Source organism: Salminus brasiliensis, chromosome 12, assembly GCF_030463535.1.
Source record: "Salminus brasiliensis chromosome 12, fSalBra1.hap2, whole genome shotgun sequence".
NCBI classification, from domain to species: domain Eukaryota; kingdom Metazoa; phylum Chordata; class Actinopteri; order Characiformes; family Bryconidae; genus Salminus; species Salminus brasiliensis.
Window position 1 is genome coordinate 15,854,106 of NC_132889.1, and position 288,358 is coordinate 16,142,463.

General features: G+C 42.4%; 1 pseudogene; it reads left to right on the plus strand.

Moving 5' to 3' along the window:
- The first annotated feature begins 42,731 nt into the window (after positions 1 to 42,731).
- LOC140574531 (interferon-induced GTP-binding protein Mx3-like) lies at positions 42,732 to 144,006 on the plus strand (annotated as a pseudogene).
- The last annotated feature ends 144,352 nt before the right edge of the window (positions 144,007 to 288,358 follow it).

Below are 288,358 nucleotides of genomic sequence, written 5' to 3' on the forward strand. Positions count from 1 at the left end.
TTCAGTTTCTATACATGTATTGACTTTCTTTGTTGTCTTACAGGCTTTCAGGACTTCAGGACACCCCTCTCCTTCCAAATGGTGGATCCATCAAACAAGGGTCTGTCCATTGCAATGGTGTGTGTGACTCGATATCTATCTGACTGCAAGTGTGTAAGAGTTTGGTCATCAATCAATTTCTATACATGTATTGACGTTTGTTTTTGTCTTACACGTTTAGGACCTTCAGAGCCACTCACTCCCTGACCATAGATCCAGCCACTATCAATCTGTCCAGCTGCAGCTGTGTCTGGCTCACTGTCTATCGTTCTGCAACTGTGTAAAAGGTAAGTGATCTTTCCGTTTCAAAACCTGTATTGACTGTCTTTGTTGTCTTTCAGGTTCTGAGGTTGCCATTAGGTGACAACAGGTAGGTGATCATTCAGTTTCTATACATGTATTGATTTTCTTTGTTTTCTTACAGGTTCCGAGGATGCCTTTACCCCTTCCCTCCCTGATGGAGCATCTGTCCATCAAGGGTCCATCCATCTGCCACTGTGTACGGCTCACTATCTATCTGTTTGCTACTGTTTAACAGGTAGGTGATCATTCAGTTTCTATACATGTATTGACTTTCTTTGTTGTCTTACAGGCTTTCAGGACTTCAGGACACCCCTCTCCTTCCAAATGGTGGATCCATCAAACAAGGGTCTGTCCATTACAATGGTGTGTGTGACTCGCTAACTATCTGACTGCAAGTGTGTAAGAGTTTGGTCATCAATCAATTTCTATACATGTATTGACGTTTTTTTTTGTCTTACACGTTTAGGACCTTCAGAGCCACTCACTCCCTGACCGTAGATCCAGCCACCATCAATCTGTCCATCTGCAGCTGTGTCTGGCTCACTGTCTATTGTTCTGCAACTGTGTAAAAGGTAAGTGATCTTTCCGTTTCAAAACCTGTATTGACTGTCTTTGTTGTCTTTCAGGTTCTGAGGTTGCCATTAGGTGACAACAGGTAGGTGATCATTCAGTTTCTATACATGTATTGATTTTCTTTGTTGTCTTACAGGTTCCGAGGATGCCTTTACCCTTTCCCTCCCTGATGGTGCATCTGTCCATCAAGGGTCCATCCATCTGCCACTGTGTACGGCTCACTATCTATCTGTTTGCTACTGTCTAACAGGTAGGTGATCATTCAGTTTCTATACATGTATTGACTTTCTTTGTTGTCTTACAGGCTTTCAGGACTTCAGGACACCCCTCTCCTTCCAAATGGTGGATCCATCAAACAAGGGTCTGTCCATTGCAATGGTGTGTGTGACTCGATATCTATCTGACTGCAAGTGTGTAAGAGTTTGGTCATCAATCAATTTCTATACATGTATTGACGTTTGTTTTTGTCTTACACGTTTAGGACCTTCAGAGCCACTCACTCCCTGACCGTAGATCCAGCCACCATCAATCTGTCCATCTGCAGCTGTGTCTGGCTCACTGTCTATTGTTCTGCAACTGTGTAAAAGGTAAGTGATCTTTCCGTTTCAAAACCTGTATTGACTGTCTTTGTTGTCTTTCAGGTTCTGAGGTTGCCATTAGGTGACAACAGGTAAGTGATCTTTCTGTTTCAAAACTTGTATTGATTGTCTTTGTTGTCTTTCAGGTTCCGAGGATGCCTTTACCCCTTCCCTCCCTGATGGTGCATCTGTCAATCAAGGGTCCATCCATCTGCAACTATGTACGGCTCACTGTCTATCTGTTTGCTACTGTCTAACAGGTAGGTAATTATTCAGTTTCTATACATGTATTGACTTTCCTTGTTGTCTTACAGGCTTTTAGGATTCCAGGACCCCCCCTCCTTCCTAATGGTGGATTCATCAAACAAGGGTCTGTCCATTGCAACTATGTGTGTGACTCAATATCTATCTGACTGCAAGTGTGTAAGAGTTAGGTGATCATTCTGTTTTTATACATGTATTGACTTTTTTATTTGTCTTACAGGTTTAGGACCTTCAGAGCCCCTCCCTCCATGACCGTAGATCCAGCCACCATCAATCTGTCCATCTGCAGCTGTCTGGCTAACTGTCTATTGTTCTGCAACTGTGTAAAAGGTAAGTGATCTTTCCGTTTCAAAACCTGTATTGACTGTCTTTGTTGTCTTTCAGGTTCTGAGGTTGCCATTAGGTGACAACAGGTAGGTGATCATTCAGTTTCTATACATGTATTGATTTTCTTTGTTGTCTTACAGGTTCCGAGGATGCCTTTACCCCTTCCCTCCCTGATGGAGCATCTGTCCATCAAGGGTCCATCCATCAGCCACTGTGTACGGCTCACTATCTATCTGTTTGCTACTGTTTAACAGGTAGGTGATCATTCAGTTTCTATACATGTATTGACTTTCTTTGTTGTCTTACAGGCTTTCAGGACTTCAGGACACCCCTCTCCTTCCAAATGGTGGATCCATCAAACAAGGGTCTGTCCATTGCAGTGGTGTGTGTGACTCGATATCTATCTGACTGCAAGTGTGTAAGAGTTTGGTCATCAATCAATTTCTATACATGTATTGACGTTTGTTTTTGTCTTACACGTTTAGGACCTTCAGAGCCACTCACTCCCTGACCATAGATCCAGCCACTATCAATCTGTCCAGCTGCAGCTGTGTCTGGCTCACTGTCTATCGTTCTGCAACTGTGTAAAAGGTAAGTGATCTTTCCGTTTCAAAACCTGTATTGACTGTCTTTGTTGTCTTTCAGGTTCTGAGGTTGCCATTAGGTGACAACAGGTAGGTGATCATTCATTTTCTATACATGTATTGATTTTCTTTGTTGTCTTACAGGTTCCGAGGATGCCTTTACCCTTTCCCTACCTGATGGTGCATCTGTCCATCAAGGGTCCATCCATCTGCCACTGTGTACGGCTCACTATCTATCTGTTTGCTACTGTTTAAACGGTAGGTGATCATTCAGTTTCTATACATGTATTGACTTTCTTTGTTGTCTTACAGGCTTTCAGGACTTCAGGACACCCCTTTCCTTCCAAATGGTGGATCCATCAAACAAGGGTCTGTCCATTGCAATGGTGTGTGTGACTCGATATCTATCTGACTGCAAGTGTGTAAGAGTTTGGTCATCAATCAATTTCTATACATGTATTGACGTTTGTTTTTGTCTTACACGTTTAGGACCGTCAGAGCCACTCACTCCCTGACCGTAGATCCAGCCACCATCAATCTGTCCATCTGCAGCTGTGTCTGGCTAACTGTCTATTGTTCTGCAACTGTGTAAAAGGTAAGTGATCTTTCCGTTTCAAAACCTGTATTGACTGTCTTTGTTGTCTTTCAGGTTCTGAGGTTGCCATTAGGTGACAACAGGTAAGTGATCTTTCTGTTTCAAAACTTGTATTGATTGTCTTTGTTGTCTTTCAGGTTCCGAGGATGCCTTTACCCCTTCCCTCCCTGATGGTGCATCTGTCCATCAAGGGTCCATCCATCTGCCACTGTGTAGGGCTCGCTGTCCATCTGTCTGCACCTGTCTAACAGGTAGGTGATCATTCAGTTTTTATACATGTATTGATTTTCTTTGTTGTCTTACAGGTTCCGAGGATGCCTTTACCCTTTCCCTCCCTGATGGTGCATCTGTCCATCAAGGGTCCATCCATCTGCCACTGTGTACGGCTCACTATCTATCTGTTTCCTACTGTCTAACAGGTAGGTGATCATTCAGTTTTTATACATGTATTGACTTTCTTTGTTGTGTTACAGGCTTTCAGGACTTCAGGACACCCCTCTCCTTCCAAATGGTGGATCCATCAAACAAGGGTCTGTCCATTGCAATGGTGTGTGACTCGCTTACTATCTGACTGCAAGTGTGTAAGAGTTTGGTCATCAATCAATTTCTATACATGTATTGACGTTTTTTTTTGTCTTACACGTTTAGGACCTTCAGAGACACTCACTCCCTGACCGTAGATCCAGCCACCATCAATCTGTCCATCTGCAGCTGTGTCTGGCTCACTGTCTATTGTTCTGCAACTGTGTAAAAGGTAAGTGATCTTTCCGTTTCAAAACCTGTATTGACTGTCTTTGTTGTCTTTCAGGTTCTGAGGTTGCCATTAGGTGACAACAGGTAAGTGATCTTTCTGTTTCAAAACTTGTATTGATTTTCTTTGTTGTCTTACAGGTTCCGAGGATGCCTTTACCCCTTCCCTCCCTGATGGTGCATCTGTCCATCAAGGGTCCATCCATCTGCCACTGTGTACGGCTCACTATCTATCTGTTTGGTACTGTCTAACAGGTAGGTGATCATTCAGTTTCTATACATGTATTGACTTTCTTTGTTGTCTTACAGGCTTTCAGGACTTCAGGACACCCCTCTCCTTCCAAATGGTGGATCCATCAAACAAGGGTCTGTCCATTGCAATGGTGTGTGTGACTCGCTAACTATCTGACTGCAAGTGTGTAAGAGTTTGGTCATCAATCAATTTCTATACATGTATTGATGTTTTTAATTGTCTTACAGGTTTAGGACCTTCAGAGCCTCTCCCTTCATGACCATACATCCAGCCACCATCAATCTGTCCATCTGCAGCTGTGTCTGGCTAACTGTCTATTGTTCTGCAACTGTGTAAAAGGTAAGTGATCTTTCTGTTTCAAAACTTGTATTGATTGTCTTTGTTGTCTTTCAGGTTCCGAGGATGCCTTTACCCCTTCCCTCCCTGATGGTGCATCTGTCCATCAAGGGTCCATCCATCTGCCACTGTGTAGGGCTCGCTGTCTATCTCTCTGCACCTGTCTAACAGGTAGGTGATCATTCAGTTTTTATACATGTATTGACTTTCTTTGTTGTGTTACAGGCTTTCAGGACTTCAGGACACCTCTCTCCTTCCAAATGGTGGATCCATCAAACAAGGGTCTGTCCATTGCAATGGTGTGTGACTCGCTTACTATCTGACTGCAAGTGTGTAAGAGTTTGGTCATCAATCAATTTCTATACATGTATTGACGTTTTTTTTTTTCTTACACGTTTAGGACCTTCAGAGACACTCACTCCCTGACCGTAGATCCAGCCACCATCAATCTGTCCATCTGCAGCTGTGTCTGGCTCACTGTCTATTGTTCTGCAACTGTGTAAAAGGTAAGTGATCTTTCCGTTTCAAAACCTGTATTGACTGTCTTTGTTGTCTTTCAGGTTCTGAGGTTGCCATTAGGTGACAACAGGTAAGTGATCTTTCTGTTTCAAAACTTGTATTGATTGTCTTTGTTGTCTTTCAGGTTCCGAGGATGCCTTTACCCCTTCCCTCCCTGATGGTGCATCTGTCCATCAAGGGTCCATCCATCTGCCACTGTGTAGGGCTCGCTGTCTTACTGTTTGCTACTGTCTAACAGGTAGGTGATCATTCAGTTTTTATACATGTATTGATTTTCTTTGTTGTCTTACAGGTTCCGAGGATGCCTTTACCCCTTCCCTCCCTGATGGTGCATCTGTCCATCAAGGGTCCATCCATCTGCCACTGTGTACGGCTCACTATCTATCTGTTTGGTACTGTCTAACAGGTAGGTGATCATTCAGTTTCTATACATGTATTGACTTTCTTTGTTTTCTTACAGGCTTTCAGGACTTCAGGACACCCCTCTCCTTCCAAATGGTGGATCCATCAAACAAGGGTCTGTCCATTGCAATGGTGTGTGTGACTCGCTAACTATCTGACTGCAAGTGTGTAAGAGTTTGGTCATCAATCAATTTCTATACATGTATTGATGTTTTTAATTGTCTTACAGGTTTAGGACCTTCAGAGCCTCTCCCTCCATGACCATACATCCAGCCACCATCAATCTGTCCATCTGCAGCTGTGTCTGGCTAACTGTCTATTGTTCTGCAACTGTGTAAAAGGTAAGTGATCTTTCTGTTTCAAAACTTGTATTGATTGTCTTTGTTGTCTTTCAGGTTCCGAGGATGCCTTTACCCCTTCCCTCCCTGATGGTGCATCTGTCAATCAAGGGTCCATCCATCTGCAACTATGTACGGCTCACTGTCTATCTGTTTGCTACTGTCTAACAGGTAGGTAATTATTCAGTTTCTATACATGTATTGACTTTCCTTGTTGTCTTACAGGCTTTTAGGATTCCAGGACCCCCCCTCCTTCCTAATGGTGGATTCATCAAACAAGGGTCTGTCCATTGCAACTATGTGTGTGACTCGATATCTATCTGACTGCAAGTGTGTAAGAGTTAGGTGATCATTCTGTTTTTATACATGTATTGACTTTTTTATTTGTCTTACAGGTTTAGGACCTTCAGAGCCCCTCCCTCCATGACCGTAGATGCAGCCACCATCAATCTGTCCATCTGCAGCTGTCTGGCTAACTGTCTATTGTTCTGCAACTGTGTAAAAAGTAAGTGATCTTTCCGTTTCAAAACCTGTATTGACTGTCTTTGTTGTCTTTCAGGTTCTGAGGTTGCCATTAGGTGACAACAGGTAGGTGATCATTCAGTTTCTATACATGTATTGATTTTCTTTGTTGTCTTACAGGTTCCGAGGATGCCTTTACCCCTTCCCTCCCTGATGGAGCATCTGTCCATCAAGGGTCCATCCATCTGCCACTGTGTACGGCTCACTATCTATCTGTTTGCTACTGTTTAACAGGTAGGTGATCATTCAGTTTCTATACATGTATTGACTTTCTTTTTGTCTTACAGGCTTTGAGGACTTCAGGACACCCCTCTCCTTCCAAATGGTGGATCCATCAAACAAGGGTCTGTCCATTGCAATGGTGTGTGTGACTCGATATCTATCTGACTGCAAGTGTGTAAGAGTTTGGTCATCAATCAATTTCTATACATGTATTGACGTTTGTTTTTGTCTTACACGTTTAGGACCTTCAGAGCCACTCACTCCCTGACCGTAGATCCAGCCACCATCAATCTGTCCATCTGCAGCTGTGTCTGGCTAACTGTCTATTGTTCTGCAACTGTGTAAAAGGTAAGTGATCTTTCCGTTTCAAAACCTGTATTGACTGTCTTTGTTGTCTTTCAGTTTCTGAGGTTGCCATTACCTCTTCCCTCCCTGATGGTGCATCTGTCCATCAAGCATCCATCCATCTGCCACTGTGTAGGGCTCGCTGTCCATCTGTCTGCACCTGTCTAACAGGTAGATAATTATTCAGTTTCAAAACCTGTATTGACTGTCTTTGTTGTCTTTCAGGTTCAGAGGTTGCCATTAGCTGACAACAGGTAAGTGATCTTTCTGTTTCAAAACTTGTATTGATTGTCTTTGTTGTCTTTCAGGTTCCGAGGATGCCTTTACCCTTTCCCTCCCTGATGGTGCATCTGTCCATCAAGGGTCCATCCATCTGCCACTGTGTAGGGCTCGCTGTCCATCTGTCTGCACCTGTCTAACAGGTAGGTGATCATTCAGTTTTTATACATGTATTGATTTTCTTTGTTGTCTTACAGGTTCCGAGGATGCCTTTACACTTTCCGTCCCTGATGGTGCATCTGTCCATCAAGGGTCCATCCATCTGCCACTGTGTACGGCTCACTATCTATCTGTTTGCTACTGTCTAACAGGTAGGTGATCATTCAGTTTCTATACATGTATTGACTTTCTTTGTTGTCTTACAGGCTTTCAGGACTTCAGGACACCCCTCTCCTTCCAAATGGTGGATCCATCAAACAAGGGTCTGTCCATTGCAATGGTGTGTGTGACTCGCTAACTATCTGACTGCAAGTGTGTAAGAGTTTGGTCATCAATCAATTTCTATACATGTATTGACGTTTTTTTTTGTCTTACATGTTTAGGACCTTCAGAGCCACTCACTCCCTGACCGTAGATCCAGCCACCATCAATCTGTCCATCTGCAGCTGTGTCTGGCTCACTGTCTATTGTTCTGCAACTGTGTAAAAGGTAAGTGATCTTTCCGTTTCAAAACCTGTATTGACTGTCTTTGTTGTCTTTCAGGTTCTGAGGTTGCCATTAGGTGACAACAGGTAGGTGATCATTCAGTTTCTATACATGTATTGATTTTCTTTGTTGTCTTACAGGTTCCGAGGATGCCTTTACCCTTTCCCTCCCTGATGGTGCATCTGTCCATCAAGGGTCCATCCATCTGCCACTGTGTACGGCTCACTATCTATCTGTTTGCTACTGTTTAACAGGTAGGTGATCATTCAGTTTCTATACATGTATTGACTTTCTTTGTTGTCTTACAGGCTTTCAGGACTTCAGGACACCCCTCTCCTTCCAAATGGTGGATCCATCAAACAAGGGTCTGTCCATTGCAATGGTGTGTGTGACTCGATATCTATCTGACTGCAAGTGTGTAAGAATTTGGTCATCAATCAATTTCTATACATGTATTGACGTTTGTTTTTGTCTTACACGTTTAGGACCTTCAGAGCCACTCACTCCCTGACCGTAGATCCAGCCACCATCAATCTGTCCAGCTGCAGCTGTGTCTGGCTCACTGTCTATCGTTCTGCAACTGTGTAAAAGGTAAGTGATCTTTCCGTTTCAAAACCTGTATTGACTGTCTTTGTTGTCTTTCAGGTTCAGAGGTTGCCATTAGCTGACAACAGGTAAGTGATCTTTCTGTTTCAAAACTTGTATTGATTGTCTTTGTTGTCTTTCAGGTTCCGAGGATGCCTTTACCCTTTCCCTCCCTGATGGTGCATCTGTCCATCAAGGGTCCATCCATCTGCCACTGTGTAGGGCTCGCTGTCCATCTGTCTGCACCTGTCTAACAGGTAGGTGATCATTCAGTTTTTATACATGTATTGATTTTCTTTGTTGTCTTACAGGTTCCGAGGATGCCTTTACCCTTTCCCTCCCTGATGGTGCATCTGTCCATCAAGGGTCCATCCATCTGCCACTGTGTACGGCTCACTATCTATCTGTTTGCTACTGTCTAACAGGTAGGTGATCATTCAGTTTCTATACATGTATTGACTTTCTTTGTTGTCTTACAGGCTTTCAGGACTTCAGGACACCCCTCTCCTTCCAAATGGTGGATCCATCAAACAAGGGTCTGTCCATTGCAATGGTGTGTGTGACTCGCTAACTATCTGACTGCAAGTGTGTAAGAGTTTGGTCATCAATCAATTTCTATACATGTATTGACGTTTTTTTTTGTCTTACACGTTTAGGACCTTCAGAGACACTCACTCCCTGACCGTAGATCCAGCCACCATCAATCTGTCCATCTGCAGCTGTGTCTGGCTAACTGTCTATTGTTCTGCAACTGTGTAAAAGGTAAGTGATCTTTCCGTTTCAAAACCTGTATTGACTGTCTTTGTTGTCTTTCAGGTTCTGAGGTTGCCATTAGGTGACAACAGGTAGGTGATCATTCAGTTTCTATACATGTATTGATTTTCTTTGTTGTCTTACAGGTTCCGAGGATGCCTTTACCCTTTCCCTCCCTGATGGTGCATCTGTCCATCAAGGGTCCATCCATCTGCCACTGTGTACGGCTCACTATCTATCTGTTTGCTACTGTCTAACAGGTAGGTGATCATTCAGTTTCTATACATGTATTGACTTTCTTTGTTGTCTTACAGGCTTTCAGGACTTCAGGACACCCCTCTCCTTCCAAATGGTGGATCCATCAAACAAGGGTCTGTCCATTGCAATGGTGTTTGTGACTCGCTAACTATCTTACTGGAAGTTTGAAAGAGTTTGGTCATCAATCAATTTCTATACATGTATTGACGTTTGTTTTTGTCTTACACGTTTAGGACCTTCAGAGCCACTCACTCCCTGACCGTAGATCCAGCCACCATCAATCTGTCCATCTGCAGCTGTGTCTGGCTAACTGTCTATTTTTCTGCAACTGTGTAAAAGGTAAGTGATCTTTCTGTTTCAAAACTTGTATTGATTGTCTTTGTTGTCTTTCAGGTTCCGAGGATGCCTTTACCCCTTCCTTCCCTGATGGTGCATCTGTCCATGAAGGGTCCATCCATCTGCCACTGTGTAGGGCTCGCTGTCCATCTGTCTGCACCTGTCTAACAGGTAGGTGATCATTCAGTTTTTATACATGTATTGACTTTCTTTGTTGTCTTACAGGCTTTCAGGACTTCAGGACACCCCTCTCCTTCCAAATGGTGGATCCATCAAACAAGGGTCTGTCCATTACAATGGTGTGTGTGACTCGCTAACTATCTGACTGCAAGTGTGTAAGAGTTTGGTCATCAATCAATTTCTATACATGTATTGACGTTTTTTTTTGTCTTACACGTTTAGGACCTTCAGAGCCACTCACTCCCTGACCGTAGATCCAGCCACCATCAATCTGTCCATCTGCAGCTGTGTCTGGCTAACTGTCTATTTTTCTGCAACTGTGTAAAAGGTAAGTGATCTTTCCGTTTCAAAACCTGTATTGACTGTCTTTGTTGTCCTTCAGGTTCTGAGGTTGCCATTAGGTGACAACAGGTAGGTGATCATTCAGTTTCTATACATGTATTGATTTTCTTTGTTGTCTTACAGGTTCCGAGGATGCCTTTACCCTTTCCCTCCCTGATGGTGCATCTGTCCATCAAGGGTCCATCCATCTGCCACTGTGTACGGCTCACTATCTATCTGTTTGCTACTGTCTAACAGGTAGGTGATCATTCAGTTTCTATACATGTATTGACTTTCTTTGTTGTCTTACAGGTTCCGAGGATGCCTTTACCCTTTCCCTCCCTGATGGTGCATCTGTCCATCAAGGGTCCATCCATCTGCCACTGTGTACGGCTCACTATCTATCTGTTTGCTACTGTCTAACAGGTAGGTGATCATTCAGTTTCTATACATGTATTGACTTTCTTTGTTGTCTTACAGGCTTTCAGGACTTCAGGACACCCCTCTCCTTCCATATGGTGGATCCATCAAACAAGGGTCTGTCCATTGCAATGGTGTGTGTGACTCGATATCTATCTGACTGCAAGTGTGTAAGAGTTTGGTCATCAATCAATTTCTATACATGTATTGACGTTTGTTTTTGTCTTACACGTTTAGGACCTTCAGAGCCACTCACTCCCTGACCGTAGATCCAGCCACCATCAATCTGTCCATCTGCAGCTGTGTCTGGCTCACTGTGTATTGTTCTGCAACTGTGTAAAAGGTAAGTGATCTTTCCGTTTCAAAACCTGTATTGACTGTCTTTGTTGTCTTTCAGGTTCTGAGGTTGCCATTAGGTGACAACAGGTAGGTGATCATTCAGTTTCTATACATGTATTGATTTTCTTTGTTGTCTTACAGGTTCCGAGGATGCCTTTACCCTTTCCCTCCCTGATGGTGCATCTGTCCATCAAGGGTCCATCCATCTGCCACTGTGTACGGCTCACTATCTATCTGTTTGCTACTGTCTAACAGGTAGGTGATCATTCAGTTTCTATACATGTATTGACTTTCTTTGTTGTCTTACAGGCTTTCAGGACTTCAGGACACCCCTCTCCTTCCAAATGGTGGATCCATCAAACAAGGGTCTGTCCATTACAATGGTGTGTGTGACTCGCTAACTATCTGACTGCAAATGTGTAAGAGTTTGGTCATCAATCAATTTCTATACATGTATTGACGTTTTTTTTTGTCTTACACGTTTAGGACCTTCAGAGCCACTCACTCCCTGACCGTAGATCCAGCCACCATCAATCTGTCCATCTGCAGCTGTGTCTGGCTCACTGTCTATTGTTCTGCAACTGTGTAAAAGGTAAGTGATCTTTCCGTTTCAAAACCTGTATTGACTGTCTTTGTTGTCTTTCAGGTTCTGAGGTTGCCATTAGGTGACAACAGGTAAGTGATCTTTCTGTTTCAAAACTTGTATTGATTGTCTTTGTTGTCTTTCAGGTTCCGAGGATGCCTTTACCCCTTCCCTCCCTGATGGTGCATCTGTCAATCAAGGGTCCATCCATCTGCAACTATGTACGGCTCACTGTCTATCTGTTTGCTACTGTCTAACAGGTAGGTAATTATTCAGTTTCTATACATGTATTGACTTTCCTTGTTGTCTTACAGGCTTTTAGGATTCCAGGACCCCCCCTCCTTCCTAATGGTGGATTCATCAAACAAGGGTCTGTCCATTGCAACTATGTGTGTGACTCAATATCTATCTGACTGCAAGTGTGTAAGAGTTAGGTGATCATTCTGTTTTTATACATGTATTGACTTTTTTATTTGTCTTACAGGTTTAGGACCTTCAGAGCCCCTCCCTCCATGACCGTAGATCCAGCCACCATCAATCTGTCCATCTGCAGCTGTCTGGCTAACTGTCTATTGTTCTGCAACTGTGTAAAAGGTAAGTGATCTTTCCGTTTCAAAACCTGTATTGACTGTCTTTGTTGTCTTTCAGGTTCTGAGGTTGCCATTAGGTGACAACAGGTAGGTGATCATTCAGTTTCTATACATGTATTGATTTTCTTTGTTTTCTTACAGGTTCCGAGGATGCCTTTACCCCTTCCCTCCCTGATGGAGCATCTGTCCATCAAGGGTCCATCCATCTGCCACTGTGTAGGGCTCGCTGTCCATCTGTCTGCACCTGTCTAACAGGTAGGTGATCATTCAGTTTTTATACATGTATTGATTTTCTTTGTTGTCTTACAGGTTCCGAGGATGCCTTTACCCTTTCCCTCCCTGATGGTGCATCTGTCCATCAAGGGTCCATCCATCTGCCACTGTGTACGGCTCATTATCTATCTGTTTGCTACTGTCTAACAGGTAGGTGATCATTCAGTTTCTATACATGTATTGACTTTCTTTGTTGTCTTACAGGCTTTCAGGACTTCAGGACACCCCTCTCCTTCCAAATGGTGGATCCATCAAACAAGGGTCTGTCCATTGCAATGGTGTGTGTGACTCGCTAACTATCTGACTGCAAGTGTGTAAGAGTTTGGTCATCAATCAATTTCTATACATGTATTGACGTTTTTTTTTGTCTTACACGTTTAGGACCTTCAGAGACACTCACTCCCTGACCGTAGATCCAGCCACCATCAATCTGTCCATCTGCAGCTGTGTCTGGCTCACTGTCTATTGTTCTGCAACTGTGTAAAAGGTAAGTGATCTTTCCGTTTCAAAACCTGTATTGACTGTCTTTGTTGTCTTTCAGGTTCTGAGGTTGCCATTAGGTGACAACAGGTAAGTGATCTTTCTGTTTCAAAACTTGTATTGATTGTCTTTGTTGTCTTTCAGGTTCCGAGGATGCCTTTACCCCTTCCCTCCCTGATGGTGCATCTGTCCATGAAGGGTCCATCCATCTGCCACTGTGTAGGGCTCGCTGTCCATCTGTCTGCACCTGTCTAACAGGTAGGTGATCATTCAGTTTTTATACATGTATTGACTTTCTTTGTTGTCTTACAGGCTTTCAGGACTTCAGGACACCCCTCTCCTTCCAAATGGTGGATCCATCAAACAAGGGTCTGTCCATTACAATGGTGTGTGTGACTCGCTAACTATCTGACTGCAAGTGTGTAAGAGTTTGGTCATCAATCAATTTCTATACATGTATTGACGTTTTTTTTTGTCTTACACGTTTAGGACCTTCAGAGCCACTCACTCCCTGACCGTAGATCCAGCCACCATCAATCTGTCCATCTGCAGCTGTGTCTGGCTAACTGTCTATTTTTCTGCAACTGTGTAAAAGGTAAGTGATCTTTCCGTTTCAAAACCTGTATTGACGGTCTTTGTTGTCTTTCAGGTTCTGAGGTTGCCATTAGGTGACAACAGGTAGGTGATCATTCAGTTTCTATACATGTATTGATTTTCTTTGTTGTCTTACAGGTTCCGAGGATGCCTTTACCCTTTCCCTCCCTGATGGTGCATCTGTCCATCAAGGGTCCATCCATCTGCCACTGTGTACGGCTCACTATCTATCTGTTTGCTACTGTCTAACAGGTAGGTGATCATTCAGTTTCTATACATGTATTGACTTTCTTTGTTGTCTTACAGGCTTTCAGGACTTCAGGACACCCCTCTCCTTCCAAATGGTGGATCCATCAAACAAGGGTCTGTCCATTGCAATGGTGTTTGTGACTCGCTAACTATCTTACTGGAAGTGTGAAAGAGTTTGGTCATCAACCAATTTCTATACATGTATTGACGTTTGTTTTTGTCTTACACGTTTAGGACCTTCAGAGCCACTCACTCCCTGACCGTAGATCCAGCCACCATCAATCTGTCCATCTGCAGCTGTGTCTGGCTAACTGTCTATTTTTCTGCAACTGTGTAAAAGGTAAGTGATCTTTCTGTTTCAAAACTTGTATTGATTGTCTTTGTTGTCTTTCAGGTTCCGAGGATGCCTTTACCCCTTCCCTCCTTGATGGTGCATCTGTCCATGAAGGGTCCATCCATCTGCCACTGTGTAGGGCTCGCTGTCCATCTGTCTGCACCTGTCTAACAGGTAGGTGATCATTCAGTTTTTATACATGTATTGACTTTCTTTGTTGTCTTACAGGCTTTCAGGACTTCAGGACACCCCTCTCCTTCCAAATGGTGGATCCATCAAACAAGGGTCTGTCCATTACAATGGTGTGTGTGACTCGCTAACTATCTGACTGCAAGTGTGTAAGTTTGGTCATCAATCAATTTCTATACATGTATTGACGTTTTTTTTTGTCTTACACGTTTAGGACCTTCAGAGTCACTCACTCCCTGACCGTAGATCCAGCCACCATCAATCTGTCCATCTGCAGCTGTGTCTGGCTAACTGTCTATTTTTCTGCAACTGTGTAAAAGGTAAGTGATCTTTCCGTTTCAAAACCTGTATTGACTGTCTTTGTTGTCTTTCAGGTTCTGAGGTTGCCATTAGGTGACAACAGGTAGGTGATCATTCAGTTTCTATACATGTATTGATTTTCTTTGTTGTCTTACAGGTTCCGAGGATGCCTTTACCCTTTCCCTCCCTGATGGTGCATCTGTCCATCAAGGGTCCATCCATCTGCCACTGTGTACGGCTCACTATCTATCTGTTTGCTACTGTCTAACAGGTAGGTGATCATTCAGTTTCTATACATGTATTGACTTTCTTTGTTGTCTTACAGGCTTTCAGGACTTCAGGACACCCCTCTCCTTCCAAATGGTGGATCCATCAAACAAGGGTCTGTCCATTGCAATGGTGTTTGTGACTCGCTAACTATCTTACTGGAAGTGTGAAAGAGTTTGGTCATCAATCAATTTCTATACATGTATTGACGTTTGTTTTTGTCTTACACGTTTAGGACCTTCAGAGCCACTCACTCCCTGACCGTAGATCCAGCCACCATCAATCTGTCCATCTGCAGCTGTGTCTGGCTAACTGTCTATTTTTCTGCAACTGTGTAAAAGGTAAGTGATCTTTCTGTTTCAAAACTTGTATTGATTGTCTTTGTTGTCTTTCAGGTTCCGAGGATGCCTTTACCCCTTCCTTCCCTGATGGTGCATCTGTCCATGAAGGGTCCATCCATCTGCCACTGTGTAGGGCTCGCTGTCCATCTGTCTGCACCTGTCTAACAGGTAGGTGATCATTCAGTTTTTATACATGTATTGACTTTCTTTGTTGTCTTACAGGCTTTCAGGACTTCAGGACACCCCTCTCCTTCCAAATGGTGGATCCATCAAACAAGGGTCTGTCCATTACAATGGTGTGTGTGACTCGCTAACTATCTGACTGCAAGTGTGTAAGAGTTTGGTCATCAATCAATTTCTATACATGTATTGACGTTTTTTTTTGTCTTACACGTTTAGGACCTTCAGAGCCACTCACTCCCTGACCGTAGATCCAGCCACCATCAATCTGTCCATCTGCAGCTGTGTCTGGCTAACTGTCTATTTTTCTGCAACTGTGTAAAAGGTAAGTGATCTTTCCGTTTCAAAACCTGTATTGACTGTCTTTGTTGTCCTTCAGGTTCTGAGGTTGCCATTAGGTGACAACAGGTAGGTGATCATTCAGTTTCTATACATGTATTGATTTTCTTTGTTGTCTTACAGGTTCCGAGGATGCCTTTACCCTTTCCCTCCCTGATGGTGCATCTGTCCATCAAGGGTCCATCCATCTGCCACTGTGTACGGCTCACTATCTATCTGTTTGCTACTGTCTAACAGGTAGGTGATCATTCAGTTTCTATACATGTATTGACTTTCTTTGTTGTCTTACAGGTTCCGAGGATGCCTTTACCCTTTCCCTCCCTGATGGTGCATCTGTCCATCAAGGGTCCATCCATCTGCCACTGTGTACGGCTCACTATCTATCTGTTTGCTACTGTCTAACAGGTAGGTGATCATTCAGTTTCTATACATGTATTGACTTTCTTTGTTGTCTTACAGGCTTTCAGGACTTCAGGACACCCCTCTCCTTCCATATGGTGGATCCATCAAACAAGGGTCTGTCCATTGCAATGGTGTGTGTGACTCGATATCTATCTGACTGCAAGTGTGTAAGAGTTTGGTCATCAATCAATTTCTATACATGTATTGACGTTTGTTTTTGTCTTACACGTTTAGGACCTTCAGAGCCACTCACTCCCTGACCGTAGATCCAGCCACCATCAATCTGTCCATCTGCAGCTGTGTCTGGCTCACTGTGTATTGTTCTGCAACTGTGTAAAAGGTAAGTGATCTTTCCGTTTCAAAACCTGTATTGACTGTCTTTGTTGTCTTTCAGGTTCTGAGGTTGCCATTAGGTGACAACAGGTAGGTGATCATTCAGTTTCTATACATGTATTGATTTTCTTTGTTGTCTTACAGGTTCCGAGGATGCCTTTACCCTTTCCCTCCCTGATGGTGCATCTGTCCATCAAGGGTCCATCCATCTGCCACTGTGTACGGCTCACTATCTATCTGTTTGCTACTGTCTAACAGGTAGGTGATCATTCAGTTTCTATACATGTATTGACTTTCTTTGTTGTCTTACAGGCTTTCAGGACTTCAGGACACCCCTCTCCTTCCAAATGGTGGATCCATCAAACAAGGGTCTGTCCATTACAATGGTGTGTGTGACTCGCTAACTATCTGACTGCAAATGTGTAAGAGTTTGGTCATCAATCAATTTCTATACATGTATTGACGTTTTTTTTTGTCTTACACGTTTAGGACCTTCAGAGCCACTCACTCCCTGACCGTAGATCCAGCCACCATCAATCTGTCCATCTGCAGCTGTGTCTGGCTCACTGTCTATTGTTCTGCAACTGTGTAAAAGGTAAGTGATCTTTCCGTTTCAAAACCTGTATTGACTGTCTTTGTTGTCTTTCAGGTTCTGAGGTTGCCATTAGGTGACAACAGGTAAGTGATCTTTCTGTTTCAAAACTTGTATTGATTGTCTTTGTTGTCTTTCAGGTTCCGAGGATGCCTTTACCCCTTCCCTCCCTGATGGTGCATCTGTCAATCAAGGGTCCATCCATCTGCAACTATGTACGGCTCACTGTCTATCTGTTTGCTACTGTCTAACAGGTAGGTAATTATTCAGTTTCTATACATGTATTGACTTTCCTTGTTGTCTTACAGGCTTTTAGGATTCCAGGACCCCCCCTCCTTCCTAATGGTGGATTCATCAAACAAGGGTCTGTCCATTGCAACTATGTGTGTGACTCAATATCTATCTGACTGCAAGTGTGTAAGAGTTAGGTGATCATTCTGTTTTTATACATGTATTGACTTTTTTATTTGTCTTACAGGTTTAGGACCTTCAGAGCCCCTCCCTCCATGACCGTAGATCCAGCCACCATCAATCTGTCCATCTGCAGCTGTCTGGCTAACTGTCTATTGTTCTGCAACTGTGTAAAAGGTAAGTGATCTTTCCGTTTCAAAACCTGTATTGACTGTCTTTGTTGTCTTTCAGGTTCTGAGGTTGCCATTAGGTGACAACAGGTAGGTGATCATTCAGTTTCTATACATGTATTGATTTTCTTTGTTTTCTTACAGGTTCCGAGGATGCCTTTACCCCTTCCCTCCCTGATGGAGCATCTGTCCATCAAGGGTCCATCCATCTGCCACTGTGTAGGGCTCGCTGTCCATCTGTCTGCACCTGTCTAACAGGTAGGTGATCATTCAGTTTTTATACATGTATTGATTTTCTTTGTTGTCTTACAGGTTCCGAGGATGCCTTTACCCTTTCCCTCCCTGATGGTGCATCTGTCCATCAAGGGTCCATCCATCTGCCACTGTGTACGGCTCACTATCTATCTGTTTGCTACTGTCTAACAGGTAGGTGATCATTCAGTTTCTATACATGTATTGACTTTCTTTGTTGTCTTACAGGCTTTCAGGACTTCAGGACACCCCTCTCCTTCCAAATGGTGGATCCATCAAACAAGGGTCTGTCCATTGCAATGGTGTGTGTGACTCGCTAACTATCTGACTGCAAGTGTGTAAGAGTTTGGTCATCAATCAATTTCTATACATGTATTGACGTTTTTTTTTGTCTTACACGTTTAGGACCTTCAGAGACACTCACTCCCTGACCGTAGATCCAGCCACCATCAATCTGTCCATCTGCAGCTGTGTCTGGCTCACTGTCTATTGTTCTGCAACTGTGTAAAAGGTAAGTGATCTTTCCGTTTCAAAACCTGTATTGACTGTCTTTGTTGTCTTTCAGGTTCTGAGGTTGCCATTAGGTGACAACAGGTAAGTGATCTTTCTGTTTCAAAACTTGTATTGATTGTCTTTGTTGTCTTTCAGGTTCCGAGGATGCCTTTACCCCTTCCCTCCCTGATGGTGCATCTGTCCATGAAGGGTCCATCCATCTGCCACTGTGTAGGGCTCGCTGTCCATCTGTCTGCACCTGTCTAACAGGTAGGTGATCATTCAGTTTTTATACATGTATTGACTTTCTTTGTTGTCTTACAGGCTTTCAGGACTTCAGGACACCCCTCTCCTTCCAAATGGTGGATCCATCAAACAAGGGTCTGTCCATTACAATGGTGTGTGTGACTCGCTAACTATCTGACTGCAAGTGTGTAAGAGTTTGGTCATCAATCAATTTCTATACATGTATTGACGTTTTTTTTTGTCTTACACGTTTAGGACCTTCAGAGCCACTCACTCCCTGACCGTAGATCCAGCCACCATCAATCTGTCCATCTGCAGCTGTGTCTGGCTAACTGTCTATTTTTCTGCAACTGTGTAAAAGGTAAGTGATCTTTCCGTTTCAAAACCTGTATTGACTGTCTTTGTTGTCTTTCAGGTTCTGAGGTTGCCATTAGGTGACAACAGGTAGGTGATCATTCAGTTTCTATACATGTATTGATTTTCTTTGTTGTCTTACAGGTTCCGAGGATGCCTTTACCCTTTCCCTCCCTGATGGTGCATCTGTCCATCAAGGGTCCATCCATCTGCCACTGTGTACGGCTCACTATCTATCTGTTTGCTACTGTCTAACAGGTAGGTGATCATTCAGTTTCTATACATGTATTGACTTTCTTTGTTGTCTTACAGGCTTTCAGGACTTCAGGACACCCCTCTCCTTCCAAATGGTGGATCCATCAAACAAGGGTCTGTCCATTGCAATGGTGTTTGTGACTCGCTAACTATCTTACTGGAAGTGTGAAAGAGTTTGGTCATCAACCAATTTCTATACATGTATTGACGTTTGTTTTTGTCTTACACGTTTAGGACCTTCAGAGCCACTCACTCCCTGACCGTAGATCCAGCCACCATCAATCTGTCCATCTGCAGCTGTGTCTGGCTAACTGTCTATTTTTCTGCAACTGTGTAAAAGGTAAGTGATCTTTCTGTTTCAAAACTTGTATTGATTGTCTTTGTTGTCTTTCAGGTTCCGAGGATGCCTTTACCCCTTCCCTCCCTGATGGTGCATCTGTCAATCAAGGGTCCATCCATCTGCAACTATGTACGGCTCACTGTCTATCTGTTTGCTACTGTCTAACAGGTAGGTAATTATTCAGTTTCTATACATGTATTGACTTTCCTTGTTGTCTTACAGGCTTTTAGGATTCCAGGACCCCCCCTCCTTCCTAATGGTGGATTCATCAAACAAGGGTCTGTCCATTGCAACTATGTGTGTGACTCAATATCTATCTGACTGCAAGTGTGTAAGAGTTAGGTGATCATTCTGTTTTTATACATGTATTGACTTTTTTATTTGTCTTACAGGTTTAGGACCTTCAGAGCCCCTCCCTCCATGACCGTAGATCCAGCCACCATCAATCTGTCCATCTGCAGCTGTGTCTGGCTCACTGTCTATTGTTCTGCAACTGTGTAAAAGGTAAGTGATCTTTCCGTTTCAAAACCTGTATTGACTGTCTTTGTTGTCTTTCAGGTTCTGAGGTTGCCATTAGGTGACAACAGGTAGGTGATCATTCAGTTTCTATACATGTATTGATTTTCTTTGTTTTCTTACAGGTTCCGAGGATGCCTTTACCCCTTCCCTCCCTGATGGAGCATCTGTCCATCAAGGGTCCATCCATCTGCCACTGTGTACGGCTCACTATCTATCTGTTTGCTACTGTTTAACAGGTAGGTGATCATTCAGTTTCTATACATGTATTGACTTTCTTTGTTGTCTTACAGGCTTTCAGGACTTCAGGACACCCCTCTCCTTCCAAATGGTGGATCCATCAAACAAGGGTCTGTCCATTGCAATGGTGTGTGACTCGCTTACTATCTGACTGCAAGTGTGTAAGAGTTTGGTCATCAATCAATTTCTATACATGTATTGACGTTTTTTTTTGTCTTACACGTTTAGGACCTTCAGAGCCACTCACTCCCTGACCGTAGATCCAGCCACCATCAATCTGTCCATCTGCAGCTGTGTCTGGCTAACTGTCTATTTTTCTGCAACTGTGTAAAAGGTAAGTGATCTTTCCGTTTCAAAACCTGTATTGACTGTCTTTGTTGTCCTTCAGGTTCTGAGGTTGCCATTAGGTGACAACAGGTAGGTGATCATTCAGTTTCTATACATGTATTGATTTTCTTTGTTGTCTTACAGGTTCCGAGGATGCCTTTACCCTTTCCCTCCCTGATGGTGCATCTGTCCATCAAGGGTCCATCCATCTGCCACTGTGTACGGCTCACTATCTATCTGTTTGCTACTGTCTAACAGGTAGGTGATCATTCAGTTTCTATACATGTATTGACTTTCCTTGTTGTCTTACAGGCTTTTAGGATTCCAGGACCCCCCCTCCTTCCTAATGGTGGATTCATCAAACAAGGGTCTGTCCATTGCAACTATGTGTGTGACTCAATATCTATCTGACTGCAAGTGTGTAAGAGTTAGGTGATCATTCTGTTTTTATACATGTATTGACTTTTTTATTTGTCTTACAGGTTTAGGACCTTCAGAGCCCCTCCCTCCATGACCGTAGATCCAGCCACCATCAATCTGTCCATCTGCAGCTGTCTGGCTAACTGTCTATTGTTCTGCAACTGTGTAAAAGGTAAGTGATCTTTCCGTTTCAAAACCTGTATTGACTGTCTTTGTTGTCTTTCAGGTTCTGAGGTTGCCATTAGGTGACAACAGGTAGGTGATCATTCAGTTTCTATACATGTATTGATTTTCTTTGTTGTCTTACAGGTTCCGAGGATGCCTTTACCCCTTCCCTCCCTGATGGAGCATCTGTCCATCAAGGGTCCATCCATCAGCCACTGTGTACGGCTCACTATCTATCTGTTTGCTACTGTTTAACAGGTAGGTGATCATTCAGTTTCTATACATGTATTGACTTTCTTTGTTGTCTTACAGGCTTTCAGGACTTCAGGACACCCCTCTCCTTCCAAATGGTGGATCCATCAAACAAGGGTCTGTCCATTGCAATGGTGTGTGTGACTCGATATCTATCTGACTGCAAGTGTGTAAGAGTTTGGTCATCAATCAATTTCTATACATGTATTGACGTTTGTTTTTGTCTTACACGTTTAGGACCTTCAGAGCCACTCACTCCCTGACCATAGATCCAGCCACTATCAATCTGTCCAGCTGCAGCTGTGTCTGGCTCACTGTCTATCGTTCTGCAACTGTGTAAAAGGTAAGTGATCTTTCCGTTTCAAAACCTGTATTGACTGTCTTTGTTGTCTTTCAGGTTCTGAGGTTGCCATTAGGTGACAACAGGTAGGTGATCATTCAGTTTCTATACATGTATTGATTTTCTTTGTTGTCTTACAGGTTCCGAGGATGCCTTTACCCTTTCCCTACCTGATGGTGCATCTGTCCATCAAGGGTCCATCCATCTGCCACTGTGTACGGCTCACTATCTATCTGTTTGCTACTGTTTAACAGGTAGGTGATCATTCAGTTTCTATACATGTATTGACTTTCTTTGTTGTCTTACAGGCTTTCAGGACTTCAGGACACCCCTCTCCTTCCAAATGGTGGATCCATCAAACAAGGGTCTGTCCATTGCAATGGTGTGTGTGACTCGATATCTATCTGACTGCAAGTGTGTAAGAGTTTGGTCATCAATCAATTTCTATACATGTATTGACGTTTGTTTTTGTCGTACACGTTTAGGACCTTCAGAGCCACTCACTCCCTGACCGTAGATCCAGCCACTATCAATCTGTCCAGCTGCAGCTGTGTCTGGCTCACTGTCTATCGTTCTGCAACTGTGTAAAAGGTAAGTGATCTTTCCGTTTCAAAACCTGTATTGACTGTCTTTGTTGTCTTTCAGGTTCTGAAGTTGCCATTAGGTGACAACAGGTAGGTGATCATTCAGTTTCTATACATGTATTGATTTTCTTTGTTGTCTTACAGGTTCCGAGGATGCCTTTACCCTTTCCCTCCCTGATGGTGCATCTGTCCATCAAGGGTCCATCCATCTGCCACTGTGTACGGCTCACTATCTATCTGTTTGCTACTGTCTAACAGGTAGGTGATCATTCAGTTTCTATACATGTATTGACTTTCTTTGTTGTCTTACAGGCTTTCAGGACTTCAGGACACCCCTCTCCTTCCAAATGGTGGATCCATCAAACAAGGGTCTGTCCATTGCAATGGTGTGTGTGACTCGATATCTATCTGACTGCAAGTGTGTCAGAGTTTGGTCATCAATCAATTTCTATACATGTATTGACGTTTGTTTTTGTCTTACACGTTTAGGACCTTCAGAGCCACTCACTCCCTGACCGTAGATCCAGCCACCATCAATCTGTCCATCTGCAGCTGTGTCTGGCTCACTGTCTATTGTTCTGCAACTGTGTAAAAGGTAAGTGATCTTTCCGTTTCAAAACCTGTATTGACTGTCTTTGTTGTCTTTCAGGTTCTGAGGTTGCCATTAGGTGACAACAGGTAAGTGATCTTTCTGTTTCAAAACTTGTATTGATTGTCTTTGTTGTCTTTCAGGTTCCGAGGATGCCTTTACCCCTTCCCTCCCTGATGGTGCATCTGTCAATCAAGGGTCCATCCATCTGCAACTATGTACGGCTCACTGTCTATCTGTTTGCTACTGTCTAACAGGTAGGTAATTATTCAGTTTCTATACATGTATTGACTTTCCTTGTTGTCTTACAGGCTTTTAGGATTCCAGGACCCCCCCTCCTTCCTAATGGTGGATTCATCAAACAAGGGTCTGTCCATTGCAACTATGTGTGTGACTCAATATCTATCTGACTGCAAGTGTGTAAGAGTTAGGTGATCATTCTGTTTTTATACATGTATTGACTTTTTTATTTGTCTTACAGGTTTAGGACCTTCAGAGCCCCTCCCTCCATGACCGTAGATCCAGCCACCATCAATCTGTCCATCTGCAGCTGTCTGGCTAACTGTCTATTGTTCTGCAACTGTGTAAAAGGTAAGTGATCTTTCCGTTTCAAAACCTGTATTGACTGTCTTTGTTGTCTTTCAGGTTCTGAGGTTGCCATTAGGTGACAACAGGTAGGTGATCATTCAGTTTCTATACATGTATTGATTTTCTTTGTTTTCTTACAGGTTCCGAGGATGCCTTTACCCCTTCCCTCCCTGATGGAGCATCTGTCCATCAAGGGTCCATCCATCTGCCACTGTGTACGGCTCACTATCTATCTGTTTGCTACTGTTTAACAGGTAGGTGATCATTCAGTTTCTATACATGTATTGACTTTCTTTGTTGTCTTACAGGCTTTCAGGACTTCAGGACACCCCTCTCCTTCCAAATGGTGGATCCATCAAACAAGGGTCTGTCCATTGCAATGGTGTGTGACTCGCTTACTATCTGACTGCAAGTGTGTAAGAGTTTGGTCATCAATCAATTTCTATACATGTATTGACGTTTTTTTTTGTCTTACACGTTTAGGACCTTCAGAGCCACTCACTCCCTGACCGTAGATCCAGCCACCATCAATCTGTCCATCTGCAGCTGTGTCTGGCTAACTGTCTATTTTTCTGCAACTGTGTAAAAGGTAAGTGATCTTTCCGTTTCAAAACCTGTATTGACTGTCTTTGTTGTCCTTCAGGTTCTGAGGTTGCCATTAGGTGACAACAGGTAGGTGATCATTCAGTTTCTATACATGTATTGATTTTCTTTGTTGTCTTACAGGTTCCGAGGATGCCTTTACCCTTTCCCTCCCTGATGGTGCATCTGTCCATCAAGGGTCCATCCATCTGCCACTGTGTACGGCTCACTATCTATCTGTTTGCTACTGTCTAACAGGTAGGTGATCATTCAGTTTCTATACATGTATTGACTTTCCTTGTTGTCTTACAGGCTTTTAGGATTCCAGGACCCCCCCTCCTTCCTAATGGTGGATTCATCAAACAAGGGTCTGTCCATTGCAACTATGTGTGTGACTCAATATCTATCTGACTGCAAGTGTGTAAGAGTTAGGTGATCATTCTGTTTTTATACATGTATTGACTTTTTTATTTGTCTTACAGGTTTAGGACCTTCAGAGCCCCTCCCTCCATGACCGTAGATCCAGCCACCATCAATCTGTCCATCTGCAGCTGTCTGGCTAACTGTCTATTGTTCTGCAACTGTGTAAAAGGTAAGTGATCTTTCCGTTTCAAAACCTGTATTGACTGTCTTTGTTGTCTTTCAGGTTCTGAGGTTGCCATTAGGTGACAACAGGTAGGTGATCATTCAGTTTCTATACATGTATTGATTTTCTTTGTTGTCTTACAGGTTCCGAGGATGCCTTTACCCCTTCCCTCCCTGATGGAGCATCTGTCCATCAAGGGTCCATCCATCAGCCACTGTGTACGGCTCACTATCTATCTGTTTGCTACTGTTTAACAGGTAGGTGATCATTCAGTTTCTATACATGTATTGACTTTCTTTGTTGTCTTACAGGCTTTCAGGACTTCAGGACACCCCTCTCCTTCCAAATGGTGGATCCATCAAACAAGGGTCTGTCCATTGCAATGGTGTGTGTGACTCGATATCTATCTGACTGCAAGTGTGTAAGAGTTTGGTCATCAATCAATTTCTATACATGTATTGACGTTTGTTTTTGTCTTACACGTTTAGGACCTTCAGAGCCACTCACTCCCTGACCATAGATCCAGCCACTATCAATCTGTCCAGCTGCAGCTGTGTCTGGCTCACTGTCTATCGTTCTGCAACTGTGTAAAAGGTAAGTGATCTTTCCGTTTCAAAACCTGTATTGACTGTCTTTGTTGTCTTTCAGGTTCTGAGGTTGCCATTAGGTGACAACAGGTAGGTGATCATTCAGTTTCTATACATGTATTGATTTTCTTTGTTGTCTTACAGGTTCCGAGGATGCCTTTACCCTTTCCCTACCTGATGGTGCATCTGTCCATCAAGGGTCCATCCATCTGCCACTGTGTACGGCTCACTATCTATCTGTTTGCTACTGTTTAACAGGTAGGTGATCATTCAGTTTCTATACATGTATTGACTTTCTTTGTTGTCTTACAGGCTTTCAGGACTTCAGGACACCCCTCTCCTTCCAAATGGTGGATCCATCAAACAAGGGTCTGTCCATTGCAATGGTGTGTGTGACTCGATATCTATCTGACTGCAAGTGTGTAAGAGTTTGGTCATCAATCAATTTCTATACATGTATTGACGTTTGTTTTTGTCGTACACGTTTAGGACCTTCAGAGCCACTCACTCCCTGACCGTAGATCCAGCCACTATCAATCTGTCCAGCTGCAGCTGTGTCTGGCTCACTGTCTATCGTTCTGCAACTGTGTAAAAGGTAAGTGATCTTTCCGTTTCAAAACCTGTATTGACTGTCTTTGTTGTCTTTCAGGTTCTGAAGTTGCCATTAGGTGACAACAGGTAGGTGATCATTCAGTTTCTATACATGTATTGATTTTCTTTGTTGTCTTACAGGTTCCGAGGATGCCTTTACCCTTTCCCTCCCTGATGGTGCATCTGTCCATCAAGGGTCCATCCATCTGCCACTGTGTACGGCTCACTATCTATCTGTTTGCTACTGTCTAACAGGTAGGTGATCATTCAGTTTCTATACATGTATTGACTTTCTTTGTTGTCTTACAGGCTTTCAGGACTTCAGGACACCCCTCTCCTTCCAAATGGTGGATCCATCAAACAAGGGTCTGTCCATTGCAATGGTGTGTGTGACTCGATATCTATCTGACTGCAAGTGTGTCAGAGTTTGGTCATCAATCAATTTCTATACATGTATTGACGTTTGTTTTTGTCTTACACGTTTAGGACCTTCAGAGCCACTCACTCCCTGACCGTAGATCCAGCCACCATCAATCTGTCCATCTGCAGCTGTGTCTGGCTCACTGTCTATTGTTCTGCAACTGTGTAAAAGGTAAGTGATCTTTCCGTTTCAAAACCTGTATTGACTGTCTTTGTTGTCTTTCAGGTTCTGAGGTTGCCATTAGGTGACAACAGGTAAGTGATCTTTCTGTTTCAAAACTTGTATTGATTGTCTTTGTTGTCTTTCAGGTTCCGAGGATGCCTTTACCCCTTCCCTCCCTGATGGTGCATCTGTCAATCAAGGGTCCATCCATCTGCAACTATGTACGGCTCACTGTCTATCTGTTTGCTACTGTCTAACAGGTAGGTAATTATTCAGTTTCTATACATGTATTGACTTTCCTTGTTGTCTTACAGGCTTTTAGGATTCCAGGACCCCCCCTCCTTCCTAATGGTGGATTCATCAAACAAGGGTCTGTCCATTGCAACTATGTGTGTGACTCAATATCTATCTGACTGCAAGTGTGTAAGAGTTAGGTGATCATTCTGTTTTTATACATGTATTGACTTTTTTATTTGTCTTACAGGTTTAGGACCTTCAGAGCCCCTCCCTCCATGACCGTAGATCCAGCCACCATCAATCTGTCCATCTGCAGCTGTCTGGCTAACTGTCTATTGTTCTGCAACTGTGTAAAAGGTAAGTGATCTTTCCGTTTCAAAACCTGTATTGACTGTCTTTGTTGTCTTTCAGGTTCTGAGGTTGCCATTAGGTGACAACAGGTAGGTGATCATTCAGTTTCTATACATGTATTGATTTTCTTTGTTTTCTTACAGGTTCCGAGGATGCCTTTACCCCTTCCCTCCCTGATGGAGCATCTGTCCATCAAGGGTCCATCCATCTGCCACTGTGTACGGCTCACTATCTATCTGTTTGCTACTGTTTAACAGGTAGGTGATCATTCAGTTTCTATACATGTATTGACTTTCTTTGTTGTCTTACAGGCTTTCAGGACTTCAGGACACCCCTCTCCTTCCAAATGGTGGATCCATCAAACAAGGGTCTGTCCATTACAATGGTGTGTGTGACTCGCTAACTATCTGACTGCAAGTGTGTAAGAGTTTGGTCATCAATCAATTTCTATACATGTATTGACGTTTTTTTTTGTCTTACACGTTTAGGACCTTCAGAGCCACTCACTCCCTGACCGTAGATCCAGCCACCATCAATCTGTCCATCTGCAGCTGTGTCTGGCTCACTGTCTATTGTTCTGCAACTGTGTAAAAGGTAAGTGATCTTTCCGTTTCAAAACCTGTATTGACTGTCTTTGTTGTCTTTCAGGTTCTGAGGTTGCCATTAGGTGACAACAGGTAGGTGATCATTCAGTTTCTATACATGTATTGATTTTCTTTGTTGTCTTACAGGTTCCGAGGATGCCTTTACCCTTTCCCTCCCTGATGGTGCATCTGTCCATCAAGGGTCCATCCATCTGCCACTGTGTACGGCTCACTATCTATCTGTTTGCTACTGTCTAACAGGTAGGTGATCATTCAGTTTCTATACATGTATTGACTTTCTTTGTTGTCTTACAGGCTTTCAGGACTTCAGGACACCCCTCTCCTTCCAAATGGTGGATCCATCAAACAAGGGTCTGTCCATTGCAATGGTGTGTGTGACTCGATATCTATCTGACTGCAAGTGTGTAAGAGTTTGGTCATCAATCAATTTCTATACATGTATTGACGTTTGTTTTTGTCTTACACGTTTAGGACCTTCAGAGCCACTCACTCCCTGACCGTAGATCCAGCCACCATCAATCTGTCCATCTGCAGCTGTGTCTGGCTCACTGTCTATTGTTCTGCAACTGTGTAAAAGGTAAGTGATCTTTCCGTTTCAAAACCTGTATTGACTGTCTTTGTTGTCTTTCAGGTTCTGAGGTTGCCATTAGGTGACAACAGGTAAGTGATCTTTCTGTTTCAAAACTTGTATTGATTGTCTTTGTTGTCTTTCAGGTTCCGAGGATGCCTTTACCCCTTCCCTCCCTGATGGTGCATCTGTCAATCAAGGGTCCATCCATCTGCAACTATGTACGGCTCACTGTCTATCTGTTTGCTACTGTCTAACAGGTAGGTAATTATTCAGTTTCTATACATGTATTGACTTTCCTTGTTGTCTTACAGGCTTTTAGGATTCCAGGACCCCCCCTCCTTCCTAATGGTGGATTCATCAAACAAGGGTCTGTCCATTGCAACTATGTGTGTGACTCAATATCTATCTGACTGCAAGTGTGTAAGAGTTAGGTGATCATTCTGTTTTTATACATGTATTGACTTTTTTATTTGTCTTACAGGTTTAGGACCTTCAGAGCCCCTCCCTCCATGACCGTAGATCCAGCCACCATCAATCTGTCCATCTGCAGCTGTCTGGCTAACTGTCTATTGTTCTGCAACTGTGTAAAAGGTAAGTGATCTTTCCGTTTCAAAACCTGTATTGACTGTCTTTGTTGTCTTTCAGGTTCTGAGGTTGCCATTAGGTGACAACAGGTAGGTGATCATTCAGTTTCTATACATGTATTGATTTTCTTTGTTGTCTTACAGGTTCCGAGGATGCCTTTACCCCTTCCCTCCCTGATGGAGCATCTGTCCATCAAGGGTCCATCCATCAGCCACTGTGTACGGCTCACTATCTATCTGTTTGCTACTGTTTAACAGGTAGGTGATCATTCAGTTTCTATACATGTATTGACTTTCTTTGTTGTCTTACAGGCTTTCAGGACTTCAGGACACCCCTCTCCTTCCAAATGGTGGATCCATCAAACAAGGGTCTGTCCATTGCAGTGGTGTGTGTGACTCGATATCTATCTGACTGCAAGTGTGTAAGAGTTTGGTCATCAATCAATTTCTATACATGTATTGACGTTTGTTTTTGTCTTACACGTTTAGGACCTTCAGAGCCACTCACTCCCTGACCATAGATCCAGCCACTATCAATCTGTCCAGCTGCAGCTGTGTCTGGCTCACTGTCTATCGTTCTGCAACTGTGTAAAAGGTAAGTGATCTTTCCGTTTCAAAACCTGTATTGACTGTCTTTGTTGTCTTTCAGGTTCTGAGGTTGCCATTAGGTGACAACAGGTAGGTGATCATTCAGTTTCTATACATGTATTGATTTTCTTTGTTGTCTTACAGGTTCCGAGGATGCCTTTACCCTTTCCCTACCTGATGGTGCATCTGTCCATCAAGGGTCCATCCATCTGCCACTGTGTACGGCTCACTATCTATCTGTTTGCTACTGTTTAACAGGTAGGTGATCATTCAGTTTCTATACATGTATTGACTTTCTTTGTTGTCTTACAGGCTTTCAGGACTTCAGGACACCCCTTTCCTTCCAAATGGTGGATCCATCAAACAAGGGTCTGTCCATTGCAATGGTGTGTGTGACTCGATATCTATCTGACTGCAAGTGTGTAAGAGTTTGGTCATCAATCAATTTCTATACATGTATTGACGTTTGTTTTTGTCTTACACGTTTAGGACCGTCAGAGCCACTCACTCCCTGACCGTAGATCCAGCCACCATCAATCTGTCCATCTGCAGCTGTGTCTGGCTAACTGTCTATTGTTCTGCAACTGTGTAAAAGGTAAGTGATCTTTCCGTTTCAAAACCTGTATTGACTGTCTTTGTTGTCTTTCAGGTTCTGAGGTTGCCATTAGGTGACAACAGGTAAGTGATCTTTCTGTTTCAAAACTTGTATTGATTGTCTTTGTTGTCTTTCAGGTTCCGAGGATGCCTTTACCCCTTCCCTCCCTGATGGTGCATCTGTCCATCAAGGGTCCATCCATCTGCCACTGTGTAGGGCTCGCTGTCCATCTGTCTGCACCTGTCTAACAGGTAGGTGATCATTCAGTTTTTATACATGTATTGATTTTCTTTGTTGTCTTACAGGTTCCGAGGATGCCTTTACCCTTTCCCTCCCTGATGGTGCATCTGTCCATCAAGGGTCCATCCATCTGCCACTGTGTACGGCTCACTATCTATCTGTTTCCTACTGTCTAACAGGTAGGTGATCATTCAGTTTTTATACATGTATTGACTTTCTTTGTTGTGTTACAGGCTTTCAGGACTTCAGGACACCCCTCTCCTTCCAAATGGTGGATCCATCAAACAAGGGTCTGTCCATTGCAATGGTGTGTGACTCGCTTACTATCTGACTGCAAGTGTGTAAGAGTTTGGTCATCAATCAATTTCTATACATGTATTGACGTTTTTTTTTGTCTTACACGTTTAGGACCTTCAGAGACACTCACTCCCTGACCGTAGATCCAGCCACCATCAATCTGTCCATCTGCAGCTGTGTCTGGCTCACTGTCTATTGTTCTGCAACTGTGTAAAAGGTAAGTGATCTTTCCGTTTCAAAACCTGTATTGACTGTCTTTGTTGTCTTTCAGGTTCTGAGGTTGCCATTAGGTGACAACAGGTAAGTGATCTTTCTGTTTCAAAACTTGTATTGATTTTCTTTGTTGTCTTACAGGTTCCGAGGATGCCTTTACCCCTTCCCTCCCTGATGGTGCATCTGTCCATCAAGGGTCCATCCATCTGCCACTGTGTACGGCTCACTATCTATCTGTTTGGTACTGTCTAACAGGTAGGTGATCATTCAGTTTCTATACATGTATTGACTTTCTTTGTTGTCTTACAGGCTTTCAGGACTTCAGGACACCCCTCTCCTTCCAAATGGTGGATCCATCAAACAAGGGTCTGTCCATTGCAATGGTGTGTGTGACTCGCTAACTATCTGACTGCAAGTGTGTAAGAGTTTGGTCATCAATCAATTTCTATACATGTATTGATGTTTTTAATTGTCTTACAGGTTTAGGACCTTCAGAGCCTCTCCCTCCATGACCATACATCCAGCCACCATCAATCTGTCCATCTGCAGCTGTGTCTGGCTAACTGTCTATTGTTCTGCAACTGTGTAAAAGGTAAGTGATCTTTCTGTTTCAAAACTTGTATTGATTGTCTTTGTTGTCTTTCAGGTTCCGAGGATGCCTTTACCCCTTCCCTCCCTGATGGTGCATCTGTCCATCAAGGGTCCATCCATCTGCCACTGTGTAGGGCTCGCTGTCTATCTCTCTGCACCTGTCTAACAGGTAGGTGATCATTCAGTTTTTATACATGTATTGACTTTCTTTGTTGTGTTACAGGCTTTCAGGACTTCAGGACACCTCTCTCCTTCCAAATGGTGGATCCATCAAACAAGGGTCTGTCCATTGCAATGGTGTGTGACTCGCTTACTATCTGACTGCAAGTGTGTAAGAGTTTGGTCATCAATCAATTTCTATACATGTATTGACGTTTTTTTTTTTCTTACACGTTTAGGACCTTCAGAGACACTCACTCCCTGACCGTAGATCCAGCCACCATCAATCTGTCCATCTGCAGCTGTGTCTGGCTCACTGTCTATTGTTCTGCAACTGTGTAAAAGGTAAGTGATCTTTCCGTTTCAAAACCTGTATTGACTGTCTTTGTTGTCTTTCAGGTTCTGAGGTTGCCATTAGGTGACAACAGGTAAGTGATCTTTCTGTTTCAAAACTTGTATTGATTGTCTTTGTTGTCTTTCAGGTTCCGAGGATGCCTTTACCCCTTCCCTCCCTGATGGTGCATCTGTCCATCAAGGGTCCATCCATCTGCCACTGTGTAGGGCTCGCTGTCTTACTGTTTGCTACTGTCTAACAGGTAGGTGATCATTCAGTTTTTATACATGTATTGATTTTCTTTGTTGTCTTACAGGTTCCGAGGATGCCTTTACCCCTTCCCTCCCTGATGGTGCATCTGTCCATCAAGGGTCCATCCATCTGCCACTGTGTACGGCTCACTATCTATCTGTTTGGTACTGTCTAACAGGTAGGTGATCATTCAGTTTCTATACATGTATTGACTTTCTTTGTTTTCTTACAGGCTTTCAGGACTTCAGGACACCCCTCTCCTTCCAAATGGTGGATCCATCAAACAAGGGTCTGTCCATTGCAATGGTGTGTGTGACTCGCTAACTATCTGACTGCAAGTGTGTAAGAGTTTGGTCATCAATCAATTTCTATACATGTATTGATGTTTTTAATTGTCTTACAGGTTTAGGACCTTCAGAGCCTCTCCCTCCATGACCATACATCCAGCCACCATCAATCTGTCCATCTGCAGCTGTGTCTGGCTAACTGTCTATTGTTCTGCAACTGTGTAAAAGGTAAGTGATCTTTCTGTTTCAAAACTTGTATTGATTGTCTTTGTTGTCTTTCAGGTTCCGAGGATGCCTTTACCCCTTCCCTCCCTGATGGTGCATCTGTCAATCAAGGGTCCATCCATCTGCAACTATGTACGGCTCACTGTCTATCTGTTTGCTACTGTCTAACAGGTAGGTAATTATTCAGTTTCTATACATGTATTGACTTTCCTTGTTGTCTTACAGGCTTTTAGGATTCCAGGACCCCCCCTCCTTCCTAATGGTGGATTCATCAAACAAGGGTCTGTCCATTGCAACTATGTGTGTGACTCGATATCTATCTGACTGCAAGTGTGTAAGAGTTAGGTGATCATTCTGTTTTTATACATGTATTGACTTTTTTATTTGTCTTACAGGTTTAGGACCTTCAGAGCCCCTCCCTCCATGACCGTAGATCCAGCCACCATCAATCTGTCCATCTGCAGCTGTCTGGCTAACTGTCTATTGTTCTGCAACTGTGTAAAAGGTAAGTGATCTTTCCGTTTCAAAACCTGTATTGACTGTCTTTGTTGTCTTTCAGGTTCTGAGGTTGCCATTAGGTGACAACAGGTAGGTGATCATTCAGTTTCTATACATGTATTGATTTTCTTTGTTGTCTTACAGGTTCCGAGGATGCCTTTACCCTTTCCCTCCCTGATGGTGCATCTGTCCATCAAGGGTCCATCTATCTGCCACTGTGTACGGCTCACTATCTATCTGTTTCCTACTGTCTAACAGGTAGGTGATCATTCAGTTTCTATATATGTATTGACTTTCTTTGTTGTCTTACAGGCTTTCAGGACTTCAGGACACCCCTCTCCTTCCAAATGGTGGATCCATCAAACAAGGGTCTGTCCATTGCAATGGTGTGTGTGACTCGATATCTATCTGACTGCAAGTGTGTAAGAGTTTGGTCATCAATCAATTTCTATACATGTATTGACGTTTGTTTTTGTCTTACACGTTTAGGACCTTCAGAGCCACTCACTCCCTGACCGTAGATCCAGCCACCATCAATCTGTCCATCTGCAGCTGTGTCTGGCTCACTGTCTATTGTTCTGCAACTGTGTAAAAGGTAAGTGATCTTTCCGTTTCAAAACCTGTATTGACTGTCTTTGTTGTCTTTCAGGTTCTGAGGTTGCCATTAGGTGACAACAGGTAGGTGATCATTCAGTTTCTATACATGTATTGATTTTCTTTGTTGTCTTACAGGTTCCGAGGATGCCTTTACCCTTTCCCTCCCTGATGGTGCATCTGTCCATCAAGGGTCCATCCATCTGCCACTGTGTACGGCTCACTATCTATCTGTTTGCTACTGTTTAACAGGTAGGTGATCATTCAGTTTCTATACATGTATTGACTTTCTTTTTGTCTTACAGGCTTTCAGGACTTCAGGACACCCCTCTCCTTCCAAATGGTGGATCCATCAAACAAGGGTCTGTCCATTGCAATGGTGTGTGTGACTCGATATCTATCTGACTGCAAGTGTGTAAGAGTTTGGTCATCAATCAATTTCTATACATGTATTGACGTTTGTTTTTGTCTTACACGTTTAGGACCTTCAGAGCCACTCACTCCCTGACCGTAGATCCAGCCACCATCAATCTGTCCAGCTGCAGCTGTGTCTGGCTCACTGTCTATCGTTCTGCAACTGTGTAAAAGGTAAGTGATCTTTCCGTTTCAAAACCTGTATTGACTGTCTTTGTTGTCTTTCAGGTTCAGAGGTTGCCATTAGCTGACAACAGGTAAGTGATCTTTCTGTTTCAAAACTTGTATTGATTGTCTTTGTTGTCTTTCAGGTTCCGAGGATGCCTTTACCCTTTCCCTCCCTGATGGTGCATCTGTCCATCAAGGGTCCATCCATCTGCCACTGTGTAGGGCTCGCTGTCCATCTGTCTGCACCTGTCTAACAGGTAGGTGATCATTCAGTTTTTATACATGTATTGATTTTCTTTGTTGTCTTACAGGTTCCGAGGATGCCTTTACCCTTTCCCTCCCTGATGGTGCATCTGTCCATCAAGGGTCCATCCATCTGCCACTGTGTACGGCTCACTATCTATCTGTTTGCTACTGTCTAACAGGTAGGTTATCATTCAGTTTCTATACATGTATTGACTTTCTTTGTTGTCTTACAGGCTTTCAGGACTTCAGGACACCCCTCTCCTTCCAAATGGTGGATCCATCAAACAAGGGTCTGTCCATTGCAATGGTGTGTGTGACTCGCTAACTATCTGACTGCAAGTGTGTAAGAGTTTGGTCATCAATCAATTTCTATACATGTATTGACGTTTTTTTTTGTCTTACACGTTTAGGACCTTCAGAGACACTCACTCCCTGACCGTAGATCCAGCCACCATCAATCTGTCCATCTGCAGCTGTGTCTGGCTCACTGTCTATTGTTCTGCAACTGTGTAAAAGGTAAGTGATCTTTCCGTTTCAAAACCTGTATTGAATGTCTTTGTTTTTCTTTCAGTTTCTGAGGTTGCCATTAGGTGACAACAGGTAGGTGATCATTCAGTTTCTATACATGTATTGATTTTCTTTGTTGTCTTACAGGTTCCGAGGATGCCTTTACCCCTTCCCTCCCTGATGGAGCATCTGTCCATCAAGGGTCCATCCATCTGCCACTGTGTACGGCTCACTATCTATCTGTTTGCTACTGTTTAACAGGTAGGTGATCATTCAGTTTCTATACATGTATTGACTTTCTTTGTTGTCTTACAGGCTTTCAGGACTTCAGGACACCCCTCTCCTTCCAAATGGTGGATCCATCAAACAAGGGTCTGTCCATTGCAATGGTGTGTGTGACTCGATATCTATCTGACTGCAAGTGTGTAAGAGTTTGGTCATCAATCAATTTCTATACATGTATTGACGTTTGTTTTTGTCTTACACGTTTAGGACCTTCAGAGCCACTCACTCCCTGACCGTAGATCCAGCCACCGTCAATCTGTCCATCTGCAGCTGTGTCTGGCTAACGGTATATTGTTCTGCAACTGTGTAAAAGGTAAGTGATCTTTCTGTTTCAAAACTTGTATTGATTGTCTTTGTTGTCTTTCAGTTTCCGAGGATGCCTTTACTCCTTCCCCCCCTGATGGTGCATCTGTCCATCAAGGGTCCATCCATCTGCCACTGTGTATGGCTCGATGTCCATCTGTCTGCACCTGTCTAACAGGTAGGTGATCATTCAGTTTTTATACATGTATTGACTTTCTTTGTTGTCTTACAGGCTTTCAGGACTTCAGGACACCCCTCTCCTTCCAAATAGTGCATCCATCAAACAAGGGTCTGTCCATTGCAATGGTGTGTGTGACTCGCTAACTATCTGACTGCAAGTGTGAAAGAGTTTGGTCATCAATCAATTTCTATACATGTATTGACGTTTTTTTTTGTCTTACACATTTAGGACCTTCAGAGCCACTCACTCCCTGACCGTAGATCCAGCCACCATCAATCTGTCCATCTGCAGCTGTTTCTGGCTCACTGTCTATTGTTCTGCAACTGTGTAAAAGGTAAGTGATCTTTCCGTTTCAAAACCTGTATTGACTGTCTTTGTTGTCTTTCAGGTTCTGAGGTTGCCATTAGGTGACAACAGGTAGGTGATCATTCAGTTTCTATAAATGTATTGATTTTCTTTGTTGTCTTACAGGTTCCGAGGATGCCTTTACCCCTTCCCTCCCTGATGGTGCATCTGTCCATCAAGGGTCCATCCATCTGCCACTGTTTTTGGCTCGCTGTCTATCTGTTTGCTACTGTCTAAAAGGTATGTGATCATTCAGTTTCTATACATGTATTGACTTTCTTTGTTGTCTTACAGGCTTTCAGGACTCCCCCCTCCTTCCTAATGGTGGATCCATCAAACAAGGATCTGTCAATTGCAGTGGTGTGTGTGACTCGATATCTATCTAACTGCAAGTGTGTAAGAGTTTGGTCATCAATCAATTTCTATACATGTATTGACGTTTGTTTTTGTCTTACACGTTTAGGACCTCCTGAGCCCCTCCCTCACTGACCGTAGATTCAGCCACCATCAATCTGTCCATCTGCAGCTGTGTCTGGCTCACTGTCTATTGTTCTGCAACTGTGTAAAAGGTAAGTGATCTTTCATTTTCAAAACTTGTATTGATTGTCTTTGTTGTCTTTCAGTTTCCGAGGATGCCTTTACCCCTTCCCTCCCTGATGGTGCATCTGTCCATCAAGGGTCCATCCATCTGCCACTGTGTATGGCTCGCTGTCTATCTGTTTGTTACTGTCTAACAGGTAGGTGATCATTCAGTTTCTATACATGTATTGACTTTCTTTGTTGTCTGACAGGCTTTCAGGACTTCAGGACACCCCTCTCCTTCCAAATGGTGGATCCATCAAACAAGAGTCTGTCCATTGCAATGGTGTGTGTGACTCGATATCTATCTGACTGCAAGTGTGTAAGAGTTTGGTCGTCAATCAATTTCTATACATGTATTGACGTTTGTTTTTGTCTTACACGTTTAGGACCTTCAGAGCCACTCACTCCCTGACCGTAGATCCAGCCACCATCAATCTGTCCATCTGCAGCTGTGTCTGGCTAACTGTCTATTGTTCTGCAACTGTGTAAAAGGTAAGTGATCTTTCCGTTTCAAAACCTGTATTGACTGTCTTTGTTGTCTTTCAGGTTCTGAGGTTGCCATTAGGTGACAACAGGTAAGTGATCTTTCTGTTTCAAAACCTGTATTGACTATCTTTGTTGTCTTTTAGTTTCTGAGGTTGCCATTAGGTGACAACAGGTAGGTGATCATTCAGTTTCTATACATGTATTGATTTTCTTTGTTGTCTTACAGGTTCTGAGGATGCCTTTACCCCTTCCCTCCCTGATGGTGCATCTGTCTATCAAGGGTCCATCCATCTGCCACTGTGTAGGGCTCGCTGTCTTACTGTTTGCTACTGTCTAACAGGTAGGTGATCATTCAGTTTCTATACATGTATTGACCTTTTTTTTTTTTTGTCTTACAGGTTCAGGACCTTCTGAGCCCCTCCCTCACTAAAAAGGTAAGTGATCTTTCCGTTTCAAAACCTGTATTGACTGTCTTTGTTGTCTTTCAGGTTCTGAGGTTGCCATTAGGTGACAACAGGTAGGTGATCATTCAGTTTCTATACATGTATTGACTTTCTTTGTTGTCTTACAGGCTTTCAGGACTTCAGGACTCCCCCCTCCTTCCTAATGGTGGATACATCAAACAAGGATCTGTCCATTGCAATGGTGTGTTCGACTCGCTAACTATCTGACTGCAAGTGTGTAAGAGTTTGGTCATCAATCAATTTCTATACATGTATTGACGTTTGTTTTTGTCTTACACGTTTAGGACCTTCAGAGCCACTCACTCCCTGACCGTAGATCCAGCCACCATCAATCTGTCCATCTGCAGCTGTGTCTGGCTCACTGTCTAATGTTCTGCAACTGTGTAAAAGGTAAGTGATCTTTCCCTTTCAAAACCTGTATTGACTGTCTTTGTTGTCTTTCAGGTTCTGAGGTTGCCATTAGTTGACAACAGGTAGGTGATCATTCAGTTTCTATACATGTATTGATTTTCTTTGTTGTCTTACAGGTTCCGAGGATGCCTTTACCCCTTCCCTACCTGATGGTGCATCTGTCCATCAAGGGTCCATCCATCTGCCACTGTGTACGGCTCACTATCTATCTGTTTGCTACTGTCTAACAGGTAGGTGATCATTCAGTTTCTATACATGTATTGACTTTCTTTGTTGTCTTACAGGCTTTCAGGAATTCAGGACACCCCTCTCCTTCCAAATGGTGGATCCATCAAACAAGGGTCTGTCCATTGCAATGGTGTGTGTGACTCGATATCTGTCTGATTGCAAGTGTGTAAGAGTAAAGGTTAAGGTTAAAGGTGCACGTATTTGTCACTGTACAGTGTACAGCGAAATGTGTCCTCCGCATTTAACCCATCTGGTAGTGAACACACTTACACGCACACATGTGTTAGGGGCAGTGAGTACACACACACACCCAGAGCGGTGGGCAGCCAACTCCAGCACCCGGGGAGCAGAGAGGGTAAAGGGCCTTGCTCAAGGGCCCAACAGTGGCAGCTTGCCGAGCCCGGGAATCGAACCCACAACCCTGTTATCGATATCCTGGCGCTCTAACCGCTGAGCCATCATTCAGTTTCTATGCATGTATTGACTTTTTTTTTTTGTTGTCTTACAGGCTTTCAGGTCTCCAGGACCCCCCTCCTTCCTAATGGTGGATCCATCAATCAAGGGTCTGTCCATTGCAACTATTTGTGTGACTCGATATCTATCTGATTGCAAGTGTGTAAGAGTTAGGTCATCATTCATGATTGACTTTTTTTGTCTTACAGGTTCCATCAAGGGTCTGTCAATCTACAGCGTTGTCTGGCTCGCTGTCTATTTTTCTGCAACTTTGTAAAAGGTCATATCATATCAAACAGTTTCCAAACATGTATTGACTTTATTGACTTATTTGGAAAGTGTCCAAACTTCTCAGTTCTCAGCAAGAGTCAGCACAAATGGCCCTTCAGGTGTCAAAGGACTTTAAAGAAAAAAAAAAAGTTTAAATTCACAAGACATAAGCGAATGCAAAAGTACCTAGGTTAATGAGTAAGGGGCTTTTGACCTGGACATAAGCAGACCCAACCGAAACACATTATGACAAAAACAAAATGTGTAGGGATGAGCGCATCATGATAAGGAAGGTATATAAAGCACAGGCAGAGCCATGCTTTTTAGACTGCTTTGGGGAAGTGCTGGCTGTCTCAGGCTAACGCATTACATGTAGTGCCTTAGTCTTCACTCTTCTTTGTACATTTTGTGCAGAAATAAAGGCTGTACTCTGCCTTTCTATGGACTACAGAGCTGGATTATTTTATGCATCATTCTTAAGTGCTTATTAGCTAGTTGGGGAAATTAGAGAGAAAGCGCCGACATTAATGGTGGCCCGTTGGTTGGCTTCGCTCTACGCGCCTTGCGTCCTGTTTGTCTAACGTTGCCTGCTCCTGTGCCTGGCCTGTTCCTGTCCTCCTGTCCTTCAGCGCGCGCCCTTCATCTTTCAAGGTAAGCTGATCTTTGTATCCAAAAATCTGCTTAAGGGGCGATAGGGCCTGGCTGTCCACAGGTTTCAGTGGCGTTCAGCTGTCAGTATATCTGGCTCCGAGTCAATGAGAAATGCTGATAAATGTTATTAGAAAACTAAATCAAAATTAAATAACTTCTAGAAAACCTCAGAAAAAGGAGTATAACTTTTCAGAAAACCAATTAAAAAGTGATAATAAAATGGTATAAAGAGAAGCTGGTAGAGAGAAAAGAGAAAAGGGTTTAAAAAAGGGAACAACCCTCAGAAATAAAGCCATTAAAGAGAAAAAGGCCTAAAGAGGAAAATAAAATGCGCAAATAGTATTGGTATCAGAGAATATGTTACATGGTTTTGTTTGCCTTAAGTGTTGTATGGTGCATGCATCTTTTTATTTGCAGTGTTTACTGTCCTTTTTTTCCTATTTAGAATGTTTTAGAATGTTTGTCAAAGTTTGAAAGAAAAAACTAAAAAGATAATGGGAGACACAGGCCATGTTATTATTATTTCTTATACTGTGGTCTCTATTGATATAATAGCTTTGGGGACCTTTGTCCATGTTGTTATTAAGATCCTAACATGTATTAGGAAAGGGAATAAAGTAATGTAGCATAATCTAAATGCTGGATATCGGTAAATAGAGATATATGGAACCAGAACTAACTTTACAGGCCCAAAGGCCTAAGCCAGCAAGACTAGCGTGTATCCTATGTCAATTGTAGCTAAAAACCTCAGAATGTATGTTATAGGTGGTATAATGAACATATAGTAAGTTGTGATGATGGTTAGTGAGCACCTGTTTTAAAAATAGAGAGTGTTGGCTGTTGTATGTTGAAGTAGTAAAGGAGGTAGCTGTGAAGGTCACACGTAGCAGTGACCTTGAGCAATTCTAAAAGTGACTGTAAAGTATAACACGCAGCAGTGACCTTGAGCAATTTTAGAGGTGACTGTAGGGTATAATGCATGAGTGTGAAGGGAATACTAAACATGATTGATAGATGTTGGTAACATTTATGCAGATCAAGTTCATTCAAGGAACTGGATTGTGTTAGAACACACCAAGTGGTGTGTGTGTGTAGAGTTGTACTTACCCTGTTGAGCAAGACTATACCATGGATAGTGCATTGCTTCTAGCTTAGATGCAGGGAATCAGAACTAATTTCTGGCTAGAGAGAACATATGGAAATAAGGTACTAAGCGCTGGCAGTCAACATGGCTGGTTAATCATAAATTATGGTTGTTAACTGACTGGTTTAACTTGGACCTTGCTGAAGAGGTTATTCCACACCTCAGGTTAACTGAGAGAATTAGGTGTTTCTGGACCTCAAGCCTGCTGACTCCTGTTTTACATTTACTTCTAACCTGTTCTAGCACAACAGGAGTCACATTGGGGTTAGAGAACTTGCCATGGGGATCATTTGAACCAATATCTGTGGCAGCAGACATTCAGGATACACAGTTTAGGGAGCTACAGGTCTACCTGTCAGTCACCACATGCACTGTTTTGTGGGAGCGTGGCTCCGCGACAATGATTTTGGCAGATGGCTTTAATCCAATTGGGATGCTGAAATTAGTTTGAATGGGGCAGCATCTCTGGCCCCCAGAGTTGCAGACAGAAAAGTCAATACAGGGACATATTCCTTCGTGATTGACCAAGCATGAAAAGGCCATAAAAATTTATAGAGACCGTAAGCCAGACCACTTTATACCTTATCCAAAAATGCTTTCCCTGTTAGTTATAAACTCCACTTGTATACTTGAAGAACAGGTAGGGATCGAAGCAGTAAAATTAACCTTAAGCTAGGCTATGCTATAACATAACTGAAAGAAAGAAGGAAAAAAGGAACATGCTAAACATAACATGTTTTATCAGGTCTCCAGTGACCCACAGGGGACAGAGAGAGAGAGAGAGAGAGCAGATAGCAAACCCTTTCCTGGCTGAAACCAAGGAGGAGAAGAGACAGAGAGAACTCCACCTAGAGGCAGTGACCATTGGACTGACTCACCTCGCATCCACCAACAGGTTAACTTGCACCCACCTAGAATTCATGCACGGCCAACTTGCGATCCTTAAGAAGCACCCAAACAATTTACTTAATACACAACCTCTATCACATAGTGACACACATGATGGGATCACAAGTTTCAAAGATAGAAAAAAAGGAACCATCTCCCATAGACTTAGTGGCAGCCTCAGGAAAAGCTCCAGGGGTAGAATTAAAGAGAACCATGTGTAAATGGAACAAGCTCACAAAGAACCTCACACAGCAGTGGCCCAAGAGAGGAACCTTTGATGAAGACCTGTGCCAAACAGTTGCAGACCTGGAAGGGAAGAAGGTGGTTTCGTCCAAGAAAAAGCACACCAAACAACAAAGATGTATGGCCATTCTCAAAGCCTTCATGGAACAAGCCACACTTCTGAAAGAAAAAGAAAAGCTGTACAAGCAACATGGGGACCAATCAAAAGGACCCAGACTGTATCCTGAACTCAAGAGTGAGCGACCACCCCCATATGCTCCAGGCTCCAAGGACAAAGAACCAACTGCAACACAGTGCCCACTTGAAGTGACCACTTGGACTGAAGCTGATATGAAGATGGAAATGCAAGGCATGGTCAAGTTCAAAGTCAAAGATCAACCAGACCCCGCAAGCATGCCTGCAGCCTCTGAGGGACACTCTAGGACTCCAACTCCATGTCCATCCAGAGAAGAAGTGATCCAGCCCGAGAGGGGGGCTGAAAGACCCAGCGGTAGTCTCTCCAACTCCACCCAAGCTGACACTAAACAGTCTGTGCACAAGAAATGATTCACAAAAGAATGACAAAGTGGATCACAGCCTTTGAAGAACGCACTGCAGGCCATAAATTGGCCGTAGGAGATTTGAAAGCAATCCTTTCCCAAACCATAGGTAAAGCAAAGATGGAGGACATCTTCACACTGGCAGGGGAACCAGACCTGGTAACAAGAAACTACTATGATGAAACCTCAGCTGACAGGTACAGAAATTATTTGGAATGCCATCAGAAACGAGTATCCGTCCAACATGGATCCAGGACAATTGGAAGCCATGGAGCTGAAACCAGAAGTGTGCATCAATGAACACATCAGTAATTTCCAGAGAAGGTGGCTAGAAGAAACAGGATCTGCCTGGAACCAGACACAGACCAATCGCAAGTTTTTCCAAATGATGTTGAAGAAGAGCCTGCCCCAAGAAGTACAAGAGGCCTTAAGAGGGCGTTGTAGGGCTAAGTAGTTCATCATGTGGAGAGACACAGGAAAAAGAAAGAGCAAGACTAAGAAAGCCTGGAGAAATTGACTGTCCTTCTACTAAAAGCACAACTGACTGAACTAAAGAAAAAGGAAAAGCCAAAGAAAGAAGAAAAAGCTGACCCAGCTTATCAAGCTGCAGTATTAACCCAACCAGCCATGACTCAACCCAACCCAGTTCTGATGACTGGTACCACACAAACTGTAATGGCCACACAACAGCCTCAAATGACTTCACCAGCCATGACAATGCCAAATCAACAAATGAACATGCCTCCAAATGTTAGCACACCTTTCATGACTCCCATCAATTTCTATGTTGGCGGAGGAAGTCGTGGCCATAGAGGAAGAGGAAGAGGACAAGGAAATAGAGGATCAAGAGGAGGTAGGCCACACTACTATGCACCAATGATGGGTGGCAGACCCGAAGCTGCTAACCTCCCAGTGCAACAACCAGTTCAAACAACTCCATCAAGACAACCCCAGTATGAATGCTGGACATGTGGACAACCAGTTCACATAAGCTGTGTCTGCCCAAATGGGTCAGTACCAAATCAAGATTGGTATTGATGGGGCCTAGAGAATCCTAAGGGGGAGTATCTGCAATTGACCGCTTCAGCATCTGCAACTGGAGAGCCAAGAATAAAACACTCAATAAATGGTTAACAAAAAACATCATTTCTAGTGGACACTGGAGCTGCATACTCAGTGATTGGCCCTGAAGGAGCTCAACTCCCCCTGTCCAACAAAAAGATCAGGACTCAAGGATTCTCTGGGAAAACACAAGTCTTAACTTTCACTGAACCACTGGAATTGACTTTAGACACCCAAACCATTGTTATGCCAATTTTGTATTCACATTCAACTCCAGTGAATTTGTTGGGAAGAGATATATTATGCAAATTGAATGCCAACATCAAATGCACCCCGGATGGGGTGATGGTTGAACTTCCACCAAACACATTGCAAATGCTGATGACTAAAATTGAGCAAGGCCCTGAGCAACCCACAGTGTACTGGCTTAAACTGATGGAACCAAACCTGCTGAACAACTTCAACAGCTGGAAGACCTGGATCAAGGCAGTATGGCCAAACATGACTGATGTGATGGATGACCTCCACTGCACACTGTATTATGATCCAACGAACACCAACACTGAATATGATGCAGCATGGGCACAGAACATGCAAGAGTCCAACATTCTCCTCACTACATGAGACATCTTTATCGGTCACCAAGGAGTGGCAGCTGCAGCAAGACAGCCAACCTCAAGACCTAGGACCTATGATGAAGGCATGCAGAGAAGTCAATTGGGTAAAAACTGACAATAGGTTCATACATAGGTCAGCCGATGGGTCCTATTGCAAGATAGCTGTAAAGTCAGTTGATAGAACAATTGCAGAGGTCTTTGTTGACCGAACACTCACAGCCGGTCAGTACACACTCACCCAAGAACAGAAGGACATTTTAGCTAAAGTCCCACAAAGACTATGGACAACACATGACACTGACATAGGCCTAGTGACATCAGGAGGTAAAGACGAAATTCCAGTAAAACCAAATGCTCGTCTGTCGCATCAACAACAATATTCACTTAGTGCAGCGGCTTACAATGGGATTAAGCCAACTATAGAAGGTTTGCTTAAAGCAGGGGTATTGGTTGAAACCAGAAGTCCATGTAATACACCTATTTTTCCTGTCCACAAACCAGACTCTGACAAATGACGATTAGTGCATTTTTAGTATTCCACTGCATGAAAAGTCCAGGGATTTGTTTGCAGTTAACTTACACCCGCCTACCACAGGGATTCAACGAATCCCCTTCTGTGTTCAACCGAATATTGGCCATGGATTTGGCTGATATAAATGTAAGAAGTACTGTCCTACAGTATTGTGATGATATTTTGATTTCAGCTCAGAGTAAAGAACAATGTGAAGCAGACTCAATAACAGTCCTAACAGCGCTAGCGGAAAAAGTCCATAAGGTAAGCAAGTCAAAATTACAGTTCTGTCAGAAAGAGAGGACAGGACAGAGAGCCATTACCACAGCATATATTACCTCAGTAAAGAATGCACCTAGGCCTACTACAGTCTCTGAAATGCTAACCTTTTTAGGTATGGCAGGCTATAGTAGACAATTGATCTCTGAAAACATCTTCTCTAAGGAGGCTAATTCGAGCAGCAGGTCAACAAAACTTGAAAGGACAATTAGAATGGGATGAGGAAGCATTGCTAGCCTTTGAGGCTATCAAAATGGACTTGTGTACTGCTCCAGCGTTAGCAATTCCAGACTACTCTAAACCTTTCCAACTCTTCGTAGCAACCAAAAAATTGAACAAGGCATGCCCCCATGTTACCAAGGCTTGGCTGCCGCAGCCTTTGCTTGTGAAAAGGCCACTTCTATCACTAAAGGTCACAAAGTTGATCTGTACACCAACCATGCATTGCATTCGTTGTTAACTTCTACCTCATTTGTTCTAACTAATGCTAGACGAACTGGGTATCACATCATACTTTCTGCACCAGAATTGACCATTCACAAGTGTAATAGGGTCAACCCAGCAGAAAGACTGACCACACCTGATGAGGGAACCCCACATGACTGTGAGGTGCTAACCTCCACATTCCTGAAACCAAGAGAAAACATGTACAGTGATCCTTTCCCAGACACAGAGCAAACTCTATTTGTTGATGGTTCTTGTTTCTGTGTTGTCACCACAGCCTGTCAAATAGCAGGCGGTAAAAGGTGCACCATATTCACAGACTCAGCCTATGCCTATGGAGTCTGTCATCTGTATGGGTCAATATTGGCCCAAAGGGGTTTTGTAAGAGCTGATGGGACCCAAATAGCACATGGGGAGGCCATTTTTAATCTGTTAGAAGCCATTCAGATGCCTTCAAAACTAGCTATAGTCAAATGTGCAAGCCATAAGACAATTCTGTAGTCACTAGGGGAAACAATTTTGCTGATCAGCAGGCTAAAGAGGCAGCCTCTTCCGTCCTACAGTGCCCCGTAGGACCACTTGGCAGGGAATACAGCATCCCTGATGACCAGCAAACCTACATAGCTGATCTCACTAGCTTAAAAGAAGCCCAGGACAGTGCTAGTGTATTGCCTATGGTATGGTCCCAATGGACTGTTCCTGGCTCCTTGTAAGCTGCTAACAACACTTATTTCAGATGCCCATGGGCCAGCCCATAAGCAGAGAAAAGATATTTTGACAGAAACCAAAAGGGACTGGTGGTCACCTTACCTAGTCCCAACAGTAGATCATTTTTTGTCCAATTGTACAGTCTGTATTGGCTACAACTACAGGAAATCATTTACAGCACCTTTAGGACACATTCCCACTCCCGATGATCCATTCAGACACATCATGATGGATTATGTGGACATGGGAACCGAAGTTAAAAAGTGCAGGCACATCATCATGATCATTGACGTTTGGGCAATGAGCAGAAGCAATGGGCAGAAGCCACTGCCACACGTCATGCCTCAGTAGCCGCATTTGCCAAATTTTTACTGAGGGATGTGATTCTCAGATTCGGAATCCCAGACAAAATCAGCTCGGACAACGGGCCCCATTTTGTCAACTCCACTATCCACTACCTCACTCAAGCATTATGAGTGAAACAGAGACTGGGATGTGTTTATCATCCCCAGAGTCAAGGTCTTGTAGAAAGATACAATGGCATGTTGAAGGACAAGATAGCTAAGATCATTATGGACAACGGAGACAAGATCAATTGGGTAGATGCTTTCCTTAGATGAATCCATCAAAGAGGTGCTGCCTGGTGACCTGGTGTACATTAAGACTTTCAAAAGAAAGTGGAGTACACCTAGACGCGAGGGACTGTTCAAGATAATATTAACTACCCCAACCGCTCTGAAAGTAGAAGGACGTCCTCACTGGTATCACATGAATCATTGTTCCAGAGCACCTGAGTTGACCAAACTGGTGGATCAGCCGGCTCAGCCCACAGCACCACAAGCCGAAGCAGAACCAGGTGAAGCCCCGCTGGAAGCTCCCTCGCCAAATGACAGAAGTGAGAAAGCATGACCAGACAGCAACCACAATCTGAAGACTCAGACAGCAGCTAGGTAATCGTGCACTTACATCTGCTCACCATTCTCTAAGAAATCCCCCTCTCACCAGTCCTGATTAATGGTCGGGCCATACGTAGGGGCCCTCGTCGCTTTCCAGCATTATCCAAAATTTTGAGATAAGGAGGGTTGAGAACTGAGCAGAAACAAAACAAACATATGGAAGTAAACGTATGGATTGTCTTGCTGTACTTCTTAGCTGGAGATTTTGCTGAAATATCAATCACCAGTATTCGACCAAACACTGGCAATATCGAGTCAAAACATAGACGAAATAGGGCCCCTGGGCAAAGAACATGGATAAACAGAACCTAACATGGTGACCTAACCAAGGTAGGGATCCTTTGGACCGTATAATAATTATAGAACAATGGCAGACCACTGAAGGTGTGGTGTAAAGGATTCCTCAAAACCACATGTATAGGTCCTGCAGAATGTTCTGGAAGGTCCTACATCAACGGACACGGTAGTAACCATTGACCCAGACACCATGGTCATCCCTGATGGAGGATGGCACAGTGTGCTGTACCAATACCTTCAGTTTTCTGCTAAACCATTTACTAACCAACCTTGTATAGCATGTCATAATTTAAGACTAAAACCACAGGTAGCATCACTCACTAGTGTAAGTATGTGTAGGGATCGGAGACACCTCCGAGAAAAAGTGTATCCTACGTTGCCTGTTGCACTAAATGGATCCTCGTCAAATGGATGACAACATCCATTTTCATTTATGTCTGCACAGTATTTTTTTTTTGTCTTTAAGGTTCAGCTGTCAAGATGGAAGGTGAACATCACCTAAAACCCATAGCAGGACATAACTCATCTAACCTATGTAAAAAGGGAAGTGGTTAATACCTCCTCCAAAACCTAAGCGACCCTGGATTTCAAGTGTGATATCAATGTGTTTGAAGGAGTAGATTGTGCGGCGGCATCTCCTTTATCCACCCTAGGAAGAAACCTGGCAACTGCTCAGCCCATTAATTTGCCACAACTGAATAACTTTGACGCACCCTCCCACGACTTCCCAGGTTACATCAAGATTTTTGCCAAGCCCAGTACTGCTTCCCGCCTACTAAAGAGAATAAGACAACTCCTGGGAGATCAACCAACTAGAAAAGGTTTCGAGATCCATACCAGGCACCCAGGTAGATCTGTCTGGTTGTATTGCACCATCTCCTCAGGTAGCGGAGCTGTTCTCTGCACCTGGACCACGTGTGCGTGGATGCCAGAGTGTGGATTGGTTCAATACCGCAATACCCGTCCATTGAGTGCCAAGCATCAGAGACTTCCTCCTCAACAAGACAGACCTTTGTTTGACCTGACCTACCATCAGTATTCTGATCAGTCTTCTTCATCCTACTAGTCATCCTCTGGATCGTCAGTGGCCTCTGCATCCACAGCCACCTTCCAGCATCATGCTTACACCGTGTAGACGTCCATGGCACCCTTTCCGGTGACCTGGACTTTGTGGTCTAAGAGGGACACTGTTGATTTTAACAATCATTTCAATCCTTGTTGTCCTACCCCTGATCTTGTCAACCCATAAGAAAGAATCAGCAAAGTATCCTTGCCCACAGGCCCAAAATCAATCCTACGTGTCTAACAAACTTATTTCATTTAGGTTGCCTAGACATGTAATGGCTAGTCTTATTGAACACATTCAAAACATAATCTAATGTTAACTTCTCCTTTCAGGTCACAAATGTTTAGATGTCCTTTATGTCCTTCACTGTCCGTTCTCTCACAAAAGATAATTGTGTGGTTTGTGCTAAAGGACGCTCACACCCCTTGATTTGGCCTGTCCCATTTAACTCAACTGAATGTAATAACAACCTTGATGTCTCATCTCGCGACCTGTGCCCGTTTTGGTGTCTGATGTATAAGGGTAACTCATGATACCATGATTTTCAGAGTAAGGCCCTTTGTTCCAAGTATCAAAACATGACAATTTTCTCTCCAATGACCACACCAGTTGTTACTGAAAATCAAACCAATTTGCTGGCCTCTTGGATTAATAGCACTGTTTTCCCTGATTGTTCCTACGCCCCAACTGGTACAGGTCCCGAGCTGAAGAACTGGAAATTGTGAATTTGGATGGTAGACAGAACTGTCTTACCATCACAAACTGGATTGCGCATGTTTGAAAAACATACCAACACATTTGTTGAGTTTGTACAACCAAATCACCCATTATTTGCTTTAAAAGATAATGAAGTCTCTGTCCCAGATGTATATTGGGTTTGTGGGGACCCTTGGCTGTATGTTACCCTAGATGATGGCTGGACAGGTCTTTGCGCTAGAGTAATGTTGATTGTTCCCTTCACACTAGTCCCGGTCTCACAAGAGGAACTGAACAAAGGTGTTTTAAGCCCAGCATCCACTCCCACTAAACATAGAGTTTGATGAGATACTCCTCTATCAAGCTTTGATGACAAGGTCTATATCAATGCGATTGGCGTCCCAAGGGGGGTCCCTGATGAGTTTAAAGCTAGGGATCCAGTCACAGCAGGCTTTGAATCCATCCTATGATGCCTTGTCTGCCATTGCCGAACAACTCCATGCTTCTTCTTTAATGTCATGGCAAAACCATGTTGCACTTGATATGTTTTTAGCTGAAAGGGGTGGAGTATGTGCTATGTTCGGTGATTCATGTTGTACCATTATTCCAAACCATACTGCTAGTGATGGGAGCATTACTGAAGCTCTTTCATACCTGAAGAGTCTTTGAAACGAACTAGCTGAAAATTCCGGTGTTGACTCCAGTCTAACTGGATGGCTAGAGTCCATGTTTGGCAGATGGAAGGCCTTCACCATTGCCATTCTGTCAAACCTGATAGGCCCACTATCTGTACTGGCCTTATGCGGTTGTTGTGTTATCCCTTGCATTCAAGACCTTATAGTTAGGGCGGTTGACAAATCTGTGTCCAAAGAAATGTATGCAGGCCTATACAATTTACATTCCTGCCCCACTGATTATTTTTTGTTGCCACGATCGCGACCTCTCCTTTACACAATTTCATCCTATGATGACCTATTCACAGATGATTTTCGGCCAAATGATGACTCTGAATATGTTACCATGACTTCCATTCATAAGTCCTAAGTTTCCCCATTAGCCTACCATACTATAACATTCATTAAGATTTATTCTTTGATTATAACTTTAGATTCTTGGCCAGATGGACCTGCTAATGTTACAGTCGGATGGTGGTCTGTTCTGGGGAGCGGCGTTACTACATGAAGCCTAAATCATTTTCGGGGCCCGTCCTTTTGACGAGCCATTAAGGTGATCTCCTTGCACATTCTTAGCCTGTGATGGCTTGCCGCAGCCCGTGGACCAACTTTCCTGACTGTTTTCTTGTAAGGTCTTGATCGCCTGACTCTTTGATTGGCTTATAGTATGTTGTGGTTCAGTATATCGTGGTTCCTAGGGGGAAAATGATATATTCACAAGATTTCAAGTTGTTTACTCATGCTCACAAGACTTTGAATTGTTTACTTATGTTACTAGTATGTTGCTTACTTACCCACATTATTTTGACTGAGTTGATGTGTTCTTTCATACATTATATCGACTCAAGTATTGATGGTTACTCCAACATATATCACAATTAGTAGGAAACTAGAAAAACCATGAGCAAGGGACCTCTCCAGGAAGCTACGAACTGGGGATGAATAAGCTTCAGCAGATATATCATTTTTAAAATATTTTTTAAATGTTTTTCTTTAAATCATTATGTATCCACCTGATGTGTTTTTTTTTCAATAATGACTGTACGCATATAATCATATATCATATGATACTATGTTACTATACTCACATGTACTGATTTAATCACCCTGATACATTGTTCGTAACAAAGTTACGAAAGGGGGGAAATGATGGTTATTTGTATTTGAAAATACGTTATCTGCATTTAACATGTTCAATGTATGTATTATGCCACAACGACCTTAGCATGACACCGCCAGCCGAAACACATTATGACAAAAAATATGCGTAGGGATGACCGCATCATGATAAGGAAGGTATATAGGTATATGGCAGAGCCTTGCTTTTTAGACTGCTTTGGGGAAGTGCTGTCTGTCTCAGGCTAACACATCACATGTAGTGCCTTAGTCTTCACTCTTCTTTGTACACTTTATGCAGAAATAAAGGTTGTACTCTGCCTTTCTATTGACTACGGAGCTGGATTCTTTTATGCATCATTCTTAAGTGCTTATTAGCTAATTGGGGAAATTAGAGAGAAAGCGTCGACAACCACTCAGCAGAAATTTTGGCCTCAACCATCCTTGAGGTCATAATTACCTGCTGATGTCAGATAGAATTCTGAGTCCAGATTTCAAAAGTAAACACAATCAAAGTTACACCTCTGATAACACAAGCTCTTCAGATCTGCTCTTGAAAGCAACAGCAGCTACGTCTCCTACAGAAACATCTACAGAAATGGTACATTTATCTTCTGAGGTGTATTTTTATTAAAGTAGACTAAACTTTCTAACTGTACATAATTATTAAATATTCATATTTTAGTTTCAGGATTCGAGGAATCGTTCTTCTGCAGGTCAGTAAGGCCTCAGGAGGAAACTAGTACCTACTAGACGGCTGAGAGAGTACTTGGAGGAAGCGGCTGCAGCTAAAAGTAGAGCTTCTAAGCCCGAAGCTCCAGAGATCTCAGTATAGGTGTTGAGCCCCAGGCTGCATCTCCAAGTCTATCAGTACTCCTCAGCAGGTAAACCAAACACCAGCACAACCTAGAAACCCTTCATCCATGATCCTCCTTCATTTAATAGACTCCTCCTTCAGAGTAGAGGTAGTAAGGCTCCTCTGTAGATGTGGATTTAGGTCCAAAAACAATCAGGTTCTGAATCTTCTTCTTGTGCTTCTTGATTCAGACTGTTGTCAGTCCACCCACTGCTCCTGACTCAGTCCCAGAGACCAGCTCCACTCGTAGAGAGAGCTCCCTGCTGGTCCTGTGGTGGACCCTCTGCTCAGAACTCCTTCAGGACATCTCCATCCTTACAGCCTGCAGCTAGGCTGAGAAGTAAAGCAGCGTCTGTGGGAGGAGTGCCGCTGAGTATGAAGGTCCAGCCTGATGGACAGGTCCATATCGCAGAGGTCTTCAGCTCACCCACTGGGACAAGCTTCGCCCCTCACTTTGAACTGGATACAAGCAGAGAGCCAATGCCTAAGCAGCGGAAAAGGAAGAGGAGGAGGCAAAGACACTGAGATCAGGAAAAGCAGCAAACATGACTTTTAACCCCTTTTTTACTATTTTAACTACTTTTATTCTTATTATTGTTATTAAAATGTACTTTTTTTTCTCTCATAACTGATGTACTGTCATGAAGTTTGGCACAGAAATGTGCAATTGTGAAATATAAGCTTAATAATAGAACTGTAAATGTTACGTTAGGGTTCACACCCAAATCTATAAACCTATTCTAAAACTGAACTGAACTTCTAAATTTCACTGAACCAAACTGGATTTAACTTCAACAAAGTACTGATACATAACATGCTTACCATTTACACTATGATTATTTGCACAGCTGTACAGATGTTAAGTTTCTATAAATGTTTATATCATATCTGTACATAATAGTTTGTATATAGATGTCTACTCAGGCTACATATTGATTTACAGTATTCAAACCTGTACAAGTACAGATTTCTGATTACAGCTCTTTATTACTTTTTAAACTTATTATTTATTCTATTTATTGTTTAGTATATTTTTCTCTCTTAGTGTAATACTTGTTAACGGTCTGTTTTTTGTTACATAAATATATAATACATAAATGGATTATTCTAATATATATATTCATTATGTAATATAACATAATTATAATATTATTCTTATAAGCACAGTTTATACTTACCTGACATATCGAGAGTCTCTACACCCAACTGAACGACGCGTGAAAGAAGGGCCATCTAGAGATCACAATATGTCAGTAACAGCTTCCTTGTATAAAGACTCTTCTAGGTGTAAGTAGGTCAGACCGGCCGGTGCAGTGACACATCCTATCCCCCCAACTGTCCCATTGGTTAAAATATTGCACATGATTAATTGCCCATCTTCACACAGCTGTCATACTTATATGCCAGATTAAAATGTATGAAAAGATATTTATTGATTATTACTGATATGTTTTTATCTGAATAAAGTATTGCTATTTATTTGTATTAATCAAATGTTAAACATTAGCAAGTTAAACTGATGTAATATTGTTGCTACTCTGGCATTTAAAATTGATACCAACAGCACTTGCTATCCGCTATCGAGCTAACCTTGTGCAAGATCAGCAGATAATTGGCCCATTGATCCAAAAAAAAAATAATAAAGCAATAAACAACAACTACCACTAGATAAAACACACTATGAAAGGGGGGGGGGGCAACTCGGCTGGCTAAGCAGTAGCATGCTTGCTAATACAGTCCAAGAGAACTTGTAGTGACAAGAAATATCAGACCCGACCCCCCTATACTGAGGACTTTATATGACCAACACTATTACACATTATTCTAAATGGATAAAGCAATTGATTATGCCCTCCGTTTTGTTCGGACCCTATAGGGCGCTCAACCGCAAGTCTAAAATGAAGGGGTCCGTACGGAGCTTTTGTGCAAAAGTAATAATGATCCTACATTTTGATATAGATAACTGCTCACGTTCTCGACACAGTACATCATAAAACAACTCAACACACATTTTAATTAATTATGAGACATAATTCAAGACGTCAGTGAGTCTGACCAGCCGATAAGCAGATCAGTTCACCAGTCATTCAGCACTCAGTAACCAGAATGTAGCGGTTTCTGCTCTACATCTGTTTCCTGTAGGGCAGGATGTGTACGCTGTTACATTTTCTTCTTATTCATTTATGTAAGGATGTCTTCTGCTTTAGTAATTAAAGATAATTCCTGCCTGAAAGACCAGAAAAAACATTCAAACATTTTTAACCATTGAAACAACTGAAGTCCTATAATTGTTGATTAAAAGTGTGTTGAGTTGTTTTCCTCTGTTCTGTGTTACAGTGAGAGCTGTTATCTGTATAAAAATGATGAATCATTTATAAATGACTATTTTGAACAGCTTCATATAGACCCATTGTTTTGGACTCACTCTGGGGTCCCTCTAGCGTCTGAACAAAAGACATCGAGTTGTAGGTTACAATATTCTCTACTATGGATTTTATCCCACTATTATAATATCAAATAATAGATCTAATATCTGCAATACGAGAGGGTTATTCTTGTTCCTCCAGCAGCAGCAGAGTCGCTGGGTCAAAGGAAACGAGCCTCGTCATTTCTTTAATGAGAGTTACAGTCAGTTACAGATTCTGGCCGCTAGACGGCGACAAAGCGCCAATTACACCAGTGTTACTCCAGTAAGGGCAGACATATGTTTGTCGTAGCGTCTCTGTTTCTGGTAAACGTGTTATTTATCACTGTATATTCAGTGCTAGCATTTAATCATTTATCTAGTGCCCTGGTGGTGTCCAGCACTTTTCTGATTATAACAATTATACAACTATCAACAAAAAATCACCAGTTTAATTTCATTTAATGTAGTTTAATTCAATTTAAAACATCTGTTAAAAAGTCACCACTATTAATACATTTAAAAGCATTTAAAATGATTGGTTGAATAATACAATATCAGTATCATTTAAAATGTTAAAAATGATAAACGCTGTAAGAGGAAAATACCGCGCTGATGTAATGTGGTGGACTGAACAGCAGATGGCGCAAATATACCGTTTAATATCAGACTGAGTTAAACCTGTGTTAAAAGACCAGCAGCTGGAAAGCGCCAGTAGAAATCCTGATTAGAGTTGATGGGTTTATTTGGTCAGTGGACACTGACCAAACTGACTGTTTAATTTGCCCTTCATATCAAAATTATACACCAGGAATGACTAAGTGGAGGTTGGTTAAGCAGGGTGACCAGACGTCCTCTTTTTACCGGACATGTTCTCTTTTTGGGATGTGAAAAATGTGTGTGCATTTATTTCACGTCTGCGTCTCTTTCTACAGTCGCTACTCAGTCTGTGCGGATTTCTACAGCTTTAAACACACTGTTGAAGTCCCGCCTTCTCACTGCCGCGATTGGTCTACATGTACTGCGGTCTACAGCAACCATTGGTCAAACTGCTTCTCACCACAGTCGATTGGCCACAGCCTAAAACATAAATGTAAATAAACACAAATATGCTTGTCTGTATCTGACTTTTTATTTTATTTAGGAATTCGTTTATATATTTTACATTGACATGAAACTGAAAAACATCAAATAAACGCTGGTAAAAGTAAAACTTTTTTTTATTATTATTTTACTTGACACTCAAGTTGGACTGAAAGGAGATTTGGCCCTGTAACCAGAGTGAGGCTATTTATTAGTTTTGTTAAATTAGTAAGTGTATGTGCTTTAATGTTCATTAACTAACTTAACTAAAGAGATATTAAACATTACATATTAATGTCCTTCTCTTACTAATGACACTCAATGGAATAATAAAATAAAACACTTCAATTGAAATAAAATCTTTATTCATTTTAAAGCTTCTCAGGCTGCAACAAACAACTATTTTTACAATCGAATAATCTGACGATTATTGAAATAAATAATTGATTTAGCTTGAGGTAGTTTAAGGTATTTGCTAAGTAACAATTAAGTGAATAAAAATGAATAACTTTAAATTCAGAAATTCACTGTGTTAATGAATTACCCCGCTAATATTAAAGTTACATAATATAAAAGATTAATAAAACTCCAATACCTTTTTTTTCCAAATTTTAAACCCAAGGATATGTAATGTAGCAGCAATAAAATATAACAAAAGTACATCAGAAGGGCGGGACTTCATCAGTAACCTGTAACCTGATTGGTTGTTTGTGTTGAAGGGCGGGGCTTTGTAAGTAAACAGGCACCATTTTGAGCATTACGAGAACTCCCATTCATATTTCAACCAGCGACCGGTCTCCTCATTAATAACATCTCTGGGTTGAGTTACTCAAAGATTTCTCTAGTTTACACTTTTTTCAGCATCGCTGTGAGGATTTGATTGCATTCAGCGACAAGAGCTTTAGTGAGGTCAGTATATTGGTTGATCACTCCACCTAATCATCCCCAACTCTCCAACCCATCTCTAAAGTTTTGGATGGAGCACCATCCATCATTTCAGAAAACACAGTTCCACTGATCCACAGCTCAGTCTAACCTACAGGGGCTAGACAAGCTGTGTGTGTGCATTTGCACATCTGTGTCAGCAATGAGTGCAACATAAAGTAGCTGAAAGCATTGTTTAGCAGGGGTGTCCACAAATAATTGGACTATAGTGTAAGTTAAGTGAAACACTTGGAAGCTTTGAAAGTAGGTTAGTTTTAGACAACTCTGAAAAAAAAAAAGAACTTTTTACAGTAAAATTGAACAATATCTGCATTTCATCGTACAATTCTTCATGCAGCTCATGATTAAACAGTCTGACAGTCTGTTCACCAAATGTCCTCATTTGCTTTGGCAGATAAGTAGAGCTGGGTGTCAGCATAGCAATGAAAGTCAATACCATGTTTACGGATTATTTTGCCCAGCGGCAGCATATAAAGAGTAAACAGTAGCGGACCCAGGATTGATCCCTGAGAAACACCATATCTTACTTTTGAGTAGTAAGAATATTCATTATTTAAGTAAACGCATTGGTGGCGATCTGTTAGATAAGCGAGGGCAGATCCTTCAATTCCTAGAGTATTTTCAAGCCTGTCAAGCAGAATTGCATGACCTTCTGTGTCAAAGGCAGCACTAAGGTCAAGCAGCACAATAGTAGTGCAGCCCCTATCAAATGAAATGAGGAGGTCATTTGTGGCTCTTAGTAACACTGTTTCAATGCTGTGGTCGGGTCTAAATCAGACTGAAAGGCCTTGTAAATGCTACTGTTGTGGCGGTAGGTGCACAGCAGCTGAAACACTGCTTTTTCTAGGACCCTGGCTATAAAGGGGAGATTTGAGACTGGTCTATAAATACCAAGCTCATTGGGGTCAAGGTTAGTTTTTTTAAGAAAAGGCTTGATAATTGCTGAATTAAGGGATTTAGGAATGTAGCCAATGCTGAGGGAAGAGTTAACTATGGCCAGTACTGGTTGTATAACCCTAGGCAGAACCTGTCTACAACTGTGTGTACTGTGTTGTAGTAACCGGATGGAAATATTCAGAGTGTGCATTACAGCTGGTGCACCATTCATCAACATTCACTGCAGTGGTCAGGGACTGACTATGAATTTTTAGTCCAATGTTTTCAATTTTATCCTGCTAATGTCAGCAGGAATGGCTGAGTTAGTGTGTCTGTGACTGCTGGTGAGTTTATTCACAGTATTAAAAAGGAATCTGGGCTTGTGTTTGTTATTGTCTATTAGTGATGCAATTTATGATGATTTGGCTTTAATTAAAGCTTTTTTGTATTCCGCATGACTATGATGCCAGACATAGCTGTAGACATTGTTACGGTACGTTTGCTCATAAAGCGAGGCGGCAGGAGGATATCCTGGTTTAAGACTACAAACATGTCTGGTCAAGTCAAGTCAAGTCAGATTTATTTGTATAGCACTTTTTACAACTGTTGTCGTCACAAAGCAGCTTTACATAAATAGTGATTAATAAAAGACAGAGACAAAGAAGAAAGAAGAAAATAACGTAAGACATGATGGTCAAAGACCCCCAGTGAGCAAGCCAACCAATATAATAATGGTGGTATTAATAATGGCAGATAGTTACGAGTTGGTTACGCAGCTGGTTTGATGCAGGTAGAGGGGACCTCAGCGGGCAATCTTCCAGCAGGTCAGGCTGGGTGGCCATTTACTCGGAGAAGGTAAAAAGAGAGTTTTTTAAGAGGAATTTTATGGAGAGCAGAGAATGTTGAGCAGTATCAGAATGTGTCTGATGACTCCAGCAGGTCTGACTATAACAGCCTAATTAAAAGGAGAGAGCCAGAAGGTAACACAGACATGGGAGCACCCTGAAAAAGCCAGCATCTATCTGCTCAACCATCCACAAACCTGAGTGATTGCGTGTAAGCAGTGAGACGACAGCTCCAGCATCTCAGTGTACTACAATTCTCTGGGTCCGCGAACCCCTGGATCTACACCCTTTATCTAAGGGGAAACATTAATTACCAAAAGCTAAACTAAACAGATGAGTTTTCAGCTTTGATTTAAAGATTGAGACTGTGTTTGAGTCCCAAACATTATCTGGAAGGTTATTCCAGAGTTGTGGAGCTTTATAAGAAAAGGCTCTTTCCCCTGCTGAGGTTTACTGAATTTTGGGAACAAGTAAGAGTCCAGCACCCTGAGATCTAAGTAGTCTTGAAGGTTTGTAATATGTAATAAGATCCTGCAGGTACTCAGGAGCGAGGCCATGTAGGGCTTTATATGTTAATAGAAAAATGATATGATATGGTCAAATTTTCTAGTTTTAGTAAGGACCCTGGATGCAGCATTTTGAACCAGCAGAAGTTTATTGAGGTTCCTGCTGGAACAACCTGACAAAAGTGCATTACAGTAATCTAGCCTTGAGGTAATAAAAGCGTGTACTAGCTTTTCTGCATCCTGTAGAGATAAGGAGTTTCTGCATAAAGGCTGTCCTACTAATATTGGCTAGTTTAGTTGCTCAAATGCTAAAAAAAAAAAAAGATTTTAGCCACTAAACCAGGAATAATGGAAGTATCAGCCAAGTCTAACATTAAGTCAGATAGTTTATTTCTAGAGTCTTTTGGACCTAAAAGGAGAACCTCGGTTTTGTCACTGTTGAGGAGAAGGAAGTTATGTGACATCCAGAGTTTTATATCCTTTACACAGTCCTCCATTATGTGTAATCTAAATTTATCTTCAGGTTTGGCTGATATAAAGAGCTGTGTGTCATCTGCATAAAAATGGATATTAACGCCATGTCTGCTTATAACTGAGCCCAGTGGTAACATGTATAATGTAAATAGTAGCGGCCCTAAAATTGAGCCTTGCGGAACTCCATATCTTACTTCTGTGTAATTTGAAGATAAATCTTTTATCTTTATGAACTGATAGCGTCCCATTAGATATGATTTGAACTACGATAGGGCTGTTCCTGTGATTCCAACCATTTTCTCTAATCTTTCTAGTAATATAGTATGATCTATTGTATCAAAGGCTGCACTAAGGTCTAATAGGGCTAATAAAGATACATGGCCTTGATCAGAGGCAAGAAGGAGATCATTTGTAATCTTTACTAGGGCTGTCTCTGTGCTGTGATTGGGTCTAAATCCAGATTGGAATTTCTCATACGAGTCATTCTTACTCAGGTATAAGCAGAGTTGTTGGGCCACAGCTTTTTCTAATTTTGTAGATACGAATGTTAAGTTGGAGATGGGTCTGTAATTAGACAATACACTGGGGTCAAGATTTGGTTTCTTGATCAAAGGTTTTATGACTGCTAATTTTGGGGTTTGGGGTACATGCCCAAGGCTAAGGGATGAATTTACAATTTTACAATTTACAATTGAGGTCTGATTATGATTGGGAGTATTACTTTTAGCAATTTAGAGGGAATTGGGTTGAGTGGACAGGTTGTACAATTTGATGAGTAAATAATTTTTCTTGTTCTGGCTGTGGAAGTGGGTTGAAGGCTTCCAGCCTTTGTTCTACAACTAAGTTATCTTCTAAAACAGCTCCACCAGGTGATGGCCATGTTTGATTTAATAAGCAGGGTTGGATTGGTTGTCTAATATTTTCTATTTTATTATTAAAATAGTTCATAAAAACAGGTTTTTATGGTTAAAGATCTTGGAATCTGGGGTTGAGTATCTGCCTGGCTTTTAGTAAGTTTAGAGATCTCACTAAAAAGTATTCTGGGATTGCTTTTATTTTTCTCAATTAGCGAGGCCAAATATGCTGAGCGAGCTTTAATGAGTGCCTTTCTATATTGACTAAGGCTGAACACCTCTAGTTTGGTCGTCCACCATTTACGCTCTAGTTTCCGCACTGTTTGTTTTAAGGTACGAGTTTGATCACTGTACCACGGTGCGAGCCTTTTTTGCCTTGTCATTTTACTTTTAAATGGTGCTACTTTGTCTAAGGTTGATCGAAGGGTATTTTCTAGATAGTTTGTTAATTTAACGAGCTCCGCTTGGTCTGACGGAGTGTAAGCTAAGGTTGATAGGGGTGGGAGGTTTTTAATAAACTGTACAGCTGTCACTGCGGTTATTGTGCGCTTTAGACAGTGTTGGGGGGACAAATTAACATTTTGCCTAAGATGTAGCTCAGGAGATTAGATAATGGTCTGATATTACTGAGCTTTGAGGTAGAATATTTAGATGATCAATGCTAACACCCAGGGTCAGGACTAAATCTAGGGTATGGTTACAGTAATGTGTGGGTCCAGTTATGTTTTGTGTGATGTAGACAGAATCTAAGATTGATACAAACGCCTTTGTTAATGGATTGTCTGGTTTTTCAAAATGAATATTAAAGTCTCCTACTATTATAACTTTGTCGCTGCACACTGCCAAGTCTGCAGCAAAGTCACTAAATTCTTTTAAAAATTCAGAATAGGGCCCTGGAGGCCTATAGATATTAACTAGTGTAAATGCATTTTTATTTGTGGCTGGATTTGATATATTAATGTAGAGAATCTCAAAAGAAGTAAAGGTGATCGTGTTTTTGAGTAATATCTAGTGTATTCTGGTAGATTATGCATACTCCACCTCCTCTGCCTGATAATCTAGGGCTATGTACATATTTATAACCTGCGGGAGAGGCTTCATTTAGTGCTATATATTGATCAGGTCTAATCCAGGTTTCAGTGAGGCAGAAAAGGTCTAGTTTCTGATCACATATGATTTCATTTACGATCACTGCTTTCGAGGTTAGTGATCTAATATTAAGTAGACCGAGCTTTAGGTCTGAGGTGCTGCTGTTATGGTTTGATTGCGAGATCGTTTGATTTAACACTGATTAAATTATTAAAACGAGCTTATCTAGATGTTCTATGTTTGGGTTTAATTCGGGGCACAGATACAGTCTCAATACGGTAAAACTCAGGTGACGCCTCAAAGCAGCGCGCAGATGGTCGGTTTAGCCTGTCTGTCTGCGGCCTGCTCTCGACTCTGGATTGTCAGCAGCCTTTTACACTCCTCTGCCGACTAACTAGCAGACTATGGGCTATGCTGCACGAAAGTAGGGCAGCACCCTCCCGCGTGGGGTGGACACCATCCCTACCTAAAAAACCAGGCTTGCCCTCAAACTTTAACCAATTATCTATGAAGCCCACATGATTGTCTGAACACCACTTGGACATCCAGCGGTTCAGCGCTGTGAGTCGGCTGTAAGACTCATTGGGATGGGGCCAAAGCAAATTACGGCATCGGACATCATCTGGTCCAGTTTAACCACCTCTTTAATATTATCCTTCATAACTTCAGACTGCCGCAGACAAATATCATTGGCCCCTACATGAATAACTATTCTTAAATATCTCCTGTTTGCTAACCACTTAAGGTTGCTGCTAATGTCCGGTGCTCTGGCTCCCGGTAAACAGCTAATGGTTACAGCTGGAGCCTCTAAAGGACGAGCTATTTTCACGTGTCGAACAATAGAGTCTCTTATTACCAGAGTTCTTTGAACAGGCTTCTCAGCGGGTGTTTCACCCGTGAATCGGGGGGAGGCAGTGGTGTTCCGGTGGGCTAGCTTCGGCCTTAGCGCTAGCAATTGCCTTAGCTTTCCAGCTATGTCGCTAAATAAGCGCTAGAAAGTGGTAGAAAGCAGAAAAAACAAGCTAAACACGGAGACAGTGATTCCTCCAAGGTCCGGATCAGGAGTCAGGATTTCCCACAAGGGTTAGCGGCAAGCATTAGGGTCAGGGGATTAGGTAAAGGTCAGAAATGGAGTCAGGCTGAGAAATGCTTACTAAATGTTCTGTTTCAATACGCAGGGTCAGAACTAGGTCTAGTGTATGGTTGGACCTATATCTATGAGTTGGACCTATAACATTTTAAATAAATCCCAAAGCATCTAAGATTGATTTAAACCCAGTTCTAAGGGGGTCCTGAGTCTTTTCAAAGTGAATATTGAAATCTCCAACAATCAAAGCCTTATCAGTAGAGACAGCTACTTCTGAAAAGTCAGCAATTTCACAAAAAGAAAATCTGTATAAGGTCCAGGAGGATGATGGACTGTAATAAGCAGAAAAGAGTGCTGCTTTCTAGAAGCCGGAAAAAAGCCTGCCACTTTAAGGCTAAGCACTTGAATGATTTAGCTTCATAACCTGAGTGTAGGATTATACCTAGAACTGAATCATAGATTGAGGCTACGCCGCCGCCACGACCAGACCTTAGTGGAAAACTGCAGTAGTTAAAGCCTGGGGGAGTCGATTCATTCACAGCAATAATTTATTAGGTTTAACCCACGTTTCACAAAGACAGTGAACTGAGGGGGTTTACAGTAATCATTTCATTGACAATGACAGCTTTACGTGCTAGAGACTGTACGTTTAACAGCCCAAACTTAATGCGGGAGTTGCTAGTGTCGTCTCGGTTCGTCTTCCTCTGGAGATGGACTTGTTATTCAAAAAGGAGAGTCTGTAGCCACCGTCTTTAGTTGTAACAATAATATATTTTATTGCAATCGAAAGACAGTGTGGAGAGAGTCTGCCAATTCTGGGTGCCCTTCGGTCTCTCTCTCCGACTTAGGAATACCTTGAGTTTTTATACCTTATTTCACGCCACATTCTGTTGGAATGTTGCCATATATGGAATGTTTACATTTCATCCATAGGGAACAGCCATTAGCTCCCCCATTACCTAAGTGGTCCATGGCCACATCTGGACAGCGTTTAACTCACTGACACGTCTGCCCAACGGGATGTCCAAATCTAAACAGCATCTTATGTCTGTTCAATTTGTGTAGATTTGGTCAAGAAACGGGACCCCCTTTCTTTTCTACATCTGCAAAGCCAACGAATATACTACATTTGCCCCCTTTGAGCCTAATCAGAGGCTCAATAAAATAAAAGAGCATCACACACATGGTTACATGTGCTTCTAAAGACCTATTCCTTCTATGTTTGCCTTTTTTAACACTTATTTCCCAGAATGTGAGAGCGAAAACCTGCCAGGCATCTATCTCACTTTTAATATCCCTCAATCATCCAAGACAGGAAAAAAAAACTCTCTCACGGTCCCTCTGCCCCAGGCGACCACATACTGTACTCCAGGCCAATGTACAAAGAAGGAATGTCTCATTGATATATATATTGAATATGGACATCTGCTAGTGTGAGTAAATACATTTGGAACCCCATTAAACCAAAAATAATGTGTACTTTCAGGCTGGTCGACCCATCGGACCTTCCAATACACCTGTCCCTGCCTACCATTACTGACCCTAGTATCGAGAAAAAATCAAAACCCCTGGGGTCACGCTGTGCTTACTCACAATAAAATACATCCTCTTACAACTTATTTACAAAATAATATCAATAGATTATACATATCAAAACTACTATTTGTACATGTAGTGTATTTAGAGTACAGACAGTAATAATTGACAAATTTAAATGTGGCACATTGGAGTTCATCAACAACGGTGTTCCTTGATGGTGAGTGTTCCTTGATGGTGAGTCGGGATAGATGAATTTACAATGTCCTTGTTCAAAAGATCTTCAGATCTCTCGATTAGTAATGTCCATCAACATCTGACCCCTTTTCTGCCTCTTGGGATCTCTGAATACCAGTCCCCCACAATGGTACTCCCCACGCTAGTCTGAAGGGAAAGATAGAAACAACAGCCAATATCTTTTCTTCAAAACATCAAATGCAGATTTCACAACAACAGTATTACACTACTCAGTAGATCATCTTTCCAGCCACCCTTTTCAGCCATACTATCATATACTTAAATCCCCTTTTACATAAGCTGTGGTAATATAACATAGGTGTTATAACTTATGATAAAAGACTTGATTCACTAAATTAAAGTCATAATCCAAGTAGATACTCAGAATGGATATTTATCCACCAAATCACCTTCTAATACTAATCCCTCATCTTCTTCTGAATCTGTCCTAGGTAATAATGGCAGTTGCATTTGTTCCCCCGGCATTACAATTCCAACCCATCTTAAAATCATTGCCTTAGCAAAAGTCAATATCAGTGTGCAACAACAGAACATTACACATAGCGACAAAAGCGCAGCACCAAACAACTGAGCCAACAATGTTCCCACATAACGATTGAATCCAGCTTTTTGCAGAATTTTTCCATGCCCGGCACTCCCAGGAGATTAGATATTAAAGTCTTTTAATATCTCCTACAGCAGGTTGTGTTCCCACCATGATCTCTTCCAACTTTGCGATCCAAGGATGTGCTCCGTCTTGTAGAGTTGGCAATTTTTCCAAAACATCAGACATGTCTGTATTCTGCCAAGGCTTGTATTCCAATGTCTGTCCTCGGATGATCACTGGACACATCTTGTCACATGATGTTCCTTTTCTTGGGCGCAATGCATATCCCTTGTCCACTTTCTGAGAGCCTTCCGTCCTCAATTCCTTCTTCTGCATCTGTAGCTCCTTCAGTTTTTTTCCAGTCTGTTCTGCTTCTCTAAACTCATAGCAGTGTCCACATGAGAAAGGCATTGGTCTATACGCCTCTCTACACTTCTCATAGCCCTGTCGATGTCTTCTTCCATTCTTGAACTGGCTGTGGTCGGGAAGAATCCTCTTGAAGTGCAAAGACTTGTGGGTCCCTTGTCTTGGTCGTCGTCTTCATTTTCACTTTCATCAGAACTCTCATCAGTGGAGTCCTCATACCGTCTAGTCTTGCCTCCTCTCCTTTCTGCCCTCACCAGGATCCGTCTGACTGCTGGATCATATCCTCCTCTGGCTTCTTCCCAAGCACTCTGATCCACATCATCTCCAACTTTTGTCCTCCTGGTCTTCACTGCACCTTCGATTTGCAAACATGTTGTTTTCTTCTTACTTTTGGAAGTTGGATACATCTTTATAATAGTTTCCGCTTTGCCTGCTTCCACTATTCGGTCGTCCTCATCTCTGATACGATAGTCTCCCTCTTGAGTGATCACTGGAAGCTGGGGATAGATCTCCTTAGACGTCACCTCCTTCTCATATGGTGGGGGATTTTTTACTGGGTTGACATGTGAAAATGGTGCACTAATTTCTGCCATCTGCTTTTCTGTGCCCCTTACCTGTCTCTCTATGTCTTCTGCACTCCTCTCTCTCTTATCCTTTGCTGCTTTAACCAATTTCTGTCCCTCTTGTTCAAACAACTGAAGAATGCCAAGCTCCATCTGTCTCTTCTCCTTACGTTGTTCCTGTCATAAACTCTCAAGGTCCATAACAATTCACTGTAAACATACATTTTCCATCCTATTTCCATCCACTTTCCATACATCTTCCTTCTGTTCCTACATACTAAAATACCATCTTGAACCATTCTTCATATCCCCAAGGGACTCTTGGCCTACTGCCAACATAGTTTCTCCACTATCATCATAAAATAGACTATTCCGCTTAAGCCAATTTAACACTCTTCACCTTCTTAAGCCCAAGTGTATATTTATGTTGACATGCCTGACTCTCCCTTAGCCAGGGGTCATAGGTCAACCAGAAACATATGTGTGCAAAGCCTATCTTCACACTAGTATGTATGGTGGATAGTCCCCTTTCTCCCGCTGTGCAGAAAGGGAGAGAAATACCAGCAAAACAGAAAAACTAATTTAACCCCTCGAGGCTCACTAGTTCCTCTCATAAAGTAACCCTGTGTAAGGTAACTACCAACATGAGTGATACTAGTAAAACAACATTATCATCATAATGGTCTGCACCCTGAACAATTTGCATAACAGTTCATACTGGGTCTAATAATCACTTAGGTTTAATGCATTCTCAAAGCACAACCAGCACTCCAAGCCACACACTCACTGTACTCACTGCCACAGAACATCAAGAAAATCACCACCTCCATTATATTAATCCCAAAGACAGTTGGCTAGAAGCACTATAATAGTCTATTCTTCAACACAAGCCATACCAAGAACATCACTGGACCCATTTCAACACAGGAAAAACAACAACCTTAGACATCTTTTAACCCATACAAAACAACCATTCTACTATTACTATTCTCTAGTCATACTTCTTATGAACACATATTTAACAAGACTAATATTATTATTATAATATATTATCTCATATGACACCACAACCAAACTCTTAACCATGAACCATCATTCCTTCTCATAGGAAAAATCTCACTCCGCCAGGCCCCTGTGCTCCTGCATATCTTGTCATTAACACTGCATTACACATCTGGCGCTCAGCCACGCCTTAGCCATTGCAAAACACAGAATCACAAACCTATTACTAAATTCCTTTAGTAACCACTCGCCTTTATATAGTTATATGCAAATACAAAGTGTATATTTAATACACTCCTCTACTTATCTCACATTATGGCTATCATATTATATCAACATTCTACAATCAGTATTAATTTCATTTATTCCTTCTCAACAGTAGCATACCAGAGACTATTCTCCTACATTGCTGACCAATACTACTCATCTCAACCATATATAAACTTTCCTTCAAATTAGACATACTACTAATATCACCTCTTCTACATGCACATATATACATATATATATATATATATGTATATGTAACTTTGAATTGATTTAAATTTGTCTCTCAGATGGTAGGTTGAAATTACACTTTAAAAAAAAAAAAAAACCCACATTCCAGGATCCACACGACAATCACAGGACTTATTAACAGTATTCTTGTACTGTACATGACCTGGTGCCAATATGGGCTGTTTTGGTGGTTTATGAAATTTTACCCTTACCTATCTCCCTCTCTGTTATCCAGACAGGGCTCATTAATTTTCCTATACCTCATTCCAACCCACACATCTGAGAAACCTATTTATTTAACATTACTGTTCTATAATCATTATCACTTAACTATGTTTATGGGATCCCTTTATCTAGTATTTGCCATTAAACAATAACACAAACTAGACATACAACACATAACAAACTAGACATACAACACATACCATTCACCCCTTTTTTTTTTTCTTTCCTCTCTCTATGGGCCCCCATATTTTCCTTTAAATTTACAACCTCCCACAAAGGTACACATGGTCTGAAACAATATCAGAATTAATTTAAATTGCATGTCCCCTTTAAATCTTTTCATAACCTCAATTAATCTGGCTTTTATTGCTTCTGGTGCACAGACTCAAATACAGCTCCTCCTCCCCGTAAGGAGTGACTCTCAGGCCCCATACTTTTGTCAGAAGAGACCTCCCGCAAGGCATAGGATCTCAGAAAGCCAACGAGATCGGGTATTTGACCATATGCATGTTTTTTTTTTTTTTTTTTTTTTTTCAATAAAAGCCAACATTATGGAGAGTTTGTGAATTACTCTCCTCTTACCAAACATATCCCTTTTAACCCAGACAAAACATGACAAAGAAAGGGAGGAGGGTACCAGCCCCTCAGCCTCCACACACAGACTGACACACACACATGTACATCCCTGGGCACGCACACACACACACACACCCCAAGTCGACTGTTTTATGCTAACCCTTAAGTCTTCTCTTCTGTGCACTATACCCTTTTCTCTTTACTTCTGACACTTAGATAAGTACTCACCCCTCTTTTCTTTTTTCTCTTGTATTACCCTTTTTACTCTAAAAACCCCTTCTTTTCTCTTGTAACACCCCGTCTTTTCTCTTGTAACACCCCTTCTTTTCTTCTCTTAAACTTCCCATATTTCTCTTTTTCTTCTATAACACCCCATATTTCTCTTTGTTTTTCCGTAACATCCCATAATACTTGTCTTCTTCTATAACACCCCATGTTTCTTCTCTTAAAAAACCCCCATATTTCTGTTATATCACCCTGTTAAGCTAACTTTCACACTGCAACCTGAACCTGCTCACGGCTTACAATCCTAAGAGAGACAAGGGCCCTAGCTCTCATAGCCTGCGTGGCGCAAATTAACATGGCCTTATCAATGTTACTCACTGCTTTTTCAACAACACCCCTTTTGTGTTCCTCATTTTCCTTATACCTTGTCATTACTCTTGTTCCTACGTATTTTCTCATTCCTTACACCCCCGTATTGTGGTGGCACAACCCACAAACGACCCAAATTTAGAACAGAGTCTCCTCCCAAATAATGTCACAACCTCAAATTTTACAATTAACACGCCAGTGCAGCCTCACAGCACACATCCCAGCACAACGCTGAAACCCCAGCTCGAATAGTGAGAAAAGTGCTCACCGTGTATTGTTGGCTCACGAGCAAAAGTTTTCCACGTGGTACCGTCTGGTGCCGCTGGAAGTCACAGCTGGGTCCCTGTTCGGGCGCCAAAATTTGTCGTCTCGGTACGTCTTCTTCTGGAGATGGACTTGTTATTCAAAAAGGAGAGTCTGTAGCCACCGTCTTTAGTTGTAACAATAATATATTTTATTGCAATCGAAAGACAGTGTGGAGAGAGTCTGCCAATTCTGGGTGCCCTTCGGTCTCTCTCTCCGACTTAGGAATACCTTGAGTTTTTATACCTTATTTCACGCCACATTCTGTTGGAATGTTGCCATATATGGAATGTTTACATTTCATCCATAGGGAACAGCCATTAGCTCCCCCATTACCTAAGTGGTCCATGGCCACATCTGGACAGCGTTTAACTCACTGACACGTCTGCCCAACGGGATGTCCAAATCTAAACAGCATCTTATGTCTGTTCAATTTGTGTAGATTTGGTCAAGAAACGGGACCCCCTTTCTTTTCTACATCTGCAAAGCCAACGAATATACTACACTAGTACTCGAACATCACGAAGCGCTAATGTTGAGTCTAATCAGGTTGACCCCTGACTAAAGACCCCAGGCGGCTCAGGCGAAGCCCATCTCTACGGTAGAGGGCTGGATGCTCCCGAAACCTCTCCCAGATGTCTAAGAAGTCTGCTCCAACGCTGGCGCACCAATCCCGAAGCCAGCAGTGGAGAGACGGCTGAACAGCTCGCTCCCTCAACCGTACGTGGGCATGGGGCCGGAGACGATGATCCTGGCGTCCATCTTCTTCCGGACGGTGTGATACCAGAAGCGTGCGGAACTGCTACCTTAGAACCTCGCTGCGGAGACGACGTTTGTTCCAACGTGGAGAACCACGGTGCCAACGGCCCCCAGCCTCGTCTTCTGTTGGTGGAGCTCGGCCCGCTACTCCAACAGCCACTGGATCTGCCGGTCCAGCAGGGCAAGCTCCTTGCTGAGCATTCGAAGAGCACGTTCCTCCACGGTCACCATGTTCCTCGAGGTAAACAAACACACAGAAACACAATCGACGGATGATGAGACGAAGGAACGTGAAGCAAGAGGTCGCAGTTGGCACAAAGATTACAATAACAACTAGCTAAGAGCAATAAGCAAAAGCGAAGATGAAGAAATATCAACTGAGGCTGAGGAGTAACAGGTAATTTTTTCAAGTAATAAGAGAGCAAACAATCAAACAGCAGGTGAGCGAGCGTACGACCTGTCCACCAGAACCGGAAACACTTGCAGAGTTCATAGCTTTATGATGGGAGTCATATGTCTGCTGTAACTGGTGGGGCTCTGGTAGGAATCTGCACCCAACATGTTGCACAGCTGGACTGTAATACCTTTATGTGTGTATTGGGGAATGTGGGGATGGGTCATTTATGCTTGATTTAAATATTAGAAATGTAAGAAGAAATCACAGGTAATAACTTTTTAAAATTTGACTCTGTGGTTTTACACAGTTTGTAGAAATTCAATTAATGAAGAATTCAATCTTTAAATGAATCAAATGCATCAATAAAGTCAAAGTTCAAATCTGTTTAAATACATATTACATATTTTCTAGCAGTTCTTAATTTTTAAATGCATTATTGACAGTATTTGATGTATTTGGCAGAGATATATCAGCATAACTAAAGTCTTTTTGTTAAATTGCAGACGATTCTGCTATTTTTGTCAGTAAAGTTTAATGTTTTCCATTTATTCAGATTTTGTCAATATGTGCATCTATTTATAACTCTTGCAGTTCATCAGTTTGACCACATGGTGACATCCAAGCTCCATCCATGAGGTCAATTCCAAAGGGATTCCTTCTCACTATATAGAAGTGCACTCTTCTATTCGAGTGAACGGCTTCTGTGCCCTTAATAGTGAGTGACTGGAGGCTGAATATTAAAGACACTGTATTAGACTCTCGAGAGCAGAAGCTGATGTTGTGTGTTTTTGCTTTATAAAAGTGAACTCCATAGAGAGGGAGAGTGTCCTTTCCTTCACATTACTTCATGACCTAAACTAAAGTCCATCAAAACACTAAACTACTGCCAATTTTCATAAAGAGGACTTTTCCAAGAAATGAGAGAACTGACTGTCCTAGATTTTAATGTGAAATATTACAACACAAACACTGACAGTCTCATCTCACTGGTTTCTTCATCTCCTCCTGGATGGTAGGTGGTTATACAGTGTGTGGCTGGAGTGAAAGGTGTCCCTAATGAAGCTGCAATCTCCTTCCACACACAGTGCTGGTGAGGAACGTCTCTCATGGAAGGGGACCTTGTGCCAGATAAGATGTCCTGAGCATTTCTCACCACCTATTGCTGAGCCTCACTCTGCCACAATGAGTCTGCAGGACACAGAACTACACAACCGCACATACTGGGGTCTTTTTATTAGGATGTCCCAAAACCCAATTACAAATGCAGGTGTTGATTTCCAGCTCTGGTGGGGATGACCATTTTAAAGGCGGATGAACAGCATACAGATATAGGTGTTTCTATTGTGCAGTCAGTTGAGGGCTTCTCCCTTATATAGTGCACATTATTGTACCCTATTGAGATACTACAGAGAACCTTTCAGCACAAGTACTTTTTTGTACCAGTTAAGATACTATTAAGTTCCCCAAGAGGCTAAAATTCACCTTTAAACTATGGTACAACTGTGTCTCCTCTCCAAAAGGTACCAGCATGTGCTTTTAGATGTACCACCCCTGTGACTAAATGTCTTTCTATACTGTTTATTTACAGAAAGTAAATAGTAAACAGATTGAACTTTAGGATTAATTGAAAGAAAAAACTGCACTCCATACCATTACAATATGACATTAACAGCAAATAAAACAATGAACCTAACTAAAAAGGTTTCATTTTTTATTACCAGCAATAAAAATCATATTTCATCCTGACACAGCAAAATGTACATAATGTAGGTTCCACTTATATCAGAGAATATCAGCCTTATTAAAAAGAAAAACACCTACCAGAAACCAGAAGCTACATTTTACCACACAGAACCCACACAGTGTTTATGTTTAGTAAGTACCTGACTTTCCAAAACAATGGAATCACTTCAGTATGCAGACGGCCCGTTACACCAACATCATCAAGGGAGTACTTACATAATTTAGTGTAATATTAGACACACACTGAAGCACCTTCCCTTGAACCTGTACACCTCTGAGAGCATCACTGAATTTAAGAGTCTTCTGTAGGTCTGCTGGTGGAGATGAAAGTGGGGTGCTTACACTTTTGCTGAGCATCTCTTGAAGATCACCTAGGAGTCCTTTAGAGGAAAACTCCCAGCACTGTTTCAGCTGAAGCGGTGACAAATGTTCACCATCACAGGATGGATGTCATCAACCTCATCATACACTGTAAGACAAAAGCAGAAAATACACAAAAGCTTCATTATGATGCTGCAATAAAGTGTAGAGATGAAGGCAGTAGTGGAGAGTAAAAAACCTAGAACAGTCATAAATATTTATAATAGACTATAAAAGACACAATTATTCATATGAAGTTGGTTCATCACATCACATTTGATGGCTATACTGTTTTACACTCCCCCACCCCCCAGTCCTACTGCCACACCCCGGGTTGCCAGATCTGGAAAAACAACAGCAAGGAAACACAGCGTGCTGCAGCCATGGAGGCGAGGAAGCGACCTGGACCTGGATCATTAGATGTTCCACAACCTAAAAAGCCTCGGCATTCGTCTAAAAAGCTCCATGACCAGAGACGGAGTAAAAGCAGAGGAAATACTGGAGATGCGTTTGATAGATGGAGACAGCTTAGAGCCCAGAAGGACTCAAAACGGACCGAACTGTCTGATTTTCTCCTGAACAGGTGAGCACTGAGCTTCAGCTAAGTTTAGCTAACCTCATCTAGATCATTTCTTACAGCCACTAGTAGAGATGGGCTTTTTCAGTGCTTTAAACATTGGAGGGCTTCATTTCTACCCAGTGGTCCGAGTGCAGCTGGGTTATGAAGGCAGCGCGTGTTTGAGAGAGCTAGGTAGCTAAAGTGCTCCAGACTAGAGCTGCCAGCTCAATATTAATGCAAACGCATCGCCAATATTTCCTCTGCTTTTACTCCGTCTCTGCTCATGGAGCTTTTTAGACGAATGCCGAGGCTTTTTAGGTTGAGGAACATTTCTGTGATTGGCGGTTCGCCCATAATTTCATCCTACCTGGACTTTCTGCATTTCATCAGTGCAGTCAGATAATTTGGTGTTTCTAATGTTTTACTGTGTTTTTAATGTTAGTTCTTGATTGAAGTGTATTATATAATCACATCTACATCTTATTGTTTATTCCATCGTTTAAATTGTGCTGGTTTGTTCAGAATGGTTGAAAATAATGTTTTAATCGTGTGCACAGTGTCTATCAGACGTTAGCTGTTTATCCGTCGTATCTAATAAATAGTATTTACTCATCTCACATTTCACAGTTCTGATTGGGGAACAGATGATCAGGAAGAAAAGGAAAAGGTGATGACAGTCCAGATGAGGAATATGCTCCTCGTCTTTGTAAACAGTTTGTTATAATTTGATTCTTACAGCTGCTGCTTCATGACTGCAGGGGAAGACCCAGACTAAGGTCGCTTCACCCTGATGACCCCAGAAGGTTTGGCCTGCTTCTACCTGTCCCGGCACCAACCATAGAGGAACTCAAGCAAACCCAGGCTTGACCGTATGCTCCACAGCTATAAACCATCCTTTCTTTTCTACATCACACTGTGCTGAAGAACTAGCCCACAAAACAATAACTCCATTTTTAGTGTAATAACTTCAGTTCTTCTCCACAGTGCAGCGTTCCAGACAGACTAATGAGCAGCAGTTCCCACTGGAGGAAGAGCTGCACATCTCTCAAGTCCCTTTAAAGTCCATTTGATATATTTTTCTGTACTATATTTATTCATATCTGTTGCTATACCTTGTTTTGCATTTTTTTTATAATAAGGTTGTTGCACTGATTGGAGCTTGTATACTGATCTCAGCATTTCTGGTTTTATTAATGATATAATATGAAATGTTCACTTATCAATACTGTAAATCATGTTGATCATAACCATTTTAAACAATCTGATTACCATTTTGTTACTTACTTACCCTTATAAACCCTTATTACTCTGTAAATAGGAAATGCACACAACTGTTTAATAAAATGGTTCATTTTCATCTGGTCTTTTTCATCAACTCATAAGTCATACTTTGTTGTTACAGCAGCTTTGTTCATTAATAGTTTGACTTTATTTGAACAACAAACAGCAATGTTATAAAGGTAAATCAGGGTAAAGACAATGTGAAATAAACTAATGTGTAACAGTAACTACATGAAATGGAGGGAGCTGGTGATCAATGAAAGCTGAAGAGCTGGAAGCCCTGATGATGTTCCTGCGTCCAGAAGGTTTGTGTGGTGAAGCTCCAGTGAGGGTCCTTCATAACTGAGGTCTACAGCAGCTACTACTCGGAGAAAAGTGTGTATATGATCTGTTAAACTGAGCAGTATGTTGTCAGGATGTGTAAATGAGTAATTCCAGCTCCAGAGTGGATTTTAGGAGCAGTGGGCTTTTGTGTTCAGGAGAACGAGCTTGGCTCTGGATAAAGCCGGCAGCGCTGCATCTAGCTCGCTAACAGTTGACAGAGTTGTATAAAATCCTCATGAGCTGGTTTATAATGAACAGACAATAAAAACAGATCAAGCGAGTATATTTACTGATCATCTTACAGAATATGACTCGTCGTCGCTTGTGATTGTAAAAGTTATTGATCTCGTCTCGCGCTCGTTCCTGCAGGTTCAGTGTCCTCAACCTGGCAACCCGCTCGAGCTGCGGGTCTGGGGTTGAGGGGGCGGGGCAGACCCCTCTCTCCAGTGTTTGGAAATTGGACTGCGGGAGACATTTTAAACGATTGCTGTCATTTAGTCCTTATTGTTCCTTTTAATGTTTTATTAGAGGTAATTTCACGTCGTCTCCAGTTAAAAACCCTCGAATACGGAGGTTTGTCAAGGACTTTTATCTCTTTTGTCGGTTTGGAAACAAAACCTGATGTTCAAATAAAAACTATGTTCATGTTTAGTTTTCTCTTAAAATGAAAGTCAACCAAATTCACTCATTTTATACATTAATATTTTATTTAAGTTCATATTTCAGTTTATATTCAGCTCGTTGCGCTCGGGTCTGACGCGCCTTGACACGTGATCGCGTTTCAGTGACGTAACGAAGCTTCGGTTCGGATCACGTGATCTCCGGTATTTTGAGCGAGACTCTGAACCGCTGTTCGAGACGTGAGTCGACTCAGAGAGGAACATGGAGACCGCGGAGGAACGAGCTCTCCAGACGCTCAGCTTGGAGCTCGTCCAGCTGGACCGGCAGTCCGAGTTCCACCGACGGAAGACGAGGCCAGAGGCAGCCCGCGACGTCTCCAACGCGGCGGTCTCAGTTCCAGCGCTACCGGAGCGGAAGACCCCGAGGTTCGTCACATCCACTCCCGCACCGGAGAGGGTCTGGGGGCGTCGGCGTGGTCGGAAAAGTCGACGGCTCCTCCACCACCACAGCTCTTCACCTGCTCCTTCACCTGCTCCGGCACCGAGTACAGCTCCTCAGGGCGGTGCTCTCATTGTTGGAGACTGTAAAACACTTTAGAGTATCGGAGCCAAAGAGCAACGCCACGGTCTCCTGTTTTCCGGGTGCCCGTGTCCTGGACGTCGGTAGTTGGCTCCTCTCGGCGGCAGCGTGGCGGCTCCCTCTCGGCGGCAGCGTGGCGGCTCCCTCTCGGCGGCAGCGTGGCGGCTCCCTCTCGGCGGCAGCGTGGCGGCTCCCTCTCGGCGGCAGCGTGGCGGCTTCGGCTCCGTTTGGAAAAAGACAGACTCCTGGATCATCGTCTTCGGCCCCCTGCTCACCTACCGACGAGTAAGAGAGCGTTTACCGGCTCTTCGTGCTCCACTGCTGGCGATCTTTGGGGAGCGGCAGGTCCTCTTCCGCAGAGAGGTTCACCCGAGCGGCCTGGGGTCCGTCGTTCTCTCCGGGAACACCGAGAAGCTGCTACGCCAGGACTGACTGACCCTTCCCAGTCCCACCAGTCAGGTTAGTTTAAGAGGATTTCCTCCATTTTATAACATTAATATTTATAACCATCAGTATTTAGCTGACTTTCCTGTCTCTCTTTGGATGGTTTGTGCTATGTCTGTCTCTCCTTCTGTTTAAAAGTCATCTTGAACATCAGTTTGAGACTCTTGAACCTCTATTGGAGTCTGATCAACACGGTTAGCTGTTAGCATGGGGGTACATGCCTCTCTTCATGGTGGTCATCTGCTATTGACTGGTCAGTCTGGGTTTGGTGTTCTGTAACACACTGTAAGAAATTTCACCAGTCTGTGTTTATGGACTTGCTCTGTGTCTGGATAGTAGACTAGGTATGATGGACTGTTCTTGTCGTACCTACAAAGATTCCTTTAACACTTTGAGTCTAGGTTAGGCTTTCTCTCTGTCAGCATGTCGTATGGAGGAGGTTTCAAACAGCTATTTAAGCTCCTGTTGTGAAGAGTTCTGTAGGTAAATTGCTGTGTAAAATGGTTGGTGTGTAAAATGGTTGGTGTGTAACCCATCGGTTGATTGGAGTCTCACTTGCTCTCTCACTGTACATGGCATTCCACAGCACAACACTTAACCGTTTACATCCCAAACACAAAGCTCTTAACTTTCTCCAGCTTGAGCTTAGTTGCAGGTGTTGTCATAACATCTGCAAGCATATCTGCTGTGGGTCAGTGTTCAGTTATTTTACACTCATGGAGCGCTGATCGAATGAAGTGCTGTCTAATGTGGACGTGTTCTATCTTTAACATACAGGGTTCGTCTATCTTCTGTATTTGATGCTGAATCTGCATCACTGTGTTCCTCAAGCTTCAGTTTCTCTCCACTCTTCTGGTAACACAGTCCATGATCAGTTGAAACCTTTAAGTACCTTCTTACATGCTTGACTGCAGTCCAGTGTTGTATTTAAACTTGGATCAGGTCTTGTACACGTTGTAATGGTTACAGCTTTGTAAGTCATCTTGAAACTAAAAAGAAAGGAGTGCAGAGAGAATCATCCACTAAGTGTTATTTTGTTTACTGCACCACAAACCCTCTGAAAACATAAAACATACAAACATCCACCAGTTCTTTTACGGTTCTTTCATACTTTGTCTATTGGAATGATCCAAAAACAGGAGTTGTGTAACTCTCACTGAGGTGTTTGAACTTCAGATGTTCTAATGACCCCCCCCCCCTTTGTCTCTTCACATAAGTCAGTCTACCTGCTGCTTTGTGAGATCTTGTAGGATCAACAGAATCACTACTTGTTACACTGTGACTTTTGTTCTCATGGGGTTGACCTTGGCAGACATAACAAATTGTTCTAGTACTTTTGATATGAACTTCTTTTGACTCCTCTTTACTGCTCCTTGACTTTTATCAAAATCAGGACCTAGAAAATGGTTCAGTGTTCCTAGATCCTTCATCTTGAATGTTGTTGACCTCTTTTTCACCTCCATGAGTAAGTAATTGTCTCTGGCAGCAATGATGAGATCCTCAATCCAGATTATCAGTATATTCCTCCTGTTTTCAGTGTGTTTGTTGTAGACACAACGGTCAGGTCTGTGTAAAGCCATTTTCATCTGGATAATCACCTGGTGGACCTCAAGGTCATCTGCGTCAGTGTCTGGCACAGTCAGCTAAGTACTGAGCTGCTTTCCTGTCTCTGAGTAGTGTGTACCATGTCTTTAGCATCAGTTTGAGACTCTTTAACCTCCTCTGGAATCTCATCAACACTGTTAGCTGTTTGCAAGAGTGTACACACCTCTCTCCATGGAAATAATCAGCTGTCATTACCTGGTCAGTCTGGGTTTGGTGTTCAGTAACACGCTGTAAGAAATTTCACAAGTATGTGTCTGCGTAGTAGACTAGGTATGATGGACTGTTCTGGTCCTACCTTACAAAAATTCCCTTTCTCATTTTGCATCTCACTTCTATCGGTCATGTTTGTAAGTGTTGTATACTGATTGAAGTACTCTCGTCTTTAAAATGTTGTGGCTTTTAGAGTACAAGCAGCTCCTGCATTAAATACATATGACCCTAAAGAAGTCACTGTCGAGAGAGCATACAACGACCTGTTCAGTTTACAGAAAACCTTTTCTGTTCTGTTTGCTTTTCCTTCAAATTCCTCTGGTTGCTCCATATATATCTCACAGTCGGTGCAAGTGGTTGTTGTATCGTCCATCTTGTGAAGCTGAAGGTCATACTGTGCTGTCATCTGCATCAACCCAAAACTGTGATTTTATTGAACTCCTTGCCTCTCTGAAGCTCTGTGGTACATTACAGACTGTAACAGTAATCAGTATTGGTCAGTGTCTGGTCTTCAATATCTGTCACACAATCAGCTAAATACTGAGCTGCTTTCCTGTCTCTGTTTGAGTAGTGTGTACCATGTCTTTAGCATCGGTTTGAGACTCTTGAAGCTCTTCAGGAATCTAATCACCACGGTTAGCTGTTGGCATGGAGGATGCACATCTCTCCCCATGGAAATAATTAGCTGCCATTACCTGGTCAGTCTGGTTTTGGTGTTCAGTAACACTCTCTGTATGAAATTTCAGCAGTCTGTGTTTGAGGACTCTCCATATACATCTCGCAATCAATCGTTGCAAGTGTCTGCTGTAATGTCCATCTGGTGGAACTGTAGGTCACTCAGCTCAAAATTGATTTTGTTGAACACCTTGCCTCTTTAAAGCTCTGTGGTACATTACAGACCCTGTAACAGTAGTCAGTATTGGTCAGTGCCTGGTCTTCAATATCTGACACAGTCAGCTAAATACTGAGGTGCTTCCCTGTCTGTCTTTGGATGGCGTTTAAACAGAGAGAGACAGACATAGTGAACGCCATCCAAAGACAGACAGGGAAGCACCTCAGTATTTAGAGATCTTGTAGGATCAACAGAATCACTACTTGTTACACTGTGACTTTTGTTCTCATGGGGTTGACCTTGGCAGACATAACAAATTGTTCTAGTACTTTTGATGTGAACTTCTTTTGACTCTTCTTTACTGCTCCTTGACTTTTATCAAAATCAGGACCTAGAAAATGGTTCAGTGTTCCTAGATTCTTCATCTTGAATGTTGTTGGCCTCTTTTTCACCTCCATGAGTAAGTCATTGTCTCTGGCAGCAATGATGAGGTCCTCAATCCAGATTATCAGTAATATCCTCCTGTTTTCAGGGTGTTTGTTATAGACCCAGTGGTAAGCTGGGTTCTGTGTAAAGCCATTTTCATCTAGATAATCATGTTTCAGGTTCTTCTAGATGGTTTGAGCGCATACAGTGACTTATTCAGTTTACAGACAACCTTTTCACCTGTACTTGTCCTCCCTTTAAATCCCTCTCCATCTCCATCGATCTGTGCATGCAAGTAGGCTGTTGTAACATCCGCCTGGTGGAGCTCAAGGTGATCTGCATCAACCCAATATTGTTGAACACCTCTTTGAAGCTCTGTGGTACATTACAGACCCTGTAACCTTAGTCAGTATTGGTCAGTATCTGGTTTTCAATATCTCAGTCAGCTAAATACTGAGGTGCTTTCCTGTCTCTCTTTGAATAGTGTGTAGTGTGTCTTTAGCATCAGTTTGAGACTGTTGAACCTCTTCAGGAATCTGATCACCACAATTAGCTGCTGGCAAGGGGGTACAGATCTCTCCCCATGGAAATAATCAGCTGTCGTTACCTGGTCAGTCTGGGTTTGGTTTTCAGTAACACATTCTGTAAGAAATTTCGCAAGCCATGTTGTAACATCCATCTTGTGGAGCTGAAGGTCATACTGTGCTGTCTTCTGCATCAACTCAAAACCCTGTAACAGTAGTCAGTATTAGTCAGTATCTGACACAGTCACCTAAATACTGAGGTGCTTTCCTATCTCTCTTTGGATGGTGTGTGCTATGTCTGTCTCCGTCTGTTTAAGCGCCATCACTGAGCATAAGGTTGAAACTCTTGAACTTCTTTTTGGGTGGGTTAAAATGGTTAGCTGTTGGCATGGGGGAGTACATATCTCTCCCTATGGAAATGATCAGCTGCCATTGACTGGTCAGTCTGGGTTTGGTGTTCTGTAACACACTGTAAGAAATTTCACCAGTCTGTGTTTAAGGACTTTCTCTGTGTCTGGATAGTAGACTAGGTATGATAGGTATGGTTCTTGTCGTACCCTACAAAGATTCCCTTTCTCATAACCATATCTGCTGTGGGTCAGTGTTCAGTTATTTTACACTCATGGATCGCTGATTGAATGGAGTGGTGTCTAATGTGGGTGTGCAATTGCTTCTTGGCTGTCTTCCAGTATTTATTTACAGGTGCATATTGGTGATCACTGTTCATGGCATTTGTGAGGTGCAAGCTTTCCTGAATGGTTGCAGACAGTGCCGTATATTCTCCTTTACATGTAGACCATTTCTCTCTAACTAACGTTTGCATTTCTGTCTCTGTGTTTACGCTCTCGAGGAACATGGCGACCGCGGAGGAACAAGATCTCCAGACGCTCTGCATGGAGCTCGTCCTGCTTGAACGGCAGATCTAGTTGCTGTTGTAGAGACAAACTCCACAGATGGAGGACGAGGCCAGAGGCAGTCCGGGACGCCTCCAACATGGTCTTCAAAATACCAGAGAGAGTCGTCGTCTCCGTTGTGTTCTAATTGTTGGAGTTTCTACTGTAAAACACTTAAATTTTGGGCCCAAAGAGTAATGCCACGGTCTCCTGTTTTCTAGGTGTCCGTGTCCTTGACATCTATAGGCTTCCATTGGTGCTTCGGCAGCGTGACTCCTTCAGCATCATCGTTCTCCACTATTCTCCACCTGACTCATCGAGGCCCTGAAGGAGCACTGCCGTACACATCTGGACACCTTTTGGAAAAAGACCGCCTTGGGTCCGTCATTCATGCTTAGTGAATTGGATAGTTGGCAGGTAAGTCATTTAACGTGTGTGTGTGTGTGTGTGTGTGAGTGAGTGTGAGATTCATAATACGTTTTGTCCTATTCTTTTTCAGAGGGGTTCTCGTTTGTTTGTTTGTTTGTTTGCTGTCTGACTCCGGACTGTTTTGAACTCTTCCAATGGACTTCAGGTATGTGCCATTTAAAAGAACTGGTGGATGTTTGTTTGAATGTTAGGTTTTTGATTGGGTTTGGGGGGTTTGTGGTGTAGTAAACCAAATAACTCCTTACTGCGTGGTTCTCTTCTCACTCTTTCTCTTTTAGCTGTGGATGAGCTACAAAGCAGTGGTCGTTACAGTGTGATTGGGAATGGGTTAATGGGTCTACATGTAAATAAGGGAGTGACCAGAGACAATTAAAGCCCTGTTCAAGCGCTAGTGAGCAGTACACAATTGTTCTAATATTTTTCTAATATAAGCTTCCCAAATTCGAGTGAAAACGTGCTTGGATTAACTCCGCTAACGTTTTGTTTACTAACGTTTCCTGAGTAGACCCTGAAAGCTGGTTATTAATATGTACAGATGTAATACTGTAATGCTAGTTCTCTTGTATGATATTTGTTCCTTCAAATGCAGCTTCTCCTAGTCTTGGAAATATGAGGAAATACCACTGGTGAAAGTGGTGAAATAAGTACAGGGGGTGATATTAGGCACAGCCATGTTAACTGAGTTTAGTGTGTTTTTCTTGTCTATCTATCTCAGGTGATATGCAGGTGGTCTTCACTTGCCCACCTGCTGTTTGCTAGCTATCATGTTGCTTGTTACTCCTAGTTATTTATTTTTCTTTAATATTGGCATTGGCTTGTTTCTTAGCCAGTTTTAATCCTTTTGTTATCTGCTGTGTTACTTTACATTATTTTGCGTTAATAACTTATTAACCCCTTTGTTTACTCATGGAATATAGTGAACATCATGTGGAAGAAGACAGCTGCCAGGACCGTCATCTCTAGCCCCATGTCTACAACTGACGAGGGAGCAAGCCGTTCAGCCGACTCTTCACAGTCCACTGCTGGCTGCAGGTTTGACATCCGATCCCCTTCTGCAAAGAAAGGCTTCATCTGGCTATGTGGGGCTGTCTTTCTGACTGTGCGTCTGCCACTATATTTGGCTGTGTGTCTGTCCATTAACACTCTTTGTTTGTCTATAAATCTACAATTAGTTCTGTTTGAACTCTGATAGCTGGCTGTATATCCATGTGAAATTGTATGATAATCAGTCTGCCACTATGTGCATGTCCATGCATGTGCAACTCTATGGCTGGCTGTCTAACCATGTGCAACTCTATGGCTGGCTGTCTTTCTGACTGTGTGACTGTTTCTGACTGTAGTGTGTATGTCGCTCTGCAACTCTGGCTGTCTGTTCATCTACAACACTCTGGTTGTTTATAAATCTGCAGTTTGTTTTGTTTAGACTCTGAAAACATCTGACTGTTTCTCTCCATCTGCAACTGGTTGAGTGGGTGGCTGATTTTAAACAGTGTCTTTAAACACTGTGTGACTGCAACTTTGTGGCTGGCTGGCTTTCTTTCTTTCAGTGTGTAATTCTGTGACTGGACTGGCTTTCCGTGTGCTACTCTGGCTGGCTCACTGACTGCTTAACGTTCTGCATCACTGTCTGTCTCCATCTAAAACTCTGAAACTCGTTCTGCTAAGGCTCTGGCAGCAACCCTGGCTATCAATCCATGTGCAACTGTGTCTGACAATCCGTCTGCCACTGTGTGAATGTCTCATTGTCCATGCATGTGCAACTCTATGGCTGGCTATCTTTCTGACTGTGTGTTTCTGACTAGGTTTGGCAGTGTTTGTCGATCTGCGACTGGCTGTCTGTCCATCTACAACACTGGCTGTTTATATCTGCAATTCATTTGGTTTAGATTCTGGCTTCAACTCTGACTTGCTGTCTATCCATTCATCTGCGACTGGTTGACTGGGTGGTTGTCCATTTTAAACCGTGTCTGTCTAACTGTGTGTGGCAACTTTTGGCTGGCTGGCTGGCTTTCTTTCCATGTGTAATTCTGTAGCTGGACTGGCTGTCCATGTGCAACTCTGGCTGGCTCACTGGCTGCTCACCATTCTGCATCTCTGTCTGTCTCCATCTAAAACTCTGCAATTTGTTTTCTGCATTGTCTGCAACTCTGTGGCTAGCTGTCTTTTCATGTGCAGTTCTGGTTTGCTGGCTGTTTTTCTGACTATGCATCTGCAACCATGTTTGGCTGTGTGTATGTCCCTCTGCAAGTCTGGCTGTCAATGTACACCTTTTTCTGGCTGCCTGTTCATCTGCACTTCATTCTGTTTAGACTGGCTGCAACTCTGGCTGTCAGTCCATATGCAAAGCTGTCTGTCTATGTGAAAGTGCATGTGCAACTTCTGACTATGTGTCTACAACCATGTTTGACTGTGTGTATGTCCCTTTGTAACTCTGTCTGGCAGCAATTCCGACTGGCTGTCTATACATGGGAAACTGACTATCTGTCTGCAACTGTATGATAATCCGTCTGCAACTGTGTTTTGGTGATTGCTGAATGATTGGTGTGTTTCGAACTATGCGTCTGCATCTCTGTGGCTGTTTATCCATATGCATCTCTGTGGCTGGATGGCTTTCTGAACTTCTGCATCTCTGGCTATAAATCTGTAATTTATTCTGTTTAGACTCTGCAACGCAGGCTGTCTGTCCTTCTGCAACTCTAAATGTCTGTCTGCAGCTCTGTGGCGGTTTTTCTGTTCATCTGCAACTCGTTCTATTTTACCCATCTACAAGTTTGCAGCTCGCCGTCTGTCCATCTGCTCTTGGCTGGACTGGCTGTCCATATGCAGCTCTGGCTGGTTGTGGCTGTCTCCAATGTGTGGCTGTCTGCATGTCCTTATGCTTGTGAAATTTAGTGGCTAACTTTCAGTGTGTGTCTGGCTGGCTGGCTGTTTTCACGACTATGCATCTGCAACTGTGTTTGGCTGTGTGTATGTTCCTCTACATCCTTCTCTGACTGGCTGTCAGTCCATATGCAATGCTGTCCGGCTGTCTATGTGACACTGTCTGATTCTCCAACTGCAACTGTCTGTCTATAAATCTGCTGCTCTGTATTTATTCTGTAGTCTATCTGAAACTTGTTCTGTTTAACCTGTCTAAAAGACTGTAGCTTGCTGTCTGTCCATCTGCGGCTCTGGCTGTCTGTCTCTGTGATGTGGTAGTGTGGCTTTCCCAGAAGGACACAGCTGAATACTTCCAGAAACTTTCCAGTGATAATTATAGAATTTGTGCAAAAAAAGTCAAAGGAAAGTAAAGACAAAGGGAAAACAGAACACAAAAGAGCCAAGTCACACGCTCTTCACATAATAAGGCCTCAGTGGCCTTCCTCTGAGGGCTGCGAAGCCTCACATCTACCATGATTTCAGTTTAATCTGCACCAACTAACCCACTATTCTTTCTACACAGTCCTTCTAAGCCAGGTGCTCATCCTTTGCTCACTGTCTATTGTTCTGCAACTGTGTAAAAGGTAAGTGATCTTTCCGTTTCAAAACCTGTATTGACTGTCTTTGTTGTCTTTCAGGTTCTGAGGTTGCCATTAGGTGACAACAGGTAGGTGATCATTCAGTTTCTATACATGTATTGATTTTCTTTGTTGTCGTACAGGTTCCGAGGATGCCTTTACCCCTTCCCTCCCTGATGGTGCATCTGTCCATCAAGGGTCCATCCATCTGCCACTGTGTAGGGCTCGCTGTCCATCTGTCTGCACCGGTCTAACAGGTAGGTGATCATTCAGTTTTTATACATGTATTGACTTTCTTTGTTGTTTTACAGGCTTTCAGGACTTCAGGACACCCCTCTCCTTCCAAATGGTGGATCCATCAAACAAGGGTCTGTCCATTGCAATGGTGTCTGTGACTCGCTAACTATCTGACTGCAAGTGTGAAAGAGTTTGGTCATCAATCAATTTCTATACATGTATTGACGTTTTTTCTTGTCTTACACATTTAGGACCTTCAGAGCCACTCACTCCCTGACCGTAGATCCAGCCACCATCAATCTGTCCATCTGCAGCTGTGTCTGGCTAACTGTCTATTGTTCTGCAACTGTGTAAAAGGTAAGTGATCTTTCCGTTTCAAAACCTGTATTGACTGTCTTTGTTGTCTTTCAGGTTCTGAGGTTGCCATTAGGTGACAACAGGAAGGTGATCATTCAGTTTCTATACATGTATTGATTTTCTTTGTTGTCTTACAGGTTCCGAGGATGCCTTTACCCCTTCCCTCCCTGATGGTGCATCTGTCCATCAAGGGTCCATCCATCTGCCACTGTGTATGGCTCGCTGTCTATCTGTTTGCTACTGTCTAACAGGTAGGTGATCATTCAGTTTCTATACATGTATTGACTTTCTTTGTTGTCTTACAGGCTTTCAGGACTCCCCCCTCCTTCCTAATGGTGGATCCATCAAACAAGGATCTGTCCATTGCAATGGTGTGTTCGACTCGCTAACTATCTTGACTGCAAGTGTGTAAGAGTTTGGTCATCAGTCAATTTCTATACATCTATTGACTTTCTTTGTTGTCTTGTATTGACGTTTGTTTTTGTCTTACACGTTTATGACCTTTAGAGCCACTCACTCCCTGACCGTAGATCCAGCCACCATCAATCTGTCCATCTGCAGCTGTGTCTGGCTAACTGTCTATTGTTCTGCAACTGTGTAAAAGGTAAGTGATCTTTCCGTTTCAAAACCTGTATTGACTGTCTTTGTTATCTTTCAGGTTCTGAGGTTGCCATTAGGTGACAACAGGTAGGTGATCATTCAGTTTCTATACATGTATTGATTTTCTTTGTTGTCTTACAGGCTTTCACGACTTCAGGACACCCCTCTCCTTCCAAATGGTGGATCCATCAAACAAGAGTCTGTCCATTGCAATGGTGTGTGTGACTCGCTAACTATCTGACTGCAAGTGTGTAAGAGTTTGGTCATCAATCAATTTCTATACATGTATTGACGTTTGTTTTTGTCTTACATGTTTAGGACCTTCAGAGCCACTCACTCCCTGACCGTAGATCCAGCCACCATCAATCTGTCCACCTGCAGCTGTGTCTCGCTTACTGTCTATTGTTCTGCAACTGTGTAAAAGGTAAGTGATCTTTCCGTTTCAAAACCTGTATTGACTGTCTTTGTTGTCTTTCACGTTCTGAGGTTGCCATTACCTCTTCCCTCCCTGATAGTGCATCTGTCCATCAAGGGTCCATCCATCTGCCACTGTGTATGGCTCGCTGTCTATCTGTTTGCTGCTGTCTAACAGGTAGGTGATCATTCAGTTTCTATACATGTATTGACTTTCTTTGTTGTCTTACAGGCTTTCAGGACTTCAGGACACCCCTCTCCCTCCAAATGGTGGATCCATCAAACAAGGGTCTGTCCATTGCAATGGTGTGTGTGACTCGCTAACTATCTGACTGCAAGTGTGTAAGAGTTTGGTCATCAATCAATTTCTATACATGTATTGACGTTTTTTTTTTGTCTTACCCGTTTAGGACCTTCAGAACCACTCACTCCCTGACCGTAGATCCAGCCACCATCAATCTGTCCATCTGCAGCTGTGTCTGGCTATCTGTCTATTGTTCTGCAACTGTGTAAAAGGTAAGTGATCTTTCAGTTTCAAAACTTGTATTGATTGTCTTTGTTGTCTTTCAGGTTCCGAGGATGCCTTTACCCCTTCCCTCCCTGATGGTGCATCTGTCCATCAAGGGTCCATCCATCTGCCACTGTGTATGGCTCGCTGTCTATCTGTTTGCTACTGTCTAACAGGTAGGTGATCATTCAGTTTCTATACATGTATTGACTTTCTTTGTTGTCTTACAGGCTTTCAGGACTCCCCCCTCCTTCCTAATGGTGGATCCATCAAACAAGGATCTGTCCATTGCAATGGTGTGTTCGACTCGCTAACTATCTTGACTGCAAGTGTGTAAGAGTTTGGTCATCAGTCAATTTCTATACATCCATTGACTTTCTTTGTTGTCTTGTATTGACGTTTGTTTTTGTCTTACACGTTTATGACCTTTAGAGCCACTCACTCCCTGACCGTAGATCCAGCCACCATCAATCTGTCCATCTGCAGCTGTGTCTGGCTAACTGTCTATTGTTCTGCAACTGTGTAAAAGGTAAGTGATCTTTCCGTTTCAAAACCTGTATTGACTGTCTTTGTTATCTTTCAGGTTCTGAGGTTGCCATTAGGTGACAACAGGTAGGTGATCATTCAGTTTCTATACATGTATTGATTTTCTTTGTTGTCGTACAGGTTCCGAGGATGCCTTTACCCCTTCCCTCCCTGATGGTGCATCTGTCCATCAAGGGTCCATCCATCTGCCACTGTATAGGGCTCGCTGTCCATCTGTCTGCACCTGTCTAACAGGTAGGTGATCATTCAGTTTCTATACATGTATTGATTTTCTTTATTGTCTTACAGGTTCCGAGGATGCCTTTACCCCTTCCCTCCCTGATGGTCCATCTGTCTATCAAGGGTCCATCTGTCTATCAAGGGTCCATCCATCTGCCACTATGTAGGGCTCACTGTCTTACTGTTTGCTACTGTCTAACAGGTAGGTGATCATTCAGTTTGTATACATGTATTGACTTTTTTTTTGTCTTACAGGTTCAGGACCTTCTGAGCCCCTCCCTCTCTGACCGTAGATTCAGCCACCATCAATCTGTCCATCTGCAGCTGTGTCTGGCTCACTGTCTATTGTTCTGCAACTGTGTAAAAGGTAAGTGATCTTTCCGTTTCAAAACCTGTATTGACTGTCTTTGTTGTCTTTCAGGTTCTGAGGATGCCATTACCTCTTCCCTCCCTGGTGGTGCATCTGTCCATCAAGGGTCCATCCATCTGCCACTGTGTACGGCTCACTATCTATCTGTTTGCTACTGTCTAACAGGTAGGTGATCATTCAGTTTCTATACATGTATTGACTTTCTTTGTTGTCTTACAGGCTTTCAGGACTTCAGGACACCCCTCTCCTTCCAAATGGTGGATCCATCAAACAAGAGTCTGTCCATTGCAATGGTGTGTGTGACTCGCTAACTATGTGACTGCAAGTGTGAAAGAGTTTGGTCATCAATCAATTTCTATACATGTATTGACGTTTGTTTTTGTCTTACACGTTTAGGACCTTCAGAGCCACTCACTCCCTGACCGTAGATCCAGCCACCATCAATCTGTCCACCTGCAGCTGTGTCTCGCTCACTGTCTATTGTTCTGCAACTGTGTAAAAGGTAAGTGATCTTTCCGTTTCAAAATGTGTATTGACTGTCTTTGTTGTCTTTCAGGTTCTGAGGTTGCCATTAGGTGACAACAGTTAGGTGATCATTCAGTTTCTATACATGTATTGACTTTCTTTGTTGTCTTACAGGTTCTGAGGATGCCATTACCTCTTCCCTCCCTGATAGTGCATCTGTCTATCAAGGGTCCATCCATCTGCCACTGTGTATGGCTCGCTGTCTATCTGTTTGCTACTGTCTAACAGGTAGGTGATCATTCAGTTTCTATACATGTATTGACTTTCTTTGTTGTCTTACAGGCTTTCAGGACTCCCCCCTCCTTCCTAATGGTGGATCCATCAAACAAGGATCTGTCCATTGCAATGGTGTGTTCGACTCGCTAACTATCTGACTGCAAGTGTGTAAGAGTTTGGTCATCAATCAATTTCTATACATGTATTGACGTTTTTTTTTTTTCTTACACGTTTAGGACCTTCAGAGCCACTCACTCCCTGACCGTAGATCCAGCCACCATCAATCTGTCCATCTGCAGCTGTGTCTGGCTCACTGTCTATTGTTCTGCAACTGTGTAAAAGGTAAGTGATCTCTCCGTTTCAAAACCTGTATTGACTGTCTTTGTTGTCTTTCAGGTTCTGAGGTTGCCATTAGGTGACAACAGGTAGGTGATCATTCAGTTTATATACATGTATTGACTTTCTTTGTTGTCTTACAGGCTTTCAGGACTTCAGGACACCCCTCTTCCTCCAAATGGTGGATCCATCAAACAAGGGTCTGTCCATTGCAATGGTGTGTGTGACTCGCTAACTATCTGACTGCAAGTGTGTAAGAGTTTGGTCATCAATCAATTTCTATACATGTATTGACGTTTTTTTTTTGTCTTACACGTTTAGGACCTTCAGAACCACTCACTCCCTGACCGTAGATCCAGCCACCATCAATCTGTCCATCTGCAGCTGTGTCTGGCTAACTGTCTATTGTTCTGCAACTGTGTAAAAGGTAAGTGATCTTTCAGTTTCAAAACTTGTATTGATTGTCTTTGTTGTCTTTTAGGTTCCGAGGAAGCCTTTACCCCTTCCCTCCCTGATGGTGCATCTGTCCATCAAGGGTCCATCCATCTGCCACTGTGTAGGGCTCGCTGTCCATCTGTCTGCACCTGTCTAACAGGTAGGTGATCATTCAGTTTCTATACATGTATTGATTTTCTTTATTGTCTTACAGGTTCCGAGGATGCCTTTACCCCTTCCCTCCCTGATGGTCCATCTGTCTATCAAGGGTCCATCCATCTGCCACTGTGTAGGGCTCACTGTCTTACTGTTTGCTACTGTCTAACAGGTAGGTGATCATTCAGTTTCTATACATGTGTTGACTTTTTTTTTTGTCTTACAGGTTCAGGACCTTCTGAGCCCCTCCCTCTCTGACCGTAGATTCAGCCACCATCAATCTGTCCATCTGCAGCTGTGTCTGGCTCACTGTCTATTGTTCTGCAACTGTGTAAAAGGTAAGTGATCTTTCCGTTTCAAAACCTGTATTGACTGTCTTTGTTGTCTTACAGGCTTTCAGGACTCCCCCCTCCTTCCTAATGGTGGATCCATCAAACAAGGATCTGTCCATTGCAATGGTGTGTTCGACTCGCTAACTATCTGACTGCAAGTGTGTAAGAGTTTGGTCATCAATCAATTTCTATACATGTATTGACGTTTTTTTTTTTTCTTACACGTTTAGGACTTTCAGAGCCACTCACTCCCTGACCGTAGATCCAGCCACCATCAATCTGTCCACCTGCAGCTGTGTCTCGCTCACTGTCTATTGTTCTGCAACTGTGTAAAAGGTAAGTGATCTTTCCGTTTCAACATCTGTATTGACTGTCTTTGTTGTCTTTCAGGTTCTGAGGTTGCCATTAGGTGACAACAGGTAGGTGATCATTCAGTTTCTATACATGTATTGACTTTCTTTGTTGTCTTACAGGTTCTGAGGATGCCATTACCTCTTCCCTCCCTGATAGTGCATCTGTCTATCAAGGGTCCATCCATCTGCCACTGTGTATGGCTCGCTGTCTATCTGTTTGCTACTGTCTAACAGGTAGGTGATCATTCAGTTTCTATACGTGTATTGACTTTCTTTGTTGTCTTACAGGCTTTCAGGACTCCCCCCTCCTTCCTAATGGTGGATCCATCAAACAGGGATCTGTCCATTGCAATGGTGTGTTCGACTCGCTAACTATCTGACTGCAAGTGTGTAAGAGTTTGGTCATCAATCAATTTCTGTACATGTATTGACGTTTTTTTTTTTTTTCTTACACGTTTAGGACCTTCAGAGCCACTCACTCCCTGACCGTAGATCCAGCCACCATCAATCTGTCCATCTGCAGCTGTGTCTGGCTCACTGTCTATTGTTCTGCAACTGTGTAAAAGGTAAGTGATCTTTCCGTTTCAAAACCTGTATTGACTGTCTTTGTTGTCTTTCAGGTTCTGAGGTTGCCATTAGGTGACAACAGGTAGGTGATCATTCAGTTTCTATACATGTATTGATTTTCTTTGTTGTCTTACAGGTTCCGAGGATGCCTTTACCCCTTCCCTCCCTGATGGTGCATCTGTCCATCAAGGGTCCATCCATCTGCCACTGTGTACGGCTCACTATCTATCTGTTTGCTACTGTCTAACAGGTAGGTGATCATTCAGTTTCTATACATGTATTGACTTTCTTTGTTGTCTTACAGGCTTTCAGGACTTCAGGACACCCCTCTCCTTCCAAATGGTGGATCCATCAAACAAGGGTCTGTCCATTGCAATGGTGTGTGTGACTCGATATCTATCTGACTGCAAGTGTGTAAGAGTTTGGTCATCAATCAATTTCTATACATGTATTGACGTTTTTTTTTTTTTCTTACACGTTTAGGACCTTCAGAGCCACTCACTCCCTGACCGTAGATCCAGCCACCATCAATCTGTCCATCTGCAGCTGTGTCTGGCTAACTGTCTATTGTTCTGCAACTGTGTAAAAGGTAAGTGATCTTTCCGTTTCAAAACCTGTATTGACTGTCTTTGTTGTCTTTCAGGTTCTGAGGATGCCATTGCCTCTTCCCTCCCTGATAGTGCATCTGTCCATCAAGAGTCCATCCATCTGCCACTGTGTATGGCTCGCTGTCTATCTGTTTGCTACTGTCTAACAGGTAGGTGATCATTCAGTTTCTATACATGTATTGACTTTCTTTGTTGTCTTACAGGCTTTCAGGACTCCCCCCTCCTTCCTAATGGTGGATCCATCAAACAAGGATCTGTCCATTGCAATGGTGTATTCGACTCGCTAACTATCTGACTGCAAGTGTGTAAGAGTTTGGTCATCAATCAATTTCTATACATGTATTGACGTTTTTTTTTATCTTACACGTTTAGGACCTTCAGAACCACTCACTCCCTGACCGTAGATCCAGCCACCATCAATCTGTCCATCTGCTGCTGTGTCTGGCTATCTGTCTATTGTTCTGCAACTGTATAAAAGGTAAGTGATCTTTCAGTTTCAAAACTTGTATTGATTGTCTTTGTTGTCTTTCAGGTTCCGAGGATGCCTTTACCCCTTCCCTCCCTGATGGTGCATCTGTCCATCAAGGGTCCATCCATCTGCCACTGTATAGGGCTCGCTGTCCATCTGTCTGCACCTGTCTAACAGGTAGGTGATCATTCAGTTTCTATACATGTATTGATTTTCTTTATTGTCTTACAGGTTCCGAGGATGCCTTTACCCCTTCCCTCCCTGATGGTCCATCTGTCTATCAAGGGTCCATCTGTCTATCAAGGGTCCATCCATCTGCCACTATGTAGGGCTCACTGTCTTACTGTTTGCTACTGTCTAACAGGTAGGTGATCATTCAGTTTGTATACATGTATTGATTTATTTTTTGTCTTACAGGTTCAGGACCTTCTGAGCCTCTCCCTCTCTGACCGTAGATTCAGCCACCATCAATCTGTCCATCTGCAGCTGTGTCTGGCTCACTGTCTATTGTTCTGCAACTGTGTAAAAGGTAAGTGATCTTTCCGTTTCAAAACCTGTATTGACTGTCTTTGTTGTCTTTCAGGTTCTGAGGATGCCATTACCTCTTCCCTCCCTGGTGGTGCATCTGTCCATCAAGGGTCCATCCATCTGCCACTGTGTACGGCTCACTATCTATCTGTTTGCTACTGTCTAACAGGTAGGTGATCATTCAGTTTCTATTCATGTATTGACTTTCTTTGTTGTCTTACAGGCTTTCAGGACTTCAGGACACCCCTCTCCTTCCAAATGGTGGATCCATCAAACAAGAGTCTGTCCATTGCAATGGTGTGTGTGACTCGCTAACTATGTGACTGCAAGTGTGAAAGAGTTTGGTCATCAATCAGTTTCTATACATGTATTGACGTTTGTTTTTGTCTTACACGTTTAGGACCTTCAGAGCCACTCACTCCCTGACCGTAGATCCAGCCACCATCAATCTGTCCACCTGCAGCTGTGTCTCGCTCACTGTCTATTGTTCTGCAACTGTGTAAAAGGTAAGTGATCTTTCCGTTTCAAAATGTGTATTGACTGTCTTTGTTGTCTTTCAGGTTCTGAGGTTGCCATTAGGTGACAACAGTTAGGTGATCATTCAGTTTCTATACATGTATTGACTTTCTTTGTTGTCTTACAGGTTCTGAGGATGCCATTACCTCTTCCCTCCCTGATAGTGCATCTGTCTATCAAGGGTCCATCCATCTGCCACTGTGTATGGCTCGCTGTCTATCTGTTTGCTACTGTCTAACAGGTAGGTGATCATTCAGTTTCTATACATGTATTGACTTTCTTTGTTGTCTTACAGGCTTTCAGGACTCCCCCCTCCTTCCTAATGGTGGATCCATCAAACAAGGATCTGTCCATTGCAATGGTGTGTTCGACTCGCTAACTATCTGACTGCAAGTGTGTAAGAGTTTGGTCATCAATCAATTTCTATACATGTATTGACGTTTTTTTTTTTTCTTACACGTTTAGGACCTTCAGAGCCACTCACTCCCTGACCGTAGATCCAGCCACCATCAATCTGTCCATCTGCAGCTGTGTCTGGCTCACTGTCTATTGTTCTGCAACTGTGTAAAAGGTAAGTGATCTCTCCGTTTCAAAACCTGTATTGACTGTCTTTGTTGTCTTTCAGGTTCTGAGGTTGCCATTAGGTGACAACAGGTAGGTGATCATTCAGTTTCTATACATGTATTGACTTTCTTTGTTGTCTTACAGGCTTTCAGGACTTCAGGACACCCCTCTCCTTCCAAATGGTGGATCCATCAAACAAGGGTCTGTCCATTGCAATGGTGTGTGTGACTCGATATCTATCTGACTGCAAGTGTGTAAGAGTTTGGTCATCAATCAATTTCTATACATGTATTGACGTTTTTTTTTTTTTCTTACACGTTTAGGACCTTCAGAGCCACTCACTCCCTGACCGTAGATCCAGCCACCATCAATCTGTCCATCTGCAGCTGTGTCTGGCTAACTGTCTATTGTTCTGCAACTGTGTAAAAGGTAAGTGATCTTTCCGTTTCAAAACCTGTATTGACTGTCTTTGTTGTCTTTCAGGTTCTGAGGATGCCATTGCCTCTTCCCTCCCTGATAGTGCATCTGTCCATCAAGAGTCCATCCATCTGCCACTGTGTATGGCTCGCTGTCTATCTGTTTGCTACTGTCTAACAGGTAGGTGATCATTCAGTTTCTATACATGTATTGACTTTCTTTGTTTTCTTACAGGCTTTCAGGACTCCCCCCTCCTTCCTAATGGTGGATCCATCAAACAAGGATCTGTCCATTGCAATGGTGTGTTCGACTCGCTAACTATCTGACTGCAAGTGTGTAAGAGTTTGGTCATCAATCAATTTCTATACATGTATTGACGTTTTTTTTTTTTCTTACACGTTTAGGACCTTCAGAGCCACTCACTCCCTGACCGTAGATCCAGCCACCATCAATCTGTCCACCTGCAGCTGTGTCTAGCTCACTGTCTATTGTTCTGCAACTGTGTAAAAGGTAAGTGATCTTTCCGTTTCAAAACCTGTATTGACTGTCTTTGTTGTCTTTCAGGTTCTGAGGTTGCCATTAGGTGACAACAGGTAGGTCATCATTCAGTTTTTATACATGTATTGATTTTCTTTGTTGTCTTACAGGTTCCGAGGATGCCTTTACCCCTTCCCTCCCTGATGGTGCATCTCTCCATCAAGGGTCCATCCATCTGCCACTGTGTACGGCTCACTATCTATCTGTTTGCTACTGTCTAACAGGTAGGTGATCATTCAGTTTCTATACATGTATTGAGTTTCTTTGTTGTCTTACAGGCTTTCAGGACTTCAGGACACCCCTCTCCTTCCAAATGGTGGATCCATCAAACAAGAGTCTGTCCATTGCAATGGTGTGTGTGACTCGCTAACTATCTGACTGCAAGTGTGTAAGAGTTTGGTCATCAATCAATTTCTATACATGTATTGACGTTTTTTTTTTTCTTACATGTTTAGGACCTTCAGTGCCACTCACTCCCTGACCGTAGATCCAGCCACCATCAATCTGTCCACCTGCAGCTGTGTCTCGCTCACTGTCTATTGTTCTGCAACTGTGTAAAAGGTAAGTGATCTTTCCGTTTCAAACCCTGTATTGACTGTCTTTGTTGTCTTTCAGGTTCTGAGGTTGCCATTAGGTGACAACAGGTAGGTGATCATTCAGTTTCTATACATGTATTGACTTTCTTTGTTGTGTTACAGGCTTTCAGGACTCCCCCCTCCTTCCTAATGGTGGATCCATCAAACAAGGATCTGTCCATTGCAATGGTGTGTGTGACTCGCTAACTATCTGACTGCAAGTGTGTAAGAGTTTGGTCATCAATCAATTTCTATACATGTATTGACTTTTTTTTTTTTGTCTTACACGTTTAGGACCTTCAGAACCACTCACTCCCTGACCGTAGATCCAGCCACCATCAATCTGTCCATCTGCAGCTGTGTCTGGCTAACTGTCTATTGTTCTGCAACTGTGTAAAAGGTAAGTGATCTTTCAGTTTCAAAACTTGTATTGATTGTCTTTGTTGTCTTTCAGGTTCCGAGAATGCCTTTTCCCCTTCCCTCCCTGATGGTGCATCTGTCCATCAAGGGTCCATCCATCTGCCACTGTGTAGGGCTCGCTGTCCATCTGTCTGCACCTGTCTAACAGGTAGGTGATCATTGAGTTTCTATACATGTATTGATTTTCTTTGTTGTCTTACAGGTTCCGAGGATGCCTTTACCCCTTCCCTCCCTGATGGTCCATCTGTCTTTTAAGGGTCCATCCATCTGCCACTGTGTAGGGCTTGCTGTCTATCTGTTTGCTACTGTCTAACAGGTAGGTGATCATTCAGTTTCTATACATGTATTGACTTTTTTTTTTTTTGTCTTACAGGTTCAGGACCTTCTGAGCCCTTCCCTCACTGACCGTAGATTCAGCCACCATCAATCTGTCCATCTGCAGCTGTGTCTGGCTCACTCTCTATTGTTCTACAACTGTGTAAAAGGTAAGTGATCTTTCCATTTCAAAACCTGTATTGACTGTCTTTGTTGTCTTTCAGGTTCTGAGGATGCCATTAGGTGACAACAGGTAGGTGATCAATCAGTTTCTATACATGTATTGACTTTCTTTGTTGTCTTACAGGCTTTCAGGACTTCAGGACACCCCTCTCCCTCCAAATGGTGGATCCATCAAACAAGGGTCTGTCCATTGCAATGGTGTGTGTGACTCGCTAACTATCTGACTGCAAGTGTGTAAGAGTTTGGTCATCAATCAATTTCTATACATGTATTGACTTTTTTTTTTTTGTCTTGCACGTTTAGGACCTTCAGAACCACTCACTCCCTGACCGTAGATCCAGCCACCATCAATCTGTCCATCTGCAGCTGTGTCTGGCTAACTGTCTATTGTTCTGCAACTGTGTAAAAGGTAAGTGATCTTTCCGTTTCAAAACCTGTATTGACTGTCTTTGTTGTCTTTCAGGTTCTGAGGTTGCCATTAGGTGACAACAGGTAGGTGATCATTCAGTTTCTATACATGTATTGATTGTCTTTGTTGTCTTTCAGGTTCCGAGAATGCCTTTTCCCCTTCCCTCCCTGATGGTGCATCTGTCCATCAAGGGTCCATCCATCTGCCACTGTGTAGGGCTCGCTGTCCATCTGTCTGCACCTGTCTAACAGGTAGGTGATCATTGAGTTTCTATACATGTATTGATTTTCTTTGTTGTCTTACAGGTTCCGAGGATGCCTTTACCCCTTCCCTCCCTGATGGTCCATCTGTCTTTTAAGGGTCCATCCATCTGCCACTGTGTAGGGCTCACTGTCTATCTGTTTGCTACTGTCTAACAGGTAGGTGATCATTCAGTTTCTATACATGTATTGACTTTTTTTTTTGTCTTACAGGTTCAGGACCTTCTGAGCCCCTCCCTCTCTGACCGTAGATTCAGCCACCATCAATCTGTCCAGCTGCAGCTGTGTCTGGCTAACTGTCTATTGTTCTGCAACTGTGTAAAAGGTAAGTGATCTTTCCGTTTCAAAACCTGTATTGACTGTCTTTGTTGTCTTTCAGGTTCTGAGGTTGCCATTAGGTGACAACAGGTAGGTGATCATTCAGTTTCTATACATGTATTGATTTTCTTTGTTGTCTTTCAGGTTCCGAGGATGCCTTTACCCCTTCCCTCCCTGATGGTGCATCTGTCTATCAAGGGTCCATCCATCTGCCACTGTGTATGGCTCGCTGTCTATCTGTTTGCTACTGTCTAACAGGTAGGTGATCATTCAGTTTCTATACATGTATTGACTTTCTTTGTTGTCTTACAGGCTTTCAGGACTCCCCCCTCCTTCCTAATGGTGGATCCATCAAACAAGGATCTGTCCATTGCAATGGTGTGTGTGACTCGATATCTATCTGACTGCAAGTGTGTAAGAGTTTTGTCATCAATCAATTTCTATACATGTATTGACGTTTGTTTTTGTCTTACACGTTTATGACCTTCAGCGCCACTCACTCCCTGACCGTAGATCCAGCCACCATCAATCTGTCCATCTGCAGCTGTGTCTGGCTAACTGTCTATTGTTCTGCAACTGTGTAAAAGGTAAGTGATCTTTCTGTTTCATAACCTGTATTGACTGTCTTTGTTGTCTTTCAGGTTCTGAGGATGCCATTACCTCTTCCCTCCCTGATAGTGCATCTGTCCATCAAGGGTCCATCCATCTGCCACTGTGTATGGCTCACTATCTATCTGTTTGCTACTGTCTAACAGGTAGGTGATCATTCAGTTTCTATACATGTATTGCCTTTTTGTTGACAAGGGTCTGTCCATTGCAATGGTGTGTGTGACTCGCTAACTATCTGACTGCAAGTGTGTAAGAGTTTGGTCATCAATCAATTTCTATACATGTATTGACGTTTGTTTTTGTCTTACACGTTTATGACCTTCAGAGCCACTCACTCCCTGACCGTAGATCCAGCCACCATCAATCTGTCCATCTGCAGCTGTGTCTGGCTAACTGTCTATTGTTCTGCAACTGTGTAAAAGGTAAGTGATCTTTCCGTTTCAAAACCTGTATTGACTGTCTTTGTTGTCTTTCAGGTTCTGAGGTTGCCATTAGGTGACAACAGGTAGGTGATCATTCAGTTTCTATACATGTATTGACTTTCTTTGTTGTCTTACAGGCTTTCAGGACTTCAGGACACCCCTCTCCTACCAAATGGTGGATCCATCAAACAAGGGTCTGTCCATTGCAATGGTGTGTGTGACTCGCTAACTATGTGACTGCAAGTGTGAAAGAGTTTGGTCATCAATCAATTTCTATACATATATTGACGTTTGTTTTTGTCTTACACGTTTATGACCTTCAGAGCCACTCACTCCCTGACCGTAGATCCAGCCACCATCAATCTGTCCATCTGCAGCTGTGTCTGGCTAACTGTCTATTGTTCTGCAACTGTGTAAAAGGTAAGTGATCTTTCCGTTTCAAAACCTGTATTGACTGTCTTTGTTGTCTTTCAGGTTCTGAGGATGCCATTACCTCTTCCCTCCCTGATAGTGCATCTGTCCATCAAGGGTCCATCCATCTGCCACTGTGTAGGGCTCGCTGTCTATCTGTTTTCTACTGTCTAACAGGTAGGTGATCATTCAGTTTCTATACATGTATTGACTTTCTTTGTTGTCTTACAGGCTTTCAGGACTCCCCCCTCCTTCTTAATGGTGGATCCATCAAACAAGGATCTATCCATTGCAATGGTGTGTTCGACTCGCTAACTATCTGACTGCAAGTGTGTAAGAGTTTGGTCATCAATCAATTTCTATACATGTATTGACGTTTGTTTTTGTCTTACACGTTTAGGACCTTCAGAGCCACTCACTCCCTGACCGTAGATCCAGCCACCATCAATCTGTCCATCTGCAGCTGTGTCTGGCTCACTGTCTATTGTTCTGCAACTGTGTAAAAGGTAAGTGATCTTTCCGTTTCAAAACCTGTATTGACTGTCTTTGTTGTCTTTCAGGTTCTGAGGTTGCCATTAGGTGACAACAGGTAGGTGATCATTCAGTTTCTATACATGTATTAATTTTCTTTGTTGTCTTACAGGTTCCGAGGATGCCTTTACCCCTTCCCTCCCTGATGGTGCATCTGTCCATTAAGGGTCCATCCATCTGCCACTGTGTAGGGCTCGCTGTCTTACTGTTTGCTACTGTCTAACAGGTAGGTGATCATTCAGTTTCTATACATGTATTGACTTTTTTTTTTGTCTTACAGGATCCAGCCATCATCAATCTGTCCATCTGCAGCTGTGTCTGGCTCACTGTCTATTGTTCTGCAACTGTGTAAAAGGTAAGTGATCTTTCCGTTTCAAAACCTGTATTGACTGTCTTTGTTGTCTTTCAGGTTCTGAGGATGCCATTGCCTCTTCCCTCCCTGATAGTGCATCTGTCCATCAAGAGTCCATCCATCTGCCACTGTGTATGGCTTGCTGTCTATCTGTTTTCTACTGTCTAAGAGGTAGGTGATCATTCAGTTTCTATACATGTATTGACTTTCTTTGTTGTCTTACAGGCTTTCAGGACTCCCCCCTCCTTCCTAATGGTGGATCCATCAATCAAGGATCTGTCCATTGCAATGGTGTGTTCGACTCGCTAACTATCTGACTGCAAGTGTGTAAGAGTTTGGTCATCAATCAATTTCTATACATGTATTGACGTTTTTTTTTTTTTCTTACACGTTTAGGACCTTCAGAGCCACTCACTCCCTGACCGTAGATCCAGCCACCATCAATCTGTCCATCTGCAGCTGTGTCTGGCTCACTGTCTATTGTTCTGCAACTGTGTAAAAGGTAAGTGATCTCTCCGTTTCAAAACCTGTATTGACTGTCTTTGTTGTCTTTCAGGTTCTGAGGTTGCCATTAGGTGACAACAGGTAGGTGATCATTCAGTTTCTATACATGTATTGATTTTCTTTGTTGTCTTACAGGTTCCGAGGATGCCTTTACCCCTTCCCTCCCTGATGGTGCATCTGTCCATCAAGGGTCCATCCATCTGCCACTGTGTACGGCTCACTATCTATCTGTTTGCTACTGTCTAACAGGTAGGTGATCATTTAGTTTCTATACATGTATTGACTTTCTTTGTTGTCTTACAGGCTTTCAGGACTTCAGGACACCCCTCTCCTTCCAAATGGTGGATCCATCAAACAAGAGTCTGTCCATTGCAATGGTGTGTGTGACTCGCTAACTATCTGACTGCAAGTGTGTAAGAGTTTGGTCATCAATCAATTTCTATACATGTATTGACGTTTTTTTTTTTCTTACATGTTTAGGACCTTCAGAGCCACTCACTCCCTGACCGTAGATCCAGCCACCATCAATCTGTCCACCTGCAGCTGTGTCTCACTCACTGTCTATTGTTCTGCAACTGTGTAAAAGGTAAGTGATCTTTCAGTTTCAAAACTTGTATTGATTGTCTTTGTTGTCTTTCAGGTTCCGAGGATGCCTTTACCCCTTCCCTCCCTGATGGTGCATCTGTCCATCAAGGGTCCATCCATCTGCTACTGTATAGGGCTCTCTGTCCATCTGTCTGCACCTGTCTAACAGGTAGGTGATCATTCAGTTTCTATACATGTATTGATTTTCTTTATTGTCTTACAGGTTCCGAGGATGCCTTTACCCCTTCCCTCCCTGATTTTCCATCTGTCTATCAAGGGTCCATCTGTCTATCAAGGGTCCATCCATCTGCCACTGTGTAGGGCTCACTGTCTTACTGTTTGCTACTGTCTAACAGGTAGGTGATCATTCAGTTTGTATACATGTATTGACTTTTTTTTTGTCTTACAGGTTCAGGACCTTCTGAGCCCCTCCCTCTCTGACCGTAGATTCAGCCACCATCAATCTGTCCATCTGCAGCTGTGTCTGGCTCACTGTCTATTGTTCTGCAACTGTGTAAAAGGTAAGTGATCTTTCCGTTTCAAAACCTGTATTGACTGTCTTTGTTGTCTTTCAGGTTCTGAGGATGCCATTACCTCTTCCCTCCCTGATGGTGCATCTGTCCATCAAGGGTCCATCCATCTGCCACTGTGTATGGCTCCCTGTCTATCTGTTTGCTACTGTCTAACAGGTAGGTGATCATTCAGTTTCTATACATGTATTGACTGTCTTTGTTGTCTTTCAGGTTCTGAGGTTGCCTTTAGGTGACAACAGGTAGGTGATCATTCAGTTTCTATAAATGTATTGATTTTCTTTGTTGTCTTTCAGGTTCCGAGGATGCCTTTACCCCTTCCCTCCCTGATGGTGCATCTGTCTATCAAGGGTCCATCCATCTGCCACTGTGTAGGGCTCGCTGTCTTACTGTTTGCTACTGTCTAACAGGTAGGTGATCATTCAGTTTCTATACATGTATTGACTTTTTTTTTTGTCTTACAGGTTCAGGACCTTCTGAGCCCCTCCTTCACTGACCGTAGATCCAGCCACCATCAATCTGTCCATCTGCAGCTGTGTCTGGCTAACTGTCTATTGTTCTGCAACTGTGTAAAAGGTAAGTGATCTTTCCGTTTCAAAACCTGTATTGACTGTCTTTGTTGTCTTTCAGGTTCTGAGGTTGCCATTAGGTGACAACAGGTAGGTGATCATTCAGTTTCTATACATGTATTGATTTTCTTTGTTGTCTTTCAGGTTCCGAGGATGCCTTTACCCCTTCCCTCCCTGATGGTGCATCTGTCTATCAAGGGTCCATCCATCTGCCACTGTGTATGGCTCGCTGTCTATCTGTTTGCTACTGTCTAACAGGTAGGTGATCATTCAGTTTCTATACATGTATTGACTTTCTTTGTTGTCTTACAGGCTTTCAAGACTCCCCCCTCCTTCCTAATGGTGGATCCATCAAACAAGGATCTGTCCATTGCAATGGTGTTTTCGACTCGCTAACTATCTGACTGCAAGTGTGTAAGAGTTTGGTCATCAATCAATTTCTATACATGTATTGGCGTTTTTTTTTTCTTACACGTTTAGGACCTTCAGAGCCACTCACTCCCTGACCGTAGATCCAACCACCATCAATCTGTCCATCTGCAGCTGTGTCTGGCTAACTGTCCATTGATCTGCAACTGTGTAAAAGGTAAGTGATCTTTCTGTTTCAAAACCTGTATTGACTGTCTTTGTTGTCTTTCAGGTTCTGAGGATGCCATTACCTCTTCCCTCCCTGATAGTGCATCTGTCCATCAAGGGTCCATCCATCTGCCACTGTGTATGGCTCGCTGTCTATCTGTTTGCTACTGTCTAACAGGTAGGTGATCATTCAGTTTCTATACATGTATTGACTTTCTTTGTTGTCTTACAGGCTTTCAGGACTCCCCCCTCCTTCCTAATGGTGGATCCATCAAACAAGGGTCTGTCCATTGCAGTGGTGTGTGTGACTCGATATCTATCTGACTGCAAGTGTGTAAGAGTTTGGTCATCAATCAATTTCTATACATGTATTGACGTTTGTTTTTGTCTTACATGTTTAGGACCTTCAGAGCCACTCACTCCCTGACCGTAGATCCAGCCACCATCAATCTGTCCATCTGCAGCTGTGTCTGGCTAACTGTCTATTGTTCTGCAACTGTGCAAAAGGTAAGTGATCTTTCCGTTTCAAAACCTATATTGACTGTCTTTGTTGTCTTTCAGGTTCTGAGGTTGCCATTAGGTGACAACAGGTAGGTGATCATTCAGTTTCTATACATGTATTGATTTTCTTTGTTGTCTTACAGGTTCCGAGGATGCCATTACCCCTTCCCTCCCTGATGGTGCATCTGTCTATCAAGGGTCCATCCATCTGCCACTGTGTAGGGCTCGCTGTCTTACTGTTTGCTACTGTCTAACAGGTAGGTGATCATTCAGTTTCTATACATGTATTGCCTTTTTTTTGACAAGGGTCTGTCCATTGCAATGGTGTGTGTGACTCGCTAACTATCTGATTGCAACTGTGTAAGAGTTTGGTCATCAATCAATTTCTATACATGTATTGACGTTTTTTTTTGTCTTACACGTTTAGGACCTTCAGAGCCACTCACTCCCTGACCGTAGATCCAGCCACCATCAATCTGTCTACCTGCAGCTGTGTCTTGCTCACTGTCTATTGTTCTGCAACTGTGTAAAAGGTAAGTGATCTTTCCGTTTCAAAACCTGTATTGACTGTCTTTCTTGTCTTTCAGGTTCTGAGGATGCCATTACCTCTTCCCTCCCTGATAGTGCATCTGTCCATCAAGGGTCCATCCATCTGCCACTGTGTATGGCTCGCTGTCTATCTGATTGCTATTGTCTAACAGGTAGGTGATCATTCAGTTTCTATACATGTATTGATTTTCTTTGTTGTCTTACAGGTTCCGAGGATGCCTTTACCCCTTCCCTCCCTGATGGTGCATCTGTCCATCAAGGGTCCATCCATCTGCCACTGTGTACGGCTCACTATCTATCTGTTTGCTACTGTCTAACAGGTAGGTGATCATTCAGTTTCTATACATGTATTGACTTTCTTTGTTGTCTTACAGGCTTTCAGGACTTCAGGACACACCTCTCCTTCCAAATGGTGGATCCATCAAACAAGGGTCTGTCCATTGCAATGGTGTGTGTGACTCGATATCTATCTGACTGCAAGTGTGTAAGAGTTTGGTCATCAATCAATTTCTATACATGTATTGACGTTTGTTTTTGTCTTACACGTTTAGGACCTTCAGAGCCACTAACTCCCTGACCGTAGATCCAGCCACCATCAATCTGTCCATCTGCAGCTGTGTCTGGCTAACTGTCTATTGTTCTGCAACTGTGTTAAAGGTAAGTGATCTTTCCGTTTCAAAACCTGTATTGACTGTCTTTGTTGTCTTTCAGGTTCTGAGGTTGCCATTAGGTGACAACAGGTAGGTGATCATTCAGTTTCTATACATGTATTGATTTTCTTTGTTGTCTTACAGGTTCCGAGGATGCCTTTACCCCTTCCCTCACTGATGGTGCATCTGTCTATCAAGGGTCCATCCATCTGCCACTGTGTAGGGCTCGCTGTCTTACTGTTTGCTTCTGTCTAACTGGTAGGTGATCATTCAGTTTCTAGACATGTATTGACTTTTTTTTTTGTCTTACAGGTTCAGGACCTTCTGAGCCCTTCCCTCACTGACCGTAGATTCAGCCACCATCAATCTGTCCATCTGCAGCTGTGTCTGGCTCACTGTCTATTGTTCTACAACTGTGTAAAAGGTAAGTGATCTTTCCGTTTCAAAACCTGTATTGCCTGTCTTTGTTGTCTTTCAGGTTCTGAGGTTGCCATTAGGTGACAACAGGTAAGTGATCTTTCTGTTTCAAAACTTGTATTGATTGTCTTTGTTGTCTTTCAGGTTCCGAAGATGCCTTTACCCCTTCCCTCCCTGATGGTGCATCTGTCCATCAAGGGTCCATCCATCTGCCACTGTGTACGGCTCACTATCTATCTGTTTGCTACTGTCTAACAGGTAGGTGATCATTCAGTTTCTGTACATGTATTGACTTTCTTTGTTGTCTTACAGGCTTTCAGGACTCCCCCCTCCTTCCTAATGGTGGATCCATCAAACAAGGATCTGTCCATTACAATGGTGTGTTCGACTCGCTAACTATCTGACTGCAAGTGTGTAAGAGTTTGGTCATCAATCAATTTCTATACATGTATTGACGTTTTTTTTTTTTCTTACACGTTTAGGACCTTCAGAGCCACTCACTCCCTGACCGTAGATCCAGCCACCATCAATCTTTCCACCTGCAGCTGTGTCTCACTCACTGTCTATTGTTCTGCAACTGTGTAAAAGGTAAGTGATCTTTCCGTTTCAAAACCTGTATTGACTGTCTTTGTTGTCTTTCAGGTTCTGAGGTAGCCATTATGTGACAACAGGTAGGTGATCATTCAGTTTCTATACATGTATTGACTTTCTTTGTTGTCTTACAGGTTCAAGACCTTCTGAGCCCCTCCCTCACTGACCGTAGATCCAGCCACCATCAATCTGTCCATCTGCAGCTGTGTCTGGCTCACTGTCTATTGTTCTACAACTATCTAAAAGGTAAGTGATCTTTCCGTTTCAAAACCTGTATTGACTGTCTTTGTTGTCTTTCAGGTTCTGAGGATGCCATTTGGTGACAACAGGAAGGTGATCATTCAGTTTCTATACATGTATTGATTTTCTTTGTTGTCTTACAGGTTCCGAGGATGCCTTTACCCCTTCCCTCCCTGATGCATCTGTCCATCAAGGGTCCATCCATCTGCCACTGTGTACGGCTCACTATCTATCTGTTTGCTACTGTCTATCAGGTAGGTGATCATTCAGTTTCTATACATGTATTGACTTTTTTTTTTTGTCTTACAGGTTCAAGACCTTCTGAGCCCCTCCCTCACTGACCGTAGATCCAGCCACCATCAATCTGTCCATCTGCAGCTGTGTCTGGCTCACTGTCTATTGTTCTACAACTGTGCAAAAGGTAAGTGATCTTTCCGTTTCAAAACCTGTATTGACTGTCTTTGTTGTCTTTCAGGTTCTGAGGTTGCCATTAGGTGACAACAGGTAGGTGATCATTCAGTTTATATACATGTATTGACTTTCTTTGTTGTCTTACAGGTTCTGAGGATGCCATTACCTCTTCCCTCCCTGATAGTGCATCTGTCTATCAAGGGTCCATCCATCTGCCACTGTGTATGGTTCGCTGTCTATCTGTTTGCTACTGTCTAACAGGTAGGTGATCATTCAGTTTCTATACATGTATTGGCTTTCTTTGTTGTCTTACAGGCTTTCAGGACTTCAGGACACCCCTCTCCTTCCAAATGGTGGATCCATCAAACAAGGGTCTGTCCATTGCAATGGTGTGTGTGACTCGATATCTATCTGACTGCAAGTGTGTAAGAGTTCGGTCATCAATCAATTTCTATACATGTATTGACGTTTGTTTTTGTCTTACACGTTTATGACCTTCAGAGCCACTCACTCCCTGACCGTAGATCCAGCCACCATCAATCTGTCCATCTGCAGCTGTGTCTGGCTAACTGTCTATTGTTCTGCAACTGTGTAAAAGGTAAGTGATCTTTCCGTTTCAAAACCTGTATTGACTGTCTTTGTTGTCTTTCAGGTTCTGAGGATGCCATTACCTCTTCCCTCCCTGATAGTGCATCTGTCCATCAAGGGTCCATCCATCTGCCACTGTGTAGGGCTCGCTGTCTATCTGTTTTCTACTGTCTAACAGGTAGGTGATCATTCAGTTTCTATACATGTATTGACTTTCTTTGTTGTCTTACAGGCTTTCAGGACTCCCCCCTCCTTCCTAATGGTGGATCCATCAAACAAGGATCTGTCCATTGCAATGGTGTGTTCGACTCGCTAACTATCTGACTGCAAGTGTGTAAGAGTTTGGTCATCAATCAATTTCTATACATGTATTGACGTTTTTTTTTTCTTACACGTTTAGGACCTTCAGAGCCACTCACTCCCTGACCGTAGATCCAGCCACCATCAATCTGTCCACCTGCAGCTGTGTCTCGCTCACTGTCTATTGTTCTGCAACTGTGTAAAAGGTAAGTGATCTTTCCGTTTCAAAACCTGTATTGACTGTCTTTGTTGTCTTTCAGGTTCTGAGGATGCCATTTGGTGACAACAGGAAGGTGATCATTCAGTTTCTATACATGTATTGATTTTCTTTGTTGTCTTACAGGTTCCGAGGATGCCTTTACCCCTTCCCTCCCTGATGGTGCATCTGTCTATCAAGGGTCCATCCATCTGCCACTGTGTAGGGCTCGCTGTCTTACTGTTTGCTACTGTCTAAGAGGTAGGTGATCATTCAGTTTCTATACATGGATTGACTTTTTTTTTTGTCTTACAGGTTCAGGACCTTCTGAGCCCCTCCCTCACTAAAAAGGTAAGTGATCTTTCTGTTTCAAAACCTGTATTGACTGTCTTTGTTGTCTTTCAGGTTCTGAGGTTGCCATTAGGTGACAACAGGTAGGTGATCATTCAGTTTCTATACATGTATTGACTTTCTTTGTTGTCTTACAGGCTTTCAGGACTTCAGGACACCCCTCTCCTTCCAAATGGTGGATCCATCAAACAAGGGTCTGTCCATTGCAATGGTGTGTGTGATTCGCTAACTATCTGACTGCAAGTGTGTAAGAGTTTGGTCATCAATCAATTTCTATACATGTATTGATGTTTTTTTTTGTCTTACACGTTTAGGACCTTCAGAGCCACTCACTCCCTGACCGTAGATCCAGCCACCATCAATCTGTCCATCTGCAGCTGTGTCTGGCTAACTGTCTATTGTTCTGCAACTGTGTAAAAGGTAAGTGATCTTTCTGTTTCAAAACTTGTATTGATTGTCTTTGTTGTCTTTCAGTTTCCGAGGATGCCTTTACCCCTTCCCTCCCTGATGGTGCATCTGTCCATCAAGGGTCCATCCATCTGCCACTGTGTAGGGCTCGCTGTCCATCTGTCTGCACCTGTCTAACAGGTAGGTGATCATTCAGTTTTTATACATGTATTGACTTTCTTTGTTGTCTTACAGGCTTTCAGGACTTCAGGACACCCCTCTCCTTCCAAATGGTGGATCCATCAAACAAGGGTCTGTCCATTGCAATGGTGTGTGTGACTCGCTAACTATGTGACTGCAAGTGTGAAAGAGTTTGGTCATCAATCAATTTATATACATGTATCGACGTTTTTTTTTTGTCTTACACGTTTAGGACCTTCAGAGCCACTCACTCCCTGACCGTAGATCCAGCCACCATCAATCTGTCCATCTGCAGCTGTGTCTCGCTCACTGTCTATTGTTCTGCAACTGTGTAAAAGGTAAGTGATCTTTCCGTTTCAAAACCTGTATTGACTGTCTTTGTTGTCTTTCAGGTTCTGAGGATGCCATTACCTCTTCCCTCCCTGATGGTGCATCTGTCCATCAAGGGTCCATCCATCTGCCACTGTGTATGGTTCGCTGTCTATCTGTTTGCTATTGCGACCCCGAGGTTCGTCACATCCACTCCCGCACCGGAGAGGGTCTGGGGGCGTCGGCGTGGTCGGAAAAGTCGACGGCTCCTCCACCACCACAGCTCTTCACCTTCTCCTTCACCTGCTCCGGCTCCGAGTACAGCTCCTCAGGGCGGTGCTCTCATTGTTGGAGACTGTAAAACACTTCAGAGTATCGGAGCCAAAGAGCAACGCCACGGTCTCCTGTTTTCCAGGTGCCCGTGTCCTGGACGTCGGTAGTTGGCTCCCTCTCGGCGGCAGCGTGGCGGCTCCCTCTCGTCGGCAGCGTGGCGGCTCCTCTCGTCGGCAGCGTGGCGGCTCCTCTCGGCGGCAGCGTGGCGGCTTCGGCTCCGTTTGGAAAAAGACAGACTCCTGGATCATCGTCTTCGGCCCCCTGCTCACCTACCGACGAGTAAGAGAGTGTTTACCGGCTCTTCGTGCTCCACTGCTGGCTGCCGGACAGGAGATCTTTGGGGAGCGGCAGGTCCTCTTCCGCAGAGAGGTTCACCCGAGCGGCCTGGGGTCCGTCGTTCTCTCCGGGAACATCGAGAAGCTGCTACGCCAGGACTGACTGGCCCTTCCCAGTCCCACCAGTCAGGTTAGTTTAAGAGGATTTCCTCCATTTTATAACATTAATATTTATAACCATCAGTATTTAGCTGACTTTCCTGTCTCTCTTTGGATGGTTTGTGCTATGTCTGTCTCTCCTTCTGTTTAAAAGTCATCTTGAACATCAGTTTGAGACTCTTGAACCTCTATTGGAGTCTGATCAACACGGTTAGCTGTTAGCATGGGGGTACATGCCTCTCTTCATGGTGGTCATCTGCTATTGACTGGTCAGTCTGGGTTTGGTGTTCTGTAACACACACTGTAAGAAATTTCACCAGTCTGTGTTTATGGACTTGCTCTGTGTCTGGATAGTAGACTAGGTATGATGGACTGTTCTTGTCGTACCTACAAAGATTCCTTTAACACGGAGTCTAGGTTAGGCTTTCTCTCTGTCAGCATGTCGTAAGGAGGAGGTTTCAAACAGCTATTTAAGCTCCTGTTGTGAAGAGTTCTGTAGGTAAATTGCTGTGTAAAATGGTTGGTGTGTAACCCATCGGTTGATTGGAGTCTCACTTGCTCTCTCACTGTACATGGCATTCCACAGCACAACACTTAACCGTTTACATCCCAAACACAAAGCTCTTAACTTTCTCCAGCTTGAGCTTAGTTGCAGGTGTTGTCATAACATCTGCAAGCATATCTGCTGTGGGTCAGTGTTCAGTTATTTTACACTCATGGAGCGCTGATCGAATGAAGTGGTGTCTAATGTGGACGTGTTCTATCTTTAACATACAGGGTTGGTCTGTCTTCTGTATTTGATGCTGAATCTGCATCACTGTGTTCCTCAAGCTTCAGTTACTCTCCACTCTTCTGGTAACACAGTCCATGATCAGTTGAAGCCTTTAAGTACCTTCTTACATGCTTGACTGCAGTCCAGTGTTGTATTTAAACTTGGATCAGGTCTTGTACACGTTGTAATGGTTACAGCTTTGTAAGTCATCTTGAAACTAAAAAGAAAGGAATGCAGAGAGAATCATCCACTAAGTGTTATTTTGTTTACTGCACCACAAACCCTCTGAAAACATAAAACATACAAACATCCACCAGTTCTTTTACGGTTCATTCATACTTTGTCTATTGGAACGATCCAAAAACAGGAGTTGTGTAACTCTCACTGAGGTGTTTGAACTTCAGATGTTCTAATGACCCCCCCCCCCCCTTGTCTCTTCACATAAGTCAGTCTACCTGCTGCTTTGTGAGATCTTGTAGGATCAACAGAATCACTACTTGTTACACTGTGACTTTTGTTCTCATGGGGTTGACCTTGGCAGACATAACAAATTGTTCTAGTACTTTTGATGTGAACTTCTTTTGACTCCTCTTTACTGCTCCTTGACTTTCATCAAAATCAGGACCTAGAAAATGGTTCTGTGTTCCTAGATTCTTCATCTTGAATGTTGTTGACCTCTTTTTCACCTCCATGAGTAAGTAATTGTCTCTGGCAGCAATGATGAGATCCTCAATCCAGATTATCAGTAATATCCTCCTGTTTTCAGGATGTTTGTTGTAGACCCAGTGGTAAGCTGGGTTCTGTGTAAAGCCATTTTCATCTAGATAATCATGTTTCAGGTTCTTCCAGATGGTTTGAGCGCATACAGTGACTTATTCAGTTTACAGACAACCTTTTCACCTGTACTTGTCCTCCCTTTAAATCCCTCTCCATCTCCATTGATCTGTGCATGCAAGTAGGCTGTTGTAACATCCACCTGGTGGAGCTCAAGGTGATCTGCATCAACCCAATACTGTGATTTTGTTGAACACCTCTTTGAAGCTCTGTGGTACATTACAGACCCTGTAACCTTAGTCAGTATTGGTCAGTATCTGGTTTTCAATATCTCACAGTCAGCTAAATACTGAGGTTCTTTCCTGTCTCTCTTTGAATAGTGTGTAGTGTGTCTTTGGCATCAGTTTGAGACTCTTTAACCTCCTCTGGAATCTCATCAACACTGTTAGCTGTTTGTGAGCGTGTACACACCTCTCTCCATGGAAATAATCAGCTGTCATTACCTGGTCAGTCTGGGTTTGGTGTTCAGTAACACGCTGTAAGAAATTTCACAAGTATGTGTCTGTGTAGTAGACTAGGTATGATGGACTGTTCTGGTCCTACCTTACAAAAATTCCCTTTCTCATTTTGCATCTCACTTCTATCGGTCATGTTTATAAGTGTTGTATACTGATTGAAGTACTCTCGTCTTTAAAATGTTTGGCTTTTAGAGTACAAGCAGCTCCTGCATTAAATACATATGACCCTAAAGAAGTCACTGTCAAGAGAGCATACAACGACCTGTTCAGTTTACAGAAAACCTTTTCTGTTCTGTTTGCTTTTCCTTCAAATTCCTCTGGTTGCTCCATATATACAGTGAGTCCAAGAAGTATTTGATCCCTTGCTGATTTTCTTCGTTGGCCCACTAATAAAGACATGATCATTCTATACTTTTAATGGTAGATGTATTCTTACATGGAGAGACAGAATATTAAAAAGAAAATCCAGAAAACAAATCTAAGGAATATATATTAATTGATTTGTATTTCATGGAGTGAAATAAGTATTTGATCCCTTAGTATTCATTAGCAGTTCTGGCTTTTACAGACCAGTTAGACACTCCCAATCAACTTGTTACCTGACCTGAAGCCACCTGTTCTCACTAATCACTTGTGTGAAAAACACCTGTCCACAGAATCAGACAGATCACACAGATTTCAAGTCTCCAACATGGGTAAAACCAAAGAGCTGTCACAGGACCTCAGAGTCAGAATTGTTGACCTTCACAAAGCTGGAATGGGCTACAAAAAGATTAGTAAGGTGTTGGATGTGAAAGTAACAACTATTGGTGCAATTATCAGAAAGTTTAAAGAGTATAACATGACAATCAACAGACCTCGGCCCGGTGCTCCAAAGAAGATTTCGCCTCGTGGGGTGGCAATGATGCTGAGAACAGTCAGAAATCGTCCTGCAACCACTCGGCAGGAGTTAGCAAATGACCTGAAGGCAGCTGGGACCACAGTTTGCAAGAAAACAATTGGCAACACTTTGCGCAACAATGGATTCACATCCTGCAGTGCCCGAAAGGTACCCCTGCTGAAGAGAGCACATGTGGAGGCGCGCCTCAAGTATGCCAATGATCATTTGAAAGATGAACCAAGTTATTGGGAGAAGGTTTTGTGGTCAGACGAGACCAAAATTGAACTTTTTGGCCTCAACTCCACCCGCCATGTGTGGAGGAAGAAAAATGCTGCCTATGACCCCAAGAACACTGTGCCCACCGTCAAGCATGGAGGTGGAAGCATAATGTTTTGGGGGTGTTTCTCTGCCAAGGGTACAGGGCTACTTCACCGCATCACTGGGAAGATGGATGGAGCCATGTACCGCACAATCCTGAGGGACAACCTCCTCCCCTCTGCCAGGGATCTGAAAATGGGCCGTGGTTGGGTCTTCCAACATGATAACGACCCTAAACATACAGCAAAGGCAACAAAGGATTGGCTCAAGAAAAATCACATTAAGGTCATGGAGTGGCCCAGCCAGTCGCCAGACCTCAATCCGATCGAAAATCTATGGAGGGAGCTGAAGGTCAGAGTTGCCAAGCGACAGCCCACCAACCTTCATGATTTAGAGAGGATCTGCAAAGAAGAGTGGGCCAAAATTCCCCCTGGTGTGTGTGCTAAACTTGTGGTTAACTACAACAAACGTCTCACCGCTGTGCTTGCAAACAAAGGCTTTGCCACTAAGTATTGAGTGTGTTTGGCAAGAGGGATCAAATACTTATTTTCCTCATTGAAATACAAATTAATTAAAATATATTCTTTAAAATTATATTCTGGATTTTTGTCTTGATATTCTGTCTCTCCATGTTAGAATATATCTACCATTAAAAGTGCAGAAGGATAGTGTCTTTATTAGTGGGCAAACAAAGGAAATCAGCAAGGGATCAAATACTTCTTGGACTCACTGTATCTCACAGTCGGTGCAAGTGGTTGTTGTATCGTCCATCTTGTGAAGCTGAAGGTCATACTGTGCAGTCATCTGCATCAACCCAAAACTGTGATTTTTATTGAACTCCTTGCCTCTCTGAAGCTCTGTGGTACATTACAGACTGTAACAGTAATCAGTATTGGTCAGTGTCTGGTCTTCAATATCTGTCACACAATCAGCTAAATACTGAGCTGCTTTCCTGTCTCTTCTTGAGTAGTGTGTACCATGTCTTTAGCATCGGTTTGAGACTCTTGAAGCTCTTCAGGAATCTAATCACCACGGTTAGCTGTTGGCATGGAGGATGCACATCTCTCCCCATGGAAATAATCAGCTGTCGTTACCTGGTCAGTCTGGGTTTGGTTTTCAGTAACACTCTCTGTATGAAATTTCGCAAGCCATGTTGTAACATCCGTCTTGTGGAGCTGAAGGTCATACTGTGCTGTCTTCTGCATCAACTCAAAACCCTGTAATAGTAGTCAGTATTAGTCAGTGTCTGGTCTTCAGTATCTGACACAGTCACCTAAATACTGAGGTGCTTTCCTATCTCTCTTTGGATGGTGTGTGCTATGTCTGTCTCCGTCTGTTTAAGCGCCATCACGGAGCATAAGGTTGAAACTCTTGAACTTCTTTTTGGGTGGGTTAAATGGTTAGCTGTTGGCATGGGGGAGTACACATCTCTCCCTATGGAAATGATCAGCTGCCATTGACTGGTCAGTCTGGGTTTAGTGTTCTGTAACACACACTGTAAGAAATTTCACCAGTCTGTGTTTAAGGACTTTCTCTGTGTCTGGATAGTAGACTAGGTATGATGGGTATGGTTCTTGTCGTGCCCTACAAAGATTCCCTTTCTCATAACCATATCTGCTGTGGGTCAGTGTTCAGTTATTTTATACTCATGTATCGCTGATCGAATGAAGTGGTGTCTAATGTGGGTGTGCAATTGCTTCTTGGCTGTCTTCCAGTATTTATTTACAGGTGCATATTGGTGATCACTGTTCATGGCATTTGTGAGGTGTGTGAGGTGCATGCTTTCCTGAATGGTTGCAGACAGTGCCATATATTCTCCTTTACATGTAGACTGTTTCTCACTAACTGACGTTTGCATTTCTGTCTCTGTGTTTACGCTCTCGAGGAACATGGCGACCGCGGAGGAACAAGATCTCCAGACGCTCTGCATGGAGCTCGTCCTGCTTGAACGGCAGATCTAGTTGCTGTTGTAGAGACAAACTCCACAGATGTAGGACGAGGCCAGAGGCAGTCCGGGACGCCTCCAACATGGTCTTCAAAATACCAGAGAGAGTCGTCGTCTCTGTTGTGTTCTAATTGTTGGAGTTTCTACTGTAAAACACTTAAATTTTGGGCCCAAAGAGTAATGCCACGGTCTCCTGTTTTCTAGATGCCCGTGTCCTTGACATCTCTAGGCTTTCATTGGTGCTTCGGCAGCGTGACTCCTTCAGCATCATCGTTCTCCACTATTCTCTACCTGACTCGTCGAGGCCCTGAAGGAGCACTGCCGCACACATCTGGACACCTTTTGGAAAAAGACCGCCTTGGGTCCGTCATTCATGCTTAGTGAATTGGATAGTTGGCAGGTAAGTCATTTAACGTGTGTGTGTGTGTGTGTGAGTGAGTGAGTGTGAGATTCATAAGAAGTTTTGTCCTATTCTTTTTCAGAGGGGTTCTCGTTTGTTTGTTTGTTTGTTTGCTGTCTGACTCCGGACTGTTTTGAACTCTTCCAATGGACTTCAGGTATGTGCCATTTAACTGGTGGATGTTTGTTTGAATGTTAGGTTTTTGATTGGGTTTGGGGGGTTTGTGGTGTAGTAAACCAAATAACTCTTACTGCGTGGTTCTCTTCTCACTCTTTCTCTTTTAGCTGTGGATGAGCTACAAAGCAGTGGTCGTTACAGTGTGATTGGGAATGGGTTAATGGGTCTACATGTAAATAGGGGAGTGACCACAGACAATTAAAGCCCTGTTCAAGCGCTAGTGAGCAGTACACAATTGTTCTAATATTTTTCTAATATAAGCTCCCCAAATTCGAGTGAAAACGTGCTTGGATTAACTCCGCTAACGTTTTGTTTACTAACGTTTTCTGAGTAGACCCTGAAAGCTGGTTATTAATATGTACAGATGTAATACTGTAATGCTAGTTCTCTTGTATGATATTTGTTCCTTGAAATGCAGCTTCTCCTAGTCTTGGAAATATGAGGAAATACCACCGGTGAAAGTGGTGAAATAAGTACAGGGGGTGATATTAGGCACAGCCATGTTAACTGAGTTTAGTGTGTTTTTCTTGTCTATCTATCTCAGGTGATATGCAGGTGGTCTTCACTTGCCCACCTGCTGTTTGCTAGCTATCATGTTGCTTGTTACTCCTAGTTATTTCTTTTTCTTTAATATTAGCATTGGCTTGTTTCTTAGCCAGTTTTAATCCTTTTGTTATCTGCTGTGTGTTACTTTACATTATTTTGCGTTAATAACTTACTAATCCCTTTGTTTACTCATGGAATATAGTGAACACCATGTGGAAGAAGACCGCTGCCAGGACCGTCATCTCTAGCCCCATATCTACTACTGACGAGGGAGCAAGCCGTTCAGCCGACTCTTCACAGTCCACTGCTGGCTGCAGGTTTGAGGTCCGATCCCCTTCTGCAAAGAAAGGCTTCATCTGTGCTACGTGGGGCTGTCTATCTGACTGTGCGACTGCAACTATATTTGGCTGTGTGTATGTCCATTAACACTCTCTGGCTTGTCTGTCCATCAACACTCTTTGTCTGTCCATAAATCTACAATTAGTTCTGTTTGAACTCTGATGGCTGGCTGTATATCCATGTGAAATTGTATGATTATCAGTCTGCCACTATGTGCATGTCCATGCATGTGCAACTCTATGGCTGGCTGTCTAACCATGTGCAACTCTATGGCTGGCTGTCTTTCTGACTGTGTGACTGTTTCTGACTGTAGTGTGTATGTCGCTCTGCAACTCTGGCTGTCTGTTCATCTACAACACTCTGGTTGTTTATAAATCTGCAGTTTGTTTTGTTTAGACTCTGAAAACATCTGACTGTTTCTCTCCATCTGCAACTGGTTGAGTGGCTGATTTTAAACAGTGTCTTTAAACACTGTGTGACTGCAACTTTGTGGCTGGCTGGCTTTCTTTCTTTCAGTGTGTAATTCTGTGACTGGACTGGCTGTCCGTGTGCGACTCTGGCTGGCTCACTGGCTGCTTAACGTTCTGCATCACTGTCTGTCTCCATCTAAAACTCTGAAACTCGTTCTGCTAAGGCTCTGGCAGCAACCCTGGCTATCAATCCATGTGCAACTGTGTCTGACAATCCGTCTGCCACTGTGTGAATGTCTCATTGTCCATGCATGTGCAACTCTATGGCTGGCTGTCTTTCTGACTGTGTGTTTCTGACTAGGTTTGGCAGTGTTTGTCGATCTGCAACTGGCTGTCTGTCCATCTACAACACTGGCTGTTTATATCTGCAATTCATTTGGTTTAGATTCTGGCTTCAACTCTGACTTGCTGTCTATCCATTCATCTGCGACTGGTTGACTGGGTGGTTGTCCATTTTAAACCGTGTCTGTCTAACTGTGTGTGGCAACTTTTGGCTGGCTGGCTGGCTTTCTTTCCATGTGTAATTCTGTAGCTGGACTGGCTGTCCATGTGCAACTCTGGCTGGCTCACTGGCTGCTCACCATTCTGCATCTCTGTCTGTCTCCATCTAAAACTCTGCAATTTGTTTTCTGCATTGTCTGCAACTCTGTGGCTGGCTGTCTTTTCATGTGTAATTCTGGTTTGCTGGCTGTTTTTCTGACTATGCATCTGCAACCATGTTTGGCTGTGTGTATGTCCCTCTGCAAGTCTGGCTGTCAATGTACACCTTTTTCTGGCTGCCTGTTCATCTGCACTTCATTCTGTTTAGACTGGCTGCAACTCTGACTGGCTGTCAGTCCATATGCAAAGCTGTCTGTCTATGTGAAAGTGCATGTGCAACTTCTGACTATGTGTCTACAACCATGTTTGACTGTGTGTATGTCCCTTTGTAACTCTGTCTGGAATCAACACTGCAAAATATTCTGTTTTAATTCTGGCAGCAATTCTGACTGGCTGTCTATACATGTGAAACTGACTATCTGTCTGCAACTGTATGATAATCCGTCTGCAACGGTGTTTTGGTTGATTGCTGAATGATTGGTATTTTTCAGACTATGCGTCTGCATCTCTGTGGCTGTTTATCCATATGCATCTCTGTGGCTGGATGGCTTTCTGAACTTCTGCATCTCTGGCTATAAATCTGTAATTTATTCTGTTTAGACTCTCTGCAACGCTGGCTGTCTGTCCTTCTGCAACTCTAAATGTCTGTCTGCAGCTCTGTGGCGGTTTTTCTGTTCATCTGCAACTCGTTCTATTTTACCCATCTACAAGTTTGCAGCTCGCCGTCTGTCCATCTGCTCTTGGCTGGACTGGCTGTCCATATGCATCTGTGGCTGGTTGTGGCTGTCTCCAATGTGTGGCTGTCTGCATGTCCTTATGCTTGTGAAATTTAGTGGCTAACTTTCAGTGTGTGTCTGGCTGGCTGGCTGTTTTCACGACTATGCATCTGCAACTGTGTTTGGCTGTGTGTATGTTCCTCTACATCCTTCTCTGACTGGCTGTCAGTCCATATGCAATGCTGTCCGGCTGTCTATGTGACACTGTCTGATTCTCCAACTGCAACTGTCTGTCTATAAATCTGCTGCTATGTATTTATTCTGTAGTCTATCTGCAACTTGTTCTGTTTAACCTGTCTAAAAGACTGTAGCTTGCTGTCTGTCCATCTGCGGCTCTGGCTGTCTGTCTCTGTGATGTGGTAGTGTGGCTTTCCCAGAAGGACACAGCTGAATACTTCCAGAAACTTTCCAGTGATAATTATAGAATTTGTGCAAAAAAAGTCAAAGGAAAGTAAAGACAAAGGGAAAACAGAACACAAAAGAGCCAAGTCACACTCTTTACATAATAAGGCCTCAGTGGCCTTCCTCTGAGGGCTGCGAAGCCTCACATCTACCATGATTTCAGTTTAATCTGCACCAACTAACCCACTATTCTTTCTACACAGTCCTTCTAAGCCAGGTGCTCATCCTTTGCTTAGCCTGGAGTGAACCAAGTGTCCACTATAGGATGGTCATCACATCCTGAAATAACAGTGCAACCTTATTTACATGTCTTGATTACATGGACTTGTTGATGTATACTGGTAAGTTAAGCTACATGTAATTAATTGCCGTATCCTATTGTTACTGGTGTGGGTTTTTTTTTTTTTTTTTTCCCCCCTTTATAGGTTAACTCTGGATCCTGCCGGCTCCTAGAAGACCCACTCTAGGGATCTAAGGGGTGAGGGGTCAGCTATCAGGACTGCATCACACTGTCCATCTGCAACTCTGGCTGTGCTGGTTGTCAGTCCATGTGCAATGTCCATGGCTGTCAATGTGTATCTCTGGTTGGCTGCCTGTTCTTTTGCATCTCTGGCTGTTTCTCTATTTAAAACTTTGCTTGTCTTTTCATCTGCAACTGGCTGTCTGCTTGGTCATGTGCAACTCTGGCAGTCTTTCTGACTGCATCTGCATACATGTTGAACTGTGTGTATGTTCCTCTGCAAATCTGTCCATCAACACACCCTGGAGGTCTATAAATCTGCAGTTTATTCTGTTTGGACTCTGGCAGCTACTCTGACTGGCTTTCTATCCATGTGAAACTGACGATCCGTCTTTATGAGAATTCCTCTGCATCTGTGTTTGGCTGGCTGTTTGGTGCAATGATGGCTGTCTTTCTGACTATGCGTCTCCATTTCTGTGGATGTGTGCTGCTCTGGCTGTTTATCCATGTGCATCTTTGTGGCTGGCTGCCTTTCTATCTTTCTGCATCTCTGACTGTCTGCAACTGTGTCTGTCTTTAAATTTGCAGCTCTGTAGTTCTTTTTCTGTCCATCTGCAACACGTTCTATTTTACCCATCTACAAGTCTGTAGCTCGCAGTCTGTCCACCTGCAGTTCTGGCTGGCTGGCTGTGATGTGGTAGTGTGGCTTCAAGCAGATGCAAAGTACGATTCATCACAAGCACACAGCCGAAGACTTCCAGGTAAGTTCCAGAGGTATTGAATTTATGCGACAAGTCAAAGGAAAATGTAAAATGTATATAAAAAAAAAATTAAAAAAAGAATAGAACACAGGTTTTACAGGTCTTACAGGTTTAGAGGATGCCATTACCCCTTCCCTCCCTGATGGTGCATCTATCCATTAAGGGTCCATCCATCTGTCACTGTGTACGGCTCCCTGTCTGTCTTTTTGCTACTGTTTAACAGGTAGGTGATCATTCAGTTTCTATACATGTATTGACTTTCTTTGTTGTCTTACAGGCTTTCAGGACTTCAGGACACCCCTCTCCTTCCAAATGGTGGATCCATCAAACAAGGGTCTGTTCATTGCAACTATTTGTGTGAATCAATATCTATCTGACTGCAAGTGTGTAAGAGTTAGGTTGTCATTCAGTTTCTACACATGTACTGACTTTTGTTTTTGTCTTACAGGTTCAGGACCTTCTGAGCCCCTCCCTCACTGACCGTAGATTCAGCCACCATCAATCTGTCCATCTGCAGCTGTGTCTGGCTCACTGTCTATTGTTTTGCAACTGTGTAAAAGGTAAGTGATCTTTCAGTTTCAAAATCTGTATTGACTGTCTTTATCTTTCAGATTATAAGGATGCCAATACCTCTTTTCTCCCTGATGGTTCTTCTGTCCATCAAGGGTCCATCCATCTGCAACTGTGTGCCACTCGCTGTCTTACTGTTTGCTACTGTCTAATAGGTAGGTGATCATTCAGTTTCTATACATGTATTGACTTTTTTTTTGTCTTACAGGTTCAAGACCTTCTGAGTCCCTCCCTCACTGACCGTAGATTCAACCAACATCAATCTGTCCATCTGCAGCTGTGTCTGGCTCACTGTCTATTGTTCTGCAACTGTGTAAATGGTATGTGATCTTTCAGTTTCAAAACCTATATTGTTTGTCTTTCAGATTCTGAGGATGCCAATACCCCTTCCCTCCCTGATGGTGCATCTGTCCATCAAGTGTCCTCCATGTGCAACTGTGTACGGCTCGCTGTCTCTGTTTGCTACTGTCTAACAGGTAGGTAATCATTCAGTTTCTATACATGTATTGACTTTCTTTGTTGTCTTACAGGCTTTCAGGACTTCAGGACACCCCTCTCCTTCCTAATGGTGGATCCATCAAACAAGGGTCTGTTCATTGCAACTATTTGTGTGAATCAATATCTATCTGACTGCAAGTGTGTAAGAGTTAGGTCGTCATTCAGTTTCTATACGTGTATTGACTTTTTTTTTTGTCTTACAGGTTCAGGACCTTCAGAGCCCCCTCTCCCTGACCGTAGATCCAGCCCCCATCAATCTGTCCATCTGCAGCTGTGTCTCGCTCACTGTCTATTGTTTTGCAACTGTGTAAAAGGTAAGTGATCTTTCAGTTTCAAAATCTGTATTGACTGTCTTTATCTTTCAGGTTATAAGGATGCCAATACCTCTTCCCTCCCTGATGGTTCTTCTGTCCATCAAGGGTCCATCCATCTGCAACTGTGTACCACTCGCTGTCTTACTGTTTGCTACTGTCTAAAAGGTAGGTCATCGTTCAGTTTCTATACATGTATGGACTTTCTTTGTTGTCTTAAAGGTTTAAAAGGATGCTATTACCCCTTCCCTCCCTGATGGTGCATCTGTCCATCAAGGGTCCATCCATCTGCAACTATGTATGGTTCGCTGTCTTACTGTTTGCTACTGTCTAACAGGTAGGTTTATTGTCTTACAGGTTTAGAGGATGCCATTACGCTTTCCCCCCCTGATGGTGCATCTGTCCATCAAGGGTCCATCCATCTGCAACTGTGTACGGGTCGCTGTCTTGCTGTTTGCTACTGTCTAACAGGTAGGTGATCATTCAGTTTCTATTCATTTATTGATTTTCTTTATTGTCTTACAGGTTTAGAGGATGCCATTACCCCTTCCCTCCCTGATGGTGCATCTGTTCATCAAGGGTCCATCCATCTGTCACTGTGTACGTCTCGCTGTCTTACTGTTTGCTACTGTCTAACAGGTAGGTGATCATTCAGTTTCTATACATGTATTGACTTTTTTCTTGTCTTACAGGTTCAGGACCTTCAGAGCCCCCTCTCCCTGACCGTAGATCCAGCCACCATCAATCTGTCCATCTGCAGCTGTGTCTGGCTCACTGTCTATTGTTCTGCAACTGTGTAAAAGGTAAGTGATCTTTCAGTTTCAAAACCTGTATTGTTTATCTTTGTTATCTTTGAGGTTCTGAGGATGCCAATACCCCTTCCCTCCCTGATGGTGCATCTGTCCATCAAGGGTCCTCCATGTGCAACTGTGTATGGCTCGCTGTCTCTGTTTGCTACTGTATAACAGGTAGGTGATCATTCAGTTTCTATACATGTATTGACTTTCTTTGTTGTCTTACAGGCTTTCAGGACTTCAGGACACCCCTCTCCTTCCTAACGGTGGATCCATAAAACAAGGGTCTGTTCATTGCAACTATTTGTGTGAATCAATATCTATCTGACTGCAAGTGTGTAAGAGTTAGGTCGTCATTCAGTTTCTATACATGTTTTGACTTTTTTTTTGTCTTACAGGTTTAGAGGATGCCATTACCCCTTCCCTCCCTGATGGTGCATCTGTCGATCAAGGGTCCATCCATCTGCAACTGTGTACGGCTCGCTGTCTATCGGTTTGCTACTGTCTAACAGGTAGGTCATCGTTTAGTTTCTATACGTGTATTGACTTTTTTTTTTTTGTCTTACAGGTTCAGGACCTTCTGAGCCCCTCCCTCACTGACCGTAGATTCAGCCACCATCAATCTGTCCATCTGCAGCTGTGTCTGGCTCACTGTCTATTGTTCTGCAACTGTGTAAAAGGTAAGTGATCTTTCAGTTTCAAAACCTGTATTGACTGTCTTTGTTGTCTTTCAGGTTCCGAGGTTGCCATTACGTGACAAGAGGTAGGTGATCATTCAGTTTCTATACATGTATTGGTTTTCTTTGTTGTCTTACAGGTTTAGAACCTTCAGAGCCCCCCCCCCCCCCCCTCCCTGACCGTAGATCCAGCCACCATCAATCTGTCCATCTGCAGCTTTGTCTGGCTCACTGTCTATTGTTCTGCGACTGTGTAAAAGGTAAGTGATCTTTCAGTTTCAAAACTTGTATTGATTGTCTTTGTTGTCTTACAGGTTTAGAGGATGTCATTACCCCTTCCCTCGATGATGGTGCATCTATCCATTAAGGGGCCATCCATCTGTCGCTGTGTACAGCTCGCTGTTTATTTTTTTGCTACTGTATAACAGGTAGGTGATCATTCAGTTTCTATACATGTATTGACTTTCTTTGTTGTCTTACAGGCTTTCAGGACTTCAGGACACCCCTCTCCTTCCTAATGGTGGATCCATCAAACAAGGGTCTGTTCATTGCAACTATTTGTGTGAATCAATATCTATCTGACTGCAAGTGTGTAAGAGTTAGGTCGTCATTCAGTTTCTATACATGTATTGACTTTTTATTTTTGTCTTACAGGTTCAGGACCTTCTGAGCCCCTCCCTCACTGACCGTAGATTCGGTCACCATCAATCTGTCCATCTGCAGCTGTGTCTGGCTCACTGTCTATTGTTCTGCAACTGTGTAAAAGGTAAGTGATCTTTCAGTTTCTATACATGTATTGATTTTCTTTATCGTTCAGGTTATGAGGATGCCATTACCCCTTCCCTCCCTGATGGTGCATCTGTCCATCAAGGGTCCATCCATCTGCAACTGTGTACGGCTCGCTGTCTATCGGTTTGCTACTGTCTAACAGGTAGGTGATCATTCAGTTTCTATTCATGTATTGATTTTCTTTATTGTCTTACAGGTTTAGAGGATGCCTTTACCCCTTCCCTCCCTGATGGTTCTTCTGTCCATCAAGGGTCCATCCATCTGCAACTGTGTACGGCTCACTGTCTATCTGTTTGCTACTTTCTAAGAGGTAGGTGATCATTCAGTTTCTATATATGTATTGACTTTCTTTGTTGACTTCTAGGTTTAAAAGAATGCTATTACCCCTTCCCTCCCTGATGGTGCATCTGTTCATCAAGGGTCCGTCCATCTGTCACGGTGTACGGCTCGCTGTCTTACTGTTTGCTACTGTCTAAAAGGTAGGTCATCGTTCAGTTTCTATACATGTATTGACTTTCTTTTTTGTCTTACAGGTTTAAAAGAATGCTATTACCCCTTCCCTCCCTGATGGTTCGTCTGTCCATCAAGGGTCCATCCATGTGCAACTGTGTACGGTTCGCTGTTTTACTGTTTGCTACTGTCTAACAGGTAGGTGATCATTCAGTTTCTAGACCTGTATTGACTTTCTTTGTTGTCTTACAGGCTTTCAAGACTGTTTTGACTATTCATATGCAACTGTGTAGTAGGTAGGTCATCTTTCCGTTTCTATACCTGTATTAACTTTCTTTTATTGTCACACATGTCCTCATGACTCCCTGACTCTGGCTGTCTGGCTAACTATCCATCTGCTTCTCTATCTGTGTGTCCATCTGCAACTGTGATGTTGACTATTCATATGCAACTGTGTAACAGGTAGGTGATCATTCAGTTTCTATACATGTATCAACTTTCTTCTTTGCCACAAAGGTCCTCATGAATCGCTGACTCCTATCCCTGAAGATGGATCGGGCTCACCATGGTCTATCCATCTGCATCTCCATCTGGAACTTTGGATGACTGGCTAACTGACTGCCTAAATATCCACCTGCTTCTCTGTCTGTGTGTCCATCAACTTTGTGAGGCTGACAATTTGTTTGCAACTGTGTAACAGGTAGGTGATCATTTAGTTTCTATACATGTATTAACTCTTATTTGCCTAACAGGTTTTTAGGTTCCCTTGAACCCCTTCTTTGCATCTGTAATGTGTGAGGCTAACTTTTCGTATGCAACTGTGTAACATACAGTACAGGCCAAAAGTTTTTACACACCTTCTCATTGAGAAGGTGCTATGCCAGGACTGGCCCTACCCAGTCACACCAGTCAGGTAAGTGGTTTACATGATGTACTTTATTCCAATCATTCATTCTGCCATTTCTTTGCTTGTATTAAAACATTGTCACTCGTTCATAATATGTCTGACAAACCCTGCAGTATCTAACCTGTGTTGGTCCCTTACATTGTAACCAATAATCATCAATGAAGTCGTTAGTGATGGCCACCTTAGTTCACCATGTCTAATGAATCCATAGCCCTGAATGAATCCACTCCCACATGTTTTAACTATTACAGTTTCCTTCGCAGGTCTGTTTATGAATGTGAAACTGACTATCTGTCTGCAACTCTGGCTGGCTGTATCCATCTGCAACTGTGTCTGACGATCCATTCATGTGCAGTTCAGTGCAGTGTTAGTGGTCTAACCATGTGCAATGGCTGTCTGTCTTTCTGACTGTGTGACTGTGCATGTCAATCTGCAACTCTGGCTGTCTGTCCATCTACAACACTGGCTGTTTGTAAATCTGCAAATCGTTCTGTTTAGATTCTGGCTGTCCGTGTGACTCTGGCTGGGTCACTGGCTTCTTACCGTTCTGCATCTTTGTCTCTCTCCATCTAAAACTCTGCAATTTGTTCTGCTAAGGCTCTGGCACTAACTCTGGCTTCCTATCCATGTGCAATGCTGTACCTTTCTGGCTATGAATCTGCAACTCATTCTGTTTAGACTCACTCTGGCTGTAATGCTGTCTGACTGTCTGCCCATCTGCAACTCGTTCTAGTTTACCTGTCCACAAGTCTGTAGCTCTGGCTGTGATGTGGCAGTGTGGCTTCAAGCAGATGCGAAGGACGCTTCACCACAAGGACACAGCCGAATACTTCCAGATAAGTTGTAGTGATATTGAATTTATGCAACAAGTCAAAGGAAAATGTATATACAAAGCTGTCCATCTGCTGCTGTGTCACTGACACATGCAATTACAGTATTGTTAATGTCATAAAGTATTTTTTAAATTAAAAGAATATTTAAAGGATATGTATTACATTTATAAGGATTTATAAACTCAAGATTGAATTAATGTAATGCCACTCTGGTAGGAAGTTTATGCAAATCATGAAATAAGCTCAGGGTCATTAAATAAGTTCAGAATGCAGCGGCTTGACTGCTCACTAGAGCTTAAAATTGTGACCACATCAGTCTTATTCTCTCATCCCTGCTCTGGATTCCAGTTAAATTCCTCGTTGATTATGGAAAACTCCTTCTGACTTGAGTCTCTCTGTTGTTTGTCCCCACAGCAACTTCTTAAACCCTACAACCGGTAACGTACATTTCTTTTGCAGGATTTTGGACTACTATCAGTTTCCCCACTTCAGAAGAAGCAACTCTGGGGGAAGAGCTTTCTCTTCTTAAGCCTCCAACTCTGGAATAAACGTCCTGTTTCTGTTCTGGACACACTTTTAGTATTCTAATCATGCTGTTCTAGTCTGTTTTCATACTAACACTGTTCTGTACTGCTCTGATTACAGGTTCTGATTGTCTTTCTAGTCTACGTTTACAGGTCGTACACCAGTCCACTCATACTCCTAAATCCCTTTCTTAATTTTCTTCTTTCTCCTCGTGCTGAGCTGCTCGCTGATGACGTGAGTCCATTTGTGGTTGAGTGCTGGTACCTACCCTCTGGGTCAGCCTTGTCCCACTGTAAATCCCCCTATTTTGAGGAGGATGGGTTACCTTTTTGAGTCTTCCATTCAGGTTCCTTTCAGGCTTTTCTTTTTAACTTGTGTACATATGAGATTTAACATTATTATTAATTTTTTAATTATTATTACCACAAATGTCTAAAACCCTGCTTTCACTTTGTCATTGTGTACAATTGTGTAGAATTTAGTCTAGTATAGAATAAGTCTATAACATAAAGCATGGAGAAGGGGTGTGCAGACTTTCCAGCTTGACTGTATGTGACTTCTACTGTATGCACTTGATCAATAATCAGTGTATTCTGTACAGTTCTCTTGCTTCAAATGACCTGAGTGACATTTTCATTGTTGGAATTTTAAGGTGCATGTGATCAGATGATATGACCATCTGAAGAGTCAATGGCAACGGCTGGCAAACAGTCATCCTGACTCCATCCTACGTTGACAACACAGCCTTAGGTGTGAGCCTAGCGCCGCCTTGGCTGCCTGCGATGACGCTGACACGCCACACTTAAACTTTTAGCTCTGAAGGACAAAGACTGTGACAGGAGAATTCCTGACTCGGCACCCTTTAAACAACCGCATTGCACTGATTGTATTGCTCGCTTCCCACCACCTACAAGATCTGACCCAGGACGCTTTGTTTCAGTTGTGGTGGAACAGAAGTGGATTTGTAGGTTGGGAATGCACCCAGAACAGGATTGAACTCTGGACTATTTAGAACCCTTTCTGAGTAAAATGGTCCAGAACATTGTGCACCCTTGACCTCCTTTCAGACCCCCAGGAATCTGGTTCCTATCCTCTTTACACACAAGGACAATGCAGCACCTAATGTTTTGTTAGTCAATCATACTGATGTCTCTTGTGAGTTTCTGTGTTCAAAACAGTGTTGCATCCAAACTGGCTGAGCTGTTCTCACGTTCAAGACTCTTACCAGCACTACTTTAGGAAATGACAGCATGTGGTTGTTCTATGTAGCTTTTACAGCCACAGTGCTTCAGGACTGAAATAAGGGGTGAGGACACCAGTCTTACGGGGTGATAGAAATCCATGTTTGGTAAATGGAAAATGTTTACGGTCTCTGCGCTGATCATATGGATTGCAGTGCTTGTGCTCAGTGTCTGCTGTATTATCCTGTGCATTCGAGGTCTTATTCTCTGAGTGGTAGATATGTCTGTTTCTTTGAAAATGTGTTTTGTCCACAATTCTGTCTCTACTGTAATGACCTTGATGAATTCTGCCAGTGTCATTTGTACAGTAAGTCCTGTACCAAAAGGGGCCTGTGTTTAGGGAAGGATATTTTTATTGTATCCAATCCTTTGAGTATGTTTATGTAGTCAGGACTTTCCTTGTTAACCAAGACCTTGTTTTATTTAAGATGTGTTTATTTTATTATTTGTTTGTTTTTTCTTCAGCTTGCTGTGATCTGATTGCCACTGTATCTATAGGATCTCCTAACCCTTTGTTTTTCCCTCCTTTCTGTTTTCTCTCTCTCGCTCTCTACCATATATTAAGATGCCCAGTTCCAGCTGTTCCATCCTTGGACCACCAGACCCGGCTCTCTACTACCCTACTGCCCACTGTCCTGATCTGGAGCCTTGTGTTTATTCATCCTCACCTGCCTGGACTTACACATTTCACTCACGTTTTTGTCTGTTATGGCTTGACTGCGCATTTCCATATTCTCTTAATTCAGTATTGATTTATTATTTTTATTCCTGCTTTGCTTTTTATTTTGCTGTCTGGTGACCAGAGGAGGATGGGTTTCTCTTCTGGATCTTGATTCCTCTCCGTTTTTTTTCCTCAAGTTTTTCTTGCCACTGGCTTGCTCAAAAGGGGCTCTGACCCAGATCTCTGTAAAGCCGCTTTGTGATGACTCGTTGTGAAAAGTGTTTTATAAATAAACTTGAATTAATTTTTAATGTCTTTTTTCCTTTTATCAATTTACTATGGCTTACTAAAGGGCTTCATAACTTCAGACTGCCGCAGACAAATATCATTGGCCCCTACATGAATAACTATCCTTAAATATCTCCTGTTTGCTAACCACTTAAGGTTGCCGCTAATGTCCGGTGCTCTGGCTCCCGGTAAACAGCTAATAGTTACAGCTGGAGCCTCTAAAGGACGAGCTATTTTCACGTGTCGAACAATAGAGTCTCTTATTACCAGAGTTCTTTGAACAGGCTTCTCAGCGGGTGTTTCACTGAGCGGGGCAAACTTGTTTGACACGCGAATCGGGGGGAGGGAGTGGTGTTCCGGTGGGCTAGCTTCGGCCTAAGCGCTAGCAATTGCCTTAGTTTACCAGTTATGCCGCCGAGACGTCACCCATTCGCCCCGCTGTGAGGCTCTAACGCCGGAGTGGGGGTGCTAGCTCTCCCTGAGGTATCCGGGGCTGCTACCGGTGACTCTTGCTCTCGATCCTTCAGTAACCCCATGATGCTCACCTCTAACTGCTCCACTTTTTCCACCAGAGAGATAACTAGCTCACATTTAGTACAAATGCTATCATCACTAGCAGTGGAAAAAGGGTCTAGGCTAAACATGCCACACTTCTCACACTCAAAAAGCCCAGCAACAGCCTTAATAAAATACAATACACTTACCGCTTTCAGCTGATTTAGGCACCGAAATAAAGGTTGTTGTAGGGGTACTCCGCTTTTTTAGTCTTTTTGTTAAACTGTGGACTGTAAACACAATCTAAAAGCAGTTAGGACAAAGTAGATGACTAAACAGATATAAAAAATAAGCGCTAGAAAGTGGTAGAAAGCAGAAAAAACAAGCTAAACACGGAGACAGTGATTCCTCCAAGGTCCGGATCAGGAGTCAGGATTTCCCACAAGGGTTAGCGGCAAGCATTAGGGTCAGGGGATTAGGTAAAGGTCAGAAATGGAGTCAGGCTGAGAAATGCTTACTAAATGTTCTGTTTCAATACGCAGGGTCAGAACTAGGTCTAGTTTATGGTTGGACCTATATCTATGAGTTGGACCTATAACATTTTAAATAAATCCCAAAGCATCTAAGATTGATTTAAACACAGTTCTAAGGGGGTCCTGAGTCTTTTCAAAGTGAATATTGAAATCTCCAACAATCAAAGCCTTATCAGTAGAGACAGCTACTTCTGAAAAGTCAGCAATTTCACAAAAATTGCATTTCAAGAAAATCTGTATAAGGTCCAGGAGGATGATGGACTGTAATAAGCAGAAAAGAGTGCTGCTTTCTAGAAGCCAGAAAAAAGCCTGCCACTTTAAGGCTAAGCACTTGAATGATTTAGCTTCATAACCTGAGTTTAGGATTATACCTAGAACTGAATCATAGATTGAGGCTACGCCGCCGCCACGACCAGACCTTAGTGGAAAACTGCAGTAGTTAAAGCCTGGGGGAGTCTATTCATTCACAGCAATAATTTATTAGGTTTAACCCACGTTTCACAAAGACAGTGAACTGAGGGGGTTTACAGTAATCATTTCATTGACAATGACAGCTTTACGTGCTAGAGACTGTACGTTTAACAGCCCAAACTTAACACAGGAGTTGCTAGTACTCGAACATCACGAAGCGCTAATGTTGAGTCTAATCAGGTTGTTAAAGACCCCAGGCGGCTCAGGCGAAGCCCATCTCTACGGTAGAGGGCTGGATGCTCCCGAAACCTCTCCCAGATGTCTAAGAAGTCTGCTCCAACGCTGACGCACCAATCCCGAAGCCAGCAGTGGAGAGACGGCTGAACGGCTCGCTCCCTCAACCGTACGTGGGCATGGGGCCGGAGACGATGATCCTGGCGTCCATCTTCTTCCGGACGGTGTGATACCAGAAGCGTGCGGAAGTGCTACTTCAGAACCTCGCTGTGGAGACGACGTTTGTTCCAACGTGGAGAACCACGGTGCCAACGGCCCCCAGCCTCGTCTTCTGTTGGTAGAGCCCGCTACTCCAACAGCCACTGGATCTGCCGGTCCAGCAGGGCAAGCTCCTTGCTGAGCGTTCGAAGAGCACGTTCCTCCACGGTCACCATGTTCCTCGAGGTAAACAAACACACAGAAACACAATCGACGGATGGTGAGACGAAGGAACGTGAAGCAAGAGGTCGCAGTTGGCACAAAGATTACAATAACAACTAGCTAAGAGAAATAAGCAAAAGCGAAGACGAAGGAATATCAACTGAGGCTGAGGAGTAACAAGTAATTTTTTCAAGTAATAAGAGAGCAAACAATCAAACAGCAGGTGAGCGAGCGTACGACCTGTCCACCAGAACCGGAAACACTTGCAGAGTTCATAGCTTTCTGAATCTGCACCCAACATGTTGCACAGCTGGACTGTAAAACCTTTATGTGTGTATTGGGGAATGTGGGGATGGGTCATTTATGCTTGATTTAAATATTAGAAATGTAAGAAGAAATCACAGGTAATAACTTTTTAAAATTTGACTCTGTGGTTTTACACAGTTTGTAGAAATTCACTTAATGAAGAATTCAATCTTTAAATGAATCAAATGCATCAATAAAGTCAAAGTTCAAATCTGTTTAAATACATATTACATATTTTCTAGCAGTTCTTATTTTTTAAATGCATTATTGACAGTATTTGATAGAGATATATCAGCATAACTAAAGTCTTTTTGTTAAATTGCAGAAGATTCTGCTATTTTTGTCAGTAAAGTTGAATGTTTTCCATTTATTCAGATTTTGTCAATATGTGCATCTATTTATAACTCTTGCAGTTTATCAGTTTGACCACATGGTGACATCCAAGCTCCCTCCATGAGGTCAATTCCAAAGGGATTCCTTCTCACTATATAGAAGTGCACTCTTCTATTTGAGTGAACGGCTTCTGTGCCCTTAATAGTGAGTGATTGGAGGCTGAATATTAAAGACATTGTATTAGACTCTCGAGAGCAGAAGCTGATGTTGTGTGTTTTTGCTTTATAAGAGTGAACTCCATAGAGAGGGAGAGTGTCCTTTCCTTCACATTGAACTGAACTAAAATCCATCAGAACACTAAACTACTGACAACTTTTTCAAGAAATGAGAGAATGTCGTTCCTGTAATATTGTCTAGTGATGGCTTTAAAAGTGCCGAGGCAGATTAAGTAGGCAGTCCTAGATTTGAATATTTTAATGTGAAATATTACAACACAAACACTGACAGTCTCATCTCATTGGTTTGTTCATCTCCTCCTGGATGGTAGATGGTTATACAGTGTGTGGCTGGAGTGAAAGGTGTCCCTAATGAAGCTGCAATCTCCTTCCACACACAGTGCTGGTGAGGAACGTCTCTCATGAAAGGGGAACTTATATGCTTATATTGAGATATGATGTCCTGAGCATTTCTCACCACCTATTGCAGAGCCTCAGTCTGCCACAGTGGAGCTGCCGTATCCCACTGTCACACAGAGAGTCTGCAGGACACAGAACTACACAACCGCACATACTGGGGTCTTTTTATTAGGATGTCCCAAAACCGAATTACAAATGCAGGTGTTGATTTCCAGGTCTGGTGGGATGACCATTTTGAAGGCGGAGGAAAAGTCGATGAACAGCGTACAGATATAGGTGTTTCTATTGTGTAGTCAGTTTAGGGCTTCTCCCTTATATAGTGCACATTATTGTACCCTATTGAGATACTACAGAGAACCTTTCAGCACAAGTACTTTTTTGTACCAGTTAAGGTACTATTAAGTTCCCCAAGAGGCTAAAATGCACCTTTAAATTATGGTACAACTGTGTCTCCTCTGCAAAAGGCACCAGCATGTGCTTTTAGATGTACCACCTCAGTGATGAGCCATTTTGGATCCTATAGTGACTAAAGACTACCAGAAATATCCACTCATGATCAAAATGTCTTTCTATACTGTTTATTTATAGAAAGTAAATAGTAAACATATTGAACTTTAGCATTAATTGAAAGAGCAACAGAAATAGAAATAAAATTAACAATGTTTATGGAGATTAAATTAAAAGAAACTGCACTCCATACCATTACAATATGACATTAACAGCAAATAAAACAATGAAACTAAGTAAAAAGGTTTTATTATACCAGCTTAAAAAAATCATATTTCATCCTGACACGGCAAAATGTACATAATGTAGTTCCACTTATATAAAAGAATATCAGCCTTATTAAAAAGAAAAACACCCACCAGAAGCTACATTTTACCACACAGAACCCACACAGTGTCCATGTTTAGTAAGTACGTGACCAAAACAATGGAATCACTTCAGTATGCAGACGGCCCGTTACACCAACATCATCAAGGGAGTACTTACATAATTTAGTGTAATATTAGACACACACTGAAGCACCTCCCCTTGAACCTGCACACCTCTGAGAGCATCACTGAATTTAAGAGTCTTCTGTAGGTCTGCTGGTGGAGATGAAAGTGGGGTGCTTACACTTTTGCTGAGCATCTCTTGAAGATCACCTAGGAGTCCTTTAGAGGAAAACTCCCAGCACTGTTTCAGCTGAAGCAGTGACAAATGTTCACCATCACAGGATGGATGGCATCAACCTCATCATACACTGTAACACAAAAGCAGAAAACACACAAAAGCTTCATTATGATGTTGCAATAAAGTGTAGAGATGAAGGCAGATCTCAGATCTCTTTCAGACAGAAAGACAGTAAAATGGATAGGCAGACAGTCAAAATAACAAATGGAAACACATGCAGTTGGAAAGGCAGGCAGAAAGACAGATAGACAGACAGGCAAGCAAAAAGACAGAGAGATGGAAAGACAGACCACCAGGCAGAGAGACAGGTGGAAAGACAGACAGCTGGAAAGAGAGACATAAAGAACAATGGACAGATGGAAAAACATGTAGTTGGAAAGACAGACAGACAGACACAAAGAAAGAGAAGTGGAATGACGGTTGATTTGACAGGCAGGCAGGCAGAAAGACAGATGTAAAGACAGGCAGAAAGAAAGACAGATGTAAAGACAGGCAGGCAGAAAGACAGATGTAAAGACAGGCAGAAAGAAAGACAGATGTAAAGACAGGCAGGCAGAAAGACAGGCAGATGTAAAGAGAGGGAGAAAAAAAAGAAAGACAGGCAGAAAATGAATGACAGGCAGTTTGAACAAATTATGGAAAGACATGGAAAGTCAGGCCAAAAGACTGACAGATAGACAGACAGGTAGTTGGAATGACAGGCAGGCAGACAGTTGAAAAAACAAATGGAAAGACATGCAGTTGGAATGAGAGCTATGAAAAGTCAGGCAGAAAGACAGACAGGCTGGCAGACTGGTTTAACTACACATATTTAGATGGAAACACAATACAGGCAGACAGAGAGAAAGAAGACAAAAGTGGAAAAGACAAGGACAGCTGGAAGGAGAGAGTTTAAAAGACAGACAGATGCACAGACAGGCAGGCAGAAACACGGACAGACAGGCAGAAAGAAAGAGAGATGGCACAACAGATGACAAGAGACAGTTGGATAGAGAGTTTAAAGGACAGGCAGGCAGAAAGACACACAGTTGGAAAGAAAGACAGGCAGAAAGGAAAGAAAGACAGGTAGAAAGACATTTAGTCAGATAGATAATACAAGCAGCCAGAAAGACAGACAGTTAAAATGACAGGTATGCGGAATAGGCAGGCAATTGAACAAAATGATGGAAAGACATGGAAAGGCAGGCAAAAAGACAGATAGAGGTGGAACGGAATGGAATGACAGCAAGGAAAAATATAGATGGGATAGATAAATACATAGATACAGAAATAATAAATACAGATAGATAAATACATAGATATTTAAAACACTATCCATTGATTAATCCTATGATCGGTTTGTTTGTCTTTCTATCTATCTATCTATCTATCTATCTATCTATCTATCTATTAATATATCTCTATTAATGTATCTTGTTAAATTCAATGATACTACCTATATAATCATCCATCCTCCTTCCTTCCATCCACCGTAGACTAATAGACAGACATATAGACACATAGATAGACAGATACTTCCATTCACTATAGTTTGATAGATAGATATCTAATCTTCCATCCATCTAAACCTCATTCCTCTTATCTATATATCCAGCTTTATATCCATCTATATATCTATCTATCTATCTATCTATCTATCTATCTATCTATCTATCTATCTATCTGTCTGTCTGTCTCTTTATGTATCCTTTTAAATTTAATGTTACTACCTATATAATCCTCCATCCCCCTTCTTTCCATCCACAGTAGACTAATAGATTCACCATAGATTAACAGATAGATACCTAAACTTCAATCCATCCAAACCTCCTTCCTTTCCGTCTATCTATTTTAACCGTTGTGTGACATGTCAGGTGATGTAGTATAAGCTGTACACAGCATATTCAGTATGCATATTCAATATAATAACATTTCCACATTGTAAATGATCCAGTTGTTAACTGTAGCTGAATGAATAAGATGTCATTGTTTATTAATATTGCAATGAAGCTTCAACATTAACAGGTGAATATAATTATTTTATAGTAAATGTATTATTTATGTAGCTAATTTATTATTAAATTGTGTGTTTGGACAATTGTTACGTTTCTTACATTTACTTCATCTCAATAATGTATTCATATTGCATTTCCATTATTTGATCAAATCAGATAACATGCTGTGTGTTATGAGTTGCCCAGAATGTCCACTAAAAGTTCAATATTTTGGTAAAATCTGCATTTTGGGATGATATGGTCAGCCATCCAAAAGCTATTAAAATGATTTCACACTTTAGCTAGAGCTGTTAAGGCTAGCTATATAAGAGGGGTAGTATGTTGTGTAGAATGCACTTTTTTGGAGCATTCTGATTAATGATTTAAAAGCTATTGAAAATATTTCATAAAGACGTATTACTGCAGTTTAGCAGAGTATGCCCATTTAAGAGTAGCATGTCATGTGGATTGCAAACCAGCCCCAAAATAATACAAAGTTATGGTAGAATATTTCTCTCTACAATGGTTTGAAGGTATTAACCTTTTTGCTTGCACAGTTATTAAAGACCAAGCTGAAGACAGACAGAAATACATGCTATGTAATAAATGCTATTATAGATGACTTTTAAGACTTCTGATGTATCCAAGCTGTTTTTTGTATTCACAACAAATACCTGAACAGCACCAAGGTTGTAATTAAAATAATGTTGTGCCAGTCACAACAACCAGAGATTTTGTAATATAAAGAAGATTAGAATAAAAAAGAAGATAAATGTCTCTGGAAATTTGTCTTTGGCTTCACCAGGTTGCACAAAATAAATAAATAGAAAAAGTGTACCTACAAAAACAACACACAAACACACCTAAGAGCACAAACCAGCTTCAAACCCTCCAGGTATCAGAATAATTACAGTACAACTAAAATTAGCTACATTTTCATCAAATCAATAAGGGACTTCAGGATTTCACTGAAGGAATTCAATAAGAAATACATTTAATATTCCTCTCCTGTTCCACATTGTAGAAAAGCAACATGCCTGGTTCATCCAATCAGATTAGACTTCATAATATTTAGGCCAATCATATCAGACCCTGATGTCAGTGAGTCTGTATTTCTGAGGTTGTATGTATTTGAGTGTTTTAGCACTTAGGTCATGCATGTGAAAAGATTAGTCAAAATGAAGTCACCTGCTTAGTTTTCATTTTGTGCAGCACATTCAATTAAGCTTTACTCAAATAGACATATAGACAAACTCACTGAGCACTTTATTAGGTACTTATTATTATTATTATTATTTTTATTATTATTATTATTATTGTACTAATACTGAGTAAGAGGTCCCTTTACACTCGAATTACAAATTCCACAAGATGATGGAAACATTTCTTTGAGATTCTGGTCAATAGAAAAGAGGTAGAAAAGAGTCAGTAGAAAATGGGTAAACCTTAGCTATGAAGGGAAGCACACGGTCAGCAACAATGCTCAGATTCGTTTATGCTAACTGTTGACTAAAGGCAGATTAGGTGCATGAATTCATGCTGCTTGTGCCAAATTCTGGCCTCCACATCTGTTCAGCTCAGCAGAACTCCAGGTGAATTAAACCAAGCTGAAGTTTTCCAGGCTTTAATTGTCCACTTTTGGTGAGCCTGTGCCCACAGCCTCAGCTTTCTTTTCCTGGCTGACAGAAATGGAAGCTTACTTGGTCTTAGGCTGTTTCTGTTTCAAGGTTCAATCTTTTCTGAGCTCTCTTATCAACAAGCCAATTTCATGTGCAGGAACTGCTGCTCACTAGATGTTTTCTTATTTCATTTTCCTTATTGCTTTATTCTGAGGAAACTCTAGAGCGTAACTCTAGAGTGCCCAAAGATCAGCAGTCATATAAATACTCAAACAAGCCCATCTGGCACCAACAATCATTCCATACCTGAAGCTGCTGAGCCATATCTGCATAATCTAAAGCATTGCACTGCTGTCCCGTAATTGAATAAGTTGAGGATAGCATGCATATATATATATATATATATATATATATATATATATATATATATATATATATATATATATATACACACACACGTATATATATATATATATATATATATATATATATATATATGTATATATATATATATATATATGCATGCTATGTGTACGTTAGGTATATCAATAAGTGTAGAACAGGTATTTGGTGTATAAGTTTGATTTCTTGGGGGATTTTCTGAGATCAACGCTCTACAGAACATTTGATTATCTCTTGGCAAGCTTCCACAGTTTTGGGTCATTGTCCATTTAAACACCTAATTTTGTCCACCACTGAGCTGATGGTTTGACAAGCTGGCAGAATTCGGGTTAGCGGTTTGCGACTCTTCATGGCAAAATTGTTCAGTTAAATTTGTTGATTTCGGAGTTGTCTGACCCAACGACTGTGGAAAACATTAAAAACCTCTGTAGAAACACTGTACACTGTAGAAAACGTCATTGGTCAGATATGACATTTAAGCTCTATCCATAAACATAAAGTCATGCAATAGTTTGGGCACCCATGGTCAACATTTCTGTTACTGAGAATAGTTGTGTAGATTTCTACTGGTCTCCAAATGGTATGAAGTTTAACATGCTGTAATTAATTTCCACAAAAGGCTACATGAGTTTAAGTGTCCTTTTCTGAGTTCATAATGTATGAGGCATTGATTGAGGCAGTGTTGGCTCAGCTGGTTAGAGCTCTGTGCTGTTGATGACAGGGTTGTGGGTTTGATACCCAGGCTTGGCAAGCTGCCACTGTTGGGCCCTTGACCAAAGCCCTTCACCCTCTCTGCTCCCTGGGCACTGGAGTTAGCTGCCCAGCACTCTGAGTGAGTGAGTGTGTGTGTGTGTGTGTGTGTGTGTGTTCACTACCACAGATGAGTCAAATGCAGAGGACACATTTCGCTGTACACAGTGCAGTGACAAAAACTTACACCTTCAATTAAGAAATGGCAACATAAAGTCAAGCTGAGAAAAAGAATTTTCTGAGAGAACTGCTTATAGGAAAGATTTGAAAGGAACAGTTTGTGCAAGACGGCTCAAGAATCTAACAGAACTAGACGTCTCTTTCAAGGAAGAACGTGTGGAAGGTCTCTAGCTGTGATATTTGCCAGAGGGGGTGTTACTAAGTGTGTCTGTAAATATGTGTGTATGTAATAGTATAACATATTAGTTTCTTTCTTTTATTTATGTATTTAATAAATACATAAATTAATAAATTACACTAGTAGTATTAATTACAGGATTCCTCTTTAACTACATTGTTATGGAGAATACCTAACACAAGAAGGTAACCCAGTAAACACAAACAAGTATGTTATGTCTGTTGTAGGTGTCATTACGAGATGTCCTCTGGAGCTTAAACTGAAGAAGGTCGACAGTGAGGTTCAATGGCAGGCAGTCATAACTTACAACAAGGAGAGTAAATACTTTTCTGACCCCTCATAGGTTGAAGGGTTTGTTAATAAAGGTCAGTACAATCACTAATAACACTTTTTGACAAAAGTCATATTAATATTAAGATGCATCTTTACATGTTCATAATTCCACTAACAAACACTTGATCTTAATTAGGAATTTGATTACAGCACATACCTGGATATTGAAGTATCTGTATTTGTTATTGACAGGAGTCTGCTGTATGATGAGAAAGCTACTATTCGGTGCCTTGCTACTAAACTGACTCAGGATCTGGTTGAACACATCAGACTGCATGAACCTGATTCAGCCTTCTTTAACCAACTTTAATAAGGTAATAAGGATTGAGGAAGATGGAGGGAGCTTTTCTGCTATTGGTCCATTCACCATGAACTTCTACCACAATATAAAGAACAACTTTAGGATTCAAATGATATCAAAAAGTAAAAAAAATTAAAAATAAAATTATTTTATTTATTGTAAAAATCCCCCCCAAAAAATTGTTAAAATATAAAGTTTTTGCAAGGCAGTGACAAAATACACAAATAAGTCATTAAACCAAGCAGACCAAATATTCTGAAATGTGCAAATCAATAATCTGATTTTTGAGTTACATCTGTTAGTTATAGCCTGTTGTAGCCTCTTTCAGACCAGGAACACTGAAAAGTGTCTAATAAAATAGTCTTTTTAGGTTGCTGACTTTATTCTATTTTTTTATATTGTTATAAAAAAAATAAAAAATGAAAGGAGATTATTTGGCCATGTGTGCTATTGAGGATATTACAGCCTGTGTGCTCAGCATCCTCATAAAAAAACAAAACAAAATCAAACTATGGTCACCCTACTTTCAGCTGATTTCCAAACTACAACTTTCACTATGAATTTCCCCACATGTGAACCTGATCCTTATCCATAAATAAAACTATAAAAAATCTGTTAGCTGTTAGCTGGCTAGATGCTAATAGTCAATTTAGCCTGGTAATCCCACAATGGAAGGCAGGCCTTTTAGCTATTTAAGGCTGCAGACTAGGCTTGCTGGGGTGGGTACTCCAATCGTATGCCAAGTTAAATCAGATTGTGGATCAGTTATGAATCTTTATTCGTTTAAATTTCCAATTATCCAATCAACCAAAATGTACTTTTATTTTTAAGTGAAATGAAGCAAAAGATGGGCAGATGCATTTGTTGGATACTCAGGTTCCAGTTCTGCTATTCTTTTAGGTGAGCTGAGGCAAATTATTACGTCCCACTTGAATCTGTCTGCATTCACGGTTGTTTGAATATTCTTCACGTCATATTGTTTTTGATGTATTTGATGCTATTTGATAATTATAGAAATCAGTAAAAGGCATTATCAATATATATGTACCAAGTACATTAATTCATAGTTTTAAAAAAATGAAAAAAATGAACACAAATGTAAGCGATCTCAAATCTCTTTTAGGTATCACTTCCTACGCTCTCAGACGCGATAAAGAAGCAGCTGCAGGAATCGAGAAAAGAGTTGAGTCGGTATAAGACTGGCCCTCCGCTAGACTCCGAGAACATTAGGGCGTTCTTTATAAATGTTAGTAACCACTTTCTCAAACTCACAAAGCCATCAACTTGAACATGGTTTAAACGTCTTTCTGTCTTTCATTGTTTTCGCAGTGCTTGATACAGTTTAATGACCAGATTACCTGTGTGGCATCTGGTGAAGGCAATCAAGGCAGCTTGTTTGTTCAACTTCGCTCAGAGTTCAAAAAGTGGAAGGACCATCTTGACAGTACAAAGGATGAGTGTAAGTGAACAGTTTTTGTGTTTTTCATAGGTGAAAAGCCAGTGGTCACAACCCTGTTCCAGGACATCTACTTTTCTGAGAAGTTTCCAAATAGGGTTGGGGATCTGATCCAGTTGAGCTTGAGCAGAATTCTGTAGGAAGGTAGATCTCCATGAGCAGGGATGGTGGCCAGTGGCCTGAAGGAACACTATTCCAGTAATTTTCAAACATATTTGTGTCCACACTTCTAATAACTGCAATTGACAATCCAACTTCCATGCAACTTTCATGGACTTACAGCTAATGCGAAACAATTAGCGTAGTTTTTGCTGTCATTTTGGAATGTTACCAACTTCACAATCCACTTCCAATTCAGGTATGAATCTATATATTGTTGCTGTCCAATCAAAAATGTGTATCCCTAAAATGGTTATTTTACAGGAGATGGCAAAAATGGTCTTAGCTTTGAATGGAGCTATTCCACTCAGAATATACAGAATTATTTACACAGTGAACAGAGCAGCTACAGGGTTCAAATGATAGAGGAAACCAAAAAACGAATAGAAATGGAGATACATGTTTTTCATTGGACAGCTTGTTTTTGTTCTTAAAATACTAAAATTAAAAGTTTTAAATGCACCACAGTTCAAAAGACGCTCCAGACTCTGGGGAAAGAATATGACCTGAAATACAGATCAAGAGAGCTGCCTGGCTTCAGTGATTATAACGTATTTGAGGTGGTGGTGCAGAGGCTTGTGATCCAACTAAGAGCACCAGCCATTGAGAGACTCAGGGTCATAAGAGGTATGTTGACACCACATACAACCACAATTTATACATTTATAATATCATAATTGTTTGATGTATAAATAGACTGTACAGTATGTACAGAACTACTGCTGTTTCAGTAAAGAAGAAATGCATTAATCAGTGGTATTTTTAGGTAAAAACAACTGCGTCAAGCTGGTGACCTCCCTGCCTCGCTAAACTGTTGCATTCATGCTTTTCCAGCTTTTACTGCATTGTCTTTCACTTGCTGTTGGTTTTTTGGGGTTCTCTTTTTAGTCTCCTCTTTAGGAGGTGAAACACATGCTTCACAGGGTTAATGTGATTGACTTGATCATTCTAAAAACTTCTACTTGTTTGCCATTGGGTCATTGTCTTGCTGCTTGATGACATTTTCCCAATTTAGATTGAAGCATTGCTCTGATGGCAGACCTTTGAATTTATTTGGCTTCATCATGAGTTTCTTCATCAATAAAGAATAGTGAGCTCATTCCAGAAGCAGCCATGGAGGCCTAATTCATGACACTACATACGTTGTGCTTGACTGATGAGCTCATGATCTTTTCTTTCTCCACACTTAAAAAAAAAGGGTTGAGGTTACTCTTTGTCTCATTAGTCCATAAAACTTCCAAAGCCTTTGTTGTATATCTCTAAATGTCTTGACCAGTTCCTGGCTGATTTGCATCTTGCTGTATGGCCTCTATATTTCTGCTCTTCAAAGTCTATTTTGAATAGTTATACCTTCTGCCCTCTGGAAGTAGTTTGAGATGTCTCTGTCTCTATTTATTTCTGTATTTCGTGCTTGTAGTGTTTTGGTTCCTTCTAAAGGTTTCTTGGTGTGCTCACTTGGGACTGGCACACGGATCTCTATAAAGCAGCTTTGTGACATTGGCTGTTGCTAAAAACACTATATAAATAAATTATAATTTGAGTATATACTACTACATACAAACTACTTCTGTAGCCCATTAAACTGATAACATAATATGAACAGCCTTCACAAAATATGTAAAAAATATGTTGTCAGGTGTGGTAGTTAAAGTGCTTAGTGGCCCCATTCATGTAACCCTTTTTATTTCCCAGTACTGTTTACAAAGAAAGAGCTCTATTTCTTAATGCTCTTATTCCACAATTCACTGTAGGATTAGTGACATGAAAGACTGTAGAAAAAGGGGAAATAGGAACCCACATGAGGTTCCCCAAATAGAACATGGCCATTGTCACCCATGAAGTTAACCTACACTCTACGTTTATTACAACCTACTGCCTCTGTGCTGAGCTTTATAAAATTGTCGTTTTGTGTTTAAACACTTTAATGTAACATAACTTTGATGAAAAACATAATATAATAATTAATTTATGCTCAAATGCATGTTTTGTGAGGGGAGGCCATCTGTGCATGGATAGCTAGAGCATGGCTGCATCTGCTTATCAAGCATAACAATGTCTAAAAAAGCAAGATCAGTCAAACTGTGATCAGTCCTGATTCTTCTTGGCCTTTCCACTGTCTTCAGCACTGTCAGCCAAAAAGTGTTCCTGTCCATCCTCTTGTAATCATCAGCTCTACATGGAAATTGGCCCATTTTTTCTCTTTATTCTAGTTCTGCTGGCAATGTAATGTCCACTCATTGCTTTTCCTACCACTGTTGATTATTGTAATTACACTCAACTAAACATTTCCTTCTTGCTTTTTGAGACTCAGGTTTTCAGTCCCACCCTGGCTTGTCTGGCTGATGTCTCATTATGGACCACATGAAGCTAAATAACAGCAAGATAATGTTGGACATCCCTGATACGATCCTGCCATCTCATTGAAGTGTCTCATCACTTGGCCATTCAGTCTCAGCTGATCTTGCAAGCCTGTTGTAACTCCCGACCTGATGGCAATCATTAAGGCTTGGCCTGTTAAGCTTCAATTATGGCTCAGCTTACCCTACAGCTTATACATGAGACACATGTCCTGGCACCCAAGTGTTGGAACAAATGAATCCAGCTGTCTGAACAACACAGTGCCTCACTTCAAACGCTGACTAAAGACCTGTTACTTTGAGAAATAGTCTTCTGTAGCATTTATGTGAGAGGGTATAAAAGTGCAGAGGTGGTAGAAATCCACAAGACCCATACTTCAGTAAAAGTACAAATATTCCAGTTAGAAAATACTAAAGTAAAAGTTAAAATATGATTCATGTTTTATATTCAAGTAATAGTATAAAAGTCTAAAAGGACAGACTAAGAAACTGGTGGTAAATTTACAGTTTATCCAGATAACTGGTGAAATGTTCAACTCTTCATGTTGTCCATTAAGGTTTGGTAGGACAAGAATCCTTAAGTAAAGTACAGATCCTTCAAAACTCTACTTAAGCACAGTAAGAAAGTACTGATACACTGTTAGTTGCAACCTCTGTAAAAAAGCCATGCAGTATTAGGGCTGACATGGACTACATATTAAAAAAGGACATACGAGTACCAAGACAAAAGCTCCATAGTGGTCTTTGGTGATACTTTCATTAGTCAGTCTAAGCTTAGTAAGAGAAACTTCTGCACATTTTATGTAATTTGACAGTAATTTTATGGACCATTATCCATGTCTGAACTTGTCTACTGTATTGCAGAGACCATCCAGAAACAGTTCTCCGTTGTGTCTAAAACCCGCTTCCCCAACTATCCCCTCCTCCAGTGTTCTGCCACTGTAAATATTATCGTTAGGATGAAGAATATTTCCATAATTCTGCAATTTCACGAATAGCTTTTAATTGCTGTACTGACACTTTGTTCTCTAACTGCTTCTTTCTGCTTTTCCAGAACATGATAAACCACATTCAGTCAAAGCAAGAAGCCAAATTGGAGCAGAGAATTAGGGAGCAGTTTGAGATGGAGCAGCTGGTCTACACTCAGGATAGCACCTACTTTAAAATCTTGAACGAAATTGGTTTTGCTGGGACAGGAGCTTCAGAAGATAAATGAGCTTGACAGTCGGAACAAGTACCCTGAAATGCTGTCTGCTTATTATGAGGTATGTTAAAGTGAACTCCTTGAACCCTGTACGTAGGCCTGCACTTCAGTTATTCACCCTCATAACTGCATTACTTTGATAATTAACATCAGTTTCACACACACTAAAATCGGACCATGTGGGATTCAAGATATGCTGTTAATAAACTACCTAATGATTCATATTAATTAGGATTAATAACAAAGCAGTATATCTAAGGTTTAAAAGGGTAATAGATATTAAAGGACCCATGGAAACAAGCACCCTGGATATTTAGATACATTTGCCTTACCTGTCAGGGTAAGACGTTCATCACTCTCTTGAAATCTACTTTCTGTTTGTGTCCATTCTTGCTCTTCTACCACTACATTTGTGCTCCTTGTCCAATCAGAGCACTGACATAAGCTCAAATCTATGTGCAACTGGTTCAACAGACAAGAACACTGGGACATGTTGACTAACCAAAACCTCCAGACAGTCTCAATCTTTGAACAGCAGGTGAAAGTTCTAAGATCTATGAAATGTGCACTCAATTCAAATGACTGGTGTAATCCTTACCTAACAGGATTGCACTGGTACAGAGGCAAGGGTACACATAACCAAGTATTTAATATAAATAATAATACTATTTTTTAAAGATTCGCTTGCTGACACCTTCAGGTCAATTGAGGTAAGTGTTTTGGCAAGGACCAGCTTTATCCATTAATCACAACACAAAATAGAGACTGAGTGAGACATACACCGATCGACCATAACATTAGTACCACTGAAAGGTGAATAAAAAAAATGATTATCTTCCTCTACAGTGGCATCTGTCAAGGGGTGGGATGTATTAGGCAGCGAGTGAACAGTCAGTTCTTGAAGGTGATGATGCGATAAAAGCAGGGAAACTGGTCAAGCATTAGAGTCTGAGCCGCTTTGACAAAGGGCAGAATTGTGATGGCTAGACGACTGGGTTAGAACATCTACAAGCTTCAACATCAGGCAGGTCTTTTGGGGTATTCCTGGTACACAGTGGTCAGTTCCTACCAGAAGTGATCCAAGAAAGGACAACAGGTGAACTGGCGACAGGGTCATGGACACCTAAGGTTCACTGATGCTCATGGAGGCCTCATCTCACAACCTGCAGGATTAAATAAAGGATCTGCTGCTAACGTCTTGTTGCTAGATACCACAGGACACCTTCAGAGGTCTTGTGAAGTCCATGCCTCGAATGGTCAAATCTGTTGTGGCAGCACAACTGAGACCTAGTCAATATTAGGCAGGTGGTACTAATGATATGGCTGATATCTCTTTCACTGGCTTGTAAGTTGAATGTAAATGTGTTTGTGAATGATAGCTTGTTGAAATTGAATCAACAGGGAAACACTAAACCCTGAAATTCTAGTCAATTTTATAGTGCTTAAGCCACATTGATCACTATGCACTATGGCGCAGGGGTTGCAGGTTCGAATCCCAAGCCATGCCGCTGTGTCATCAGCGTCTGGAGTCAGAGAGAGCACAATCGGCTGTGTTCTCTCCAGGGGAGTAGATGGTGCTATGTATGTATCAGAGGAGATGGGTCTTCTTAGGGATACATTTGGATAAACAAATGTAATAAATAAATAAATAAATAAATAAAGATCAACAACTATGTTATCATGTGTCCCCTCATGTCAGATCGTAGTGCAGTGGCTGGCTGACCAGGTGCCCATGCTGATCCGATACTTCATGCTGAAGGAGTCTGCTCAGCTGCTCTGCAGTGAGATGCTGTCGTTAATAGATGGTGCCAATCTTAAAGAGAGGAGGAGTCGGATGTCAGCAGGTACCGCATCATCGTGCAGAACCGCATAGACCGTCTCACCACTGCTCAGCACAAGCTGAATACTTTGTTTGAAGAAGAGGACCCTGGATCAGAGCCAATACATTTTTCAAAAGTACAGTGGTATTTTAGCTGTCAGTATTAAATGTAATGAAATAAATAAATAAATGTAACCAAGAATATCCTGCCCAAAAATAAATAAAGAAGAAAAAATAAATAAATAAAATAAATTATTGCATATATATATATATATTGTATATTGTATATATATATATATATATATATATACACATATGGTAGAACACTGTCCTTGATGTCATGGCTAGATATAAGTATGTACGTGTCTTAATCTAAATTAATATATTTAAATACTTTCAGTCAGATATGATGTTAAGGTGAGTTTTAGTTCTCCGTTTCTAAAATATGTTTGTTAAATTTATAATAAATGTTCAATGTTGCTTGATCTCTAAACACAGTATGACGGTAAATATGAAAAATATGATCCTACATTAAATATCGAAACTGTCACACAAAAACCTTGTATCTCCCAAAAAGCAGAAAGCAAAAAGAAGAACAATTGGCAGATTGAAATAATGTATAATGTCTAAAAGTGAAAAATGGAAAAAATGGAAAAATCTTTTTGTATTATATACTTTATAATATATAACTATATATATTGAATCATAGAATGCCATTGCTAGATATTAGTATGTATTATTTTAAGGAGTTTCAGATATAATATTAAGGCTCTAATCTTACGTGTTTAAATATGCTAAATATGCCGTACAGTGCTGCATCATGAAAAGGAATGATTGTACATAAATAAAAAAGATTAGAAATGATGATTTCATTGTGGTGGAAGGTCATGTATTGTGGTGGATGGTCATGTATTGTGGTTGATGATCATGTATTGTGGTGGATGATCATGTATTGTGGTGCATGATAGTTTATTGTGGTGGATGATCATGTATTGTGGTGGATGATCATGTATTGTGGTGGATGATAATTTATTGTGGTGGATGATCATTTATGGTGGTGGATGATCATGTATTGTGGTGCATGATCATTTATTGTGGTGGGTGATCATGTATTGTGGTGATCATTCATAATTAAACTGCTGTAATTAACTAATGATTGAGAATTCTAAATCATCACTGCCGACAGTTAGTGATGATTATGAACAATTACCCCTAACATTCTCATTGGCCTGGCATCATCCTTGTGGGTGTGATCATTGGGATCACTCTGATTTCTAAAGGAGGAATTTAACAAAGAATAATTTGTCTTGCTGTTTTGACAGATGAGTGTTTGATCGATTAAAGGAACACATTGTTGCTGTCACACAAAAACCTTGTTTCTCCAAAAATGAAAAAATAGGAAAAGGAAAAATCCTTAGCTTTTAAATAGAAGTCCAAATCATTCTGGAGCATTTCTATACGGCATGAATGACACAATATGAAGGACAACTCTCAGATTCAAGCCTGACCTAGATTTGAGTCTTGTCACAATCCAAAAACAGCTGACTTTGTGATCAACTAGGCTCCACTACAAATGGAAAACATTACAACTGTTACTCTGCTACAACTGCTACAACTGCTACTCTCCCTAGGAGTGGGCATCCTGTTAAGATCACTCTAAGAGTACTTCGGACAATCCTTTAAGAGACATGAGGATTCAAGTGTAACAGCAAAATAACTACAGGAGGCCATACGAACCTTCATCTGTTAGAAACACTGAACATGACATAGTGTATATGGACGTACACCACGAAAAAAGACCATCTGAGTGTTCCACAAGACTTCTGGAAAAATGTACAATGTCAAAAATAGGAGATGAAAAAGAAGAGTGCTCATCAACACCTGGTCGAGGGAGCTCAAGAATTTTGGTGGTTTTGCTTCCTCATGGCCTGGACATCCTGCAACCACTGAGGAAACCATGAACTCAAAGGCATATTAAGACATTGCCTTTCTTAGTAATGAAAAACATTGACTTTGCGGTTTAGTCCAGGACTTACATTTCAGATCATTCTATATTTTAGCTGACGGCACAAACTTTACAAAAGACAATTAAAAAGTATTTCGGAGTGAGCTCTGAAAATAGTTGTTTAAATAGAGTTTTTTGTTAGAAAAGATTTCATAAAATTATTGTCATGAGCTACATATCATGCAGCAGGTCGTCTGCTCCCATGCCAGCAGTCTCTTCTGCTCCGGTCACTGTGCCAGCGGTCTCGTCCGCCCTCTCTGCTCCTCTGTCGGCTGCCAGGTCGTCTGCTTCCGTGCCAGTGGTCTCGTCCACCCATGTTTCTATGCCAGAGATGTCTGGCACTGCTCCCATGATTCACAATCAGTGTTGCTTCTTAACTGGACAGGTTTTGAGAATGACAGGTTTAATGGGAACCAGCTACAATTCAGAATCATGTTGCATAGAAATCTAATTCAGAACAAATGTAGTAAAATGGCACATAAACAAAACCAGTCAGAAGAACAGAGAAAGTTTTATTTACAGCTTTTTGTACAGTTTCATTTATATTTCAAGAGAAATCATAGCAAACAGCTTGTGTATCCTTCGAGACATTAAATGACCTGCAATCCTGCATTTGTGACCTTAACTAATTATGGAAACAGCGGTGAATGCAGGGGAAAGAAATGTAATCCAATGCAACTGTTCATTTTGATTTAAGGTAGGAGAAGCCTTTGTATACCAGTGCAGGATCTGTCCTACTTTGGCTGCAGCATAGATTTGTGGATGCACCAGGATACCAGCACAACACATTTACGTTGAAGGGTCTTGTGACAACTTACTATTACTATTGGCTTAGTGATCAAATATTCAAACAAGCCACAAAAAGCTTTGCTGAAGACCTGAATGTACATCAGTCCACAGTTAAAAAAAGAAAAAATTAGGACTGTTGTCTCTCCCTATGAGTGCATTCTGCATCCTGTTAAGATCACTCCAAGAGTACATCAGGCGATCCTAAAAGAAGGCTCAAAAGACTTCAAGGGTAACAGCAAAATAACTACAGAAGACTCTCCAAACCCTCTGACTACTATTATAAACACTGAACACAACTGGTGTTCATGGACCGACACCTCGAAAGAAGCCACTGACGTTCTTTGTTTGCCAAAGAACACCTAGATGTTCCCCAGTGCTTCTGGGAAAAAAATCAATGTCAGAACTGGAACAGGACAAAGAAGACTGCAAAAACCTCATCCCATTTGTGAAGCATGGTGGAGAGTGCATCATTAGGCCAGAGGACATCCTCTAATCTTTATGGCAACAATGTATTCAGTCACATGAAAACATTTTACAGGAAAATGTAAGGGCAGCAGTCCATGACTGAAGAGACGTTGAGTGAAGCAATAACAGAGTAATAACACACCCAAAACAGACAGGTTTTGGAGTCCTGACCTTAACACGTGGCGTGACCTGAAGAGGGCTGTGCATGTAAGACATCCCAGTAATATTGATGAAATGAAAAAACTTGGAATGGTTCACAATTCCTCCTCAATGTTGTGCAAAGCTTATTTACAGCTACAGGAAACGCTTGGTAAAGGTGACTGCTGCTAAAAGGGGGATGTACAGGTTATTAAATCCAAGGGTTCACTTTTTGTAGCCTGCACTGTGGACATTCACTATTAGTTATAATAGTAATAATTTATAGTGCAATACAACTCATGAACAGTACAAATGCAAATCCTAATGCACAGCAGAAATCACATTTTACAAACTGGCTTTTTTTGTCTATCCACAAATCTCTGAGGCATGTTTTGGATATTCGTTCTGTTGTAAAAAAAAATTCCAATAAAAAAAATTGGAATATCAGTTTTAGAGATGGCAAAGTTTGTGAAATTTATAAAATTAGGGATTAGGCTTGAATCTAGATTGGTTACGTCCAAGGCTTACATTTCAGATCACAGCTTATATTATAGCTTTTGTTACTTTACAAAAGCAAATCTCTATTTATTTTGAGTATATTAAGTATTTTCACCCAAGTACTCTCAGAAGAGGAGGGTCTTCAGTCAGCGTTTGAAGACAGCGAGAGACGAAGAAAGGAGGAAGCAAATTCCCAGAGAAGTAAGACTCTAACTAGTAGCCATAGTATAGTTTTTTTCTGCATATCATGAGCGGAAAAAGTCAAGTCAAGTCAAGTCAAATTTATTTGTATAGCGCTTTTTACAACTGTTGTCGTCACAAAGCAGCTTTACATAATTATTACTTAATAAAGAACAGAGACAGAGAAGAAAGAAGAAATAACATGAAGCGTCAAAGACCCCCGTGAGCAAGCCAACGGCGACAGTGGCAAGGAAAAACTCCCTCAGAGCTGGAGGAAGAAACCTTGGGAGGAACCAAGACTCACAAGGGGGACCCATCCTCCTCTGGCCAGACTGTTTTAAACATTAATGATAAAAATTACCAAACCAGGTACAACAGAAAGTTAATAGTTGTGATATTAATAGTGTCAGACAGGCACGAGTCCATCTAGGTTTCAGCACGGCCACCAAACAGGCAGCAGCGGCTGGCGGGTGAGCCATGGGTGGTGGCGGGTTGGGGGGGACCCGCTGGCTGGACTGGTAGGTGGCAGCTGGTTAGATGCAGGTAGAGGGGACCTCAGCGGGCAATCTTCCTGCAGATCGGGCTGGGTGGCCATTTACTCGGGGAAGGTAAAGAGAGAGAAGTTAGTTCTAAGAGGAATTTTATGGAGTGCAGAGAATGTTGATCATCAGCATCTGGGTATGTCTGATGACTCCGGCAGGTCTGATTATCACAGCATAATTAAAAGGAGAGAGCCAGAAGGTAACACGGACACGGGCGTACCCTGAGAACACCAGCATCTATCTGCTCCACCGTCAACAAACCTGAGTGATCGCGTGTAAGCAGCGAGACGACAGCTCCAGCATCTCAGAGTACTACAATTCCCTGGGTCCGTGAACCCCTGGACCTGCAGCCCTTATCTAAGAAACATTAATTACCAAAAGCTAAACTAAACATATAAGTTTTCAGTTTAGATTTAAAGATTGAGACTGTGTCTGAGTCCCGAACATTATCTGGAAGGTTATTCCAGAGCTGGGGGGCTTTATAGGAAAAGGCTCTTCCCCCTGCTGAGGTTTTCAGAATTTTGGGAACGCGTAAGAGGCCAGCACCCTGAGATCTAAGTAGTCTTGATGGTTCGTAATATACTATAAGATCCTGCAGGTACTCAGGAGCGAGGCCATGTAGGGCTTTATATGTTAATAAAAGAATTTTGTATTCAATACGGAATTTAACTGGGAGCCAATGAAGTGCTGATAGAACTGGACTGATATGGTCAAATTTTCTAGTTTTAGTAAGGACCCTGGCTGCAGCATTTTGCACCAGCTGAAGTTTATTGAGGTTCCTGCTGGAACAACCTGACAGTAACGCATTACAGTAATCTAGCCTTGAGGTAATAAAAGCATGTACTAGCTTTTCTGCGTCTTGTAGTGATAAGGAGTTTCTTAGTTTGGAGATGTTCCTAAGCTGCATAAAGGCTGTTCTACTAATATTAGCTATATGTTGCTCAAATGATAAATCTGAGTCGAATGTGACGCCAAGATTTTTAGCTGCTAAACCAGGAATGATGGGAGAATCTGCCAAGTCTAACATTAAGTCTGATAGTTTATTTCTAGAGTCTTTTGGACCTAAAAGGAGAACTTCGGTTTTGTCACTGTTAAGGAGAAGGAAGTTATGTGACATCCAGAGTTTTATATCCTTTACACAGTCCTCCATTTTCTGTAGTCTAAATGTATCGTCAGGTTTGGCTGATATATAGAGCTGTGTGTCATCTGCATAGAAGTGGAAATTAACGCCATGTCTGCTTATAACTGAGCCCAGTGGTAACATGTATAATGTAAATAATAGTGGTCCTAAAATTGAGCCTTGTGGAACTCCATATCTTACTTCTGTGTAGTTTGAAGATAAATCATTTATCTTTACAAATTGGAAGCGTCCCGTTAGATATGATTGGAACCATGATAGGGCTGTCCCTGTGATTCCAACCATTTTCTCTAATCTTTCTAGTAATATAGAATGATCTATTGTATCAAAGGCTGCACTAAGGTCTAGTAGGACTAATAAAGATACGTAGCCTTGATCAGAGGCAAGAAGGAGATCATTCGTAATCTTCACTAGGGCTGTCTCTGTGCTGTGATTGAGTCTAAATCCAGACTGGAATTTCTCATACATGTCATTTTTACTCAGGTATAAGCAGAGTTGTTGGGCCACAGCTTTTTCTAATATCTTAGATACGAATGTTAAGTTTGAGATGGGTCTATAATTAGATAATACGCTAGGATCAAGATTTGTTTTTTTGATTAAAGGTTTTATAACTGCTATTTTAAGGGTTTGGGGTACATGCCCAAGGCTAAGGGATGAATTTACAATTGTTAAAAGAGGTCCGATTATAATTGGGAGAATTTCTTTTAGCAATTTAGAGGGAATCGGGTCGAGTGTACATGTTGTACAATTAGCTGAGGATATAATTTTTTCTAGTTCTGGCTGTGGAAGTGGGTAGAAGGCTTCCAGCCTTTGTTCTACAACTAAGTTTTGTTCTAAAGCAACTACATCGGGTGACGGCCATGTTTGATTTAATAAGCAGGGTTGGATTTGTTGTCTAATATTTTCTATTTTATTATTAAAATAGTCCATAAAAACATGACTAGTTAAAGATGTTGGGATCTGGGGTTGAGTATCTGCCTGGCTTTTAGTAAGTTTAGAGATCTCATTAAAAAGAACTCTGGGATTGTTTTTGTTTTTCTCGATCAGCGAGGCCAGATACGCTGAGCGAGCTTTAATGAGTGCCTTTCTATATTGACTAAGGCCGTCCTTCCACGCAGAGTGGAACACCTCTAGTTTGGTCGTCCGCCATCTACGCACTGTTTGTTTTAAGGTATGAGTTTGATCACTGTACCACGGTGCAAGCCTTTTTTGCCTCATCATTTTATTTTTGAACGGTGCTACTTTGTCTAAGGTTGATCGGAGGGTATTCTCTAGATCGTTTGTTAATTTGACGAGCTCCGTTTGGTCTGACGGAGTGTAAGCTAAGGTCGATAGGGGTGGGAGATTTTTAGTAAACTGTACAGTTGTCATTGGTGTTATTGTGCGTTTTAGGCAGTGTTGGGGAGAAGAATTTACATTTTGCCTTAGATGTAGCTCAAAGGAGATTAGATAATGGTCTGATATTACTGAGCTTTGAGGTAGAATATTTAGCTGATCAATGCTAACACCCAGGGTCAGGACTAAATCTAGGGTATGGTTACAGTAATGTGTGGGTCCAGTTATGTTTTGTATAATGCCGACAGAATCTAAAATTGATACAAACGCCTTTGTTAATGGATCGTCTGCTTTTTCAAAGTGAATATTAAAATCTCCTACTATTATAACTTTGTCACTGCACACTGCCAAGTCTGCAGCAAAATCACTAAATTATTTTAAAAATTCAGAGTAGGGCCCTGGAGGCCTATAAATATTAATCAGTGAGAAAACATTTTTATTTGTGGCTGGATTTGATATATTAATGTAGATAAGCTCAAAAGAAGTGAAGGTGTTACAGTGTTTTTGAATAATCTCTAGTGTATTCTGATAGATTATACATACTCCACCTCCTCTGCCTGATAATCTAGGGCTATGTACATATTTATAACCTGCGGGAGAGGCTTCATTTAGTGCTATATATTGATCAGGTCTAATCCAGGTTTCGGTGAGGCAGAAAACATCTATTTTCTGATCACATATAATTTCATTCACGATCACTGCTTTTGAGGTTAGTGATCTAATGTTAAGTAGACCAAGCTTTAGGTCTGAGGTGCTGGTGTTATCGTTGAAATGAGAGATTTTAACACTGATTAAATGATTAAAACGAGCTGATCTAGATGTTCTACGTTTGGGTTTAATTCGGGGCACAGACACAGTCTCAATACAGTGAAACCTGGGTGACGCCTCAAAGCAGCTCGCAGACGGTCGGTTTAGCCTGTCTGTCTGCGGCCTGGTCTCGGCTCTGGATTGTCAGCAGCCTTTTACACTCAAAAAGGGCAACATTGGATAGGCAGGCCATGGCCCTTCTACATTCCTTCCATTACTGATGGCCCCAGTATGCCCAAGACCCAAGACACACAGCCAAACAGGAGTAGAGAAGGCACATCCGTAATCTGAGAAAAACCAAAGCAAGAGCACAGCAAGAGCAAAGCAGTAATGCAGGGTGGTCCTAATCCTAACTAGCCTTTGAGTATGTAGTATGTATTATAGGTAAAAGTGTCCAAGCTGAGGATACTTAAAAACCATGATGCATACTTGGAACTGGTCCATTTCTGAGTATAGTTTTGAGGGACACCATTGTCCCACAATGCCCCAAAGTATCCAAATGTTGGCATGGCAACACTTCATCACTTCCTGTTAGTCTGCAGTGGATTAGTACATTAATATTGAGTTTACTGACCTGTCAAAGTCTATGTCTTGTAGTTAGAGGATTTACCCTCCCTGCTTGTTATTGGACCCCTGTCTGTTCCATGGCTTAATAGTTCTGTTACTATGAGGGACTGTCATGGGCTGGACCGCTCCCAAGTGCTCTCTGATCCAGTTGCTCACTCCCTAGTCAAATATATATATATATAAATATATATATATATATATATATATATATATATATATATATAATAAATTATAAATAATATATATAATAAATGTATTATTTATATATATATATCCAAGCTGAGCAGTTTTCAGAGTAAATTATGTACATAAACACACATATAAACAACCAGAAATTGGAGAAACGGGTGAAATTAATTTATTCATTGATCATACTGACCACGCCCCCTCCCCCCCTCCTCCCCCGCGTGCTTTGGAGTCCGATCATTGACGCGTTGATGACGCTCCAGGCTGATTGTGAGCGCGCGCTGAAATGGAGCTCGGTGTTCGGTTCGGGATTCTGATCCGGTGGAAACCGTTCACACGTTAACCGACCGCTCCACCGACAAGCTGCTTTCTCTTCATACGGAGCCATTTCTGGTTCAGCTGACCCCTTCCTAGGTGTGTGACCCAAGCTGTGGCCAGGTGTGTCCATTTTCCAGGAGTGGCGGAGGGAAGCAGAGGGAGTACAGGTGCGAAAACTCTCCTGAGCAGATCTGTGAGGAGCCTATTGCTCCTATTCTACCAAAGAAACATGAGTAGAAACGCTAGAGGGCGCCAGAGAGCGAGTCCTTACTGAATAGAGCTGAATGGAGCTAAACGGGTAAAAGTGTTTATTAAATATTCATATTTTTATTCTTTTACTCGAGAATTATCTTCATTTCTGTAAATGTAGCTCATGAAAAATCACTGAGTGCTGACTGGCTGGTCAGCTGATCAGCTCACTGTGTGTCTGTGCTTCAGTGGAAATAAGACGGTGTTAAAAGTCCACTCTAAGTTTATTAGTGGAGTTTAAAGGAGTTTAGAATCTCACAGCAGTGTTGAAATGTCTGATGTTGGTCTGTTTTGAGGAATCGAGCCGTTTTCTCTGTTAAAATCATCAATCCTACAAAACGAGACTCCACTAAATCTCCCCTCAACCCGTTTCCTCTGACTCGCACTGCAGCGCCCTCTAGCGTCTGACCCGAGCAGAGACACGTTTAGGAGATTAATGCTGCACTAAATGATGATAATCCAGTCCTCCATAGAGAACTGTCTGTCTGTCTGTCTTTCTTTCTATCTGTCTGTCTGCCTCTCTGTCTGTCTGTCTTTCTGTCTGTCCTTCTTTCTGTCTTTTCCTTCCAGTCTTTCTGAGTCTGACTTTCCAACTGTGTGCCTAGTCATCTTTCTGTCTGTCTGTCTTTCCATCCATCTTTTCGCCTCTCTGTATTTCTGCCTGTATTTCTGTCCGTCTGTCTTTATATGTGCTTGTCTCCCGGCCTGACTTTATGCATGTCTTTCCAACTTTCTACTTTTGCCTTGTTCTGCCATCCTGCCTACCTGTCATTCCAACTGTCTGTCTTTCTGCTTGCCTGTCTGTCCATCTGACTATTTTTCTCCCTGCCTTTTCATCTGTCTTTCTAACTGCATGTTGTTCCATCTGTTTATTTTGATCCACCTTTCTGTCTCTCTGTGTTTACATCATTCTGTCTCATCTCCTTTCTAACTGTCTGTCTTTCTGCTTGCGTGTTTCCATCGATATTGCCTATCAGTCTAATTGTCCATCAGTCCATTTCTTTTCTACCTGCCTGTCTACCTTTCCATCTGTCTGTATTTCTGACTCACTGTCATTTTGCATGTCTGTCTTTTCATCTGTCTTTTTCCTGGCTGTCATTCGTCTGCTTGTCCTTCCACCTGTCTCTGTCTTTTTTCCTGTATTTCCATAATTTTTTTCAACTGCCTGTCTATTCATCCTCCTGTCTGTCTGTCTGGCCTTTCTTTTCACCTGTCTGTCCATCTGTCTGTCTGTCTTTCTGACTGCCTCTCATTCTACATGCATTTTAATGTTTAATGTATTTCTCTTCAACTATGTCTTTTCATCTGTTTTATTAAACTGTCCATCTTTCTGTCTTTCTGCTTGCCTGTCTGTCCATCTGGTGGGTCAGTCCTTCTGTCTGTCTTTCTCTCTGCCTTTTCATCCGTCATTCCAACTGCATGTCGTTCCATCTGTTTTTCTGACTCCCTGTCATTGTGCATGCCTGTTTTCTTCCATGTATCCAGGTCTATCTTTCTTCCTGTCTGTCTTTCCATCTCTCTATCTTCAATCACTGCTGTGTCTCTAGCATCTGAACTAGCTCTCTGCCTTTTAGCTGTCTGTCTTTCCCATTGTCTGCCTTTCAGCTTTCTCTTTTTCCAACTGTTTTCCCCCACTGTCTGTCTCTCCATTTGTTTGTCTTTCTGCCTGCCTGAACATCTATCTGTATACCTATCTCTTCGTCTGTCTATCTTTCCAGCTGTCTGTCTTTCCAGTTGTTTGCCTTTCGAACTGTTTGCCTTTTCCACTGCCTGTTTTGCCATCTAAATGTCTTCCTGCCTGCCTGTCTGCTTCCCTTTCCCACTGTCTGTTTCCATCTGTCTGTCCGTCTTTTATCATCCCCTTCTTTTCATGTCTCTATTTTCCACTGTCTGTATTTTAAGCTGTCTGTCTCTGCAAATGTCTGTCTTTCATCCAACCTGTCTTTTAAATGGCCTTTCTTTCTTCTGTCTGGCTATCCCTTCTGCCTGCCTGCCTGACTTTCATCTTGCCGGTCTTTCCATCCAACTGCCTGTCTTTCCAAATGTCTGCCTTTCCCTATCTTCGCAGGTGTCTGTCTTTCAAGCTGTCTGTTTTTCCAACTGTTTTCTTACTGTCTATTTTTTAATCTGTCTGGCTCTCCCACTTTCCAGCTGTCCATATTTCCATCTATCTGTCCTTCTGCCTGCCTGACTTTCCCTCAGTCTTTCTTTCTCACTGTCTGTTAACAACTGTCTATCTTTCCAACTGTCTGGCTATCGCACTGTCTGTCTTTCCAGGTGTCTCTTTTTCACTCTCCCTCTTTCTAGCTGTATATTTTTCTAACAGTCTGTCTTTTCTACAATCTGTCTTTCCCACTCTCTGACTTTCTTCCCTCTGTCTTTCGCATCATCCTTTTTTCCTTCTGTTGCTCTCTTCTTTCTATCTTTTCGTCTTTGCAGCTGTCCTCTAGCATCTGAACAATGCAGTAATAAATAAAGATTAAAGATGTAATAAAAAAGATTAAAGTCTGACTGTATATTTTCTGCCATTCTATCTGTCTGTCTTTCTGCCTGCCTGTCCATTAAACACACTTTCCAACTGTCTCTTGTTATCTGTTGTGCCATCTCTCTTTCTTTCTACCTATCTGTCTGTGTTTCTGCTTGCCTGTCTGTCCATCTGTCTGTCTTTTAAACTCTCGTTCCAGCTGTCCTTGTCTTCTGTCATGCTTTCTGCCTGCTTGTCTTTTCCCATTTTGTCTTCTCTCTCTGTCTGTCTGCCTGTATTGTCTTTCTTTCTAAATATCCAAATAAAATAATAGTTAAACCTGTCTGCCTGCCTGTCTGTCTTTCTTTCATTTTCTGTCTGTCTTTCTTTCTGCCTGCCTGTCAAATCAACTGTCATTCCACTTCTCTTTCTTTGTATTTATCTGTCTGTCTTTCCAACTGCATGTTTTTCCACCTGTCTATCTTTCTTCAAGTCTCTCTTTCCAGCTGTCTGTCTTTCCAATTGTCTGTCTGCCTGGTGGTCTGTCTTTCCATCTCTGTGTTTTTGCTTGCCTGTCTGTCTATCTGTCTTTCTGCCTGCCTTTCTGCCTGCCTTTCCATTTGTTATTTTGACTGTCTGCCTATCCATCTTACTGTCTTTCTGCCTACCTGTCATTTTAACTGCCTGTCTTTCTGACTGCTTGTATTATCTTTCTGACTATATGTATTTCCGCCTGTCTTTCTTTCTTGCCTGCCTGTCTGTCCATCGATCTGTCTCTTTCCATCTGTTTTTTCAACTGCCTGCCTTCCTGTCTGTCCTTGCATCTGTCTGTCTTTGAATTTAGTGTCTTTCTTTTCTGCCTGCCTGTCTTTTCATCTGTCTGTGTCTATTTTCCACCTGTCTGTCTTTACAACGATCTGTCATTCTGCTGGCCTGTATTTCAAATTACCTTTCTTTCTGTCTGTCTGTCTGTCTTTCATCTTGCCTGTCTTTTTATCTCTCGTTCCCACTGTCTTTCAATCTGCTAGTCTCTCCAACTGTCTCTTTCCCACTGTTTCCAGCTATCTTTCCAAATGTCTGTCTTTCAAGCTGTCTGTCTTTCCAACTGCCTGTCATTCCAGCTGCCCTCTAGTGTCTGAACAAAGCAAAGAGTCTTTAGGTTATTATTGGTGTAATAAACTATGATAATCCAGCTCTACTCGTTATACTCATGTCTCTATCTTTGTATACTCTTTGTATCTATCTTGTCTGTTTTATCACTCCACTGTCTGTCTTTCCAACTCTATCATTTCCAACTGTCTGTCTTTCCCTCTGTCTGTCTGTGCCAGCATGTCTTTCAAATGGTTGTTCTTTTCATCTATACCCATCTGTCTATCTGTCTGTTTTTCTGACTGACTGACTTTTCATACATCTGATTTTCCAGCTCTCTATATTTCCACCTGTCTGTCTTTAATGAAATTAATGAAGATTAAAGATGCAATAAACAAGATTAATGCAGCACCCATTAGAAAACTTCTGACTGTGTATTGTCTGCCTACCTGCCTTTCTATCTGCCTGTCTTTCATCTTGCCTGTTTTTCCATCTCACTCTGTCTTCCCAACTGTCTGTCTTTCTTTCCAGCTGTGTGTCTTTCTTTCCAGCTGTGTGTCTTTCTGCCTGCCTGTCCTTTAAACTCTCTTTCCAACTGTCTCTTGTCATCATGTTGTGCCATCTCTCTTTCTTTCTGCCTGTCTGTCTGTGTTTCTGCCTGTCTGTCTGTCCATCTGTCTGTCTTTTAAACTCTCTCTTTCCAGCTGTCCTTGTCTTCTGTCATGCTTTCTGCCTGCTTGTCTTCACCCTTTTTGTCTTCTCTCTCTCTGTCTGCCTGTATTGTGTTTCCATCTGTCTGTCTTCTTCCTTTCCTGTTTCTCCATCTGTCTTTCTGCCAGACTTTTTATATCTCTCTTTCCAACTGCATGTCTTTCCATTTGTTTTTTCAACTGTCTACCTGCCTTTCATTCAACTACCTGTCTGTCTATCTGTCAGTCTTTTTGCCTGACTTTCCATGTCTTTCCATCATTTATTCAAACTGCCTGCCTATTCATTTGCATCTCTCTGTCTTTCTGACTACCTGTCATTTTAACTGTCTGTCTTTCTGACTGCTTGTATTATCTTTCTGACTATGTCTTTCCATCTGTCTTTCTTTCCAACTGTCTTTCGGTCAATGTCTGCCTTTCCAGCTGTCTATCTTTCTATTTTTTTGTCTGTCTTTCTGCCTACGTGACCTTCTATTTTTCTGCCTATATATCCATCTCTCTGTCTTTCCATCTGTCTGTCTTTCCAGCTGCTGTGTCTCTAGTGTCTGAACTAAGCAAAGAACATGCTTAGGATATTAATGGTGCAATAAACAATCCAGTACACTGTCTTTTCCACTGTCCGTCTTTCCAGCTGTATATTTTTCCAAATGTCTGCCTTTCCAACTCTCTGTCTTCCTTCCTGCCTGACTTTCATCTTGCGTGTCTTTCCATCCCAGCTGACTTTTTTTTCCCCCAGCTGCCTGTCTGCTAGCTGATCTTTCAAATTGCCTGTCTGTCTGTCTTTCAATGTAGTGTCTTTCCAGCTGTTTGTCTTTCAATATAGTGTCTTTCCAGCTGTTTGTCTTTCCCACTGTCTGTCTTTTCAGCTGTCTTTGAAACTGTCTGTCTTCATCTTTTTTTCACAGTCTTTGAAACTGTCTGCTTTCACAGCTGCTTGTCTTTCCCAGCTGTCTATTTTTCCAGCTGTCTTTCATCTTGCCTGTCATCTTTTGCCTTGCTTTTCAACGCTCTCCGTTTTCCGGTATCTCTTCAACTGTCTGTCTCTCCACCTGTCTATTTTTTCAACTGTCTGTCTTTTAAGCTGTATGTCATTCCAACTGTCTGTCTGTCTGTCTGCCAGCCTGTCTTTCAAGTGGCCTTTCTTTTTATCCATCCCTGTTGTTCCCACTGTTTGTCTTCCTAAGTGTCTGTCTTTAAAATTGACTGTTTTTCTTGCTGATTATCTTTCTAGCTCTTTGCCTTTTAGTCTTTCTGCTTTCAGTTCTGTCCATCTGTCTGTCTTTAAAACTCTCTCTTTCCAGCTGTCCTTGTCTTCTGTCATGCTTTCTGCCTGCTTGTCTTTCCCCCTTTTGTCTTCTCTCTCTCTGTCTGCCTGTATTGTGTTTCCATCTGTCTGTCTTTCTTTCCAAATATCTGTAGTTAAACCTGTCTGCCTGTCTGCTCATCTATCTTTCTGCCTGTTTTTATATCTCTCTTTCCAACTGCATATCTTTATATTTGTTTTTTCAACTGTCTGCCTGCCTGTCATTCCTACTGTCTGACTGTCTGTCTTTTTGCCTGTCTTTTCAACTGCATGTTTTTCCACCTGTCTATCTTTCTTCATGTCTGTCTTTCCACCTGTCTGTCTGCCTGGTGGTCTGTCTTTCCATCTCTATTTTTGCTTGCCTGTCTATCTGTCTTTCCGCCTGTCTTTCTTTCCTGCCTGCCTGCCTGACTTTATATCTATCTTGCCTGTTTCACCACTCCACTGTCTGTCTTTCCAAATCTGTCTTTCCCACTGTCTGTCTGTGCCAGCATGTCTTTCAGACGTCTTTCTTTTCCAACTGTCAGATTTTCCAGCTTTTTATATTCCAAACTGTCTGGCTATCCCACTGTCTGTCTTTCTATGTGTGTGTCTTTCTGCCTGCCCGACCTTCTATCTGTCTGCCGATCTATCCATAGGCCTGTCTTTCCTGCTGCTGTGTCTCTAGCGTCTGAACGGAGCAGAAAACATAATACAGTAAACCCTGATAATCCAGTACTCTTTATAGAACTCCTGTCTGTCTGTCTGTCTGTCTGTCTTTCTGTCTACCTGACTTTTACCTTGCCTGTCTTTCAAACTGTCTGTCTTTCCAGCTGCTTGTCTTTTCCAGCTGTCTTTGATCTTGCCTGTTAACTTTTGCCTTGCTTTTCATCTCTCTCTTTCCCGCTGTCTCTTCAGCTGTCTGTCTCTCCAGCTGTCTATTTTTTCAACTGTATATCTTTGCAACAGTCTGTCTTTCCAACTGTCTGCCTTTCGCACTGTTTGTCTTCCTTGGTGTCTGTCTTTAAAACTCTCTATTTTTCCAGCTGATTGTCTTTCCATCTATCTGTCTTTCTGCCTACCTGACTTTCCATCTGTCTTTCTTTCCCACTGTTTTTTACTACCTGTCTCTCTTTCAGTGTGCTGTCTGCCAGCCTGTGTTTCAAATTGCCTTTCTTAGTGTCTGTCTGTCTTTATATCGGCCTTTTTTGTATCTGCCTTTTTTCTTTTTTCATCTTCTATCTTTTCAACTGTCTATCTTTCCAGCTGTCCTCTAGCATCTGAACAATGCAGAAAATAATGAAGATTAAAGATACAACAAGATTAATCCAGCACTCATTCACCAGACTGTATATTTTCTGCCTACCTGCCTTTCTTTCTGTCTGTCTTTCAACATGCCTGTTTTTCCATCCCACACATCCCACTATGGACATGTCTTTTGAACTGTCTTTTTCCCACGGTCTGTTTTTTCTGCTGTCTGTCCTTCTGCCTGCCTGTCCTTTAAATTCTCTTTCCACCTTTTGGTCTTACCAGCATGTCCCTCAGCTGTCTCTGTATTTCTCTTTCTGCCGAGCTGTACTGCCCTCCTGTCTGGGTTGATGCTGGTGTGAGATCAGGGCTGACTGGGTCTTCCAGCTGCTGCTTCTGCTGCTGCTCTCCAGACCGACTCCACCATCATTGAGTTTTCTGCTTGTTCCATTCACCTTTCAGTAGAGCCAGAGAACCCCCTCAGCAGCTCCACTCATCCCCCTGATAAGACTGACATAAACTTTTACTAAACACATTATATATTTGTGCTATCCGGTGTCGACCAGAGGAGGATGGGTTCCTCTTTTGAGTCTTGGTTCCTCTCAAGGTTTCTTCCTCTTGACCTGAGGGAGTTTTTCCTTGCCACTGTCGCCGCTGGCTTGCTCAGAAGAGGCTCAGACCCGGATCTCTGTAAAGCTGTTGAATTATAAAATTGTCTGTTGTTAAAAGTGTTTAATTAATAAACTTGAGTGACTGTCCTCTCCACCTGTTGTCTCCTCCACGTTCTTCTCTTAACTTCGCTCAATCCACTCAAACCGCTTCCAGGTACAGGTGTGGGATGTTGGAGAACAGAAGTATTGAAAATACATAAATGAATTATCTGTATTCACTCTAAGTTACATTGGGGAAACACTGTGTTCAGAAGACAGCTACTGTTTACAGTTAAGTTGAATACTTTTACACTATGCTATAATTGTAACGGTTTTAAACGGTTCCAGTCATGTTTATATAGCATAGTTAGATACATAACATAGTTAGAAATATGCCATTCATTTCATACAGTCTGAATATGGCTATAAGCTCAAAAACAGCCTGTTTTAAAGTTCCGTATATTCTACTATTCAGACTAAGTGACAAATAAAACATAACATTCATTTCCCAGATCATATGATCCATATTGTTGCTGTCCAATGAAAAACATGTATCTCCATATTGACTTTATTAATTGACCAAGTGACTTTACAGGAGAAGCAAAAATGTTCTTACCTTTGAATAGAAGTCAATGTAAAATAATTTTTACCAAGTAATTTAGAGCGTTTCTATTGGTCTATTCATCCAGATTTACTCACGCGGTGTACAGAGCAGGTGTATGGACAAAAATAGAGATACATGGTCTTCATTGGACAGCAGCAATATACAGACCACAGGCTTCAAACCGGCCCATTTTGAGTGTATTGCTCATGTCATTAGCACATTTAGCTCCGCCCATTGAGCCTACATTAGTTTAGCTCTGCCCTTCCCCTCTTCGTTTTTAACATCCACCCATTCACGTTGATGTTATAAGCAGTGTTTCAGCCCGGACTGCTTTTTGAATGAGGAGACAGATGGTAGCTGATAGGGTCGATAATATTTATATTTTCTTATTAATATTTATATTTTCACTCATCACTCAACCCAATAAACCCATAATGATGGTTTATTTACTTTAACGACGACAAAGTACATTAAACTCTTTAAGAGTAAATTCTCCAGTACTCTTCTTTCTAGCTATTTCCATCCTCCCTCAAAATATGCATATGCCCCCTCCAATATGCTGAAGAGTACACACGGATGGTGCTGATATTTGCTTTACTACTTTGTGGTGTAAGATGAAAGTACAGTGTTTCACACTGCAGACGTTTGTCATTGATCACATTTATTTGGACGCAGATATAGTTTTATTTCAACACCCGTTTTCATACTTTAGCCAGGCTAAAGTATAGCCTTCAAACATGGTGGAGGTAGTTTTAGACACTGTTACTATAATAAAGATATAATAAAGAGTAAAGAATGAGAGACTACCCCCCTCCATATACATTCACAGTTGCTGATGTTTAGGACACAGGTAGATTAGAAACACACTGATGGGGGTTTGATGAGCAATGATGGGAAAACAGTGTATAAATCATCTCTCTCTGAAATGTACAGATTCACACACTCACAGGCATCACTCACTCACTCACTCATGCTCATCACTCACTCATGGTGTATTTGAGAGTGAGGGGTGGTTTTAAGGAGGCACATTTGATGTTTTATGATTAAATTCATCACTTTACAGTTTGGAACAAAGATGTCAGGACATCTGCAGCTGAGAAGAAGATTACATATTAATAAAGATTTTATTTTAATGGAACTGTTTGTCAATGTTGAGCAGATTAGACACACAGTGTTCAACTAGTATGTAGTTCATTTTATTAAGAAAAATCAAAGTAAAAGTGTCATTTATAAATGACAGATTTCCAACTTCTCCATATCCTTCATCTATCTGCCCAAGGTTTGTGTCCCCATGGTCAAATTCTATGTTTAGTTGCTTATGTAAGATTAAATAAGAACATTCTCTACAGATTATTATAACTAAGAGACACAATTTAATTCAAATACTGTTTATTTACTGAATTTAACATACTCAAAACAACCATTACACATGATGTGTGCTCCAATAATCTTTCATCTGTTTAATTCAGTAAATAAATAAATATTGTCTAAATAAATTTTTTTTTGTCTGTAGAGATTGTGTTCACGGTATTTACCCTTTAAAAATCAAGAACAGGTGCCAAAACTTTTGCAATAAGATTGTATTCTTGTTTTTGTTTTTTTCCTTTGTGCTATAAACTTGCTTTAAATGTCTTCAGTAAAATTACTCTTTGTTTTGTTAGCATGTAAATATATATATATATATATATATATATATATATATATATATATATATATAATTATTATCTTTTTTTTTTTTTTAAACTTGCTATTGAGAGTTAACCTACACTTACTAACTATCCTTCACACTTCAACTCTGACTGACTGTCTGACTATCTGTGGGTGGCTGTCCATTTTAAACTACAAATTGCAAATTAAATTACAAATGCAGGTGTTGATTTTCAGGTCTGGTGGAGATGACTGTTTTGAAGGTGGAGGAAAAATCGAAGAACAGCATACAGATATAGGTGTTTCTATTGTGTAGTCAGTTGAGGGCTTCTCACTTATATAGTGCACATTATTGTACCCTATTGAGATACTACAGAGAACCTTTCAGCACAAGTACTTTTTTGTACCAGTTAAGGTACTATTAAGTTCCCTAAAGGGCTAAATGCACCTTTAAACTATGGTACAACTGTGTCTCCTCTCCAAAAGGCACCAGCATGTGCTTTTAGATGTACCACCCCAGTGACTAAATGTCTTTCTATACTGTTTATTTAAAGAAAGTAAATAGTAAACATATTGAACTTTAGCATTAATTGAAAGAGCAACAGAAACAGAAAAACATGAACAATGTTTATGAAGATGAAATTAAAAGAAACTGCACTCCATACCATTACAATATGACATTAACAGCAAATAAAACAATGAAACATAGTAAAAAGGTTTTATTATACCAGCTAAAAAAAATCATATTTCATCCTGGCACGGCAAAATGTACATAATGTAGGTTCCACTTATAAAAGAGAATATCAGCCTTATTAAAGAAAATCACCCACCAGAAACAAGAAGCTACATTTTACCACACAGAACCCACACAGTGTCTATGTTTAGTAAGTACGTGACTTTTCAAAACAATGGAATCACTTCAGTATGCAGACGGCCCGTTACACCAACATCATCAAGGGAGTGCTTACATAATTTAGTGTAATATTAGATACACACTGAAGCACCTCCTCTTGAACCTGTACACCTCTGAGAGCATCACTGAATTTAAGAGTCTTCTGTAGGTCTGCTGGTGGAGATGAAAGTGGGGTACACTTACACCTTTGCTGAGCATCTCTTGAAGATCACCTAGGAGTCCTTTAGAGGAAAACTCCCAGGACTGTTTCAGCTGAAGCAGTGACAAATGTTCACCATCACAGGATGGATGTCATCAACCTCATCATACACTGTAATACAAAAGCAGAAAACACACAAAAGCTTCATTATGAAGCAATAAAGTGTAGAGATGAAGGCAGTAGTGAAGAGTAAAAAACCTAGAACAGTCATAAATATTTATAACAGACTAAAAAAGACACAATTATTCATATCATTCATCACATCACATCACATTTGATGGCTATACTGTTTTACCTCCCATTACTTTATTCCACTTACCCCTGAGAATCTTCCAAGAGTCTTCAAAGGTCTTCTTCATGTGGTTCTTCACAATCAACACATCAGGTTGTGTCTCCCTGTACTTTTCACATTTAGTCACTCCTGGAGGGAATTTCACACAGCAGGATTTCTCAGATTAGCGAGATAACTTAAGCCCAAAGTCAAGCTTATCCAGTAGACAAAGAGCTGAGGCACATTTTTATTAGAAAATCCTCCTCTATGAGCTTAAGCTCCCTGACTGAGAAATCCTGCTTTGTTTTCTAAGTAAAAATAATGAAATATCCTCCACAGAGAAAATTCTGTATGATTTCATGCAAATAACTTTCTATTCACTGTTGATTTCTTTCTTTAGTTATTTGTGTTTCCATTAATAAAAATGCTGATCTTTCACTGAACACATGGTAGTTAGCTAGCTAGTCCTCAAGCTAAGCTGCTCTCACAGAGATGAAGAGCCCTCACCTGCATTAGCAGCTCAGCACCATTTCTCCAATGAAACAACTGTTTCAACATCATACAGAAAAATGCTGGAAATCACTAAATGTCTTTGGACATATCGAAGAATCCTGAAACACTAAAGCTTACCTCTATCCTCTATTCACAAAAAAAGTTCAATATCACAGGGTTTTGTTCCTTTGCACCAGTTTTAAATCAGTTTATTCTAAACTAAATGTTTTAATTTCATTCATTTACTATCTTCTTACTGCTGAACAAAAACAGACTCATCAGAAGAGTTAGTGCTGCTGAAGGAGACTAAATCTACATTTAGAGACTCGTATAAAACTCTGATGGAAGGGCGTGGATTTGTTGGCTAACTAACAATCTACAACAACAATAAACTAATGGGAGCTTTATCTTCTTATTTAATATTTTAATATCATGGAAGTGATTATTGTAGCCTACATACATTGAAGTGCTGGGATTCAGACTAGTTTCCTCCCCCGGTGATAAAGCCTCTCTCTCCTCTCTCTGATAGCGGACCTTCTCCCTCCAGCCTGATTGAGCTGAACTTCATCAGCGTGTCCTCAAAATGTAGTCATCCGCCGCCTGGTCTAGTTCCTTTCGGTCACTTATTCTTCTGCAGATCTCAGTGTTTCACTCAGAGTTCTCTATGTTATTAATTAGTATTGTTTGTGGAATATCTGTAAGATGATGTATTTTACCAGAAAGGATCAATATATTACTCATTTGTTGTCTCCTAAAAAAGCGCTCCTCCTGTGGCGCATTAATACAGAGACACACAGTCGGACTGTTAGACACAGCCATAGCTCACAGTGTGAAGTTCATCTGACTCCAAATGTCCACTTCATTAAACTCATTTAGAGACCTGAGTTTAAGGGCTGACGACTTCTAAACTCTAGTAGAAATCACAAACCTCCATTTGATCAGTTAAAGGTCATTAAGTGTTACATTTTCTGTACTAACTGATAAAATGATCAGGATGTGTCTCCAGATATTAAAGAAACACACAGGTTTCAGCTCCAGCGTTTCTTGACCGCAGTGCTTCTACCTGTATGGTGGTCTTTGAGGGGTCAGGTACGGAGCGGATCTCTGGTTGTGCTGTAGCTTCCTATCCCGCCCATTGCCCCACTCCCCCACCCCCCAGTCCTACTGCCACACCCCGGGTTGCCAGATCTGGAAAAACAACAGCAAGGAAACATAGCGTGCTGCAGCCATGGAGGCGAGGAAGCGACCTGGACCTGGATCATTAGATGTTCCACAACCTAAAAAGCCTCGGCATTCGTCTAAAAAGCTCCATGACCAGAGACGGAGTAAAAGCAGAGGAAATACTGGAGATGCGTTTGATAGATGGAGACAGCTTAGAGCCCAGAAGGACTCAAAACGGACCGAACTGGCTGATTTTCTCCTGAACAGGTGAGCACTGAGCTTCAGCTAAGTTTAGCTAACCTCATCTAGATCATTTCTTACAGCCACTAGTAGAGATGGGCTTTTTCAGTGCTTTAAACATTGGAGGGCTTCATTTCTACCCAGTGGTCCGAGTGCAGCTGGGTTATGAAGGCAGCGCGTGTTTGAGAGAGCTAGGTAGCTAAAGTGCTCCAGACTAGAGCTGCCAGCTCAATATTAATGCAAACGCATCGCCAATATTTCCTCTGCTTTTACTCCGTCTCTGCTCATGGAGCTTTTTAGACGAATGCCGAGGCTTTTTAGCTTGTGGAACATTTCTGTGATTGGCGGTTCGCCCATAATTTCATCCTACCTGGACTTTCTGCATTTCATCAGTGCAGTCAGATAACTTGGTGTTTCTAATGTTTTACTGTGTTTTTAATGTTAGTTCTTGATTGAAGTGTATTATATAATCACATCTACATCTTATTGTTTATTCCATCGTTTAAATTGTGCTCGTTTGTTCAGAATGGTTGAAAATAATGTTTTAATCGTGTGCACAGTGTCTATCAGACGTTAGCTGTTTATCCGTCGTATCTAATAGAGTCCATAAAGCCCTTTTTAGTAGAGATCACTCAGGTTTGATATTGTGGTGAAATGATCTTCACTTTTCTGTGGAAATAAGTTGATTATGGGATATGGGATTTCTTTTTAGCTTTGAATGTTCAAGCACCTCCACCCCTAGTAAGAGGCAGTAGAAGAAGCAGCATTTGATGCCCCTGTCCAGTATTGGGTGTCCATCAAGTGGAGCACTTTCAGACCGGTCAGTATTCAGGATCTGAACTAATATGATTTCAGACCACATTGTGAATTATAGATCCTAATATCAGTACAGAAGTACAGTATTATTGGTGGTCTACATTTTCACAAACAGAACAATTTGATCTCTATAGAGAAGATCTACCACTTCTAGAAGAAGGGACTGAAGCTCTGGAGAGCAGCATGGATGTCTCTGAAGCTTTGGAGAAGAGGTAACTATAGTTTATTACTAAACATGACACAGAGAAAATAGTAGCTGCAGTCCACACCTATGCTGACAGTGTGTAATTCTTTATCATATTGTCTTCAGAATAGGAGAGTCCAAGACCACCAAAACCTGAACATGAATGAAGATGAGATCAGTGAGCTCAGGAAGTTGTGATTATTGTTTGAGTAGTAATGTAGAAGTAAATGTACTTGTAGTGTGATTCCTAGTATTTACTCATCTCACATTTCACAGTTCTGATTGGGGAACAGATGATCAGGAAGAAAAGGAAAAGGTGATGACAGTCCAGATGAGGAATATGCTCCTCGTCTTTGTAAACAGTTTGTTATAATTTGATTCTTACAGCTGCTGCTTCATGATCTGCAGGGGAAGACCCAGATTAAGGTCGCTTCACCCTGATGACCCCAGAAGGTTTGGCCTGCTTCTACCTGTCCCGGCACCAACCATAGAGGAACTCAGGCTAACCCAGGCTTGACCGTATGCTCCACAGCTATAAACTATCCTTTCTTTTCTACATCACACTGTGCTGAAGAACTAGCCCACAAAACAATAACTACATTTTTAGTGTAATAACTTCAGTTCTTCTACACAGTGCAGCGTTCCAGACAGACTAATGAGCAGCAGTTCCCACTGGAGGAAGAGCTGCACATCTCTCAAGTCCCTTTAAAGTCCATTTGATATATTTTTCAGTACTATATTTATTCATATCTGTTGCTATACCTTGTTTTGCATTATTTTTATAATAAGGTCGTTGCACTGATTGGAGTTTGTATACTGATCTCAGCATTTCTGGTTTTATTAATGATACAATATGAAATGTTCACTTATCAATACTGTAAATCATGTTGATCATAACCATTTTAAACAATCTGATTACCATTTTGTTACTTACTTACCCTTATAAACCCTTATTACTCTGTAAATAGGAAATGCACACAACTGTTTAATAAAATGGTTCATTTTCATCTGGTCTTTTTCATCAACTCATAAGTCATACTTTGTTGTCACAGCAGCTTTGTTCATTAATAATTTGACTTTATTTGAACAACAAACAGCAATGTTATAAAGGTAAATCAGGGTAAAGACAATGTGAAATAAAGTAATGTGTAACAGTAACTACATGAAATGGAGGGAGCTGGTGATCAATGAAAGCTGAAGAGCTGGAAGCCCTGATGATGTTCCTGCGTCCAGAAGGTTTGTGTGGTGAAGCTCCAGTGAGGGTCCTTCATAACTGAGGTCTACAGCAGCTACTACTCTGAGAAAAGTGTGTATATGATCTGTTAAACGGAGCAGTATGTTGTCAGGATGTGTAAATGAGTAATTCCAGCTCCAGAGTGGATTTTAGGAGCAGTGGGCTTTTGTGTTCAGGAGAACGAGCTTGGCTCTGGATAAAGCCGGCAGCGCTGCATCCAGCTCGCTAACAGTTGACAGAGTTGTATAAAATCCTCATGAGCTGGTTTATAATGAACAGACAATAAAAACAGATCAAGCGAGTATATTTACTGATCATCTTACAGAATATGACTCGTCGTCGCTTGTGATTGTAAAAGTTATTGAACTCGTCTCGCGCTCGTTCCTGCAGGTTCAGTGTCCTCAACCTGGCAACCCGCTCGAGCTGCGGGTCTGGGGTTGAGGGGGCGGGGCAGACCCCTCTCTCCAGTGTTTGGAAATTGGACTGCGGTAGACATTTTAAACGATTGCTGTCATTTAGTCCTTATTGTTCCTTTTAATGTTTTATTAGAGGTAATTTCACGTCGTCTCCAGTTAAAAACCCTCGAATACGGAGGTTTGTCAAGGACTTTTATCTCTTTTTTTTCGGTTTGGAAACAAAACCTGATGTTCAAATAAAAACTATGTTCATGTTTAGTTTTCTCTTAAAATGAAAGTCAACCAAATTCACTCATTTTATACATTTATATTTTATTTAAGTTCATATTTCAGTTTATATTCAGCTCGTTGCGCTCGGGTCTGACGCGCCTTGACACGTGATCGCGTTTCAGTGACGTAACGAAGCTTCGGTTCGGATCACGTGATCTCCGGTATTTTGAGCGAGACTCTGAACCGCTGTTCGAGACGTGAGTCGACTCAGAGAGGAACATGGAGACCGCGGAGGAACGAGCTCTCCAGACGCTCAGCTTGGAGCTCGTCCAGCTGGACCGGCAGTCCGAGTTCCCTCTCGGCGGCAGCGTGGCGGCTTCGGCTCCGTTTGGAAAAAGACAGACTCCTGGATCATCGTCTTCGGCCCCCTGCTCACCTACCGACGAGTAAGAGAGCGTTTACCGGCTCTTCGTGCTCCACTGCTGGCTGCCGGACAGGAGATCTTTGGGGAGCGGCAGGTCCTCTTCCGCAGAGAGGTTCACCCGAGCGGCCTGGGGTCCGTCGTTCTCTCCGGGAACATCGAGAAGCTGCTACGCCAGGACTGACTGACCCTTCCCAGTCCCACCAGTCAGGTTAGTTTAAGAGGATTTCCTCCATTTTATAACATTAATATTTATAACCATCAGTATTTAGCTGACTTTCCTGTCTCTCTTTGGATGGTTTGTGCTATGTCTGTCTCTCCTTCTGTTTAAAAGTCATCTTGAACATCAGTTTGAGACTCTTGAACCTCTATTGGAGTCTGATCAACACGGTTAGCTGTTAGCATGGGGGTACACGCCTCTCTTCATGGTGGTCATCTGCTATTGACTGGTCAGTCTGGGTTTGGTGTTCTGTAACACACACTGTAAGAAATTTCACCAGTCTGTGTTTATGGACTTTCTCTGTGTCTGGATAGTAGACTAGGTATGATGGGTATGGTTCTTGTCGTACCCTACAAAGATTCCCTTTCTCATAACCATATCTGCTGTGGGTCAGTGTTCAGTTATTTTACACTCATGGATCGCTGATTGAATGGAGTGGTGTCTAATGTGGGTGTGCAATTGCTTCTTGGCTGTCTTCCAGTATTTATTTACAGGTGCATATTGGTGATCACTGTTCATGGCATTTGTGAGGTGTGTGAGGTGCAAGCTTTCCTGAATGGTTGCAGACAGTGCCATATATTCTCCTTTACATGTAGACCGTTTCTCACTAACTGACGTTTGCATTTCTGTCTCTGTGTTTACGCTCTCGAGGAACATGGCGACCGCGGAGGAACAAGATCTCCAGACGCTCTGCATGGAGCTCGTCCTGCTTGAACGGCAGATCTAGTTGCTGTTGTAGAGACAAACTCCACAGATGGAGGACGAGGCCAGAGGCAGTCCGGGACGCCTCCAACATGGTCTTCAAAATACCAGAGAGAGTCGTCGTCTCCGTTGTGTTCTAATTGTTGGAGTTTCTACTGTAAAACACTTACATTTTGGGCCCAAAGAGTAATGCCACGGTCTCCTGTTTTCTAGATGCCCGTGTCCTTGACAGCTCTAGGCTTCCATTGGTGCTTCGGCAGCGTGACTCCTTCAGCATCATCGTTCTCCACTATTCTCCACCTGACTCATCGAGACCCTGAAGGAGCACTGCCGCACACATCTGGACACCTTTTGGAAAAAGACCGCCTTGGGTCCGTCATTCATGCTTAGTGAATTGGATAGTTGGCAGGTAAGTCATTTAAATTGTGTGTGTGTGTGTGTGTGTGTGTGTGTGTGTGTGTGTGTGTGTGTGTGAGTGAGTGTGAGATTCATAATACGTTTTGTCCTATTCTTTTTCAGAGGGGTTCTCGTTTGTTTTTGTTTGTTTGCTGTCTGACTCCGGACTGTTTTGAACTCTTCCAATGGACTTCAGGTATGTGCCATTTAAAAGAACTGGTGGATGTTTGTTTGAATGTTAGGTTTTTGATTGGGTTTGGGGGGTTTTGTGGTGTAGTAAACCAAATAACTCTTACTGCGTGGTTCTCTTCTCACTCTTTCTCTTTTAGCTGTGGATGAGCTACAAAGCCGTGATCCTTACAGTGTGATTGGGAATGGGTTAATGGGTCTACATGTAAATAAGGGAGTGACCACAGACAATCAAAGCCCTGTTCAAGCGCTAGTGAGCAGTACACAATTGTTCTAATATTTTTCTAATATAAGCTCCCCAAATTCGAGTGAAAACGTGCTTGGATTAACTCCGCTAATGTTTCGTTTACTAACGTTTTCTGAGTAGACCCTGAAAGCTGGTTATTAATATGTACAGATGTAATACTGTAATGCTAGTTCTCTTGTATGATATTTGTTCCTTCAAATGCAGCTTCTCCTAGTCTTGGAAATATGAGGAAATACCACCGGTGAAAGTGGTGAAATAAGTACAGGGGGTGATATTAGGCACAGCCATGTTAACTGAGTTTAGTGTGTTTTTCTTGTCTATCTATCTCAGGTGATATGCAGGTGGTCTTCACTTGCCCACCTGCTGTTTGCTAGCTGTCATGTTGCTTGTTACTCCTAGTTATTTCTTTTTCTTTAATATTAGCATTGGCCTGTTTCTTAGCCAGTTTTAATCCTTTTGTTATCTGCTGTGTTACTTTACATTATTTTGCGTTAATAACTTACTAACCCCTTTGTTTACTCATGGAATATAGTGAACATCATGTGGAAGAAGACAGCTGCCAGGACAGTCATCTCTAGCCCCATGTCTACTACTGACGAGGGAGCAAGCCGTTCAGCCGACTCTTCACAGTCCACTGCTGGCTGCAGGTATGACATCCGATCCCCTTCTGCAAAAAAAGGCTTCATCTGGCTATGTGGGGCTGTCTTTCTGACTGTGCGTCTGCCACTATATTTGGCTGTGTGTCTGTCCATTTAACACTCTTTGTTTGTCTATAAATCTACAATTAGTTCTGTTTGAACTCTGATGGCTGGCTGTATATCCATGTGAAATTGTATGATAATTAGTCTGCCACTATGTGCATGTCCATGCATGTGCAACTCTATGGCTGGCTGTCTAACCATGTGCAACTCTATGGCTGGCTGTCTTTCTGACTGTGTGACTGTTTCTGACTGTAGTGTGTATGTCGCTCTGCAACTCTGGCTGTCTGTTCATCTACAACACTCTGGTTGTTTATAAATCTGCAGTTTGTTTTGTTTAGACTCTGAAAACATCTGACTGTTTCTCTCCATCTGCAACTGGTTGAGTGGGTGGCTGATTTTAAACAGTGTCTTTAAACACTGTGTGACTGCAACTTTGTGGCTGGCTGGCTTTCTTTCTTTCAGTGTGTAATTCTGTGGCTGGACTGGCTGTCCGTGTGCGACTCTGGCTGGCTCACTGACTGCTTAACGTTCTGCATCACTATCTGTCTCCATCTAAAACTCTGAAACTCGTTCTGCTAAGGCTCTGGCAGCAACCCTGGCTATCAATCCATGTTTAACTGTGTCTGACAATCCGTCTGCCACTGTGTGAATGTCTCATTGTCCATGCATGTGCAACTCTATGGCTGGCTGTCTTTCTGACTGTGTGTTTCTGACTAGGTTTGGCAGTGTTTGTCGATCTGCGACTGGCTGTCTGTCCATCTACAACACTGGCTGTTTATATCTGCAATTCATTTGGTTTAGATTCTGGCTTCAACTCTGACTTGCTGTCTATCCATTCATCTGCGACTGGTTGACTGGGTGGTTGTCCATTTTAAACAGTGTCTGTCTAACTGTGTGTGGCAACTTTTGGCTGGCTGGCTTTCTTTCCATGTGTAATTCTGTAGCTGGACTGGCTGTCCATTTGCAACTCTGGCTGGCTCACTGGCTGCTCACCATTCTGCATCTCTGTCTGTCTCCATCTAAAACTCTGCAATTTGTTTTCTGCATTGTCTGCAACTCTGGCTGGCTGTCTTTTCATGTGCAGTTCTGGTTTGCTGGCTGTTTTTCTGACTATGCATCTGCAACCATGTTTGGCTGTGTGTATGTCCCTCTGCAAGTCTGGCTGTCAATGTACACCTTTTTCTGGCTGCCTGTTCATCTGCACTTCATTCTGTTTAGACTGGCTGCAACTCTGACTGGCTGTCAGTCCATATGCAAAGCTGTCTGTCTATGTGAAAGTGCATGTGCAACTTCTGACTATGTGTCTACAACCATGTTTGACTGTGTGTATGTCCCTTTGTAACTCTGTCTGGAATCAACACTGCAATATATTCTGTTTTAATTCTGGCAGCAATTCTGACTGGCTGTCTATACATGTGAAACTGACTATCTGTCTGCAACTGTATGATAATCCGTCTGCAACTGTGTTTTGGTTGATTGCTGAATGATTGGTGTGTTTCGAACTATGCGTCTGCATCTCTGTGGCTGTTTATCCATATGCATCTCTGTGGCTGGATGGCTTTCTGAACTTCTGCATCTCTGGCTATAAATCTGTAATTTATTCTGTTTAGACTCTCTGCAACGCTGGCTGTCTGTCATTTTGCAACTCTAAATGTCTGTCTGCAGCTCTGTGGCGGTTTTTCTGTTCATCTGCAACTCGTTCTATTTTACCCATCTACAAGTTTGCAGCTCGCCGTCTGTCCATCTGCTTATGGCTGGACTGGCTGTCCATATGCATCTCTGGCTGGTTGTGGCTGTCTCCAATGTGTGGCTGTCTGCATGTCCTTATGCTTGTGAAATTTAGTGGCTAACTTTCAGTGTGTGTCTGGCTGGCTGGCTGTTTTCACGACTATGCATCTGCAACTGTGTTTGGCTGTGTGTATGTTCCTCTACATCCTTCTCTGACTGGCTGTCAGTCCATATGCAATGCTGTCTGGCTGTCTATGTGACACTGTCTGATTCTCCAACTGCAACTGTCTGTCTATAAATCTGCTGCTCTGTATTTATTCTGTAGTCTATCTGCAACTTGTTCTGTTTAACCTGTCTAAAAGACTGTAGCTTGCTGTCTGTCCATCTGCGGCTCTGGCTGTCTGTCTCTGTGATGTGGTAGTGTGGCTTTCCCAGAAGGACACAGCTGAATACTTCCAGAAACTTTCCAGTGATAATTATAGAATTTGTGCAAAAAAAGTCAAAGGAAAGTAAAGACAAAGGGAAAACAGAACACAAAAGAGCCAAGTCACACGCTCTTTACATAATAAGGCCTCAGTAGCCTTCCTCTGAGGGCTGCGAAGCCTCACATCTACCATGATTTCAGTTTAATCTGCACCAACTAACCCACTATTCTTTTTACACAGTCCTTCTAAGCCAGGTGCTCATCCTTTGCTTAGCCTGGAGTGAACCAAGTGTCCACTATAGGGGTGGTCATCACATCCTGAAATAACAGTGCAACCTTATTTACATGTCTTGATTACATGGACTTGTTGATGTATACTGGTAAGTTAAGCTACATGTAATTAATTGCCGTATCCTAATGTTACTGGTGTGTTTTTATTATTTTTTTATTTTTTTATTTTTCCCTTTATAGGTTAACTCTGGATCCTGCCGGCTCCTAGAAGACCCACTCTAGGGATCTAAGGGGTGAGGGGTCAGCTATCAGGACTGCATCACACTGTCCATCTGCAACTCTGGCTGTGCTGGTTGTCAGTCCATGTGCAATTCTGGCCGGCCATCTGCAACTGTATGTGGCTGTATGTCCATGCATACATGTCCATGTGCAGCGCTCGCTGCCTGGCTGTCAATGTGTATCTCTGGTTGGCTGCCTGTTCTTTTGCATCTCTGGCTGTTTCTCTATTTAAAACTCTGCTTGTCTTTTCATCTGCAACTGGCTGTCTGCTTGGTCATGTGCAACTCTGGCAGTCTTTCTGACTGCATCTGCATACATGTTGAACTGTGTGTATGTTCCTCTGCAAATCTGTCCATCAACACACCCTGGGTGTCTATAAATCTGCAGTTTATTCTGTTTGGACTCTGGCAGCTACTTTGACTGGCTTTCTATCCATGTGAAACTGACGATCCGTCTTTATGAGAATTCCTCTGCAACTGTGTACGGCTCGCTGTCTATCGGTTTGCTACTTTCTAACAGGTAGGTGATCATTCAGTTTCTATATATGTATTGATTTTCTTTGTTGTTTTACAGGTTTAGTGGATGCCATTTCCCCTTCCCTCCTTGATGGTGCATCTGTTTATCAAGGGTCCGTCCATCTGTCACTGTGTACGGCTTGCTGTCTATCGGTTTGCTACTTTCTAACAGGTAGGTGATCATTCAGTTTCTATATATGTATTGATTTTCTTTATTATCTTACAGGTTTAGAGGATGCCAATATTCCTTCCCTCCCTGATGGTGCATCTGTCCATCAAGGGTCCATACATCTGACAGTGTGTACGGCTTATTGTCTTTCTGTTTGCTACTTTCTAACAGGTAGGTGATCATTCAGTTTCTATATATGTATTGATTTTCTTTGTTGTATTACAGGTTTAGAGGATGCCATTACCCCCTCCGTCCGTGATGGTGCATCTGTTTATTAAGGGTCCGTCCATCTGTCCAGATGTATGGACCCTTGATGGACAGATGCACCATCATTACCCATTCTCTCCCTGATGGTGCATCTGTCCATCAAGGGTCCATACATCTGAAAGTGTGTAAGGCTCACTGTCTATCTGTTTGCTACTGTCTAACAGGTAGGTCATCGTTTAGTTTCTATACATGTATTGACTTTTTTTTTTTTGTCTTACAGGTTCAGGACCTTCTGAGTCCCCCCCCTCCCTGACCTTAGATCCAGCCTCCATCAATCTGTCCTTCTGCAGCTGTGTCTGGCTCACTGTCTATTGGTTTGCAACTGTGTAAAAGGTAAGTGATCTTTCAGTTTTTCAAAATCTGTATTGACTGTCTTTGTTGTGTTTCAGGTTCCGAGGTTGCCATTAGGTGACAACAGGTAGATGATCATTCAGTTTCTATACATGTATTGATTTTCTTTGTTGTCTTACAGGTTTAGGACCTTCAGAGCCCCACCTCCCTGACCGTAGATCCAGCCACCATCAATCTGTCCATCTGCAGCTTTGTCTGGCTCACTGGCTATTGTTCTGCAACTGTGTAAAAGGTAAGTGATCTTTCAGTTTCAAAACCTGTATTGTTTGTCTTTGTTATCTTTCAGGTTCTGAGGAATGCCAATACCCCTTCCCTCCCTGATGGTTCTTCTGTCCATCAAGGGTCCATCCATCTGCAACTGTGTACGGTTTGCTGTCTTACTGTTTGCTACTGTCTAACAGGTAGGTGATCATTCATCTTCTATACATATATTGACTTTTTTTTTGTCTTACAGGTTCAGGACCTTCTGAGCCCCTCCCTCACTGACCGTAGATTCAGCCACCATCAATCTGTCCATCTGCAGCTGTGTCTGGCTCACTGTCTTTTGTTCTGCAACTGTGTTAAAGGTAAGTGATCTTTCAGTTTCAAAACCTGTATTGTTTGTCTTTGTTATCTTTCAGGTTATGAGGATGCCAATACCCCTTCCCTCCCTGATGGTTCTTCTGTTCATCAAGGGTCCATCCATCTTCAGCTGTGTACGGCTCGCTGTCTATCGGTTTGCTATTGTCTAACAGGTAGGTGATCATTCAGTTTCTATTCATGTATTGATTTTCTTTATTGTCTTACAGGTTTAGAGGATGCCATTACCCCTTCCCTCCCTGATGGTGCATCTGTCCATCAAGGGTCCGTACATCTGACAGTGTGTACGGCTCACTGTCTATATGTTTGCTACTTTCTAACAAGTAGGTGATCATTCAGTTTCTATATATGTATTGATTTTCTTTGTTGTATTACAGGTTTAGAGGATGCCATTACCCCTTCCCTCCCTGATGGTGCATCTGTCCATCAAGGGTCCATACATCTGACAGTGTGTAAGGCTCACTGTCTGTCTGTTTGCTACTGTCTAACAGGTAGGTCATCGTTTAGTTTCTATACATGTATGGACTTTTTTTTTTTTGTCTTACAGGTTCAGGACCTTCTGAGTCCCCCCCTCTCCCTGACCTTAGATCCAGCCTCCATCAATCTGTCCTTCTGCAGCTGTGTGTGGCTCACTGTCTATTGGTTTGCAACTGTGTAAAAGGTAAGTGATCTTTCAGTTTTTCAAAATCTGTATTGACTGTCTTTGTTGTGTTTCAGGTTCCGAGGTTGCCATTAGGTGACAACAGGTAGGTGATCATTCAGTTTCTATACATGTATTGACTTTCTTTGTTGTCTTACAGGCTTTCAGGACTTCAGGACACCCCTCTCCTTCCTAATAGTGGATCCATCAAACAAGGGTCTGTTCATTGCAACTATTTGTGTGAATCAATATCTATCTGACTGCAAGTGTGTAAGAGTTAGGTTGTCATTCAGTTTCTATACATGTATTGACTTTTTTTTTTTTTTGTCTTACAGGTTCAGGACCTTCTGAGCCCCTCCCCCACTGACCGTCGATTCAGCCACCATCAATCTGTCCATCTGCAGCTGTGTCTGGCTCACTGTCTATTGTTCTGCAACTGTGTAAAAGGTAAGTGATCTTTCAGTTTCAAAACTTCTATTGACTGTCTTTGTTGTCTTTCAGGTTCCGAGGTAGCCATTATGTGACAACAGGTAGGTGATCATTCAGTTTCTATACATGTATTGACTTTTTTTTTTTTTTTGTCTTACAGGTTCAGGACATTCTGAGCCCCTCCCTCACTGACCGTAGATTCAGCCACCATCAATCTGTCCATCTGCAGCTGTGTCTGGCTCACTGTCTATTGTTCTGCAACTGTGTAAAAGGTAAGTGATCTTTCAGTTTCAAAACCTGTATTGATTGTCTTTATCTTTCAGGTTCTGATAAAGATAAAGGGTTTCAGGTACCCCTTCCCTCCCTGATGGTTCTTCTGTTCATCAAGGGTCCATCCATCTGCAACTGTGTACGGCTCGCTGTCTATCGGTTTGCTACTGTCTAACAGGTAGGTGATCATTCAGTTTCTATTCATGTATTGATTTTCTTTATTGTCTCACAGGTTTAGAGGATGCCATTACCCCTTCCCTCCCTGATGGTGCATCTGTCCATCAAGGGTCCATACATCTGACAGTGTGTACGGCTCGCTGTCTATCGGTTTGCTACTGTCTAACAGGTAGGTGATCATTCAGTTTCTATACATGTATTGACTTTCTTTGTTGTCTTACAGGTTTAGAACCTTCAGAGCCCCCCCTCCCTGACCGTAGATCCAGCCACCATCAATCTGTCCATCTGCAGCTGTGTCTGGCTCACTGTCTATTGGTTTGCAACTGTGTAAAAGGTAAGTGATCTTTCAGTTTCAAAACTTCTATTGACTGTCTTTGTTGTCTTTCAGGTTCCGAGGTAGCCATTATGTGACAACAGGTAGGTGATCATTCAGTTTCTATACATGTATTGACTTTTTTTTTGTCTTACAGGTTCAGGACCTTCTGAGTCTCCCCCTCCCTGACCGTAGATCCAGCCACCATCAATCTGTCCATCTGCAGCTGTGTCTGGCTCACTGTCTATTGTTCTGCAACTGTGTAAAAGGTAAGTGATCTTTCAGTTTCAAAACCTGTATTGATTGTCTTTATCTTTCAGGTTATGAGGATGCCAATACCCCTTCCCTCCCTGATGGTTCTTCTGTTCATCAAGGGTCCATCCATCTGCAACTGTGTACGGCTCGCTGTCTATCGGTTTGCTACTGTCTAACAGGTAGGTGATCATTCAGTTTCTATTCATGTATTGACTTTCTTTGTTGTCTTACAGGTTTAGAACCTTCAGAGCCCCCCCTCCCTGACCGTAGATCCAGCCACCATCAATCTGTCCATCTGCAGCTGTGTCTGGCTCACTGTCTATTGTTCTTCAACTGTGTAAAAGGTAAGTGATCTATGTATTGATTTTCTTTGTTGTATTACAAGTTAAGAGTATGCCATTTCCCCTTCCCTCCCTGATGGTGCATCTGTTCATCAAGGGTCCGTCCATCTGTCACTGTGTACGGCTCACTGTCTATCTGTTTGCTACTGTCTAACAAGTAGGTGATCATTCAGTTTCTATATATGTATTGATTTTCTTTGTTGTATTACAGGTTTAGAGGATGCCATTACCCCTTCCCTCCCTGATGGTGCATCTGTCCATCAAGGGTCCATACATCTGACAGTGTGTAAGGCTCACTGTCTGTCTGTTTGCTACTGTCTAACAGGTAGGTCATCGTTTAGTTTCTATACACGTATGGACTTTTTTTTTTTGTCTTACAGGTTCAGGACCTTCTGAGTCCCCCCCTCTCCCTGACCTTAGATCCAGCCTCCATCAATCTGTCCTTCTGCAGCTGTGTCTGGCTCACTGTCTATTGGTTTGCAACTGTGTAAAAGGTAAGTGATCTTTCAGTTTTTCAAAATCTGTATTGACTGACTTTGTTGTGTTTCAGGTTCCGAGGTTGCCATTAGGTGACAACAGGTAGGTGATCATTCAGTTTCTACACATGTATTGATTTTCTTTGTTGTCTTACAGGTTTAGGACCTTCAGAGCCCCCCCTCCCTGACCGTAGATCCAGCCACCATCAATCTGTCCATCTGCAGCTTTGTCTGGCTCACTGGCTATTGTTCTGCAACTGTGTAAAAGGTAAGTGATCTTTCAGTTTCAAAACCTGTATTGTTTGTCTTTGTTATCTTTCAGGTTCTGAGGAATGCCAATACCCCTTCCCTCCCTGATGGTTCTTCTGTCCATCAAGGGTCCATCCATCTGCAACTGTGTACGGCTCGCTGTCTATCGGTTTGCTACTGTCTAACAGGTAGGTGATCATTCAGTTTCTATACATGTATTGACTTTTTTTTTGTCTTACAGGTTCTGGACCTTCTGAGCCCCTCCCTCACTGACCGTAGATTCAGCCACCATCAATCTGTCCATCTGCAGCTTTGTCTGGCTCACTGGCTATTGTTCTGCAACTGTGTAAAAGGTAAGTGATCTTTCAGTTTCAAAACCTGTATTGTTTGTCTTTGTTATCTTTCAGGTTCTGAGGAATGCCAATACCCCTTCCCTCCCTGATGGTTCTTCTGTCCATCAAGGGTCCATCCATCTGCAACTGTGTACGGCTCGCTGTCTATCGGTTTGCTACTGTCTAACAGGTAGGTGATCATTCAGTTTCTATACATGTATTGATTTTCTTTATTGTCTTACAGGTTTAGAGGATGCCATTACCCCTTCCATCCCTGATGGTGCATCTGTCCATCAAGGGTCCATACATCTGACAGTGTGTACGGCTCACTGTCTATCTGTTTGCTACTTTCTAACAGGTAGGTGATCATTCAGTTTCTATATATGTATTGATTTTCTTTGTTGTATTACAGGTTTAGAGGATGCCATTACCCCTTCCCTCCCTGATGGTGCATCTGTTCATCAAGGGTCCTCCATCTGTCACTGTGTACGGCTTCCTGTCTTACTGTTTGCTACTGTCTAACAGGTAGGTGATCATTCAGTTTCTATACATGTATTGACTTTTTTTTTGTCTTACAGGTTCAAGACCTTCTGAGTCCTTCCCTCACTGACTGTAGATCCAGCCACCATCAATCTGTCCATCTGCAGCTGTGTCTGGCTCACTGTCTATTGTTCTGCAACTGTGTAAAAGGTAAGTGATCTTTCAGTTTCAAAACTTGTATTGACTGTCTTTGTTGTCTTTCAGGTTCCGAGGTAGCCATTATGTGACAACAGGTAGGTGATCATTCAGTTTCTATACATGTATTGACTTTTTTTGTCTTACAGGTTCAGGACCTTCTGAGTCTCCCCCTCCCTGACCGTAGATCCAGCCACCATCAATCTGTTCATCTGCAGCTGTGTCTGGCTCACTGTCTATTGTTCTGCAACTGTGTAAAAGGTAAGTGATCTATGTCTTGATTTTCTTTGTTGTATTACAAGTTAAGAGTATGCCATTTCCCCTTCCCTCCCTGATGGTGCATCTGTTCATCAAGGGTCCGTCCATCTGTCACTGTGTACGGCTCACTGTCTATCTTTTTGCTACTCTCTAACAAGTAGGTGATCATTCAGTTTCTATATATGTATTGATTTTCTTTGTTGTATTACAGGTTTAGAGGATGCCATTACCCCCTCCGTCCCTGATGGTGCATCTGTTCATCAAGGGTCTGTCCATCTGTCACTGTCAGATGTATGGACCCTTGATGTACAGATGCACCATCATTACCCCTTCCCTCCCTGATGGTGCATCTGTCCATCAAGGGTCCATACATCTGACAGTGTGTACGGCTCACTGTCTATCTGTTTGCTACTTTCTATCAGGTAGGTGATCATTCAGTTTCTATATATGTATTGATTTTCTTTGTTTTATTACAGGTTTAGAGGATGCCATTACCCCTTCCCTCCCTGATGGTGCATCTGTTCATCAAGGGTCCTCCATCTGTCACTGTGTTCGGCTCCCTGTCTTACTGTTTGCTACGGTCTAACAGGTAGGTGATCATTCAGTTTCTATACATGTATTGACTTTTTTTTTGTCTTACAGGTTCTGGACCTTCTGAGCCCCTCCCTCACTGACCGTAGATTCAGCCACCATCAATGTGTCCATATGCAGCTGTGTCTGGCTCACTGTTTATTGTTCTGCAACTGTGTAAAAGGTAAGTGATCTTTCAGTTTCAAAACCTGTATTGTTTGTCTTTGTTATCTTTCAGGTTCTGAGGAATGCCAATACCCCTTCCCTCCCTGATGGTTCTTCTGTCCATCAAGGGTCCATCCATCTGCAACTGTGTACGGCTCGCTGTCTATCGGTTTGCTACTGTCTAACAGGTAGGTGATCATTCAGTTTCTATACATGTATTGATTTTCTTTATTGTCTTACAGGTTTAGAGGATGCCATTACCCCTTCCCTCCCTGATGGTGCATCTGTCCATCAAGGGTCTATACATCTGACAGTGTGTACGGCTCACTGTCTATCTGTTTGCTACTTTCTAACAGGTAGGTGATCATTCAGTTTCTATATATGTATTGATTTTCTTTGTTGTATTACAGGTTTAGAGGATGCCATTACCCCTTTCCTCCCTGATGGTGCATCTGTCCATCAAGGGTCCATACATCTGACAGTGTGTAAGGCTCACTGTCTATCTGTTTGCTACGGTCTAACAGGTAAGTGATCTTTCAGTTTTCAAAACTTGTATTGACTGTCTTTGTTGTCTTTCAGGTTCCGAGGTAGCCATTATGTGACAACAGGTAGGTGATCATTCAGTTTCTATACATGTATTGACTTTTTTTTTGTCTTACAGGTTCAGGACCTTCTGAGTCTCCCCCTCCCTGACCGTAGATCCAGCCACCATCAATCTGTCCATCTGCAGCTGTGTCTGGCTCACTGTCTATTGTTCTGCAACTGTGTAAAAGGTAAGTGATCTATGTATTGATTTTCTTTGTTGTATTACAAGTTAAGAGTATGCCATTTCCCCTTCCCTCCCTGATGGTGCATCTGTTCATCAAGGGTCCGTCCATCTGTCACTGTGTACGGCTCACTGTCTATCTGTTTGCTACTGTCTAACAAGTAGGTGATCATTCAGTTTCTATATATGTATTGATTTTCTTTGTTGTATTACAGGTTTAGAGGATGCCATTACCCCCTCCGTCCCTGATGGTGCATCTGTTTATCAAGGGTCCGTCCATCTGTCACTGTCAGATGTATGGACCCTTGATGGACAGATGCACCATCATTACCCCTTCCCTCCCTGATGGTGCATCTGTCCATCAAGGGTCCATACATCTGACAGTGTGTAAGGCTCACTGTCTATCTGTTTGCTACTGTCTAACAGGTAGGTCATCGTTTAGTTTCTATACATGTATAGACTTTTTTTTTTGTCTTACAGGTTCAGGACCTTCTGAGTCCCCCCCCCTCCCTGACCTTAGATCCAGCCTCCATCAATCTGTCCTTCTGCAGCTGTGTCTGGCTCACTGTCTATTGGTTTGCAACTGTGTAAAAGGTAAGTGATCTTTCAGTTTCAAAACTTCTATTGACTGTCTTTGTTGTCTTTCAGGTTCCGAGGTAGCCATTATGTGACAACAGGTAGGTGATCATTCAGTTTCTATACATGTATTGACTTTTTTTTTGTCTTACAGGTTCAGGACCTTCTGAGTCTCCCCCTCCCTGACCGTAGATCCAGCCACCATCAATCTGTCCATCTGCAGCTGTGTCTGGCTCACTGTCTATTGTTCTGCAACTGTGTAAAAGGTAAGTGATATTTCAGTTTCAAAACCTGTATTGTTTGTCTTTGTTATCTTTCAGGTTCTGAGGATGCCAATACCCCTTCCCTCCCTGATGGTGCATCTGTCCATCAAGGGTCCATCCATCTGCAACTGTGTACGGCTCGCTGTCTATCGGTTTGCTACTGTCTAACAGGTAGGTGATCATTCAGTTTCTATACATGTATTGATTTTCTTTATTGTCTTACAGGTTTAGAGGATGCCATTACCCCTTCCCTCCCTGATGGTGCATCTGTCCATCAAGGGTCTATACATCTGACAGTGTGTACGGCTCACTGTCTATCTGTTTGCTACTTTCTAACAGGTAGGTGATCATTCAGTTTCTATATATGTATTGATTTTCTTTTTTGTATTACAGGTTTAGAGGATGCCATTACCCCTTCCCTCCCTGATGGTGCATCTGTTCATCAAGGGTCCTCCATCTGTCACTGTGTACGGCTCCCTGTCTTACTGTTTGCTACGGTCTAACAGGTAAGTGATCTTTCAGTTTTCAAAACTTGTATTGACTGTCTTTGTTGTCTTTCAGGTTCCGAGGTAGCCATTATGTGACAACAGGTAGGTGATCATTCAGTTTCTATACATGTATTGACTTTTTTTTTGTCTTACAGGTTCAGGACCTTCTGAGTCTCCCCCTCCCTGACCGTAGATCCAGCCACCATCAATCTGTCCATCTGCAGCTGTGTCTGGCTCACTGTCTATTGTTCTGCAACTGTGTAAAAGGTAAGTGATATTTCAGTTTCAAAACCTGTATTGTTTGTCTTTGTTATCTTTCAGGTTCTGAGGATGCCAATACCCCTTCCCTCCCTGATGGTGCATCTGTCCATCAAGGGTCCTCCATCTGCAACTGTGTACGGCTCGCTGTCTATCTGTTTGCTACTGTCTAACAGGTAGGTGATCATTCAGTTTCTATACATGTATTGACTTTCTTTGTTGTCTTACAGTCTTTCAGGACTTCAGGACACACCTCTCCTTCCTAATGGTGGATCCATCAAACAAGGGTCTGTTCATTGCAACTATTTGTGTGAATCAATATCTATCTGACTGCAAGTGTGTAAGAGTTAGGTTGTCATTCAGTTTCTATACATGTTTTGACTTTTTTTTTTTTTTTTTTTTTTTTTTCTTACAGGTTCAGGACTTTCTGAGCCCCTCCCTCACTGACCGTAGATTCAGCCACCATCAATCTGTCCATCTGCAGCTGTGTCTGGCTCACTGTCTATTGTTCTGCAACTGTGTAAAAAGTAAGTGATCTTTCAGTTTCAAAACCTGTATTGATTGTCTTTATCTTTCAGGTTATGAGGATGCCAATACCCCTTCCCTCCCTGATGGTTCTTCTGTTCATCAAGGGTCCATCCATCTGCAACTGTGTACGGCTCGCTGTCTATCGGTTTGCTACTGTCTAACAGGTAGGTGATCATTCAGTTTCTATTCATGTATTGATTTTCTTTATTGTCTTACAGGTTTAGAGGATGCCATTACCCCTTCCCTCCCTGATGGTGCATCTGTCCATCAAGGGTCCATACATCTGACAGTGTGTACGGCTCACTGTCTATCTGTTTTGCTACTGTCTAACAGGTAGGTGATCATTCAGTTTCTATACATGTATTGACTTTCTTTGTTGTCTTACAGGTTTAGAACCTTCAGAGCCCCCCCTCCCTGACCGTAGATCCAGCCACCATCAATCTGTCCATCTGCAGCTGTGTCTGGCTCACTGTCTATTGTTCTGCAACTGTGTAAAAGGTAAGTGATCTATGTATTGATTTTCTTTGTTGTATTACAAGTTAAGAGTATGCCATTTCCCCTTCCCTCCCTGATGGTGCATCTGTTCATCAAGGGTCCGTCCATCTGTCACTGTGTATGGCTCACTGTCTATCTGTTTGCTACTGTCTAACAAGTAGGTGATCATTCAGTTTCTATATATGTATTGATTTTCTTTGTTGTATTACAGGTTTAGAGGATGCCATTACCCCCTCCGTCCCTGATGGTGCATCTGTTTATCAAGGGTCCGTCCATCTGTCACTGTCAGATGTATGGACCCTTGATGGACAGATGCACCATCATTACCCCTTCCCTCCCTGATGGTGCATCTGTCCATCAAGGGTCCATACATCTGACAGTGTGTAAGGCTCACTGTCTATCTGTTTGCTACTGTCTAACAGGTAGGTCATCGTTTAGTTTCTATACATGTATAGACTTTTTTTTTTGTCTTACAGGTTCAGGACCTTCTGAGTCCCCCCCCCTCCCTGACCTTAGATCCAGCCTCCATCAATCTGTCCTTCTGCAGCTGTGTCTGGCTCACTGTCTATTGGTTTGCAACTGTGTAAAAGGTAAGTGATCTTTCAGTTTCAAAACTTCTATTGACTGTCTTTGTTGTCTTTCAGGTTCCGAGGTAGCCATTATGTGACAACAGGTAGGTGATCATTCAGTTTCTATACATGTATTGACTTTTTTTTTGTCTTACAGGTTCAGGACCTTCTGAGTCTCCCCCTCCCTGACCGTAGATCCAGCCACCATCAATCTGTCCATCTGCAGCTGTGTCTGGCTCACTGTCTATTGTTCTGCAACTGTGTAAAAGGTAAGTGATATTTCAGTTTCAAAACCTGTATTGTTTGTCTTTGTTATCTTTCAGGTTCTGAGGATGCCAATACCCCTTCCCTCCCTGATGGTGCATCTGTCCATCAAGGGTACTCCATCTACAACTGTGTACGGCTCGCTGTCTATCTGTTTGCTACTGTCTAACAGGTAGGTGATCATTCAGTTTCTATACATGTATTGACTTTCTTTGTTGTCTTACAGTTTTTCAGGACTTCAGGACACACCTCTCCTTCCTAATGGTGGATCCATCAAACAAGGGTCTGTTCATTGCAACTATTTGTGTGAATCAATATCTATCTGACTGCAAGTGTGTAAGAGTTAGGTTGTCATTCAGTTTCTATACATGTATTGACTTTTTTTTTTTTTTCTTACAGGTTCAGGACCTTCTGAGCCCCTCCCTCACTGACCGTCGATTCAACCACCATCAATCTGTCCATCTGCAGCTGTGTCTGGCTCACTATCTATTGTTCTGCAACTTTGTAAAAGGTAAGTGATCTTTCAGTTTTTCAAAATCTGTATTGACTGACTTTGTTGTGTTTCAGGTTCCGAGGTTGCCATTAGGTGACAACAGGTAGGTGATCATTCAGTTTCTACACATGTATTGATTTTCTTTGTTGTCTTACAGGTTTAGGACCTTCAGAGCCCCCCCTCCCTGACCGTAGATCCAGCCACCATCAATCTGTCCATCTGCAGCTTTGTCTGGCTCACTGGCTATTGTTCTGCAACTGTGTAAAAGGTAAGTGATCTTTCAGTTTCAAAACCTGTATTGTTTGTCTTTGTTATCTTTCAGGTTCTGAGGAATGCCAATACCCCTTCCCTCCCTGATGGTTCTTCTGTCCATCAAGGGTTCATCCATCTGCAACTGTGTACGGCTCGCTGTCTATCGGTTTGCTACTGTCTAACAGGTAGGTGATCATTCAGTTTCTATACATGTATTGACTTTTTTTTTGTCTTACAGGTTCTGGACCTTCTGAGCCCCTCCCTCACTGACCGTAGATTCAGCCACCATCAATGTGTCCATCTGCAGCTGTGTCTGGCTCACTGTTTATTGTTCTGCAACTGTGTAAAAGGTAAGTGATCTTTCAGTTTCAAAACCTGTATTGATTGTCTTTATCTTTCAGGTTATGAGGATGCCAATACCCCTTCCCTCCCTGATGGTTCTTCTGTCCATCAAGGGTCCATCCATCTGCAACTGTGTACGGCTCGCTGTCTATCGGTTTGCTACTGTCTAACAGGTAGGTGATAATTCAGTTTCTATTCATGTATTGATTTTCTTTATTGTCTTACAGGTTTAGAGGATGCCATTACCCCTTCCATCCCTGATGGTGCATCTGTCCATCAAGGGTCCATACATCTGACAGTGTGTACGGCTCACTGTCTATCTGTTTGCTACTTTCTAACAGGTAGGTGATCATTCAGTTTCTATATATGTATTGATTTTCTTTGTTGTATTACAGGTTTAGAGGATGCCATTACCCCTTCCCTCCCTGATGGTGCATCTGTTCATCAAGGGTCCTCCATCTGTCACTGTGTACGGCTTCCTGTCTTACTGTTTGCTACTGTCTAACAGGTAGGTGATCATTCAGTTTCTATACATGTATTGACTTTTTTTTTGTCTTACAGGATCAAGACCTTCTGAGTCCTTCCCTCACTGACTGTAGATCCAGCCACCATCAATCTGTCCATCTGCAGCTGTGTCTGGCTCACTGTCTATTGTTCTGCAACTGTGTAAAAGGTAAGTGATCTTTCAGTTTCAAAACTTGTATTGACTGTCTTTGTTGTCTTTCAGGTTCCGAGGTAGCCATCAGGTAGGTGATCATTCAGTTTCTATACATGTATTGACTTTTTTTGTCTTACAGGTTCAGGACCTTCTGAGTCTCCCCCTCCCTGACCGTAGATCCAGCCACCATCAATCTGTCCATCTGCAGCTGTGTCTGGCTCACTGTCTATTGTTCTGCAACTGTGTAAAAGGTAAGTGATCTATGTCTTGATTTTCTTTGTTGTATTACAAGTTAAGAGTATGCCATTTCCCCTTCCCTCCCTGATGGTGCATCTGTTCATCAAGGGTCCGTCCATCTGTCACTGTGTACGGCTCACTGTCTATCTTTTTGCTACTCTCTAACAAGTAGGTGATCATTCAGGTTCTATATATGTATTGATTTTCTTTGTTGTATTACAGGTTTAGAGGATGCCATTACCCCCTCCGTCCCTGATGGTGCATCTGTTCATCAAGGGTCTGTCCATCTGTCACTGTCAGATGTATGGACCCTTGATGGACAGATGCACCATCATTACCCCTTCCCTCCCTGATGGTGCATCTGTCCATCAAGGGTCCATACATCTGACAGTGTGTAAGGCTCACTGTCTATCTGTTTGCTACTTTCTAACAGGTATGTGATCATTCAGTTTCTATATATGTATTGATTTTCTTTGTTGTATTATAGGTTTAGAGGATGCCATTACCCCCTCCGTCCCTGATGGTGCATCTGTTCATCAAGGGTCCGTCCATCTGTCACTGTGTAGGGCTCGCTGTCTTACTGTTTGCTACTGTCTAAAAGGTAGGTCATCGTTCAGTTTCTATACATGTATTGACTTTCTTTGTTGTCTTTCAGGTTCTGAGGATGCCATTACCCCTTTCCTCCCTGATGGTGCATCTGTCCATCAAGGGTCCTCCATCTTCAACTGTGTACGGCTCGCTGTCTTACTGTTTGCTACTGTCTAAAAGGTAGGTCGTCGTTCAGTTTCTATACATGTATTGACTCTCTTTGTTGTCTTACAGATTTAAAAGGATGCTATTACCCCTTCCCTCCCTGATGGTGCATCTGTCCATCAAGGGTCCATCCATCTGCAACTGTGTACGGTTCGCTGTCTTACTGTTTGCTACTGTCTAACAGGTAGGTAATCATTCAGTTTCTATACATGTATTAACTTTTATTGCCACACAGGTCCTCATGAATCCCTGATTCTGGCCAACTGGCTAACTATCCATCTGCTTCTCTGTCTGTGTGTCCATCTGCATCTGTGCGAGGCTGACGATTTGTTTGCAACTGTGTAACAGGTAGGTGATCATTCAGTTTCTATTCATGTATTAACTTTCTTTTATTGCCACTCAGGTATTCATGACTCCCTGACTCCTATCCCTGAAGATGGATCGGGCTAACCATGGTCTATCCATCTGCATCTCCTTCTGGAACTTTGGCTGACTGGCTAACTATGCATCTGCTTCTCTGTCTGTGTGTCCATCTGCAAGTGTGTGAGTGTCTGCTTCTCTTGTTTGCAACTGTGTAACAGGTAAGTGATCATTCAGTTTGTATACATGTATTAACTTTATTCTTTGCCACAGAGGTCCTCATAACTCCCTGATTCTGGCCGACTGGCTAACTGTCTGGCTTTCTATCCATCTGCTTCTTTGTCTGTGTGTCCATCTGCAACTGTGGGAGTTTTGACTATTCATATGCAACTGTGTAGCAGGTAGGTCATCTTTCCTAACTATACATGTATTAACTTTCTTTTGTTGCCACACAGGTCCTCATGACTCCCTGATTCTGGCTGTCTGGCTAACTATCCATCTGCTTCTCTATCTGTGTCTGTGATGTTGACTATTCATATGCAACTGTGTAACAGGTAGGTGATCATTCAGTTTCTATGCATATATTAACTTTCTTTTATTGCCAAACAGGTCTTCATGACTCCCTGACTCCTATCCTTGAAGATGGATCGGGCTAACCATGGTCTATCTATCTGCATCTCTATCTGGAACTTTGGCTGACTGGCTAACTATGCATCTGCTTCTCTGTCTGTGTGTCCCTCTGCATCTGTGTGAGGCTGACTGTTTGTTTGCAACTGTTTAACAGGTAGGTGATCATTCAGTTTCTATACATGTACTAACTTTCTTTTTTACCATACAGGTCCTCATGACTCCCTGACTCTGGCCCACTGGCTAACTGACTGACTGGCTAACTATCCATCTGCTTCTCTGTCTGTGTGTCCATCTGCAAGTGTGTGTGGCTGACAATTTGTTTGCAACTGTGAAACAGGTAGGTGATCATTCAGTTTCTATACATGTATTAACTTTCTTCTTTGCCACAAAGGTCTTCATGACTCCCTGACTCCTATCCTTGAAGATGGATCGGGCTAACCATGGTCTATCCATCTGCATCTCCATCTGGAACTTTGGATGACTGGCTAACTGACTGCCTAAATATCCATCTGCTTCTCTGTCTGTGTGTCCATCAACTTTGTGAGGCTGACAATTTGTTTGCAACTGTGTAGCAGGCAGGTGATCATTTAGTTTCTATACATGTATTAACTCTCTTATTTGCGTAACAGGTTTTTAGGTTCCCTTGAACCCCTTCTTTGCAACCCCTTCTTTGGCTGACTGGCTAACTATGCATCTGCTTCTCTGTCTGTGTGTCCCTCTGCATCTGTGTGAGGCTAACTTTTCGTATGCAACTGTGTAACAGATACAGTACAGGCCAAAAGTTTTTACACACCTTCTCATTGAGAAGGTGCTATGCCACGACTGGCCCTACCCAGTCACACCAGTCAGGTAAGTGGTTTACATGATGTACTTTATTCCAATCATTCATTCTGCCATTTCTTTGCTTGTATTAAAACATTGTCACTCGTTCATAATGTTTCTGACAAACCCTGCAGTATCTAACCTGTGTTGGTCCCTTACATTGTAACCAATAATCATCAATGAAGTCATTGGTGATGGCCACCTTAGTTCACCATGTCTAATGAATCCACTCCCACATGTTTTAACTATTACAGTTTCCTTCACAGGTCTGTTTATGAATGTGAAACTGACTATCTGTCTGCAACTCTGGCTGGCTGTATCCATCTGCAACTGTGTCCGACGATCCATTCATGTGCAGTTCAGTGCAGTGTTAGTGGTCTAACCATGTGCAATGGCTGTCTGTCTTTCTGACTGTGTGACTGTGCATGTCAATCTGCAACTCTGGCTGGCTGTATCCATCTGCAACTGTGTCTGACGATGCAGTTCAGTGCAGTGTTAGTGGTCTAACCATGTGCAATGGCTGTCTGTCTTTCTGACTGTGTGACTGTTTGGCACTGTGCATGTCAATCTGCAACTCTGGCTGTCTGTCCATCTACAACACTGGCTGTTTGTAAATCTGCGAATCGTTCTGTTTAGATTCTGGCTTCAACTCTGACTGACTGACCATCTGCAACTGGTTGACTGGGTGGCTGTCTATTTTAAATTGTGTCTGTCTGCAACTGTGTGGCGCTGTCTGCATGTCCATGTGCAACTTTGTGGCTGGCTGGCTTTCTTTCCATGTGTAATTCTGTGGCTGAACTGGCTGTCCGTGTGACTCTGGCTGGGTCACTGGCTTCTTACCGTTCTGCATCTTTGTCTCTCTCCATCTAAAACTCTGCAATTTGTTCTGCTAAGGCTCTGGCACCAACTCTGGCTTCCTATCCATGTGCAATGCTGTACCTTTCTGGCTATGAATCTGCAATTCATTCTGTTTAGACTCACTCTGGCTGTAATGCTGTCTGACTGACTGCCCATCTGCAACTCGTTCTAGTTTACCCGTCCACAAATCTGTAGCTCTGGCTGTAGTGTGGCTTCAAGCAGATGCGAAGGACGCTTCACCACAAGGACACAGCCGAATACTTCCAGATAAGTTGTAGTGATATTGAATTTATGCAACAAGTCAAAGGAAAATGTATATACAAAGCTGTCCATCTGCTGCTGTGTCACTGACACACGCAATTACAGCATTGTTAATGTCATAAAGTATTTTTTAAATTAAAAGAATATTTAAAGGATATGTATTACATTTATAAGGATTTATAAACTCAAGATTGAATTAATGTAATGCCACTCTGGTAGGAAGTTTATGCAAATCATGAAATAAGCTCAGGGTCATTAAATAAGTTCAGAATGCAGCGGCTTGACTGCTCACTAGAGCTTAAAATTGTGACCACATCAGTCTTATTCTCTCATCCCTGCTCTGGATTCCAGTTAAATTCCTCGTTGATTATGGAAAACTCCTTCTGACTTGAGTCTCTCGGTTGTTTGTCCCCACAGCAACTTCTTAAACCCTACAACCGGTAACGTACATTTCTTTTGCAGGATTCTGGACTACTATCAGTTTCCCCACTTCAGAAGAAGCAACTCTGGGGGGGGAAAGCTTTCTCTTCTTAAGCCTCCAACTCTGGAATAAACGTCCTGTTTCTGTTCTGGACACACTTTTAGTATTCTAATCATGCTGTTCTAGTCTGTTTTCATACTAACACTGTTCTGTACTGCTCTGATTACAGGTTCTGATTGTCTTTCTAGTCTACGTTTACAGGTCGTACACCAGTCCACTCATACTCCTAAATCCTTTTCTGTTTTTCTTCTTTCTCCTCGTGCTGAGCTGCTCGCTGCTGACATGAGTCCATTCGTGGTTGAGTGCTGGTACCTACCCTCTGGGTCAGCCTTGTCCCACTGTAAATCCCAATTGTTAGAATTGTGTAAAATTGTGTAGAATTCAGTCTAGTGTAGAATAAGTCTATAACATAAAGCATGGAGAAGGGGTGTGCAGACTTTCCAGCTTGACTGTATGTAACTTCTACTGTATGCACTTGATCAATAATCAGTGTATTCTGTACAGTTCTCTTACTTCAAATGACCTGAGTGACATTTTCATTGTTGGGATTTTAAGGTGCATGTGATCAGATGATATGACCATCTGAAGAGTCAGTGGCAACGGCTGGCAAACAGTCATCCTGACTCCATCCTACGTTGACAACACAGCCTTAGGTGTGAGCCTAGCGCCGCCTTGGCTGCCTGCGATGACGCTGACACGCCACACTTAAACTTTTAGCTCTGAAGGACAAAGACTGTGACAGGAGAATTCCTGACTCAGCACCCTTTAAACAACCGCATTGCACTGATTGTATTGCTCGCTTCCCACCACCTACAAGATCTGACCCAGGACGCTTTGTTTCAGTTGTGGTGGAACAGAAGTGGATTTGTAGGTTGGGAATGCACCCAGAACAGGATTGAATTTTGGACTATTTAGAACCCTTTCTGAGTAAAATGGCCCAGAACATTGTGCACCCTTGACCTCCTTTTAGGCCCCCAGGAATCTGGTTCCTATACTTTTCACACACAAGGACAATGCAGCACCTAATGTTTTGTAAGTCAATCATACCGATGTCTCTTGTGAGTTTCTGTGTTCAAAACAGTGTTGCATCCAAACTGGCTGAGCTGTTCTCACGTTCAAGACTCTTACCAGCACTACTTTAGGAAATGACAGCATGTGGTTGTTCTATGTAGCTTTTACAGCCACAGTGCTTCAGGACTGAAATAAGGGGTGAGGACACCAGTCTTACGGGGTGATAGAAATCCATGTTTGGTAAATGGAAAATGTTTATGGTCTCTGTGCTGATCGTATGGATTGCAGTGCTTGTGCTCAGTGTCTGCTGTATTATCCTGTGCATTTGAGGTAGATGGTAAGTGGTAGATATGTCTGTTTCTTTGAAAATGTGTTTTGTCCACAATTCTGTCTCTACTGTAATGACCTTGATGAATTCTACCCGTGTCATTTGTACAGTAAATCCTGTGCCAAAAGAGGCCTGTGTTTAGGGAAGGACATTTTTATTTATTTATTGTATCCAATCCTTTGAGTATGTTTATGTAGTCAGGACTTTCCTTGTTAACCAAGACCTTGTTTTATCTAAGATGTGTTTTTATTTTTTACTTTTATTTATTTATTTTTTTTTATTTGTTTGTTTTTTCTTCAGCTTGCTGTGATCTGTTTGCCACTGTACCTATAGGATCTCCTAACCTCTTGTTTTTCCCCTACTTTCTGTTTTCTCTCTCTCGCACTCTACCATATATTAAGATGCCCAGTTCCAGCTGTTCCATCCTTGGACCACCAGACCTGGCTCTCTACTACCCTACTGCCCACTGTCCTGATCTGGAGCCTCGTGTTTATTCATCCTCACCTGCCTGGACTTACACATTTCACTCACGTTTTTGTCTTTTATGGCTTGACGGCGCATTTCCATATTCTCTTATTCAGTATTGATTTATTCTTTTTATTCCTGCTTTGCTTTTTATTTTGCTGTCTGGTGACCAGAGGAGGATGGGTTTCTCTTCTGGATCTTGATTCTTCTCCATTTTTTTTCCTCAAGTTTTTCTTGCCACTGGCTTGCTCAAAAGAGGCTCTGACCCAGATCTCTGTAAAGGTGCTTTGTGATGACTCGTTGTGAAAAGTGTTTTATAAATAAACTTGAATTAATTTTTAATGCTTTTTTCCTTTTAGCAATTTAGTTTTTTGCCAATGTTTTAATATCACTCCCTTTTCATATTTATTACTTCTGGACACTTTGAACATATAGCTGAGTGATGATGCTTGTACTTTTCTGCTTTAGAGAAACTAGGGCTGTTTCTCTAAGCTTGTGTATCATATATACTCTTCTATATTCTGAAAGCAGTGTGTGCAGTTAAAGACTTATCCCTTATTTTTCACTTATAATATTAATGATACATTTAACATTTGCTGTTACTTTACTTTAAATCATTCTTTGTGTGTTATTATAGTAGTCTAGTGGTTATGGATTTAGTCTCTTGGGTGCCAGACTATGTAGAAGAAAATTAAACCTGAACTGTTCACTAATGCTGATTAGAGGTTTCTGATGGAATACTCACAACAGGAAGATCTCATTCAGGCTAAAGGCCAGTATATTAATTATGAATTACTTCAGTTGACCATATATATATATATATAATTCAGTATGGGAGTAAAAGGGGAACACATTTACTTACACTGCTGTGGTAAATGTATCTTTACCCCTTATCTTGTGTTTGTTATATCCTCTCTCTAATCTCATCCTGAACTGAATTTAGAGCATCTATTAACTGATGATTTTGGAAAACCTCTAAAGTAAGCTTTAAAATACTTGGAAATCGACTCCAAGGTTGAAGGTGGGAGAAGAACCAGATTTCATAACAAAAATATGTAAGAAAGCTGGATGTAGTTCAGTTCATGACCGTCATAAAAAGGGAGAATGACGGTCTGTAAACAGAAGAATTGATAAATCTGTAGACTCCTCCCTTGAAGTGTATGTTTAAATGCACTGGAACTAAAGAAACTAACTCTCTAGCTGCTCTCTGTGGCCTAGACCTTGCAAAGGCTCATGGGAGGGTGCAGGAAGATTGTCTCTCCAAGGCCAAGTGAGGTGAGGGTTCCAGAGATCAGAACTAATAAACTGCATTTTAAAACTGCTGTTATATTTAATATATGCTGGAGTTGATCATTTAGACACAACAGTCTATTAGACGTCTGAATTAAACAGCCCATAATGTTGCGTATTAATGATCTTCAAATGCTGTGATGGAGTTTCAGTTCATAGTTTCTAAAATCTAGATTTTAAAATGAAATTCAGGAAATTGTCATTTATCATATTTCAGATTAAATTCTATATCTTTGTCTTTTTCCACATGTTGTCCACATCTGTCTTTTTCTGGTGTTTTCCTTCATGTTAATGAAGTTTAAAAATGGTTTAGGAAGTCAGTGTGTTTTAACTCCTTATCCTTTGATCTGGATCTGGATTCTCGTTGGGAAATGAGGACTGTTTCCACTCATTATGGAACTTGTAAAGGTGAAGGTCACTTTAGGTCAGTCTGAAACCACGTTAAGGTCATTTTCTCCAGGCCTCCTCATACTGTGGTTATTAGCACAACAAAACGGAGACAGTTCAGGGTAAAGAGACACAAGTAGACAATTCAGTCCAGTTTCACAGAGATTCCACTGATTCAGGATGAAGAGCAACACAGCAGCGCCACCTACAGGTCAGATATCATACCTGCAGCAGCAGCTCCAGTCATAGACTGAGAAGAAGAAGCCAACGATCATTTCCTCACTTATTAACGAGCCTTATTGTCTCATCATATTAAATATGTAAATATTACCATTGTTATTATTGTTAATAAATAATGACAACCACAATAATACTTTCCTTTATGTATTACAGATGTGATGTTTTTAATAATAATTTAGTAGTTACTGTAATGTCTGGTCAGACGTGTCAGTGAACACAAGGAAACGAGCAGGGATGGACGATGCAGGACTTTAATGTAACCTGGGCAAAAGTAAATAGACACAACAAAGCAAAGCACAACCGGGGGAACAGCAATCTAATGGACAGAACCAGAAACAAAATCAAAACCTGACAACTCAAACTGGACACAGTAACACAGCTGGGACTGGGAGGAAGCTAAAACTAAAAAAATGTGAATAGTTTAACCATTTAAAGCCCATTCAAATTTCAAAACAACCATTTCAATGGTTTAAAGCCTTGTATCTCCACTGATCACTGATTGTAAATCTGAAAACTGCTCCAGGCAGCGAACAACCCAGTCTAAAAGAGCTATTATTGATCAAATGGTTTGTGTCGTGTCTTTTTTACAGAATTAAGGAGAATCAGAGAAAAAAGCACACGGAGAGCAGCGGAGAGAGAGGACCCCCATAACAACACACAGAGAAATGCTGTCAGTCAGATGAGTGAGATCAGTCTAAAACTGTTTATTAGTTTTATTACTAATCATTTCTACTCAGAAAACATGGCTTTAATGGTAAAATTGTAATATTATCAGTGCTGAGGCTGAGGCAGAGCTGAGGGGATTCTGAGAGCCGTGTTGTAAGTTTAGTCAGTCAGGGGCTCAGCTCTCCTTTCTGAATCATTCTAATGATTTATCTTCATCGAGATGGAAATAAACACGTGTGGAGATTTTATCACATTCCTTTTAGTCTTGTTTGTTTAGTAGTTTGTAAAGTTTGCAGCAGTTTTACACAAATAAGTGAATAGTAGTGAACCAAGATAAGATAAGATAAGCTGTTGTTCGCTGCAGCACTGGGGTTGATACAAGCTGCTCAACAAACTCCAAAATAAGATTATATTTATGAGAGTAAGATTATATTTATAAGAGTAAGATTATATTTATGAGAGTGAGATTATATTTATGAAAGTAAGATTATATTTATGAGAGTAAGATTATATTTATGAGAGTAAGATGATATTTATGTAAACCTGAAATCAGTTCTAGTTTACTTGTTTTATGTGAAGTCTCTCAATGACTATGTTACACAGTTCGACCAAGGTAACGGACTTCTGTCTTAACCCTTTCCTGCCTGAGTGGAACATTCCTTTTTCAGACACTGTGTCCACAGAAGGAAGCAGGATGGACCCTGCTGATACATCTGCAGTGAGAGCTCTTGCAGAGGGACACAGCACTGTAGCTGAGCTTAGAGGAATGCTGGGGCTTTGAGTTATTATATTTATATTTATATTATTATATATTAGATTATTTCTCTTGCATTGCTGGTCCACTCTATGACCTCATCAAGGTGGGTTGCTAAATTGACAGATTTCCATTTCTCCATAAAGTACTGCCCCGGAAAAGAGAATATGGATGCCGACAGTTTGTCATGAATGCCTGCTAACATGCACACTTTGATGCAAGAATGCACAGAGGTAATACCCCATGATGCAGTAGGAACCACCGCCCAGGCCTGTCTGTCCAGCCTGATGTACCAGTGACCCCATTATCATCAGAGACATTAGCGCAAGATCAAATGAATGACTCTGATATTGGAGCAGTTTTACAGAGCAAAAAGTCAGAGACATGATCAGCACGTCATGAACTGCAATAATGAAACATTTTATTCCAATCAAAAGTACAGTGTGGAGAGAGCCGCCAATTCTCTGTGCCCCTCTGTTCAGACAGAGGAACACCTGCGTTTTATACCCTACTACACCTCATATGTTGACTGTTCCCATATGCAGGATGTCAGTATCTTATCCATAAGGGATATAAATCACCCCCCACCATTGTTTAACATACATAGTACACATGAAGACACAGCTGGACCCCTTAACATCCCGGTCACATACAATGGAAAGTATGTTCAATCTAAACAATCTCCTATATTTGTTCAGTTCATGTACAGTTTACCAAATTAGGCCTGGGAATGGATCTCGCTCTCCTTTCCTAAGTCTAACCCATGAGCCTCACTATATTATTCCTCAACTCCATACCATTCCTTCAGCTCTATGAACATCTGCATAGCTAATGAATATACGACAACATTTCCTTTAGCCAGTAACGACTTTTTGACAGCTCATCAAGTCAAGTTTGATTATATATTAGCAGTTCGTCCCATAATAATCAGCCACACCCCCAGCATCAGCCACTTCTGTGCATTACGCATTTCTGCTCTCATTTATTGCCAATTGCTTGGCATCGTTAAAAACGTTTTACTCTTGTGTGTAAAGTACTGCATGTAACACACAGCTGTTTACCGTTTCGCGAGTGTAACCACTGGATCTGATAGGAACAGTGTGAAATGCAATCTCTCGTCTCATCTCATCCCATCTGGCACAAACACGATATGTTCCATAAGCAAAGTCATGAATACACGCATGATTACAAACGTTATAAGATTATGATGATGATGATAATGATAACACTTCTGATTATCCATTTTTATTAATTATTATTAATATCATCATTATTTTTGATTTTATTATCATTATTAGTAGTAGTAAGTGGTAGAATCACCCAGACGCTCGAAATTCTAAATTATTTTTTACAGAATATGGCAACAAGGAAGCACTGGAGGGAAGAGCACATGGTGTGAGCACTTCAGGAGGTTTCTGCTGGCATGGCTGTACATCGAGTAGCCAGGCTCTTCAAAGTCCCCCGCAACACCTTGGGGGACAGAGTAAGTGGGCGGATGACCCATGGCTGTCGCACAGGTCGGAAGCAGTTACTGACACCAGAGGATGAGGGGGCTCTGGTGCAGTACTGCATTTACTGTGCGCAGCATGGGTTCCTGCTCACTAAGGCGCGGCTGCTGGCGTACGGCAATGCAGTGAGGAGGAAGAGGAACCCCAGTGAAGATGTGCCACCACTTAGGGAAAAAAGTGATGGCAGTGTTTCAGGAGGAGACACGCGGGACAACTAAGCATAAGGACCCCGGACACCATCGACCGTGGGAAAGAAGAGGACGGTGGTTCAGTACTTTGACCTGCTGACATCCACTCTGAAAACAGATTTATAACTGTGAGACTGCTTTCCAGATGAATGGCACCAGGTTCAAAGTACTGACACCCCGGGGGTCTAAGCACACATACCAGCAGGACCCCCACACCCGAGACCACGTGTCCGTACTGGCCTGCTTCAATGCAGTTGAGGAGGACATTCCACCATTTATAGTTTTCGCAAAGAATTTTCCCGGAGGCCCGTACACCCAAGGAGGACCCCTCAATGCCCTCTATGTCAAATCTCTGGCGGGGTACATCAACGGAGAGCTGTTCCAGCGCTGGTTCAAACACTTCCTTCGTCATGCCCGGAAGGAGAGCCCTCTGCTCTTAATCTTCGATGGCCACAAATCCCACTTCCCGGGACTCCTGCAGCAAAAAGAGGACTTGGCCAGGAAGGCCGAAGAGGCCAAAGAGCACAACAGAGGAGAGCCCAGACCACCAAGGGCCCCGACGCTGAAGCGACACAATCCGCTGACCCCGCCACAGCCTCCGGGACAACCCCCAGCTGCCACCTCCTCCTCACTACAGCCAGCAGGAAAAAGAGGTGATAAGCTATTAAACTATAAATACACCACTATTATTGTTTCTAAAAATTCTAAAGGTGTCCAGGATAAAATGTGAAACTAATGAAAATCTAAATGTCAACCTGCAGGTGAAAAGAGAAAAGCTCCGGCACCGAAGACAGGTGACTTCAGTGTTCAGTTAGAGATTCAGTTACTGTTTCAGGAGCTTTTAGTTTATATCTCACCTTTTCAGTGTAGTTTTACCTTCTGCCTTATCTGTAGGTGTTCAGGATCTAAAGATTATTTCTTACAGGGAGAAACAAATGTAGAAAGGCAAGGCAGCCAGATGAGGGAGGGGACAGAGATGCACCCATGACACAAACCAAAAGGTAGCTGTCCATTAAAAAGATGAGTTCTTAAAGACAGTGTTTAGTAGTAGAAAAAGTGTTGGATTGCAGTCTAAATGTAACTGCAGTGAACAAAGTCTCTTAATTACACGACTCACAAAAAGTTAGGGATATTTGGCTTTCGGGTGAATTTTTAGGATTAAAATGCACTCTAACCTTTACCCCCTTTTTGTTGGGGTATACCTGCCACTGTTGTTGGCTTTTGTTTCAATAAACAGTTTGAGATGAGGAAATCACCACTGCATGCTTCTACTTTCATGATATAATATCACTGTAGGATGAACTTTCTACATTTTCCATAAATTTCATCCGAAAGCCAAATATTTTTGTGAGTAGTGTATGATAGGGGAGATAGTGTGTGAGTGTGTTTCTTTTATGTCAGATCTATGTGGCAGGTGCAAGCGGGTAAATCCCCCTGGGGATGGCGCCATTGTGTCGTGTACTGTCCCCTGTGTGAGGAGTTGTTCCACTGCAGCTGTGAGCAGTGGAACCCCTCAGAAGAGGAAGAATTTGAGTGTCTTCAGTGCCGGAGGACCCGTGCCTGCATCATGTCCTCTCTTAAGTTATGAATGAATGGAAGGATGAATTCATTTGTATGTGTGGTGTTAATTAATATTAATAAGTTTAAAAAGAATTAATATTATTATCTGATTCTGATTTTTAAAATGTTTTTAATGTTTAAAGTAAAAAAAGAACCTTGAGAGGAACCAAGACTCAAAAGGGGAACCCATCCTCCTCTGGTCGACACCGGATCCAAAACAAGAACACAGAATAACAGAATGGTCCGCCCCCTCTGGCTATGCCCCTCCCACTCTACAGTGCTCTGTGTCACTGGCTCCAGATCCACTTAGCACACCTGAGTCTTGTTAGCCAGACAGCAACTATAGCCTCACAGGAAGCTGAACCAGCACAACGTCTCAAGCCTCATCCTGAGTTTAGAGCTGAGCACTCTGTTGAGGTGTGGTTTGCTATGCAGAGGAGGTATGGGAGGCAACTCTCAGAGTCTGGATCAGAGGCAGAGGAGCTTTAAGTCACAGGTGGACCAACAATGCCTGCACACTGATCTGGAGACTGTGTCTAACTTCCTCTGACCTTCTTCTGTATTTCCTCTCACTTCCTCTGACTCTTTCTGACTTTACTCTCGTTTCCTCAGACCTTCCTTTGACTGGCCTCTGACTTCCTCTAACTTTCAATGAGTTTCCTCTGTCTGTCCTCTGACTCTCTATTACATTCTACAGTTTCCTTTGGCCTTCCTCTGACACCCTCACTTCTCTGACTCCCTTTGACTGTCCTCTGATTTTCTCTGAGCTTCATCAGACTGTTTCTGTTTCTGTTTCTGTTGACTTTCCTCTAGTCTCCTCTACAGCTGCGGGTGGTTTGAGGGCCTCTAGTTCCTGTCTGGGTTGGAAGCTTAAGGCCCAGCTGATTCACGAAATTCATCAGGCACCACTTATCTGTGCAGGAGTGAATGCAGCCGGACTCTGAACTGGACTGTCTGGTTAGTTTGTGCTCCTGACTTGGCTGTAGTTCTAACTTCAGCAGATCTTTTTTTTTAGTTTTTTTATTTGCTGAACAGACTTCAGCAGTTCTGGGGCCGAGTTTGTGGAGGACCTGGACCTCCTGATTCAGTCTGTGAACCAGTCTCTGTTTGGGTGTGGTCTTTAGACTGGACAGGCTCTCCTCAGCAGGAGTAGTGTCTCTGCAGAAAGATCGCCCTGAGCTCTGTTCTCCTCCTTCTCTCCTCTTTTTTACCTTCCTCTCACTGTCTGTCTCTCTCCTTCTCTTAGTATTCCTCTCCCTGTCTGTCTCTCTCTTTCTCTTAGTATTCCTTTCCCTGTCTGTCTCTCTCATTCTCTTAGTATTCCTTTCCCTGTCTGTCTCTCTCATTCTCTTCTTGCTCTTCTCACTGTCTGTCTCTCTCCTTCTCTTCTTGCTCTTCTCACTGTCTGTCTCTCTCTCACTTATCTTACTGTTGTTGGCCTGAGCCGCTATCATTGCCCTCAATCGAGCTTCGAAGTTCCCTGGATCTTTCACATCGAAGCTGTATCCTGGCTTTTTCTGGCTGGCTGGCTGCCAGAATGGGGGGATATACTCAAAGCTCATGTTTAAAGGAGCAGCTGATCTCCAACAGCAGAAAGCTGTGAATGAGCCGAGTGAAGATGCTCCTGCCATTTATACACTTCCAACCCTGTGATGTCATAATTCACCTGTCCATGCCCTTTGTTCTGTCATTAGTAACTGTTGCTATGGTGGACAAGCTTTAAAGAACACTGGTAAAACTGCCTGTTCCCCTCACAATATATTTATCTTACCGTATATTTATCTTACTACTGTTTCATATGTCTATAGTCTGCACTACATTTCCACTGTCCCCACAGCACCAATGCACTGCAAAACATCAGTGTCAAAAACTAAGATGAATAAAAGCAAAATAAGAAAAGAAATGCTTGAATCAAGCAAAATTATTTGCCAATATGGTGAGAAAACTGCACTGTAAATTATCTTGTAATCTCAAAAAACAGTAAAAATGAATCATTATAAGGCATTATGACTAGGTTTAGAGACTCACTTGATCACAAATCATAAAAGTCATCCATAAAGTGACAAAACTAGAACACTAATCTTGTTTTAAGCATTTTTATGAAACCATTCATTCATTTGTTAAAAAAAATAAAATTAGAATCATTTCATGCATTTTACACTTAATATGGAGTTTAAATAAACAAAAATGACTTCTAAGTCATCCTAATTTAAGACTGTAATTTTATAATAATTATTTCATATTTCATAATGTTGTATTCAACATGAGAAACAGTAAAAACAACCACATCCAGTATGGTACAAACTCCAGAGACATTAAAATAGGTAGAAATGCTGCTACATAGCACTTAATGAAAGACATGTATGCATTATACATGGTGCTGGTGAGTCAACCTGTTTTTAAACTTCAACAAAAAGTAACATTTCACTTTTAGCTTAGTTAAACTAAATAACTCCATGTTCCTGAATGTGTTACACTGTTTTATTTTTAACAATCAAACCTCTAAGAGTATTTTTATTAAATAAGATATCTAACACAGCTGAATTTCACCAAACAAAAAACACCAAACTTAGTAAACAACCAGCTCTGTAACTGTTAGAATTTGTTACACCCCTGCTGACAATGATAGCCACTGCTGCTTGACCACAGGGCACTTTTCACTACTCACCAATGATCTTTCTCCACGCTGACAAAGCTTTTTTGTAGGATGAAGCTGCATCCCGATCATGAATGGCATCCTGCAGAACTTCTGTCTGAAGTATTGACAGGAGTGTTGGGAGGCACTTTGGATAGATCAGATGAAATGTGCAGTAGTGTGCTAAAAGATAGAGCTATATATATATAATTAGTTTTTTATGTTCTATGGAAGTTAGAATATGAAATGAAAATGAAATAATCATCAATCTTTAATTTTTGATCTGTTTTTAAAATGAAAAAGAATGACCAAAAAATGTTTCAGTCGTTTTTACTGTATTGCCCAGCACTAAATCAAAATAATAAATACTTTACCTGCTGGAAAGCCCACATTTACACTTGATCCTATAGTTCTATAAATATGAACTTATAGTTTAGTTTTCATGATTGATCATGGATGGGGTTTTCCATCACTGGAACTTAAAACTGGCTTATGTGACATTAATGAAAAGTTGGTTTACAAATGGTACAAACACTTACCCAAGTGTGTGTGCAGTTCACTGTGTTATCACGAAGCACTGGATAATACTCCACAAGCCGCTTTGCCATGGCCTGGACCTCATTTTTCGAGGGAAACATAAATTCAGTATCACTTGCTCTGATGATGGACACCATGTTGGTCACGGTGTTCCTCACTAATCGGCAGCGAAGAATATTTCATTCATATTAATCATAAGACAGAAAAACAATTATCATGCAAAAATAGGTTTACTGTAAGCATTAGCATGTATATTCATTTTAGTAAAATATGATATACACACCTGCACAACTTTGAATATTAAAAAAATACCACAGTCATTTACCACCACACTATTTACAGTAACGGGCAGCAGCACATCTTAACTTTAATAATATTTATCTTGTAAAGTAGCCACTGATATTACTTCCAGTTTCTCCATAACTGATATCTGAGGGATATTTATCCAGATATGTAGTGAACGTTTCCAGGCTGTCCTAGAAAAAGTCCCATATCTTACTTTTAGCTCACAAAAGTAGCAGAGCTTACAAGCACATGTGATATTAGTGAGCTGCGTTAGGTTCAGTAACTAGTTATCTAGCTCACTTCAGTTAACAGCAGCTACACATTCACTAAAACACATCAGCTAACCTAGAGAGATAATCTAGCTAAAAAGCTTTTATTATACCATCTAAAATCACTTAGAGTTCTCTATGTTATTAATTAGTATTGTTTGTGGAATATCTGTAAGATGATGTATTTTACCAGAAAGGATCAATATATTACTCATTTGTTGTCTCCTAAAAAAGCGCTCCTCCTGTGGCGCATTAATACAGAGACACACAGTCAGACTGTTCGACACAGCCATAGCTCACATTGTGAAGTTCATCTGACTCCAAATGTCCACTTCATTAAACTCATTTAGAGACCTGAGTTTAAGGGCTGACGACTTCTAAACTCTAGTAGAAATCAAAGCAGCTTGTCTTTGAATGTTCTAGTGCTGGAGATCGAGCTTCTCAGCATGGTTCTATTGTTTTGGAAGGTCAAGTACAAACTAAACAGAGACACTTTGTGGGTCTGGGTGGCATTTTCCATGCATGTTGTCTCACAGGTGACAAAGACTGGAGCATCAAGCTCTTGACTCACCTTCAGCTGATGAGAATCTGTTTGTTTAAATGAAGGATTTAGTCTAAAGACAGAGGAATGCAGAAATGGCAATGCAGTTTCTTCATCTTCATGGTTGAAGGACATGTTCATCAGTTCTGTCCTGTTCATAAATGACATGCTGTTTTTTAAAAATTGCCATGATACAAACATCTGCTGTTTAAATGTTGATCCCAGGTTTATTTGTGAAGCTGTTTCTTGAAAATGGTAGTTTTAGCATTGCCGTGGGGGGATTGGTGTTTGAAGTGTTTTTGTAAACATTAATATATTATCAGTTTTATATGGAGGTTGTGTGTGTGTGTTAATTAAATTAAATTAAATTTAAATTTATTCATATATCACTTTTGTCACAAAGCAGCTTCATAGAGACCCGGGGAACAGTGGAAAAACTCCCTCAGATCAAGAGGAAGAAACCTTAAAAGGAACCATGACTTAAAAGGGGAACCATCTATCTAAAATAATTCAAGTCATTGGAAATAAACATAATAAAAACATTGAGATGACATTGTCAGTGTTGTTTGTTTGTGTTTTAATTTAATTTAATTTCACATTAAAATGGTCATATCTAGTACAGTCTACTTAATCTGCCTCGGCACATTTAAAGTCATCACTAGACAATATAAACGCTTTTCTTAGAAAATTGCTTTTGCAAGTATTTGGATGAAGGATGTTTAGTCCTTGGATTTCACTTTTATAAAGTAAATACACACAACAATGACTTCTGTACTCGAGAGTATCACACAGTGTCTTTAAACGTCAGCCTCAGTTTCCCTCATTATTAAGGACACAGAAGTCCTTCAGTTCAATAGAAAAGGGCTCCTCTGTACAGTGAGGAGCTTTCCTCTTCATACTGACCTGCTGAGAACGACACAGAGGTTGAGAGCACGTTGGGATTTTCTGAAGATGGAGCTTGGATGCCATCATGTGGCCAAACCGAGAAACTGCAATGGTTCTAAATAGAGGCACATACTAGTACAGTCTACTTAACCTCAACACGTTTAAAGCCATCACTAGACATTAACCACATTAGCACTTTTTATGGGGAAAAGTGGCCTTTGTGAACACCTGAGTGGAGCATGAATAAAAAATGAACAGCTTACCTGCCTAGCAAAGAGATAACCACCTAACTAAATTGTGGCCCCCAGCCCTTACCTAGTGTGCCTGTACAAAGCTTCTCCTGCCATGTGATGTACAGGCATCTGTGCTTTCCTGTCCATGTCAGGGTGGAAATGAGTGGAGAGCTGAACACAGGAGGCTAAAACATCAAGCTAAACAAGCAGCTGTAATTAGCAGCACACACCTCAAATATAGCTGCAGCAAAGCACAAGCTAGCAGCAACTCATTTAGATCATACTCTAGCAGACAAAACAAACATATGTGCTGCTCTGACACATAATAACTGAACTATTTTTAATAAAGAATATTAATATTATTACATTTTGGACTTAAGAGAGTACAAATGCTTGTCCCTGCTGCTGTATCCTATTGAGATACTATAGAGCCATTCTGGACTCATGATCAAAATGTCTTTCTATACTGTTTATTTATAGAAAGTAAATAGTAAACAAATTGAACTTTAGCATTAATTGAAAGAGCAACAGAAACAGAAAGACATTAACAATGTTTATGAAGATTAAATTAAAAGAAACTGCACTCCATACCATTACAATATGACAAATATTAAACCAGCTAAAAATCATCTTGATTTCATCTTGATTTCATCTTGAATGTACATAATGTAGGTTCCACTTATATCAGAGAATATCAGTCTTAGTAAAAAGACAAACACCCACCAGAAACCAGAAGCTACATTTTACCACACAGAACCCACACAGCATCCATGTTTACTAAGTACTTGACCAAAACAATGGAATCACTTCAGTATGCAGACGGCCCGTTACACCAACATCATCAAGGGAGTATTTACATAATTTAGTGTAATATTAGACACACACTGAAGCACCTCCCCTTGAACCTGTACACCTCTGAGAGCATCACTGAATTTAAGAGTCTTCTGTAGGTCTGCTGGTGGAGATGAAAGTGGGGTGTTTACACTTTTGCTGAGCATCTCTTGAAGATCACCTAGGAGTCCTTTAGAGGAAAACTCCCAGCACTGTTTCAGCTGAAGCGGTGACAAATGTTCACCATCACAGGATGGATGTCATCAGCCTCATCATACACTGTAAGACAAAAGCAGAAAACACACAAAAGCTTCATTATGATGTTGCAATAAAGTGTAGAGATGAAGGCAGTAGTGGAGAGTAAAAAACCTAGAACAGTCATAAATATTTATAATAGACTATAAAAGACACAATTATTCATATGAAGTTGGTTCATCACATCACATTCGATGGCTATACTGTTTTACCTCCCATTACTTTTTTCCACTTACCCCTGAGAATCTTCCAAGAGTCTTCAAAGGTCTTCTTCATGTGGTTCTTCACAATCAACACATCAGGTTGTGTCTCCCTGTACTTTTCATGTGATACCTCAATGTGGGCCTCAGGCGTAGCATCCTCTCCAACAACGCAGGATTCCTTCATCAAAGATACCATAAGTTATCAGTCCCAACCAAAAAAGAGAATTACTCAAATCTCTCCACCAATATTACACCAACTACTCTTCTGTGATCAACCATAATAAAATCATTCTTAAACAAACTTACATAACCGCTCTCCTCAACATCCCTCAGGAAAGAGCTCTTCACCATTAAAGCTTTGTAACTTGGAGATACTCTGCATTGGTGGGATACCTGCACACCAAGAGCAACAAAATCAATCAAATATGTTTAGTAATTCTGTTCATCTAACTAAATCAGATGTATCCTATGTAAACATTTAGCCACTCCTGGAGGGAATTTCACAAAGCAGGATTTCTCAGAGATAACTTAAGCCCAAAGTCAAGCTTATCCAGTAGACAAAGAGCTGAGACACATTTTTATTAGAAAATCCTCCTCTATGAGCTTAAGCTCCCTGACTGAGAAATCCTGCTTTGTTTTCTAAGTAAAAATAATGAAATATCCTCCACAGAGAAAATTCTGTATGATTTCATGCAAATGACTTTCTATTCACTGTTGATTTCTTTCTTTAGTTATTTGTGTTTCCATTAATAAAAATGCTGATCTTTCACTGAACACATGGTAGTTAGCTAGCTAGTCCTCAAGCTAAGCTGCTCTCACAGAGATGAAGAGCCCTCACCTGCATTAGCAGCTCAGCACCATTTCTCCAATGAAACAACTGTTTCAACATCATACAGAAAAATGCTGGAAATAACTAAATGTCTTTGGACATATCGAAGAATCCTGAAACACTAAAGCTTACCTCTATCCTCTATTCACAAAAAAAGTTCAATATCACAGGGTTTTGTTCCTTTGCACCAGTTTTAAAGCAGTTTATTCTAAACTAAATGTTTTAATTTCATTCATTTACTATCTTCTTACTGCTGAACAGAAACAGACTCATCAGAAGAGTTAGTGCTGCTGAAGGAGACTAAATCTACATTTAGAGACTCGTATAAAACTCTGATGGAAGGGCGTGGATTTGTTGGCTAACTAACAATCTACAACAACAATAAACTAATGGGAGCTTTATCTTCTTATTTAATATTTTAATATCATGGAAGTGATTATTGTAGCCTACATACATTGAAGTGCTGGGATTCAGACTAGTTTCCTCCCCCGGTGATAAAGCCTCTCTCTCCTCTCTCTGATAGCGGACCTTCTCCCTCCAGCCTGATTGAGCTGAACTTCATCAGCGTGTCCTCAAAATGTAGTCATCCGCCGCCTGGTCTAGTTCCTATCGATCACTTGTTCTTCTGCAGATCTCAGTGTTTCACTCAGAGTTCTCTATATTATTAATTAGTATTGTTTGTGGAATATCTGTAAGATGATGTATTTTACCAGAAAGGATCAATATATTACTCATTTGTTGTCTCCTAAAAAAGCGCTCCTCCTGTGGCGCATTAATACAGAGACACACAGTCGGACTGTTAGACACAGCCATAGCTCACAGTGTGAAGTTCATCTGACTCCAAATGTCCACTTCATTAAACTCATTTAGAGACCTGAGTTTAAGAGCTGACGACTTCTAAACTCTAGTAGAAATCACAAACCTCCATTTGATCAGTTAAAGGTCATTAAGTGTTACATTTTCTGTACTAACTGATAAAATGATCAGGATGTGTCTCCAGATATTAAAGAAACACACAGGTTTCAGCTCCAGCGTTTCTTGACCGCAGTGCTTCTACCTGTATGGTGGTCTTTGAGGGGTCAGGTACGGAGCGGATCTCTGGTTGTGCTGTAGCTTCCTATCCCGCCTATTGCCCCACTCCCCCACCCCCCAGTCCTACTGCCACACCCCGGGTTGCCAGATGGGGAAAAACAACAGCAAGGAAACACAGCGTGCTGCAGCCATGGAGGCGAGGAAGCGACCTGGACCTGGATCATTAGATGTTCCACAACCTAAAAAGCCTCGGCATTCGTCTAAAAAAGCTCCATGACCAGAGACGGAGTAAAAGCAGAGGAAATACTGGAGATGCGTTTGATAGATGGAGACAGCTTAGAGCCCAGAAGGACTCAAAACGGACCGAACTGGCTGATTTTCTCCTGAACAGGTGAGCACTGAGCTTCAGCTAAGTTTAGCTAACCTCATCTAGATCATTTCTTACAGCCACTAGTAGAGATGGGCTTTTTCAGTGCTTTAAACATTGGAGGGCTTCATTTCTACCCAGTGGTCCGAGTGCAGCTGGGTTATGAAGGCAGCGCGTGTTTGAGAGAGCTAGGTAGCTAAAGTGCTCCAGACTAGAGCTGCCAGCTCAATATTAATGCAAACGCATCGCCAATATTTCCTCTGCTTTTACTCCGTCTCTGCTCATGGAGCTTTTTAGACGAATGCCAAGGCTTTTTAGCTTGAGGAACATTTCTGTGATTGGCGGTTCGCCCATAATTTCATCCTACCTGGACTTTCTGCATTTCATCAGTGCAGTCAGATAACTTGGTGTTTCTAATGTTTTACTGTGTTTTTAATGTTAGTTCTTGATTGAAGTGTATTATATAATCACATCTACATCTTATTGTTTATTCCATCGTTTAAATTGTGCTGGTTTGTTCAGAATGGTTGAAAATAATGTTTTAATCGTGTGCACAGTGTCTATCAGACGTTAGCTGTTTATCCGTCGTATCTAATAGAGTCCATAAAGCCCTTTTTAGTAGAGATCACTCAGGTTTGATATTGTGGTGAAATGATCTTCACTTTTCTGTGGAAATAAGTTGATTATGGGATTTTCTTTTTAGCTTTGAATGTTCAAGCACCTCCACCCCTAGTAAGAGGCAGTAGAAGAAGCAGCATTTGATGCCCCTGTCCAGTATTGGGTGTCCATCAAGTGGAGCACTTTCAGACCGGTCAGTATTCAGGATCTGAACTAATATGATTTCAGACCACATTGTGAATTATAGATCCTAATATCAGTACAGAAGTACAGTATTATTGGTGGTCTACATTTTCACAAACAGAGCAATTTGATCTCTATAGAGAAGATCTACCACTTCTAGAAGAAGGGACTGAAGCTCTGGAGAGCAGCATGGATGTCTCTGAAGCTTTGGAGAAGAGGTAACTATAGTTTATTACTAAACATGACACAGAGAAAATAGTAGCTGCAGTCCACACCTATGCTGACAGTGTGTAATTCTTTATCATATTGTCTTCAGAATAGGAGAGTCCAAGACAACCAAAACCTGAACATGAATGAAGATGAGATCAGTGAGCTCAGGAAGTTGTGATTATTGTTTGAGTAGTAATGTAGAAGTAAATGTACTTGTAGTGTGATTCCTAGTATTTACTCATCTCACATTTCACAGTTCTGATTGGGGAACAGATGATCAGGAAGAAAAGGAAAAGGTGATGACAGTCCAGATGAGGAATATGCTCCTCATCTTTGTAAACAGTTTGTTATAATTAGATTCTTACAGCTGCTGCTTCATGACTGCAGGGGAAGACCCAGACTAAGGTCGCTTCACCCTGATGACCCCAGAAGGTTTGGCCTGTTTCTACCTGTCCCGGCACCAACCATAGAGGAACTCAGGCAAACCCAGGCTTGACCGTATGCTCCACAGCTATAAACTATCCTTTCTTTTCTACATCACACTGTGCTGAAGAACTAGCCCACAAAACAATAACTCCATTTTTAGTGTAATAACTTCAGTTCTTCTCCACAGTGCAGCGTTCCAGACAGACTAATGAGCAGCAGTTCCCACTGGAGGAAGAGCTGCACATCTCTCAAGTCCCTTTAAAGTCCATTTGATATATTTTTCAGTACTATATTTATTCATATCTGTTGCTATACCTTGTTTTGCATTATTTTTATAATAAGGTCTTTCCACTGATTGGAGTTTGTATACTGATCTCAGCATTTCTGGTTTTATTAATGATATAATATGAAATGTTCACTTATCAATACTGTAAATCATGTTGATCATAACCATTTTAAACAATCTGATAACCATTTTGTTACTTACCCTTATAAACCGTTATTACTCTGCAAATAGGAAATGCACACAACTGTTTAATAAAATGGTTCATTTTCATCTGGTCTTTTTCATCAACTCATAAGTCATACTTTGTTGTTACAGCAGCTTTGTTCATTAATAATTTGACTTTATTTGAACAACAAACAGCAATGTTATAAAGGTAAATCAGGGTAAAGACAATGTGAAATAAACTAATGTGTAACAGTAACTACATGAAATGGAGGGAGCTGGTGATCAATGAAAGCTGAAGAGCTGGAAGCCCTGATGATGTTCCTGCGTCCAGAAGGTTTGTGTGGTGAAGCTCCAGTGAGGGTCCTTCATAACTGAGGTCTACAGCAGCTACTACTCGGAGAAAAGTGTGTATATGATCTGTTAAACTGAGCAGTATGTTGTCAGGATGTGTAAATGAGTAATTCCAGCTCCAGAGTGGATTTTAGGAGCAGTGGGCTTTTGTGTTCAGGAGAACGAGCTTGGCTCTGGATAAAGCCGGCAGCGCTGCATCCAGCTCGCTAACAGTTGACAGAGTTGTATAAAATCCTCATGAGCTGGTTTATAATGAACAGACAATAAAAACAGATCAAGCGAGTATATTTACTGATCATCTTACAGAATATGACTCGTCGTCGCTTGTGATTGTAAAAGTTATTGATCTCGTCTCGCGCTCGTTCCTGCAGGTTCAGTGTCCTCAACCTGGCAACCCGCTCGAGCTGCGGGTCTGGGGTTGAGGGGGCGGGGCAGATCCCTCTCTCCAGTGTTTGGAAATTGGACTGCGGGAGACATTTTAAACGATTGCTGTCATTTAGTCCTTATTGTTCCTTTTAATGTTTTATTAGAGGTCATTTCACGTCGTCTCCAGTTAAAAACCCTCGAATACGGAGGTTCGTCAAGGACTTTTATCTCTTTTGTCGGTTTGGAAACAAAACCTGATGTTCAAATAAAAACTATGTTCATGTTTAGTTTTCTCTTAAAATGAAAGTCAACTAAATTCACTGATTTTATACATTTATATTTTATTTAAGTTCATATTTCAGTTTATATTCAGCTCGTTGCGCTCGGGTCTACAGCGGGACGGGAAGTGACGTAACGAAGCTTCGGTTCGGATCACGTGATCTCCGGTATTTTGAGCGAGACTCTGAACCGCTGTTCGAGACGTGAGTCGACTCAGAGAGGAACATGGAGACCGCGGAGGAACGAGCTCTCCAGACGCTCAGCTTGGAGCTCGTCCAGCTGGACCGGCAGTCCGAGTTCCACCGACGGAAGACGAGGCCAGAGGCAGCCCGCGACGTCTCCAACGCGGCGGTCTCAGTTCCAGCGCTACCGGAGCGGAAGACCCCGAGGTTCGTCACATCCACTCCCGCACCGGAGAGGGTCTGGGGGCGTCGGCGTGGTCGGAAAAGTCGACGGCTCCTCCACCACCACAGCTCTTCACCTGCTCCTTCACCTGCTCCGGCACCGAGTACAGCTCCTCAGGGCGGTGCTCTCATTGTTGGAGACTGTAAAACACTTCAGAGTATCGGAGCCAAAGAGCAACGCCACGGTCTCCTGTTTTCCAGGTGCCCGTGTCCTGGACGTCGGTAGTTGGCTCCTCTCGGCGGCAGCGTTGCGGCTCCTCTCGGCGGCAGCGTGGCGGCTTCCTCTCGGCGGCAGCGTGGCGGCTCCCTCTCGGCGGCAGCGTGGCGGCTCCCTCTCGGCGGCAGCGTGGCGGCTCCCTCTCGGCGGCAGCGTGGCGGCTCCCTCTCGGCGGCAGCGTGGCGGCTCCCTCTCGGCGGCAGCGTGGCGGCTTCGGCTCCGTTTGGAAAAAGACAGACTCCTGGATCATCGTCTTCGGCCCCCTGCTCACCTACCGACGAGTAAGAGAGCGTTTACCGGCTCTTCGTGCTCCACTGCTGGCTGCCGGACAGGAGATCTTTGGGGAGCGGCAGGTCCTCTTCCGCAGAGAGGTTCACCCGAGCGGCCTGGGGTCCGTCGTTCTCTCCGGGAACATCGAGAAGCTGCTACGCCAGGACTGACTGACCCTTCCCAGTCCCACCAGTCAGGTTAGTTTAAGAGGATTTCCTCCATTTTATAACCATTAATATTTATAACCATCAGTATTTAGCTGACTTTCCTGTCTCTCTTTGGATGGTTTGTGCTATGTCTGTCTCTCCTTCTGTTTAAAAGTCATCTTGAACATCAGTTTGAGACTCTTGAACCTCTATTGGAGTCTGATCAACACGGTTAGCTGTTAGCATGGGGGTACACGCCTCTCTTCATGGTGGTCATCTGCTATTGACTGGTCAGTCTGGGTTTGGTGTTCTGTAACACACACTGTAAGAAATTTCACCAGTCTGTGTTTATGGACTTTCTCTGTGTCTGGATTGTAGACTAGGTATGATGGACTGTTCTTGTCGTTCCTACAAAGATTCCTTTAACACTTTGAGTCTAGGTTAGGCTTTCTCTCTGTCAGCATGTCGTATGGAGGAGGTTTCAAACAGCTATTTAAGCTCCTGTTGTGAAGAGTTCTGTAGGTAAATTGCTGTGTAAAATGGTTGGTGTGTAAAATGGTTGGTGTGTAACCCATCGGTTGATTGGAGTCTCACTTGCTCTCTCACTGTACATGGCATTCCACAGCACAACACTTACCGTTTACATCCCAAACACAAAGCTCTTAACTTTCTCCAGCTTGAGCTTAGTTGCAGGTGTTGTCATAACATCTGCAAGCATATCTGCTGTGGGTCAGTGTTCAGTTATTTTACACTCATGGAGCGCTGATTGAATGGAGTCGTGTCTAATGTGGGTGTGCAATTGCTTCTTGGCTGTCTTCCAGTATTTATTTACAGGTGCATATTGGTGATCACTGTTCATGGCATTTGTGAGGTGTGTGAGGTGCAAGCTTTCCTGAATGGTTGCAGACAGTGCCATATATTCTCCTTTACATGTAGACCGTTTCTCACTAACTGACGTTTGCATTTCTGTCTCTGTGTTTACGCTCTCGAGGAACATGGCGACCGCGGAGGAACAAGATCTCCAGACGCTCTGCATGGAGCTCGTCCTGCTTGAACGGCAGATCTAGTTGCTGTTGTAGAGACAAACTCCACAGATGGAGGACGAGGCCAGAGGCAGTCCGGGACGCCTCCAACATGGTCTTCAAAATACCAGAGAGAGTCGTCGTCTCCGTTGTGTTCTAATTGTTGGAGTTTCTACGGTAAAACACTTAAATTTTGGGCCCAAAGAGTAATGCCACGGTCTCCTGTTTTCTAGATGCCCGTGTCCTTGACATCTCTAGGCTTCCATTGGTGCTTCGGCAGCGTGACTCCTTCAGCATCGTCGTTCTCCACTATTCTCCGCCTGACTCATCGAGGCCCTGAAGGAGCACTGCCGCACACATCTGGACACCTTTTGGAAAAAGACCGCCTTGGGTCCGTCATTCATGCTTAGTGAATTGGATAGTTGGCAGGTAAGTCATTTAATGTGTGTGTGTGTGTGTGTGTGTGTGTGTGTGTGTGTGTGTGTGTGAGTGAGTGTGAGATTCATAAGAAGTTTTGTCCTATTCTTTTTCAGAGGGGTTCTCGTTTGTTTTTGTTTGTTTGCTGTCTGACTCCGGACTGTTTTGAACTCTTCCAATGGACTTCAGGTATGTGCCATTTAAAAGAACTGGTGGATGTTTGTTTGAATGTTAGGTTTTTGATTGGGTTTGGGGGGTTTGTGGTGTAGTAAACCAAATAACTCTTACTGCGTGGTTCTCTTCTCACTCTTTCTCTTTTAGCTGTGGATGAGCTACAAAGCAGTGGTCGTTACAGTGTGATTGGGAATGGGTTAATGGGTCTACATGTAAATAAGGGAGTGACCACAGACAATTAAAGCCCTGTTCAAGCGCTAGTGAGCAGTACACAATTGTTCTAATATTTTTCTAATATAAGCTTCCCAAATTCGAGTGAAAACGTGCTTGGATTAACTCCGCTAACGTTTCGTTTACTAACGTTTTCTGAGTAGACCCTGAAAGCTGGTTATTAATATGTACAGATGTAATACTGTAATGCTAGTTCTCTTGTATGATATTTGTTCCTTCAAATGCAGCTTCTCCTAGTCTTGGAAATATGAGGAAATACCACTGGTGAAAGTGGTGAAATAAGTACAGGGGGTGATATTAGGCACAGCCATGTTAACTGAGTTTAGTGTGTTTTTCTTGTCTATCTATCTCAGGTGATATGCAGCTGGTCTTCACTTGCCCACCTGCTGTTTGCTAGCTATCATGTTGCTTGTTACTCCTAGTTATTTCTTTTTCTTTAATATTAGCATTGGCTTGTTTCTTAGCCAGGTTTAATACTTTTGTTATCTGCTGTGTGTTACTTTACATTATTTTGCGTTAATAACTTACTAACCCCTTTGTTTACTCATGGAATATAGTGAACATCATGCGGAAGAAGACAGCTGCCAGGACAGTCATCTCTAGCCCCATGTCTACTACTGACGAGGGAGCAAGCCGTTCAGCCGACTCTTCACAGTCCACTGCTGGCTGCAGGTTTGACATCCGATCCCCTTCTGCAAAGAAAGGCTTCATCTGGCTATGTGGGGCTGTCCTTCTGACTGTGCGTCTGCCACTATATTTGGCTGTGTGTCTGTCCATTTAACACTCTTTGTTTGTCTATAAATCTACAATTAGTTCTGTTTGAACTCTGATGGCTGGCTGTATATCCATGTGAAACTGTATGATAATCCGTCTGCCACTATGTGCATGGACATGCACGTGCAACTCTATGGCTGGCTATCTTTTTGACTATGTGTTTCTGACTAGGTTTGGCAGTGTTTGTCGATCTGCGACTGGCTGTCTGTCCATCTACAACACTGGCTGTTTATATCTGCAATTCATTTGGTTTAGATTCTGGCTTCAACTCTGACTTGTTGTCTATCCATTCATCTGCGACTGGTTGACTGGGTGGTTTTCCATTTTAAACCGTGTCTGTCTAACTGTGTGTGTGGCAACTTTTGGCTGGCTGGCTGGCTGGCTGGCTGGCTTTCTTTCCATGTGTAATTCTGTAGCTGGACTGGCTGTCCATGTGCAACTCTGGCTGGCTCACTGGCTGCTCACCATTCTGCATCTCTGTTTGTCTCCATCTAAAACTCTGCAATTTGTTTTCTGCATTGTCTGCAACTCTGTGGCTGGCTGTCTTTTCATGTGCAGTTCTGGTTTGCTGGCTGTTTTTCTGACTATGCATCTGCAACCATGTTTGGCTGTGTGTATGTCCCTCTGCAAGTCTGGCTGTCAATGTACACCTTTTTCTGGCTGCCTGTTCATCTGCACTTCATTCTGTTTAGACTGGCTGCAACTCTGACTGGCTGTCAGTCCATATGCAAAGCTGTCCGTCTATGTGAAAGTGCATGTGCAACTTCTGACTATGTGTCTGCAACCATGTTTGACTGTGTGTATGTCCCTTTGTAACTCTGTCTGGCATTAACACTGCAATACATTCTGTTTTAAATCTGGCAGCAATTCTGACTGGCTGTCTATACATGGGAAACTGACTATCTGTCTGCAACTGTATGATAATCCGTCTGCAACTGTGTTTTGGTTGATTGCTGAATGATTGGTGTTTCGAACTATGCGTCTGCATCTCTGTGGCTGTTTATCCATATGCATCTCTGTGGCTGGATGGCTGTCTGTCCTTCTGCATCTCTGGCTATAAATCTGTAATTTATTCTGTTTAGACTCTCTGCAACGCTGGCTGTCTGTCCTTCTGCAACTCTAAATGTCTGTCTGCAGCTCTGTGGCGGTTTTTCTGTTCATCTGCAACTCGTTCTATTTTACCCATCTACAAGTTTGCAGCTCGCCGTCTGTCCATCTGCTCTTGGCTGGACTGGCTGTCCATATGCAGCTCTGGCTGGTTGTGGCTGTCTCCAATGTGTGGCTGTCTGCATGTCCTTATGCTTGTGAAATTTAGTGGCTAACTTTCAGTGTGTGTCTGGCTGGCTGGCTGTTTTCACGACTATGCGTCTGCAACTGTGTTTGGCTGTGTGTATGTTCCCCTACATCCTTCTCTGACTGGCTGTCAGTCCATATGCAACGCTGTCCGGCTGTCTATGTGACACTGTCTGATTCTCCAACTGCAACTGTCTGTCTATAAATCTGCTGCTCTGTATTTATTCTGTAGTCTATCTGCAACTTGTTCTGTTTAACCTGTCTAAAAGACTGTAGCTTGCTGTCTGTCCATCTGCGGCTCTGGCTTTCTGTCTCTGTGATGTGGTAGTGTGGCTTTACCAGAAGGACACAGCTGAATACTTCCAGACACTTTCCAGTGATAATTATAGAATTTGTGCAAAAAAAGTCAAAGGGAAGTAAAGACAAAGGGAAAACAGAACACAAAAGAGCCAAGTCACACGCTCTTTACATAATAAGGCCTCAGTGGCCTTCCTCTGAGGGCTGCGAAGCCTCACATCTACCATGATTTCAGTTTAATCTGCACCAACTAACCCACTATTCTTTCTACACAGTCCTTCTAAGCCAGGTGCTCATCCTTTGCTTAGCCTGGAGTGAACCAAGTGTCCACTATAGGGGTGGTCATCACATCCTGAAATAACAGTGCAACCTTATTTACATGTCTTGATTACATGGACTTGTTGATGTATACTGGTAAGTTAAGCTACATGTAATTAATTGCCGTATCCTAATGTTACTGGTGTGTTTTTATTATTTTTTTATTTTTTTATTTTTCCCTTTATAGGTTAACTCTGGATCCTGCCGGCTCCTAGAAGACCCACTCTAGGGATCTAAGGGGTGAGGGGTCAGCTATCAGGACTGCATCACACTGTCCATCTGCAACTCTGGCTGTGCTGGTTGTCAGTCCATGTGCAATTCTGGCCGGCCATCTGCAACTGTATGTGGCTGTATGTCCATGCATACATGTCCATGTGCAGCGCTCGCTGCCTGGCTGTCAATGTGTATCTCTGGTTGGCTGCCTGTTCTTTTGCATCTCTGGCTGTTTCTCTATTTAAAACTCTGCTTGTCTTTTCATCTGCAACTGGCTGTCTGCTTGGTCATGTGCAACTCTGGCAGTCTTTCTGACTGCATCTGCATACATGTTGAACTGTGTGTATGTTCCTCTGCAAATCTGTCCATCAACACACCCTGGGTGTCTATAAATCTGCAGTTTATTCTGTTTGGACTCTGGCAGCTACTCTGACTGGCTTTCTATCCATGTTAAACTGACGATCCGTCTTTATTAGAATTCCTCTGCATCTGTGTTTGGTTGACTGTTTGGTGCAATGATGGCTGTCTTTCTGACTATGCGTCTGCATTTCTGTGGATGTGTGCTGCTCTGGCTGTTTATCCATGTGCATCTTTGTGGCTGGCTGCCTTTCTATCTTTCTGCATCTCTGACTGTCTGCAACTGTGTCTGTCTTTAAATTTGCAGCTCTGTAGTTCTTTTTCTGTCCATCTGCAACACGTTCTATTTTACCCATCTACAAGTCTGTAGCTCGCAGTCTGTCCACCTGCAGTTCTGGCTGGCTGGCTGTGATGTGATAATGTGGCTTCAAGCAGATGCAAAGGACGATTCACCACAAGCACACAGCCGAAGACTTCCAGGTAAGTTCCAGTGATATTGAATTTATGCGACAAGTCAAAGGAAAATGTAAAATTTATATTAAAAAAATATAAAAAAAAAGAATAGAACACAGGTTTTACAGGTCTTACAGGTTTAGAGGATGCCATTACCCGTTCCCTCCCTGATGGTGCAACTGTTCATCAAGGGTCCGTCCATCTGTCACTGGGTACGGCTCGCTGTCTTACTGTTTGCTACTGTCTAAAAGGTAGGTCATCATTCAGTTTCTATACATGTATTGAGTTTTTCTTTTTGTCTTACAGGTTCAGGACCTTCTGAGCCCCTCCCTCACTGACCGTAGATCCAGCCACCATCAATCTGTCCATCTGCAGCTGTGTCTGGCTCACTGTCTATTGTTCTGCAACTGTGTAAAAGGTAAGTGATCTTTCTGTTTCAAAACCTGTATTGACTGTCTTTGTTGTCTTTCAGGTTCTGAGGTTGCCATTACGTGACAACAGGTAGGTGATCATTCAGTTTCTATACATGTATTGACTTTCTTTGTTGTCTTACAGGCTTTCAGGACTCCCCCCTCCTTCCTAATGGTGGATCCATCAAACAAGGCTCTGTCCATTGCAATGGTGTGTTCGACTCGCTAACTATCTGACTGCAAGTGTGTAAGAGTTTGGTCATCAATCAATTTCTATACATGTATTGACGTTTGTTTTTGTCTTACATGTTTAGGACCTTCAGAGCCACTCACTCCCTGACCGTAGATCCAGCCACCATCAATCTGTCCATCTGCAGCTGTGTCTGGCTAACTGTCTATTGTTCTGCAACTGTGTAAAAGGTAAGTGATCTTTCTGTTTCAAAGCTTGTATTGATTGTCTTTGTTGTCTTTCAGTTTTCGAAGATGCCTTTACCCCTTCCTTCCCTGATGGTGCATCTGTCCATCAAGGGTCCATCCATCTGCCACTGTGTAGGGCTCGCTGTCCATCTGTCTGCACCTGTCTAACAGGTAGGTGATCATTCAGTTTTTGTACATGTATTGACTTTCTTTGTTGTCTTACAGGCTTTCAGGAATTCAGGACACCCCTCTCCTTCCAAATGGTGGATCCATCAAACAAGGGTCTGTCCATTGCAATGGAGTGTGTGACTCGCTAACTATCTGACTGCAAGTGTGAAAGAGTTTGGTCATCAATCAATTTCTATACATGTATTGACGTTTTTTTTTTGTCTTACACGTTTAGGACCTTCAGAGCCACTCACTCCCTGACCGTAGATCCAGCCACCATCAATCTGTCCATCTGCAGCTGTGTCTGGCTCACTGTCTATTGTTCTGCAACTGTGTAAAAGGTAAGTGATCTTTCCGTTTCAAAACCTGTATTGACTGTCTTTGTTGTCTTTCAGGTTCTGAGGTTGCCATTAGGTGACAACAGGTAGGTGATCATTCAGTTTCTATACATGTATTGATTTTCTTTGTTGTCTTACAGGTTCCGAGGATGCCTTTACCCCTTCCCTCCCTGATGGTGCATCTGTCTATCAAGGGTCCATCCATCTGCCACTGTGTAGGGCTCGCTGTCTTACTGTTTGCTACTGTCTAACAGGTAGGTGATCATTCAGTTTCTATACATGTATTGACTTTTTTTTTTGTCTTACAGGTTCTGGACCTTCTGAGCCCCTCCCTCACTGACCGTAGATTCAGCCACCATCAATCTGTCCATCTGCAGCTGTGTCTGGCTCACTGTCTATTGTTTTGCAACTGTGTAAAAGGTAAGTGATCTTTCCGTTTCAAAACCTGTATTGACTGTCTTTGTTGTCTTTTAGGTTCTGAGGATGCCATTACCTCTTCCCTCCCTGATAGTGCATCTGTCCATCAAGGGTCCATCCATCTGCCACTGTGTACGGCTCACTATCTATCATTTTGCTACTGTCTAACAGGTAGGTGATCATTCAGTTTCTATACATGTATTGACTTTCTTTGTTGTCTTACAGGCTTTCAGGACTCCCCCCCTCCTTCCTAATGGTGGATCCATCAAACAAGGATCTGTCAATTGCAATGGTGTGTTCGACTCGCTAACTATCTGACTGCAAGTGTGTAAGAGTTTGGTCATCAATCAATTTCTATACATGTATTGACGTTTGTTTTTGTCTTACGCGTTTAGGACCTTCAGAGCCACTCACTCCCTGACCGTAGATCCAGCCACCATCAATCTGTCCATCTGCAGCTGTGTCTGGCTCACTGTCTATTGTTCTGCAACTCTGTAAAAGGTAAGTGATCTTTCTGTTTCAAAACCTGTATTGACTGTCTTTGTTGTCTTTCAGGTTCTGAGGTTGCCATTAGGTGACAACAGGTAGGTGATCATTCAGTTTCTATACATGTATTGACTTTCTTTGTTGTCTTACAGGCTTTCAGGACTTCAGGACACCCCTCTCCTTCCAAATGGTGGATCCATCAAACAAGGGTCTGTCCATTGCAATGGTGTGTGTGACTCAATATCTATCTGACTGCAAGTGTGTAAAAGTTTGGTCACCAATCAATTTCTATACATGTATTGAGGTTTGTTTTTGTCTTACACGTTTAGGACCTTCAGAGCCACTCACTCCCTGACCGTAGATCCAGCCACCATCAATCTGTCCATCTGCAGCTGTGTCTGGCTAACTGTCTATTGTTCTGCAACTGTGTAAAAGGTAAGTGATCTTTCCGTTTCAAAACCTGTATTGACTGTCTTTGTTGTTTTTCAGGTTCTGAGGTTGCCATTAGGTGGCAACAGGTAGGTGATCATTCAGTTTCTATACATGTATTGACTTTCTTTGTTGTCTTACAGGCTTTCAGGACTTCAGGACACCCCTCTCCTTCCAAATGGTGGATCCATCAAACAAGGGTCTGTCCATTGCAATGGTGTGTGTGACTCGCTAACTATCTGACTGCAAGTGTGAAATTGTTTGGTCATCAATCAATTTCTATACATGTATTGACGTTTTTTTTTGTCTTACACGTTTAGGACCTTCAGAGCCACTCACTCCCTGACCGTAGATCCAGCCACCATCAATCTATCCATCTGCAGCTGTGTCTGGCTCACTGTCTATTGTTCTGCAACTGTGTAAAAGGTAAGTGATCTTTCCGTTTCAAAACCTGTATTGACTGTCTTTGTTGTCTTTCAGGTTCTGAGGTTGCCATTAGGTGACAACAGGTAGGTGATCATTCAGTTTCTATACATGTATTGATTTTCTTTGTTGTCTTACAGGTTCCGAGGATGCCTTTATCCCTTCCCTCCCTGATGGTGCATCTGTCTATCAAGGGTCCATCCATCTGCCACTGTGTAGGGCTCGCTGTCTTACTGTTTGCTACTGTCTAACAGGTAGGTGATCATTCACTTTCTATACATGTATTGACTTTCTTTGTTGTCTTACAGGCTTTCAGGACTCCCCCCTCCTTCCTAATGGTGGATCCATCAAACAAGGCTCTGTCCATTGCAATGGTGTGTTCGACTCGCTAACTATCTGACTGCAAGTGTGTAAGAGTTTGGTCATCAATCAATTTCTATACATGTATTGACGTTTGTTTTTGTCTTACATGTTTAGGACCTTCAGAGCCACTCACTCCCTGACCGTAGATCCAGCCACCATCAATCTGTCCATCTGCAGCTGTGTCTGGCTAACTGTCTATTGTTCTGCAACTGTGTAAAAGGTAAGTGATCTTTCCGTTTCAAAACCTGTATTGACTGTCTTTGTTGTCTTTCAGGTTCTGAGGATGCCTTTACCCCTTCCTTCCCTGATGGTGCATCTGTCCATCAAGGGTCCATCCATCTGCCACTGTGTAGGGCTCGCTGTCCATCTGTCTGTACCTGTCTAACAGGTAGGTGATCATTCACTTTCTATACATGTATTGACTTTCTTTGTTGTCTTACAGGCTTTCAGGACTCCCCCCTCCTTCCTAATGGTGGATCCATCAAACAAGGGTCTGTCCATTGCAATGGTGTGTGTGACTCAATATCTATCTGACTGCAAGTGTGTAAAAGTTTGGTCATCAATCAATCATCAATCAATGTTTTTCAGGTTCTGAGGTTGCCATTAGGTGGCAACAGGTAGGTGATCATTCAGTTTCTATACATGTATTGACTTTCTTTGTTGTCTTACAGGCTTTCAGGACTTCAGGACACCCCTCTCCTTCCAAATGGTGGATCCATCAAACAAGGGTCTGTCCATTGCAATGGTGTGTGTGACTCGCTAACTATCTGACTGCAAGTGTGAAATAGTTTGGTCATCAATCAATTTCTATACATGTATTGACGTTTGTTTTTGTCTTACACGTTTAGGACCTTCAGAGCCACTCACTCCCTGACCGTAGATCCAGCCACCATCAATCTGTCCATCTGCAGCTGTGTCTGGCTCACTGTCTATTGTTCTGCAACTGTGTAAAAGGTAAGTGATCTTTCCGTTTCAAAACCTGTATTGACTGTCTTTGTTGTCTTTCAGGTTCTGAGGTTGCCATTAGGTGACAACAGGTAAGTGATCTTTCTGTTTCAAAACTTGTATTGACTTTCCTTGTTGTTTTACAGGTTCCGAGGATGCCTTTACCCCTTCCCTCCCTGATGGTGCATCTGTCAATCAAGGGTCCATCCATCTGCAACTATGTACGGCTCACTGTCTATCTGTTTGCTACTGTCTAACAGGTAGGTAATTATTCAGTTTCTATACATGTATTGACTTTCCTTGTTGTCTTACAGGCTTTTAGGATTCCAGGACCCCCCCTCCTTCCTAATGGTGGATTCATCAAACAAGGGTCTGTCCATTGCAACTATGTGTGTGACTCAATATCTATCTGACTGCAAGTGTGTAAGAGTTAGGTGATCATTCTGTTTTTATACATGTATTGACTTTTTTATTTGTCTTACAGGTTTAGGACCTTCAGAGCCCCTCCCTCCATGACCGTAGATCCAGCCACCATCAATCTGTCCAGCTGCAGCTGTGTCTGGCTAACTGTCTATTGTTCTGCAACTGTGTAAAAGGTAAGTGATCTTTCCGTTTTAAAACCTGTATTGACTGTCTTTGTTGTCTTTCAGGTTCTGAGGTTGCCATTAGGTGACAACAGGTAAGTGATCTTTCTGTTTCAAAACTTGTATTGATTGTCTTTGTTGTCTTTCAGGTTCCGAGGATGCCTTTACCCCTTCCCTCCCTGATGGTGCATCTGTCCATCAAGGGTACATCCATCTGCCACTGTGTAGGGCTCGCTGTCCATCTGTCTGCACCTGTCTAACAGGTAGGTGATCATTCAGTTTTTATACATGTATTGATTTTCTTTGTTGTCTTACAGGTTCCGAGGATGCCTTTACCCTTTCCCTCCCTGATGGTGCATCTGTCCATCAAGGGTCCATCCATCTGCCACTGTGTACGGCTCACTATCTATCTGTTTGCTACTGTCTAACAGGTAGGTGATCATTCAGTTTCTATACATGTATTGACTTTCTTTGTTGTCTTACAGGCTTTCAGGACTTCAGGACACCCCTCTCCTTCCAAATGGTGGATCCATCAAACAAGGGTCTGTCCATTGCAATGGTCTGTGTGACTCGATATCTATCTGACTGCAAGTGTGTAAGAGTTTGGTCATCAATCAATTTCTATACATGTATTGACGTTTGTTTTTGTCTTACACGTTTAGGACCTTCAGAGCCACTCACTCCCTGACCGTAGATCCAGCCACCATCAATCTGTCCATCTGCAGCTGTGTCTGGCTCACTGTCTGTTGTTCTGCAACTGTGTAAAAGGTAAGTGATCTTTCCGTTTCAAAACCTGTATTGACTGTCTGTTGTCTTTCAGGTTCTGAGGTTGCCATTAGGTGACAACAGGTAGGTGATCATTCAGTTTCTATACATGTATTGATTTTCTTTGTTGTCTTACAGGTTCCGAGGATGCCTTTACCCTTTCCCTCCCTGATGGTGCATCTGTCCATCAAGGGTCCATCCATCTGCCACTGTGTACGGCTCACTATCTATCTGTTTGCTACTGTCTAACAGGTAGGTGATCATTCAGTTTCTATACATGTATTGACTTTCTTTGTTGTCTTACAGGCTTTCAGGACTTCAGGACACCCCTCTCCTTCCAAATGGTGGATCCATCAAACAAGGGTCTGTCCATTGCAATGGTGTGTGTGACTCGATATCTATCTGACTGCAAGTGTGTAAGAGTTTGGTCATCAATCAATTTCTATACATGTATTGACGTTTGTTTTTGTCTTACACGTTTAGGACCTTCAGAGCCACTCACTCCCTGACCGTAGATCCAGCCACCATCAATCTGTCCATCTGCAGCTGTGTCTGGCTCACTGTCTATTGTTCTGCAACTGTGTAAAAGGTAAGTGATCTTTCCGTTTCAAAACCTGTATTGACTGTCTTTGTTGTCTTTCAGGTTCTGAGGTTGCCATTAGGTGACAACAGGTAAGTGTTCTTTCTGTTTCAAAACTTGTATTGATTGTCTTTGTTGTCTTTCAGGTTCCGAGGATGCCTTTACCCTTTCCCTCCCTGATGGTGCATCTGTCCATCAAGGGTCCATCCATCTGCCACTGTGTACGGCTCACTATCTATCTGTTTGCTACTGTCTAACAGGTAGGTGATCATTCAGTTTCTATACATGTATTGACTTTCTTTGTTGTCTTACAGGCTTTCAGGACTTCAGGACACCCCTCTCCTTCCAAATGGTGGATCCATCAAACAAGGGTCTGTCCATTGCAATGGTGTGTGTGACTCGATATCTATCTGACTGCAAGTGTGTAAGAGTTTGGTCATCAATCAATTTCTATACATGTATTGACGTTTGTTTTTGTCTTACACGTTTAGGACCTTCAGAGCCACTCACTCCCTGACCGTAGATCCAGCCACCATCAATCTGTCCATCTGCAGCTGTGTCTGGCTCACTGTCTATTGTTCTGCAACTGTGTAAAAGGTAAGTGATCTTTCCGTTTCAAAACCTGTATTGACTGTCTTTGTTGTCTTTCAGTTTCTGAGGTTGCCATTACCTCTTCCCTCCCTGATGGTGCATCTGTCCATCAAGCATCCATCTATCTGCCACTGTGTAGGGCTCGCTGTCCATCTGTCTGCACCTGTCTAACAGGTAGATAATTATTCAGTTTCTATACATGTATTGACTTTCCTTGTTGTTTTACAGGTTCCGAGGATGCCTTTACCCCTTCCCTCCCTGATGGTGCATCTGTCAATCAAGGGTCCATCCATCTGCAACTGTGTACGGCTCACTGTCTATCTGTTTGCTACTGTCTAACAGGTAGGTAATTATTCAGTTTCTATACATGTATTGACTTTCCTTGTTGTCTGACAGGCTTTTTGGATTCCAGGACCCCCCCTCCTTCCTAATGGTGGATTCATCAAACAAGGGTCTGTCCATTGCAACTATGTGTGTGACTCAATATCTATCTGACTGCAAGTGTGTAAGAGTTAGGTGATCATTCTGTTTTTATACATATATTGACTTTTTTATTTGTCTTACAGGTTTAGGACCTTCAGAGCCCCTCCCTCCATGACCGTAGATCCAGCCACCATCAATCTGTCCATCTGCAGCTGTGTCTGGCTCACTGTCTATTGTTCTGCAACTGTGTAAAAGGTAAGTGATCTTTCCGTTTCAAAACCTGTATTGACTGTCTTTGTTGTCTTTCAGGTTCTGAGGTTGCCATTAGGTGACAACAGGTAGGTGATCATTCAGTTTCTATACATGTATTGATTTTCTTTTTTGTCTTACAGGTTCCGAGGATGCCTTTACCCTTTCCCTCTCTGATGGTGCATCTGTCCATCAAGGGTCCATCCATCTGCCACTGTGTACGGCTCACTATCTATCTGTTTGCTACTGTCTAACAGGTAGGTGATCATTCAGTTTCTATACATGTATTGACTTTCTTTGTTGTCTTACAGGCTTTCAGGACTTCAGGACACCCCTCTCCTTCCAAATGGTGGATCCATCAAACAAGGGTCTGTCCATTGCAATGGTGTGTGTGACTCGATATCTATCTGACTGCAAGTGTGTAAGAGTTTGGTCATCAATCAATTTCTATACATGTATTGACGTTTGTTTTTGTCGTACACGTTTAGGACCTTCAGAGCCACTCACTCCCTGACCGTAGATCCAGCCACTATCAGTCTGTCCAGCTGCAGCTGTGTCTGGCTCACTGTCTATCGTTCTGCAACTGTGTAAAAGGTAAGTGATCTTTCCGTTTCAAAACCTGTATTGACTGTCTTTGTTGTCTTTCAGGTTCTGAGGTTGCCATTAGGTGACAACAGGTAGGTGATCATTCAGTTTCTATACATGTATTGATTTTCTTTTTTGTCTTACAGGTTCCGAGGATGCCTTTACCCTTTCCCTCTCTGATGGTGCATCTGTCCATCAAGGGTCCATCCATCTGCCACTGTGTACGGCTCACTATCTATCTGTTTGCTACTGTCTAACAGGTAGGTGATCATTCAGTTTCTATACATGTATTGACTTTCTTTGTTGTCTTACAGGCTTTCAGGACTTCAGGACACCCCTCTCCTTCCAAATGGTGGATCCATCAAACAAGGGTCTGTCCATTGCAATGGTGTGTGTGACTCGATATCTATCTGACTGCAAGTGTGTAAGAGTTTGGTCATCAATCAATTTCTATACATGTATTGACGTTTGTTTTTGTCTTACACGTTTAGGACCTTCAGAGCCACTCACTCCCTGACCGTAGATCCAGCCACCATCAATCTGTCCATCTGCAGCTGTGTCTGGCTCACTGTCTATTGTTCTGCAACTGTGTAAAAGGTAAGTGATCTTTCCGTTTCAAAACCTGTATTGACTGTCTTTGTTGTCTTTCAGGTTCTGAGGTTGCCATTAGGTGACAACAGGTAGGTGATCATTCAGTTTCTATACATGTATTGATTTTCTGTGTTGTCTTACAGGTTCCGAGGATGCCTTTACCCTTTCCCTCCCTGATGGTGCATCTGTCCATCAAGGGTCCATCCATCTGCCACTGTGTACGGCTCACTATCTATCTGTTTGCTACTGTCTAACAGGTAGGTGATCATTCAGTTTCTATACATGTATTGACTTTCTTTGTTGTCTTACAGGCTTTCAGGACTTCAGGACACCCCTCTCCTTCCAAATGGTGGATCCATCAAACAAGGGTCTGTCCATTGCAATGGTGTGTGTGACTCGATATCTATCTGACTGCAAGTGTGTAAGAGTTTGGTCATCAATCAATTTCTATACATGTATTGACGTTTGTTTTTGTCTTACACGTTTAGGACCTTCAGAGCCACTCACTCCCTGACCGTAGATCCAGCCACCATCAATCTGTCCATCTGCAGCTGTGTCTGGCTAACTGTCTATTGTTCTGCAACTGTGTAAAAGGTAAGTGATCTTTCCGTTTCAAAACCTGTATTGACTGTCTTTGTTGTCTTTCAGGTTCTGAGGTTGCCATTAGGTGACAACAGGTAAGTGATCTTTCTGTTGCAAAACTTGTATTGATTGTCTTTGTTGTCTTACAGGTTCCGAGGATGCCTTTACCCTTTCCCTCCCTGATGGTGCATCTGTCCATCAAGGGTTCATCCATCTGCCACTGTGTAGGGCTCGCTGTCCATCTGTCTGCACCTGTCTAACAGGTAGGTGATCATTCAGTTTTTATACATGTATTGATTTTCTTTGTTGTCTTACAGGTTCCGAGGATGCCTTTACCCTTTCCCTCCCTGATGGTGCATCTGTCCATCAAGGGTCCATCCATCTGCCACTGTGTACGGCTCACTATCTATCTGTTTGCTACTGTCTAACAGGTAGGTGATCATTCAGTTTCTATACATGTATTGACTTTCTTTGTTGTCTTACAGGCTTTCAGGACTTCAGGACACCCCTCTCCTTCCAAATGGTGGATCCATCAAACAAGGGTCTGTCCATTGCAATGGTGTGTGTGACTCGATATCTATCTGACTGCAAGTGTGTAAGAGTTTGGTCATCAATCAATTTCTATACATGTATTGACGTTTGTTTTTGTCTTACACGTTTAGGACCTTCAGAGCCACTCACTCCCTGACCGTAGATCCAGCCACCATCAATCTGTCCATCTGCAGCTGTGTCTGGCTCACTGTCTATTGTTCTGCAACTGTGTAAAAGGTAAGTGATCTTTCCGTTTCAAAACCTGTATTGACTGTCTTTGTTGTCTTTCAGGTTCTGAGGTTGCCATTAGGTGACAACAGGTAAGTGTTCTTTCTGTTTCAAAACTTGTATTGATTGTCTTTGTTGTCTTTCAGGTTCCGAGGATGCCTTTACCCTTTCCCTCCCTGATGGTGCATCTGTCCATCAAGGGTCCATCCATCTGCCACTGTGTACGGCTCACTATCTATCTGTTTGCTACTGTCTAACAGGTAGGTGATCATTCAGTTTCTATACATGTATTGACTTTCTTTGTTGTCTTACAGGCTTTCAGGACTTCAGGACACCCCTCTCCTTCCAAATGGTGGATCCATCAAACAAGGGTCTGTCCATTGCAATGGTGTGTGTGACTCGATATCTATCTGACTGCAAGTGTGTAAGAGTTTGGTCATCAATCAATTTCTATACATGTATTGACGTTTGTTTTTGTCTTACACGTTTAGGACCTTCAGAGCCACTCACTCCCTGACCGTAGATCCAGCCACCATCAATCTGTCCATCTGCAGCTGTGTCTGGCTCACTGTCTATTGTTCTGCAACTGTGTAAAAGGTAAGTGATCTTTCCGTTTCAAAACCTGTATTGACTGTCTTTGTTGTCTTTCAGTTTCTGAGGTTGCCATTACCTCTTCCCTCCCTGATGGTGCATCTGTCCATCAAGCATCCATCTATCTGCCACTGTGTAGGGCTCGCTGTCCTTCTGTCTGCACCTGTCTAACAGGTAGATAATTATTCAGTTTCTATACATGTATTGACTTTCCTTGTTGTTTTACAGGTTCCGAGGATGCCTTTACCCCTTCCCTCCCTGATGGTGCATCTGTCAATCAAGGGTCCATCCATCTGCAACTGTGTACGGCTCACTGTCTATCTGTTTGCTACTGTCTAACAGGTAGGTAATTATTCAGTTTCTATACATGTATTGACTTTCCTTGTTGTCTGACAGGCTTTTTGGATTCCAGGACCCCCCCTCCTTCCTAATGGTGGATTCATCAAACAAGGGTCTGTCCATTGCAACTATGTGTGTGACTCAATATCTATCTGACTGCAAGTGTGTAAGAGTTAGGTGATCATTCTGTTTTTATACATATATTGACTTTTTTATTTGTCTTACAGGTTTAGGACCTTCAGAGCCCCTCCCTCCATGACCGTAGATCCAGCCACCATCAATCTGTCCATCTGCAGCTGTGTCTGGCTCACTGTCTATTGTTCTGCAACTGTGTAAAAGGTAAGTGATCTTTCCGTTTCAAAACCTGTATTGACTGTCTTTGTTGTCTTTCAGGTTCTGAGGTTGCCATTAGGTGACAACAGGTAGGTGATCATTCAGTTTCTATACATGTATTGATTTTCTTTTTTGTCTTACAGGTTCCGAGGATGCCTTTACCCTTTCCCTCTCTGATGGTGCATCTGTCCATCAAGGGTCCATCCATCTGCCACTGTGTACGGCTCACTATCTATCTGTTTGCTACTGTCTAACAGGTAGGTGATCATTCAGTTTCTATACATGTATTGACTTTCTTTGTTGTCTTACAGGCTTTCAGGACTTCAGGACACCCCTCTCCTTCCAAATGGTGGATCCATCAAACAAGGGTCTGTCCATTGCAATGGTGTGTGTGACTCGATATCTATCTGACTGCAAGTGTGTAAGAGTTTGGTCATCAATCAATTTCTATACATGTATTGACGTTTGTTTTTGTCGTACACGTTTAGGACCTTCAGAGCCACTCACTCCCTGACCGTAGATCCAGCCACTATCAATCTGTCCAGCTGCAGCTGTGTCTGGCTCACTGTCTATCGTTCTGCAACTGTGTAAAAGGTAAGTGATCTTTCCGTTTCAAAACCTGTATTGACTGTCTTTGTTGTCTTTCAGGTTCTGAGGTTGCCATTAGGTGACAACAGGTAGGTGATCATTCAGTTTCTATACATGTATTGATTTTCTTTTTTGTCTTACAGGTTCCGAGGATGCCTTTACCCTTTCCCTCTCTGATGGTGCATCTGTCCATCAAGGGTCCATCCATCTGCCACTGTGTACGGCTCACTATCTATCTGTTTGCTACTGTCTAACAGGTAGGTGATCATTCAGTTTCTATACATGTATTGACTTTCTTTGTTGTCTTACAGGCTTTCAGGACTTCAGGACACCCCTCTCCTTCCAAATGGTGGATCCATCAAACAAGGGTCTGTCCATTGCAATGGTGTGTGTGACTCGATATCTATCTGACTGCAAGTGTGTAAGAGTTTGGTCATCAATCAATTTCTATACATGTATTGACGTTTGTTTTTGTCTTACACGTTTAGGACCTTCAGAGCCACTCACTCCCTGACCGTAGATCCAGCCACCATCAATCTGTCCATCTGCAGCTGTGTCTGGCTCACTGTCTATTGTTCTGCAACTGTGTAAAAGGTAAGTGATCTTTCCGTTTCAAAACCTGTATTGACTGTCTTTGTTGTCTTTCAGGTTCTGAGGTTGCCATTAGGTGACAACAGGTAGGTGATCATTCAGTTTCTATACATGTATTGATTTTCTGTGTTGTCTTACAGGTTCCGAGGATGCCTTTACCCTTTCCCTCCCTGATGGTGCATCTGTCCATCAAGGGTCCATCCATCTGCCACTGTGTACGGCTCACTATCTATCTGTTTGCTACTGTCTAACAGGTAGGTGATCATTCAGTTTCTATACATGTATTGACTTTCTTTGTTGTCTTACAGGCTTTCAGGACTTCAGGACACCCCTCTCCTTCCAAATGGTGGATCCATCAAACAAGGGTCTGTCCATTGCAATGGTGTGTGTGACTCGATATCTATCTGACTGCAAGTGTGTAAGAGTTTGGTCATCAATCAATTTCTATACATGTATTGACGTTTGTTTTTGTCTTACACGTTTAGGACCTTCAGAGCCACTCACTCCCTGACCGTAGATCCAGCCACCATCAATCTGTCCATCTGCAGCTGTGTCTGGCTAACTGTCTATTGTTCTGCAACTGTGTAAAAGGTAAGTGATCTTTCCGTTTCAAAACCTGTATTGACTGTCTTTGTTGTCTTTCAGGTTCTGAGGTTGCCATTAGGTGACAACAGGTAAGTGATCTTTCTGTTGCAAAACTTGTATTGATTGTCTTTGTTGTCTTACAGGTTCCGAGGATGCCTTTACCCTTTCCCTCCCTGATGGTGCATCTGTCCATCAAGGGTTCATCCATCTGCCACTGTGTAGGGCTCGCTGTCCATCTGTCTGCACCTGTCTAACAGGTAGGTGATCATTCAGTTTTTATACATGTATTGATTTTCTTTGTTGTCTTACAGGTTCCGAGGATGCCTTTACCCTTTCCCTCCCTGATGGTGCATCTGTCCATCAAGGGTCCATCCATCTGCCACTGTGTACGGCTCACTATCTATCTGTTTGCTACTGTCTAACAGGTAGGTGATCATTCAGTTTCTATACATGTATTGACTTTCTTTGTTGTCTTACAGGCTTTCAGGACTTCAGGACACCCCTCTCCTTCCAAATGGTGGATCCATCAAACAAGGGTCTGTCCATTGCAATGGTGTGTGTGACTCGATATCTATCTGACTGCAAGTGTGTAAGAGTTTGGTCATCAATCAATTTCTATACATGTATTGACGTTTGTTTTTGTCTTACACGTTTAGGACCTTCAGAGCCACTCACTCCCTGACCGTAGATCCAGCCACCATCAATCTGTCCATCTGCAGCTGTGTCTGGCTCACTGTCTATTGTTCTGCAACTGTGTAAAAGGTAAGTGATCTTTCCGTTTCAAAACCTGTATTGACTGTCTTTGTTGTCTTTCAGGTTCTGAGGTTGCCATTAGGTGACAACAGGTAAGTGATCTTTCTGTTTCAAAACTTGTATTGATTGTCTTTGTTGTCTTTCAGGTTCCGAGGATGCCTTTACCCCTTCCCTCCCTGATGGTGCATCTGTCCATCAAGGGTCCATCCATCTGCCACTGTGTAGGGCTCGCTGTCTTACTGTTTGCTACTGTCTAACAGGTAGGTGATCATTCAGTTTTTATACATGTATTGATTTTCTTTGTTGTCTTACAGGTTCCGAGGATGCCTTTACCCCTTCCCTCCCTGATGGTGCATCTGTCAATCAAGGGTCCATCCATCTGCAACTATGTACGGCTCACTGTCTATCTGTTTGCTACTGTCTAACAGGTAGGTAATTATTCAGTTTCTATACATGTATTGACTTTCCTTGTTGTCTTACAGGCTTTTAGGATTCCAGGACCCCCCCTCCTTCCTAATGGTGGATTCATCAAACAAGGGTCTGTCCATTGCAACTATGTGTGTGACTCAATATCTATCTGACTGCAAGTGTGTAAGAGTTAGGTGATCATTCTGTTTTTATACATGTATTGACTTTTTTATTTGTCTTACAGGTTTAGGACCTTCAGAGCCCCTCCCTCCATGACCGTAGATCCAGCCACCATCAATCTGTCCATCTGCAGCTGTCTGGCTAACTGTCTATTGTTCTGCAACTGTGTAAAAGGTAAGTGATCTTTCCGTTTCAAAACCTGTATTGACTGTCTTTGTTGTCTTTCAGGTTCTGAGGTTGCCATTAGGTGACAACAGGTAGGTGATCATTCAGTTTCTATACATGTATTGATTTTCTTTGTTGTCTTACAGGTTCCGAGGATGCCTTTACCCCTTCCCTCCCTGATGGAGCATCTGTCCATCAAGGGTCCATCCATCTGCCACTGTGTACGGCTCACTATCTATCTGTTTGCTACTGTTTAACAGGTAGGTGATCATTCAGTTTCTATACATGTATTGACTTTCTTTGTTGTCTTACAGGCTTTCAGGACTTCAGGACACCCCTCTCCTTCCAAATGGTGGATCCATCAAACAAGGGTCTGTCCATTGCAATGGTGTGTGTGACTCGATATCTATCTGACTGCAAGTGTGTAAGAGTTTGGTCATCAATCAATTTCTATACATGTATTGACGTTTGTTTTTGTCTTACACGTTTAGGACCTTCAGAGCCACTCACTCCCTGACCGTAGATCCAGCCACTATCAATCTGTCCAGCTGCAGCTGTGTCTGGCTCACTGTCTATCGTTCTGCAACTGTGTAAAAGGTAAGTGATCTTTCCGTTTCAAAACCTGTATTGACTGTCTTTGTTGTCTTTCAGGTTCTGAGGTTGCCATTAGGTGACAACAGGTAGGTGATCATTCAGTTTCTATACATGTATTGATTTTCTTTGTTGTCTTACAGGTTCCGAGGATGCCTTTACCCTTTCCCTCCCTGATGGTGCATCTGTCCATCAAGGGTTCATCCTTCTGCCACTGTGTAGGGCTCGCTGTCCATCTGTCTGCACCTGTCTAACAGGTAGGTGATCATTCAGTTTTTATACATGTATTGATTTTCTTTGTTGTCTTACAGGTTCCGAGGATGCCTTTACCCTTTCCCTCCCTGATGGTGCATCTGTCCATCAAGGGTTCATCCATCTGCCACTGTGTAGGGCTCGCTGTCCATCTGTCTGCACCTGTCTAACAGGTAGGTGATCATTCAGTTTTTATACATGTATTGATTTTCTTTGTTGTCTTACAGGTTCCGAGGATGCCTTTACCCTTTCCCTCCCTGATGGTGCATCTGTCCATCAAGGGTCCATCCATCTGCCACTGTGTACGGCTCACTATCTATCTGTTTGCTACTGTCTAACAGGTAGGTGATCATTCAGTTTCTATACATGTATTGACTTTCTTTGTTGTCTTACAGGCTTTCAGGACTTCAGGACACCCCTCTCCTTCCAAATGGTGGATCCATCAAACAAGGGTCTGTCCATTGCAATGGTGTGTGTGACTCGATATCTATCTGACTGCAAGTGTGTAAGAGTTTGGTCATCAATCAATTTCTATACATGTATTGACGTTTGTTTTTGTCTTACACGTTTAGGACCTTCAGAGCCACTCACTCCCTGACCGTAGATCCAGCCACCATCAATCTGTCCATCTGCAGCTGTGTCTGGCTCACTGTCTATTGTTCTGCAACTGTGTAAAAGGTAAGTGATCTTTCCGTTTCAAAACCTGTATTGACTGTCTTTGTTGTCTTTCAGGTTCTGAGGTTGCCATTAGGTGACAACAGGTAAGTGATCTTTCTGTTTCAAAACTTGTATTGATTGTCTTTGTTGTCTTTCAGGTTCCGAGGATGCCTTTACCCCTTCCCTCTCTGATGGTGCATCTGTCCATCAAGGGTCCATCCATCTGCCACTGTGTAGGGCTCGCTGTCTATCTTTCTGCACCTGTCTAACAGGTAGGTGATCATTCAGTTTTTATACATGTATTGACTTTCTTTGTTGTGTTACAGGCTTTCAGGACTTCAGGACACCCCTCTCCTTCCAAATGGTGGATCCATCAAACAAGGGTCTGTCCATTGCAATGGTGTGTGTGACTCGCTTACTATCTGACTGCAAGTAGGTAAGAGTTTGGTCATCAATCAATTTCTATACATGTATTGACGTTTTTTTTTGTCTTACACGTTTAGGACCTTCAGAGACACTCACTCCCTGACCGTAGATCCAGCCACCATCAATCTGTCCATCTGCAGCTGTCTGGCTAACTGTCTATTGTTCTGCAACTGTGTAAAAGGTAAGTGATCTTTCCGTTTCAAAACCTGTATTGACTGTCTTTGTTGTCTTTCAGGTTCTGAGGTTGCCATTAGGTGACAACAGGTAAGTGATCTTTCTGTTTCAAAACTTGTATTGATTGTCTTTGTTGTCTTTCAGGTTCCGAGGATGCCTTTACCCCTTCCCTCCCTGATGGTGCATCTGTCCATCAAGGGTCCATCCATCTGCCACTGTGTAGGGCTCGCTGTCTTACTGTTTGCTACTGTCTAACAGGTAGGTGATCATTCAGTTTTTATACATGTATTGATTTTCTTTGTTGTCTTATAGGTTCCGAGGATGCCTTTACCCCTTCCCTCCCTGATGGTGCATCTGTCCATCAAGGGTCCATCCATCTGCCACTGTGTACGACTCACTATCTATCTGTTTGGTACTGTCTAACAGGTAGGTGATCATTCAGTTTCTATACATGAATTGACTTTCTTTGTTTTCTTACAGGCTTTCAGGACTTCAGGACACCCCTCTCCTTCCAAATGGTGGATCCATCAAACAAGGGTCTGTCCATTGCAATGGTGTGTGACTCGCTTACTATCTAACTGCAAGTGTGTAAGAGTTTGGTCATCAATCAATTTCTATACATGTATTGACGTTTTTTTTTGTCTTACACGTTTAGGACCTTCAGAGCCACTCACTCCCTGACCGTAGATCCAGCCACCATCAATCTGTCCATCTGCAGCTGTGTCTGGCTCACTGTCTATTGTTCTGCAACTGTGTAAAAGGTAAGTGATCTTTCCGTTTCAAAACCTGTATTGACTGTCTTTGTTGTCTTTCAGGTTCTGAGGTTGCCATTAGGTGACAACAGGTAGGTGATCATTCAGTTTCTATACATGTATTGATTTTCTTTGTTGTCTTACAGGTTCCGAGGATGCCTTTACCCTTTCCCTCCCTGATGGTGCATCTGTCCATCAAGGGTTCATCCATCTGCCACTGTGTACGGCTCACTATCTATCTGTTTGCTACTGTCTAACAGGTAGGTGATCATTCAGTTTCTATACATGTATTGACTTTCTTTGTTGCCTTACAGGCTTTCAGGACTTCAGGACACCCCTCTCCTTCCAAATGGTGGATCCATCAAACAAGGGTCTGTCCATTGCAATGGTGTGTGTGACTCGATATCTATCTGACTGCAAGTGTGTAAGAGTTTGGTCATCAATCAATTTCTATACATGTATTGACGTTTGTTTTTGTCTTACACGTTTAGGACCTTCAGAGCCACTCACTCCCTGACCGTAGATCCAGCCACTATCAATCTGTCCAGCTGCAGCTATGTCTGGCTCACTGTCTATCGTTCTGCAACTGTGTAAAAGGTAAGTGATCTTTCCGTTTCAAAACCTGTATTGACTGTCTTTGTTGTCTTTCAGGTTCTGAGGTTGCCATTAGGTGACAACAGGTAGGTGATCATTCAGTTTCTATACATGTATTGATTTTCTTTGTTGTCTTACAGGTTCTGAGGATGCCTTTACCCCTTCCCTCCCTGATGGAGCATCTGTCCATCAAGGGTCCATCCATCTGCCACTGTGTACGGCTCACTATCTATCTGTTTGCTACTGTTTAACAGGTAGGTGATCATTCAGTTTTTATACATGTATTGATTTTCTTTGTTGTCTTACAGGTTCCGAGGATGCCTTTACCCCTTCCCTCCCTGATGGTGCATCTGTCCATCAAGGGTCCATCCATCTGCCACTGTGTACGACTCACTATCTATCTGTTTGGTACTGTCTAACAGGTAGGTGATCATTCAGTTTCTATACATGAATTGACTTTCTTTGTTTTCTTACAGGCTTTCAGGACTTCAGGACACCCCTCTCCTTCCAAATGGTGGATCCATCAAACAAGGGTCTGTCCATTGCAATGGTGTGTGTGACTCGATATCTATCTGACTGCAAGTGTGTAAGAGTTTGGTCATCAATCAATTTCTATACATGTATTGACGTTTGTTTTTGTCTTACACGTTTAGGACCTTCAGAGCCACTCACTCCCTGACCGTAGATCCAGCCACCATCAATCTGTCCATCTGCAGCTGTGTCTGGCTCACTGTCTATTGTTCTGCAACTGTGTAAAAGGTAAGTGATCTTTCCGTTTCAAAACCTGTATTGACTGTCTTTGTTGTCTTTCAGGTTCTGAGGTTGCCATTAGGTGACAACAGGTAAGTGATCTTTCTGTTTCAAAACTTGTATTGATTGTCTTTGTTGTCTTTCAGGTTCCGAGGATGCCTTTACCCCTTCCCTCCCTGATGGTGCATCTGTCAATCAAGGGTCCATCCATCTGCCACTGTGTACGGCTCACTATCTATCTGTTTGCTACTGTTTAACAGGTAGGTGATCATTCAGTTTCTATACATGTATTGACTTTCTTTGTTGTCTTACAGGCTTTCAGGACTTCAGGACACCCCTCTCCTTCCAAATGGTGGATCCATCAAACAAGGGTCTGTCCATTGCAATGGTGTGTGTGACTCGATATCTATCTGACTGCAAGTGTGTAAGAGTTTGGTCATCAATCAATTTCTATACATGTATTGACGTTTGTTTTTGTCTTACACGTTTAGGACCTTCAGAGCCACTCACTCCCTGACCGTAGATCCAGCCACTATCAATCTGTCCAGCTGCAGCTGTGTCTGGCTCACTGTCTATCGTTCTGCAACTGTGTAAAAGGTAAGTGATCTTTCCGTTTCAAAACCTGTATTGACTGTCTTTGTTGTCTTTCAGGTTCTGAGGTTGCCATTAGGTGACAACAGGTAGGTGATCATTCAGTTTCTATACATGTATTGATTTTCTTTGTTGTCTTACAGGTTCCGAGGATGCCTTTACCCTTTCCCTCCCTGATGGTGCATCTGTCCATCAAGGGTTCATCCTTCTGCCACTGTGTAGGGCTCGCTGTCCATCTGTCTGCACCTGTCTAACAGGTAGGTGATCATTCAGTTTTTATACATGTATTGATTTTCTTTGTTGTCTTACAGGTTCCGAGGATGCCTTTACCCTTTCCCTCCCTGATGGTGCATCTGTCCATCAAGGGTTCATCCATCTGCCACTGTGTAGGGCTCGCTGTCCATCTGTCTGCACCTGTCTAACAGGTAGGTGATCATTCAGTTTTTATACATGTATTGATTTTCTTTGTTGTCTTACAGGTTCCGAGGATGCCTTTACCCTTTCCCTCCCTGATGGTGCATCTGTCCATCAAGGGTCCATCCATCTGCCACTGTGTACGGCTCACTATCTATCTGTTTGCTACTGTCTAACAGGTAGGTGATCATTCAGTTTCTATACATGTATTGACTTTCTTTGTTGTCTTACAGGCTTTCAGGACTTCAGGACACCCCTCTCCTTCCAAATGGTGGATCCATCAAACAAGGGTCTGTCCATTGCAATGGTGTGTGTGACTCGATATCTATCTGACTGCAAGTGTGTAAGAGTTTGGTCATCAATCAATTTCTATACATGTATTGACGTTTGTTTTTGTCTTACACGTTTAGGACCTTCAGAGCCACTCACTCCCTGACCGTAGATCCAGCCACCATCAATCTGTCCATCTGCAGCTGTGTCTGGCTCACTGTCTATTGTTCTGCAACTGTGTAAAAGGTAAGTGATCTTTCCGTTTCAAAACCTGTATTGACTGTCTTTGTTGTCTTTCAGGTTCTGAGGTTGCCATTAGGTGACAACAGGTAAGTGATCTTTCTGTTTCAAAACTTGTATTGATTGTCTTTGTTGTCTTTCAGGTTCCGAGGATGCCTTTACCCCTTCCCTCTCTGATGGTGCATCTGTCCATCAAGGGTCCATCCATCTGCCACTGTGTAGGGCTCGCTGTCTATCTTTCTGCACCTGTCTAACAGGTAGGTGATCATTCAGTTTTTATACATGTATTGACTTTCTTTGTTGTGTTACAGGCTTTCAGGACTTCAGGACACCCCTCTCCTTCCAAATGGTGGATCCATCAAACAAGGGTCTGTCCATTGCAATGGTGTGTGTGACTCGCTTACTATCTGACTGCAAGTAGGTAAGAGTTTGGTCATCAATCAATTTCTATACATGTATTGACGTTTTTTTTTGTCTTACACGTTTAGGACCTTCAGAGACACTCACTCCCTGACCGTAGATCCAGCCACCATCAATCTGTCCATCTGCAGCTGTCTGGCTAACTGTCTATTGTTCTGCAACTGTGTAAAAGGTAAGTGATCTTTCCGTTTCAAAACCTGTATTGACTGTCTTTGTTGTCTTTCAGGTTCTGAGGTTGCCATTAGGTGACAACAGGTAGGTGATCATTCAGTTTCTATACATGTATTGATTTTCTTTGTTGTCTTACAGGTTCCGAGGATGCCTTTACCCCTTCCCTCCCTTATGGAGCATCTGTCCATCAAGGGTCCATCCATCTGCCACTGTGTACGGCTCACTATCTATCTGTTTGCTACTGTTCAACAGGTAGGTGATCATTCAGTTTCTATACATGTATTGACTTTCTTTGTTGTCTTACAGGCTTTCAGGACTTCAGGACACCCCTCTCCTTCCAAATGGTGGATCCATCAAACAAGGGTCTGTCCATTGCAATGGTGTGTGTGACTCGATATCTATCTGACTGCAAGTGTGTAAGAGTTTGGTCATCAATCAATTTCTATACATGTATTGACGTTTGTTTTTGTCTTACACGTTTAGGACCTTCAGAGCCACTCACTCCCTGACCGTAGATCCAGCCACTATCAATCTGTCCAGCTGCAGCTATGTCTGGCTCACTGTCTATCGTTCTGCAACTGTGTAAAAGGTAAGTGATCTTTCCGTTTCAAAACCTGTATTGACTGTCTTTGTTGTCTTTCAGGTTCTGAGGTTGCCATTAGGTGACAACAGGTAGGTGATCATTCAGTTTCTATACATGTATTGATTTTCTTTGTTGTCTTACAGGTTCCGAGGATGCCTTTACCCTTTCCCTCCCTGATGGTGCATCTGTCCATCAAGGGTCCATCCATCTGCCACTGTGTACGGCTCACTATCTATCTGTTTGCTACTGTTTAACAGGTAGGTGATCATTCAGTTTCTATACATGTATTGACTTTCTTTGTTGTCTTACAGGCTTTCAGGACTTCAGGACACCCCTCTCCTTCCAAATGGTGGATCCATCAAACAAGGGTCTGTCCATTGCAATGGTGTGTGTGACTCGATATCTATCTGACTGCAAGTGTGTAAGAGTTTGGTCATCAATCAATTTCTATACATGTATTGACGTTTGTTTTTGTCGTACACGTTTAGGACCTTCAGAGCCACTCACTCCCTGACCGTAGATCCAGCCACTATCAATCTGTCCAGCTGCAGCTGTGTCTGGCTCACTGTCTATCGTTCTGCAACTGTGTAAAAGGTAAGTGATCTTTCCGTTTCAAAACCTGTATTGACTGTCTTTGTTGTCTTTCAGGTTCTGAGGTTGCCATTAGGTGACAACAGGTAGGTGATCATTCAGTTTCTATACATGTATTGATTTTCTTTGTTGTCTTACAGGTTCCGAGGATGCCTTTACCCTTTCCCTCTCTGATGATGCATCTGTCCATCAAGGGTCCATCCATCTGCCACTGTGTACGGCTCACTATCTATCTGTTTGCTACTGTCTAACAGGTAGGTGATCATTTAGTTTCTATACATGTATTGACTTTCTTTGTTGTCTTACAGGCTTTCAGGACTTCAGGACACCCCTCTCCTTCCAAATGGTGGATCCATCAAACAAGGGTCTGTCCATTGCAATGGTGTGTGTGACTCGATATCTATCTGACTGCAAGTGTGTAAGAGTTTGGTCATCAATCAATTTCTATACATGTATTGACGTTTGTTTTTGTCTTACACGTTTAGGACCTTCAGAGCCACTCACTCCCTGACCGTAGATCCAGCCACCATCAATCTGTCCATCTGCAGCTGTGTCTGGCTCACTGTCTATTGTTCTGCAACTGTGTAAAAGGTAAGTGATCTTTCCGTTTCAAAACCTGTATTGACTGTCTTTGTTGTCTTTCAGGTTCTGAGGTTGCCATTAGGTGACAACAGGTAGGTGATCATTCAGTTTCTATACATGTATTGATTTTCTTTGTTGTCTTACAGGTTCCGAGGATGCCTTTACCCTTTCCCTCCCTGATGGTGCATCTGTCCATCAAGGGTCCATCCATCTGCCACTGTGTACGGCTCACTATCTATCTGTTTGCTACTGTCTAACAGGTAGGTGATCATTCAGTTTCTATACATGTATTGACTTTCTTTGTTGTCTTACAGGCTTTCAGGACTTCAGGACACCCCTCTCCTTCCAAATGGTGGATCCATCAAACAAGGGTCTGTCCATTGCAATGGTGTGTGTGACTCGATATCTATCTGACTGCAAGTGTGTAAGAGTTTGGTCATCAATCAATTTCTATACATGTATTGACGTTTGTTTTTGTCTTACACGTTTAGGACCGTCAGAGCCACTCACTCCCTGACCGTAGATCCAGCCACCATCAATCTGTCCATCTGCAGCTGTGTCTGGCTAACTGTCTATTGTTCTGCAACTGTGTAAAAGGTAAGTGATCTTTCCGTTTCAAAACCTGTATTGACTGTCTTTGTTGTCTTTCAGGTTCTGAGGTTGCCATTAGGTGACAACAGGTAGGTGATCATTCAGTTTCTATACATGTATTGATTTTCTTTGTTGTCTTACAGGTTCCGAGGATGCCTTTACCCTTTCCCTCCCTGATGGTGCATCTGTCCATCAAGGGTCCATCCATCTGCCACTGTGTACGGCTCACTATCTATCTGTTTGCTACTGTTTAACAGGTAGGTGATCATTCAGTTTCTATACATGTATTGACTTTCTTTGTTGTCTTACAGGCTTTCAGGACTTCAGGACACCCCTCTCCTTCCAAATGGTGGATCCATCAAACAAGGGTCTGTCCATTGCAATGGTGTGTGTGACTCGATATCTATCTGACTGCAAGTGTGTAAGAGTTTGGTCATCAATCAATTTCTATACATGTATTGACGTTTGTTTTTGTCGTACACGTTTAGGACCTTCAGAGCCACTCACTCCCTGACCGTAGATCCAGCCACTATCAATCTGTCCAGCTGCAGCTGTGTCTGGCTCACTGTCTATCGTTCTGCAACTGTGTAAAAGGTAAGTGATCTTTCCGTTTCAAAACCTGTATTGACTGTCTTTGTTGTCTTTCAGGTTCTGAGGTTGCCATTAGGTGACAACAGGTAGGTGATCATTCAGTTTCTATACATGTATTGATTTTCTTTGTTGTCTTACAGGTTCCGAGGATGCCTTTACCCTTTCCCTCTCTGATGATGCATCTGTCCATCAAGGGTCCATCCATCTGCCACTGTGTACGGCTCACTATCTATCTGTTTGCTACTGTCTAACAGGTAGGTGATCATTTAGTTTCTATACATGTATTGACTTTCTTTGTTGTCTTACAGGCTTTCAGGACTTCAGGACACCCCTCTCCTTCCAAATGGTGGATCCATCAAACAAGGGTCTGTCCATTGCAATGGTGTGTGTGACTCGATATCTATCTGACTGCAAGTGTGTAAGAGTTTGGTCATCAATCAATTTCTATACATGTATTGACGTTTGTTTTTGTCTTACACGTTTAGGACCTTCAGAGCCACTCACTCCCTGACCGTAGATCCAGCCACCATCAATCTGTCCATCTGCAGCTGTGTCTGGCTCACTGTCTATTGTTCTGCAACTGTGTAAAAGGTAAGTGATCTTTCCGTTTCAAAACCTGTATTGACTGTCTTTGTTGTCTTTCAGGTTCTGAGGTTGCCATTAGGTGACAACAGGTAGGTGATCATTCAGTTTCTATACATGTATTGATTTTCTTTGTTGTCTTACAGGTTCCGAGGATGCCTTTACCCTTTCCCTCCCTGATGGTGCATCTGTCCATCAAGGGTCCATCCATCTGCCACTGTGTACGGCTCACTATCTATCTGTTTGCTACTGTCTAACAGGTAGGTGATCATTCAGTTTCTATACATGTATTGACTTTCTTTGTTGTCTTACAGGCTTTCAGGACTTCAGGACACCCCTCTCCTTCCAAATGGTGGATCCATCAAACAAGGGTCTGTCCATTGCAATGGTGTGTGTGACTCGATATCTATCTGACTGCAAGTGTGTAAGAGTTTGGTCATCAATCAATTTCTATACATGTATTGACGTTTGTTTTTGTCTTACACGTTTAGGACCGTCAGAGCCACTCACTCCCTGACCGTAGATCCAGCCACCATCAATCTGTCCATCTGCAGCTGTGTCTGGCTAACTGTCTATTGTTCTGCAACTGTGTAAAAGGTAAGTGATCTTTCCGTTTCAAAACCTGTATTGACTGTCTTTGTTGTCTTTCAGGTTCTGAGGTTGCCATTAGGTGACAACAGGTAAGTGATCTTTCTGTTTCAAAACTTGTATTGATTGTCTTTGTTGTCTTTCAGGTTCCGAGGATGCCTTTACCCCTTCCCTCCCTGATGGTGCATCTGTCCATCAAGGGTCCATCCATCTGCCACTGTGTACGGCTCACTATCTATCTGTTTGGTACTGTCTAACAGGTAGGTGATCATTCAGTTTTTATACATGTATTGATTTTCTTTGTTGTCTTACAGGTTCCGAGGATGCCTTTACCCCTTCCCTCCCTGATGGTGCATCTGTCCATCAAGGGTCCATCCATCTGCCACTGTGTACGGCTCACTATCTATCTGTTTGGTACTGTCTAACAGGTAGGTGATCATTCAGTTTCTATACATGTATTGACTTTCTTTGTTTTCTTACAGGCTTTCAGGACTTCAGGACACCCCTCTCCTTCCAAATGGTGGATCCATCAAACAAGGGTCTGTCCATTGCAATGGTGTGTGTGACTCGGTAACTATCTGACTGCAAGTGTGTAAGAGTTTGGTCATCAATCAATTTCTATACATGTATTGATGTTTTTAATTGTCTTTCAGGTTTAGGACCTTCAGAGCCTCTCCCTCCATGACCATACATCCAGCCACCATCAATCTGTCCATCTGCAGCTGTGTCTGGCTAACTGTCTATTGTTCTGCAACTGTGTAAAAGGTAAGTGATCTTTCTGTTTCAAAACTTGTATTGATTGTCTTTGTTGTCTTTCAGGTTCCGAGGATGCCTTTACCCCTTCCCTCCCTGATGGTGCATCTGTCCATCAAGGGTCCATCCATCTGCCACTGTGTAGGGCTCGCTGTCTATCTGTCTGCACCTGTCTAACAGGTAGGTGATCATTCAGTTTTTATACATGTATTGACTTTCCTTGTTGTTTTACAGGTTCCGAGGATGCCTTTACCCCTTCCCTCCCTGATGGTGCATCTGTCAATCAAGGGTCCATCCATCTGCAACTATGTACGGCTCACTGTCAATCTGTTTGCTACTGTCTAACAGGTAGGTAATTATTCAGTTTCTATACATGTATTGACTTTCCTTGTTGTCTTACAGGCTTTTAGGATTCCAGGACCCCCCCTCCTTCCTAATGGTGGATTCATCAAACAAGGGTCTGTCCATTGCAACTATGTGTGTGACTCGATATCTATCTGACTGCAAGTGTGTAAGAGTTAGGTGATCATTCTGTTTTTATACATGTATTGGCTTTTTTATTTGTCTTACAGGTTTAGGACCTTCAGAGCCCCTCCCTCCATGACCGTAGATCCAGCCACCATCAATCTGTCCATCTGCAGCTGTCTGGCTAACTGTCTATTGTTCTGCAACTGTGTAAAAGGTAAGTGATCTTTCCGTTTCAAAACCTGTATTGACTGTCTTTGTTGTCTTTCAGGTTCTGAGGTTGCCATTAGGTGACAACAGGTAGGTGATCATTCAGTTTCTATACATGTATTGATTTTCTTTGTTGTCTTACAGGTTCCGAGGATGCCTTTACCCTTTCCCTCCCTGATGGTGCATCTGTCCATCAAGGGTCCATCCATCTGCCACTGTGTACGGCTCACTATCTATCTGTTTGCTACTGTCTAACAGGTAGGTGATCATTCAGTTTCTATACATGTATTGACTTTCTTTGTTGTCTTACAGGCTTTCAGGACTTCAGGACACCCCTCTCCTTCCAAATGGTGGATCCATCAAACAAGGGTCTGTCCATTGCAATGGTGTGTGTGACTCGATATCTATCTGACTGCAAGTGTGTAAGAGTTTGGTCATCAATCAATTTCTATACATGTATTGACGTTTGTTTTTGTCTTACACGTTTAGGACCTTCAGAGCCACTCACTCCCTGACCGTAGATCCAGCCACCATCAATCTGTCCATCTGCAGCTGTGTCTGGCTAACTGTCTATTGTTCTGCAACTGTGTAAAAGGTAAGTGATCTTTCCGTTTCAAAACCTGTATTAACTGTCTTTGTTGTCTTTCAGGTTCTGAGGTTGCCATTAGGTGACAACAGGTAAGTGATCTTTCTGTTTCAAAACTTGTATTGATTGTCTTTGTTGTCTTTCAGGTTCCGAGGATGCCTTTACCCCTTCCCTCCCTGATGGTGCATCTGTCCATCAAGGGTCCATCCATCTGCCACTGTGTAGGTCTCGCTGTCTTACTGTTTGCTACTGTCTAACAGGTAGGTGATCATTCAGTTTTTATACATGTATTGATTTTCTTTGTTGTCTTACAGGTTCCGAGGATGCCTTTACCCCTTCCCTCCCTGATGGTGCATCTGTCCATCAAGGGTCCATCCATCTGCCACTGTGTACGGCTCACTATCTATCTGTTTGGTACTGTCTAACAGGTAGGTGATCATTCAGTTTCTATACATGTATTGACTTTCTTTGTTGTGTTACAGGCTTTCAGGACTTCAGGACACCCCTCTCCTTCCAAATGGTGGATCCATCAAACAAGGGTCTGTCCATTGCAATGGAGTGTGACTCGCTTACTATCTGACTGCAAGTGTGTAAGAGTTTGGTCATCAATCAATTTCTATACATGTATTGACGTTTTTTTTTGTCTTACACGTTTAGGACCTTCAGAGACACTCACTCCCTGACCGTAGATCCAGCCACCATCAATCTGTCCATCTGCAGCTGTGTCTGGCTCACTGTCTATTGTTCTGCAACTGTGTAAAAGGTAAGTGATCTTTCCGTTTCAAAACCTGTATTGACTGTCTTTGTTGTCTTTCAGTTTCTGAGGTTGCCATTACCTCTTCCCTCCCTGATGGTGCATCTGTCCATCAAGCATCCATCCATCTGCCACTGTGTAGGGCTCGCTGTCCATCTGTCTGCACCTGTCTAACAGGTAGATAATTATTCAGTTTCTATACATGTATTGACTTTCCTTGTTGTTTTACAGGTTCCGAGGATGCCTTTACCCCTTCCCTCCCTGATGGTGCATCTGTCAATCAAGGGTCCATCCATCTGCAACTATGTACGGCTCACTGTCTATCTGTTTGCTACTGTCTAACAGGTAGGTGATCATTCAGTTTCTATACATGTATTGACTTTCTTTGTTGTCTTACAGGCTTTCAGGACTTCAGGACACCCCTCTCCTTCCAAATGGTGGATCCATCAAACAAGGGTCTGTCCATTGCAATGGTGTGTGTGACTCGATATCTATCTGACTGCAAGTGTGTAAGAGTTTGGTCATCAATCAATTTCTATACATGTATTGACGTTTGTTTTTGTCTTACACGTTTAGGACCTTCAGAGCCACTCACTCCCTGACCGTAGGTCCAGCCACTATCAATCTGTCCAGCTGCAGCTGTGTCTGGCTCACTGTCTATCGTTCTGCAACTGTGTAAAAGGTAAGTGATCTTTCCGTTTCAAAACCTGTATTGACTGTCTTTGTTGTCTTTCAGGTTCTGAGGTTGCCATTAGGTGACAACAGGTAGGTGATCATTCAGTTTCTATACATGTATTGATTTTCTTTGTTGTCTTACAGGTTCCGAGGATGCCTTTACCCTTTCCCTCCCTGATGGTGCATCTGTCCATCAAGGGTCCATCCATCTGCCACTGTGTAGGGCTCGCTGTCTTACTGTTTTCTACTGTCTAACAGGTAGGTGATCATTCAGTTTTTATACATGTATTGATTTTCTTTGTTGTCTTACAGGTTCCGAGGATGCCTTTACCCCTTCCCTCCCTGATGGTGCATCTGTCCATCAAGGGTCCATCCATCTGCAACTATGTACGGCTCACTGTCTATCTGTTTGGTACTGTCTAACAGGTAGGTGATCATTCAGTTTCTATACATGTATTGACTTTCTTTGTTTTCTTACAGGCTTTCAGGACTTCAGGACACCCCTCTCCTTCCAAATGGTGGATCCATCAAACAAGGGTCTGTCCATTGCAATGGTGTGTGTGACTCGGTAACTATCTGACTGCAAGTGTGTAAGAGTTTGGTCATCAATCAATTTCTATACATGTATTGATGTTTTTAATTGTCTTTCAGGTTTAGGACCTTCAGAGCCTCTCCCTCCATGACCATACATCCAGCCACCATCAATCTGTCCATCTGCAGCTGTGTCTGGCTAACTGTCTATTGTTCTGCAACTGTGTAAAAGGTAAGTGATCTTTCTGTTTCAAAACTTGTATTGATTGTCTTTGTTGTCTTTCAGGTTCCGAGGATGCCTTTACCCCTTCCCTCCCTGATGGTGCATCTGTCCATCAAGGGTCCATCCATCTGCCACTGTGTAGGGCTCGCTGTCTATCTGTCTGCACCTGTCTAACAGATAGGTGATCATTCAGTTTTTATACATGTATTGACTTTCCTTGTTGTTTTACAGGTTCCGAGGATGCCTTTACCCCTTCCCTCCCTGATGGTGCATCTGTCAATCAAGGGTCCATCCATCTGCAACTATGTACGGCTCACTGTCTATCTGTTTGCTACTGTCTAACAGGTAGGTAATTATTCAGTTTCTATACATGTATTGACTTTCCTTGTTGTCTTACAGGCTTTTAGGATTCCAGGACCCCCCCTCCTTCCTAATGGTGGATTCATCAAACAAGGGTCTGTCCATTGCAACTATGTGTGTGACTCGATATCTATCTGACTGCAAGTGTGTAAGAGTTAGGTGATCATTCTGTTTTTATACATGTATTGGCTTTTTTATTTGTCTTACAGGTTTAGGACCTTCAGAGCCCCTCCCTCCATGACCGTAGATCCAGCCACCATCAATCTGTCCATCTGCAGCTGTCTGGCTAACTGTCTATTGTTCTGCAACTGTGTAAAAGGTAAGTGATCTTTCCGTTTCAAAATCTGTATTGACTGTCTTTGTTGTCTTTCAGGTTCTGAGGTTGCCATTAGGTGACAACAGGTAGGTGATCATTCAGTTTCTATACATTTATTGATTTTCTTTGTTGTCTTACAGGTTCCGAGGATGCCTTTACCCTTTCCCTCCCTGATGGTGCATCTGTCCATCAAGGGTCCATCCATCTGCCACTGTGTACGGCTCACTATCTATCTGTTTGCTACTGTCTAACAGGTAGGTGATCATTCAGTTTCTATACATGTATTGACTTTCTTTGTTGTCTTACAGGCTTTCAGGACTTCAGGACACCCCTCTCCTTCCAAATGGTGGATCCATCAAACAAGGGTCTGTCCATTGCAATGGTGTGTGTGACTCGATATCTATCTGACTGCAAGTGTGTAAGAGTTTGGTCATCAATCAATTTCTATACATGTATTGACGTTTGTTTTTGTCTTACACGTTTAGGACCTTCAGAGCCACTCACTCCCTGACCGTAGATCCAGCCACCATCAATCTGTCCATCTGCAGCTGTGTCTGGCTAACTGTCTATTGTTCTGCAACTGTGTAAAAGGTAAGTGATCTTTCCGTTTCAAAACCTGTATTAACTGTCTTTGTTGTCTTTCAGGTTCTGAGGTTGCCATTAGGTGACAACAGGTAAGTGATCTTTCTGTTTCAAAACTTGTATTGATTGTCTTTGTTGTCTTTCAGGTTCCGAGGATGCCTTTACCCCTTCCCTCCCTGATGGTGCATCTGTCCATCAAGGGTCCATCCATCTGCCACTGTGTAGGTCTCGCTGTCTTACTGTTTGCTACTGTCTAACAGGTAGGTGATCATTCAGTTTTTATACATGTATTGATTTTCTTTGTTGTCTTACAGGTTCCGAGGATGCCTTTACCCCTTCCCTCCCTGATGGTGCATCTGTCCATCAAGGGTCCATCCATCTGCCACTGTGTACGGCTCACTATCTATCTGTTTGGTACTGTCTAACAGGTAGGTGATCATTCAGTTTCTATACATGTATTGACTTTCTTTTTTTTCTTACAGGCTTTCAGGACTTCAGGACACCCCTCTCCTTCCAAATGGTGGATCCATCAAACAAGGGTCTGTCCATTGCAATGGTGTGTGTGACTCGCTAACTATCTGACTGCAAGTGTGTAAGAGTTTGGTCATCAATCAATTTCTATACATGTATTGATGTTTTTAATTGTCTTACAGGTTTAGGACCTTCAGAGCCTCTCCCTCCATGACCATACATCCAGCCACCATCAATCTGTCCATCTGCAGCTGTGTCTGGCTCACTGTCTATTGTTCTGCAACTGTGTAAAAGGTAAGTGATCTTTCCGTTTCAAAACCTGTATTGACTGTCTTTGTTGTCTTTCAGGTTCTGAGGTTGCCATTAGGTGACAACAGGTAGGTGATCATTCAGTTTCTATACATGTATTGATTTTCTTTGTTGTCTTACAGGTTCCGAGGATGCCTTTACCCTTTCCCTCCCTGATGGTGCATCTGTCCATCAAGGGTCCATCCATCTGCCACTGTGTACGGATCACTATCTATCTGTTTGCTACTGTCTAACAGGTAGGTGATCATTCAGTTTCTATACATGTATTGACTTTCTTTGTTGTCTTACAGGCTTTCAGGACTTCAGGACACCCCTCTCCATCCAAATGGTGGATCCATCAAACAAGGGTCTGTCCATTGCAATGGTGTTTGTGACTCGCTAACTATCTTACTGGAAGTGTGAAAGAGTTTGGTCATCAACCAATTTCTATACATGTATTGACGTTTGTTTTTGTCTTACAAGTTTAGGACCTTCAGAGCCACTCACTCCCTGACCGTAGATCCAGCCACCATCAATCTGTCCATCTGCAGCTGTGTCTGGCTAACTGTCTATTTTTCTGCAACTGTGTAAAAGGTAAGTGATCTTTCTGTTTCAAAACTTGTATTGATTGTCTTTGTTGTCTTTCAGGTTCCGAGGATGCCTTTACCCCTTCCCTCCCTGATGGTGCATCTGTCCATGAAGGGTCCATCCATCTGCCACTGTGTAGGGCTCGCTGTCCATCTGTCTGCACCTGTCTAACAGGTAGGTGATCATTCAGTTTTTATACATGTATTGACTTTCTTTGTTGTCTTACAGGCTTTCAGGACTTCAGGACACCCCTCTCCTTCCAAATGGTGGATCCATCAAACAAGGGTCTGTCCATTACAATGGTGTGTGTGACTCGCTAACTATCTGACTGCAAGTGTGTAAGAGTTTGGTCATCAATCAATTTCTATACATGTATTGACGTTTTTTTTTGTCTTACACGTTTAGGACCTTCAGAGCCACTCACTCCCTGACCGTAGATCCAGCCACCATCAATCTGTCCATCTGCAGCTGTGTCTGGCTAACTGTCTATTTTTCTGCAACTGTGTAAAAGGTAAGTGATCTTTCCGTTTCAAAACCTGTATTGACTGTCTTTGTTGTCTTTCAGGTTCTGAGGTTGCCATTAGGTGACAACAGGTAGGTGATCATTCAGTTTCTATACATGTATTGATTTTCTTTGTTGTCTTACAGGTTCCGAGGATGCCTTTACCCTTTCCCTCTCTGATGGTGCGTCTGTCCATCAAGGGTCCATCCATCTGCCACTGTGTACGGCTCACTATCTATCTGTTTGCTACTGTCTAACAGGTAGGTGATCATTCAGTTTCTATACATGTATTGACTTTCTTTGTTGTCTTACAGGCTTTCAGGACTTCAGGACACCCCTCTCCTTCCAAATGGTGGATCCATCAAACAAGGGTCTGTCCATTGCAATGGTGTGTGTGACTCGATATCTATCTGACTGCAAGTGTGTAAGAGTTTGGTCATCAATCAATTTCTATACATGTATTGACGTTTGTTTTTGTCTTACACGTTTAGGACCTTCAGAGCCACTCACTCCCTGACCGTAGATCCAGCCACCATCAATCTGTCCATCTGCAGCTGTGTCTGGCTCACTGTCTATTGTTCTGCAACTGTGTAAAAGGTAAGTGATCTTTCCGTTTCAAAACCTGTATTGACTGTCTTTGTTGTCTTTCAGGTTCTGAGGTTGCCATTAGGTGACAACAGGTAGGTGATCATTCAGTTTCTATACATGTATTGATTTTCTTTGTTGTCTTACAGGTTCCGAGGATGCCTTTACCCTTTCCCTCCCTGATGGTGCATCTGTCCATCAAGGGTCCATCCATCTGCCACTGTGTACGGCTCACTATCTATCTGTTTGCTACTGTCTAACAGGTAGGTGATCATTCAGTTTCTATACATGTATTGACTTTCTTTGTTGTCTTACAGGCTTTCAGGACTTCAGGACACCCCTCTCCTTCCAAATGGTGGATCCATCAAACAAGGGTCTGTCCATTGCAATGGTGTGTGTGACTCGATATCTATCTGACTGCAAGTGTGTAAGAGTTTGGTCATCAATCAATTTCTATACATGTATTGACGTTTGTTTTTGTCTTACACGTTTAGGACCGTCAGAGCCACTCACTCCCTGACCGTAGATCCAGCCACCATCAATCTATCCATCTGCAGCTGTGTCTGGCTAACTGTCTATTGTTCTGCAACTGTGTAAAAGGTAAGTGATCTTTCCGTTTCAAAACCTGTATTGACTGTCTTTGTTGTCTTTCAGGTTCTGAGGTTGCCATTAGGTGACAACAGGTAAGTGATCTTTCTGTTTCAAAACTTGTATTGATTGTCTTTGTTGTCTTTCAGTTTCTGAGGTTGCCATTACCTCTTCCCTCCCTGATGGTGCATCTGTCCATCAAGCATCCATCCATCTGCCACTGTGTAGGGCTCGCTGTCCATCTGTCTGCACCTGTCTAACAGGTAGATAATTATTCAGTTTCTATACATGTATTGACTTTCCTTGTTGTTTTACAGGTTCCGAGGATGCCTTTACCCCTTCCCTCCCTGATGGTGCATCTGTCAATCAAGGGTCCATCCATCTGCAACTATGTACGGCTCACTGTCTATCTGTTTGCTACTGTCTAACAGGTAGGTGATCATTCAGTTTCTATACATGTATTGACTTTCTTTGTTGTCTTACAGGCTTTCAGGACTTCAGGACACCCCTCTCCTTCCAAATGGTGGATCCATCAAACAAGGGTCTGTCCATTGCAATGGTGTGTGTGACTCGATATCTATCTGACTGCAAGTGTGTAAGAGTTTGGTCATCAATCAATTTCTATACATGTATTGACGTTTGTTTTTGTCTTACACGTTTAGGACCTTCAGAGCCACTCACTCCCTGACCGTAGGTCCAGCCACTATCAATCTGTCCAGCTGCAGCTGTGTCTGGCTCACTGTCTATCGTTCTGCAACTGTGTAAAAGGTAAGTGATCTTTCCGTTTCAAAACCTGTATTGACTGTCTTTGTTGTCTTTCAGGTTCTGAGGTTGCCATTAGGTGACAACAGGTAGGTGATCATTCAGTTTCTATACATGTATTGATTTTCTTTGTTGTCTTACAGGTTCCGAGGATGCCTTTACCCTTTCCCTCCCTGATGGTGCATCTGTCCATCAAGGGTCCATCCATCTGCCACTGTGTAGGGCTCGCTGTCTTACTGTTTTCTACTGTCTAACAGGTAGGTGATCATTCAGTTTTTATACATGTATTGATTTTCTTTGTTGTCTTACAGGTTCCGAGGATGCCTTTACCCCTTCCCTCCCTGATGGTGCATCTGTCCATCAAGGGTCCATCCATCTGCCACTGTGTACGGCTCACTATCTATCTGTTTGGTACTGTCTAACAGGTAGGTGATCATTCAGTTTCTATACATGTATTGACTTTCTTTGTTTTCTTACAGGCTTTCAGGACTTCAGGACACCCCTCTCCTTCCAAATGGTGGATCCATCAAACAAGGGTCTGTCCATTGCAATGGTGTGTGTGACTCGGTAACTATCTGACTGCAAGTGTGTAAGAGTTTGGTCATCAATCAATTTCTATACATGTATTGATGTTTTTAATTGTCTTTCAGGTTTAGGACCTTCAGAGCCTCTCCCTCCATGACCATACATCCAGCCACCATCAATCTGTCCATCTGCAGCTGTGTCTGGCTAACTGTCTATTGTTCTGCAACTGTGTAAAAGGTAAGTGATCTTTCTGTTTCAAAACTTGTATTGATTGTCTTTGTTGTCTTTCAGGTTCCGAGGATGCCTTTACCCCTTCCCTCCCTGATGGTGCATCTGTCCATCAAGGGTCCATCCATCTGCCACTGTGTAGGGCTCGCTGTCTATCTGTCTGCACCTGTCTAACAGGTAGGTGATCATTCAGTTTTTATACATGTATTGACTTTCCTTGTTGTTTTACAGGTTCCGAGGATGCCTTTACCCCTTCCCTCCCTGATGGTGCATCTGTCAATCAAGGGTCCATCCATCTGCAACTATGTACGGCTCACTGTCTATCTGTTTGCTACTGTCTAACAGGTAGGTAATTATTCAGTTTCTATACATGTATTGACTTTCCTTGTTGTCTTACAGGCTTTTAGGATTCCAGGACCCCCCCTCCTTCCTAATGGTGGATTCATCAAACAAGGGTCTGTCCATTGCAACTATGTGTGTGACTCGATATCTATCTGACTGCAAGTGTGTAAGAGTTAGGTGATCATTCTGTTTTTATACATGTATTGGCTTTTTTATTTGTCTTACAGGTTTAGGACCTTCAGAGCCCCTCCCTCCATGACCGTAGATCCAGCCACCATCAATCTGTCCATCTGCAGCTGTCTGGCTAACTGTCTATTGTTCTGCAACTGTGTAAAAGGTAAGTGATCTTTCCGTTTCAAAGCCTGTATTGACTGTCTTTGTTGTCTTTCAGGTTCTGAGGTTGCCATTAGGTGACAACAGGTAGGTGATCATTCAGTTTCTATACATGTATTGATTTTCTTTGTTGTCTTACAGGTTCCGAGGATGCCTTTACCCTTTCCCTCCCTGATGGTGCATCTGTCCATCAAGGGTCCATCCATCTGCCACTGTGTACGGCTCACTATCTATCTGTTTGCTACTGTCTAACAGGTAGGTGATCATTCAGTTTCTATACATGTATTGACTTTCTTTGTTGTCTTACAGGCTTTCAGGACTTCAGGACACCCCTCTCCTTCCAAATGGTGGATCCATCAAACAAGGGTCTGTCCATTGCAATGGTGTGTGTGACTCGATATCTATCTGACTGCAAGTGTGTAAGAGTTTGGTCATCAATCAATTTCTATACATGTATTGACGTTTGTTTTTGTCTTACACGTTTAGGACCTTCAGAGCCACTCACTCCCTGACCGTAGATCCAGCCACCATCAATCTGTCCATCTGCAGCTGTGTCTGGCTAACTGTCTATTGTTCTGCAACTGTGTAAAAGGTAAGTGATCTTTCCGTTTCAAAACCTGTATTAACTGTCTTTGTTGTCTTTCAGGTTCTGAGGTTGCCATTAGGTGACAACAGGTAAGTGATCTTTCTGTTTCAAAACTTGTATTGATTGTCTTTGTTGTCTTTCAGGTTCCGAGGATGCCTTTACCCCTTCCCTCCCTGATGGTGCATCTGTCCATCAAGGGTCCATCCATCTGCCACTGTGTAGGTCTCGCTGTCTTACTGTTTGCTACTGTCTAACAGGTAGGTGATCATTCAGTTTTTATACATGTATTGATTTTCTTTGTTGTCTTACAGGTTCCGAGGATGCCTTTACCCCTTCCCTCCCTGATGGTGCATCTGTCCATCAAGGGTCCATCCATCTGCCACTGTGTACGGCTCACTATCTATCTGTTTGGTACTGTCTAACAGGTAGGTGATCATTCAGTTTCTATACATGTATTGACTTTCTTTGTTTTCTTACAGGCTTTCAGGACTTCAGGACACCCCTCTCCTTCCAAATGGTGGATCCATCAAACAAGGGTCTGTCCATTGCAATGGTGTGTGTGACTCGGTAACTATCTGACTGCAAGTGTGTAAGAGTTTGGTCATCAATCAATTTCTATACATGTATTGATGTTTTTAATTGTCTTTCAGGTTTAGGACCTTCAGAGCCTCTCCCTCCATGACCATACATCCAGCCACCATCAATCTGTCCATCTGCAGCTGTGTCTGGCTAACTGTCTATTGTTCTGCAACTGTGTAAAAGGTAAGTGATCTTTCTGTTTCAAAACTTGTATTGATTGTCTTTGTTGTCTTTCAGGTTCCGAGGATGCCTTTACCCCTTCCCTCCCTGATGGTGCATCTGTCCATCAAGGGTCCATCCATCTGCCACTGTGTAGGGCTCGCTGTCTATCTGTCTGCACCTGTCTAACAGGTAGGTGATCATTCAGTTTTTATACATGTATTGACTTTCCTTGTTGTTTTACAGGTTCCGAGGATGCCTTTACCCCTTCCCTCCCTGATGGTGCATCTGTCAATCAAGGGTCCATCCATCTGCAACTATGTACGGCTCACTGTCTATCTGTTTGCTACTGTCTAACAGGTAGGTAATTATTCAGTTTCTATACATGTATTGACTTTCCTTGTTGTCTTACAGGCTTTTAGGATTCCAGGACCCCCCCTCCTTCCTAATGGTGGATTCATCAAACAAGGGTCTGTCCATTGCAACTATGTGTGTGACTCGATATCTATCTGACTGCAAGTGTGTAAGAGTTAGGTGATCATTCTGTTTTTATACATGTATTGGCTTTTTTATTTGTCTTACAGGTTTAGGACCTTCAGAGCCCCTCCCTCCATGACCGTAGATCCAGCCACCATCAATCTGTCCATCTGCAGCTGTCTGGCTAACTGTCTATTGTTCTGCAACTGTGTAAAAGGTAAGTGATCTTTCCGTTTCAAAACCTGTATTGACTGTCTTTGTTGTCTTTCAGGTTCTGAGGTTGCCATTAGGTGACAACAGGTAGGTGATCATTCAGTTTCTATACATGTATTGATTTTCTTTGTTGTCTTACAGGTTCCGAGGATGCCTTTACCCTTTCCCTCCCTGATGGTGCATCTGTCCATCAAGGGTCCATCCATCTGCCACTGTGTACGGCTCACTATCTATCTGTTTGCTACTGTCTAACAGGTAGGTGATCATTCAGTTTCTATACATGTATTGACTTTCTTTGTTGTCTTACAGGCTTTCAGGACTTCAGGACACCCCTCTCCTTCCAAATGGTGGATCCATCAAACAAGGGTCTGTCCATTGCAATGGTGTGTGTGACTCGATATCTATCTGACTGCAAGTGTGTAAGAGTTTGGTCATCAATCAATTTCTATACATGTATTGACGTTTGTTTTTGTCTTACACGTTTAGGACCTTCAGAGCCACTCACTCCCTGACCGTAGATCCAGCCACCATCAATCTGTCCATCTGCAGCTGTGTCTGGCTAACTGTCTATTGTTCTGCAACTGTGTAAAAGGTAAGTGATCTTTCCGTTTCAAAACCTGTATTAACTGTCTTTGTTGTCTTTCAGGTTCTGAGGTTGCCATTAGGTGACAACAGGTAAGTGATCTTTCTGTTTCAAAACTTGTATTGATTGTCTTTGTTGTCTTTCAGGTTCCGAGGATGCCTTTACCCCTTCCCTCCCTGATGGTGCATCTGTCCATCAAGGGTCCATCCATCTGCCACTGTGTAGGTCTCGCTGTCTTACTGTTTGCTACTGTCTAACAGGTAGGTGATCATTCAGTTTTTATACATGTATTGATTTTCTTTGTTGTCTTACAGGTTCCGAGGATGCCTTTACCCCTTCCCTCCCTGATGGTGCATCTGTCCATCAAGGGTCCATCCATCTGCCACTGTGTACGGCTCACTATCTATCTGTTTGGTACTGTCTAACAGGTAGGTGATCATTCAGTTTCTATACATGTATTGACTTTCTTTGTTGTCTTACAGGCTTTCAGGACTTCAGGACACCCCTCTCCATCCAAATGGTGGATCCATCAAACAAGGGTCTGTCCATTGCAATGGTGTTTGTGACTCGCTAACTATCTTACTGGAAGTGTGAAAGAGTTTGGTCATCAACCAATTTCTATACATGTATTGACGTTTGTTTTTGTCTTACAAGTTTAGGACCTTCAGAGCCACTCACTCCCTGACTGTAGATCCAGCCACCATCAATCTGTCCATCTGCAGCTGTGTCTGGCTAACTGTCTATTTTTCTGCAACTGTGTAAAAGGTAAGTAATCTTTCTGTTTCAAAACTTGTATTGATTGTCTTTGTTGTCTTTCAGGTTCCGAGGATGCCTTTACCCCTTCCCTCCCTGATGGTGCATCTGTCCATGAAGGGTCCATCCATCTGCCACTGTGTAGGGCTCGCTGTCCATCTGTCTGCACCTGTCTAACAGGTAGGTGATCATTCAGTTTTTATACATGTATTGACTTTCTTTGTTGTCTTACAGGCTTTCAGGACTTCAGGACACCCCTCTCCTTCCAAATGGTGGATCCATCAATCAAGGGTCTGTCCATTACAATGGTGTGTGTGACTCGCTAACTATCTGACTGCAAGTGTGTAAGAGTTTGGTCATCAATCAATTTCTATACATGTATTGACGTTTTTTTTTTGTCTTACACGTTTAGGACCTTCAGAGCCACTCACTCCCTGACCGTAGATCCAGCCACCATCAATCTGTCCATCTGCAGCTGTGTCTGGCTCACTGTCTATTGTTCTGCAACTGTGTAAAAGGTAAGTGATCTTTCCGTTTCAAAACCTGTATTGACTGTCTTTGTTGTCTTTCAGGTTCCGAGGATGCCTTTACCCCTTCCCTCCCTGATGGTGCATCTGTCCATGAAGGGTCCATCCATCTGCCACTGTGTAGGGCTCGCTGTCCATCTGTCTGCACCTGTCTAACAGGTAGGTGATCATTCAGTTTTTATACATGTATTGACTTTCTTTGTTGTCTTACAGGCTTTCAGGACTTCAGGACACCCCTCTCCTTCCAAATGGTGGATCCATCAATCAAGGGTCTGTCCATTACAATGGTGTGTGTGACTCGCTAACTATCTGACTGCAAGTGTGTAAGAGTTTGGTCATCAATCAATTTCTATACATGTATTGACGTTTTTTTTTTGTCTTACACGTTTAGGACCTTCAGAGCCACTCACTCCCTGACCGTAGATCCAGCCACCATCAATCTGTCCATCTGCAGCTGTGTCTGGCTCACTGTCTATTGTTCTGCAACTGTGTAAAAGGTAAGTGATCTTTCCGTTTCAAAACCTGTATTGACTGTCTTTGTTGTCTTTCAGGTTCTGAGGTTGCCATTAGGTGACAACAGGTAGGTGATCATTCAGTTTCTATACATGTATTGATTTTCTTTGTTGTCTTACAGGTTCCGAGGATGCCTTTACCCTTTCCCTCCCTGATGGTGCATCTGTCCATCAAGGGTCCATCCATCTGCCACTGTGTACGGATCACTATCTATCTGTTTGCTACTGTCTAACAGGTAGGTGATCATTCAGTTTCTATACATGTATTGACTTTCTTTGTTGTCTTACAGGCTTTCAGGACTTCAGGACACCCCTCTCCATCCAAATGGTGGATCCATCAAACAAGGGTCTGTCCATTGCAATGGTGTTTGTGACTCGCTAACTATCTTACTGGAAGTGTGAAAGAGTTTGGTCATCAACCAATTTCTATACATGTATTGACGTTTGTTTTTGTCTTACAAGTTTAGGACCTTCAGAGCCACTCACTCCCTGACCGTAGATCCAGCCACCATCAATCTGTCCATCTGCAGCTGTGTCTGGCTAACTGTCTATTTTTCTGCAACTGTGTAAAAGGTAAGTGATCTTTCTGTTTCAAAACTTGTATTGATTGTCTTTGTTGTCTTTCAGGTTCCGAGGATGCCTTTACCCCTTCCCTCCCTGATGGTGCATCTGTCCATGAAGGGTCCATCCATCTGCCACTGTGTAGGGCTCGCTGTCCATCTGTCTGCACCTGTCTAACAGGTAGGTGATCATTCAGTTTTTATACATGTATTGACTTTCTTTGTTGTCTTACAGGCTTTCAGGACTTCAGGACACCCCTCTCCTTCCAAATGGTGGATCCATCAAACAAGGGTCTGTCCATTACAATGGTGTGTGTGACTCGCTAACTATCTGACTGCAAGTGTGTAAGAGTTTGGTCATCAATCAATTTCTATACATGTATTGACGTTTTTTTTTGTCTTACACGTTTAGGACCTTCAGAGCCACTCACTCCCTGACCGTAGATCCAGCCACCATCAATCTGTCCATCTGCAGCTGTGTCTGGCTAACTGTCTATTTTTCTGCAACTGTGTAAAAGGTAAGTGATCTTTCCGTTTCAAAACCTGTATTGACTGTCTTTGTTGTCTTTCAGGTTCTGAGGTTGCCATTAGGTGACAACAGGTAGGTGATCATTCAGTTTCTATACATGTATTGATTTTCTTTGTTGTCTTACAGGTTCCGAGGATGCCTTTACCCTTTCCCTCCCTGATGGTGCATCTGTCCATCAAGGGTCCATCCATCTGCCACTGTGTACGGCTCACTATCTATCTGTTTGCTACTGTCTAACAGGTAGGTGATCATTCAGTTTCTATACATGTATTGACTTTCTTTGTTGTCTTACAGGCTTTCAGGACTTCAGGACACCCCTCTCCTTCCAAATGGTGGATCCATCAAACAAGGGTCTGTCCATTGCAATGGTGTGTGTGACTCGATATCTATCTGACTGCAAGTGTGTAAGAGTTTGGTCATCAATCAATTTCTATACATGTATTGACGTTTGTTTTTGTCTTACACGTTTAGGACCTTCAGAGCCACTCACTCCCTGACCGTAGATCCAGCCACCATCAATCTGTCCATCTGCAGCTGTGTCTGGCTCACTGTCTATTGTTCTGCAACTGTGTAAAAGGTAAGTGATCTTTCCGTTTCAAAACCTGTATTGACTTTCTTTGTTGTCTTTCAGGTTCTGAGGTTGCCATTAGGTGACAACAGGTAGGTGATCATTCAGTTTCTATACATGTATTGATTTTCTTTGTTGTCTTACAGGTTCCGAGGATGCCTTTACCCTTTCCCTCCCTGATGGTGCATCTGTCCATGAAGGGTCCATCCATCTGCCACTGTGTATGGCTCACTATCTATCTGTTTGCTACTGTCTAACAGGTAGGTGATCATTCAGTTTCTATACATGTATTGACTTTCTTTGTTGTCTTACAGGCTTTCAGGACTTCAGGACACCCCTCTCCTTCCAAATGGTGGATCCATCAAACAAGGGTCTGTCCATTGCAATGGTGTTTGTGACTCGCTAACTATCTTACTGGAAGTGTGAAAGAGTTTGGTCATCAATCAATTTCTATACATGTATTGACGTTTGTTTTTGTCTTACACGTTTAGGACCTTCAGAGCCACTCACTCCCTGACCGTAGATCCAGCCACCATCAATCTGTCCATCTGCAGCTGTGTCTGGCTAACTGTCTATTTTTCTGCAACTGTGTAAAAGGTAAGTGATCTTTCTGTTTCAAAACTTGTATTGATTGTCTTTGTTGTCTTTCAGGTTCCGAGGATGCCTTTACCCCTTCCCTCCCTGATGGTGCATCTGTCCATGAAGGGTCCATCCATCTGCCACTGTGTAGGGCTCGCTGTCCATCTGTCTGCACCTGTCTAACAGGTAGGTGATCATTCAGTTTTTATACATGTATTGACTTTCTTTGTTGTCTTACAGGCTTTCAGGACTTCAGGACACCCCTCTCCTTCCAAATGGTGGATCCATCAAACAAGGGTCTGTCCATTACAATGGTGTGTGTGACTCGCTAACTATCTGACTGCAAGTGTGTAAGAGTTTGGTCATCAATCAATTTCTATACATGTATTGACGTTTGTTTTTGTCTTACACGTTTAGGACCTTCAGAGCCACTCACTCCCTGACCGTAGATCCAGCCACCATCAATCTGTCCATCTGCAGCTGTGTCTGGCTAACTGTCTATTTTTCTGCAACTGTGTAAAAGGTAAGTGATCTTTCCGTTTCAAAACCTGTATTGACTGTCTTTGTTGTCTTTCAGGTTCTGAGGTTGCCATTAGGTGACAACAGGTAGGTGATCATTCAGTTTCTATACATGTATTGATTTTCTTTGTTGTCTTACAGGTTCCGAGGATGCCTTTACCCTTTCCCTCCCTGATGGTGCATCTGTCCATCAAGGGTCCATCCATCTGCCACTGTGTACGGCTCACTATCTATCTGTTTGCTACTGTCTAACAGGTAGGTGATCATTCAGTTTCTATACATGTATTGACTTTCTTTGTTGTCTTACAGGCTTTCAGGACTTCAGGACACCCCTCTCCTTCCAAATGGTGGATCCATCAAACAAGGGTCTGTCCATTGCAATGGTGTGTGTGACTCGATATCTATCTGACTGCAAGTGTGTAAGAGTTTGGTCATCAATCAATTTCTATACATGTATTGACGTTTGTTTTTGTCTTACAGGTTTAGGACCTTCAGAGCCACTCACTCCCTGACCGTAGATCCAGCCACCATCAATCTGTCCATCTGCAGCTGTGTCTGGCTAACTGTCTATTGTTCTGCAACTTTGTAAAAGGTAAGTGATCTTTCCGTTTCAAAACCTGTATTGACTGTCTTTGTTGTCTTTCAGGTTCTGAGGTTGCCATTAGGTGACAACAGGTAAGTGATCTTTCTGTTTCAAAACTTGTATTGATTGTCTTTGTTGTCTTTCAGGTTCCGAGAATGCCTTTACCCTTTCCCTCCCTGATGGTGCATCTGTCCATCAAGGGTCCATCCATCTGCCACTGTGTACGGCTCACTATCTATCTGTTTGCTACTGTCTAACAGGTAGGTGATCATTCAGTTTCTATACATGTATTGACTTTCTTTGTTGTCTTACAGGCTTTCAGGACTTCAGGACACCCCTCTCCTTCCAAATGGTGGATCCATCAAACAAGGGTCTGTCCATTGCAATGGTGTGTGTGACTCGATATCTATCTGACTGCAAGTGTGTAAGAGTTTGGTCATCAATCAATTTCTATACATGTATTGACGTTTGTTTTTGTCTTACACGTTTAGGACCTTCAGAGCCACTCACTCCCTGACCGTAGATCCAGCCACCATCAATCTGTCCATCTGCAGCTGTGTCTGGCTAACTGTCTATTGTTCTGCAACTGTGTAAAAGGTAAGTGATCTTTCCGTTTCAAAACCTGTATTGACTGTCTTTGTTGTCTTTCAGGTTCTGAGGTTGCCATTAGGTGACAACAGGTAGGTGATCATTTAGTTTCTATACATGTATTGATTTTCTTTGTTGTCTTACAGGTTCCGAGGATGCCTTTACCCCTTCCCTCCCTGATGGTGCATCTGTCCATCAAGGGTCCATCCATCTGCCACTGTGTACGGCTCACTATCTATCTGTTTGCTACTGTCTAACAGGTAGGTGATCATTCAGTTTCTATACATGTATTGACTTTCTTTGTTGTCTTACAGGCTTTCAGGACACCCCTCTCCTTCCAAATGGTGGATCCATCAAACAAGGGTCTGTCCATTGCAATGGTGTTTGTGACTCGCTAACTATCTTACTGGAAGTGTGAAAGAGTTTGGTCATCAACCAATTTCTATACATGTATTGACGTTTTTTTTTGTCTTACACGTTTAGGACCTTCAGAGCCACTCACTCCCTGACCGTAGATCAAGCCACCATCAATCTGTCCATCTGCAGCTGTGTCTGGCTAACTGTCTATTTTTCTGCAACTGTGTAAAAGGTAAGTGATCTTTCTGTTTCAAAACTTGTATTGATTGTCTTTGTTGTCTTTCAGGTTCCGAGGATGCCTTTACCCCTTCCCTCCCTGATGGTGCATCTGTCCATGAAGGGTCCATCCATCTGCCACTGTGTAGGGCTCGCTGTCCATCTGTCTGCACCTGTCTAACAGGTAGGTGATCATTCAGTTTTTATACATGTATTGACTTTCTTTGTTGTCTTACAGGCTTTCAGGACTTCAGGACACCCCTCTCCTTCCAAATGGTGGATCCATCAAACAAGGGTCTGTCCATTACAATGGTGTGTGTGACTCGCTAACTATCTGACTGCAAGTGTGTAAGAGTTTGGTCATCAATCAATTTCTATACATGTATTGACGTTTTTTTTTGTCTTACACGTTTAGGACCTTCAGAGCCACTCACTCCCTGACCGTAGATCCAGCCACCATCAATCTGTCCATCTGAAGCTGTGTCTGGCTAACTGTCTATTTTTCTGCAACTGTGTAAAAGGTAAGTGATCTTTCCGTTTCAAAACCTGTATTGACTGTCTTTGTTGTCTTTCAGGTTCTGAGGTTGCCATTAGGTGACAACAGGTAAGTGATCTTTCTGTTTCAAAACTTGTATTGATTGTCTTTGTTGTCTTTCAGGTTCCGAGGATGCCTTTACCCCTTCCCTCCCTGATGGTGCATCTGTCCATCAAGGGTCCATCCATCTGCCACTGTGTAGGGCTCGCTGTCTATCTGTCTGCACCTGTCTAACAGGTAGGTGATCATTCAGTTTTTATACATGTATTGACTTTCTTTGTTGTGTTACAGGCTTTCAGGACTTCAGGACACCCCTCTCCTTCCAAATGGTGGATCCATCAAACAAGGGTCTGTCCATTGCAATGGTGTGTGTGACTCGATATCTATCTGACTGCAAGTGTGTAAGAGTTTGGTCATCAATCAATTTCTATACATGTATTGACGTTTGTTTTTGTCTTACACGTTTAGGACCTTCAGAGCCACTCACTCCCTGACCGTAGATACAGCCGCTATCAATCTGTCCAGCTGCAGCTGTGTCTGGCTCACTGTCTATCGTTCTGCAACTGTGTAAAAGGTAAGTGATCTTTCCGTTTCAAAACCTGTATTGACTGTCTTTGTTGTCTTTCAGGTTCTGAGGTTGCCATTAGGTGACAACAGGTAGGTGATCATTCAGTTTCTATACATGTATTGATTTTCTTTGTTGTCTTACAGGTTCCGAGGATGCCTTTACCCTTTCCCTCCCTGATGGTGCATCTGTCCATCAAGGGTCCATCCATCTGCCACTGTGTACGGCTCACTATCTATCTGTTTGCTACTGTCTAACAGGTAGGTGATCATTCAGTTTCTATACATGTATTGACTTTCTTTGTTGTCTTACAGGCTTTCAGGACTTCAGGACACCCCTCTCCTTCCAAATGGTGGATCCATCAAACAAGGGTCTGTCCATTGCAATGGTGTGTGTGACTCGATATCTATCTGACTGCAAGTGTGTAAGAGTTTGGTCATCAATCAATTTCTATACATGTATTGACGTTTGTTTTTGTCTTACACGTTTAGGACCTTCAGAGCCACTCACTCCCTGACCGTAGATCCAGCCACTATCAATCTGTCCAGCTGCAGCTGTGTCTGGCTCACTGTCTATCGTTCTGCAACTGTGTAAAAGGTAAGTGATCTTTCCGTTTCAAAACCTGTATTGACTGTCTTTGTTGTCTTTCAGGTTCTGAGGTTGCCATTAGGTGACAACAGGTAGGTGATCATTCAGTTTCTATACATGTATTGATTTTCTTTGTTGTCTTACAGGTTCCGAGGATGCCTTTACCCTTTCCCTCCCTGATGGTGCATCTGTCCATCAAGGGTTCATCCTTCTGCCACTGTGTAGGGCTCGCTGTCCATCTGTCTGCACCTGTCTAACAGGTAGGTGATCATTCAGTTTTTATACATGTATTGATTTTCTTTGTTGTCTTACAGGTTCCGAGGATGCCTTTACCCTTTCCCTCCCTGATGGTGCATCTGTCCATCAAGGGTTCATCCATCTGCCACTGTGTAGGGCTCGCTGTCCATCTGTCTGCACCTGTCTAACAGGTAGGTGATCATTCAGTTTTTATACATGTATTGATTTTCTTTGTTGTCTTACAGGTTCCGAGGATGCCTTTACCCTTTCCCTCCCTGATGGTGCATCTGTCCATCAAGGGTCCATCCATCTGCCACTGTGTACGGCTCACTATCTATCTGTTTGCTACTGTCTAACAGGTAGGTGATCATTCAGTTTCTATACATGTATTGACTTTCTTTGTTGTCTTACAGGCTTTCAGGACTTCAGGACACCCCTCTCCTTCCAAATGGTGGATCCATCAAACAAGGGTCTGTCCATTGCAATGGTGTGTGTGACTCGATATCTATCTGACTGCAAGTGTGTAAGAGTTTGGTCATCAATCAATTTCTATACATGTATTGACGTTTGTTTTTGTCTTACACGTTTAGGACCTTCAGAGCCACTCACTCCCTGACCGTAGATCCAGCCACCATCAATCTGTCCATCTGCAGCTGTGTCTGGCTCACTGTCTATTGTTCTGCAACTGTGTAAAAGGTAAGTGATCTTTCCGTTTCAAAACCTGTATTGACTGTCTTTGTTGTCTTTCAGGTTCTGAGGTTGCCATTAGGTGACAACAGGTAAGTGATCTTTCTGTTTCAAAACTTGTATTGATTGTCTTTGTTGTCTTTCAGGTTCCGAGGATGCCTTTACCCCTTCCCTCTCTGATGGTGCATCTGTCCATCAAGGGTCCATCCATCTGCCACTGTGTAGGGCTCGCTGTCTATCTTTCTGCACCTGTCTAACAGGTAGGTGATCATTCAGTTTTTATACATGTATTGACTTTCTTTGTTGTGTTACAGGCTTTCAGGACTTCAGGACACCCCTCTCCTTCCAAATGGTGGATCCATCAAACAAGGGTCTGTCCATTGCAATGGTGTGTGTGACTCGCTTACTATCTGACTGCAAGTAGGTAAGAGTTTGGTCATCAATCAATTTCTATACATGTATTGACGTTTTTTTTTGTCTTACACGTTTAGGACCTTCAGAGACACTCACTCCCTGACCGTAGATCCAGCCACCATCAATCTGTCCATCTGCAGCTGTCTGGCTAACTGTCTATTGTTCTGCAACTGTGTAAAAGGTAAGTGATCTTTCCGTTTCAAAACCTGTATTGACTGTCTTTGTTGTCTTTCAGGTTCTGAGGTTGCCATTAGGTGACAACAGGTAAGTGATCTTTCTGTTTCAAAACTTGTATTGATTGTCTTTGTTGTCTTTCAGGTTCCGAGGATGCCTTTACCCCTTCCCTCCCTGATGGTGCATCTGTCCATCAAGGGTCCATCCATCTGCCACTGTGTAGGGCTCGCTGTCTTACTGTTTGCTACTGTCTAACAGGTAGGTGATCATTCAGTTTTTATACATGTATTGATTTTCTTTGTTGTCTTACAGGTTCCGAGGATGCCTTTACCCCTTCCCTCCCTGATGGTGCATCTGTCCATCAAGGGTCCATCCATCTGCCACTGTGTACGACTCACTATCTATCTGTTTGGTACTGTCTAACAGGTAGGTGATCATTCAGTTTCTATACATGAATTGACTTTCTTTGTTTTCTTACAGGCTTTCAGGACTTCAGGACACCCCTCTCCTTCCAAATGGTGGATCCATCAAACAAGGGTCTGTCCATTGCAATGGTGTGTGACTCGCTTACTATCTAACTGCAAGTGTGTAAGAGTTTGGTCATCAATCAATTTCTATACATGTATTGACGTTTTTTTTTGTCTTACACGTTTAGGACCTTCAGAGCCACTCACTCCCTGACCGTAGATCCAGCCACCATCAATCTGTCCATCTGCAGCTGTGTCTGGCTCACTGTCTATTGTTCTGCAACTGTGTAAAAGGTAAGTGATCTTTCCGTTTCAAAACCTGTATTGACTGTCTTTGTTGTCTTTCAGGTTCTGAGGTTGCCATTAGGTGACAACAGGTAGGTGATCATTCAGTTTCTATACATGTATTGATTTTCTTTGTTGTCTTACAGGTTCCGAGGATGCCTTTACCCTTTCCCTCCCTGATGGTGCATCTGTCCATCAAGGGTTCATCCATCTGCCACTGTGTACGGCTCACTATCTATCTGTTTGCTACTGTCTAACAGGTAGGTGATCATTCAGTTTCTATACATGTATTGACTTTCTTTGTTGCCTTACAGGCTTTCAGGACTTCAGGACACCCCTCTCCTTCCAAATGGTGGATCCATCAAACAAGGGTCTGTCCATTGCAATGGTGTGTGTGACTCGATATCTATCTGACTGCAAGTGTGTAAGAGTTTGGTCATCAATCAATTTCTATACATGTATTGACGTTTGTTTTTGTCTTACACGTTTAGGACCTTCAGAGCCACTCACTCCCTGACCGTAGATCCAGCCACTATCAATCTGTCCAGCTGCAGCTATGTCTGGCTCACTGTCTATCGTTCTGCAACTGTGTAAAAGGTAAGTGATCTTTCCGTTTCAAAACCTGTATTGACTGTCTTTGTTGTCTTTCAGGTTCTGAGGTTGCCATTAGGTGACAACAGGTAGGTGATCATTCAGTTTCTATACATGTATTGATTTTCTTTGTTGTCTTACAGGTTCTGAGGATGCCTTTACCCCTTCCCTCCCTGATGGAGCATCTGTCCATCAAGGGTCCATCCATCTGCCACTGTGTACGGCTCACTATCTATCTGTTTGCTACTGTTTAACAGGTAGGTGATCATTCAGTTTTTATACATGTATTGATTTTCTTTGTTGTCTTACAGGTTCCGAGGATGCCTTTACCCCTTCCCTCCCTGATGGTGCATCTGTCCATCAAGGGTCCATCCATCTGCCACTGTGTACGACTCACTATCTATCTGTTTGGTACTGTCTAACAGGTAGGTGATCATTCAGTTTCTATACATGAATTGACTTTCTTTGTTTTCTTACAGGCTTTCAGGACTTCAGGACACCCCTCTCCTTCCAAATGGTGGATCCATCAAACAAGGGTCTGTCCATTGCAATGGTGTGTGTGACTCGATATCTATCTGACTGCAAGTGTGTAAGAGTTTGGTCATCAATCAATTTCTATACATGTATTGACGTTTGTTTTTGTCTTACACGTTTAGGACCTTCAGAGCCACTCACTCCCTGACCGTAGATCCAGCCACCATCAATCTGTCCATCTGCAGCTGTGTCTGGCTCACTGTCTATTGTTCTGCAACTGTGTAAAAGGTAAGTGATCTTTCCGTTTCAAAACCTGTATTGACTGTCTTTGTTGTCTTTCAGGTTCTGAGGTTGCCATTAGGTGACAACAGGTAAGTGATCTTTCTGTTTCAAAACTTGTATTGATTGTCTTTGTTGTCTTTCAGGTTCCGAGGATGCCTTTACCCCTTCCCTCCCTGATGGTGCATCTGTCAATCAAGGGTCCATCCATCTGCAACTATGTACGGCTCACTGTCTATCTGTTTGCTACTGTCTAACAGGTAGGTAATTATTCAGTTTCTATACATGTATTGACTTTCCTTGTTGTCTTACAGGCTTTTAGGATTCCAGGACCCCCCCTCCTTCCTAATGGTGGATTCATCAAACAAGGGTCTGTCCATTGCAACTATGTGTGTGACTCAATATCTATCTGACTGCAAGTGTGTAAGAGTTAGGTGATCATTCTGTTTTTATACATGTATTGACTTTTTTATTTGTCTTACAGGTTTAGGACCTTCAGAGCCCCTCCCTCCATGGCCGTAGATCCAGCCACCATCAATCTGTCCATCTGCAGCTGTCTGGCTAACTGTCTATTGTTCTGCAACTGTGTAAAAGGTAAGTGATCTTTCCGTTTCAAAACCTGTATTGACTGTCTTTGTTGTCTTTCAGGTTCTGAGGTTGCCATTAGGTGACAACAGGTAGGTGATCATTCAGTTTCTATACATGTATTGATTTTCTTTGTTGTCTTACAGGTTCCGAGGATGCCTTTACCCCTTCCCTCCCTGATGGAGCATCTGTCCATCAAGGGTCCATCCATCTGCCACTGTGTACGGCTCACTATCTATCTGTTTGCTACTGTTTAACAGGTAGGTGATCATTCAGTTTCTATACATGTATTGACTTTCTTTGTTGTCTTACAGGCTTTCAGGACTTCAGGACACCCCTCTCCTTCCAAATGGTGGATCCATCAAACAAGGGTCTGTCCATTGCAATGGTGTGTGTGACTCGATATCTATCTGACTGCAAGTGTGTAAGAGTTTGGTCATCAATCAATTTCTATACATGTATTGACGTTTGTTTTTGTCTTACACGTTTAGGACCTTCAGAGCCACTCACTCCCTGACCGTAGATCCAGCCACTATCAATCTGTCCAGCTGCAGCTGTGTCTGGCTCACTGTCTATCGTTCTGCAACTGTGTAAAAGGTAAGTGATCTTTCCGTTTCAAAACCTGTATTGACTGTCTTTGTTGTCTTTCAGGTTCTGAGGTTGCCATTAGGTGACAACAGGTAGGTGATCATTCAGTTTCTATACATGTATTGATTTTCTTTGTTGTCTTACAGGTTCCGAGGATGCCTTTACCCTTTCCCTCCCTGATGGTGCATCTGTCCATCAAGGGTTCATCCTTCTGCCACTGTGTAGGGCTCGCTGTCCATCTGTCTGCACCTGTCTAACAGGTAGGTGATCATTCAGTTTTTATACATGTATTGATTTTCTTTGTTGTCTTACAGGTTCCGAGGATGCCTTTACCCTTTCCCTCCCTGATGGTGCATCTGTCCATCAAGGGTTCATCCATCTGCCACTGTGTAGGGCTCGCTGTCCATCTGTCTGCACCTGTCTAACAGGTAGGTGATCATTCAGTTTTTATACATGTATTGATTTTCTTTGTTGTCTTACAGGTTCCGAGGATGCCTTTACCCTTTCCCTCCCTGATGGTGCATCTGTCCATCAAGGGTCCATCCATCTGCCACTGTGTACGGCTCACTATCTATCTGTTTGCTACTGTCTAACAGGTAGGTGATCATTCAGTTTCTATACATGTATTGACTTTCTTTGTTGTCTTACAGGCTTTCAGGACTTCAGGACACCCCTCTCCTTCCAAATGGTGGATCCATCAAACAAGGGTCTGTCCATTGCAATGGTGTGTGTGACTCGATATCTATCTGACTGCAAGTGTGTAAGAGTTTGGTCATCAATCAATTTCTATACATGTATTGACGTTTGTTTTTGTCTTACACGTTTAGGACCTTCAGAGCCACTCACTCCCTGACCGTAGATCCAGCCACCATCAATCTGTCCATCTGCAGCTGTGTCTGGCTCACTGTCTATTGTTCTGCAACTGTGTAAAAGGTAAGTGATCTTTCCGTTTCAAAACCTGTATTGACTGTCTTTGTTGTCTTTCAGGTTCTGAGGTTGCCATTAGGTGACAACAGGTAAGTGATCTTTCTGTTTCAAAACTTGTATTGATTGTCTTTGTTGTCTTTCAGGTTCCGAGGATGCCTTTACCCCTTCCCTCTCTGATGGTGCATCTGTCCATCAAGGGTCCATCCATCTGCCACTGTGTAGGGCTCGCTGTCTATCTTTCTGCACCTGTCTAACAGGTAGGTGATCATTCAGTTTTTATACATGTATTGACTTTCTTTGTTGTGTTACAGGCTTTCAGGACTTCAGGACACCCCTCTCCTTCCAAATGGTGGATCCATCAAACAAGGGTCTGTCCATTGCAATGGTGTGTGTGACTCGCTTACTATCTGACTGCAAGTAGGTAAGAGTTTGGTCATCAATCAATTTCTATACATGTATTGACGTTTTTTTTTGTCTTACACGTTTAGGACCTTCAGAGACACTCACTCCCTGACCGTAGATCCAGCCACCATCAATCTGTCCATCTGCAGCTGTCTGGCTAACTGTCTATTGTTCTGCAACTGTGTAAAAGGTAAGTGATCTTTCCGTTTCAAAACCTGTATTGACTGTCTTTGTTGTCTTTCAGGTTCTGAGGTTGCCATTAGGTGACAACAGGTAAGTGATCTTTCTGTTTCAAAACTTGTATTGATTGTCTTTGTTGTCTTTCAGGTTCCGAGGATGCCTTTACCCCTTCCCTCCCTGATGGTGCATCTGTCCATCAAGGGTCCATCCATCTGCCACTGTGTAGGGCTCGCTGTCTTACTGTTTGCTACTGTCTAACAGGTAGGTGATCATTCAGTTTTTATACATGTATTGATTTTCTTTGTTGTCTTACAGGTTCCGAGGATGCCTTTACCCTTTCCCTCCCTGATGGTGCATCTGTCCATCAAGGGTTCATCCATCTGCCACTGTGTACGGCTCACTATCTATCTGTTTGCTACTGTCTAACAGGTAGGTGATCATTCAGTTTCTATACATGTATTGACTTTCTTTGTTGCCTTACAGGCTTTCAGGACTTCAGGACACCCCTCTCCTTCCAAATGGTGGATCCATCAAACAAGGGTCTGTCCATTGCAATGGTGTGTGTGACTCGATATCTATCTGACTGCAAGTGTGTAAGAGTTAGGTGATCATTCTGTTTTTATACATGTATTGACTTTTTTATTTGTCTTACAGGTTTAGGACCTTCAGAGCCCCTCCCTCCATGACCGTAGATCCAGCCACCATCAATCTGTCCATCTGCAGCTGTCTGGCTAACTGTCTATTGTTCTGCAACTGTGTAAAAGGTAAGTGATCTTTCCGTTTCAAAACCTGTATTGACTGTCTTTGTTGTCTTTCAGGTTCTGAGGTTGCCATTAGGTGACAACAGGTAGGTGATCATTCAGTTTCTATACATGTATTGATTTTCTTTGTTGTCTTACAGGTTCCGAGGATGCCTTTACCCCTTCCCTCCCTTATGGAGCATCTGTCCATCAAGGGTCCATCCATCTGCCACTGTGTACGGCTCACTATCTATCTGTTTGCTACTGTTCAACAGGTAGGTGATCATTCAGTTTCTATACATGTATTGACTTTCTTTGTTGTCTTACAGGCTTTCAGGACTTCAGGACACCCCTCTCCTTCCAAATGGTGGATCCATCAAACAAGGGTCTGTCCATTGCAATGGTGTGTGTGACTCGATATCTATCTGACTGCAAGTGTGTAAGAGTTTGGTCATCAATCAATTTCTATACATGTATTGACGTTTGTTTTTGTCTTACACGTTTAGGACCTTCAGAGCCACTCACTCCCTGACCGTAGATCCAGCCACTATCAATCTGTCCAGCTGCAGCTATGTCTGGCTCACTGTCTATCGTTCTGCAACTGTGTAAAAGGTAAGTGATCTTTCCGTTTCAAAACCTGTATTGACTGTCTTTGTTGTCTTTCAGGTTCTGAGGTTGCCATTAGGTGACAACAGGTAGGTGATCATTCAGTTTCTATACATGTATTGATTTTCTTTGTTGTCTTACAGGTTCCGAGGATGCCTTTACCCTTTCCCTCCCTGATGGTGCATCTGTCCATCAAGGGTCCATCCATCTGCCACTGTGTACGGCTCACTATCTATCTGTTTGCTACTGTTTAACAGGTAGGTGATCATTCAGTTTCTATACATGTATTGACTTTCTTTGTTGTCTTACAGGCTTTCAGGACTTCAGGACACCCCTCTCCTTCCAAATGGTGGATCCATCAAACAAGGGTCTGTCCATTGCAATGGTGTGTGTGACTCGATATCTATCTGACTGCAAGTGTGTAAGAGTTTGGTCATCAATCAATTTCTATACATGTATTGACGTTTGTTTTTGTCGTACACGTTTAGGACCTTCAGAGCCACTCACTCCCTGACCGTAGATCCAGCCACTATCAATCTGTCCAGCTGCAGCTGTGTCTGGCTCACTGTCTATCGTTCTGCAACTGTGTAAAAGGTAAGTGATCTTTCCGTTTCAAAACCTGTATTGACTGTCTTTGTTGTCTTTCAGGTTCTGAGGTTGCCATTAGGTGACAACAGGTAGGTGATCATTCAGTTTCTATACATGTATTGATTTTCTTTGTTGTCTTACAGGTTCCGAGGATGCCTTTACCCTTTCCCTCCCTGATGGTGCATCTGTCCATCAAGGGTCCATCCATCTGCCACTGTGTACGGCTCACTATCTATCTGTTTGCTACTGTCTAACAGGTAGGTGATCATTCAGTTTCTATACATGTATTGACTTTCTTTGTTGTCTTACAGGCTTTCAGGACTTCAGGACACCCCTCTCCTTCCAAATGGTGGATCCATCAAACAAGGGTCTGTCCATTGCAATGGTGTGTGTGACTCGATATCTATCTGACTGCAAGTGTGTAAGAGTTTGGTCATCAATCAATTTCTATACATGTATTGACGTTTGTTTTTGTCTTACACGTTTAGGACCGTCAGAGCCACTCACTCCCTGACCGTAGATCCAGCCACCATCAATCTGTCCATCTGCAGCTGTGTCTGGCTAACTGTCTATTGTTCTGCAACTGTGTAAAAGGTAAGTGATCTTTCCGTTTCAAAACCTGTATTGACTGTCTTTGTTGTCTTTCAGGTTCTGAGGTTGCCATTAGGTGACAACAGGTAAGTGATCTTTCTGTTTCAAAACTTGTATTGATTGTCTTTGTTGTCTTTCAGGTTCCGAGGATGCCTTTACCCCTTCCCTCCCTGATGGTGCATCTGTCCATCAAGGGTCCATCCATCTGCCACTGTGTACGGCTCACTATCTATCTGTTTGGTACTGTCTAACAGGTAGGTGATCATTCAGTTTTTATACATGTATTGATTTTCTTTGTTGTCTTACAGGTTCCGAGGATGCCTTTACCCCTTCCCTCCCTGATGGTGCATCTGTCCATCAAGGGTCCATCCATCTGCCACTGTGTACGGCTCACTATCTATCTGTTTGGTACTGTCTAACAGGTAGGTGATCATTCAGTTTCTATACATGTATTGACTTTCTTTGTTTTCTTACAGGCTTTCAGGACTTCAGGACACCCCTCTCCTTCCAAATGGTGGATCCATCAAATAAGGGTCTGTCCATTGCAATGGAGTGTGACTCGCTTACTATCTGACTGCAAGTGTGTAAGAGTTTGGTCATCAATCAATTTCTATACATGTATTGACGTTTTTTTTTGTCTTACACGTTTAGGACCTTCAGAGACACTCACTCCCTGACCGTAGATCCAGCCACCATCAATCTGTCCATCTGCAGCTGTGTCTGGCTCACTGTCTATTGTTCTGCAACTGTGTAAAAGGTAAGTGATCTTTCCGTTTCAAAACCTGTATTGACTGTCTTTGTTGTCTTTCAGTTTCTGAGGTTGCCATTACCTCTTCCCTCCCTGATGGTGCATCTGTCCATCAAGCATCCATCCATCTGCCACTGTGTAGGGCTCGCTGTCCATCTGTCTGCACCTGTCTAACAGGTAGATAATTATTCAGTTTCTATACATGTATTGACTTTCCTTGTTGTTTTACAGGTTCCGAGGATGCCTTTACCCCTTCCCTCCCTGATGGTGCATCTGTCAATCAAGGGTCCATCCATCTGCAACTATGTACGGCTCACTGTCTATCTGTTTGCTACTGTCTAACAGGTAGGTGATCATTCAGTTTCTATACATGTATTGACTTTCTTTGTTGTCTTACAGGCTTTCAGGACTTCAGGACACCCCTCTCCTTCCAAATGGTGGATCCATCAAACAAGGGTCTGTCCATTGCAATGGTGTGTGTGACTCGATATCTATCTGACTGCAAGTGTGTAAGAGTTTGGTCATCAATCAATTTCTATACATGTATTGACGTTTGTTTTTGTCTTACACGTTTAGGACCTTCAGAGCCACTCACTCCCTGACCGTAGGTCCAGCCACTATCAATCTGTCCAGCTGCAGCTGTGTCTGGCTCACTGTCTATCGTTCTGCAACTGTGTAAAAGGTAAGTGATCTTTCCGTTTCAAAACCTGTATTGACTGTCTTTGTTGTCTTTCAGGTTCTGAGGTTGCCATTAGGTGACAACAGGTAGGTGATCATTCAGTTTCTATACATGTATTGATTTTCTTTGTTGTCTTACAGGTTCCGAGGATGCCTTTACCCTTTCCCTCCCTGATGGTGCATCTGTCCATCAAGGGTCCATCCATCTGCCACTGTGTAGGGCTCGCTGTCTTACTGTTTTCTACTGTCTAACAGGTAGGTGATCATTCAGTTTTTATACATGTATTGATTTTCTTTGTTGTCTTACAGGTTCCGAGGATGCCTTTACCCCTTCCCTCCCTGATGGTGCATCTGTCCATCAAGGGTCCATCCATCTGCCACTGTGTACGGCTCACTATCTATCTGTTTGGTACTGTCTAACAGGTAGGTGATCATTCAGTTTCTATACATGTATTGACTTTCTTTGTTTTCTTACAGGCTTTCAGGACTTCAGGACACCCCTCTCCTTCCAAATGGTGGATCCATCAAACAAGGGTCTGTCCATTGCAATGGTGTGTGTGACTCGGTAACTATCTGACTGCAAGTGTGTAAGAGTTTGGTCATCAATCAATTTCTATACATGTATTGATGTTTTTAATTGTCTTTCAGGTTTAGGACCTTCAGAGCCTCTCCCTCCATGACCATACATCCAGCCACCATCAATCTGTCCATCTGCAGCTGTGTCTGGCTAACTGTCTATTGTTCTGCAACTGTGTAAAAGGTAAGTGATCTTTCTGTTTCAAAACTTGTATTGATTGTCTTTGTTGTCTTTCAGGTTCCGAGGATGCCTTTACCCCTTCCCTCCCTGATGGTGCATCTGTCCATCAAGGGTCCATCCATCTGCCACTGTGTAGGGCTCGCTGTCTATCTGTCTGCACCTGTCTAACAGGTAGGTGATCATTCAGTTTTTATACATGTATTGACTTTCCTTGTTGTTTTACAGGTTCCGAGGATGCCTTTACCCCTTCCCTCCCTGATGGTGCATCTGTCAATCAAGGGTCCATCCATCTGCAACTATGTACGGCTCACTGTCTATCTGTTTGCTACTGTCTAACAGGTAGGTAATTATTCAGTTTCTATACATGTATTGACTTTCCTTGTTGTCTTACAGGCTTTTAGGATTCCAGGACCCCCCCTCCTTCCTAATGGTGGATTCATCAAACAAGGGTCTGTCCATTGCAACTATGTGTGTGACTCGATATCTATCTGACTGCAAGTGTGTAAGAGTTAGGTGATCATTCTGTTTTTATACATGTATTGGCTTTTTTATTTGTCTTACAGGTTTAGGACCTTCAGAGCCCCTCCCTCCATGACCGTAGATCCAGCCACCATCAATCTGTCCATCTGCAGCTGTCTGGCTAACTGTCTATTGTTCTGCAACTGTGTAAAAGGTAAGTGATCTTTCCGTTTCAAAGCCTGTATTGACTGTCTTTGTTGTCTTTCAGGTTCTGAGGTTGCCATTAGGTGACAACAGGTAGGTGATCATTCAGTTTCTATACATGTATTGATTTTCTTTGTTGTCTTACAGGTTCCGAGGATGCCTTTACCCTTTCCCTCCCTGATGGTGCATCTGTCCATCAAGGGTCCATCCATCTGCCACTGTGTACGGCTCACTATCTATCTGTTTGCTACTGTCTAACAGGTAGGTGATCATTCAGTTTCTATACATGCATTGACTTTCTTTGTTGTCTTACAGGCTTTCAGGACTTCAGGACACCCCTCTCCTTCCAAATGGTGGATCCATCAAACAAGGGTCTGTCCATTGCAATGGTGTGTGTGACTCGATATCTATCTGACTGCAAGTGTGTAAGAGTTTGGTCATCAATCAATTTCTATACATGTATTGACGTTTGTTTTTGTCTTACACGTTTAGGACCTTCAGAGCCACTCACTCCCTGACCGTAGATCCAGCCACCATCAATCTGTCCATCTGCAGCTGTGTCTGGCTAACTGTCTATTGTTCTGCAACTGTGTAAAAGGTAAGTGATCTTTCCGTTTCAAAACCTGTATTAACTGTCTTTGTTGTCTTTCAGGTTCTGAGGTTGCCATTAGGTGACAACAGGTAAGTGATCTTTCTGTTTCAAAACTTGTATTGATTGTCTTTGTTGTCTTTCAGGTTCCGAGGATGCCTTTACCCCTTCCCTCCCTGATGGTGCATCTGTCCATCAAGGGTCCATCCATCTGCCACTGTGTAGGTCTCGCTGTCTTACTGTTTGCTACTGTCTAACAGGTAGGTGATCATTCAGTTTTTATACATGTATTGATTTTCTTTGTTGTCTTACAGGTTCCGAGGATGCCTTTACCCCTTCCCTCCCTGATGGTGCATCTGTCCATCAAGGGTCCATCCATCTGCCACTGTGTACGGCTCACTATCTATCTGTTTGGTACTGTCTAACAGGTAGGTGATCATTCAGTTTCTATACATGTATTGACTTTCTTTGTTGTGTTACAGGCTTTCAGGACTTCAGGACACCCCTCTCCTTCCAAATGGTGGATCCATCAAACAAGGGTCTGTCCATTGCAATGGAGTGTGACTCGCTTACTATCTGACTGCAAGTGTGTAAGAGTTTGGTCATCAATCAATTTCTATACATGTATTGACGTTTTTTTTTGTCTTACACGTTTAGGACCTTCAGAGACACTCACTCCCTGACCGTAGATCCAGCCACCATCAATCTGTCCATCTGCAGCTGTGTCTGGCTCACTGTCTATTGTTCTGCAACTGTGTAAAAGGTAAGTGATCTTTCCGTTTCAAAACCTGTATTGACTGTCTTTGTTGTCTTTCAGTTTCTGAGGTTGCCATTACCTCTTCCCTCCCTGATGGTGCATCTGTCCATCAAGCATCCATCCATCTGCCACTGTGTAGGGCTCGCTGTCCATCTGTCTGCACCTGTCTAACAGGTAGATAATTATTCAGTTTCTATACATGTATTGACTTTCCTTGTTGTTTTACAGGTTCCGAGGATGCCTTTACCCCTTCCCTCCCTGATGGTGCATCTGTCAATCAAGGGTCCATCCATCTGCAACTATGTACGGCTCACTGTCTATCTGTTTGCTACTGTCTAACAGGTAGGTGATCATTCAGTTTCTATACATGTATTGACTTTCTTTGTTGTCTTACAGGCTTTCAGGACTTCAGGACACCCCTCTCCTTCCAAATGGTGGATCCATCAAACAAGGGTCTGTCCATTGCAATGGTGTGTGTGACTCGATATCTATCTGACTGCAAGTGTGTAAGAGTTTGGTCATCAATCAATTTCTATACATGTATTGACGTTTGTTTTTGTCTTACACGTTTAGGACCTTCAGAGCCACTCACTCCCTGACCGTAGGTCCAGCCACTATCAATCTGTCCAGCTGCAGCTGTGTCTGGCTCACTGTCTATCGTTCTGCAACTGTGTAAAAGGTAAGTGATCTTTCCGTTTCAAAACCTGTATTGACTGTCTTTGTTGTCTTTCAGGTTCTGAGGTTGCCATTAGGTGACAACAGGTAGGTGATCATTCAGTTTCTATACATGTATTGATTTTCTTTGTTGTCTTACAGGTTCCGAGGATGCCTTTACCCTTTCCCTCCCTGATGGTGCATCTGTCCATCAAGGGTCCATCCATCTGCCACTGTGTAGGGCTCGCTGTCTTACTGTTTTCTACTGTCTAACAGGTAGGTGATCATTCAGTTTTTATACATGTATTGATTTTCTTTGTTGTCTTACAGGTTCCGAGGATGCCTTTACCCCTTCCCTCCCTGATGGTGCATCTGTCCATCAAGGGTCCATCCATCTGCCACTGTGTACGGCTCACTATCTATCTGTTTGGTACTGTCTAACAGGTAGGTGATCATTCAGTTTCTATACATGTATTGACTTTCTTTGTTTTCTTACAGGCTTTCAGGACTTCAGGACACCCCTCTCCTTCCAAATGGTGGATCCATCAAACAAGGGTCTGTCCATTGCAATGGTGTGTGTGACTCGGTAACTATCTGACTGCAAGTGTGTAAGAGTTTGGTCATCAATCAATTTCTATACATGTATTGATGTTTTTAATTGTCTTTCAGGTTTAGGACCTTCAGAGCCTCTCCCTCCATGACCATACATCCAGCCACCATCAATCTGTCCATCTGCAGCTGTGTCTGGCTAACTGTCTATTGTTCTGCAACTGTGTAAAAGGTAAGTGATCTTTCTGTTTCAAAACTTGTATTGATTGTCTTTGTTGTCTTTCAGGTTCCGAGGATGCCTTTACCCCTTCCCTCCCTGATGGTGCATCTGTCCATCAAGGGTCCATCCATCTGCCACTGTGTAGGGCTCGCTGTCTATCTGTCTGCACCTGTCTAACAGGTAGGTGATCATTCAGTTTTTATACATGTATTGACTTTCCTTGTTGTTTTACAGGTTCTGAGGATGCCTTTACCCCTTCCCTCCCTGATGGTGCATCTGTCAATCAAGGGTCCATCCATCTGCAACTATGTACGGCTCACTGTCTATCTGTTTGCTACTGTCTAACAGGTAGGTAATTATTCAGTTTCTATACATGTATTGACTTTCCTTGTTGTCTTACAGGCTTTTAGGATTCCAGGACCCCCCCTCCTTCCTAATGGTGGATTCATCAAACAAGGGTCTGTCCATTGCAACTATGTGTGTGACTCGATATCTATCTGACTGCAAGTGTGTAAGAGTTAGGTGATCATTCTGTTTTTATACATGTATTGGCTTTTTTATTTGTCTTACAGGTTTAGGACCTTCAGAGCCCCTCCCTCCATGACCGTAGATCCAGCCACCATCAATCTGTCCATCTGCAGCTGTCTGGCTAACTGTCTATTGTTCTGCAACTGTGTAAAAGGTAAGTGATCTTTCCGTTTCAAAATCTGTATTGACTGTCTTTGTTGTCTTTCAGGTTCTGAGGTTGCCATTAGGTGACAACAGGTAGGTGATCATTCAGTTTCTATACATTTATTGATTTTCTTTGTTGTCTTACAGGTTCCGAGGATGCCTTTACCCTTTCCCTCCCTGATGGTGCATCTGTCCATCAAGGGTCCATCCATCTGCCACTGTGTACGGCTCACTATCTATCTGTTTGCTACTGTCTAACAGGTAGGTGATCATTCAGTTTCTATACATGTATTGACTTTCTTTGTTGTCTTACAGGCTTTCAGGACTTCAGGACACCCCTCTCCTTCCAAATGGTGGATCCATCAAACAAGGGTCTGTCCATTGCAATGGTGTGTGTGACTCGATATCTATCTGACTGCAAGTGTGTAAGAGTTTGGTCATCAATCAATTTCTATACATGTATTGACGTTTGTTTTTGTCTTACACGTTTAGGACCTTCAGAGCCACTCACTCCCTGACCGTAGATCCAGCCACCATCAATCTGTCCATCTGCAGCTGTGTCTGGCTAACTGTCTATTGTTCTGCAACTGTGTAAAAGGTAAGTGATCTTTCCGTTTCAAAACCTGTATTAACTGTCTTTGTTGTCTTTCAGGTTCTGAGGTTGCCATTAGGTGACAACAGGTAAGTGATCTTTCTGTTTCAAAACTTGTATTGATTGTCTTTGTTGTCTTTCAGGTTCCGAGGATGCCTTTACCCCTTCCCTCCCTGATGGTGCATCTGTCCATCAAGGGTCCATCCATCTGCCACTGTGTAGGTCTCGCTGTCTTACTGTTTGCTACTGTCTAACAGGTAGGTGATCATTCAGTTTTTATACATGTATTGATTTTCTTTGTTGTCTTACAGGTTCCGAGGATGCCTTTACCCCTTCCCTCCCTGATGGTGCATCTGTCCATCAAGGGTCCATCCATCTGCCACTGTGTACGGCTCACTATCTATCTGTTTGGTACTGTCTAACAGGTAGGTGATCATTCAGTTTCTATACATGTATTGACTTTCTTTTTTTTCTTACAGGCTTTCAGGACTTCAGGACACCCCTCTCCTTCCAAATGGTGGATCCATCAAACAAGGGTCTGTCCATTGCAATGGTGTGTGTGACTCGCTAACTATCTGACTGCAAGTGTGTAAGAGTTTGGTCATCAATCAATTTCTATACATGTATTGATGTTTTTAATTGTCTTACAGGTTTAGGACCTTCAGAGCCTCTCCCTCCATGACCATACATCCAGCCACCATCAATCTGTCCATCTGCAGCTGTGTCTGGCTAACTGTCTATTGTTCTGCAACTGTGTAAAAGGTAAGTGATCTTTCTGTTTCAAAACTTGTATTGATTTTCTTTGTTGTCTTTCAGGTTCCGAGGATGCCTTTACCCCTTCCCTCCCTGATGGTGCATCTGTCCATCAAGGGTCCATCCATCTGCCACTGTGTAGGGCTCGCTGTCTATCTGTCTGCACCTGTCTAACAGGTAGGTGATCATTCAGTTTTTATACATGTATTGACTTTCTTTGTTGTGTTACAGGCTTTCAGGACTTCAGGACACCTCTCTCCTTCCAAATGATGGATCCATCAAACAAGGGTCTGTCCATTGCAATGGTGTGTGTGACTCGATATCTATCTGACTGCAAATGTGTAAGAGTTTGGTCATCAATCAATTTCTATACATGTATTGACGTTTGTTTTTGTCTTACACGTTTAGGACCTTCAGAGCCACTCACTCCCTGACCGTAGATCCAGCCACCATCAATCTGTCCATCTGCAGCTGTGTCTGGCTCACTGTCTATTGTTCTGCAACTGTGTAAAAGGTAAGTGATCTTTCCGTTTCAAAACCTGTATTGACTGTCTTTGTTGTCTTTCAGGTTCTGAGGTTGCCATTAGGTGACAACAGGTAGGTGATCATTCAGTTTCTATACATGTATTGATTTTCTTTGTTGTCTTACAGGTTCCGAGGATGCCTTTACCCTTTCCCTCCCTGATGGTGCATCTGTCCATCAAGGGTCCATCCATCTGCCACTGTGTACGGATCACTATCTATCTGTTTGCTACTGTCTAACAGGTAGGTGATCATTCAGTTTCTATACATGTATTGACTTTCTTTGTTGTCTTACAGGCTTTCAGGACTTCAGGACACCCCTCTCCATCCAAATGGTGGATCCATCAAACAAGGGTCTGTCCATTGCAATGGTGTTTGTGACTCGCTAACTATCTTACTGGAAGTGTGAAAGAGTTTGGTCATCAACCAATTTCTATACATGTATTGACGTTTGTTTTTGTCTTACAAGTTTAGGACCTTCAGAGCCACTCACTCCCTGACTGTAGATCCAGCCACCATCAATCTGTCCATCTGCAGCTGTGTCTGGCTAACTGTCTATTTTTCTGCAACTGTGTAAAAGGTAAGTAATCTTTCTGTTTCAAAACTTGTATTGATTGTCTTTGTTGTCTTTCAGGTTCCGAGGATGCCTTTACCCCTTCCCTCCCTGATGGTGCATCTGTCCATGAAGGGTCCATCCATCTGCCACTGTGTAGGGCTCGCTGTCCATCTGTCTGCACCTGTCTAACAGGTAGGTGATCATTCAGTTTTTATACATGTATTGACTTTCTTTGTTGTCTTACAGGCTTTCAGGACTTCAGGACACCCCTCTCCTTCCAAATGGTGGATCCATCAAACAAGGGTCTGTCCATTACAATGGTGTGTGTGACTCGCTAACTATCTGACTGCAAGTGTGTAAGAGTTTGGTCATCAATCAATTTCTATACATGTATTGACGTTTGTTTTTTGTCTTACACGTTTAGGACCTTCAGAGCCACTCACTCCCTGACCGTAGATCCAGCCACCATCAATCTGTCCATCTGCAGCTGTGTCTGGCTCACTGTCTATTGTTCTGCAACTGTGTAAAAGGTAAGTGATCTTTCCGTTTCAAAACCTGTATTGACTGTCTTTGTTGTCTTTCAGGTTCTGAGGTTGCCATTAGGTGACAACAGGTAGGTGATCATTCAGTTTCTATACATGTATTGATTTTCTTTGTTGTCTTACAGGTTCCGAGGATGCCTTTACCCTTTCCCTCCCTGATGGTGCATCTGTCCATCAAGGGTCCATCCATCTGCCACTGTGTACGGATCACTATCTATCTGTTTGCTACTGTCTAACAGGTAGGTGATCATTCAGTTTCTATACATGTATTGACTTTCTTTGTTGTCTTACAGGCTTTCAGGACTTCAGGACACCCCTCTCCATCCAAATGGTGGATCCATCAAACAAGGGTCTGTCCATTGCAATGGTGTTTGTGACTCGCTAACTATCTTACTGGAAGTGTGAAAGAGTTTGGTCATCAACCAATTTCTATACATGTATTGACGTTTGTTTTTGTCTTACAAGTTTAGGACCTTCAGAGCCACTCACTCCCTGACCGTAGATCCAGCCACCATCAATCTGTCCATCTGCAGCTGTGTCTGGCTAACTGTCTATTTTTCTGCAACTGTGTAAAAGGTAAGTGATCTTTCTGTTTCAAAACTTGTATTGATTGTCTTTGTTGTCTTTCAGGTTCCGAGGATGCCTTTACCCCTTCCCTCCCTGATGGTGCATCTGTCCATGAAGGGTCCATCCATCTGCCACTGTGTAGGGCTCGCTGTCCATCTGTCTGCACCTGTCTAACAGGTAGGTGATCATTCAGTTTTTATACATGTATTGACTTTCTTTGTTGTCTTACAGGCTTTCAGGACTTCAGGACACCCCTCTCCTTCCAAATGGTGGATCCATCAAACAAGGGTCTGTCCATTACAATGGTGTGTGTGACTCGCTAACTATCTGACTGCAAGTGTGTAAGAGTTTGGTCATCAATCAATTTCTATACATGTATTGACGTTTTTTTTTGTCTTACACGTTTAGGACCTTCAGAGCCACTCACTCCCTGACCGTAGATCCAGCCACCATCAATCTGTCCATCTGCAGCTGTGTCTGGCTAACTGTCTATTTTTCTGCAACTGTGTAAAAGGTAAGTGATCTTTCCGTTTCAAAACCTGTATTGACTGTCTTTGTTGTCTTTCAGGTTCTGAGGTTGCCATTAGGTGACAACAGGTAGGTGATCATTCAGTTTCTATACATGTATTGATTTTCTTTGTTGTCTTACAGGTTCCGAGGATGCCTTTACCCTTTCTCTCCCTGATGGTGCATCTGTCCATCAAGGGTCCATCCATCTGCCACTGTGTACGGCTCACTATCTATCTGTTTGCTACTGTCTAACAGGTAGGTGATCATTCAGTTTCTATACATGTATTGACTTTCTTTGTTGTCTTACAGGCTTTCAGGACTTCAGGACACCCCTCTCCTTCCAAATGGTGGATCCATCAAACAAGGGTCTGTCCATTGCAATGGTGTGTGTGACTCGATATCTATCTGACTGCAAGTGTGTAAGAGTTTGGTCATCAATCAATTTCTATACATGTATTGACGTTTGTTTTTGTCTTACACGTTTAGGACCTTCAGAGCCACTCACTCCCTGACCGTAGATCCAGCCACTATCAATCTGTCCAGCTGCAGCTGTGTCTGGCTCACTGTCTATCGTTCTGCAACTGTGTAAAAGGTAAGTGATCTTTCCGTTTCAAAACCTGTATTGACTGTCTTTGTTGTCTTTCAGGTTCTGAGGTTGCCATTAGGTGACAACAGGTAGGTGATCATTCAGTTTCTATACATGTATTGATTTTCTTTGTTGTCTTACAGGTTCCGAGGATGCCTTTACCCTTTCCCTCTCTGATGGTGCGTCTGTCCATCAAGGGTCCATCCATCTGCCACTGTGTACGGCTCACTATCTATCTGTTTGCTACTGTCTAACAGGTAGGTGATCATTCAGTTTCTATACATGTATTGACTTTCTTTGTTGTCTTACAGGCTTTCAGGACTTCAGGACACCCCTCTCCTTCCAAATGGTGGATCCATCAAACAAGGGTCTGTCCATTGCAATGGTGTGTGTGACTCGATATCTATCTGACTGCAAGTGTGTAAGAGTTTGGTCATCAATCAATTTCTATACATGTATTGACGTTTGTTTTTGTCTTACACGTTTAGGACCGTCAGAGCCACTCACTCCCTGACCGTAGATCCAGCCACCATCAATCTGTCCATCTGCAGCTGTGTCTGGCTAACTGTCTATTGTTCTGCAACTGTGTAAAAGGTAAGTGATCTTTCCGTTTCAAAACCTGTATTGACTGTCTTTGTTGTCTTTCAGGTTCTGAGGTTGCCATTAGGTGACAACAGGTAAGTGATCTTTCTGTTTCAAAACTTGTATTGATTGTCTTTGTTGTCTTTCAGTTTCTGAGGTTGCCATTACCTCTTCCCTCCCTGATGGTGCATCTGTCCATCAAGCATCCATCCATCTGCCACTGTGTAGGGCTCGCTGTCCATCTGTCTGCACCTGTCTAACAGGTAGATAATTATTCAGTTTCTATACATGTATTGACTTTCCTTGTTGTTTTACAGGTTCCGAGGATGCCTTTACCCCTTCCCTCCCTGATGGTGCATCTGTCAATCAAGGGTCCATCCATCTGCAACTATGTACGGCTCACTGTCTATCTGTTTGCTACTGTCTAACAGGTAGGTGATCATTCAGTTTCTATACATGTATTGACTTTCTTTGTTGTCTTACAGGCTTTCAGGACTTCAGGACACCCCTCTCCCTCCAAATGGTGGATCCATCAAACAAGGGTCTGTCCATTGCAATGGTGTGTGTGACTCGGTAACTATCTGACTGCAAGTGTGTAAGAGTTTGGTCATCAATCAATTTCTATACATGTATTGATGTTTTTAATTGTCTTTCAGGTTTAGGACCTTCAGAGCCTCTCCCTCCATGACCATACATCCAGCCACCATCAATCTGTCCATCTGCAGCTGTGTCTGGCTAACTGTCTATTGTTCTGCAACTGTGTAAAAGGTAAGTGATCTTTCTGTTTCAAAACTTGTATTGATTGTCTTTGTTGTCTTTCAGGTTCCGAGGATGCCTTTACCCCTTCCCTCCCTGATGGTGCATCTGTCCATCAAGGGTCCATCCATCTGCCACTGTGTAGGGCTCGCTGTCTATCTGTCTGCACCTGTCTAACAGGTAGGTGATCATTCAGTTTTTATACATGTATTGACTTTCCTTGTTGTTTTACAGGTTCCGAGGATGCCTTTACCCCTTCCCTCCCTGATGGTGCATCTGTCAATCAAGGGTCCATCCATCTGCAACTATGTACGGCTCACTGTCTATCTGTTTGCTACTGTCTAACAGGTAGGTAATTATTCAGTTTCTATACATGTATTGACTTTCCTTGTTGTCTTACAGGCTTTTAGGATTCCAGGACCCCCCCTCCTTCCTAATGGTGGATTCATCAAACAAGGGTCTGTCCATTGCAACTATGTGTGTGACTCGATATCTATCTGACTGCAAGTGTGTAAGAGTTAGGTGATCATTCTGTTTTTATACATGTATTGGCTTTTTTATTTGTCTTACAGGTTTAGGACCTTCAGAGCCCCTCCCTCCATGACCGTAGATCCAGCCACCATCAATCTGTCCATCTGCAGCTGTCTGGCTAACTGTCTATTGTTCTGCAACTGTGTAAAAGGTAAGTGATCTTTCCGTTTCAAAGCCTGTATTGACTGTCTTTGTTGTCTTTCAGGTTCTGAGGTTGCCATTAGGTGACAACAGGTAGGTGATCATTCAGTTTCTATACATGTATTGATTTTCTTTGTTGTCTTACAGGTTCCGAGGATGCCTTTACCCTTTCCCTCCCTGATGGTGCATCTGTCCATCAAGGGTCCATCCATCTGCCACTGTGTACGGCTCACTATCTATCTGTTTGCTACTGTCTAACAGGTAGGTGATCATTCAGTTTCTATACATGTATTGACTTTCTTTGTTGTCTTACAGGCTTTCAGGACTTCAGGACACCCCTCTCCTTCCAAATGGTGGATCCATCAAACAAGGGTCTGTCCATTGCAATGGTGTGTGTGACTCGATATCTATCTGACTGCAAGTGTGTAAGAGTTTGGTCATCAATCAATTTCTATACATGTATTGACGTTTGTTTTTGTCTTACACGTTTAGGACCTTCAGAGCCACTCACTCCCTGACCGTAGATCCAGCCACCATCAATCTGTCCATCTGCAGCTGTGTCTGGCTAACTGTCTATTGTTCTGCAACTGTGTAAAAGGTAAGTGATCTTTCCGTTTCAAAACCTGTATTAACTGTCTTTGTTGTCTTTCAGGTTCTGAGATTGCCATTAGGTGACAACAGGTAAGTGATCTTTCTGTTTCAAAACTTGTATTGATTGTCTTTGTTGTCTTTCAGGTTCCGAGGATGCCTTTACCCCTTCCCTCCCTGATGGTGCATCTGTCCATCAAGGGTCCATCCATCTGCCACTGTGTAGGTCTCGCTGTCTTACTGTTTGCTACTGTCTAACAGGTAGGTGATCATTCAGTTTTTATACATGTATTGATTTTCTTTGTTGTCTTACAGGTTCCGAGGATGCCTTTACCCCTTCCCTCCCTGATGGTGCATCTGTCCATCAAGGGTCCATCCATCTGCCACTGTGTACGGCTCACTATCTATCTGTTTGGTACTGTCTAACAGGTAGGTGATCATTCAGTTTCTATACATGTATTGACTTTCTTTGTTTTCTTACAGGCTTTCAGGACTTCAGGACACCCCTCTCCTTCCAAATGGTGGATCCATCAAACAAGGGTCTGTCCATTGCAATGGTGTGTGTGACTCGGTAACTATCTGACTGCAAGTGTGTAAGAGTTTGGTCATCAATCAATTTCTATACATGTATTGATGTTTTTAATTGTCTTTCAGGTTTAGGACCTTCAGAGCCTCTCCCTCCATGACCATACATCCAGCCACCATCAATCTGTCCATCTGCAGCTGTGTCTGGCTAACTGTCTATTGTTCTGCAACTGTGTAAAAGGTAAGTGATCTTTCTGTTTCAAAACTTGTATTGATTGTCTTTGTTGTCTTTCAGGTTCCGAGGATGCCTTTACCCCTTCCCTCCCTGATGGTGCATCTGTCCATCAAGGGTCCATCCATCTGCCACTGTGTAGGGCTCGCTGTCTATCTGTCTGCACCTGTCTAACAGGTAGGTGATCATTCAGTTTTTATACATGTATTGACTTTCCTTGTTGTTTTACAGGTTCCGAGGATGCCTTTACCCCTTCCCTCCCTGATGGTGCATCTGTCAATCAAGGGTCCATCCATCTGCAACTATGTACGGCTCACTGTCTATCTGTTTGCTACTGTCTAACAGGTAGGTAATTATTCAGTTTCTATACATGTATTGACTTTCCTTGTTGTCTTACAGGCTTTTAG